Source organism: Mustela putorius, unplaced genomic scaffold (genome assembly GCF_011764305.1).
Source record: "Mustela putorius furo isolate JIRA1106 unplaced genomic scaffold, ASM1176430v1.1 tig00000721_pilon_pilon_pilon, whole genome shotgun sequence".
NCBI lineage: Eukaryota > Metazoa > Chordata > Mammalia > Carnivora > Mustelidae > Mustela > Mustela putorius.
In genome coordinates this window covers 2,172,639-2,460,996 of record NW_025421456.1, presented here as the reverse complement: position 1 = coordinate 2,460,996, position 288,358 = coordinate 2,172,639, and the positions used below count along the sequence as shown (strand labels likewise).

General features: G+C 38.7%; 5 protein-coding genes and 1 long non-coding RNA gene across 29 annotated transcripts; 5 read left to right on the top strand and 1 right to left on the bottom strand.

Moving 5' to 3' along the window:
- Positions 1–59,114: 59,114 nt before the first annotated feature.
- TRPC3 (transient receptor potential cation channel subfamily C member 3) lies at positions 59,115–131,619 on the top strand. 4 transcript variants are annotated; one of them, XM_013053928.2, is made up of 13 exons: positions 59,115–59,470; positions 78,840–79,611; positions 86,319–86,507; positions 95,709–95,873; positions 98,786–99,002; positions 100,902–101,135; positions 103,384–103,648; positions 106,492–106,687; positions 109,548–109,757; positions 111,065–111,112; positions 112,906–112,989; positions 128,374–128,446; positions 131,180–131,619. In XM_013053928.2, the coding sequence occupies exons 1-13, from the start codon at positions 59,256–59,258 to the stop codon at positions 131,320–131,322; spliced, it is 2,811 nt and encodes a 936-aa protein (XP_012909382.2). In that variant the 5' UTR covers positions 59,115–59,255; the 3' UTR covers positions 131,323–131,619. The 4 variants fall into 4 exon arrangements, with proteins under 4 accessions (XP_012909382.2, XP_004748033.2, XP_004748034.2 ...); XM_004747976.3 differs by having other exon boundaries at positions 128,371–128,446; XM_004747977.3 differs by lacking the exon at positions 111,065–111,112 and having other exon boundaries at positions 128,371–128,446.
- A 7,795-nt stretch (positions 131,620–139,414) lies between these two features.
- Positions 139,415–184,390, top strand: BBS7 (Bardet-Biedl syndrome 7). 2 transcript variants are annotated; one of them, XM_004747980.3, is made up of 19 exons: positions 139,416–139,628; positions 141,885–141,950; positions 146,452–146,514; positions 148,108–148,283; positions 150,729–150,915; positions 152,902–152,974; positions 153,400–153,516; positions 155,121–155,251; positions 156,738–156,822; positions 157,820–157,922; positions 159,534–159,726; positions 161,294–161,368; positions 164,395–164,460; positions 168,468–168,607; positions 170,215–170,379; positions 178,754–178,863; positions 179,013–179,116; positions 179,247–179,370; positions 183,036–184,390. In XM_004747980.3, the coding sequence occupies exons 1-19, from the start codon at positions 139,593–139,595 to the stop codon at positions 183,167–183,169; spliced, it is 2,148 nt and encodes a 715-aa protein (XP_004748037.1). In that variant the 5' UTR covers positions 139,416–139,592; the 3' UTR covers positions 183,170–184,390. The 2 variants fall into 2 exon arrangements, with proteins under 2 accessions (XP_004748038.1, XP_004748037.1); XM_004747981.3 differs by lacking the exons at positions 178,754–178,863; positions 179,013–179,116; positions 179,247–179,370; positions 183,036–184,390 and adding an exon at positions 173,885–176,129 and having other exon boundaries at positions 139,415–139,628.
- A 742-nt stretch (positions 184,391–185,132) lies between these two features.
- CCNA2 (cyclin A2) lies at positions 185,133–191,401 on the top strand. Its single transcript, XM_004747984.3, has 8 exons — positions 185,133–185,577; positions 186,338–186,581; positions 187,826–187,938; positions 188,139–188,362; positions 189,077–189,284; positions 189,855–189,968; positions 190,413–190,546; positions 190,854–191,401. The coding sequence occupies exons 1-8, from the start codon at positions 185,365–185,367 to the stop codon at positions 190,900–190,902; spliced, it is 1,299 nt and encodes a 432-aa protein (XP_004748041.1). The 5' UTR covers positions 185,133–185,364; the 3' UTR covers positions 190,903–191,401.
- A 208-nt stretch (positions 191,402–191,609) lies between these two features.
- EXOSC9 (exosome component 9) lies at positions 191,610–203,596 on the bottom strand. The gene is made up of 12 exons (XM_004747983.3): positions 203,425–203,596; positions 202,989–203,083; positions 202,170–202,289; positions 201,937–202,039; positions 200,895–201,032; positions 199,246–199,328; positions 197,531–197,663; positions 196,429–196,517; positions 195,257–195,403; positions 194,466–194,650; positions 192,177–192,255; positions 191,610–191,754 (listed from the first exon to the last, which is right to left on the bottom strand). The coding sequence occupies exons 1-12, from the start codon at positions 203,488–203,490 to the stop codon at positions 191,673–191,675; spliced, it is 1,320 nt and encodes a 439-aa protein (XP_004748040.1). The 5' UTR covers positions 203,491–203,596; the 3' UTR covers positions 191,610–191,672.
- A 49-nt stretch (positions 203,597–203,645) lies between these two features.
- Positions 203,646–240,408, top strand: SMIM43 (small integral membrane protein 43). 20 transcript variants are annotated; one of them, XR_006607735.1, is made up of 6 exons: positions 208,802–208,858; positions 212,438–212,523; positions 228,471–228,631; positions 235,169–235,323; positions 236,628–237,885; positions 238,928–240,408. XR_006607735.1 is itself a non-coding variant. In XM_045083606.1 (5 exons), exon 1 carries the CDS (start codon positions 233,651–233,653, stop codon positions 234,221–234,223), a length of 573 nt encoding a protein of 190 aa, XP_044939541.1. In that variant the 5' UTR covers positions 229,440–233,650; the 3' UTR covers positions 234,224–234,350; positions 234,881–234,919; positions 235,169–235,323; positions 236,628–237,885; positions 238,928–240,408. The 20 variants fall into 20 exon arrangements, 16 of the variants coding, with proteins under 16 accessions (XP_044939541.1, XP_044939542.1, XP_044939540.1 ...); XR_006607738.1 differs by lacking the exons at positions 208,802–208,858; positions 212,438–212,523 and adding exons at positions 218,676–218,686; positions 219,390–219,392; XR_006607737.1 differs by lacking the exons at positions 208,802–208,858; positions 212,438–212,523 and adding an exon at positions 203,646–203,685.
- Positions 240,409–258,584: 18,176 nt separating this feature from the next.
- Positions 258,585–276,340, top strand: LOC101677455. The gene is made up of 4 exons (XR_199117.3): positions 258,585–258,747; positions 259,373–259,562; positions 274,757–274,860; positions 276,292–276,340. It is a non-coding gene; the product is annotated as an uncharacterized LOC101677455 (long non-coding RNA).
- The last annotated feature ends 12,018 nt before the right edge of the window (positions 276,341–288,358 follow it).

Below are 288,358 nucleotides of genomic sequence, written 5' to 3'. Positions count from 1 at the left end.
TTTACAATTCCCTAATAGAACATTTTAAGGATGTTTTATCTGTTTCTTGGGTAGCATATCAACCTTTAAATGTTTTTTGTTTGTTTGTTTGTTTTTGCTTCTTGTTTTAATAACTGGTAACAATATTAAAGGTGATGTGGTTTCTCCTGTCACATTCTGGCTCATTTGTTTCCCTACCCATACAGGTACCTGTAATACTGCCTCTGGTACCCTCCTGGCTAATCTCATGCTTTGAAGGGTGTTCACATCAAACTTTTCAACAAATTGCCACCAAGGCTACAACTGCCAATTGTTCCTTATTTGAAACCAATTTTTAAAACATTTTATACGTGGAAGGATTCTTTTTTTTTGAAGATCTCATTTATTTATTTGAGAGAGTGAGCAGAGAGAGAGAGAGTATGAGTGGTGAGGGAGGGCAGAGGGAGATGGAGAGCAGGCTCCCCACTGACTGAGGAACACGAGGCAGGACTCGATCCCAGTACCCTGGGATCATGACCTGAGCCGAAGGCAGACACTTAATGACTGAGCCACCCAGGTGACTGTATGGAAGAACTGTTTTGAGTACTTTTGGGGGTGACAGTTTCTATTTCTTCAAACGGAGTATTTTTTATTTTTTTTTCTTTTTGCTGATTCTTCAAATGATGTATCATCATTAATTTTTGTATGTTTTATCACCAGTAACTAAAGCTGAACATTCTTATTCAAATATTAAAACCATTTTTGATAAGTGAATAAATTTTGGCCAATTGGTCACTCAATGCATTGAATCTTGTTTTTCAAAGTATTGCTCTTTTGGTGACTTGATCTCCTGAAAGCTGGAGGCACTAAACTATGTCCATGCTTACACTGAACAGCTTCTATAGAATATAAATAAACACTGACATTTTTGAAGTATTTTGGCTACAATAGTATCTTAGATGAAAAGCATACACATTAGAACACACCGCCTTTGATGTAAATGATTAATAAAAGGACAAACCCTTGAAAGATTTAGGCTCCAGAAGTTGAGAAGTGTCTTTATTACAAACCCAAAAAGAGTTTATAAATAACCTAGAGGATCAGGATTCTGTTTAAAGGTGTTATATCATGTCCTTCATCTAGGAACATTGCTAAACACTGCTGGGTCTTTTGATTGTTTACCTATTCATGATACCTTATAGGAACTTTTGTTTCACTGTCTTCACCATGAGGGTCCCACATGTTAGAAGTTATAATAATAATCATTGTTTGCATAGCAATATATTGCTTATAAAAATTGTGTATATCACTCTTTCTATTAATAAGACAATGAACAGGGGTGCCTGGGTGTCTCAGTGGGTTAAGCCTCTGCCTTAGGCTCAGGTCATGGTCTCAGGGTCCTGGAATCAAGCCCCACATTGGGCTCTCTGCTTAGTAGGAAGTCTGCTTCCCCCTCTCTCTCTGCCTGCCTCTCGGCCTGCTTGTGATCTTTCTCTCTGTCAAATAAGTAAATAAAATCTTTAAAAAAAAAAATAAGGCAATGAACATAGATCAAAGAAACAGAATAAAAAACCTGTAAATGAACCCAAAACTATATGGTCAACTAATCTTTGACAAAGCAGGAAGACTATCCAATGGGGAAAAGACAGTCTCTTCAACAAATGATGTTGGGAAAACTGGACAGCTATATGCAAAAGAATGAAACTGGACCACTTTCTTATACCATATACAAAAGTAAATTCAAAATGGATGAAAGATCTAAATGTGAGATGTGAAACCATCAAAATCTTCCTAGAGGAGAACACAGGCAGCTCCCTTTTTGACATGGGCCACAGCAACTTCTTACCAGACATGTCTCTGGAGGAAATAAAAGCAAAAATGAACTATTGGGACCTCATCAAGATAAAAACTTCTGCACAGTGAAGGAAACAGTCAGTAGAACTAAAAGGCAACCTATGGAATTAGAGAAGATAGTTGCAAATGACATATCTTAGTATCCAAAATCTATAAAGAACTTGCCAAATTCAACATCCCAAACCAAATAATCCAGTTAAGAAATAGGCAGAAGACATGAAGACATTTTTCAGAAAAAGACATACAGATGACTAAAAGACACATGAAAAAATGCTCAATATCACCGATTATCATGGAAATACAAATCAAAACCATGATACATACCACCCTACCCCTCTCAGAATAGCTAAAATTAACAACATGGGACACAACAGATGTTGGTAAGGATAAGGGGAAAGGGGAACCCAGTTACCTGGTTGGTGGGAATGCAAACTGGAGCAGCCACTCTGGAAAACCGTAAGAGTTTACTGAGAAAGTTAAAAATAGAACTACTCTACAACCCAGCAATTGTGCTACTAGGTATTTACCCAAAATATACAGAAAAAGTGATTTGGAAGGATCCATGCACCTTGATATTTATAGCAGCATTATCAACAATAACCAAATTGTGAGATAACCAAATGCCCAGTGATGAATGGATAAAAAAGATTTCGTTCTTTTTTATGGCTGAGTAATATTCCATTATGCACATCTATATTATACATAATGGGATATTACTTCAGCCATAAAAAAGAATGAAATCTTGTCATTTGCAACAAATGTGCATGGAATTAGAGTATATTAGGCACAGCAAAATAAGTCAGACAGAGAAAGACAAATACCTTATGATTTCACTCATATGTGGAATTTAAGAAATGAAACAAATGAACATGGGGTAAAAAAGACAGAGACAAACCATAAAACAGACTCTTAACCTCAGAAAAAAAACTGTGTGTTGCTGGAGGGTAGGTGGGTAGGAGACGGGCTAGACAGGTGATGGGTATTAAGGAAGGCACTTGTGATGAGCACTGAGTGTTGTATGTAAGTGAGGAATCACTAAATCTACTCCTGAAACTAATATTACACTACATGTTAACTAACTGGAATTTAAAGAAAACTTGGGGAAAAAAATAAGGCAATGAGCTAGTTCCATTGCAGTGGATTTTTTTTATAAGGAAGGAGAATTTTGTATGGTAATGTAGAAAAATATCTCAATTCTTCAGCTAAAATTTCAATGTATTGCACATTCTCATGTAGAGATTTCAATTAAGAACCTGTGAATAATCAACTTAATACTCAGAAAGCCAAGCTCCTTTTTCCCAAAACTGCTTTAGCATGGACCTAGGCCTTTATCACTAATATGCTTCAACTCTAATGTAACTTCTCCTAAGGCAGAAGATGACAAATTCAATAATTTATTTTTTTTTCCAAAGATTTTATTTATTTATTTGAGAGATAGAGATCACAAGCAGGCAGAGAGGCAGGCAGAGAGAGAGAGAAAGAGAGTAGCAGGCTCCCCGCAGAGCAGAGAGCCTGATGTAGGGCTCGATCCTAGGACCCTGGGATCATGCATGACCTGAGCCGAAGGCAGAGGCTTTAACCCACTGGGCCACCCAGGCGCCCCTCAAGAAGAATTTATTAAGCTGAGGCTAACACTAGCACTATTAGAATAGCTTTTCAATAAAGTCAGGAATCAAACTGAGAGCACCAATTGAAACTGGACATCTTTGACTTCATTGGTAAGATGAAAAACCCAAGAAAAAATGTTTGACTACAAAACCAAATAGTAGCAAATGTATGTACATCAAATTTTTCTCTTAGTAGTCATAAAGTAAAGCTACTGTCTCTGAGATGCTCCAGGCCAGTCCTTCCCTGACCAGGCTTTATTCTAATGTTTCCCTGGATATAGTACAAGGAATCATTGACCAATGTTGAGCTATATTCATGTTGGTGACTGGCAGGGATTAATATTCTCTTTGAATAACAGTAACTTTCTCTGAATAAAACCATGCACAAAAACCCACTTTGATTACAATATATAACTATGTTATAAAATGAAGATGAAAAATCTCTGGACACTGAAAACCCAAATAGCCTCTTAACCGCTTTTCCTAAAATAGGTTATATAAAACCTCTTTTATGAAGAGATAATTGGCTACCATAAATAGTATAATAAAATAAGTATCTTGTTTCTGCTATAAAATTAAAATGTGTCCATAACAAAAGAGAAGACTCTAAGTTTTAACCTTTGATTTTTAATGAAGTTATTTTGCCAAAAAAAAAAAAGAATTGATATTTTATATATTAAAGCTAGCTAAGATCTTACTACCAAATGATGACCTGCATAGGCACTGTGAAATGACTTAACTTCTTGTATACTTCTTCACTTAGTAAAAAGGGATATTAGTCACATTTTAGCCCAGGTAATTTATAAATCATTGATGAAATTAAAACTGAATTTGTGACCTAATTGTGGGACTATGCCTACCATAGGTGAAATAGAGGTTGCAGTGTTGACCAGCTGAACCCTAGGTTTGAAAGTTTTTCAAATTAAGGATAATAATGCTATCAAAATAGCAAACACTATCAAAGCACCCTTCCTGTCTTGTGTTTGGAGGTTATCTCCACTTGGTGATTGGTAAACCAGTTAAGAATCCAGTTCTGGGGCGCCTGGGTGGCTCAGTGAGTTAAAGCCTCTGCTTTCGGCTCAGGTCATGATCCCAGGGTCCTGGGATCCAGCCCCACATCGGGCTCTCTGCTCAGCAGGGAGCCTGCTTCCTCCTCTCTCTCTGCCTGCCTCTCTGCCTACTTGTGATCTCTGTCTGTCAAGTAAATAAATAAAATCTTAAAAAAAAAAAAAAGAATCCAGTTCCATTTCATGCTGGAAGTTTAGCTCTCTTGTCAAAGGAAGAGTGATCAGGGCCACCATGATGGTAGTTGGAAAGATATGAGAGGCAGGTTCTGTCAGGTGGGCACAGTGATGAGGCAAGGTAAGGAGAAATAATGATTGGACACACTGAGCTGGATCTGATTAGTAATTGGGAGCCTCTCTCTTCTCATAAGCGGAGGATAAAAACTATTCTGTATGTGAAGGATAAACTGGAAGAGGAGAAAATGCAGAACAGGAGCCCAGCTAAGAGGCAGTTATGAACACGTGTGAGGCGGGTAAGATATTGGTTAATGCCAAAAAGGCATTAATGGGGGAAAATACTGAATGATCTGGCAGCTGATTGAGAGAGGAGGAAAGGGGATAACAGGACAGAGAGGGAGTAACTAAGACGCACTCCAATGTTAAGAGCCTGGGGTCCCAGGAGAGTGTGGAGGCCTTGGCATTCATGGACAATTTTGAAAGAGCTGCTGAATTGAAGAGCAGATGAAATGAAAGCAGAGTATGTAAATCACTGACACAGAAAGAAGACTATGTTGCATGGTAAAGAAAAATTGAATCATGTCTAAATATCAAAAGAGGAGACATGGAAAAAAATACTTAAAGTATTAGAGATTAAAGTATTAGAAAAATTCCCATAATGCCTGAAATCCATGGTCAGGAGAATCTGTGTAGTGAAGACACTACTGAACAGGGGAAAATGAAGTCTTCAGAGATACCTAATCCTCAAAGGAGTCAGTGGGGAGGGAGTGGTGACAAGACCCTGAGAAAAGCAGGAGGAAGAGAGAAGGTGACAACACAAGATGATGCCGGTATGTCAGACTCTTGAGGATGAGCTGAATCTGTCATCCTACCCTTTTCCATCCTAAAATCCCGATTTATGGTGTCTCTACCCTCCCTAATTCATTCTTTCATTCATTCCCTTACTCAAAAACTGACTAGATACTTAATAAGTAGCAGGTACATGCTATGATATGAAGATATATAAAGTTAGAATCTTTGTCCTTGAAAATCTCACACACACACACAGAAGTTATTGGGTAGCGTGGGATACACACATGCTCTTAATTCAAGCTATACATTGTGGTTAAGTGCTCACTTTGAGAACACTAAGGACAGTACAAATAATTCTGACTAGGAAGTGAGCAAGAATTTCCAAAGGATGTTTGTCAAGAAAGTCATACACATGAACCAAATGCTTTCACCAACAGATATCTACGAGAATGTTCATAATAACATTATTCATCAGATCCCCTAATGAGAATCTATGCGAGCATTCGTCAAAGCAGAATGGATCAAGAGTGGCCTATTCATATAATGGAGTGAGAATGAACAAATTACAACTATACACAACAACACAGATGACATAATGTGTGGGAAAAGCCAGCCAGACATAAAAGAGTATAATTTTACTTAGATTAAATTCAAAAACAGGCAACGTGATTCTATGGTGTTAGAAACCAGAATGAGGGCACCTGGGTGGCTCAATGGGTTAAAGCCTCTGCCTTCGGCTAAGGTCATGATCCCAGGGTCCTGGGATGGAGCCCCGCATCTGACTCTCTGCTCAGTGGGGAGCCTGCTTCCTCTTCTCTCTCTCTGCCTGCCTCTCTGCTTACTTGTGATCTGTCAAATAAATAAATAAAAGTCTTAAAAAAAAAAAAAGAAAGAAACCAGAATGATGGTTGCCCTCGGGAGAAGGCAGAGATGAAAGGGGCCCTGAGGGGAGTTTCTGTGGCATTCCTAACGTGGTTTCTGCTGTTTACAACATATGTTGGCTTTGTAGAAATTCTTCAAGCTATGCACTAATTACTTGTGAATTGTTCTGTATAAATGTTACATGGCAATAAAAATAATTAATTAATTAATTTTTTAAAAGAGGAAAAAAGGATTTGAAGCCTAAGAAGAGAATGTTTGGGATACTGTGGAATGTGGCCCACAAAGGACCTGATGAAAGAGTGTGCCAGCTCTTCCCTTCCACTCCTCTGTGCCAGCTCTCCAGCCACCCCCATCCGGAAGGATGACTATTGTGGGTAGAACTGGGCCCCTCCAAAAAGACAGTGTTGAACTCCTCATCCCCAGTACCTCAAAATGTGACCTTATTTGGAAATGCGGTCATTACAGATGTAACTAGTTGGGATGTGGTCATACTGGAATAGGACGGGCCTCTCTACCAGTATGCCTGGTGCCCTGAGAAGAAGATCATGTGAGGACAGAGACACAGGGAGAAGGAACACCAGGTGAAGACACAGGGTTGGAGAGTTACACTGAAAAGCCAAGAAATGCCAAAGATGGCTGGCAAACAACCAGGATCTAGGAGGAGGAAAGAGAGGATTTCCCTAAAGTTTTTAGAGAGTTCATAGTTCTGTCAATACCTTGATTTTAGATTTCCAGCTTCCAGAACTGAGAGACAATAAATTTCTGTTGTTCTAAGCCATTAAATTTTGGGTACTTTGTTATAAAAGTTCTAGGAAATGAAACATGGACTTTTAAAGACCTTTATGGATGGCATCAGCAGGCTTTCCAAGTACCAGATTTTGGCCAGTTTGAGGTAGCTGTAGAAGGCACCACAGATTGGAAGGTGGAAAGTGTGCTGGGCTATGCTGGCAGCTTCGGAGTTTCTCTATGGAAAACTATAGCTCTTGGTTCAGGTCCTTTCACTGTTCCGTTGTCCTACCTCTCTGGCTCAGGGTGGTAATGGACTGTTGTTGCTAGCCCCAGGGTACTTGGGCATCCCTGGCAGTTCTCCCTTTACTCAGCCTATACTTTTGTAATTAGACTCCCATTAAACTCCTTTCAATTACCCTGTTTGAGGATTCTGTGTGGATCCTGAGTTATATAAAGGAGAGAATTAGCATTGCCTAAGAAGGATATATATACATACACAAACACAGTATAGTTTCAGAATAAGTTTGTGGGAGTCATGATGAGAGGCCATCAGCAAAATTCTCTATGAAGGAACTAAAATTTTAGTTATGGGCATATAAAGACTCTTCCAGATCCAGATATATATTGCGTACTGTTTGTTCATTTTCTTTCTTTCCTTTTCTTTCTATTTCTTTCTTTCTATCTTTCTTTCTTTCTTTCAAGATAGGTTTTATTTATTTGTTTGTTGGTCAGTGGGGAGGCACAAGCAGGGGGAGTGGCAGGCAGAGGAAGAAGCAAGCTCCCTGCTGAACAAGGTGCCCGATGCAAGGCTCAATTCCAGGATCCTAGCTGGGATCATGACCTGAGCCATAGGCAGAAGCTTAACCAACTGAACCACACAGGCACCCCTATTGCCTACTATGCTTAAGCAAGGTCTGTGTACTGCCTCTCAGAGCCAGACTGAATTTCTGCAGCAGAACTATGTTTGTTGGATTTTCTTCCCACAAAAAGTAGAGAAGAGAGGAATTAATCTCTCAGTGAAGGCAAAAGAATTTTGTGATTGGCTGTCACCGTGGTCCATAATTTCTGCTCTGGGAAAAACCACCCATGGTCTATTGGCATGGGTTTGGGTATAGGCTACAGCGATAAGAAAAAGCCCTTATAATCTGTCCATATATGAACCATCTAGTTCTAGGGGTCAAAACTAATCATCAGTTGAGAAGTCCCATCTTTAACTTCAAAAAGTGAGCTTCTAACAGAATGGCCAATAGCCAGATAGAGGTTGTCTTTGAGTTTATTAAGACGAAAACAAAAACAAAAACAAAAAACAAAAGGAAGTCAAATCTTATAATTTTTCTCATTTTTAATATAATTTTTATTTTTTTAACATATAATTTATTATTAGCCCCAGGGGTACAGGTCTGTGAATCACCAGGTAATTTGTCTCATTATGATTAAAAAAAATGACAAATGATCTTTGGACCATTGCAGTGTGCAAGGAGGGGACAGTACCAAGCTTGACATATGCTAAGAAAGAGAGCCAATAATTATAATTATAATTATAGTTACATTTGAACATTTGAACGCTCACCACTCCTCATGTGCCAGACTAAGCATATTACATATCTCTCCAACACCATAGAATAGGTAGTATTATTACCTCATTCTATACATCAGGAAACTAAAGCTTAAAAAGATTAAGCAAATTGCCGAAAGTCACAGAGCTGGTGAGTGTTAAGTTTAGGAATCACATTCAAGTATCTAATAGACACCAAAGCTCCATTGTCTGCCCAGGACGAATGGGAAAAGAAAGCCCTTGAGTCTCCTTCTCTCAAAGGCTGAAAAATTAAGGGATGGAGAAAGAAGTTAGTTATTAAAAAAAAAAAAAAAAAAGGAATTCCACTCCAGATTTTGAACTCTGGCTGTGAGACCTCCATTTTGCAGATGAAGAGCCAAGGTTTGGAGGTAAAGTAGTTTGCTCAAAGACCCACATGTGGGCACCTGGGTGGCTCAGTCAGTTAAAGCCTCTGCCTTCTACTTGGGTCATGATCTCAGGGTCCTGGGATCGAGCCCCACATTGTGTTCTTTGTTCAGCGGGAGCCAGCTTCCCCCCACCCTCCTCTCTCTCTGCCTGTTTCTCTGCCTACTTGTGATCTCTGTCCATCAAATAAATAAATAAAAAGTCCTTAAAAAAAAAAAAAGACCCACATGTATCAAGTAGCACAACCCAACCCAAATTCTTGCTTTCTTAATATGAATAATATGTTTTCATGAATTAAGGCTAAACCTCCACATTTGGGAAGCTCGTGAGTATTAATCTTAGAAATTAAAGTGCTCATCAAAACAGAAAATGTCTTTCCCAGAAAAGGACTCTGCTATTAATTGAATTAATAAATGAAATTGAGTGCCTCAGGAGGGTTCTTTTTCCTCAGGGTAATCAGGCTTAGTCTCTTATAATATTGCGTAGAATAGCAATTGGCAATGTAGAGGAATATTTGACACGAAAAAGCCTATAGAACTAAGAGACAAATTGGATTTACCACATAGTTAACATCCCAATAGCATCTTGGAAAAATGACCAGTCTTAGTTTAGTGGAATTGACCTAGGGTTTGAACATTGTTAGCTACATGTATCTTAAGATTTAGGTTTATAAACATTATGTTCTGTACTTATGCTAATTGATAGACTAAAGTTTAATATCCCTTTAAAATACAGGAAAGGACATCAATAGTGTCCATCCATCTTAGGCAGCAATAAGAAAATTTAAAAGGTAATGGAGTGTTAACAATGTAGTTAATTGTTATTCTCTAATAACAGTGAGCTTAGACAGAGTTTCTTCCATTCCACTAATAGATACTCTCAGTGGTTTCAATTCCACAGAGCCATCCTGGGGACTTCAGGAGTGAAAAAAAATATCCTAATAGGAGGAAAATCCAACTCTGTAGTCCTTAACTTCAAAGTGCTTCAAATCATATGGGAAGAGAGCATTAAAAAAAAAAAAAAAAGATTTCAGGGCCCCAACCCCAGAGTTTCTGACTCAGCCTTTCTTGCGTAAGGTCTAAGAATTTGCATCTCCAACACATCCCCAGCTGATGCTGACACTATTGGTCTAGAAGGGACACTTTGATAATGTCTGATTTAACCATATGGGCACAACTGCTGCCTTAGATGAGAGTCAACCAGGAAAGTTGTCTTTTCTCCATTTATGTTTCCAGCAACAACCAGCTTCACATGCATCACAAGGTTAGAATCGAGGTTTAAAAAATGAAAAAAAAAAAAATTGGCATCTCTATTTCCAACACAAATATAGAAGCCAACAAAATTCTAGAAGATGGACCCCAAATCAAAGCAAAAAAACACCAATCTAACTTTCCATAAGATTTTAGTATGCTATCTGGACATGCTGTACAAGGATTTACTTGATGAAGACAGAAGATAATAATGTTCAAGAAAATCATGTGAGAGGAGCACTATTTTCTTTACTTAGCAGCTGCCAATCTGGGGAATTGAATGGCAGTAAATCATCCACTAAAGGCAGCAAACTAAGGAATGGTAAAAGAAAAATGAAGGCAGAGAAGAAGGAAAAAAAATCCAACTTTTCTATTTTCCTCTGCATGTAATGCACATCTCACACTTGTATTGCACATGGAGGGAAGAGAGATTCCTGATGCCCCTGTCACCTATCATTGAATAATAAAGTGAGTGAGCAAAACGTGGGTTCATTTTATAGAAGAGGAAATTGAGGCTCAGAGAGCTTAAGCAACCATTGCAATTTCCTCTGGCTGGTGGTGAGTGACTTGCTAGACGGGTTGGGCCTCCCATCCAGCATGCTGTCCAGCATGCAAGTTACAACACTTGTAAAGACAAAAAACACCAGTTACAATGGAGAAATCACTCGCCTAGGATTTGGGTCAGGCTGTCCTCTGTGGACCTGTCACATACTCAGCCTGATCTCAGTGTCCTCAAGCCTAAAATGGAAGTAACAATTCCTGTCCGTAGGGTTGTTCTGGGGATCAGTGATAGAATAGATGCACAGTCACATTTTTGGAAACTGAAAAGCACTGCACAGACCATGACACTCTAGTGATAAATGTGATGTGACTGATGAGCCTAATGGCATTTTATAGCTAAGCAGAAGCATATGGACAGAAAGGGGCACGGGTCTTAAAGAAAACATTTATTCAAAATAAAGAGCCAATAACGAGCAACTCCAAAAGTCTTCTATTTGACATTTTGAGTGCTGAATGTCATGCATTTTTGAAAGGATAAGAAGTCAAAACAAAAGGAACAAACAAAAAGAAAAGATTTAACCAAATCACATCCTGTACACTCCAAATTATTCTGTACGCTGGCATTGACTGGAAGGACCAAGAAGTCATACTTTAAGCCTCTTGTATAAGTCATATGTTCCATAGACCCCTTGGCCTAACCAGCTAATCACTCCAAATTGTCTTTCTGTCTCAGCTGGGGAAGTCCTGGGGCAGTAATACCCAGACCTTAACTTCCAAATGGCTTACGGTTCTTGCAATTGTCAAGAGACTCCCAAGCCTCTGATTTGGGATTAGACTATCCATGAGACTATTTAACAACCCCGTGACCCGTCCCGTTAATGGTGATTACAGCTGTGAGCCTCCAGAATCCCAGGCCTGCAGATACTCCCAGCCTGCGTATGAACTGTAAAGCACTAGAAGTAATCTGGTGACCTTTGTGGAGAGACCCAAAATAACCAAGGTCAAGTTGAGATGGGATAAGGAAAACTCAGCCTGAATTAGCATCCATAATATACAGCAAGAAAAACAGGGATTACTTGTCTCACAGTCTATGTTTAGCAGAATGTGCTCCTTCGAAAGCTGGAATGTGTGGCTGATATTTATAGAAAGCACCGTAAGCATGTCCAGGACCTTTCTGTGATATAAAAAAGCAAACCGTGGTGAGCCACGGAGAGGAATACATTGTCAATGTCGATAAATCGAAACCCCAGTGATGAGGATGTGATTATGTGACTCACTGGTGCTATTTCCCCATCTGTCACGTGTTCCATGAGGATCAGGACAGCTGTGAGGAGAAAGATGGAGGAGGGAAGCACTGATGGTAAATAAGAAAACTTTTTAAAGTTAAAATAAGCATCTTACTTTTCTGGTGTCCCTATTTGACAAGAGAAGGGATATGAGAAGGTTGTCATCAATCCTAACACTGTTAGGTCAGGTGGACGAAAACCAACTATAAGGAAGACATAAGTCACGAAAAGAAATACAAGCACGTACTTTAAGGCATTTGCGATCACTTCTCCTTTGGCTTTATTGAGAAAATTTTTTACCTTTCTTATTCTATAAGAATTTAGTTCATTAAGTACTTTTTGGGCTTTTATGTGCTTAACTTTTATAGGGAAAGCATTACTTCTATCATTTTTTTCCCCATTTTCTGTTTCAGAAGAATGCCTCTCTCTTTCAGAGTTCTAGGTCCCAGACAGGTTTGCTTGGCTTTTGGTGGGGCCAGAGCTGGTCTATAGGTGCTTTGGAGGGGGTGGAGGCAACCTCAGGAGCACATGGCTAATGGTGAGAAGTGAGGGATGGATTTTGGCTCCCATTTGTGCCCAAACTGGTGTCATTGGGCAGTGCACAACCTGCACAGCTGTATTTGGTAGGCTAGCTTCATGTAATTAATATATTTTTAGTAAGTGAATTAAATTAAATATGCGAATTAAATATGTGTGGACTCACTGTAATCTTTGGTTTTCCTGTAAGAGGAGATCTTATAAATCAGAAGAGCAATATCTTATATTATACTCTGTAGCAATTCCATGATGGTTTTTTTGTCAGGAGAAGTATCTCCTAATTTACCTATTATACAAATCAATAGTTAATAGTAATATTACAGTAATAATTTAATTGTTATAGTATAATTTAATGGTGAATTAAGTTAAGCTCAGCTTACTTCTTCATGCCCAAGGTGGCAAAGAACCTTATCTATATGCCCCAGAGTTCTTCAGAGTAAAAACAAAAATAAAACAAAACAAAAAAACTTTATTACCAGTTATTTGGTAGAAATACATGACACTACAGCAAATTTATTTCTCACTGCCTAATGGTCAGAAAAGCTCTCTTGCAATGTAAATATTTGGCAGTTGGTGAGGGAGCCAGAAAACTGGAGTGTTTCTGGTGAATTATTTCAGAAATTGGTTTCTCTGCTGTCAATCCCCCCACGATCCTCCTTTCTAGTACTGCATAGTCTAGGTTAAGAGACAGAGAAGCATATGCCATATGCAGAGACAGAGGAGGAAATATTTCCCCCTTTCTCTCAGTGTAACATGGGCTTAATATGTTAGAAATCTTTACAAACCCACCATTTTGGTCAGAACTATTTTTGCATGGATGGAATTAAACACAACTAGTGTTGGGTAAGGGCAAGGGGGAAGTTGGGACTTGAGAACAACTTCTGCCATTCTTACTTTCTCTCCATCTCTCCTCATGATCTTTGTCCTTCAATCCCTTGGTCTCTGTCTATAGGTCAGCTTCTTATTCTTAGACTTATTTCCTCATGGATATGTAACCACCAGCTGCTCTTAGGCCAGACATCTCCCAACTTTACCACCAGAGGGAGACTAAGACTCTGGTCCCCGTAAAAGATTGGCGGGGAGGACTCTGGCCTGCCTTGTGTTCTCCCAGCTGAGCCCAAACCCCCTGGAATCAGCTCCAAGCAGGGCCACTGGTACCAATCAGAGAGGCACGAGAGTGGGATATCTAAGGGAAGGGCAGCTCCTACTTGCATATGGTTAGAGTAGAGGAAGGAGCATTTCCCGAAGAAAGCTGTGTGGTTATGGGCGAACAAGGGCCACTATGCCCCTTCTCACACCACATGAGAGTTAACAGGCTTCTTTGTATGTGTTTGTTCGATGCGTATTTACTGAACACCAACTTACGCCAGCTAGGAAGCATGGAGCTGGAAGACACAGTTATGGGTGTATTCCAGAGTCCAGTCCAATGTAATGGCATGGGGGCTCAATGATTAAGAGCTTGGGCTGTGAGCTAACAAATGTGAGTTTCAATCTTAGCTTTCCCATTTACTTGGGCAGGTTATTTAACCTCTCTCAGCCTCAATTCTCCATATGCTCAAAGCACTTCACCAATGAGCCTAGTAAGCACTCAATTAAGGACAGCTCTCATTATCCAAAAACATACAGAGAAGATCTTATCATCCTCATTGTGTTAATAAAATGGTGGACTGTTTTCATGAAGATCAAATATAATTCAGAAGAAAATCCATATTGCCTTATCTGGATGGTGGGGGGGGAAGGGAGGCTTAGGCATCTTTGCCAGAATCGTTCCTGTTTTGGCACAAAATACACGGAAACCTCTGTACAAACTAGAGTTTACCTCAATAATTTTCTCAATTTATTGTGGCATCTGGTCCTAAATTCCTTGCGTGTCTGGATCTTATGCCTTTTCTCTGCCCCTTCTCGGATCCTTGCCTAACTCACCGTCTGTGTTTTGACACTCTGCACGCCTGATTCTCTCTGCTTTTGATCCCAACTTTCTTCACCTTCTTCACCTTCCTGGCAGGCATTCTGGCCCTCGCAGACAACTGAGGCCCACGTACTTCCGTACCACTGCTGGAGTAATGTTTTACTGAACAGGGAATCAGGGACATATGGGGATAGCAGCACCAACCCAGGAAGAACAAACAAAAAACAGGGAGAGGATGAGTGTATGTACTGGGTACATGGAGATAGCATGTAAGTGGCCCAAAGTCCTTATATGAAGAGAAAGCTACATCCCAAAGGACAGTGCGTAGCTACGTTTTAGTGGAGGGTAGCCAGAAGGCAGTTTGTGGTCCGATCCAGAAGGAAATAAGAAAGAGCAAGGCAAGGGAAATGAAGACACACAGTGTGAAAAACGTGCAGGCGGCAGGATTATCAGGGGCTCATTAAATTGTCAGGAGGCTGGAAAGTCCATCTTGGAAAGGAACAGGCTCCACAGCAGCTCTGGAAGACCAAGAAGGAGGGACCCTAGCAAGGTCTCCTGATAGGTAAGGGTACCACCAAGAAATGTGTTAAGTACCTATGTTGCCTTGTTGTGTCCCTCACGACAGATTCCAACAGCAGGAGAGAGCCTCTGATTGGGGAAGCACAGCCCCTGGCTGGCCTGGGGCTTTGAGAGAAAGCGATCGGGTCGCATCAGCTGTTATGGAGGGAAGGCCCTGGATCCAGCATCCGCCAGCATCACAGTCAGTGGAAGACAGGTAATTGCCCAAAGGAGATCAGGGTGCTGCTAGGAGATGGGGTCCAAATATCCTCTATACACCCCTGCAACATGACACTTCTGGTTATTTCAATACGGAGAAATAAGTTGCACTGATGAAAGGAAAACAAACATTTCCATGGTTCCAACATTCAGGGATTTTAGAATTTTTTCTTCCCCAAAGCTGTTTTTTGTAAATGTAGGTGATATGTAGAAATCCAAATGTAAAGCAGATAAAAAGCAAAACTACTGCAGTAGGAAGGGGAAGAAAAGTCCCCACACTCAGCCCCACTTTGGACAGTCCTGCGGTCCCACCATGGAAAACCTGGAGCTTTGAGAAACGCAGTTTTCAAAAATCTCTACTTAAAGTCATTAATGGTGGCTACTTAAAAAGAAAAAAAAGAAAAAAACAAAAAACTTTGACCACGTATTAAAAGGCAATACCGACATTAGAATTTTTAGAGGAAGAAAGTGTATGAACCAATGTATTTATATCCTAGTTCTTGTCCTTCCTTCCTGTGAACTGGAAGTTCAATTATGGCTTCTAAGAAATTAAAATGCAAGAATGATATACTGCCCATAAAAAAAGTTTCTTTGCTTTTTCGGTATTTGTTCCAGGTTCCTGTGCCATTTCAAGTTATTCCTTAAAAGGCTAGAAAACGTACTCTTCATCATTAATATGTTGCACCTGGTACGTGAAAAGGAAGAGACGAGATGCTGCGCGATTGTTAGAGCCGCGGGTGCTATCAGCAGAGCCGGTCTCCGTACAAGTAGCTTCAGTGGAGAATAAACCAAAACCTGGAGGGCATGAACTCTCCAATTGCTGAGGTATTCTCTCTAGCTCAAAGTGAAAGTGCACTGAGTGGGTAGAAAAGCAAGTTGCTAGCACCAAGCCCCGCTGAATGAATAGGGGAGTTCAGAGAAATCTGCACTATTGAAACTGACACATTTCTAGAGCATCAGAATTTATAGGCAACTTTTTATTCCCCAGTTTAAAACGGTTTCCAGCATCTTCAAACAGCAACTTGTATAAAATTTTTGAGTATGTGCTTGTTTGAGTTCTTAATCTTTATGTTTAAGACAGTGGTTCCCCAACCCCTTTTGCTTAATTACAGAATCAATTCCGGCCACCTGAATGATAAGCATTAACAGTTCGTTCTTCCGTCAAAATTAGGAAAGAGATGAATATGACTGTGTAGCCATTGGGGTCAGAAAGAGGAGATTTGGGAATGTAAAGAAGTATTTATTATTGTTGTTGTTGAAAGAGTAGACTCATAAAATCCAGCACAGATTGTACTAAACCTGCTGACTTTCGTTTTAAATGAGAAGCTAAATACGGGTGACAGGAAACCGGTAGTGTGGGGGATTTCAAAGAGATCTCACGTTCTAATCCTTCCTTTCACAATCTGGAATATTGTTGAGTATGTGTTGTGGGGAGATGCAGAGGAAATGCTCACATTAATTAGCCCTTGCGGAAAAAGCAAATTAAATGTATTTCTGGACAGTTTATTTATATATGGGAATTAATTTTATCCTCAGAGAATTTGTTGTCGTACCTGTAAGCCAGAATTACTAGGGTCGAATTCTTATATTTAGCCCATGCTAGAATTGCACGATGATATTTATAGGACATTATAAGTCTTATATATGACTTCTGACTTTTTATTCCTCAGGTACCACGTACAGGGATTGGTGATAATTGCTTTGGGGGTCAAGTAATAATAATAACAGTAATAAAATCATGATAGTTTTTTCCAGTTGGGAATTGATCCTCTAGTTGGGCAAGTAAACACACACACATGAGAAGCTAAAAAAAAAAAGCAAAGCAGGACATATGTCAGCTCTAAGTAAGACCCTAGAAATTAGAAGAGAACTGTCACCGTGAGCTATCGTGATCACTGAAAAGTTTGTAGATCATGTAGGATCTTTAGCTGAGTTTTTACACATTGGTAGGATTTTGATTAGAAAAAAAAGAGGGCAGGCAGTATCCATTTTAGACAGAACTCCTATGCACAATACCGAGGGCTGCCCTTGGCTAAATAATACTAACTGCTATACCAGACAATCTCCAAATGACAGTGACTTAACACAGTCAACCTTAATTATTCACTTACATCCCAATCTAATGTGGTGGGGGCAAGAGTGGGGAGAGAATAAGGGGTTCAGCTCTTCTCAGTCATGCAGAGCCCCAGATGCATTCCAACTCTTGATGTTATCATCCTCCATGTGTGGTTCCCAAGATTACTGCAGGAGAGACGATTAGATGGAGGACTGTGCATGGGAGATTTTCAGAGGCCAAGCCCTGCGGTGGTGTAAGTCACTTCTGCTCGCATTCTACCGTCTAGAACACAGTCGGATGGCTCCAACCTAACTGCAAGGAAACTGGGAAGTATAGTTCATCTACGTACTCAAGAGTAAACTTATGCATTGTTTTTGTTGCAGGAGGTTACATGAAGGACAGTAAGAAGAGCATATCACAGTGGCAACTTAATAGCTATTGCGGGTCACCTCCTTAGTCCCCATTTTCTCTTCCTTATACTACCCCAAGTTTTGTTACCCATGCACCTCCTTCACTTCAAGGGATACGAGTGCTAACTTAATAAGCACAACTGCAGGAGGAGAAGACAAGTTTAAACTAGATATCAGAGGGAGCGAATTGAATGCCATTCTTGGTTCCTTTGTAGATAACTGACATGGAAAAAAATGGCACTAGTCGACAATAGTATGAAATGACATGAAAAACAGGGGAGAGCCCTGAAAAAAATTAATATATTTATAATATTATTAATTATATTTTGTTTTTTGGGGGGGAGATTATTTATATATCCATTTGAGAGAGAGAGAGAGAGAGAAGGGGAGCACAGAGGGAGAGTGTGAGGGAGAAGTAGACTCCCTACTAAGCAGGGAGCCTAACGTGGAGCTTGATCCCAGGACCCCAAGATCGTGACTTGAGCCAATAGGAGACACTTAGCCAACTGAGCCACCCAGGTGTCCAATAATATTTTTCTTATTTGTAATTTTCCCCCCTACAAACTCTTACTATTACTAGACCATGAGATTCTGGGTTATTGCCCTAGGAAAGAGGAAGGCAAATACCAGAAAAAGCAAGAGATGCCAGGATGATATTTAAGTATCTAAGAACTAAAATGCTCTCTGGGAAGAAGTACAGGAGAAGCGGAGGGAATGAATCTACAACTGGCCCAGCTTAAATGCTAAAGGACTGACACTGTAATAATCCCAAGAGACTTTTTTAACCAAAAGGTGCTGAGTTACCTTGGTCTAAATAAATGCCCCCTACCTCATTACAAAGTAGAAGTGGAAACATCATTATTGCAAATACTAAAAAGCATACTTCCATCCATTACAGTCAGTAATGGAAAAGTGCATCTGTTACAGACCCATTAGGAGAGCCTGCATGTCCCCAGGAAGCAGAGCCCTGAGACAAGGGTTGCATGCAGGCAGGTAGGCCATTTTGAGAAGTGACAAGGATGGGGAACTGGGTAGCACGAAACAGGGAGGGAAGAGAGCCAATACAATGGTGCATCGTCTACTCAGCCATCCCTGTGGGCAAAGGGGGCTTGAAACCAATGACACCCTCTGGGGAACCATATAAAGCGAGCCTCGGATCTGTCCACCCAAGGGATGGAGGAGTGTGGCTCCGGTCCATACACACTGTCAGGCTGCAGGTAAGGGGCCCAGCAGGCCCCAAAGGCATTGCACGCTGAGGCATCGGGGAAGGCCAGCTCGTGAATAGAGAGATGCACCAAGAACCTTGTGCTTGCGAGCAGCAAGGTGACCCCACATGGAGCTGCGTGGCCCAGCAGAGGCCAGAGCTAAAGGTAGACTGGGGTGATGGGTAGTGTTGGAGGCAGCTGTGGTGTTCCAATCACAGGATGATGAGGGCACAGGCGAGAGTAGGGACAAAGTGGATGAAAAGGCAAAGAAGTCCTGCCGCCCTGACCTTTTATCTGCACGTCTCCTCTGTCCTTTCAAAAGAGCAGCGATCCCAGCCTTCCCATGAAAGCGAGGTTTTATTTAGGGACTCTAATGGATATGTGCTACTTAAGGAAGCCTCTAAAAAACTGGAGAGAGGGGAAAAGGCTCCCAATTTCCCTTTAAAAACTTCCACTAAGAAAGCAATTTGACCAATTTGAATGTCATGCCCCTCAGTGCTACCGCCTAGTCTAGTGTCAATTGTCGTTTCCCAGAGGATGAGTCACTGGTTAATGCATTTCACTTACTTTTTCTATAGAATTCTGTGATAGTTGCCATTATGCAGATAAAGCAGCTGAAGTAGTTATGTCCCATACCGACCTCCTCTACCCTACCCACTGCAAGTGAAATGTTTTTGGCTTATACTCACCATCAGACAAATGTCTTTACCAGAGAATGGTTTCTGGGCACTGATTTCTTCCTTTAGAGAGTTTCTCATACTGAAATATTCCCAATTCCATGCTCCTTCACCTTTGCTGGTTTTCACAGGTCAGCATTCTTGACATTGCTGTTAGACTGATAGCAGCAGCCAATAATGTCATAATGAATGGAGTCAACACTTTTCTTCCAGGTTCCAAAAAAAGGAGATTTGACATGAAAATGAGTATAAAGAAATGTCTTGGAAATTTTCTGTTAATCACTGCACTCTTACATTTTTCTAAGCACAAGAATCCATTTAGCTAGTGACACCTCTTTTAAATGATTACAACTTCAGTTTTTCTGATTGAAAAAAATTTCCATGCTGAGTACATAAGACAGAAAATTACAAGCAAGCTGTGATTCTGGAATATATTGTTAATGCAGTCATTTTTTAAAACTGAGCTAATATGGGGAATTTTTAAGTCATTCTTAATACATCTTTTTTTTTTCCCCATTGTCTACTAAGGAGCTGTTTGTTATGTGCTTCGTGCTAGGGATTCAAAGTTGAGGAATTCCCTACCCTCAGGGAGTTCACAGTCTAGTGGAAGAGACAGAAAAATAAGTATCGATACTCCCTCTGGAAAATGCCACAAGAGGAGTGTGCATAATGCGCTAATGGGTCAGAGAAAATCCCTAACCACCTCTGGGTGTGTGGGGTGCGATGACCGGGCTGGGAGCAGATTAGGAAGAAGGCTGTGGAGAGGTGGCCTGATTGCATCAAGTCTGGAAGGATGGGTGAAAAGAAAGATCATCAGAAAACAAGGAGGGAGGGGCAAGTGCAAAGATGCGGCTTATGTGGGGAGCGCTGACTGTGGGGGCTCTGCTGAGACCAAACGCTACACTTTATCCAGCTATCAGGCAGTCTTAGGATTTAAGCTGGGGAGCAACATGATCACGTTTGCATTCAGGCACCAAAGGGGCCGTGGTGGTGTGGGAAATGGTCGATGTGCGGGTGCAATGCCCAGTCAAGAGGCGACAAGCACCTGAAGGAAGGCAGGCGATGGAATAGAAAAGGTACTTGTGAGAAATACCCGAGGTGCAAAACAGTCTGGTTCCATAACCAGCACTGTGAGAGCCAGGACAGGGTTTGGGTGGACTGTGTTTGCTCTTTTTTCTTTCCTTGCTGCCACCCATACTCCTTGTTACAATTGCTGCTTACTCTCCTGCCAATAATTCTCCCCACATGAGTAGATAAGGGACAGTGACAAGACAGGAGTGATGCCTTGTTTGAATGCACCAGTTATAATCTCACCTTCTGGCATTTGACTTTTGATGCAGAAGATGGGCTGTTTTTAAGTATCCGGGGGACAGTCATGTTTGCACTAGAATTCTAGAATAATAACTGGAATTGATGTAACTCTGTGTAGTTTACAAAGCAATTTTCCATTTGTCATCTCACTTAAGACACCTGATACCTGGATAAAGTGTAGCGTTTGGTCTCAGCAGAGCCCCCACAGTCAGCGCTCCCCACATAAGCCGCATCTTTGCATTTGCCCCTCCCTCCTTGTTTTCTGATGATCTTTCTTTTCACCCATCCTTCCAGACTTGATGCAATCAGGCCACCTCTCCACAGCCTTCTTCCTACCAGTGTTCTGGTAGGTAAAGCAAGTGCTCCCACCAGGCGCATATGGCCACAGGCAGTTGTGACTGAGGGAGGGTAAGTGACTTGTCCGAACCTATATGGCTTCTGAAGAGCTGGCCCAGGAATCCCATAAAATCTTACTCATTCCACAATTTTACATTAGCTGAGCCATTTGCTTTTTAGCTTGGAATGTCAAGTCTCTTTTTAAGACTTACCATATCTATTCAACTTCATTAGAACTCTCACAAGGTTAGGAGTTAGGTACTAGACCAGTTAGTGTTACATCCCACAGACGATTTAAAATGGAATGCTAGACTTTCTTTTTCTGAAGATCCTTGGCTATTTCACCAACTCTAGCTTCCCACTGAATTGTCTGCTTCTGGCTCTGCCTCCCTCTTCTGCTGCCACAAACAATGAAAACATTCACAATGACAATGGTTCTTCTTATTGTTGATGGGATCTAACCTAACTGCTATCTAACCTCTATTCCCCAACTCAGTATCAAGCCCCTCTCAAATGGCCAAAGACTGAGGGTGGGTTCCCCATGTCTCACACTCCACCTCATCTCATCTATCATCTCTGTGAGGAGAAAGCAGCCACGGAGAGACTGATTTCTCCACTGAAATGATTTATGCCACCTTTTCCTTATAAGAGAGAACCAGCCACAGTCAGTTTTCATTTTAGATGCATTTTTTAGTAATATATTATTATTATGCATTGTGGTGATGAATGCTGCCTGCTTAATAGATGATCTTGAATGAATTGGGTTTTTAAAAAAATATCTCTTCATTTTGTCAATACCTTCACTCCCATCCTAGGATTTGCCATCTGTACTGACTGTAACATTGCACAGCTCCTCAGGTGATAACTTAAAAAGGAGTTGGGTTTTCATGAGATGCAAGAAAATTCCTCACAAAGCAATGCCATAATTTTGACTCAGATAAACCACCTCTTAAATAGCTAATTTTTCTTCAGCCTTTGGAATAACACAGTGTCTTACAATTACATAGTATCCATAAATTACTGCCATGTTTTCAAGTAACCTCTATTTGAAATAATGGATGTCTTGTTTTTCTGGGACGAGAAATTAATGTCTTTGTCTTTGTGCCAATGAAAATGAGTCAATCTCAAATTCATGCAGATCTTAAAAAGGTGAATCCCTGAACTTACAGTAAATAAAAAGTTCTGGGATTAGAAATAGAAATGAGAAGTATGCCTTTTACTTCATAGGAACTCCTTCTTGAAATTTTTCCAGTAACTCAGTGCACTATCTTATGACTAGAAGATTTCAATACAAATGTCTTAAGGAAAGGGAATAAAACACTCTGTGGCTTTCTAATACATGAAGTCAATTCCATAACTAAATTGTCTTTTCTGACAAGCAGTTAGAAATGTTGTATGAACCCAATTAAGTCATGTATTCTACATCTGGACTTTTGAACTGCCATTTTGATGGAGCACAATAGAGAGTTTCACTCAAGAATTTTGCTTTGTTATCTTTACTCTGTCATCATTTTGATTTGACAATATACATAATGTCTCTGGTTTAAATTTCATTCCTTTTTCAATTTACATTTGATGATTAGACATATGTGAATTCACAAATCCCCTCCAATTTAGAAATAGAATTAACTTTTGGAATGATTGAATGGAAGACTAAAATATTGGGGCACCTGGGTAGCTCAGCCAGTTGAGTGTCTGCCTTCCACTCACCTCGTGATCTCGGGGTCCTGGGATCAAGCCCTGCATCGGGCTCCCTGCTTATTGGGGAGCCTGCTTCTCCTTCTCCCTCTGCCTGCCACTCCTAATGCTTGCGTACCCCCCACATCTCTCTATCAAATAAATAAATAATATCCTTGGGGAAAAAAAAAAGAAGACTAAGATTGTAACCCAATTCTCAAAACTTAACTGGTATATTAAAAAAATCTTAAGTTCAAGATACATGAGTGTTGGAGTTTGAATTCTTTATTTTGACTTCTGAATAACGTTTGTCTTTCCCTGCAAAACTTGCTATTGATAAACTAAAATTCCAACACTAATTCAATGCAAAACAGTTAAAAAAAAAACTTGCTTTCCTACCCAGAATCCTTTCCCCATCTTCTTTTTTGTTAAGATTATTTATTTGCTTATTTGAGAGACAGAGAGAGAGAACAAGCAGGGGGAGTGATAGGCAGAGGGAGAGGGAGGAGTCTCCCCACCGAGCAGGGAGCTCAATGCAGCGCTCCATCCCAAGACCTGGTCCCAGGACCCAGAGATCATGACCTGAGCCAAGGGCAGATGCTTAACCGACTGAGCCACCCAGGCACCCCCTTACCCCCATCTTCTCAAACGAAACCCATTTTCTCCTTCAGAAACCATCCCTCCTTCACTGTCAGTCTAGATGACTGAGGTAGGCCAACTCCTCCTTTTGGCACCAGTGCAGAGCAAGTCAGGAGACCTGCCCAGTCAGAGCACTGTATCTCTCAAGGATGGGCAGAGCCAAGAGAGGGAGAAAGAAAGAACCTTAATTATTTGAGTCTGGATCCAGCTGGGCCACAATCCAGTCCACTTTGGAATCCCTGATTATGTAAGCTCAAGTCAGCTTGAGTTAGATTTTCTATTACTTACAATAGACAGAGTCCTGACTATAACAAATAGCTTCAGGACATATTTACTTGGCAGCATCTCAAAAAAGATTTCCCTTTAGTTTATCTCTGTTTTGCCAATAAGTAAGTTCTTGAAGCTAGATATAAGTCACTTAATTTCCAAGGTGACCCAAAAAAGCACATTCAAGGATTTTTTATTTCTGCTTCTGGATTGGTAGCTTTAATTCACATGTTATCCTCAGGAAATCTTTATAAATTCAAAGTTTGTATTATTCAAACTATTTCTGAGGTCTGGGTTTGCATTTCCTTTGTTTTGTTACTTTGTTTCTTATTTTTAAACTAGAAATCTAAACGCTTTGCCATCTTACAAGAGAGAGGGGGAATGGACAGTACGAGATGGCCTCTTCAATAGGGAAAAATGCCTTCGAGAAGCCTGTCCTCCTGTGCTGCCCCACGATTTACATTTCTGTCTATTTTTTCTGTTCTTGTTTTTGTGTAAGAACTTACTTTTATGTAATAATTTCTTTGATTACTAAGATATATAAATTGAATTGCTTTACTAAAATCCAGGATAAAACCCCTCATTTTTTTCTATTTTGTTGATAGACAAATTCCTCCAAAGGACTTGCTCTATACTTACAGTCACCATTTCATCACTTTACTGCCCTACTTTTGGCCAGCCCCATCCACCACCAGACCATAAATGAGAATGAGGACAGCCCCACTGGAGCTCTCCAAGGTCCCCAGCTTCTCTCCTTGGGTCAAAACCTGCTTTTCTTCCAACCCTATCTTCCCAGTGTCACACCTTTGGTCTGTAAGCCCTTGGAACTCACCTTCCAGATTGGGGGTGACATCTGGCCTTACTTAAATGACTATAACCTGATTTCTTTCCCTCCACTACCTCCCCTAGACACACAATTCTTTTTCTGCTTTGATGAGAATATCCCGCCCCTAAACTTTAGTGTTCAAGAACCTACCTCCGACAACATGAAGAGCAGAGTAGAGTGAGTAAGGGAGTGTCTGAAGGCCCTTGTAAGTGCCTGTAGAACTTTATCTCTTCCTATTCCTCCCTGCCACTCAATGCTTTCTAAAATAATTCACCTCAGATTTTTTAATACAAAGACCTCTTAGTGTATGTGACCATTATTTAATTTATAAAAATCTAACATGCACATAAATTTGGCAGGAGGAATATTCACATAAAGTTGAGTATACTATACAAATATGTATTAATATTTAGATTTCTCTTTGCAAAAGCCTATATATTCTGTAAGAAGAAAAATTATAAAAGTTTTATGTTAAGTTTAACCCTCTATCCTAACTGAAAAAAAAAATTAAAGGCAATAAAGTGTTTGCCTATTGGACAGCTGCTAAAGAGAGCTAGAGGAGGACATCCTTGAAGAGGAGGTTCCTGGTCTCTGTGCAGAAGTCAGTGCCAGATCTCCTCACAGACAATAGAGCACAGATGACTGTGTCTGAGCCAGATGGTGAGGAGCATTTTTTACGACAAACCCAGTACCCTGTCTAATATGATCCACCTCCTGAGACTCTGAATTGGAAGAAGACAGATATGGTAGTGAAGTTTGCAGCCACCTAATTACAAACCAAATGGCATTTCCATCCACAAAGAGGCCCTCACATAATCAGACATGTTTATTCTTCATTCCTGTCCTTTCACTGGCATAGATTAGAGTGGATAATGCAGTGGCTTTCTCAAAAGATTGTAATGTAAGAAATTACATGCTGAATATCCCTGAACTCCTTTTCTTCCATGGCTTCATGGAAGAAAAGAGTCCCTAGAATTAAAATAAATAGTGAAAGATTGAGATATTCAAAAATGAGCACATATGTAAATTTTAAAAGATACTTGAACTAAGGTATTTTGTTTAACATTTGAAGAGAGGCATTGTTTGTCCAAACAGAAATAATATGCTGTATATCCAACTTATTTGGGCAATTAAATTGCAAAAATCTGGTCTAATTATTCTTTCATTGTTTGTGGGTTAAGATTATTCTTTCATTGTTCATTTGTCTGTTTTTTAAAGATTTTATTTATTAATTTGTCAGAGAGAGAGAGCACAAGCAGGGGGAGCAGCAGGCAGAGCAGGCAGAGGGAGAAATAGTCTCTCCCCTGAGCAAGGACCCCGATGTAGGACTTGATCCCAGGACCCTGGATCATCACCTGAGCCAAAGGCATCTACTTAACTGACTGAGCCACCCAGGCATCCCAAGATGAGTTTTTAATGTACTCTTTTAAAAACAGAATTTGATATAACATTTGTTCACAAAAAGTGACCTATTTTCATTTGTGAGTTAATGGGATTGAGTCAAGGTTGATGTTTTTATAGTGAAAAACTTGAATAAATTCATTAATCCATCTAAAATGATATTGTTCAACTTAGAGCAGTAAGCATGAAAATGTGAGGTCTACATTCTAATGGAAGAGAAATTACCACAACAGATTAATAAAGCAATTTTTGAAAATGACAAGTGCCCTGAAAGGAATAAATAAGATGGTATGAAAATAGATACTAATAGTAGTTATGGTGTACTGGATACTTACCATGGGCTGGCACATTATGTTCTTTGTATATAATCCTGTAATGTAAATACTATTATTATCCTCATTTTACAGACAAAGAAACTGAGGCATGTGGAGGTTAAGTAACTTGTATAAAGTCACACAACTATAACGTAACAGAGTTAGGAGTTGAAGTGAAGCAATTTCTTGTGTAATGGTGGGCTATACTCTTCGAATCAATTGTCTTACTAGAAATAACCAAAATATTTAAAAGACACATCTTCTTCAAATCATCAAAGAAATAGGACAGCTTTTTAAAAGGCCAAAAGTGAAAAGAAAACAAAATTCTGGAAGGGAAGTGGGCATAGAAATGTTTTTGCTTTAAAGGCTATACCCAATCTGGGTAAATCAGAAGCTTTGTTTTGATGACCTTGTTGGATAAGGGAGATGGCCTACAGTGGAGAATCCAGTAGAAGACCCTCTTTTCAATAAGCTGGGAGGCCTCCCTCCCCCAAAAGGCTGCACATTCACGGTAAGCCTGAACCAGTCCAGAAGAAAATGAAAGCCTGTAACTTAATGATTATTTTAAGACATGAACTTGGTTTAAGGTGAAAGTGCTCAGAAACATAGCAGAAGCAAACAAAAATTCTCTCTGGGGGTCAGTAGTTTCATCTGTGGATCTCAAATTATTTCCATGAATGATTTTCACAATGGCACACAAAGAAAACCAGAAATATAAGGAAGACTTGAGTAAGAACCAGCAGAAACAATAAGGCTTCAGAGGCAACATTAAAAGAATTATGCTGACTTTGTTGAAATAAATAAAAGATAAGCTTGAATTCATCTGCAAGAAATAGAAAACTATAAAAACTAGCAAAGTCAATTTGGAAAAGAAAAAATAAAATGTGATAAAATATTGGAAAAATCCATGAATGAGTTTGACATCAGATTCAGCTGAAAAGGTGAAGAAAGCTTTAATGAACTGGAATACAGGTTAGAAGCAATTACCCAGAGTATCACATGTTATATAGAGAGATAAAGGGCAGGAAAATACAGAGGAAAAAGAAGAAAATTAAAGGATAGAGTGAGAATGCCATGTATTATTTATGGGCACCCAAGTAAGAAAAGGGACAAAAATGATAAGACAGGACACAAAAAAATATCATGCAAGAAATTTTGGAAGAATTAGGAATATTTAATATCTATGATTCAATTTTATTCTACAAACACTTGTTAAACATAACCCTGATGCCAGGGATGATTATAGTCACTGGAGATTGGAGATACAAAATATATAGGACTGTTTCCCAGTCTCAGAATGTTCATAGTTTCATTACAGTGTAAACAAGAGTAGAAGATTAAAGATAAAGAGGATAACTCTCTTACAAGAATGTAAGTTTGAGGGACGCCTCAGTGGTTCAGTTGGTTGAATGTCTCACTCTAGATTTTGCCTCAAGTCATGATCTCAGGGTTGTGAGATTGAGCCACACATTGGTTTCTGTGCTCAGTGTGCAGTCTGCTTGTCCCTCTTCCTCTGCTCCTCTCTCCACTTACACTCTCTCTCTCTCTCTAAAATAAATAAATAAATAAATAAATAAATAAAACCTTAAAAAAAAAAAAGACTGTAAAGTTGAACTGTGTGATTTTTTTAAGGTCCTTCCCACCCTGAGAATCTATTATTCAAAGTGGATTAGTTATCTATTCCCAATTGATATATTACCACAAGCTTAGAGACTTAAGGCAATATGCCCTTATTGTCTTATCATTTCCATGAATCAGGGATCCAGGCATGATTTAGTAGGGTTCTTTGCTTCTGGGTCTCTCACAAGACTGCAATTAAAATATGGTCAGGGCTGGGGTCTTATCTGAAGACTTGACTGGGGAAGGAGCTTGCTGTTGGCAGATCTTCAGTTCTTCGAGGGCTAATGGACTGAGGGTTATTGGCCTTATGTCATCTGCCTTTCCTTGGTGGGCCTCTCCAATGTAGCAATTTGCTTCATCAAAGTGTGTCCTGTTAACAAGGCACAAGTCGGGCACCTGGGTGCCTCAGATGAAGTGTCTGCCTTTGGCTCAGGTTGTGATCCTGGTCCTGGGATTGAGTCCCACATTGGGCTCCCTGCTCAGCAGGAAGCCTGCTTTTCTCTCTGGCTCTGCCTCTCTTTTTCTGTCTCTCATGAATAAATAAAAATCTTAAAAAAAAAAAATAAAAACAAGGCACAAGTCACTCTCATGTAGCTAAATCATAGAAGTGACATCCATCATATTCTACTAGTTAGAAACAAGTCGCAGATGCTGCTCACAGGTGAAGGGATTATTTCCAGAATCCAATGAATTTGAAAATCAATTAAGATAATCCAACATATCTTAATTCAAGGGCAAAAACCTCCAATCCGTGATCATCTCTACATATACCCCAAAAAAAGACATTTGATAAAATTCAACATACTGAGTAAAAAGACTTAGTAAAATAGGAATAAAAATGATATTTCTTTAAAAATGTTTTACAGTGTTGGGGCGCCTGGGTGGCTCAGTGGGTTAAGCCGCTCCCTTCGGCTCAGGTCATGATCTCAGGGTCCTGGGATCGAGTCCCACATCGGGCTCTCTGCTCAGCAGGGAGCCTGCTTCCCTCTCTCTCTCTCTCTCTCTGCCTGCCTCTCTGTCTACTTGTGATCTCTCTCTGTCAAATAAATAAATAAAATCTTTTAAAAAAATTTTTAAAATTTTAAAAAATGTTTTACAGTGTTAAATGAACAGTAGCAAGTATGGCAAATTGATCACTTGATGGTCCAAAGTAATACCCTCCCTGTGTGCCCGTCTTTTTTTTTTTTTTTAATGATTTAATTTAATCTTCCTATTATTTTCTGTCTTTCCTGATTCCAGTGCCTTTTAATTTTGATGATCTTGAGGCTAAGAGAGAGAGCACAAACAGGGGGAGAGGCAGAGAGAGGGAGAAGCAGATTGCCCCGCTGAGCTGGGAGCCTGACGCGGGGCTCAATCCCAGGATGTGGAGATCACGACCTGAGATGAAGGCAGACATCCAACCATCTGAGCCACCCAGGTACCCCTGTCCCTGCCTTTTTAATGTGAATTTCCATCTCCTCCCATCCAGAGGTAAAATCTGTTTCCTAGATCTTGAATCTGAGCTAGCCTTGTGACTTGGTTAGGCTAATAGAAAACTGAGGAAGTAAACATGCGCCAGGTTTAAGCCTAGGCCTCAAGAACCCTTTCATGCTTCCACTTTCCCTCTTGGACCTTTGCCTCCACCCTGAACACAAACTCTGGCTAGCCTACTGAAGGATGAGAAATCATATGGAGGAGAGCCAACAGGAGCCAGCCAAGTCCTAGAAGCAGAGCTACTCGTCGTCACATGGGTGCATGCCGACACGTAAGGGAACCCAGGTGAAACTAGCCTAACTAGACCACTTGCTGTGCAGTAGCATGAACTAAATAAGTGGTTCTTTGAAATCATTCAATTTTGAGGTCATTTGTGATGCAACAATATCTAATTGATACATCTAGCAAGTCCACAAAAATCCTCAACAAATTTCCTTTGTTTTGAAAATGGTAACTTCTGGCTATGTACATCATCCCTTCCACTCAAAAGCATGGAAAGCAGGAAGAAGAGAGGGAGGGAGAAGAAGAGAATTTAGGTTACATAAAATACACTGTAAATCTGAATGATGATAAAGGAAACAGTCATGAAATGATTATTCTAGATAAAAGCTTTTATTACTGATTTTTTATGTGAGACTCAGGACACTGATAGTTTGCTACTCTTCTCATAATGAAGTTATTTCTGAGACAGTCTTGATGCATGTAAAGAATAAGAGACTTGAGAGAGCATTTTTAGCTAGTTTATGCCTTTTTTCCTAACTCATGTCTTGAAATTTAGATTCACGATAATTACTCAGGCTTTACAATTCATTTTTTGCTTTTGCCGATGGTGCTTACTGTAAGAGACAACACTTTAAATCACAATAGAGACATTAAATTTCCAAAATCATAATATTACCTTCATCTTTTGGTTCAAAATTCATCTACCTCTCACAAGTCCTTATGGCAGTGGAGCATTTTTCTCCTTTTTTGTGCAATTAAAATAGAACCTTTAAATTTCTGTTTTCTTTTGGAAACTTTCCAGCAAATAATGGCATTGGAAGAATGATTTGGGGCACACTCTCATTACTTCTTAATGCTTTTCATTTTTATTGCTCCGCATTAAATATTACTTTTCTTTCCTGGTGCTATGCATGATTTGCCATAAAATACAATATAACTCAGGTATTCGAGATTGTCCTTTGGGGATTAGCAAGTCATTCTAAGCATCATGGGCCATAAAAATTGGACCTCTAGTAGAGAAGACACAAAGCAACGTAAATCTAGGGGAATAGTCTGTTAAAGAGCCACAGTAATGATTAAGTAAGTAGTCAGTGTGAACTCTACCCTCTTCCTGAAGATGAAATGATGGACCTTGAGGATCCTTCGTTAAGTCTCCACGATGTTTTTTAATCCAATGTAATTGAAGGGGGTGAGTAATTTAAAACCTGTTTAGAATCTCCAGAATGGCCATTTCCTACTAAACTTACTCCCAACTAAAAAAAAATTAGGGGCACCTGGGTGGCCCAGTGGTTAAAGCCTCTGCCTTTGGCTCAGGTCATGGTCCCAGGGTCCTGGGATCGAGCCTCACATCGGGCTCTCTGCTCAGCAGGGAGCCTGCCTCCTCCTCTCTCTCTCTGCCTGCCTCTCTGCCTACTTGTGATCTGTCTGTCAAATAAATAAAAATCTTTAAAAAAAATTAAAAAGAAACACAAACAAACTTAGTCCCAACTCTTGAGGCTAATCTTAAATGGATGAACCAAATACCCCCGGGAGTAAATGCCTTTCCCTCTTTATTTTTATCTCTGAAGATCTATTTATTTTCCAATTACCTGAGCCTAAGATGGTTCCCCTGGCACAACAGCTTTAAAATTGTATCATTGCTGAGGATTTCTCCCATCTTAGGTCTTGTCTGTTTGCTACAACCTCTTCCTGAGATTTATTTTATAGATATTTATGGAACAACTACTATAATCATGACAACAGAGGGATTAAAAGTTTATGGTTTTGCCTCATGAAGAGAAGGTATTAAAGTGATTCTTTTAAGAACACTCAATCGAAAGGTATGGCTCCTCTGTTATCATCAAGAAAGCTTTTTGGCATCTGTTCCTTAAGGAACACATCCACGGTTCCTCCTCTTTACTAATAAAGAGAAGTGTGTTTTGGAGTCAATTTCCAAGCTCAGTTTTCCTGCTTAAAAATGAATGCACTCTAGCCAATAAACCCAATTTTGAAAAACTGTAAAAAGAATACCTTCTCATTTGCTTGGCTCTGACTCAGTTCTGGTAAGTTCTGATTGGGTTGGAAGCACAGAGAAGGTGCAAAGAGCTCCAAACACGCTTCTCTTCCCATTACCATCACTGGAATGCACAATGTGGCTTGGTCAACAGCAGTGCTACTGTTCACTCCCTGAGATAAAAGAGTCAGTTTCAGGCAAAGCCTTTTCACATGTACCCCTTCACCACTTTGTTTTTTGTTTGTTTCATTTTGCTACAAATATACTCCTAAAATAGCCTACAAATTGGGAATCATTTCACTAGCAAGATGGTTCTGTAGAAAATTTAACATGGTGTGAAAAAATGATGAACCTCTGGGACCAGGTTTTGTGACAATGATCCAGTTCCTCTCAATCACGCCATTCTCACACCAATCAGATTCCTCGCAAACTCTCCTTCCTAAGCTCTTTCCTTTCTCTTCAGTCTGTCACCATGACCCTGATTTACTTCCTTTCCTCTGTTCTATGGCTTTTGGCTTTAATTTAATCTTCCTATTATTTTCTGTCTTTCCTGATTCCAGTGCCTTTTAATTTTAATGATCTTGAGGCCAGCTTCAATCTTATCACTGACATGCTTCTGTGGTTCTCCATCACCCGCTGGATACAACCCAAACCCCTGTGGAGGCATTAACAACCCTCCCTGTCTTACCACAACTTCTGTCTCCAACTTTGCCAGCCCTCCCCTTCCGTGTCGCAGAGTCAAACGGATTTATTCACTCCTTCCTATGTCCATTCTTCTCTTTACTGCCCTTATGTCTCTCATTTGCAGTTCCCTTTAACTGAAATACCCTCCCCATCACTTCAAGTGTGAATACTGTCTTTCCTTCACAGGTCAGATCAGATGCCGCCTATTGACAAAGTCCCTCTGATAATCCCTATATAAATGTAGCTGATCTAGTCCTCTTCCCCAGCTCTGGTGGAAGAAAGAACCATTTTCCCTTTAATTTTTGGTTCAAATCGCTCAGAAGTGCTACCTCACAGAGTGTCTTTCCCCGTTGGAGAGTCCTCTCCCCATGGGAACTGCAGTGCCCCCAGACTTCCTTTCTCATTTCCAGTGGGCAGTATTAATTATTCTTTCTTGGGGGGTGAGGAGGGGGAACTGAAAACCTGCTGCATCAGCCAACAGGCCTATCCTCGTACCACACTTCAGGTCTGTTACTTGAGGATCTTTGTCATCTTAGATACGTACTACCACCAAGTCTGCACAATCCCTGTCCTCCCAAGAAATTCCCTTGGAGGTCACATAAGCTTATACAACTGTTGTTGCTCTGACAAGCATCTCCTTCACAAGAGGGGGAAAAGGAAAAGCCTCTCTAGTTGCAGGCACAAGCAGCTGCCTTCAACCCGCACCACTCAGAATGCTACTGTTCTGAGGTTACATCTTTCCTCAAGTCTACAACAATGTAGCCACAGATCCTTTGCCCAAGGGTACAGTGGGCTCTGCCAGAGTAGCTCATTCTCAAGAGATTGCCATCTCGGCCCCATGCCCTGGTCGGAGCCCTTCATGCCCATGCCACCCCATCCCTTACTACCTGACTTGAATCTCATTCCCAAAACTGAGGCCTCCATTCAGTTAAATGTGCCTTCCGGGCAGTCAAACACATCCTTAGAAGATATGTCAGGTAAAATGCCTTTAATTTTAAATAGTAAAACAAATAAACAAAAATGAACAAACAAGAAAAATATCAAGCTGGATAAAATAATAATGAGATGTGCTGAGTTATATAACTGTAAACTGAGTTGTAGGATAGATTTGAAGATGACTTAATCCTATAGACAGCCCTTTTCCCTTGTGATTCATGATCCTATCTTCTCCTAGTATTGTTCCATCCTCAAGGTTGGTGATGAGATAGCCTTAAAGGTCTGAGCCTCATGCCCATACATGTCAAGATCCAGAAGAAGAGTTAGAGGGTCACTTCTGCAAGCATTCCTGGAGTAGTGGGCAAAACACTTCCCAGGAGCCCCAGCAAACCACTCCTCAGGTCTCACCTCTCTTCAGGTCAATTTGGGGACTCCCATTCCTCAGCCAATCACTTGCAAGGAGGAGTAAGATTGTCAGTCAGGCTCACCCCACCAACCCAAATACGGGTTGCATGAGTGGGGAGGGCATCAAAATTGGGCTCCCTTAGGAAAGACAGGAAAGAACGCTGAACAGGCATCCATTAGAAGGGAATTTCATGCCTTATAATAGCTGCCTTCCTTCTGAACTGGTGATACGGAAAACATCTCATATACATTGATTAAAATCTTAGATACTGTTACATTACTCAGTTTTTTTTAAAGCTTTTAGAATCATACAAACACAATATTGCATGAAAGAAGACAGACACAAAAGAAAGTATATTCATTTATATAAAGTTCAAAAAAAGGCAACACTCTATTGTGTTATAAATAAGAGGGGTAATGACTAGAAAGGGCATAAAGGGGCTTCTGGGGTAATGTTCTGTTTCTTGATCTATGCTAGTTACAGCATGAGTTTAACTTGTGAAATTCATCCAGCTATACATAAATGATTTATGTAGTTTTGGAATGCATGTTCTACTTCAATTAAGAAGTTAAAAATAAAAAATAAAATTACAGTGTGAAGTGCTGTGCAAGGTATTACAGATAGAAGATAAAGTCTATTCAAGATTTAGGGATTTTATAGATGGGTGGAGAATTCACATGAGTCAGTAATCCATTACTATGTAGTGTTAGGATATTTTCTATAATATAGGGGATCACATCCAAGGTTGGGGAAGGCTTCACAAAAAGGATGACATGTAAGTTGGAGCAAACACAATGTATGGGTATGAATTTGCCCGGTGAGGGCTGAAAGGGTCTTTGAGTACACAAAGATAACAGATTGCCTGAGAATAGGTTGTTACGGCTGGATCTGAGTGTGTAGGAAGGGCAGACATAGAGGCTAAGAGAGGTCAACAGGGATGTTTCAGGTTAGGTGAAAGAGGTATACACCTTATCCAGAGAGCAAAGGAAAGTCACTGAAGAAGACTGCCATGATCCATCCTCAGCCAAGAATACACTCAGCGCGCATAATGAAGGAACTTCTATTTGCGTGTCTAAGATACTGGAAGTAACATCCTTGAAGAGGCTGATAGGCATCAGGGTTTGGCTGAAAGGAATTAGTGGGAAGAAAACTGGCCTGCAAGTCAGATAATCTAAATTCTTATCCCCACTTTTCCTCCATCCTTGATCTGTAGCCACAGACAAGGCAGAACAGGGTAGGGTAGGAACACTCCTGCATAGTTCCACTACTTAGGCAGGCCCATTTATTTTATCTCACTTAATGATCTCATTTAATATGTGCCCATGCCATAGCTTTTCTTAGCCCCATTTTATTGAAGATAGAATTGAGCCTCAGAAGGGCACTAGTGGCAGAGATAAGATTCAAACCCAGGACTTCTGAGGCCCTGGTGCAGCTGTTCCTGCACTGTGCCACAGAAGAGCCACCAGTTCCATCTCTCTGGGGCCATACTTCCCTCATCTGTAAGGTGAAGGATTTCCCTTTAGGTGTTTCCTGGGTCCTTTCTAGCTCCTTCTAAGACTCCATGCTATGACTAGGATGTAAATCCTTAACCCAGAGATTAAAATTAAAAGTATGTTTTAGCACACTTTTGGAAATTCTTGGTTGTGTTTTTATTATTTTGTAATCAATAAAAGGAGTATGAGCTTTCAGACATTTATCTGAACACCTAAATAATACAGGAAATGAAATACTACTTTAATAGTAATTATAAATCTGGAGGCTTTTTAAAAGATTTGTTTATTTTTATTTGTTTATTCATTCATTTATTTATTTTTAAGATTATTTGAAAGTTATTTATTTTTATTATTTATTATTAATTAATTCATGTATTTATTTTTAATATTTATTTGTTTATTTATTTGAGACAGAGAGAAAGAGCCCATGAGTGTGGGGAGGATTAGAGGGAGGTGAGGGAGAGAGGCAGACTCTCTGCTGAGCATGGACCCCACAAGGGGCCCGATTACAGAACCCTAAGATCATGACCTGAGCCTAAATCAAGAGTTGAACATTTAACTGACTGAGCCACTCAGGCACCCCAGAAATCTAGAGGATTTTTAAAGCCAGACCTCTATATGTTAAAAAGCAATAGTATAACTAATTTCTGTAAAAAAAATCAGTAGAAAAAAATCATTTCCACTTGATAGAACAATGACTTTGTAGAAATACTTAAGCAGGGTGTATTGCTATTTTTTGGTCATTAAGTCCCTATTAATTACTCTTTCTTTTCTAATTTCTATGAACCTCACGAATTCATTCCATCATGATCTGTCCTAATGCAAAATAAAAATGCCATTGTTTGTGATATCTAGTATACTAGCATCCAATGTATTTGGTATTGGGCTATTTATTCATTTAATGATTTAGATTGTTGTTTTTTTTGTTTTTTTTTTTTTGTTTTTTTTTTGCCACTGCTGACATCAAATGAATACTTTGTGAGGAGGAACCAAGAGGATCCATGTAATCTTACCTTTTTCTCTCTACTAAAGGAATTAACATTGTGACCTAATGGCCCTATCCATATCAACATTGTATCATATATTTGATACACAGTGAATTGTTAATAGCGGTGCCCATAAAGAGGATGTGATGCTGTGGGAAAAGTAGGATGAAATGAGGTATCAATTTTCCTCATTAAACTTGGACATTGTTAGAATTACTTTTTTGGGGGCACCTGGGTGGCTCAGTGGGTTAAGCCTCTGCCTTCAGCTCAGGTCATGATCTTAGGGGTCCTGGGACTGAGCCCCACATCGAGCTCTCTGCTCAGCGGGGAGCTTGCTTCCCTCTCTCTCTGCCTGCCTCTCTGCCTACTTGTGATCTCTGTCAGATAAATAAAAATAAAATCTTAAAAAATTAAATCATTCTAAACAACTGTGCAGCCCACTAATGACCATATCTAATGGAATCTTATAATTACATAAAAACACATGTTTTACTGTCATTCTTTATAATAGTGGTGCTTTATGTTGAGAACCCTTATTTTTTAATAAGCATTTAATACTATTGTCAAAAAGGGTGTGAAAAAGAAACAGTTCTATTGCATATTCCCTGTAAGTGTGAAGGGCAATGGTATAAATAAAGTTTCACATCTACAGCCAAGAAAATCTCTGAGTAATGACAGTAGTGCCCAAGAGCAGTGAATCCTTAGAAGGGGTGAAATGCAGGAACATTGGAGTCATGACTTTGGAATCATGACTCCCACAATTAGATTTAATTCTCAAAAGATTTCTTGAGTGGCCACATTAGAGACACACAGATGAATAAGATACAGTTTTCCAAAGCCAAATTGGCAGGCCAATATCAACCGAAGGAAACCAGAAGTACTACTGCAGTAATGTTATTAGTGTACAAGGGAGGGAATACTTAATTCTTCCCTGGGAGAAGAGAGGGCTGATGGTTAGGGAGTTTTTCAGAGCAAGTGCCTATACTGGGCTTAAAGGACAGAGATGATTCCTTCCACAGAAAAGAAAGTAGATGAGTTCATTTCTTGGGGGTATAGGATGAGCATGATGGCCATGGCACAAACAAAGGCATCAAGGCACTAGGTGTGCTCAAGCAAAGTGACCAGACAGGGAAGTGAGAGGATGGTGAGTGAAGGATGCAGAATGACGTCGAAGCAGCAGGATAGGAACCACACCACTAACTTAGGCTGAGTTCAATTCTGGCAGGATAGCAGACTGGATACTTTGAATGGCTCTCCATGATCACACTGCCAATTCCTTAAAAAATTTTAAAAAGCATGTTTTTTAAATCCATTCATCTGTTAATGGATAAAAAAGAGGTGAGATTTTATATATAGTATACAGATAATATATATAAAATATGTAATGGAATATTACTCAGCCATCAAAAAGAATGAAATCTTGCCATTTGTAATGACATGAATGGAGCCAGAGCATATTATGCTAAGCGAAATAAGTCAGTCAGAGAAAGACAAATATCACATAATTTCACTCATATGTAGACTTTAATAAACAAAACAGATGAACCTATGGGAAAGGAAGGAAAAATAAAATAAGGTAAAAATTGAGAGGGAGGCAAACCATAAAAGATGCTGAACTCTAGGAAACAAACAGGGCTGTTAGAGGGAAGGTGAATGGTGAAATGGGGTAATTGATAATGGGCATTAAGGAGGGCACTTGTATAATGAGCACTGGGTGTTACATGCAACTGATGAATCACTAAATTCTACCTCTGAAACTATTTTTTTTCCTAAAGCATGCCTTTTTAAAGAATTGCTCAGTTCACAAGAAATCAAGAGAAATAGCCTAAGACCAATTTATCCAGGTGTCTGGGAGGATGATAAAGGAGAAAGAGAAGTGCAGTGTGTAAGGGAACCAGCCAGCCTAGTAACCTTTGGGAAGCCACTCATATTTTCCTCACATGGGAAGTGAGGGTGTTGGGCAAGGAGATCTCTAGGATCCCAGCATTAATATTCTGTCTGACAGCAGAGCACTTTTCCTGCCACACCTCTCAATACACACTAGTGCACCAACTTCTCAGATCTCTGTGAACAGGCAGGACCCTTGGAAAGGTCCTGGGGTTTCCTTTTTCTATTCTCATTGTCTCTGGAAATTCGGAGCCTAAGAAATTATTATTATTATTATTATTACTTTTTTAAAAGATTTTATTCATTTATGACAGAGAGAGAGATCACAAGTAGGCAGAGAGGCAGGAAGAAAGAGGGGGTTAGGAAGCAGGATCCCTGTTGAGCAGAGAGACTGATGCAGGGTTTGATCCCAGGACCCCCGAGATCATGACCCAGGCAGAAGGCAGAGGCTTAACCCACTGAGCCACCCAGGTGCCCAATTATTATTACTTTTTAATTTTTAGGTAAAAATATAATATCAAGAATATTCAGCTGGCCAAATGTATCAAAGAAAAAGCCACTGCCATTTCATTATTTCAGATCTTAAATTTACCTCATACAAAGTGAATAATGTAAACAGTGACTCCTGGGGGAGAAGAGTCAGTTACTCCAGAGTCTTTAACTTTACTCCATTCCATTGGTCATTTTATTAGCAGAATTTCTAGCTTCGGGTATAGAAAATACTATTTCATGATATAAACAAATATTAATATAATATATTCAATAACTATCATTTTATGAAAATGATAATGTATTTGAAAGGGCAATTTGTGGTTTTAATAGACTTATGATTATGTTAGAGTGAGTGTGATTTAGGAAGTCATCCCTTAATAAAGACTTTTATTTCAGAGAAAAAAAACTTCCTGGTATTATGGGAAAATACGGACACAAAACACATTACTTGAACAAAGTATTCCTTTGGCTATGCTTATTTTATTTCAAATAAATTATTTTTAGCTTTTAAAGGAGCTGTTGAAAAGTTCTGTCTCAATAAAGCAGCTACTATTGTTTTTTTTTGGGTTACCATATTTGCTTTGTTCCCAGAGAACAGAATTTATCAACTTTTGTTTTTGCAAAATCAATGAGAAAAGACATACTCACTCTTAGGCAGTAGCTATAGAAATCTAATTTCAAACATGCATGTAATTTATTGGAAAAAAATAGGAAAGGAGAGAGAAGAAATCAATAAAAATTAAAATTTTCATTAGATGAATATAATTCACAAGTGCAATGGGGAACTATTTATCTTTGTACCTTTCTCACTTATCAGACATGAAAAAATGTTATTAAAACCCTGTCATCACTTTTATTGTACCACTTTTAAATTTATCCTATCCTTAAGTTTCCTCTGGGGGGAAATACACATCTTCATACAGAGTTTTGAAAATTATCCTGGCAGGAAATCTGTGAAAATCTATATAGTGTAAGAGAAGAATATGATTCAAAAATAACTTGGCTTACCTACCCCATAGATAACATTCGGGGAAATTTAAACCATCATTTCCATTATTAGACTAAGAATACTAATTTTTTTTTGTGTGCTAAGTAATGTATTTCTTTACAGTGGAATTAGCTTCTCTGAATGACAATAATTCACTCCTAGTCTTTCCCATGGGAAGAATTAACAAACATGGATAAACACAGCGAGAGAAAAACAACCAACATTATGGTCCTTATCTGAAATACATTTAGGTACCACAGTTCACCCCTCTTTATTTTGCCACTTCACTGACTGGCATGCAGCACTGTATACTTGTATATTTCTAAATACCTGTCAAGAAATAACCGCTGACTAAATGACTGGTTAGTCTACGGTATTCTCCCTTCTGTAGCGGAGAAAATAGCTCAAAACCTCCATGAGTCAGGGGCACCTGGGTGGCTCAGTGGGTTAAGCCTCTGCCTTCTGCTCAGGTCATGATCTCAGGGTTCTGGGATCGAGCCCCACATCGGGCTTTCTGTTCAGCAGGGAGCCTGCTTCCTCCTCTCTCTCTGCCTGCCTCTCTGCCTACTTGTGATCTCTATCTGTCAAATAAATGAATAAAATCTTTAAAAAAAAAAACCCTCTATGAGTCAAATATAGGACTTCTTTCCTGCCATTTAATCCACCTCAAGAAATAGAAAAGAAAGAAAATTTACATGCTTTATCTAAACTGAAATCTCAGACAAAGGGTGGGGAGTATACTGTACAGTAAAGTTCCTACATGTTGCTACATGGCTTGTAGTCAAGGAACTAGAAGTTTCCAGAAGTGTGTTCTACTGAATGCCACCAGAATTGAACTCAGTTATAGGATTATACACAAATGATGAGGTCCTCAGTGAAACACAGCTAACTTTGTGTGCAAGTAGGAAAGAAAACCATGGATGTTGTTAGATTCAACCTGTATGGGGTTAAACACAGGAACATTAAGTGGAAAAGTGATTCTCCCCATTGTAACAATTGGCAATAATTAATTATATGCGCTTATCACCTTTTCATTTCTGGCTTGACTTGTTATTTAAACCCTATCGAATTTTAAAACATTGTATATTTTTACATCCAGTTCTTCTGGAACATGACTGGAAGCTCCTTGATTGCATGAAAATTTGTCTTTTTAAAATATCTTCCTATAGTGCTCTATACTAGGTTGATATTCAGTAAATACTGGTTGATTTGGAAAATGAAATTAAGCAAAGACCGAATTTAATTTTCTCAGTGTGGTTTTAAATCACATTGGTAACACACGGTTAGTGCTGAAAATGTGACAAACACAGAAATCCTGAAGGAGAACTCAAAAGTCATCACAAGTCCTAAACACCTTTCTCCACTTGCCTTTTTCCCCCAGAAATAGGTGAAAGTTCTTACGGTATTTTAACCATGTTGGTTTATAGAAAAAAATATTTAAAAAGTATAAAGCTGTACACAGTTCAATTTTTACTTAATGTATATCATGAACTTTTCCCCATGTCAATAAATATTTTTCCACAACATGACCTTTGCGCCAGTATAATATTCTACTGCATGGGAGCACCATGATTATTTTTTCAAAATCCTGTTGTTTCTATTCTTTCCTGTGAATATTCATGTTAATATTATAGTAATTAATAATTCATCAAATAATTGAACTCTGATATGGGAGAAGGCTTAACTAAAAAGAGGCAAAGAATTGAGTTAATGGGTTTATACAATCACGTATTGCATACTTTACACTTTCACATAGGACAATTACTGATCTTGGGGCACCTGGGTGTCTCAGTTGGTTAAGTGTCTGATTCTTGGTTTTGGCGCAGGACATGATCTCAGGGTCATGAGACTGAGTCCTGAGACTATGGGGAGCCTGCTTGAGATTCTTTTCTTCTCCCTCTGCCCCTCCCTCCTACTCTCTCTCTCTAGAATAAATAAATAAATAAAGCCTAAAAAAAATTACTAACCTCTTGAGTTCTGAAATATGATTAAGAAATAAGATACTAAGATTTTACAGGTAAAAATATGCCTTTATACAGTGACTACTTGCTTTTTTAGAGTATAAGATGATTGTAAAGTAGAGTATATAGATTATAGCATGTAGATTATATTTTAGGGTATAAAATAATTATAAAATGATTTAAAGTCTTAAGTCATTTAAAATGGAGCAAACAAAAGGCTTAGTATTTATTTTCTATACCATTTACTTTATCTCAGTGAATTACTATATATATATATATATAGAGAGAGAGAGAGAGAGAGAGGAATTCTTGCTAATTCAGGAAAGTTTGAAGACAAGTACACTCCAGATAAAAATATCCAGATATTATATAAATTAATACACTTTTACATGATCATTGATCAATTCAATCTTGCTTATATCATATGCAAAAATCTACTACATGACTTCTACAAAACTCTAAAATTCTAGACTATGATTACATACTTACTTAATTATAAAGAATGAGAATGAGATTATCTGTCACAGGTCAACATCATTTTTTCTAATAATTACCTCACCAACACAGAAGATGAAAAAAACTGAAAAAAAAAAAAAAAGAATCTCAGAATGTCATTTAAAACAATCATTTAATGGACTATTTATTTCTTCTCTTTTCTAGCCATCCTCGTAGTTGTGACCTATCTTCCCTCCTAATCCATAAACTTTCATAGGAAGTAAAACATCAGACTGGTAATAAAGAGAGGCATTGGGGGAAAAGATTATTCCTAGGCTAGCAGTCTCTTATTCAGTTTGATTCCTCGACACCCTGATTACACCTACCCTGATTCCAGTCTATCAATACAAAGTGTGTGGTAGAAGAAAGAGCCCCAACTTGAGAAGACTGCAGGGGAAGAAGCATCCTCAGCAGACAGCCAGGTTCTCTGTAGAGGAAAAGGTGATGAAAACTCTCAGAAAAGAGGTTGAAGATATACATTTTGCTGAGTACGGCTCAAAAATTCTAGAAGGCAAAATGGAAGAAATTCAACAGTTCACTGAATGACGTGTAGGAGATGGGGTCAGAAGTAGAAATAAGCTGAGCTGATGGAAGAGGAGGTGCCTTCAAGTCTAGTGTTTTTTATGGTGAGTGACAGAAATGTGTAGTTAAAAGGCACGAGGAAGACAGAGTTGGTAGACTCCAGCCAGACAATGTAGTCCTGCGAAGGCTGTAACTGCTACAGGCCGGGGAAAGAAGATACCCAGGATATCCAGGGCTTCTTCATGTCCTCAGCAGTTACAGATAAGGAGACAGAGAAGCGCTCTCTCAGAGCCTTCTTGACACCGGTTGATGAGGGTGTCTGACTAGGGAGATAGATCTTATTCAATGTGTACTAGATGCACTCTTGACCCCTGCTGCTCAGGACTGCTGATGGGAATTTAAACAACTACATTCTCCTTATAGGGCAATTTCTTAGTATCTGAATAAACAGAAAGTGTATATATATTTTGACTCAAAAATTTTAGGAATTTTCCTCAAAAACTCTTATGTGGTGATCAATTTAGAAACAAGTTAAATGATGTATGGTTAAATATAGCATGCCCATATTATAAAATAACGTAGATAGATTGTTAAGCAAAAATTAAAAATTGCAGGATAGTAACTACACTACAATTTCATTTATATCATTTAGTAAGCAACATAGAAACCTATACTGGGATTGCATATGGAGCAACTACTTTAAAAGGATTTACTATGTGCAGGGCACTGTTCTAGGTGCTTTATGTATTAACTTCCTTAATAAGTTATGTAGTATTATAATTACAGCTATTTTATGGATAAGGAAACTGAGACCCAGCAAAGATAAGGGATTTGCCCCAAACCTCCAAAATATTAAGGGGTAGAGCTAGAATTGTCCCAAACCCCTGACTCCAGAGTCTGTGCTTTTAAATACATTAAACTGTCTATCAGGCATGTAAGTGTAAAGAAAAAAAAAATCCTGAAACAATATTCCCCAAACTCTTAACTGCAGTTACTTTTTAAAAAGATTTTATTTATTTATTGGTCAGTGAAAGAGAGCACAAGCAGGGGTGCAGCAGGCAGAGGGAGAAGCAGGCTCCCTGCTGAGCAAGGAGCCTGATACAGGACTGGATCCCAGTCCCCTGGGATCATGACCTGAGCCAAAGGCAAACACTTAACCCACTGAGCCACCCAGGGATCCCAACTGTAGTTACCTTTGAGGAGAGCAGGATTGATGTAGGTTGAAAGTAAAAATAATTGCTAGCTGTTACTCTGACTACTTCAAGTTTTTTTAAACTTTTAACAGTTGGAATATGTTCACTCGTATAGCTTGTTGGGGCTTTTTTCTTTTTTTCACTCACTTAAAAAAAAAAGTTGCTGTACAGTTCCATTCTGCACCAGGGCTGTATGCGGTACTATGGTGGCATTATTTAAAATGGTAAAAGGATGGTGATTAACTTGCCTCAAGGAAGGAAATGTAAAGGAAGACATTTTTGAGTCTTAAAGGATGAAGGGTCTGCCAGGAAGATGTTTAGGACAGGGCGTGTACTCGGTGTTCAGTAACTGTTTTTGAATAAATGTATTCTAGGTAGAGGGGACACATACACAAAGCCTCAAAGGAAAGGTAGCCGGAAATAAGGTTGGAAGGATAGGCAAGGACCATATCACCAAAGGTCTTATGTGTGGAGTACAGAACATTATGTGGCAGCAATGAGAAGACTTGAAGGGTTTTAAGATGTGAACATTTGACTGTTCTACATATATGAGTTTAACAGCACATCGCCCTACAGATGCTCACTCTACGCCAAACAGAAAGAAATAATAGAAAAGAATAGCTGCTTCTGGTCGTGATTTGAGATCCTGGGACTCTGCTCATGACTGCCTCATATGATACACCAGTATTGTTATTTTCTACATTTATGATCATTTCATTCATGGCCACATTAATTTCATGAGAATTTTAACTTCCTTAGGCACTGGTGGTTTTTTTTCCTGCTTTGTACTCAATTTTGTAGCTTGCATTTCTATAAAAGCAGCTTCTGAAACAGACCTAAACACATGAATAAGATCTTCTTATATAATCTCACAAAAAGTCATTCTAATTAAACTATCCAGTTTTTCCCTTAATAGTTCTAATACACATAATCGTTAGTGCCCTTGCGTGCTCACTATGAGCTTTTATTCTTCCTCCAGAAATCAATTCTTTTGTAGATACTGGGCTTTTGCCAAATTATCTGCAAAGGTGTCTTTGTTGATGTTTCAATGTATTTGGCTACAGTATACACAATATTTCTAGGCATGGATAAGCTGAATATTTTAAAATAAGTATTACTGGTGGCACAAGCCCCTCAACGCATTTTTGGTAAAAATCCACCCGAGATTCGCTAAGCTGATTTTACATGAAAATTGAAGCCATCTATGGTTTGGGAGCCTGCCATGCCTTTCTGATGTGTGAGAAGCCTCTTTCTCCCTTTGGGATTTCAGCATTTTAAGCTGCAAGCTGAACAGTTGAGTAGGGGAAAAAATTCTCATAAAACAAATAAAACATTCTAAATAAATGATTCCTTTTAGTGGTTCAGTAGCCAAAACTAACGTAAAACTTTTATGAGAAATACTTTGATGTGCAGGAATTGTTTATTTGAAGCAGATACCAGCTCTGTTATTACTGTGCCTGGGCTCTGCAGCAAGGATCACCTTCACAAGATGCCAACAAAGTCCCCTGGACAAAACTCCCTCTCCAGGATAAATCACATTTAAGCCAAGAGTTAAAGCTTCCACTTTCAAATGACATTTTAGACAATTCTGTTTTGTAGTGAAGCCTAAATCTATCTATTCTATGCAAAAGTCTCTAACTTGTTTTGTTTTGGGTTTACAAGAATGCAGATCCTTATTAATTGCTCTCCATTTCCACCTCTGACTCATAATGCTGACAGAAGTTCTGACTGGGTTATATCCAAGGCCCGAATTTAAAAAGCACAAACTTAATGTAGTCAGAGATACAGAAGGATACTACATAATTCTTAAAGGGACTATCCACCAAGATGATCTAACAATTGTAAATATCTATGCCCCCAATATGGGAGTAGCCAATTACATAAGAAAACTATTAATCAAGATAAAGAGTCATATTGATATGAATACATTAATAGTAGGAGATCTTAACATGCCTCTCTCAGTAATAGACGGATCATCCAAACAGAAAATCAATAAAGAAACAAGAGCATTGAATGACACATTGGACCAGATGGACCTCATAGATATACACAGAACATTCCACCCTAAAACAACAGAATACTCATTCTTCTCAAGTGCACATGGAACTTTCTCCAGAATAGACCACATACTGGGTCACAAATCAGGACTCAACCCATGCCAAAAGACTGAGATTACTCCCTGCATATTCTCAGATCACAATGCTTTGAAACTGGAGCTCAATCACAAGGAAAAGTTCGGAAGGAACTCAAACATCTGGAAGCTAAAGACCACCTTGCTTAAGAATGGTTGGATCAACCAGGAGATCAAAGAAGAACTTAAACAATTCATGGAAACCAATGAGAATGTAGACACTTCAGTCCAAAACCTATGGGAAAGGTCGTCTTAAGGGGGAAATACATAGCCATTCAAGCCTCCCTCAAAAAAACGGAAAAAATCCAGAATACACCAGCCGTCTCTACACCTTAAAGAACTGGAGAATCAACAACAAATCATACCAGCCCCACATATAAGAAGGGAAATAATCAAGATTAGAGCAGAGATCAATGAGGTAGAAACTAGATACAGTAGAACGTATCAGTGAAACCAGAAGCTGGTTTTTTGAAAGAATCAATAAGATCAATAAACCAATGGCCACACTAATCCAAAAGAAAAGAGAGAAAGCTCAAATTAATAAAATTATGAATGAAAAGGGAGAGATCGCAATTAACACCAAGGAAGTAGAAACAATCATCAGAAGTTATTATCGACAGTTATATGCAAATAAGTTAAGCAACCTAGATGAAATAGATGCATTCCTGGAAAACTATAAACTCCCAAAATTGAACCAGGAAGAAATTGACAACCCGAATAGAACAATATCTACTAGCAAGATTGAAGCAGTGATCAAAAACCTCCCAAAAAACAAGAGCCCAGGACCTGATGGATTCCCTGGGGAGTTCTTCCAAACTTTCAAAGAAGAAATAACACCTATTCTCCTGAAGCTGTTTCAAAAAATTGAAGCAGAAGGAAAACTTCCAGACTCTTTGTATGAAGCCAGTATTACCCTGATCCCCAAACCAGGCAAACACCCCACCAAAAAGGAGGATTTCAGACCCATATCATTGATGAATATGGATGCTAAGATTCTCAACAAGATCCTAACAAACAGGACCCAACAGCACATTAAAAAGATTATCCACCATGACCAGATGGGATTCATCCCTGGGTTACCAGGATGGTTCAACATTCACAAATAAATCAATGTGAGAGAACAAATCAATAAGAGAAGAGAGAAGAACCACATGGTCCTCTCAATTGATGCAGAAAAAACATTTGATAAAATCCAGCATCTGTTCCTGATTAAAACACTTCAAAGTATAGGGATAGAGGAACATTCCTGAACTTCATAAAATCTATCTATGAAAGACCCACAGCAAATATCATCCTCAATGGGAAAAAGCTCACAGCCTTCCCGTTGAGATCATGAACACGACAAGGATGCCCACTCCCACCACTCTTGTTCAACATAGTATTAGAAGTCCTAGCAACAGCAATCTACAACAAAGAGAAACAAAATGTATCCAAATTGGCAATGAAGGAGCCAAACTCTCTCTCTTCGTAGATGATATGATTCTTTATGGAAAACCCAAAAGACTCCATCCCCAAACTACTAGAACTCTTACAGCAATTCAGTAATGTGGCAGGCTACAAAGTCAATGTACAGAAATCAGCGGCTTTCTTATACACTAACAATGAACATACAGAAAGGGAAATGAGAGAATCAATTCCATTTACTATAACACCAAGAACCATAAGATACCTGGGAATAAACCTAACCAAAGAGGTAAAGGATCTGTACTCAAGGAACTACAGAACACTCATGAAAGAAATTGAAGAAGACACAAAAAGATGGAAGACCATTTCATGCTCTTGGATTGGAAGAATAAACATTGTTAAAATGTCTATACTGCCTAGAGCAATCTATACTTTTAATGCCATTCTGATCAAAATTCCACCAGTATTTTTCAAAGAGCTGGAGCAAATAATCCTAAAATTTGTATGGAATCAGAAGAGACCCCGAATTGTTAAGGAAATGTTGAAAAACAAAAATAAAACTGGCGGCATCATGTTACCTGATTTCAAGCTTTACTACAAAGCTGTGATCACCAAGATAGCATGGTACTGGCATAAAAATAGACACATAGACCAGTGAAACAGAGTAAAGAGCTCAGTTATGGACACTCAACTCTATGGTTAAATCATCTTCGACAAAGCAGGAAAAAATATACAGTGGAAAAAAGACAGTCTCTTCAATAAATGGTGCTGGGAAAATTGGACAGCTATATGTAGAAGAATGAAACTCAACCATTCTCTTACACCATACACAAAGATAAACTTGAAATGGATAAAAGACCTCAGCGTGAGACAGGAATCCATCACAATCCTAGAGGAGAACAGGGGAAGTAACCTTTTTGATATTAGCCACAGCAACTTCTTTCAAGATATGTCTCCAAAGGCAAAGAAAACAAAAGCGAAAATGAACTTTTGGGACTTCATCAAGATCAAAAGCTTCTGCACAGCAAAGGAAACAGTCAACAAAACAAAGAGGCAACCCATGGAATGGGAGAAGATATTTGCAAATGACAGTACAGACAAAAGGTTGATATCCAGGATCTATGAAGAACTTCTCAAACTCTACACACAAAACAGACAATCATATAAAAAAAAATGGGCAGAAGATATGAACAGACACTTCTCCAATGAAGACATACAAATGGTTACATTATATGCTTATAAAAAATTAAAAAACTCTTATTAAAAAATAATTTAAAAAAATAAAAAGCACAAACTTTCAATGAAGACTCAATTGTTTACTGAATTTGATGTGTATATATCCAGGTGGACTTTTCCAATCTTTGTAAATATAAGTGGCATTGGACATCAGTGCTTCCCAAGAACTATCATAGATATCACTTAATGTCCCCCTTTGAACACATTGCTAAGAGATATAGCAATCTTCTTTATAAGGGCAGTTGCTCACAGACTTAAGTAACTTACTCATTGATTAAGATGTAAGCCACCTCAGGGGTACATGGATAGCCCAGTCAGTTAGGTGTCTCGCTCTTGATCTCAGCTCAGGTCTTGATCTCAGGGTTCTGAGTTCGAGCTCTGCATTGGGCTCCATGTTGGACCCAGAGACTACTTAAACAACAACAAAAAAAGATTCAACTCACATCATTGTTTTCCACCCCCTGCATCCGCAATCTCTTCTAAGAAAGGATTTATTGCATTACGAAACAACTTATAGAGGTAAGGGAATCACATTTTAAAAAATCTATTTATATGATAAAGACACCAATGTGTATGTATGTACACTTAGCCAGTACAGTATGGAAGGATTCAAGCATTATGAGATGACCATACCAGATGTCCTTTAAGATACATTTCAAACTCACATAGTTCATGATTTTCTAGACAATGTACTCCCTTCCCTTTCCTTTACCCCTAAAATCCTTAAAAACATTATAATGATTATAATATCATACCAAATGTATTAATTGAGATAACTATTTTATGTTGCTGTGTGAATATCTTGTAATTTTAATTTTTCATCAAAATTTGCATTAAAATGAGACAATTGAGCATCGTATATATGGGAATTTCATTTTCAAGATACTTTATTCCAGAAGAATATATGGAGAAGCAGAAAACTTTGACTTTTCTCCTATTTCTCTTTCCTTTTACTTTCTCTTAACACATTTGTCTAAAGTTAAGAGTTACAGGATAGAGAAATTTTATTTGAAGATGAGGGATAGGAAGTTGGGGGCTGGGAAGGGCATGACTTAAAGTAATGGGGAAACACTGTCTTTTATATATTCAGAATGTCTAAGCGGGGCCCACTTTCCCCTCCCTAAATCCCTATCTGCTCAGACTTGGGGTGTCAGCAAGTCAGGTCTCCTTTCATCTATTGGTGGTAAGTAGATCCTTGTACTTTTAAATGCAACAAAGGACAGTGAGCTGGTAATATGGATACCAGCCTCTTTACCCTAAGTCTATTACTGAACAACGTAGACCTTAGAACGTGATTTCATTTGCAACCTCTTAAGAGACATGTGTGTTGCACGGAATAAATTTGACAGAAGGGCTGTGTGAGCAGGTAAAGGAAAGAAAAATATACTTTAGTTTTTATGACCATTTTTAATTTGTCCTAAGAATTCACCCTGCACAGGAATAATATAAATAATAAATGAATTAGCTCATTTCACTAAAGGTATAAATACTATGACTGGAAAGATTGAATTTCTCTTATTTTTTCAAACTCCCTTTCTGACAGGTGACTTATAGGACACATTTTTGCCAGTTTTCCATTTGTAAGTAATCAGTATTTCTATTCTCCCTCAAGGAAAGACAAATATAATTTTGAGGAACACGTCTTTAAATAGATTTTGGAGGGCACCTGGGTGGCTCAGTCAGTTAAGCATCTGCTTTCAGCTCAGGTCATGATCCCAGAGTTCTGGGATCAAGTCCTGCATCAGGCTCCTTACTCATCGGGAAGCCTGCTTCTCCCTCTGCCTGCTGCTCCCCTTGTTTGTGTTTTCTTTCTCTCTCTCAAATAAGCAAGTAAAATCTTTAAAAAAATTTTTTTTAAATAGGTTTTGGAAGGAGGTGGGCAATGATCATCAGGATTAGCATGGAGTAGAGTTGTTCTTATCCTTGCCAAAAATAGAGGGGCACCTGGGTGGCTCAGTGAGTTAAAGCCTCTGCTTTCAGCTCAGGTCATGATCCCAGAGTTCTGGGATCAAGTCCTGCATCAGGCTCCTTACTCATCGGGAAGCCTGCTTCTCCCTCTGCCTGCTGCTCCCCTTGTTTGTGTTTTCTTTCTCTCTCTCAAATAAGCAAGTAAAATCTTTAAAAAAATTTTTTTTAAATAGGTTTTGGAAGGAGGTGGGCAATGATCATCAGGATTAGCATGGAGTAGAGTTGTTCTTATCCTTGCCAAAAATAGAGGGGCACCTGGGTGGCTCAGTGAGTTAAAGCCTCTGCTTTCAGCTCAGGTCATGATCCCAGGGTCCTGGGATCGAGCCCTGCATTGGGCTCTCTACTTGGCAAGGAGCCTGCTTCCTTTCCTCTATCTCTGCCTGTCTCTCTGCATACTTGTGATCTCTGTCAAATAAATAAGTAAAATTTTAAAAAAATAGAGGCTATCCAGATTTGATTTCTCTATGTACACACAGACAGAGGTCAAGGAAATGAAAACTAAACATGCATCCTCCCTTTCCCCCCAGCCTCTAAACACAACAGCACTCAGAGCCTCAAGGGGCAGTGCTGGCATCAAGCCACTCCTCAGATTGTTGATACAAAACTGTAAGCATGTATAAAGTCTGCATCTTATTAGCAGAGAACATTGATTTCCACTGGTACTAGTTTCACATAAAAAATCATATTAGCAAATATGTAAAAGAACTGGCATAGAAAAATTAATTAATAATGCATTTAGTTTCATGGGAAAGTTATTACAATTCCCTTAAGAATCTAATGTACTCTTGGATTGTGGGGAGAAGAGCATAACATATTAACCTATTGAATCACTACGTTATACACCTGAAACTAATATAACAATGTGTGTCAACTCTATTTCAACTGAAAAAGGAAAAAAAAAAAAGAAATTCATTTACTCTTGGAGATTTCTGTTCAGGCTTGGAGGGATACAGTTGTGAATTTTTTTCATCTGTAGACATAATAGTTGTCAAGAATTATAAAGCATCTGAGATTTTACACTATTCCCAAGCTCACAAGCGGACACAGTTTCATGGATGCTGGCAGAAGGCACAAAACCCCCGGACCAGAGACAAAGGACAGTGCATTACTCACAGCAATAACATGAGCCAGAGTGTCAGCATTTGTGCCTGTTCCCTGAGTCTCAGTTTCCACAGAGTGGCATGAAGAGAGCTAGATGATCCCTTCACAGGCAATGGGGTACATTACAAGACAGGAGCTCTGAGCTTCGGTAACTGAATCTTTTGTAACGATAAGTAAGTCCGTGTGAACGTTGTTCACATTCTCTTTGTTATTCTGGACAGTAAACGAACCTGCTTTTTGCTCCATAGAGGGACCGTATCTCTGTCTTCCAAGGCTGTTTTCAATACAAATACCCTTGAAAAGATATTCCAGAACAAAAGCAGCCATTGCCTCTGCTTGCAAGATGTACAGAAATGTGGGGCACCCGTGGAGAATTGAACAATAATAAATTTCTGTCCCTATTTTCTCAAGCTTGAGACTATACATAAAATCCCTAGCTCTGTCCCTTAGCCCATTTTCCACTCTCCCCCGCCCAAACTGGGAGTCTTTCTTAACAACACTATGGGCAGATGCTGATGGGGAGAGGAATGGGGGCAATTTTTAAACAGTTGGGTACTGTAACTTTAGTAGTGGAAAGATGAAAAATGAAAGTCCAAAGCTCTGTAGGAAAGTGACCCCGGAGAAGGTTGGCTATTTGGCAGCTCCCAACCGCATGTTCCATCCTCCCCCAAAGCACCCTCCTCTCATTTCACTTCAACACACAACTAAATGAATAATCACTGCAGTTCTGAAAAATGTAAATCTCTTGGAGCATTAAGGACTCTTGGGTTTTTACACACACGAGTGTGAATCTGTGTAAGATACTTATCCTTTAAAAGTTAGCTGAGATTGGCTGCTATGAAGGAAGAGCAATTTTCACTGGTAGGGGAGAAGAAGGGTAATTGTGAAGTTTGGAGCAGTTTGGGGGCATAGCAGGCCAGAGAGAGAATACTGAGGGAGAATGAAAACAACATGATGTCAGAATCTGTAGTGCAGGGCGGCTGGACACTATAAGGTAGGAAAAGAAGGGAGAGAAAGAATCGAGAGAGAAAGACTAGGGAGACGCCCAAGAGAAATTGCAGAAATTGCACCCATTCTGAGAGTCTTGAAGTTGGCACTATGTTCAAAGCAGAGGAAGAACATTCTTTTCCTCCTTCTCCTCACTCCTGGATCTTCTATGCATAAATATTTATTGAGTATCTGTTGTTGCAACAGCCACTGCTACTATTCATTACTCATTACCATTTATTGAACTCTCACTATGCTTCCAGTTTTATGCTTACACTGCTGTGACAAGCTCAGGTAAGACATTAGAGTCCCATGTGGGAGACAGACAAGGAAGTCAATAATTATACCATTTAGTGAATGTATTGAAATCAGACAAGGTAGGTCCTTGCTTTAGGACCCAGACTTCCCATTTCCATCATTCATTCTGTAGTCCACAAAAGTGAGCCAATAGTAGCTAATTCTTACACAGTACCCATCATGGGCCAGGCCAAGTTTTAAGTGCAATGAACAATGAGCCTCTTTGTAACAGCCCTATGAAATAAGTACTATGATTATATCTTACAGAGTGTGTATCCATATACCCCAATGTCACAGAACCAGTAAGCAGTGAGGTGGGGTTTGATTCCAGGCCCTGGGCCAGTACAGGGGTGGAAACTGTCACTGAACCAACTTTAAGCTCACTAGGCTTTTGTGAGCTGCCCAGGAAATATAACCATCACTTACAACTTCTTTCTGTGATAAAGAACATTTTGACTTCCAAACTTGTGACTCATGAAGAAATTTTCAAACGAGTGTTTTAAGGCAGGAAAGTACCTGAAACCTCCTGTCTAGAAGAGACCTATGAGCATTAGTGACCTATGGTTAACAGGACACTGTAAATTCGGTACAAAAGGCATTAGAGTATTAACTGCCACACTGTAAGTTTAGGGATCCTCCTTTTTTAGGTTCAATTTTTCTTATAGGCAGCCGTTTCCCCCTTACTAGTTTATGATGCTAAGAAAGTTAAAGACTTCGGTTTACTTTAAAAAGCAAAGAATCAAAGGAATGAGATGACAAGCCACAGACTGGGAGAAAGTATTTACAAAAGACACATCTGATTAAGGAGTGTTATCCAAAATACACAAAGCCTTAAAACTCAACAATAGGACACCAACCAACCAGATTAAAAAAGGGCCAAAGATCTTAATAGACACCTCGCCAAAGAAGACATACAGATGGCAAACAAGCATATGAAAAGGCGTTCAGCACCCTATGTCATTAGGGAAATACAAATTGAAACCATGAGATACCACTACACGCCTTTCGGAATGGCCAAAATCCAGCACACTGACATCACATCACAGAAGATGCGGAGCAACAGGAATTCTCATTCATTCAGGTGGGAATGCAAAACCACACAGCCATTTGGGAAGAGAGTTTGGATGTTTCTTATAAAAGTAAACATACTTTTACCATGTGATCCAGCAAGCGTGCTCCTTGGGATCTACCAAAGAAATTGACAAAGTATGTCCACACAAAAACCTGCATATGGATGTTTCTAACAGCTATATTTATAATTGCCCAACCTTGGAAACAAGGAAGAGTTCCTTCATTAGGTGAGTAGACAAAGAAACTGTGGTACATCCAGACACTGGTATATTATTCAGTGTTAAAAAGAAATGAGCTCTCCATTTGCAACGATGTGGATGGAACTAGAGGGTATTGTGCTCAGCGAAATAAGTGACTCAGAGAGGGAGAATTATCATACAATCTCACTGATACGAGGAATTTGAGAAACAAGACAGAGGATCAAAGGGGAAGGGAAGGAAAAATGAAACAAGATGAAACCAGAGAGGGAGGCAATCCTTAAGAGACTCTTAATCTCAGGAAGTAAACTGAGGGTTTCTGGAAGGGAAGAGAGTGGGAGGGATGGGGTGGCTGAGTGATGGACACTGGGGAGGGTATGTGCTATAGTGAGTGCTGTGAATTGTGCAAGGCTGATGAATCACAGACCTGTACTCCTGAAACAAATAATACATTATATGTTAATAAAAAAGAAGAAGAAGAAAGAAATGAGCTCTCAAGCTATTAAAGGACATGAAGGAAACTGAAATGAATCTTACAAAGTGAAAGAAGCCAATCTGAAAAGGCAACATACTGTATGATTCCAACTCTATGACATTCTGGAAAAGGCAAAACTACAGCAACAATAAAGAGATCAGTGGTTGCCAGGGGTTGGGAGGCAGAAGAGATGAACAGGCAGAGCACAGAAGATTTTTAGGGCAATGAAACTCCTCCGTAAGGTGGATACATGTCATTTTAAATTTGTCCAAACCCACAGAATGTACAACTCTAAAAGTGAACTCCATTGAAAACTATAGACTCTGGGCGATAATGATGTGTCGTCAATGTAGCTTCATCAGTTTTAACAGATGTGCCACTTTGGCGGGGGATATTGATAATGGGGGAGTATATGCATATATGCATAGGGTATATGGGAAATCTCTGTACCTTCTAATCAGTTGTTCTGCCAACATAAAACTGCTCAAAAAAAATAAAATCTTTTTTTAAAAAGCGAAGCAAAATTTATTTGTAAGAGAACTTCTGTTCTTAAGGAGAAAAAAAAATTGTGCACTATCTGGAACATTATACCTGTTCCCATGCTCTTGCTCCCTTGAGAAAATTGCTAACCTTCATCTTGAGGTGCAAGAATTACTGCCTAAGAGTGTCTTCTTATTAGGTGTGTTATAGACAGCACTGGAGAAAGGAAAAGAAAGACGCAGAGAAAGAGAACAGGGGCCTCTGCAGTGTGTGAAATAGAATTAAAAGAAGATACAGCATTTTTTTTTTTTTAAATTTAGGAGGAAATTGGGAGATCATCTTCTGCTATCAGGTTAAAAAATCATTTTTATTTTATTTGGACTTAGCATAAAAGTTATGCTTTATTTATGCCTCAGTGGTCATCTCTTCTTGAAAATAAACTTCAACAGTTGGATTTTCTGAATATCGAATAATGAGTTTTCCCCCAAAGGAGTTATGGATTTTGAATGTATGTTAGGCGAACACTCATTTTGTGAATACACAGACAGTGAACAACACATATGAAGTGATAGATCTTCTTTTACAAAAGAAGGAAATAAGATAAAGCTGGCTTATGCCAGGGAAGTCTATATTTCCTCTCTCTTCAAGAAACTACTTTCTTTCAGATTTCCTTTCCTCTGGGTTTTCATCAGTCTCAGGGCCACACTTCTTTTTTTTGTTTTTTGTTTTTTTAAATACAAATTAATTTAATTTTATTTTGTTTTCTGTTTTTTTTTTAATTTTTTATTTTTTATTAACATATAATGTATTATTAGCGCCAGGGGTACAGGTCCGTGAATTGCCAGATTTATACACTTCACAGACTGAACAGAGTACATACCCTCCTGAATGTCCATAACCCAACCACCCTTTCCCTACCCCGTGGCTCCAGCAACCCTCAGCTTGTTTTGTGAGATTAAGAGTGTCTTATATTTTGTCTATCTCCTGATCCCATCTTGTTTCATTTTTTCCTTCCCTACCCCGCAAGCCTCCCATGTTGCCTCTTACACTATTCATATCAGGGAGATCATATGATAACTGTCTTTCTCTGATTGACTTATTTCGCTCAGCATAATATCAGGGACATACTTCTTAAGAATAAAAATGTTAGCAGACTCTGGGAAAAGAGTTCTCTCAGACCAGGAGAATTAGTCTATGTTATGAGCTGAACTGAGCTGCCCCCCTCCACCCCCTGGAAATTTATATGTTGAAGTCATACTCCCTAACACCTCAGGATGTCTATTAGAAGATAGAGTCTTTAAAGAGGTCATTGAAGTTAAAAATGAGGTCAGAGGCCCTAACCCAAATGATTGATACCCTTCTAAGAGATTAGGACACAGACACAGAAGGAAGACCATGTGAAGACACAGGAGAAGATGATCACCTAGAATCTGTCAGAGGAAAACAACCCTGCCAACATCTTGCTCTCAGACTTCTAGCCCCCAGAACTGCCAGAAAATGAGTTTCTGTTTTTCATCCAGTCTGTGATACTTTGTTATAGCAGCCCTAGCAAAACTAATACAGCGTGAAAGAGTAAACCCTGGTAACTCCAGCATTCCCAAAATGCTTCTATTCAGAGCCTAATAAGAGCAGTTCAAGGGGCCCTTGGGTGGTTCTGTCCATTAAGTGTCTGCCTTGGGCTTAGGTCAGGGCCCCAGGGTCCTGGGATCCTGCCCTGAGTACTCAGGCTCCCTACTCTGCAGGGAGTCTGCTTCTCCCTTCTCTTTTGCCTCTCTCCCCACCTCATGCGCTCTCATGCACTCTCTCTCAATAAATAAAATCTTAAAAAAGAAAGCAGTTCACGAACTTAAGATAATTATAAAGAAGCTGTAGACTTCATAAATTAATTCAACAAATATTTGTTGAGCTTCTGCAGCACATCATGTACTGAGTTAAATGGCAAAAACAAAAGATAAGCCCCCAAGGGGCTCAAAGTGATTAAGACCCCACACCATTCTCAAGGAATTCAGTCTAAAGAGGACACAGGCACAGAGTTAATTTCAGTATGATGAGACCGGTGGTAAGACTGTGGTATGCACAGAGTGCCATGGGTAAGGGCCAGAGGCTCTGAGAACTTCACTGAGATATAGAAAGGGGATCAGATTGGAAGCCACACGTAACCGAAGTCTTTGGGGGAAAAAGTAGAAGTGTGCAGGGTGGACAGGGGAAGAGAGACATTTCAGTGACAGGAGTCCTGGAGACAAAGGCAAGGAAATGAGAAAGTGTCTAGAATGTCAGGTGATGAGTGAGAAGTTCAGGGTAATTGGAGTTAGAATGTGTATGAAGGAGGATGGGAGGAGAGAGTGAAGTAATAGGGTCAGACCACTAAGGGCTGGGCATGCCAAATTTGGATCTTAACCTGAAAGCAGTGGAAAGCCACCAGAGATTTTTATAGCGAAAAGTCACGATCAGACTTGCTCTGAGCATGGTCTGTCTAATAGTGTGGAAAATGAAATGGTATTGGGAGAGGTAGGCTGCATAAAAACAGAGAGCCAGGAGGTCGATGCGAGCCTGAACTGAGGCAGTGGTATTGGGGTGCAGAGAGCAGTCTTGCTTTAGAGATATTTCCGAAGTGGAATTGAAGGGGTCTAGAAACATATATTGTGAAGATTTTAACACCTCCATTTCTGCATGTACTAATATGGAAAAGTTGCTTCCAAGTGTAAAGCACTAGACAATATTTACTTGTATTTTCTGTGTCAGATGTACAAAAAATATCATTTTCTTAAACATGCAGGTTTGTTATCAACTTAATAAAACACAATATTTCATTTAATTTTAAAGAACTGAACTGAAAAGAGCTACTACATATCCTTACTTAAGTTTTATTTAATTTCAGGAAGAACTGCTCCCTGAAAAAATACAGTGTAAGTGATACAGTTAGAACATGAGTATCTTATTTTATCTTATCATAGCATGTCTGGTATTTCTGTGACTCTTCCAAGTTGGACTTGATTGAAAACTGTGTATTTGAGACAATAGAGGCAATAGAAAGCCTTGGAAAATACACTTAACTCAGTCTAATCTGAGTTTTCTCATTAGCTGCCTTCTGTGACTAGTTTACTTTGTCTTTCTAGGCCTCAGTTTTCTTATTTCTAAAACAAGAGATAAATTCTTTGATCCTTAAGACTCCTTTTGACTAAAACTCCACGAATCTTTTCTTCCAGAAGAAATACTGCTTTTGACTTTTAAAATGAAAAAAATTATTAATTATTATTACTATTGAAGCTTTAAAAAGGAGACTTTAAATTTTGCTAGAAAATATTGGAATGTATATAAATCTTGTTAAATGGTTTTGAGACTTATTTTAAAAAAAAAAAAAACCTGAAGCATGTGCATGTTCAAACATTATCGTTCTTGGGGTACAAAGGCACCCAAGGAAATGTACTTAAACCTCTGCGGTTTTAACTCAGTCTTAGAGTAACGCAATGACCAAGTGATATTTGCTGAAACAAATCTGGAGTCGAATTGGGTAAATACGAATGCAGAAAAATGAGCAAGCCAGACGATTTCCTTTTCCCTTTCTTAGGAAACTTGTATCTCTAAGTGGAAAAGGGTGTAGCTCCTCCGGCAGAGAAATAGGAGAATACGGAGGGAAGTTTCTCTGATTGCCTCGCTCCCTACCTGCTGGTCTGATTTCCTCTCCAGCGCGCTCCGATAAGGAATTGATTCTCCCCCTCCTTCTATCCACCCCCCCCGCCCCGCTCCCTCCCTCTCTGTCCTTCACCCTGAGTAACGGTAGTGTCCTAGCAAGTGATGCTGCCGGAGACGGGAGCCCCGCACCGAGGAGGCTTCGGCGCCGCCGCCGCCGGGCGGCAGAGCCCTTCCCAGCACCAGCGCCCCACTCGGCCCCGGGCGGCGTCCTCGCAGCCACAGCCGCGGCGGCTGCTCCCACGGTTTCATGGTGGGCGGCGGCGGCGGCGGCGACTCGGCTTCGCTTCCCGCCTCTAACCGCTCGGTGTCGGGCCGCGCCGTTCTCTCCCGCTGCCCTCCCGCCCGGGGCTGCCCGGGGCTGCCGGAGCGGCCGGCGGTGCGGAAGGGGCGCCGCGGACAGACCCGGCGGCGGCGGCGGCGGCGGGCGGCCGGCATCCCCACGCTCGGACCGCGGCGGGCGCGATGTCCACCAAGGTCAGGAAGTGCAAGGAGCAAGCGAGGGTGACCTTCCCCGCGCCGGAGGAAGAGGAGGAGGAGGGCGAGGACGAAGGCTCGGAGCCGCAGCGCCGCCGGCGGGGCTGGAGGGGCGTCAACGGGGGGCTCGAGCCGCGCTCGGCGCCCTCCCCGCGGGAACCGCGCGGCTACTGCCCGCCGCCCTTCTCCCCCGGGCTGGACATGTGAGTACCCGGCCGGCCCGCGGCCCGCGCGTCGGGAGGGCAGTGCCGGGCGGGGGGCAGGATGGCGCGCTCCCGAGGCCGCCCCACGACGTGCCAGGGACCCCCAGACGTCGCCCGGAGTGGCATGACAGTTCTGTTCGGGGCGACTTGGGGATGCAGACCTCGGTCGGGAGCTCGTCCCCTTGGTTCTGCTTTGTGTGGGGACTTAGGGACCGCTGAAGGCGTGGCTGGGGGCTCTGTCCCGGTTCAAGCGCACGGAACGGCCCCGGACCCACACAACGGACGCCAGACTCGTTTTGCAGCAAGCAGACACGTCCTCTCCTACACGCGCACGGCTGCCCCGCGGCCGGGACCCCTCGGCGTAGGAACCCTGAGCTTACCCGAGGAAATCAGAGAATGAGAAGGTGCCCATGGACCCAGGCGCGTGCTCGAACTTCGACCTCCTCCCCAGCTCCCCTGCGTGGAACCGCGCTGGGAACGTGCGTCTCCCCCGCGACGCTCCCGGCGGTGCCGAGCGGGGCCAGGGAATTGGGGAGAAGGGATACATTGTGTGGGCGTAAGTTTGCCCAGTCGCCTTGTTTCTCGGTGGCCCGTTCACAGTTGGGGGCAAACTGAATGAAGCCAGATCCCCAAGGGAGAGGGGGCGCGGGGCAGCGCGGGAACTGAACTGTTCAGTGGTAACTTTGGCTGTAGTTCCCAGGCGCCTCAGGGTCAGTAGCTGTTTTCTTTTTAAAGGAAGGTAGAGGTCGGCCCTTAGTGTGTGAAAAAGAGCAACTTTTCTCAATTTCCAGATCTTGGAGCCAGCCTTCGCCGCTACGTGACATAGAGAGGATTAAAAGACAACCCTTCGTTTTATAGGGTGCATGCTATTTTTCTTGTCACATACCTTGGGCGTGCCACGAGGTTTACTGTCTTTTTTAGGAAAAACGCGCAGACCTAGGTAGAGAACTTGGGGCCAGACGTAGCAGGCCGTACTTACCGTCTGGGCGGGGTAAGTGGTTCTTGGTGAAGGGACCGAGGTTACGCAGCGCCCCCTGCTGTTCTAGAGCTGCCACACCCCTGGTCCCGGGCCTCTGGGCGACCTCCAGACCGACCTAATCTCGCAGGGCTCAGCCCGCTCAGAACCCGCTCCTGGCCTTTCCGGATTTGCTTATTAAAAAACGGAAATCAGCGGCTAGGAGCAGATAGCTTAGGGAAGGGTTGTCATTTAAAATGAGCGACGCATCCCGATGTGGTTCAATTATTGCCTAAGATTAGCCTGGGGTGGAAATGTCCCAGGAAATGGAAGGAAGGTATATCCTTAGGGATTAAAGCGCGGCCAGCATGCTTCCCAGCCTCTCTAAGGTTTAAAGACATTGCCTATTTTCCTTTTGCCAATTTGGTTTTTATAACCCAGTTCAGTTTCTTGATTATTTAATTTTTTTCCCCTGCTACCATAAATCCACACTAAATGGGACACCGCAGCCCTCTTATCTGAGAAAGTAGGGTGGAGCAGAGATTACTCACTTGGCCTTTTGGAGTTTGAGGTCAACTACACAAAATACTGAGGCAAATTCTATCGCAGACTTGTCTACCTGCTAATAGAACAGAACATTTTTTCTGTTTTCTGACTTTACATAATTCAACAAGTAAATGTCCTAGTGTATTTACTTTGTAAAGTAGTTGAGAAGACCCGGTCATGTTCAGAAGACAAACACTAATAAACGTTTCTTTGGGAGGTAGGGCAGCAATCTCTTCATGTTTGAGTCCTGTCGTTTGCTAACGTCGGGCACTAGTTTGATATCTGTCGCAAAAATCAGCTCTTCAGGGCGCCTGGGTGGCTCAGTGGGTTAAAGCCGCTGCCTTGGGCTTAGATCAGGATCCCAGGTCCTGGGATCCAGCCCTGCATGAGCTCTCTACTCAGCAGGAAGCCGGCTTCCTCCTCTTTCTCTGCCTGTTTCTCTGCCTACTTGTGATCTCTGTCAAATAAATAAATAAAATCTTTTTTAAAAAGTCAGCTCTTCATTCCACCTTCACTTAGAATATAGCCCCAGTTTAACAGCTCAGAGAGTGAGCACAACAAGCCTGGTATGGAATTGGGGTGGGATAACCAGTCTCTCAAAGACCCAGGGTCATTTTCAGGAATCAGACTAGAATAGCTGGCTTTAAATTCAGCCAGGATGCTGAAGATAGAATCCCACTTTTACCAAAAAGATTCCTGAGGGTAATCCTGTTGCTCATTTCACTGCTCTGTGCTCCAGTATTCCACTTGGGAATTTTAAACAGACTGACTTTGGAGAAAGAATGTCATCTGCTATATCACTAACAAGACTTTTAAAAAATATCCTTTGGTAGAACTCTTGATTCAACCATTGATTCAAATCAAGACTTTCCTTTTCCCAGTTATTTGCAAACTTTGCGCCAAGTAGTCTGTCACTGGCAAGATTACCTCATTCTTGAAGTTTTTAGTTATTAAATGTATCTGATGAAACTCCAAAAGGCATCTGAAGGCAGCTCTCACGTGATTCAAAGACAATTCTTAAGCATTTGCATGTGGCAAGTGCAAGTTAGGTACAGCAAGCCCCGAAGATGAGTATGGCAACTTTTCTGCAGTCAAGGAGTTTAAAATCTCATGAGGGAGAGGTGGAAATGTAACTGGGCATGAGCTACTATGCTATAAATTAGAGTAAAATGAGTACCATAAAAACATACACACAAGGATGGAGCTATGAAGGATCAAGTGTAAAGAGTGACAGACTATGGTAAGGCCGTGGAGTAATCAAGGAAACCTTTATGGGCTCTAAAAGATAGGATAAGAGACAGAGACAGAGACAGAGTGGGAAATTAATTGAAGCCCTTCCCCCAAAATGCTAGGTATGTCTGAGGAACACTAATTGAGCTTGGTTGGAACATTGAATGTGTGTAGGAGACCAGTGAGATTTAGCTGGATCTATTGGTTTGGGCATTAATATGGAGGATCTTGTGAGGAGGAGACAATAGGGTGCCATCAATGGTTACAGAGCAGCAGCAATTTGATCAGAGACAGTCTGAGAGTAGGATGGATTGACATGGCAATTCAGAGAATGCAAATAAATAAATTAGGGGGCTACTAAAGCCATTCAGGCTGAGATTAGGATCTGTAATAGTGTAGTACTGTGGAGTAGAAAGAAGAGACATTGGAAGACTGAATACACAGATAGGATCAATGCAATGTGCAACTTAACTGCCCAGGAGGGGGTTAAAGAGGAAGCAGTGGGGGTACCTAGGTGGCTTAATTGAGTAAGCCATTGAGCCATTGAGCATCTGCCTTCTGCTCAGGTCATGATCCCAGGGTCCTGGGATCCAGCCCTGAGCCTGAGCCCTGAGCCCCGTGGCAAGCTCCTTGCTCAGCAGAGTGCCAGCTTCTCCCTCTTCTTCTTCCCTCCCTCTCCATGCCCTCCCTTTCTCTCTCTCTCTCTCTCTCTCTCTCTCTCACTTTCTATCTCAAGTAAATAAATAAAATCTTAAAGAGAGAGAGAGAGAGAGAGAAAGCAGGGTCAGAGATGACTTGGGGATTTTGACCTAGATAACTAAGATTATTGATGTCATTGTTGAAAAGGAAAAGACAAAGAGGAGGATCTGATTTTTCAGATAATCTGATTAGATGTGTCAAGCAGGAAGATGGGAATGCAAGTTTAAAGCTTGGGAAAATTTGAGAATCCACTGGCTGATGGAGCTAGTTGCTGAGTCATGTGAGTATAGGATATTATCCAAAGAAAGAATGTAAAGAGAAACAAGGAGAGCCCTAGACTCCCCTTTCGGAATGATTCTTTTTGTTGTTGTTTAGAGAGTACAGAGAAAGGGTAGCAAGCAAAGGACACAGAAAAAGATGAAGGAGCAGGTGGGTACTAAGGCAAAGCTGCCTAGAAAGAACAGTTTCAAGAAACGAGAAGAATTGACCCATAGTTAGCAAATACCTGATAAATCAAGAGAGGAGCTTATGAGTCTACTCGTGGGAAGAAGAATCAATCCTTCTATGTATTAATATACTTACACATAGTCATTAGATTTCTCAGCAGTATTATCTTTAAAAGAGAAAGACTTCTTGAAAGGAAGATTCTGTTTAGTTTTTCTTCAGAGGAAGTACTGCCAAAAATGTGTCATAACAAAAGCAGTAATTTGTGTTTATATAATATTTCATGCTGGAACTGAGAAGAGATCTTAGTACCTGCCCTCTCTTGGGTCTGGTATCCCCACCAGAGCAGCTGTGTTTCTGTTTCTCTGGAGATTTCATATCCTATCTTTCTTATAGGGGCAAGGGTATCTGTCCGTGGGGTAGAGATCTGGAGAAAGAGGTCTACCTACTCTTTCTACAGACTTTCAGCCAGTTCCCTTATTTTTGGCTCTTGCCCCATCTCTACTTTCTGGGATTTCTTTTGCCTTCAATTTCTGGGATTTTTCTGGCATTGAGCAGGGTGGATCAACTTGCTTCTTGTTACAGGCACTCTGGCACTCTAGTTGGACCTCCCTTGTCTCTACTAAATCATTTACCTTTCTTCCAACTTCACATATTGTGTAGTTACAGATATCAACAAATGTCTTCTGGTTTCATGGAAGATGAAATCTACATTATTTTTTTCTGTTTTCCTTGCTGTTTAGCGGGGATAATTTTGAAGAGGAGAAAAGTTAAGAGAGGCCTTTATTCCTTCATCTTGAAACCAAATATCCCTACGATTATGCTTCAGATGTTCATTTAAGCCCTAGTGAAAACTATATTATTAACAGACCAAGACCGCAGAAGGAAAACTATTCTTAATCGTGACTGATCTTATTGCGTGAGTGGAGTAGATAGTAAGCTATACAGTGTGATATGAGGGTCATTTGAACTCCCCCACCTAAAGTCATCTTAGTACCACACTTCCGAAATCTAACTAGTAGGGAATATTTTTGGGGAAAAAAAATAGACCGCTTGAGTTGCAAAGGATTGCATCTCGTCCAGTCTCTTCTTTTACAAATTGATAAATGGAAGCTGAAGTTGGACCTCTAATTCACAAAATGCATTTACTCCTAGGAGGAATAACAGAGGACACTACTAATTAGTATTAATTCACTTATGAGATCCAATTAATTCATCATTTCAATTTGACTGCTGATGACTGGTCAACTTGAGAAAGTTCGTAAGCTAAGTGGGAGCACTGAGGATGGAAACAAAAAGGAGAAAAGAGTATCTCAAAACGTAATTGACCCCCTGCCAAATATCATTTATGGTTTTCTCTTTTCTTAACATCAAAGTGGTGAGAGAATCATGGCGCAGGACTGGGGCATCATCTAATGATGTGGTTAGAATTTTAGGAATTTTTTCATTGCTGTCCTGGGATAGCAATTCAATTGCTTATCCTCTCTCTCTCTCTCTCCCTCTCTCTCTCTCTTTCTCCCACCCTTCCTCTCTTTCCCTCTCCTACACCCTTCAATATTCTTATCCACTATGCTTTGCCTTTGCCTACAATATCCCATAAAGTCCCTTACCTCAGTTGACAGTAAGCAAGAAAATACCATGGGAAATGTGACATGAAAGAAACCTGTTTTTACTGGGCTCTCAGGCTCTTGCTAGGAAGGAATACTTTAAACTTCCTGGCTCAGGATTGAGATTGTCCCCCTAGAGAGCATAAGGAACAGTGAATGGCCGCTGAGCAGTCTCCTCAGGAGGGAGGCTCTTACCTTGACCAGCAGTCTTCCTTCTCAACGCTGCCCTCAACACCACACAGTGTAAGTTTGGCATGGAAGCCAGGTTAGCGGCCCTTGCAGGCTGAGCACATAAGAGTCTGGCCCCAGATGGAAGATCTGGAATTGTAAACTATGGGTGACCAACTTCACACTTGGGCATAAGGGGCTCAGCAGTGACTTTATGAGAATAATGAGGATTGGTATAGTGTTTTGTCTTTAATTTAGCATCTAGGCCAGGGAAGTCTGTCTACAGTTACTTAAACAAAAGAAATCCCTGATTAAAAAGTAAACTTTCCTACTTTTTACTATTCAAATAATAGCTGATAGTATGGATTTGGTCTTAAATCTTTAAAAAAATGAGATTTTTAAAAATGAGATTTAAATGTCCACAAGTATATGACTTGTTAAGGAAAGGGCATGACGATGCTAATATTCATAGCAGTTGGTTCTTCTAAATATATTTTGTCAAGTAGTAATGGTACATAGGGATTCTGTTGAAAAGTAGGTTGCAGGGTGATGAGACAGGAACAAGCATCTAAAAATGTAAGACCTGGGCACCTGGGTGGCTCAGTGGGTTGAGCCTCTGCCTTTGGCTCAGGTCATGATCTCAGGGTCCTGGAATAGAGTCTCTCATTGGGCTCTCTGCTCAGCAGGAAGCCTGCTTCCCCCTCTCTCTGCCTGCCTCTCTGCCTACTTGTGATCTCTCTCTTTCTGTGTCAAAAAAATAAAATCTTAAAAAAAAACAGTAAGACTTTTGACTTAGGATGTAGATGATAGTGATAGAAAACCAGATTCCTTTGCTTCTAATAGTATTAAAAGTATATATATGTACATATATATAATCAGTTTATATGTATATTATATAAGGTCTTAATATGTATATAATAGCATCTAATATATTTTAGTAGCCAAATATGGACTTTTTTTTTGGTGAGTAGAAGATTTTTATTTTATTATTGAGTTTATTTTATCTCAGTTCTTGTTCAGTTACACACTGAATTCATATTTGACTTCTAGTTTCATTATTCATTTAATATTCCTGAAATAATAAACATTTAGCTTTAGAAAGTATTGTGAAAGAGTTTATTTTTGAAGATAAGCTTCATTATTAGAGCTTCTTAATTTTAAGATTTATCTCCATATTCTGTTAAATATCACTTTAATATCAAAATTAAGAGATGTGGGATTCATCAGATAGTTTTTTGTGGTGTAACTAAAAATTAAATGTGATTAAGCAAAAATCTGCCTTGAAAGAAGAATAACTGCTTACATTACTTTAATTTCTGATTATTAATTTATATTATTTGTGACTTTTATAGAAGAATTATTCTAATTCCCCTCTGCCTCTATTTCCACACATATTCATATGTAACAAAAAGTTTTCTTTAACTAGAGGGGAAATTTGTCTGTTCTCTGGATTTAAGCACTCATGGATCTGTGCACCCCTGGCTCCAATAGGTAGATAGGCATCAGCGCCATATAAAAAACCAGCTGTATAGAGATAAAGGGAGGAGGTCTCTGCCATTAAGGTGTTACAGTATCATTGTAGAGCCAGGCATGAAAGCAGATAATTAAAAAGCAATACAGGGGCGCCTGGGTGGCTCAGTTTTTGGCTCGGCTCAGGTCATGATCCTAGGGTCCTGGGATTGAGTCCCACATCAGGCTCCCTGCTCAGTGGGGAGCCTGCTTCTCCCTCTCCCACTCCCCCTGCTTGTGCTGTCTCTCTCTCTCTGTTAAATAAATAAAAACTTAAAAAAAAAAAAAGGCAATGCAACAGTCAGTTTAACAGAATTGACACAAAACACAGTTCCTGGAAGCAGAAACATCTAAGTTCTAGAAGGGACATGAGTTTCAGAAGTATTATCATGTCACGCAGGCAATGATTAGGGGCCCTCCCTTCTGCTCCCAGTGGAGGAAGGAACACACTGTTAAGTGGCCCTTTTGCTTTTCCCTTTTGGCTGCTGAGGGGTCTGGCAAAGAGCTTTCGAGAGGGATGACAAGGAAAGTGATGAAGAGGGAAGACCGGAGCTTTCCTCCTTAAATATACAACAGCCTCTTTTCTCTGACTTGGCGATTACGGCATAAACCCAAATTAGCATTGTCTAATAGATTTATTAAACTCATACCTAGAGGATTCTGAATATAGCACAGGCCAACAGAAACTGTCAGGAAATTAATTACTGTGGAGACCCAGATGTCTCTCCAGACTTCTTGTAAGTGCTGGAATCTCTAACTTTTTTTTTTTTTTTTTTTTTTTTTTTTTTTTTTTTTTTTTTGGTGGGATGAGAATCTTTAGACATGAAAGCTGTGCTTTCCTGTTTCTTACATGGAACTCCTTATCTTGTTGGTTTGGTTGCTGCTGTGCTGGTGTGGTGTGGGTAGCTGTGAGCTTAGCAGTAGGCAATATGGGACCTGGGACTCCCCTTAGCTCCGTACCCTATACACCAAGCAGTTAAATAGATTGGGCTGCCTTCCTCTAGCCTTGCATGCTGATGCCCTTCGGGGATATACTGAAGTTCAGAGTGTCCCCCACTCCACTTCTTCCCATCTCCAAATACACATAGTAAGAGATTTTCAAAACATGTGTTTTTGATGACACCACTGAGGCTGTTTATGAGAAGCCCTCCCTCCCTGCGAGCACGCTCACAGAAAAGCCAGATCCTGTAGATGTCGGGCGTCTCCAGAGACAGCACATTGACTGACAGCTGCCTGCTTGCCAGGGGGCCTATGAGGTTTGCCTGTTTTTTGACTTTCCTTCTCTGACTTTCTTGTCCTTTGTCAGCACCTGCTGCTTCCCACCACTCCCCCCTTATCGCCACTTCCAGTAATCACCACCCCCCAACACTGTAACATGGCCGTTGCTCTCTGATGCTTTCCCCCCACCACCTCCTCGTGCTTTTCACAGTACTTAGCTTGTGTGGCTCCTTCTGTTCCTCTTGCCCTTCACAGAATGACGGACTGGATCCTGGCCGGTTGGCACGTTCACCTTCTTCAGTGGGGCGAACAGCTTCGTCAAAACAACTTAGGTGTTACCCTCATGGCTTTGGCACACACTGATGGTGTTATTAGTCTGTTTGCCAGCTTACTAGCTGAATTGAGTAGTTGGCTAATTCTCCGTGGCTAATTCTTCAAATAAAGGATTTGAATTCTTTAATAATGTTCATTTGTTGCTGAGTCCTAAGGAGATGTTGATTCAATCCAAAGAGCAGGTTTTTGAAGCTGCTCTTTCTAGAACCCAGATGTTCCAAAACGTAAACTAAGCATACATTTTAATAACAATATTTTGATCTGCAACCTTTATTCATTTTTTTCTTATTCCCTGGAGACAGCATGGTACAGTACAGAGAGCTGGGAAAGGATCTCTGCGCTCCCTTCTTCTAAGCCTTTATCCTTTAATGACCTTAAAGAAGTGATTTACCATTCTGACTGAGTCTCTTTGTCTATAGATTTAGTGTCAATTGGGCAGAAATAAGAGTAGGTCCAGGAATGGAAACAAAAGGAACTACCCAGAGGCAGGTATAGCAGGGTCAAGAAACGAACAACTTAGATGCGCAGCCACGTGTTGCTTCTGTAATTTCCCTGTGATAGGTCTTCTCTTCAACCTCCCTTCTGCTGACCAGGAGAGAGAAAAAAATGAACCAAATGTCCATTTCGTGGTTGAAATTCTTTTTTTAAATTTGGGGGTTTTTTCTGTTTGTTTGCTAAACAGACACTTATTCTCATCCAACAAGCAAATTAAACAATCAATCAATTAAGCAATTATGTTAATTGAGCAATTAAACAGTTATGTGAGTTAACAGGAGGGGAGACTTGCCCTACACTAATGCAGGGATGAGGTCACCTAGGACAGTGCCTCCTTGTGCCTTGAGTTCCTATCTAAGGAACTTTTGCTTACTGATTCTTCCCTCCAATCTCTACAAGGGGTCGTAGTCTCCTTATGGTTGATATATACACCTCTACTTCAGGGCACTCTGGGGAGACGCTGTGAAGCCAATTTCATTGATCCTAATTTGATGTTATAAAGTAAATTTTCCTTTTAATAAATAGCATCTTGCTGGGGCGCCTGCGTGGCTCAGTGGGTTAAGCCTCAGCCTTCGGCTCAGGTCATGATCTCAGGGTCCTGGGATCGAGTCCCGCATCAGGCTCTCTGCTCAGCAGGGAGCCTGCTTCCTCCTCCTCTCGCTCTCTGCCTGCCTCTCTGCCTACTTGTGATCTCTGTCTGTCAAATAAATAAATAAAATCTTAAAAAAAAAATAGCCCCTTGCTTGGGTAAAATAGCTCAGGCTCTCAGAAAGCACCCCTCCCCTGCCTCGCTGTCCTCTGTAGCATCTGGACACTGGAGGAAGGGAATTTATGTGTTCCTAGAAGAAAGAAAGAGTTGTTGTCCTCTGATTCTTCTGGTCTTTGGGTGAGGTTCATTGTCTACTTGGGTGCTGCTTGTCAGTGAAAAGCACTCGATCTTGGCTGACTTGCCTTTGTTAGAACCCAGACATTCTCCTTGGCATATATGGTTTGAGCTCAGCTTCCAGGAGCTCCTGAGCTCTAATCCAGCTTACAGCACCAGTGGTGTCCCTAGTCAGGGAAGAGGGTCTCTGGCTCTCAGCACAGGGTCCACACCACATGGGAACTTAGGGTGGCTTAAGAAATCCCACACCATTCCCTACTTAACTGAGCTGGGCTGTCCCAGATCTCTTGCCCTCAGTGGTTCCTCACTTTCTTGACTCTACATCTTAATTTTTACTTTCCTATTTTTTCTTTCTTCTGTTAGGACAAGAAGCGTCATGGCTTTGCAGTCAGAAGCTGTCTTGTCTGGGTATTGAGAACATTCTATGATCAGGTTCCTTCAGAACTAATTAGAGAGATAAAGGAACGGAGCGAATCTTTCCTCAAGACAATTTCTCTCTTTCCTAGATTCTGCTTGCAAAATCCCATTTTTCCAACAAAAAGCTGAAAATTACCTTACTCTTTCTCTTTGCATGCTTCTAAATTTTGTCTTCTCTGCTTCTCCCTTAAACACACCCACCTAACTCTAACTAACCACTCGCCCGTCCCCCTACCACAGCTCTCCAGCTACCCCCACAGCAAGGCGTCCTGAGTCAACCAGGGCAAAGGTACTATATTTGGAAAGACCAAAGAGAAAAGCACCTTACTACTTTTTTCCAAAAATACCCTTGACTGTATAGGAATACCCTTGACAGTATAGAAATAAGCAGGATAATGTGTTTATAGGACAGTGAGAAATGAATCTGAGGGGCAAGGAAAACAAGGTTGGCTGCTCAGCATCCTTGAAGGTCAATCGGAGGATTCTAGTTTGTTTGTGGTTGTTTAAGAGACCTGTGAGAGTAAAAGCAGAATTTAAAAACAGCAAGATGCTGGGAATGGCTGTGGCATAAAAGGAGGAAAATTAGGAGTAGCTTGTGGCACCGGAAAGAATCTGGAGTCAGACAGACCCCAGTTGAAGCCCAGATTGTGTTTTTGCTATCTGTGTTATGGTGGGCAGGTTTTTTAAATTCCAGTTTTCTTATCTATGAAAGGGAAATAATACCTGATTCATAACTAAATGGAAATTAAATATGATAGTAACTAAATGGGAGTTAAATACGATAGCACAAAAAACGTACCTATATGCCAGGTGCTGAGTCAAGTTTAGTAGTTTTCCTTCCTGTCATCTTTGCTGGAAAGCTGTAATAATCCAGCTATGATTGGTTAAAGATCTGGAGGACAGTGCTGGCAATGAGAATTGGAAGGGAGGGTCCAGTACAAGAAACATTCCAAAGCAGAAGCTTCAGAACTTTGAGACTGATAGCATCAAGATGGTAAGTCATAGATGACCTTGAAATTGCTTAATCTGGGGGCACCTCGGTGGCTCAGTTGGTTAAGCAGCTGCCTTTGGCTCAGGCATGGGATCAAGCCCTGAACTGGGCTCCCTGCTCAGTGGGAAGACTACTTCTCTCCCTCTTTCTGCTTGCTGCTCCCCCTGCTTGTGCTCTCGCTCTTTCTCTCTCTCTCTCTGTGTCAAATAAATAAAATCTTTTAAAAAATAAAAAAGTTGCTTAATCTGGAGGGGGTGCTTGTTAAGGGAGAGGGTGAGTTGGGACATTTTAGAGTGACCCGGGGACAGATAGTTTTACATGTGGGATCTGAGGTCAAGGGAGAGGACAGAGCCTGGGAAGAGATTTGGGAGCTCAATGGAACAGATAGTTTTTGAGTACTTACTCCCTATGGGTCCCTGGATAATGACAAATAAGCATTATCTGGCTATGCAGTAATATGTGCACATGTAAGGGGATATTTATTAAGACTATGTTTCTTTAAAAAAGAATTCCTGTAACCATAAAAAGATATAGAGCACCTGGAATACAGGATAATTGATTTTACATCTGTGTGAGAGATCATTTCGGAGGAGATAAAAGTACGAACCAGAAATCTGAGGTAGAATAGTGATGGTAACTGAGTACTTTTAGATCTTGGCTAAATTACTGTATTTCCTGGGAGGAGAGAGGAAGGTAAGGGTCATATAGTTTATATATTTTATGGTTTATATATTATTATATAGTTATATAGTATTATATACTGTAATATATAGTATTATATAGTTTATATATTATTATATAGTTTATATATTATTAGATTAACAGAAGCAAACTGATCTGGAGAGAGGCCTATTAATACACATTTCTAGGATAATTTTAGTACTTGAATCCTCATAAAAGATACAGTGGTTATGGATATGATAATAGATGACCTCTTTAACCCTTTAAATGGATTTTGAAGAAGACATAGTAACTAACCTTTTAAAAATATCAATCCTTGATAAAAACAAGGGCATGACATTAAAGAGTCACTGGTGAAGGCATTTTGCAGGCTTCTCATTTGACTCAGGGACTTGCTTCCTGAATTTCAAATTTTAAATGGTAATAAAACAAAGGGAACCTAAAGGAACATAAAGCCTCTTGTCCCTTAGGCTGCACTGCCCACACATGTTATTTCAAGTTTACTTTTGGCAGAGCCAGTATAACAGATGTTTAAAGATCTCATAGTCTGGGGTCATTGATTCAGGAAAATCCCATTGTTTTTATGCTGCAGGTTCCCAACTTTTAGTGTGCTTGGGAGTTTCAAAGGATGCTCGTTGAAAATAAACAGTCCTGGGCACCTGGGTGGCTCAGTTGGTTGAACATCTGCCTTCAGCTCAGGTCATGATCCCAGAGTCCTGGGATCGAGCCCTGCATCAGGCTTCTTACTCCTTGGGGAGTCTGCTTCTCTTTCTGCCCCTCCCCTCTGCCTATGCATTCACTCTCTCTCTCTCTCTCTCTCATGCTCTCTCTTACGCCCTCTCTCAAATAAATAAATAAAATCTTAAAAAAAAATAAAATGCATATTCCATATCCCCAAAGAGATTCTGATTTAGTTAATCTAATATGCGTCCCAGAAATCTGCACTTTAATAGGCATTGCAAGTGATCTTGGGGCAGGTGGTCCTCATGTCACATTTAGGGAAACATTGTTAGAAGTCAGATGAGTTTATGTCAGAGTTACAAAAACTGAGGAGTGTTACTCGTATTTTTACCTCTGAATGGAATGGAGCAAAGGGTTGCCTTTGGGTACACCAAAGTATTTCTCAGAAAGAACTTCTTATCTGCTTAAGTGTTTGGAGAAGTGCCAAGAACCCAAAGTTTGTTTCATATAGCATGCATTTTTTTTTTCTTAAGATGTATGGTCACTGTCTTACTCAGCTGGGGCTGTCCACAAAGTACCATAGACTGCCTTAAACAACAAAAGTGTTTTTTTTCTCACAGTTGTGAGGGTCAGAAGTCTGAGATCATGGTGCCCGTATGGTCAGTTTTCAGTGAAAGTTCTCTGTTCCTGGCTTGCAGGTGGCTGTTTTATTGCTGGGTCCTCCCCTAGTGGATGGGGTTGGGGTGGGGGACTTAAGGTGGGGAGACAAAGGGTGGGAAAGAACATGAGACCACTCTGCTGTTTCTTCTTGCAAGGGCACTGATCCCATCATGTAAGCTCTCCCCTCATAACCTCATCCAATCATAATTGCCTCTAAACCTCCCAAAGGCACATCCCCAAATGCCATCACACTGGGAATTAGGGTTTAAGCATATGGATTTCTGGGGGGACCAGTTCAGTCCACAGCAGACAGATATTACCAGCAATCCATATCAGCCTGAGCTTACACTGGTACTTGTAGAGCATCTGGTATAGGTCAGTGGTCACTTCAGTGCTCTTACAAGAAAGAAGGCCCTGTGCAATGGACCCTTGCAGGGATGAATGAGTCAGCCCACTGGATGAGGATCTGAAGGTAAGAAACTATCTGGCAAAATTATTTTAGTGTTAGTATTACTAAAGCAGGGCATCCTCTCCCTTTCACCCTCATTGCTTCCTTATTTCTCATGCTAGAGGAGATGCATTGTCAAGACCAGCTGACATTGGGGCCATGTTTATGATTGTGGACAAGTTGAATTCAGTGTGACTCACACCATTCTATCATTCCAGATTAATGATGGGCCCCAGAAATCTGCATTTTAATAGGCACTCCAAATGATCTTGGGGCAGGTGGTCCTCATGTCACATTTAGAGAAACAGTGTTAGAAATCTTTTTTTTTTCCAAAGTCACTTCCTACATGGATTCACCATGAAGATAAGTAGCATTAGATCAGCTCTTTTATTTTGAAATAGCTGTATAATTTGTTCTAATTCAGAAATTGACTTCACACTTAACTCAGTGTTAGAATATTTTAAAGATAAAATCAAAATGACTCATGGGATATGTGTTGTAAGTACTAATATACCACATTTCAGCACAAATACACAATATGGAGATATTAGTTCTAAAAGAGGAAGAAATACTAAGAAAAAACTTCTAAATACTAAGAAATGTAAAGAAAAATTCATTAAAAATCATATTCCAGTATTTTAAAATCACACTCTTTGGAGAGAAAAGGTGGGGTTTTTAGAAGTGATTTTTGTTGTAGATAGCAATCATTAGATAAAAAGCCCTGTCCATTAAGATGTGACACCTTAATAATGAGTTTATTTCCCCCAAGATAATGCATTTGAGTATAGATTGGAACTCTTCAGACATATATACTCTGCAAATATCTTCTGCAGTTATAGAAAACGTTAGTATCATTGGTAAGCACAAAATTCATCTTTTATGCATATGGAAATTCTAGCCATTTGAAGTGTTCCAGTTTGTAGCTTCATAGTAAAAATATGAACCCAGTAAGTCAGTACCATTAGGAGTAACAAAACATACTCATCTGCCACAATAACAGTATTTATCAGATTTGTTTAAAATCTTGTAATAGGGGGCGCTTGGGTGGCTCAGTTGGTTAAGCCACTGCCTTCAGCTCAGGTCATGATCCCAGTGTCCTGGGATCTAGTCCCACATCAGGCTCCCTGCTCCATGGAGAGTCTGCTCCCTCTGAGCTTCTCCCCTCTCATGGTCTCTCTCAAATAAATAAATAAAGTATTAAAAAATAAAAAATAAAAAAATAAAACCTTGTAATAGAGTTTGGTCTTGAAACAAAGTTCTCTTTGATGCAGTTCAGTGAATGCTATTTCCCAGTTCTTGTCCCGCATCGGGCTCTCTGCTTAGCAGGGAGCCTGCTTCCCTCTCTCTCTCTCTGCCTGCGTCTCCGATTACTTGTGATTTCTCTCTGTCAAATAAATAAATAAAATCTTAAAAAAAAAAAAGTCATCCTCAAACCAACACACACACACACACACAAAACACACCACAGCCCCAATCCAGTCTTGCACCTCCTTGTCTCCCACACTCACCATACACTCCACACACCTCACTCAGCATGCTACCCCACACAACATACATCCATACTACACTGATAGGGCATTTCATTAGTTTCAGAAAGATTATAATGTAATGGTTGCCAATAAGCACCCATATTTAAAAATTTTTGTCAACTAAGGGATTAAAATATATAAGCATTAAAAACATGAATTTTATTTTTATTTATTTTTACTTTTTTATTTTAATTTTTATTTATTTTTTAAAATTTCTTTTCAGTGTTCCAGAATTCATTGTTTATGCACCACACCCAGTGCTCCATACAATACATGCCCTCCATAATACCCACCACCAGGCTCACCCAAACTCCCACCCCCTCCCCTCAAAAACCCTCAGTTTATTTCTGAGTCCACAGTCTCTCATGGTTCGTCTCCCCCTCCAATTTCCCCCAACTGACTTCTCCTCTCCATCTTCCCATATCCTCTGTGCTGTTCCTTATGCTCCACAAATAAGTGAAGCCATATGATAATTGACTCTCTCTGCTTGACTTATTTCACTCAGCATAATCTCTTCCAGTCCTGTCCGTGTTGATACAAAAGTTGGATATGGAGGCATAATACTACATTGTATATATGGACTATATCTTCTTTATGCATTCGTCCATTGAAGGGCATCTTGGTTCTTCCCACAGTTTGGCGACTATGGCCATTGCTGCTATGAACATTGGGGTACAGATGGCCCTTCTTTTCACTACATCTGTATCTTTGGGGTAAATACCCAGTAGTGCAATTGCAGGGTCATAGGGTAACTCTATTTTTAATTTCTTAAGGAATCTCCACACTGTTTTCCAAAGTGGCTGCACCAACTTGCATTCCTACCAACAGTGTAAGAGGGTTCCCCTTTCTCTACATCCTCTCCAACACTTGTTTCCTGTCTTGTTAATTTTGGCCATTCTAACTAGTGTAAGTTGGTATCTCAGTGTGGTTTTGATTTGAATCTCCCTGATGGCTAGTGATGATGAACAATTTTTCATGTGTCTTTTAGCATCTGTATGTCTCCTTTGGAGAAGTGTCTATTCATATCTTCTGTCCATTTTTTGATATGATTGTCTGTTTTGTTTGTGTTGAGTTTGAGGAGTTCTTTATAGATCTTGGATATCAGCCCTTTGTCTGTACTGTCATTTGCAAATATCTTCTCCCATTCCATGGGTTGCCTCTTTGTTTTGTTGACTGTTTCCTTTGCTAGGCAGCAGCTTTTGATCTTAATGAAGTCCCAAAAGTTCATTTTTGCTTTTGTTTCCTTTGCCGTTGGAGACATATCTTGAAAGAAGTTGCTGTGCCTGATGTTGAAGAGGTTACTGCCTATGTTCTCCTCTAGAATTCTGATGGATTCCTGCCTCACATTGAGGTCTTTTATTCATTTCAAGTTTATCCTTATGTATGGTGTAAGAGAATGGTCGAGTTTCATTCTTCTACACGTAGCTGTCCAATTTTCCCAGTACCATTTATTGATGAGACTGTCTTTTTTCCACTGTATATTTTTTTCCCACTTTGTCGGCCATAAAGTTGAAGGTTCATATCTGGGCTCTCTACTATGTTTATTTTTACTTTTTAAAAGATTTTATTTATATGAGAGTGAAAGCATGCACAAACAGGGGGGAAGGGCAGGCATAGGGAGAAGTAGGCTCCCCACTAAGCAGGGAGCCCAGTGTGAGCTCAATCCCAAGACCCTGAGATCATGACCTGAGCTGAAGGCAGATGCTTAACCCACCGAACCACCCAGGCACCTATGATGCATTTTATTTTTAATAGAAATATTCAAACTGCGGTGAAGAGTATTCAAAATGTGCAAAAGGGTATAAGTGAAGAGCAAAAATCTCCCTTCTCCTATGGCTCCTAAGTTCTACTTCTTAGAGCCCAGGTATAACTATAATTAAAAGCCTCTTGTGTTGCTTTCTGGAAATTGCTACAAATGCATAGGTATGTATGTGCATATTTATGTACACATATAAAGATGTATGTATATAAATGCCATATTTATTTAATTTTAAAAAGTTGACCACCTGACACTAGTCGAGCAGCTAGAATGGGGTGCAAGGCTAGCGCTTTTGTCCTTGGAGTTAACATGCCTCTCTGGAACTCTTTGGTTATCACCTCTGAAGACCTAGGTTTGCCTGGCCACATTCCCTTGGTCTCCATATGCGGGAAGCCTTCTGCACTCCTCTCTTGATTTGAGGTAAACAGAGGTGAGAATAGAGCGGGGGCTGGTAACTGTCTCTGATTTCTTCTGCTCCCAGACCCCCAGGGAGAAGAAGAGTGTCCCCTTTAGCTAGTTTTCACCCTGACTCTGTGAATATTGTTTTATCAATGGTGGAAAGTATTTCTGGAATATATATTACAGAAAGAAAGCATTTTTCTCCCTTAGCCATTCACTTTTAACTTGCCACTATTATTTGCTTCAAAATTCAGTAATGTAAAAAGAGCTTTATCTGGTATTTTTGGTTGCAACTCACACAGAAAACAAAAATTACAGATATTTTAAAGGAGCTTATCTTGAGCATTTCAGTCAGCAAGAATGTTAGAACTGGCTAAGGGTAAGGATGCAGATTTGTATTTATAATAACAGCCATTTAAATAGTAAAAGTAATCACAATGTTAAAAAAAGTAATCACAGTGTTAAAAATTATGTTGTTTATTTAGCATCATTTTTCAGAGACTCAGAACTTCTAAAAAAGCTTTTTGTTCATGTGCTAATGAGGAAACTCTGGAGCACTTTGTAAATTTCCATTTTACATCTGGGGTAAAGAAGTCCAAAGAAGTGAATTTACTCACCATCACAGAAATTAAAATGTGAACCTGAATCACTGTACACATCAGTTTAATGACATCACTTTCATAATGCAGAAAAATCTCAATGAATGTGGTAGATATTAGATACATTGTTCTGGATATTACAATTAATATCCAGTTGCTTTATTCATAAAATAATAGTAGTGATTTTATTTTTTTAAGAGAGATGGGGGGGTTGGGTAGGGGTAGAGGGTAAGGGAGAGAGAAAGGGAGAGAGAGAGAATCTTAAGCAGACTCCTTGCCTAGTGTGAAGCTGGATGTGGAGCTTCAGGCTTGATCTCACAACCCTGAAGTCATGACCTAACCTAAAATCGAGAGTCAGAGGCTTAGCTGACTGAGCCACCCAGGTGCCCCAATAAGTAGTGATTTTTAAACCATAAATCATACTATATCCTTTTACTTCAAAGAGGCAATTATATAATATTGGTAATTAAACAACTCATTACAAAGTCACAGTTATTTTCAACAAAGTAAGTTGGGTTTTTTTTGGGGGGGGGGTGGGGGCAGAGGCAAGATACCCTTAAGAGAAAATGATAACAAAGGTAAGATCCTGAAAGATCCTTGGCCTAAATCCTAGGCTCCCCACCCCTGCCCCCATCAATTATTTTACTTAGTTAAAAATGTGCAATGACTTGAGAGGATTCTTCTGTCCTAATTCCTGAAAAATTTGCTTTCTTTAGCCTCAAATCCTAGTGCTTTGGTGCCAAGGACCTGCCAGACCTCTATTTTCAAGACTTTTAAGACTAGTATGGTTATTTATATGAGGTCCAGTGAGTTCCATCTTTACCAGAGCCACAAGGGAAGCATGGATGTCTGGACATTATTTATATTATTATTTCTTCCAAATGCCTTTTTCTTTTGAACAGGAACCCTCGTTCTGATAGGCTATAGGCTTCTCTCTGGGCCCAAGCAGTCCATATTAGGTACAGGTGTTAATTTCAGGTGCCTTGTTTAGCAACTAACCAGCTGCCCACGGGCCCGCAGGTCGGCTGTAGGTGTTGCCTACTTAGGAAGGTCTGGATCTGTGGGAGGAAGCAATACGCCCTAACAGTCTACAGTTGTTTTTCATTGCTGCTGATTAGGTCCATGGAGGGAAGCCCATCTCTGAGGCGCAAGACGGTGATGCGGGAGAAGGGCCGGCGCCAGGCAGTCCGGGGCCCGGCTTTCATGTTCAATGACCGGGGCACGAGCCTTACCGCCGAGGAGGAGCGCTTTCTGGACGCTGCGGAGTATGGCAACATCCCTGTGGTGCGCAAGATGCTGGAGGAGTCCAAGACGCTGAACGTCAACTGCGTGGACTACATGGGCCAGAACGCGCTGCAGCTGGCTGTGGGCAACGAGCACCTGGAGGTGACGGAGCTGCTGCTCAAGAAGGAGAACCTGGCGCGAATCGGCGACGCACTGCTGCTTGCCATCAGCAAGGGCTACGTGCGCATCGTGGAAGCCATCCTGAACCACCCCGGCTTCGCGGCCAGCAAGCGCTTGACCCTGAGTCCCTGTGAGCAGGAGCTCCAGGACGACGACTTCTACGCCTACGACGAGGACGGCACACGCTTCTCGCCCGACATCACGCCCATCATCCTGGCGGCGCACTGCCAGAAGTACGAGGTGGTACACATGCTGCTGATGAAGGGCGCCAGGATCGAGCGGCCGCACGACTATTTCTGCAAGTGCGGAGACTGCATGGAGAAGCAGAGGCACGACTCTTTCAGCCACTCACGCTCGAGGATCAATGCCTACAAGGGGCTGGCAAGCCCCGCGTACCTGTCCTTGTCTAGCGAGGACCCGGTGCTCACCGCCCTGGAGCTCAGCAACGAGCTGGCCAAGCTAGCCAACATAGAGAAGGAGTTCAAGGTAAGCTCCGCGCTCCACCCCGGCTACCTTGCACGTTCATTCGCTTTTCTGCCGCCGCCTGGTGCCTTCCAAAGTTTGCTCTGGAATCAGTTTTGCCCAGCGGATTCAAAATATTGAGGGATTGGAAATGTCGTTCAGAAATGATTCGATGATTTCCCCCTCTCGGCATGGTGCTGTGATAAATTCGCTTTGGGCTTGGGTGTATACTGAATCAGAGAGCTATAGTTATGGGGCTGTTCTGTGTGGATGAGCATTAAGTAGAATGCAAGACCGCCCCTTGCATCCCCACCCCTTTTGTTTAAAGGAGGGATTAGGTGTGACTTTTTGCCTCCCAAATTCTTCTTCCTCTTCTGTAGTTAGTGGTATGGTGGCACACAACACAGAAGGGTATTTAGTTTTGCACGAAGTGTTTATTGGCCCAAACATCTCTATAGCCCTTTAAATAGAAAGTCAAAAGACTAACATGAAATACAATTAAAGTCATTTTATTAATATGACAAAAATGCTTCTCCCTGAAATCCACAAATTATATTCAGAGTGGTGAGTCATAGACACTGGGTCAACACAGAAATACAAGGATAGCAAATTGTTTTGTTTTAATGGATTTTTTTTTAAATAAATGAACTTTTTTTCCCTGAACATCATTTCTAGTCCACAAGTAGTAGTATTTTTTAAATAAAATTTATACACGAATGATGGAACATTTTTATCTTTTATTCAGTTGCTACATCCTCGTATGTATTTTGGTTGGTTCTACCTATTAAATCTGGGGCAAAAGGAGATTTCATGGTTCTGGTGAAAGTCAGACTGTTTTTTCAGTAGGTTCTTGTCTCCTGTTGTCCACCTAAGAAGATTATTGTAGACATCAATTCCTTAAATTATTTTCTGGATACTGAGTTAATCTGCTTTTTAGTGTTGTGGTGTCAGATCACAGAAAGAGTGATTATTCTGTCTTTCAGACCTTATTACAGTTTTTCATACTTAAGTGAGATTTGCGCAAATGCAACTAGCAATATAATTCAGGTTAAGGGATTGCAAAAAAATGGTATGAAACAATGAAATGAGCTACTAAGCCATGAAAAGACATGGAGGAACCTTACATGCATATGACTAAGTGAAAGAACCCAATCTGAAAAGGCTACATACTATATGATTCCAACTATCTGACATTCTGGAAAAGGCAAAACTATGGAGAAATTAACAAGATCAGTATTGCTAGGAGTGAATGGGGGTGGGAGATAAATCAGTGGAGCACAGAAGATTTTTAGGGCACTCAAAATACTCTATGACATTATAATGATGGGTACATGTTATACATTTATCTGAACCCACAGAATTTACACCAAGAGAGATCCCTAATGTGAACTATGGACTTTGAATGATTATGATGTGTCAGTGAAGGCCCATCAGTTGTAAGAAATGTACCACTCTGGTGAGAGAGGTCAATGATGGAAGATGTACACGTTTTGGGGCAGGGCATATATGGAAACTCTATGTACCTTCCTTTTAATTTTATTTTGAACCTAAACCTGCTCTAGAAAAATGGTCTTTTTAAAAACAAAATCATGGGGTGCCTGGGTGGCTCAGTGAGTTAAAGCCTCTCCTTTCAGCTTGGGTCATGATCCCAGGATCTTGGGATCGAGCCCTGCATTTCTGTTCAGCAGGGAGCCTGCTTCCTCCTCTCTACCTGCCTCTCTGCCTACTTGTGATCTGTCTGTCAAATAAATAAATAAAATATTTAAAAATTATATAAATCTTAAAAAATTTTTAAAAAACCAAAATCATGAAAAAAATGGCAGGAAAGTTTTGCACGTTTTTTGTTTCCCTTTCCCTACACACCAGATCACCTAGATATTCATCAACCTTCATCTTGTTCTGATAGAGATCTGGACTTAGCATAACTTGGTTATTATATTAAAATTTTTTCTGATGTAAGAGCTACACATATTTATTGTAAAAATGTGGAAAAATACAAAGAAAAAATAAATATCACCTTTTATTTACTCTCGTTGAAGAGAATCATCATGTGATATTTGAAAAGATGTATTTTCTTGGACTCAAAATGAATTATTTATTTATTTATTTTTAAGCCGTTGCTCTGAGTTGTCTCTGAGCAAATTGAAAACTTCAAATTCTGTTCAGAGAGAATAGAAAAGCATTGAAGTAAAAAAAGTTCTAAATATCGCTGTTTTGACCTAGTAATATAATTCTGAATTTATTTGCCACTATTTCAAATGTCACTCAAGCCCTTTTTTTTGCATTTGCTTAATAATATATTAAAAATCTATAAGAGTCTACAAAAGGGAATATTTTCTAATATTATGCTTTAATAATTTATAAAAGATGATGATGTTTGCAATTCTGCCCAGAGAAGTCATCTCAGTGAAGCGATAGTTTTAAAAATTTGTTATTCACAGTTTTCCCCTGAAGCTGGCTAAATCTGGATTGATATTACTTAGAACCTCCTTTACCCTGACTTGAAGAGTCACCTCTGATAACCTTTGAAATGTGGGAAAATATTACAAGAGGCAAAGAGAGAAAACATAACCGAATTTAAGAAAGAGTCCAGAAAGCTCCCAAGTATCTAGGGATATGCAAAAGTCATCTAAATCTCTCAGTTCCTTTTTCTGAACTATACGGAAAGCACTTGTGTGGCATGACCCTCTCTGAGCTGGGACGCAGATGGTTCTCCAGCAGTTACAGTCTCTAAGGACAAGTCTCTCTCTCCTGACTAAATGTTTCTATTCTTTCCTATTCTCGCCTGTCCTTATTATTCCTTTCATCTCTTTGCCCTCTTGTCCTATGCTCCTGTCCATCCATCAGGGCTGTAGACAGACTGAGAAAATAGTGATTTCACAGCACAGACCCAGAGACTCTGAGCTTGAAAAGGGCAGTGGAAGTGAAGCTCATTTCTGAGATAAACAGGTCACCTAATTTGCCCTATTCCATGTGTTCACTATATTATTTCCATAGAGGGGATGCACTCAAAATACCAGCCTTGAAATGAAAAAATAAGATGTCCCTAGTGGAAAGGAAGTGATTTTTTTTTTCCCTTTTTAGACACCTATACCTGTTTCATCTTATCAATGGCCTGAAAGATTAGCATCTCATGCCTCAAATTGCCATCCCTTAGCTGCATCCAAGAAGGTTCTCAGGCAGTGTGTAGTTTTCAGAGTTCCTTGAGGAATGGCAAAAACATGTGAAGGTCATTACCCCCAAAGGTTGAACATTCTAGGGTATAGATTTAGATAAGTTAATGGAGGACAGCCTGGTGACAGGTTATTAAAGAAATAGTTTGGATGTGCAAATGATGTCTGAAGCTATTCTGAGAAACAGAATATTGGGCAGGATGGACTCCAGGTCTAATCCTCCAAATGTCAGTGGTAAGAAAGCTAGTCATTTATTAAACTGTGAGAATGCAAAGTGAAGTTTCTCAATTCTGAGTCAATGATGCCCCCCCCTTTTTAAAAAAAAAAAAAGAAGAAGGCATTTACCTCCCCTGTGTCTCAGTTTCCTATCTTTAAATTAGAAAAGCAATTTTTAACTTACATCACAGTAGAGCTGTGAGGAAAAGTTAAAGAAACATAATCCAAAAGCAAGATGGCACTTTATAAAGTAGGAAGATATTCTAGGAGTCCTCTGGCTGTACAGACCTCTTATTTTACAACTGAGACCACAAAGCCTATTAGCCAAGGACCCAATCTGCTAAGCCTAGATTTAGGCATCTTGGGTCCTGGGTCTAGATATTCCATCTAACGCACTGTGTCTGATAACGCTGAGGTAATTCTATAGTATTTGTTGTGTACGAATCATGCCATAGCATATAAACCTCATAGCAGCAATATTGTATAGGCATATTCTCATCAGAGAGGCTAAGTAAATGCCACAGGATCAGACAGCTAATAGATGGTAGAAGCAGTGTTTGAACCCAGAAAGTCTAGCTTTAGATTTGTGCTTTTAACCACTATACTCTCCTGCCACTTTTGTTATCAGGGAAAGGATCTGACCGAACCAAGCCTCCTTAGAGCTGAATTTCAATTTTTCTCTTACAGATAAAAAGGGATTAGAATGATGATTAAACCATAAGCATTAAAATAAATCTGCTAAAACCTGTAGACAGGTTGTGACAAGGACGAGGCATCATCCCCTGGCTTGAGCAGGTCTTCAGGACTTTGAGTTCCTGCTCTATAGGGAAGGTAGCAGGTCCTTGTGGTAACTTCATGGACAGCCATGGTATTAGAAGAGTTTCACAATGAAGATGATTAAGCAAAACTCAATTAAGAGAAAATTACTAGAAAATGCAGACCAGACAAATGGTCCAAGTCATGAAATAAGATACAGCTGAACCTTGTGGTAGAGCTAGTATCATCCTGCAATGCAGACTTCAGGTAGTTCCTTTTGCCACTGAGAAAAGGTTCTCTAGCTGTCTCCGTCCCTCTTTCCCTGGGAGCTCCACATATATTGATAAAGTGGCATCCCATGACCGCAAGAAAAAAAATTGCCGTTATCTCCAGCACTGATTATTTTCTGCACTTGGGCAACAGACTTCTTTCTGCCGGAAACACTTACGGTGTTACGAAGACAAAGTGTTGTTTTTGCAATTCGTGTGACTGCCAGTTTTTGTTTCTTGATTGATATTTCCGTGGATGTGAACAAACCACACAGCTTTCTTTAAGACAATTTACTGATTATGATTTCTTGAAACAATGAGTTATTTTCCAGGTGTTACTGCAGAGGTGGCTACCATTTTCTTCAAGCATTGAAATAGTCTCTCTTTTTTTCTGATCAATGGAGAAATGGCCATCCTATATTGTACCAAATCTTATAGAACAGTCTGAACTGAGGAGTACCATGAGGAAATTTCGTCTAAAAAAACTGCATTAAAAGGGGAGCTTTATATGGAAACAGACATGAATTTAATACTTCTTCTGGATGCTATAATAAAATATTTCATTAGTCTTTCAGGAATGGAAGGCAGATGGATATTTAACTGACATTCTGCATAGAAACCAGAGGCTGAACATTTTATTAATTTTATCAGTTGCATGGTACCAGCTTGAATGGAAACCAAAGATTGAGGTTTTTATTCATTTTATCTATTCTCTTATGAGGGGAGAAGGATTAACTGTAACTGTTCCATATCTGAATTTCTGATATCTGAAATGGAAACTCTTCTAGACTGTGTAGCTTTAAACAGTCTTTTTTCTTTAGTTTAGTCAGTGACGTGATTTTTGCCATCAAGTCAGTTATTTATTTAAAGAAAAAAATTAGGGCTGCCTGGGTGGCTCAGTGGGTTAAGGCCTCTGCCTTCGGCTTGGGTCATGGTCCCAGGGTCCTAGGATCAAGCCCTGCATTGGGCTCTCTGCTCAGCAGAGAGCCTGCTTCCCTTCCTCTCTCTCTGCCTGCCTCTCTGCCTACTTGTGATCTCTGTCTGTCAAATAAATAAAAATCTTTTTAAAAAAATAAAGAAATAAAAAATTAAAATTCTTCATGTTTTTGTTTTAAGTAGGATTTCTGGAAGCCTGGAAATTCTTCTGTGCTGGGTATTACTTGGTTATTAGACATGTACAGTATCTCAGGCCATATTGAAATGGGGAACTGTGTTTTCTTGAAGTGTGCCAAATCAGACCATCATCCAGTTAACTTTCTTAAAAATTTTAGTGAAAGCCGTAGAAGTAGAACTGGGATTTCTGAAAGTAAGATACTTTCCCAACAGATGGTCATTGATACTTTGACTGGAACCAAAGGGCTAGAAATAGAACTCCATTCAGAAGGTAACAGGGAAGGCTGCCAAGTGACTTCCTTATCCCAGTCCATGGCACTATATAAATATGCTAATGAAATTAAAGATTCACAGATTATTTTTAGCAAGGTGTTAGTTCCAGTGGCCTGGAAATTTTCTCTCAGGTATTGATATTCTGCAACCCCTGAGAATTCAATTACATATAATCAGACATTTCTTTCCTTCCAGTTCTGCAGGACATGATAACCTTCAGACAAACAAGGAAAAATACCTCCTCTCTCTGTTGGTGCCTGTCCATCCCTTTTCATTCACTAGAAACCAGTCGTTCTTAAACATAAGTGTGTATCATAAACACATGGAGAGTGTGTTTACAGATTACTGAGCCCTCTCTTCAGTTTCTAGGTCAGAACAACGGAGATGGGATCCGAGAATACATTTCTAATACAAGCCCAGGTGCTGTTGAAGCTGCTGATTGTAGGACTACACCTTGAGAAGCTATGTCACCAACAAGGCAATGGAGAACGGAAACTGAACAAGTTATTTTCATGTGTAGTCAGTCTTCTATGTCAGATCATCACTTCAGAAAAATTACCATTTAAACCAATTTGCACTACAGAAATGGTTTTCTTTTGGCTCTAAGGAAACTATTGTTTATATGAGAGATGCAGCTCTTTTTGGTCCTTGGGTCTGTGCCCATTAGCATTTAGCCAACATCTCTTAATACAAACCAGGAACAAATGTGCATACCATTTTCAAAGTGGGTGCATTGCAGAAGATACTGGCTGAGATCGGGACTGGGGGCAAATCCCACTTGTGTCTAACTCAGCAAGCCTTGCGTCCATGTAGGAACAGTAGCTTCCAACCAGAAGAAGGAACCCCTTTTTGTAATTCACCAAAACTTTAAACACTTTCCATTGAATTAAAGCAAACTCCTTGAATTAAACTTTAAAACTCTTGTTCTTAGAATGACTATCGGAAACTCTCCATGCAATGCAAAGACTTTGTGGTGGGTGTGTTGGATCTTTGCCGGGACTCAGAAGAAGTAGAAGCTATTCTGAATGGAGATCTTGAATCCACAGAGCCTCTAGAGCTACACAGGCATAAAGCTTCCCTGAGTCGTGTCAAGCTTGCTATTAAGTATGAAGTGAAAAAGGTGAGTGGTCTGCTTTTATCCAACACCATCTTGGAATAAACATGTAATATCAGCGATGCTATAATCCCGAGAAAATGTTTTAAATTATAAAGATGTTATTGATAAAAGATTTTTTTTTTGTCATGAAGGACGTTAAGTAAAATATGGTAAAATTGTGAGTCAGATATCTAGCTTCTGTAATCCTGTCTACTTTTTGTCTGCTGTGAGACCTTGGATAAGTCATAAAACTTCTTTAAACTTCAATTTCCTCATGTGAATGGAGGATAATCTCTCCTACCTCAGATAATACAATTACAGTGGATTAAGATACACAAAAGAACTTTGTGGACTGCTCATTTACAATGCAATTAAAAATAGTAAAATGTTACTTGTATACATTTTTGTAAGTCACTGCTACAGCTGTCATGTTAATCCTTGTGACTAGCCTATGTCATTATCCATTTAACCTATAAAATAGGTGAAATAGATGATGGCATTTCTAATATACAAGGAAACCAAGTTTTGCCAAGCTTAAATAATGTGTCTAAGTCCAGAGCCGTGGATACCAGAAATAAAATTTATGATTACTTTTTTACTGTTTATTGCAGGTAAACAGTTAAGTGTATATATTTGCTGCTTGTACAGGGCTTGTAAATCATGAAAATTGTAGTTATGATGTTTTACTTTAATAAAAATCTCAGTTATCTATAACTTAGCAGCATTTATATGTTATATAACCAATATTTTTTTATCCTCTAAGAGAAACTGACAAATCACCAAGAAGTAAGCTGTTTTCAGGACTAGATCTAGTTTCAAGAACTGGTTAATCTCTGCATAGCTGAATTTTCTCTCCTCCCTGCATGGTGCTTAAGAGGGCAGGGAGCCAGCCTGCAGGGGTTCAAATCCTCAGTTAACCACCTATTCCCTGGGTGGCCATGGGCAAGTCACCCAGCCAGACCAAGCCTCAGTCTGCTCAGTTAATGACGTAGGTACCACAAAAGCAACTGCTTTTTCAGTAGTTTATAAGATTATAAGAGCTAATGCATATAAAGTAATTAGCACAGGTCTAGTGCATGGGGACTATTCAACATGTATTAGCTGGTAACATTTCTACATTATGAAAATTTGTTCTCAGAATGATGACTCTTAAACAAGTTCAGCTTTTCGTCATCAAACACAGATTTCATGTTCATTGTGTTGGGTTCTGTCCTCAGTAGTAGACTACAGTCATTTTAGGCAGAAAGGAATTTAGTAAGGGATCTGAGGAGACTCACAGAATTATTAGAGATGGACGAACGAGGCTATGTAAGTTGTGCCTCCGGAAACCTTACTCGGAACCAGAGCCAGAACGGAAGCCTGTGCATATGCCGCTGATGTGTGGAACGGAGGAAAGTGTGGGCACCCTACCAGAAAGTGAGCGTGAGGGAAACTTCCTCTCTTTCCTCTTCTCTCCTTGTATGCGTGCACGTGTGCACACGCGCACACACACACACAGATTCTACCACAATCCAGAGAACTTTCACATACAGTGTTCACAAGGTTTTAGTCAACTATTAATGACAGATCTCCCATCAATTTAATAAGATGGGGGAAATGTGAAGATTCCTAGTAAATACTGATGTGAAATGACTTTTCAAGGAGTTGCCATTTAAAAGTAAATGGGCTCAATTGCCTTCCTTTCAGAGGATTCTTTTTTTTTTTTAATTTTTTATTTTTTATAAACATATATTTTTAGTCCCCAGGGGTACAGGTCTGTGAATCACCAGGTTTACACACTTCACAGCACTCACCAAAGCACATACCCTCCCAAATGTCCATAATCCCACCCCCTTCTCTCAAACCCCCTCCCCCCAGTAACCCTCAGTTTGTTTTGTGAGATTAAGAGTCACTTATGGTTTGTCTCCCTCCCAATCCCATCTTGTTTCATTGATTCTTCTCCTACCCACTTAAGACCCCATGTTGCATCACCACTTCCTCATATCAGGGAGATCATATGGAACTAGAGCGTATCATGCTTAGCGAAATAAGTCAAGCAGAGGATTCTTTTTTTTAATTTAAGTTTTTATTTTTTAATTCCAGTTAACATATAGTGTAACGTGAGTTTCAGGTGTACAATATAGTGATTCAGCACTTCCATACAACACCTGGTGCTCATTGTAAGTGCCCTCCTTAATCCCCATCACCTGTTTCATCCATCCTGTCACCTTCCTCCCCGATGGTAACCATCGCTGTGTTCTCTGTAGTTAAGAGGCTGTTTCCTGGTTTGCCTCTCCCCCCCCATTCATTTGTTTTGTTTCTTAAATTGCACATATGAGTGAAATCTTACAGTTCTTTCTTTCTCTAGAGCATTCTTACTAGTTGAGGTTTTCTATATTAAAGGAAAAAAGATAATTTTGAATAAGATTAATATTAAACCATTTTTAGAAATCTGTCTGGCCATCTATTCACAGATCTTGCAATACACGCCTCTTTCCTTTAGTGCCTGAGAGGAGAGGATTGATTTCAGTTGTCACTGGTTCTTTATCATTACTTTGAAAGTGTCATATTAACAGAGACAGTTCATCTATAGATGTACTTCTGTTAACCAAACTGTCTTGAGACAGTGAATGTCTTCCTGGCATGTTAATCTTCAATAAATCGATGTATACTTTACAACATATGAAGCGTCATTAATAATAAATTTGCTATCAGTCAAATAACTGCCAGGAAACAACAAAATAATATATTTGAAACTGAAAGGAGATTTAGGGTTTTGCAGGTGTTTGTGGGTTTGTTTGTTTTATGTTATAAAAGGAGTATTAGTTCAAGTATTTGATTTGGAAGTTTCACTCGGTATATATAAAAACTTTATTCTAGCATGCCCAAAAAAGCCCAAAAGACTTCCTTCATTCTTCACAACATTCATGTGTCTCCATCTAGCAAGGAGGAAAGATACCCCATCCCTTCTGGTGCTTCCTTTTTCCTTCATCTCATTTCCAGTCCTGAAGCGAAACCACTTCTTGGGTTACAGTGGTACGTGAACCCTACCCACTGTGACACTGAGGTATTCTGAAAGGTAGTCTGCAGCTCTGAAAGGCACCGTTTCCGCCTGAGTGGCAGGTGGACTCAGGGCGTGTGACTCAGGGTTCCCCAATTGGAGGGCTCGAGGAACAGGCCACATGTGAGGCATTGGGGTTTCAAAATATATGTGATAGAATTTTTTTCTTCCTGATAACATAATAAACTTATATTTATTCAAATCAATTCATAATTCCACCAAGGAAACCTGTTTTGTGTAATGGTAAGCTGTTTCCCACAAGAGATTCAGGAAGTCTCTTCTGCCACGTGCCCAAGAGTACCCCTGCTCTGGTTCTGAGACTACTAGCTTCTCTCTGACCTTACAGTCCCTAGAACTCTGGTCTTCCCTAGGAATCACACCATGAGTTCTACCCAGGCCTTACAGAGCTCAGTGGCAGTTAGTCAAGAAAATGAAAATATGAAAGACCTGGGGGCCTGGGTGGCTCAGTGGGTTAAGCCGCTGCCTTCGGCTCAGGTCATGATCTCAGGGTCCTGGGATCGAGTCCCACATCGGGCTCTCTGCTCAGCAGGGAGCCTGCTTCCCTCTCTCTTCTCTCTGCCTGCCTCTCCATCTACTTGTGATTTCTCTCTGTCAAATAAATAAATAAAAATCTTTAAAAAAAATAAAAAAGAAAAAAGAAAATATGAAAGACCTGAAGAGGAGAGATCGGAACATTTTTTTTAAGACAGTGAGAGAAAGAGAGAGAGAGTGTACACCAATGTGCACATGTGGGGGAGGGTCAGAGAGAGCGGGAGAGAGAACCCTAAGCAAGCTCCACACCCAGCATGGAGCCCCGTGTGGGGCTTGATCTCATGACCCTGAGATCATGACCTGAACTGAAATCAAGAGTCAGGTGCCCAGCTGACTGAGCCACCCAGGTGATCTGAACATGAACATGAGTTTCTGTTTATGTGAGAAAGAACTTTCTAATACAAAAGTAGTCAAAGAAATAACAAAAAGGTAAACAATCTGACAACCTACAATTTAAAACTTCTGAACACAGAAAGATCATAAACAAAAAAAGTAAAGGGCAATGTGAAAAAGGTATAAGTCTTCAATTCTAACACACAAAAGATTGATATTCTTAATGTCCAAAAAGCTTAAATAAATTTTTAAGATAAATTTCTAGAGCTTTGCAGAAAAATAAGCAGAGGGCTTGAATGAGCAACTCACAGAAAATTCAAATGACTAGCAAACATATTTAAAATTTTCAAACCCTCTGGTACTAAAATAAATGCATCCTAATATACAAATAATATTTCCTGTCTCAAAGTTTTAAAGAATAAAAGGTATTCTCAATGCTGCTGGTGAAATGGGCAATCTTACGCTACTGATGAGGAGCAAACAGTAATGTGTTCTCTGGCAGGGAGTGGATGTTATCAATTATCCATCCCACAATCATATCTGGGGTGCCTCTAAGATAAATAATAAAACTGGAAAGAGAGTAAATATTATTACTATTTGTAGAGTTACCCATGTTATTCTACAAAAAAGAATGGAATAAACAATGAATTTTGAAACACTGAGAAGAAATAAAATAAAATGGAAAAAAATTTAACTAAAAAAAAAGAATGGAATAGAGTGAAAGATGAAATTTGATTTTTTGAAAGAGTACAGAAGATTAACTTTAAGGCAAAAATATCAGTTATTTTCCAGTTAGAATAATAGATTATTTACTTCCTCCCAAAAGCTCTGAGTTTTAATTCTGCCCATGCCTCTGTCTTCTGTGCAACTTGAGGATGAATATCAGTCCCTTCTCCCGCATAGAAATAACTGCTCCCAGTAAGCTCTGTCCATTCTTCGAAAGTCCTTGACAAATGTAAAAGACACTAGAAGCTGCTGGACCATCGAATGTGGAAAACTGAGCTATTGAGAAAGGGGAGAGATTTCCTGGGTTCTTCCTCTTCGTTCTCTTACTTTCTCCATGGTGAGATTAAACTATAGAAATATCTAGAAAAGAGACATGCGGTAATATATGCACATACAGTTACCTATTGTGTATGAAGAAGGTGTGCTTTCCCTAATTCCCAAAATTGAACAATGCAATGAGAGTGGGCAACAGAGACCTTGGGTAGAGTGCATGTACTGGCTGGTGCCATCCTGAGTCTCACACTGGGCAGACTCTTGGCCCGCTTCCTGCCTGGCACCAAAAAAGAACAGAACACTTTGCACTCGGTTTGAAATCCCACAAACTTATACAATGTAAGTTTTCCATATATTTCATAACTCAAAGAGCTTTAAATAGAAGTTGAATGACTCAGCTTTTATTCATAGCAGTATTTTAAATGGTATGAACTGTGCCTCCAACCATGTCATTAAAAACAAAAACAGAGTGTTCCTACCATGTTTTTGTACAACAGTAGTCCCATGAAGATATTTCTTGAAAGGGCTGATTTGATGATAAGACAGTGTAACATGAATGTTTTTTTAAGTTGAAAATTATCTCATTGTTTTCCATTAACCTGTCTTGATTAGCAGTTCAGTTTACAATCTGGTAGTCATTTGGCAGGGAAAAAAAAATGTTTCTTCTCTGTGCTACAGTAGTTTTGTTCCATTGAAAGATTGAGATTTTCTTGTGTGTCAAGCATTCTCCTTTTAAATCAGAAAACTTCAGATAAGGGCATTATTTTTGTAACAATTTCAATTTGCTGGTCCACTGAAGTTAGGATGCAGCATACAAATTTTAACCGACTGGCTATGACTGGTGTGGCAGCCTAGGAGACTTTTTAGGAAGTAAACAATTTTAAGAGAGAAAGGTCACTGCCCTATTTTGAAGTCCTTGAAAAGAACAGAACTCATCTCCCAGGGGGATTAACTTTTTCCCCTCACTTGTTACTATTGCATTTATTTTATTTTATTTTATTTTATTTTATTTTATTTTATTTTATTTTATTTTATTTTATTTTTTAGGGTTCCTTGTGTGCTTGAATTAGGATTTTAAGTTATTGGAAGAAAATATCCATTTGTGCTTTCTTCCTATGAATTGAAAGGAATGAATAAATAACATATGCTGGTGTATTACTTAAGAAGAGTAGAATTAACAGTATGGGAAATATAGTTGTTAAGCCAGATTTTCAAGTGTTACAAGTAAAATGCAAACACCACAATTTGGGCTACTATTTAACATACATTAAGTGTTTGCACTACATTGTGCAAGTCACAGTGGGTCAAAGATTGATCATTACATAATGCCATATGAAAAGCACTGACAGCTATCACATCTTTAAGGGCTGTGCAACCTATATGTACAGTTCAATTAATGCCATAAAGCACAGCTTCAGATTTGAAGATTATCTGGAAGAGGAACAAGAAGAGGGAGCCAGCTGCAACATTAATATTTCTGTCCTCAAGAGTTAAAACCTAAGAAAGAAAGGCTGGACACTCACCAAAGTGGAATTTGTCCATCAATTCTATATGGACCCATGTCACCTGTCTCTCAACTTCATGGTGATTTTCTATCTTGCAGAAGCCCTCAGCCTATTAAAAAAGGGGGGGAGGCATGTTGGCTTCCCAGGTGGTAATCTGATGGATGACACTGTCTCTTCCACCTGTGGATTTCTCCAAAGGCACTGTTTTCCAGCCTCAGCTGAGCCTAGCTGGAGGCACAGGAGGGCTTTTTATTTGCATCTGTCCAACTTCTCACAAATACAGACCCTCTAAACAGCAAGACTTTCAGACCAACATTCAAACTAGTACTGTTTTAAATGTTGGTTATTTATCTTGGCAAGCATAAGGAGACTGTCCCCATTTTTTTAAAGATTTATTTATTTATTTGAGAGAAAGCAAGCAAGTGAGTGAGCCTAGGGCAGGGATCGGGCAGGTGCTGATGTGGGGGAGAGACTTTCAAGCAGACTCCCTGCCAAGTGTGGAGCCCAATGTGGGGCTGGATCCTATTATGATCCCAAGATCATGACCTGAGCCTAAATCAAGAGTTGGGTTTTTAACCCACTGAGCCACCCAGGTGCCTCTCCACTTTTTTTTTTCCCATTTTTTATTGAGAGCTTTACTGTGCACCCAAGAAGAGGAAAGGCGTATCACTTTATGCATACTGATGCTTCCATTTTCACCTTGTTCTATCAGATACCTAACACAGTGCCTGGCTCACAGTAAGAGTGTACAACATTTTGAAGAGTGAATGAATAAATAAATGAATGACATAGTAGGAACTCAGAGGAGATGAGAATTTTTAACCAGGAGGAGGGGTAAAGCAGGAGGAAGATGATCCAGTAGAGTAAAGGGTAGAAGTGGAAATTTAGCAGAGTTCTCAACAAGAACTCTAGAAAGTTGTCACCAAGCCCCCAGCATTTTCAGTCTTGATCATATTTTATCGCAAGTTAAAATAATGACTGTATTAATCAAAAATCAGAACTTCGGAGGAGTGGCAGTCTCTTGAGTATGGAAAGGAGATCTGATATAGACCTAGCAACTAGCAATGACCAGTGAGTGAGCTCTAGGACCTGGGATTTTTACTATTGAATGGAAAGACACGTATAAGATAAAACATGCTTTTTTCATATTGAACTCATTAAGTGAGAAAAGATAGCATCTTCTTTGTAGTACGTTAAATCTCCCAAATCCTCCCAGTTTGTATTATTGAAATAAATTCAGTTGAGTACTGGAAATCTAATATTTGTAAACTCATTTTTTCCCCTTCTATCAGCACAAGACCCTTTGCACCCAGTGGCACAGCTGTCACTGGAGCGGTTCTCACCAGACTTCTCAGAGGGCAGTTGCACACAGGGGTAAAAGTGGGGATTTGGGGGAAAAGGCATCTCTACTGCCTACCTTGGGAGATGAGGTTTTATTTTTTAACTTTATTCTTATTATTTTTTAATTAGAAGCGCTAATGGGAAACTATATACCAATAAATAGAAACCTATTCACTTCCTAGTAGATGTGTTATTAATAAATAGCCAAATAACTTGAGGAATAGCCTAGAGTTGCTAAGAATCATTAGGACATCAGGATCATTAACTAGAACTTGATTAAAAAAATGAACCCTTCACCTGGTGGGGACTGGCGCTGTTTTCTTTACTTCTACAAGTTTGCAAAAAAAAAAAAAACCCCAACCAAATAAACAAAGAAACACTTCATGAGTACTTCCTAACAGGTTCATTGTTATTTTTTATTCTGTTTTTTAGAAAATAGTGAGTGATACTTAGATTTTTGTATTGCTAAACACCCTTTAAAAAGATATGTTGGTACTCATAGTTGATTTGTGAATGACGCTAAATAATTTCCAAGTTTGGGCAAAGTGCATCTGGTCATTCAAAGTCAGGCATATCTAGTCACAAATGGACATCTGTTTATGTAGGAGCCTTTTCACACGAGCCTGACTACAAATACATTCTGCTACCTGCATAAGGACAGGCCTTTAATGAAATCCCAGTCCCTCTGAATAGATGCTGGCAGATGATTTAGCAAAACCAGATGGCACAATAAAATAGCAGGGCTGAAATAACATAATTTGCTCAGTTTTTCCTGGTTAGAAGTGTAGTTACAAAGAACTGTTGGAGATACAGGTCCGTGGTTTTTGACCTGTGAGAGAGGAAGCAACCAAAAGAGGACAGATTACTGAAACTGGAAGGAAGGGATATTTGATGCCAGTTCCTGGAGGCAGTGCAAGTGTGGACCAAGCATAGTTCTTGCCAGTTGTTGGCTTTTTGTAGATCTTTGCAGATTTGCAGTGGTAGGACATACACGTACATAGGGCATGTGGTGTGTATAGTTTTCCTACATGTAACATTTTAGGAATTGCTTGTGAAACTTGACACATTTTTCTTTTAGCCGTAGTCTACAATAAACAAAATGACTATTCTTTTCCATCTTGAACCAAAGGCAAGTAAGCTGGCAGACAGTGGGATAGGACACATTTCCACAAAGGAAAGCATCCATCACCTAGATTCTGGAGAGGAATTTGTGGATTACAGCGACTTTCAATCAGAAAGAACTGTAATTAAGAACAACATCAATTTTACCCTTTTGTTGCCAACTTTAATTCTACTAGTTCTGAAGCAATTTGGGGAAATGGAAGCAAGGTAAAGAAGCATATTCTAGTGCTTATATTTCAGAAAAGTGCATATTAATATCTTCAGGATGCACAAGTGTTCAGTAGCTGAAGCGTCCTCAATGGTACAGTAACCTACGTCTCTTTCTGCCCACAGTTTGTGGCTCACCCCAACTGCCAGCAGCAGCTCTTGACAATCTGGTACGAGAACCTCTCAGGCCTGAGGGAACAGACCATAGCTATCAAGTGTCTGGTTGTGCTTGTTGTGGCCTTGGGCCTCCCATTTCTCGCCATTGGCTACTGGATCGCACCATGCAGCAGGGTATGTGTTTTTCTCCGTCCATTTCCTCAGTGGTTCATGTACTGTGTGCTCTAGGGATAAAAAAAGAAAAAGCTCCCTACTTAAGTCTCTTGTCAATTTTACCCTGAATGGTAATTGACTCAGGAACACAAATTCTGCTTTTTAATGACTGGATAAATTCAAATAAGGAAGGAAAAAGGATCTGGTACAGTGGGATAGACCACATTTGAAGGCATATGATACTTACCAGGTTTTTAAGATAAAATCCCCAAGGTAGTAAAGAGGAAAAGCTACCTGGGTGAAGTGGCACTTTGCTAATTCTGTTGACAGCTTAATAAACAGAGAGTCAACTGAGTTAGCCTGTGGTAGGAGAACAGCCCTACAGCAGTGGTACCAAGAAGCAGTTAACCTGAGAACTGGAAGGGTGACTCGTTGGAACCTGTCAAGAGACCTGAGGCTGAGTGTATTAAGTGCAGTCACGAACAGTTAATTTGAAGAATTCCAAAAGGCTCATGCCAGGTTCCCCCGGCCCTTTGTTCCTTCAGAAGATTCTAAAAGGTCGAATTTGGGTTTGGGGCTTTGGAACTTTTAGATTGTTCATCTATTTAGTTTTGCTTGAATCATTTTGTTTACTACCTTTATCCCTCTCTCCTCTTGCCAGTATAGACTCAATTTAATTGTGCCTCATAGATCTTCCAACAAGAGAAGGGAAGGAATACTAGTCATGCTGACAGAATCTGTATTGGGTTTATAAAGAGTACTGCTGGGGAGAAGAAGCTGTTATGAGATCCTTTAATCTTGTTTTTATATTCCGAAGTCTGATTCTGTTTAAATCAGAGGCAGTTTCAGGAAAAGAGTCAAGGCCACTTACAAATGATCCTGGAAATCTGTCATCTTTCTGGCTCAGTAGTCTTTCTGGCAGAGGGAGGCCCCCCTCTGCAGGAACCATACGCATGTGAGAATATTCATCCCTCTCACTTCATGGTTGAGCTGCCCCTGCAACTAAAGGCAGAAAGTCTGTCATTCTGATCAGTTTTGATGAGTCGACTAAGTTCCTTTATTATGTATCATGGGAAAGTAACTTACCTTTCCTCCAATATATGAACCCTTAAGTCTAAAATTTATAAATGATGAGAGTGGATGCGTTAAAGCAAAAATCACTTCCCCTGCAAATACTTTCCCTTCCTAAGGGAAATGACCTGGAAAGGTCTGATTTCTAAGTGTTCATCTTTTGGGGCAGCTTAATCAGTTAAAACATTGAAGTCCACTCCTTTTTTCTCTTCACTTAGAAAAGTGCAGCTCTTATAAATGGTGTGGTGAGGGATGCCTGGGTGGCTGAGTCAATTAAGCTTCCACCTTCAGCTCAGTTCATGATCCCAGGGTCTGGCAGGCTTCTTGCTCAGCGGGGAGCCTGCTTCTCCCTCTGCTGGTGGCTTTCCCTGCTTGTGCTCTCTCTCTCACTCGTGCTCTCTCTCTCTCTGACAAATAAATAAAATCTTAAAAAAAAAAATAAATGGTGTGGTGAACTCTTTGTCCAGTAGAGACCGTTAAAGGAGGGAATCGAATCGTTGCTGGAGCCCACCTTTGTATCTACCGTATACCCCCTAGACTATGGCAAGAAGACAGCATAGCAAGAGCTCCCTACATATATCCCATCTTTAAGATAGGCATGCTGCTTTATTTTCATGTAATTTCAAGTTTTAAAAAATCAGCCTTGATGAGAAACAGACTTGGCCACCCAAAGAAATCACTGTGTGCTACAGATGAGCTCCTGCAAATGTGGCTTTTTGCAGCTGCAGAACAGCACAGCGGCGTGTAAATGTGTTGTTTCTTTTTCTGTGTCTGATATGGAAAATGTGACACTTGTCTGTCTGCATTCATGTTCAACTCCAGAAATGCTTAACATTCTTCCGTGATTTGTTGACATCAAATTAAGGTTCCAGACATACAAAACATTTGTTTGAAGTTGCATTCTCTTAGATGTGACACTTGTGCTTTATAAGGTCACAGACTGAGTTTGAAGTTGGTTCTGAGTATGTAGGCTAGAGAACTTATTTGATAAATCTACCAAATGTACCTAATTCTTGGGCTGCAGAAGCCCTTGGGACAGGCAGAATTGTTTTTCATTTCTGCTAGAACATGGGGCTTTTAAGGACATTATATCACATGGGATTTTAAAGGAGTTACCTTAAAATAATTATGCACTGAACTTTAGAGATGCTTTAATACTATTTATATGATTTTCCAAACTCAGGGCTGACTTAATTAAGTTAACCTACTTAAAGGTTTTAGTTATTGCGTCTCTCCTTCTTCTTCTTGAGGTAATAACACATAAAACATTTACCTGATTCTGATATCTTCTGTCTTTTTTTATAGCATACAAAGTGCAGCTTGATTTCAGAATATTTAGAAATGAGAACAAAAATTTATTTCTGTAGTAGTAAGGTTTTTAATCTTCAAAGGCCTTGTTAGGTACTACAAACACATCATAACACTACAGTTATAAATGAATGTGTCTCCAAACTCATAAAGTTTCAATTATAAAGCAATAAAGAATACACACTACAAATTTGGAGTTTCTTTTCCCAGACTCTCAAAACCTATATGTTGGTTGCGTAGTCTTTCCTGTAAAAATAAGAATAACCAGCATATGCCTTGTGATTTTCAGAAATCCTGTGAATGCAGTCGACTCTGAGACAAATTGGGTATTTAGAAACAATGAAGTCTGAAGACTTCTTAAATTACTCTTGGAGGCAGCATCCCCTAAAGAGTAGTTTTCATAATGTATAGCTCTTCACATGCAGAAGCAGAATTTTGAAAGTCTTCTCATTTCATCTATTTTTTTTTTTAATCCTGTATTGTCATTTTCAAAAGCAGAAGCCAAGCTTTCCAAAGTAGAAGTTTCTTCTTCTTCTTTATCTGTTGTCCTACAGCTGGGGAAAATTCTGCGAAGCCCTTTTATGAAGTTTGTTGCACATGCTGCTTCTTTCATCATCTTCCTGGGCCTGCTTGTGTTCAATGCCTCAGACAGATTCGAAGGCATCACCACGCTGCCCAATATCACTGTTATTGACTATCCCAAGCAGATCTTCAGGGTGAAAACCACCCAGTTCACGTGGACAGAGATGCTAATTATGGTCTGGGTTCTCGGTGAGTTTACTATCTTAAATATTCTAATTTCTACAAAAAATTGTGTGTGTGTGTGTGTATATATATGACTGCATTTTTACTGAAAGTGTTATCATGTGATATATGGTGACAACATCATCATTGTAAGATAAGCAGAACAAAATAATTGAGTGATTTGCAGCTTAATAATACTAAAATGTATCCCTTAACACTAAGTAAAAATTTTTATGTGTAACATGAGCCTAATTATGAATACACCAAATTTCTAACTTCAATTATTGAGTAATTATAAATTTTATAAAAATGTGACTTACTGATGATAACCAAATATTTCATTGAAATACTTGTGAAATAGCCCAATAGCCATTAACTGATAATTAAAGAACATATTTTGCCTTTGTTTCAGAGGTTTTTTTTTGGAGAGTTTCCTTAATTGTTACTTTACCTTACAATAGTCCATTTTTATTTTGCTTTTTTTAGATTTTTATTAGCAAAGTATAGTTGACATGCAGTGTTATATTAGTTTCAGGTGTACGATATTATGATTTGACAAGTCTATATATTACTCACTCCTCCCCACGATAAGTACAGTCTCCATACAATGTTATTACAGTATTACAGACTATTCCCAGTGCTGTACTTTTTATCTCCATGGCTTATTGATTAACTAGAAGTTTGTACCTCTTAATGTTCTTTTTTTCTCCTATCCCCCCACTGACCTCCCCTCTAGCAGCCACCACTTTGTTCTCTGTACTGATGAGTGTGTCATTCTTCATTTTGATTTTTAGATTCTACACAGAAGTAAAATCATATGGTATTTCTCTTTCTCTGACTTCTTTCACTTAGTATATACCCTCTAAGCCTACCCATGTTGTTGGAAACCTGAGATCTCATTTGTTTTTATGGCTGAGTAATACTCCACACACACACACACACACATCATGTTTTTATCCATCCATTGACCATTGGACACCTAGGCTGCCTTTTCATCTTGGCCCACAAGTTTCCATTTTGAATAGCTATGTTAAAATTAAAAACTTTAGGCAATGAGAGGGAAAAAAATGGAGGTAGGAATTAGTTTATCTAACCATCATTAATGCAGAGTCACTTTTATCTGTTCTCTCTGTTTTCCCAGAGTGTTTTTGGTATCTTCTTAGTTCCTGAGTTAATAACGTGGTTACTCCCCTCATTCACTCCTGTGGACTCAACCCGGGTCAAATAATTATTTTATAAACTTTATCTTGAGCTAATACCTTTTTAGAAATTCCACAATGTCTTCCCCTTACAAGGTCAGGACAAATGGTTAAATTGGAATATTTTCCCCTCTTCTCCCAGAATGGCATTTTCTACTTTCGGTTTCTTCACAGCATCCTAGGGCCCCTGCTTAAGGGTTCCTTTTTTGTCCAGTGATATTCCTCACCTCCCTAGCATGAAACTAGAAAGAGGAGAGAAGGTAGGGGAATGATGTAAGTGTTCCTGTGTGATTGGGAAAATGATCTTCTTAAAAGTCTACCATAACTTTCTTATTTAGGGGTTTGTTTCACCAGCAATTATTGTGGTTTGATAACCATTGGAATTCACAAAGGTGAATTTTCTCCTCTCCTCCAAAAGTCTCACAGGGCAAAATCATTTGACTTGAAGAGTCTTTGCTTACTTTCCTTCCCTCTTTCCTGCCCATCCCTTTTCTGGTACCAGATGTAGAACTCTGTTACTCCAAATTCTAATTCTGACTTAGTAAAGATTTTTCTTCCATGTGACTCTGCCCAGGGTGTCAGGGAGCTGAACAGTAGTGGGTGCTTTGTGGTGCCTCATATGCTGCTTTATCTGTGGAGCATTTTCTAGATGGGGACTGGTGGTGGACCAAGTATGAGCTTCTCTGTCTAAGCTGTGAGATGTAATCTGTACCTTCCTGTGTGACAGGAATGATGTGGTCTGAGTGTAAGGAGCTCTGGCTGGAAGGACCTAGGGAATATATTTTGCAGTTGTGGAATGTGCTGGACTTCGGGATGCTCTCCATATTCATTGCTGCTTTCACGGCCAGATTCCTAGCTTTCCTTCAGGCAACAAAAGCACAGCAGTATGTGGACAGTTATGTCCAAGAGAGCGACCTCAGTGAAGTTACGCTTCCACCGGAGATCCAGTATTTCACTTACGGTAAGTTATTGACTGCAGGGTCCTCATATGAAAGGTCCTCAGGAAAGGTACTGAAACCACACTTTGGAAGGATATGTCCATGTTTAGTATGAGATGTGTGTTGAATGTATATGAACAGAGGCGAGAGTATGAGCTATGGAACTATATAAAACTGGATTCCTGTCAAGGCTATGACTCTCCCTTGCTGTTTGTGACTTCATTCAAGTTAATTTACTTCTCGGTGGCTCAGTGTTCAAATCTCTACGAAGAAGATGTTTCAGGGTAGGAGGAAATTATCTTTGAGCCCAACAACATAATTACTCATATATATTCTTAGGGTATGAAACTGTCTTAACTAGGGGGGAAAATAGCTTGATAAACTGATCGAGATGGAAGATGAGTCCCTGAGAGCGTGGTTCAGAGGGGATAAAAGAGTAAAAGGTGCTGCGCTGCTGTTCAGGTGAAGTGAACAAAAACTCAGCAGAGGCAGGAAGTAGGAGCTAAAGTGACATGAGATCATAAGCCCTGGAGAACACGCAGAAATACTGGAGTGATGTCCTGCCCCTCAACACAAGGTGGAAGGGAATTCATGCCCACCTTCTCTGTGTCATGAAGAGCAGGGAGGTCCCCGCTGACAACCAGGGCGCAAGGACAGTGATTCCATCCTTGCCAGACTGGGGAGGTGTGATTAGCAAATTTTCATGTATGTTCACAATCTTAAGTCTGGACAGGACTTTAGAAATGTATTGCCTACCCCTTATTTTAAAGATAAGGAAACTCAGGCACAGAGTTCAGATGGGTTCTGATTTTGAAGAATATTTCTTTACAAGTATCATTAAGGCTTACATTGCGATAAGTACAAGTAGCGTGTGAACATTATTAAAGAAGACTGAGTGCCTGCTCCAAAATATAAGATGTACGTTTCACACATTGTGAAATTTAAACACCTTCGCTCTTATTGTCAGCAAACGAGGATTTGTCTATGCCAAGGAGACCAGATCAAATGAGTAAATAATTACCATTTATAATTAAAGAGTTAGCTTAAATTGTATTTTTGTGTAACATCTGTCCTATTTTAGTAACTTATTTATTTAAATGTCTTCATGTGTATCTAATTGACTGTCATCTGAAGGGAAATTTGTGAGTTCAGGATTTACTTCTTATTGTGTGTATGATTTTGATCAAGTACTTAGCCTTTCCAAGTATTGGTTTCTGCATCTCTAAGGAGTGGATAATAATAACACCAAATCCATAGAGCTAAGGGAAAGCACTGTGTCTGGTACACATTAAACACTCAATAAATGTTCATTTTTCTTGCTGAAAATGTCTACAATGTATTCATTCATCTGAGAACAATTCGGTTTGCACACAACTAGCCACATAGTATTTCTTGACCCTCCTGGGAATGAGTATCCAGTAGTTTGTTGTGAAATAAGTGACCTTGAAAGGGGTGGAGTCCTCCTTTAGAATCTATCCTTCAAATTTTTATACCTTAGTAGCGTATTACATTTTCTGGGAATAAGTAGTTTTCCTCAAATACCACACTGACAACACCATTGTGATTCGGTTGACATTCTTACTTCTCATAATATGCCATTTTACTTGCACAAACTTTCAGATGAACTAATTTCCTCATGAAATACGAAAAAGAAGTTTTGTGCCAACTGAGCCTATGAGGTGACAAAATAGCACATCAATAAATCTAGTAACTGAGAGAACAAATTAGTCAAGTCAATTGTTCTGTCATTCTGGACACAGTCTGTGTCTGATGAAGGATTTTTAACCTCTTTCTGTATCTTTCGTACATGATTCTGTTTCTATTCGATGTGAAGCAGGCTTCATATCTTTACAAGAGTGTTTCCTCTAGTAAAAGATTCCATGTGAGTGTGGAATTCATATGCTTCTGGTTTAACATGAAAAACATGCCTGGGCAGTTAATTAAATCTAGAGGAGTTTCAACCAAAATTAAAAAAAAAAAAATCTAGGGACACCTGGGTGGTTCAGTGGGTTAAGCCTCTGCCTTCAGCTCAGGTCATGATCCCAGGGTCCTGGGATTGAGCACAGCATCAGGCTCTCTGCTCAGCGGGGAGCCTGCTTCCCCCCTCTCTCTCTCTGCCTGCCTCTCTGCCTACTTGTGATCTCTGTCTGTCAAATAAATAAATCTTTTAAAAAAAATCTACCTAAAAAATAGATATTATTTAAGGTATTTATTTTGCATAGCTAGCAATGAATAAAAAGTTCCATTTTTAATCTCTCTCTCTTTTTCTAGCCAGAGATAAATGGCTCCCTTCTGACCCTCAGATCATATCTGAAGGCCTATATGCTATAGCTGTTGTGCTCAGCTTCTCTCGGATTGCGTATATCCTTCCTGCAAATGAGAGCTTTGGCCCCTTGCAGATCTCTCTTGGAAGGACTGTGAAGGACATTTTCAAGTTCATGGTCCTCTTTATTATGGTGTTTCTTGCCTTTATGATTGGCATGTTCATACTGTATTCTTACTACCTTGGAGCTAAAGTAAATGCTGCTTTTACCACGTAAGTAAATATGAAAAAGGTATGATGAGAGAGAATTTCTAACAAATCCAAATGAAGTGAACACACAAAAAAATCCAGAAATCCTGATAAAGATGTTTTTAAGGGGGAAAAAGAAATCCATTAAAAACAATGCTTATGTGTGATTACATTGCTCCAAAGGCTCATTTCTTTGAGCTTGGTAAGTGTTCATCCATGGAATGGAATCAGAATTTGGAAAAATCCTAGACAAAACTGACTATTATAAGAGAATTGGGCAGCAAATTTTTAATACTGGATGTCTCTTATATTATGTATGACATTAAATTTAGTTTTGTCCTTTTGTAGCCATTACTATTCAAAAAAGAAGCATTGGCTTTTATTTTAATGTATCATTAATCAGTACAGAGTTGAGTAAGAAGAAACTGAAGCTAAATGTTGTACAGCTCACTATAACACTAATACTGCTTCCTTCCTGTGGTCACCCTGGTATCTGCATTGGAGACTCACCTTGCCTGGGAAGTCTTCTTTGATTAAACTTCCTTAGTCATTGTTCCTTGAAGTTCCCTCAGCCTGGAGACATCTAGTTGGGAGATACTCTCAGTTACCAGCATTTAGTAGGGCAGGGATGGGGCCCTCCCTTTGTACTGTAGTCATTCCAGGTAGGGAGATCATAAGCCCTCCCTGTCTCCCTTTGTAACCTGTCATGCCACAACTGGAAAGAATCTAGACCTTCAATAAGTTCCCTGTAGACTAAAATAGAATATTAAGCCCTTTCAGGTATCTAAATTGTTTTGAAATGATTTTTTTTTTTTCAAATAGGTATATAGAGCAAGTCTTAGGGGTAAAAGAGAACTGAAACTCACTTTATTGTAATGAAAAAAAGTTCTGTTTGAACCCACTCCGGAAGGAACGGAAAGATCCTACACACATGGCCATCCCTTTAAACTCTGTGAGAGCTCATTTTATACAACACATTGTTGTCACTGTTTTATGTGAGGATGTGGCAACTTGATATGGTGAAAAGGATAGAGGCTGGAAAATCAGGCAGATGCAGATACAGTCTCTGCTGGTTTCTGGCTGTGGCTTTTGGTCAAGTTACTCAACAGTCCTGTGTTAGTTTCCTTCTCTTTACAATAACCACGATAAGGTTGGAACTGGGTTGTTGTGAGGGTTATATATAGTCATTGATAGAAAGCCTCTTGCCCAGAGTCAGAGCTCAGGAACCTTCCTTTTCCGCTGTCTGCCTCTTCCCCCGCAGAGATTCTCAGGAATCTGTGTTCTCGAAGTTAGAGGTGAGAAGGTCTGCCAGAGAGCAAGATGAAGGAGTCAGAGAATTTGGGGATCCTGTTACATTAATGGCAAGGAACAGAGAGGTTCTAGTTTTTCTTAGTCTCCTGCTACCGTCTATGCTATAACATCATGCAGGGAGATGTTTTGTGATAGAGAGTAACTGTGTAGAGGTAGGAACCTTTCTATTCAGGTTTCTACTCTCAGGGTCTCGCATACTTTCTAGAATCTAATAGGCGTTCTGTCAGCATTTGCTGAATGATGGGATGAATAAACAAACTAGTGCTAAAACCTGTAAATCTACAGAATTGTTATTTAGAATCTGTTATATAGATGTATATATATATATATATATATATATATATATATATATGTATATATATATACACACATATATATATATATTTTAAACTGGACTGTTCCCATTAATGTTCCTTTGGAAAAAGGACTGACTTTTTCCAAAGAAATGGAATTCCACATGTCTAATTGTTTAACTTAAGGATTATTTTTGTGGTTCACGAAGCAGTAAGTACAACTTGGTTATAGGCCCAAATCAGGCAAATTCAGCTGGCAAAGATCATTGAGGGGATAAAGTAGGTAAATAGTCTGGTAGAGGGCTACATGTTCATCGCTGTGATGGAAGACTCAGGGAGTAAGTTGTATAAATTAAAGGAAAAGAACAGAAATCTCTCAGTCTGTTCCCTCCTCTTCATTTCCAGTTAAGCAAAACTTTTAGGTGGGTAATATATTCTTGTGGCAAAAAATTCATGGAGTGGTGTCTATAGTGAAAAGCATGTTCCTTTTTCACCACTGGACCCCTGTCTCTTATTTCTACTTAGTTCACAGAGGCAATGGTTTCTTTTGGATACTTTCAGAGATATTTTATACACAAACAAGAACAGAAGTATTTATTTGTAAGCCCCTCTCTTTTAGTTAAATGGTACACTATTTCACTCTTGCTATATCTTATTTTTTTTACTTAATAGATCTCAGATATCATTTTATAGAAACACATGTAAATAGATCTGTCTCATTTTCCCAGTGGCCATATACCATCCATCATATAGATGTCAGAATTATTTACCCTCCCCCCATTGATGGGTATGTAGGGTTTTCATTCTTCCCTGCTGCCATGGTGCAGGGAATATGTTTTGTTTTGTTTTTAAGCGAGTATATTATTTTACTCCTGGCCTTGTTCTACTCCAGAAAACCTGATTTAAATGTCTAAACCACTTATCAAATCAACCCCCAAATTTCCATCCTTCTAGAAGAAAAGAATGGGTATTGTGGCATGACATCAGCTTTCCTCTGCTGAGTTCAGAGACATTTCACTTGATGATAACTTCTAGAAAAGCTAGGCATTGGCATTACTTAATCACAAACCCCTAAAAACCCGAGAGAATGATTTCTAATGAATATTATGATAAAATAATTATACTCGTGGTGTTTATTATGATGATATTTAATGATGGCATTTTTACCTCTGTATAGAATTTAAACCATATCTGGTTTCTCTTTTGAATTTTTCATACTGAAAACTGTCAGTTTATTTACTGTGTACCTTATTCTTTCAACAGTGTAGAAGAAAGTTTCAAGACTTTGTTTTGGTCGATATTTGGATTGTCTGAAGTCACTTCCGTTGTGCTCAAATACGATCACAAATTCATAGAGAATATTGGATACGTTCTTTATGGAATATACAATGTAACTATGGTGGTCGTTTTACTCAACATGTTAATTGCTATGATTAATAGCTCATATCAAGAAATTGAGGTAAACCTGCTTTCTATCCATGGTGTCTATTTTTGCCATCCCATTCTAATAGTATCATACATCTGTTTCTGTGCCCTGTGGTGGATTTCCAGCTCTTCTAAATTAAGAGGCTTATACCCAAGCAGAGGGAGCCAGGACCTTTCCCTGCATTTTCTTCCTGGGTAGATAGGCTCACAGCCTCCAGTATCTTCTAAGAACACAAAAGGGGTCCCCCTGAACTTATCATCACTCTGCCTCCTCTCAGAATATATTTCAAAAGTTTTGAAATGAGGGGCTACAACTATTGGCTATTGGCTGTAGGGGACTTACTCTCTCCTAGATTAGCCAGGCAACCATCTGAAAGATCTCAGTATGATGAAATTCTGGAACATGGGTGAGGTTCGGTGGGCTGAGGTCCGGAGCCGATGACCAAGAAAGAATTCTTGAGACATCTTTGGTGCAAAATGGTGGTTTATTAAAGCATGGGGACAGGACCCGTGGGCAGAAAGAGCTGCTGTGCCATTATCCTGAGAAGTGGCTGATTATATACACAGGAGTTGGGTAGGAGAGAACAAAGGGGGTGATGTTAGTTTCTAAGGAATTTTGGAAGCAAGGTCTCCAGGACCTTGAGAGGCTAGCTATTGTTGGGAGAAAGGTTATTTATTACTAGTAGTAAAAATCTTCTTGTGAGACCCTTTAGGTGTATATCAATGGGCCATATGCTTGGGAATGATTCTCAACACTATCTTGGAGATCTGGAGATAAAGTTTCACATTTCTCCTATCGAGTGTTCTTGTTAGTGAGACTTGGGTTTAGAAGAAATTTGACTTTATTTAGGGCTTGAGGAACTGAGTTATTTGCCTCTGGAAATTGTGCTATTGTTAAGATAGCTTCTTTGTTGTAAATCTCTAGGACATTGGTAAACCAAGGGAGACTCCTGTCTTGCAGGATTGCGATCTCTGGAAGTTAATTATTTGTTTTTCTTTTAGGGCAGTCAGGGGTGGGGAGTGGGTGGAGAGGGGGTGCAACGTGCCAGCTTTTGCTTTGTCCTCAGTCAGCCTCCTGCTCCCTCATCAAGTAGGGGAATTCCTAGATGTCTGGCAAACCCAGATGATGTTCTGTATCCAGTCAGAATTTTTAGTATTCTAGAAGTCACTCTACTTGTTTTGGATTAGGCTTGGTTTGGTACCTTCCTTCATGATCATGTGTGTTTTCTATGTCCTCCAGGTTTGCGTTCAATATCTCTTTAGTGTTTTGCTGTTTGTTAAGTGCATTGAGACTGTGTGTGTTTTAGAGACACATAAAATGGTATCTCAAAGTAGAAGTTAGGTCCCCCAGAAATGAAAACTGTGGGATCCTGAGTATCTGTTTGTGGTAACGGCAGTCTGGGCAGTGTGAGATAAGCAAGCCAACTTCTCCCATCTTTGAACCCCCTCCACTTCATTTCTTCTCTCCATCACCATGGTCCAGGACCGAGAATAAAAGGGATGTTTTCTCCTTCTGTTGGTGCCCATGGTTCTTGGTCACACCACTCTGAAGAATGAAGAGGTAGACCAGACAGAGTGGTGGGCAGCAAGCCAAGGTTTATTGAGTGATAGTGAAGTGGTAGTAAGAGGCTCCCAAGGAGGAAGGGGATCCAAAAGGGTGGCCACCAGAGTTTCTAAGTTTAGGGGTATTGTTGAGACAGGAGGTTGTAATCTGATCAACCTTCCCTGTGCCTGTCACCCAATCAGGTTTTTGTCACCGATCATATGGGATAGGTGAAGGGCTCCTTCCAGGGTGGTGTAAAATCCTTTTAAAGGTAGTTTCCTCTTAGGGTGGGGCTCCTTCTCCTTCCCTGCCTGCCTTCCAGCTATCCTTCATCAAAAGGACAAACAAGATAGGAATAGGCCACTGAGGGCCTCATATGACAGTTTGAGGACAAATGGCCGACACATAACCTCCGAAGTGCAATTCAGCTTAGTGCTATTTTTTTTTCTTTTGCTCTTGAAGTGTGTTATGGTCTGTCTACAGCCTGCCCTGGATGGGTCTAGATGAGCGGGGAAGTCAGGTGAAGAGTGGGGAAGTCCTGTTGAATATGTGGAATTGGCAGGGGTGGGAAGGGAGGGAGGGGTTAATCTTTTTGTCCTTCCTTGACCTTGAATTTTTCTAGCATTTTTGCTTTATCTTTGGCGGGGGGACAGAACATTCTGGTTCAGTTTCACTGGGTAGAGACAGGCATATGGAAGAAAAAAATGAAAACATTCTTAGCGGTGCTAAGAATATATGTAGGCCAGTAGAGGTTATATGCAGATAAATGTACATAAGTCACTTTTCTATTTCAAAAGTGTAATTTAGCTTCCTTGTATGATCCTACTGAAATCAATTACTGGAATATTTTGTTTTTAAAATTGAAGGGGGAGAACGAGTTTCTTGTCTCACAGAATTGAAGAATGAATCTCTCGGACAAAGGAGAGTGAGGAAAGCGATAGAAGTTTGTTACGCGAGGATAGAGAAAAAGCTCTCAGGAGTGAGAGGGGTCCTGACAGCGTTGCCACTGAGGGCTTTCAGGGTTGGTCTTGTATTGAACTTCTCTAGTGATAGCACCATTGAGTACGGATTAGTGACAACACCTGTAATGGCTTACTTCCTTTTTAGGGTCTAGTAATTCTTTATTGGAACTGTTGTAGCTGTCATAACAAGATTCCACTTCTGACACCTAGGGAGGCTGGTCTGGTTGGTTCCCTTCTCTCTGGTTTCCTTACACCTTTGCATTTGGGGGATTTCTGTGAGCCTGATCCCATAGCTGCCCGCCCCTGCCATCACCTATATGCCCCTACCTAGCCCTGCCTGTCCCTTACTCAAAATGAATCATTGTTTCTTTTCTGTTTTTATGACACAGGATGACAGTGATGTAGAATGGAAGTTTGCCCGTTCAAAACTTTGGTTATCTTATTTTGATGATGGAAAAACATTACCTCCACCTTTCAGTCTAGTTCCTAGTCCGAAGTCATTTGTTTATTTCGTCATGCGGATCATTAACTTTTCCAAATGCAGGAGGAGCCGGCTGCAGAAGGATATAGAAATGGGAATGGGTAACTCCAAGTCCAGGGTAGGTATCCAAAACTCACCAAGACCTAAGGATGACTGTTCTGTCTTTCTCCTTGTCTTTGATGTTTGTTCAGTAATTTTCATGTGTGAACTTAGAAGATGTTGAAAGTTACTGTTTGTTCCATAGTCTTTCACAGGCTAAGACTTAATATCTTCATAATGTTTCAAGAAGTCACTTAGTCTGTATCTTGCTTTTGGTAAGAATTTCATGCAAAGTACCAAATTAAAAACAAACAGTAACACCTTCTTAACTTGTTAAAAGTAAACAGAAGAGTTATTGTGGCGAAACACTTTGGTTTTCTTGTGTTCCATGCCTCTCACCTGTTATTCTGATGTTAAATAGTTTTAACCTCACATTTTCCTCTTGGGTGTATGCATAATTTACCGCCACCATATTCTTATTTGTAGAAACTCTTGATTGGGCTAAGTAATCTTTTTTTTCTTTACTATCACAAACTTGGCACAAACCTAAGAGCATCCTCAAATATTAACCATAAATACCATTTTAATAAATAATTAAGAATGGTTTGTCCAAAAGTTGTCCCAGTTAAGTCATACTTGGATTTTAGATTGAGTCATACTCTGATTTTAACAAAGATGAATTTTATGATAGTACTTTATAATCATGAACTTAACTTTCAGAGGTAGAATTGGTAGGGGAGTCAAATGATGTAAGCAGGACCTCAAATAACGGGGAGCAAGACACAGAGGAGCAAATGTGTGGAGTTAAAATAGCGTTTTTGCCTTGAGTTGTGAAGATGGCCTGTAGTTGTGATACCCTGGGAGCCCACCAGATGGCAGTGTTACCTCCATAAAGTACAGGCCGGTTTAGCAGAGGTAGGTAGGTAGGTACTTGCTCTCAGTTGAAGTTGGTGAAAAAGACCAGATCCCTGCAATCTAATTTCTCACTTTAAAAAAACAGATGTGCATTTCTAAGATTTGTAATACCCCGGAATCTTATTCTTTAAGCCTTTGAAACCTTTTTAAAATTTTACTTGGATGTGGGCTCTTGAGACTGTGCCAGGGCACTGATTTGACTGTATCATCCCATGATTTCAAATAGTAGCTCACGTGTACATGGTGAGAAGCAGGACAATGTGAAGAGGAGCGAGCACCTCTGTGTTAGACTCAGATTTGAATTTGGGGCCTTAATGGCTTCCTAGCGAGTAACGTGGAGAAGTCGTTTCATCACGCTGAAACTTAGCTGTCCCATCTGAAAGAGAGAAAACTCTGTAGGGTTAATGTGAGGGTGATTTGATGTACACAGTTCCAGCCTCAACAAATATCAGTACCCTTCCTCATTCACAGTTTACAAAGTGCTTTGCTGTACACTTGAGCCTCATGCAACACTGTGAGGTAGGTATTATTATTATTCCCATTGTATAGCTAAGACCCCTGAAACCCTTAAAGTAGTGCACTTATGCAAGGTCAGGGAGCTAGCCAGTGGTGGGGTAGGTGTGAATCCAGCTTTTCCAGCATCAGATGTCTAGCTCTTTCTTCTGCACGGGTTGCCTTACACTCAGCACGGGCTGCTCTGGCTTGGTTACTGGCCCATTTTCCCCTCCCATGCCCCTCTCCCCAACATATCTTGAAGTTTTCTTTCTGTAGAAGACTGATTTCACTGACTTCATTCCTGGGAGTGCCACAGTGTAGAAGGGGGGAAATACCCTCAGGTCAAGTGTGTGCATTCAGGTGGCTTATGCCTCCCTCGACCTCTGTAAGGGAAATGTAGCTCGCACAAAGGAATGTGAGGGGAGCAGATGTGCTCTGTATTACCTGTAATACACCATTGGCAGAAAGAATAGCTTTTTTCAGAGAAGTTGCCAGAAGTGGGAAAAAAGTTGAGCACTGATCTCTCAGAAGCTATGAGCCTTGGCTTCCCAGTCTCTCCAGATCTGGTTTAAAACTGTCATTTTGCTTGAATTTTTAAAATTATGCAAGAAGATGTTTAAATATCTTTAATATTATTAATGCCATGAATATTAATAGTCTCTGTGTACTGACTTTAGTAAAACTTTGGAGAAATTTCACGTCTCTGTTATTCTTTTTTAGAAGAGAGAAGGAGCTAGAGAAATCCTTTGTCCAAACCACTAGAAATGATTTCAGTCAACAGTCAGATACTGACCTCCAGTGGCAAAGAGGAGAATTAATTTTATTAGCCCAGGTTTTCTCTTGGCTTGATTGTGCCACTTCCTTCCTCTTAGCATCCCACATGTTCCTGAGTTATGATGCTGGGAAGTCAGGTGATGGGGCGAATACATATTTCTGCACAGGGGGCCCTGCCTTTGAATCATACCTTATCAGCAGTAGCTTGCCCAAGAGTTAAGAGGCGGGTCCCGCTCACACACATGAAGAGTAGCCAGTAATCGTGTGCTACTCTTACTTTCTCTTTCTACCCTTCTACCCACTGTGAAGTTAAACCCAAAGAGAGAAGAGAACCAAAATTCTTTAAGCTTATTCTATTCAACGTTGTGAATCTCAATCAGTATAGGGCCATGATCCTAAGAAGACATGTTATTTTGGCTCATATTTTAGGGTTATAAAATATCGAATGATACCTTTTGAACTTGTAGCGTGTTTCTGTTCAAGGGTAGGAGAAAAATATAGGCTCAGGAGCAGACAGTTGCTTCTAGGCATCTTTGCCTTCTAGATGCCATGAATACATTTTGATAATTATGTTTAGTATGAGCCAGATTTGTGGGGTTTTTATACTTGATTTATTTGACAGAGAAAGAGACAGCGAGAGAGGGAACACAAGCAGGGGGAGTGGGAGAGGGAGAAGCAGGCTTCCTGCTGAGCACGGAAACTATTGTGGGCCTCGATCCCTGAACCCTGGGATCACAACCTGAGCCAAAGGCAGACGCTTAACAGACTGAGCCACCCAGGCAACCCCGTGAGCCAGATTTTAAAATACGTTTTCAGTTCTACTGCAGTACACCTTGTGAACATCTTGATAAGTGTGAGCATGTTGCTCACGTGAATTTTTACCATTGGAAATATATTAAATCACTTATGAAATTCAACTTCCACAAAATGTCCCTTGGAAGTGTTGACTCCAGAAATGTTATTGAGGAGAATATAGTAGATTATATTTTTGATTTCCCAATGAATGTATTCTAATTTACTAGGTTAATTGTATTTTTTCCTAGTTAAACCTCTTCACTCAGTCTAACTCAAGAGTTTTTGAATCACACAGTTTTAACAGCATTCTCAACCAACCAACACGTTATCAGGTAAGCATTCAATAGATGTTTCTCTTTACCTGTATATAATTCCATGTATGTGTGTGCGTGTGTAGTGAGTAGAATTGTGTTCTGTTGTATTATGAGGATAGAACAGTACAGAAAAAAAAATAGTATGTTAGTTGGACAGGACTTTAGAAATCAGAGTCTGGGTCCTCATTTTTTTGGTTGAAGAAGAAGAGTTCTTTGTAATATTAAAAGCAAAGTGTTGCCACAGTTTGCAAAGAATACCTTCAAATACCTTGAGCTGGAAAAGCAGTGAAAGATATGATATATTGGGAAAATAATGCCCTCACAGTATGGAAACCTGATACACATCTCTGGGTAATATATTGTTTCATCAGTACTACTTTAAAATGTGTTTTGCATTTTGATATTAGATGTGACATTTGAATACTAAATTCCAACTCAGAAGAAGTTGTAGCTTTTTACTTTCCATCTGATTGATCATTTTGACTATGAAATCTATAGATTGCTGATGTGTACCAGATCACAAGAATGAGGATCCAGGAATTTGCAATGTACAGCAATGTCAGTTAATGGGTGCAGTTTTGTATCATTTTCTTGAAGCAGCACATTCTGCAAAATTGCTTGTCCAAGCCTTTTTAATGGTTACCTTATATCCCATTATATGGTTATATTTAACATGTCAGTGTTCTATCAATGGAAATAGAAGATATGGTCAATATTTAGCTGTTACAAGCAACACTGTATATATGACATTTGAAATATGTGCAAATCTGTGAAATTGGTATCTAAACATTTTAATTTTTTAGTTATCAAATTGATTTTGATGGACCTTGTGCCAATTTATATTCTGTATTCTTACAATATTACAATAAATGTATGAGAGAGCGCATTTCCTCCTAAATGTACCAACAGCGTATTAGTAGAGGTATTTTTAGTCTTTGCCAAATAGATGGGTGAATATGGTATCACAGCATAGTTTTATTTGGCATCCTTTGTGATGAACAAACTTGACCATCTTGTTATGTTTACTGTTCCTTATGTTTGAGATCCTATGTATTTACTTTTCTTTTTTGTTATAAATTAAGAGGCTTTTTTGTTATAAATTAAGAGGCTTTTGTTATAAATTAAGAGGAATTCTTTTAAGAATTATTTAAAAAATTCTTTTAAGAAAATTGGCCCTTTGCCTGTGATATGAGTTGAAAAAAATTTTCTTCTGTTTGCTTTGTATTTTTTAAAATATTTTTTCCTGGGGTGCCTGGATGGCTCAGTCGCTTAAGCTGCTACCTTTAGATCAGGTCATGATCCCAGGGTCCTGGGATGGAACCCTGCATTGGCTCGGTAGGGGGCCCGCTTCTCCCTCTGACTGCCACTCCCTCTGCTTATACTCTCTCTCTTTCTGTGTCAAATAAATAAATAAAATCTTTTAAAAAAATATATTTTCCCCAACCTTCTGATTTTTGTATAGTCAGCTCCACAAACTTTTTATGGCTTTAGATTTTGTATCCTGTTTAGAAAGGTCTTTCCCCGTGTAAGAATACTTAAGACGTTTTTACACACATTTTCTTTAGTACTTATGGTGACACATTCTATATGAAAATCTTTGACCCATGTAGAATATATTTTGAAGCAAAGTGTGAGGTGGGGAATCCAAATTTACTTTTTTCCAGATGATTATATAGCTGATAATTATATTAAATAATTATCTTTTTATTGATTTTTTAAAAAACGATTTTATTTATTTGTTTGTCAGAGAAAAAGCGCACTGGGCAGGCAGAGGGAGAAGCAGGGTCCCCGCTGAGCAAGGAACCCAATGCGGGACTTGATCCCCGGGTCCTGGGATCATGACCTGAGCCAAAGGCAGTTGCTTGACCAACTGAGCCACCCAGGATCCCTTTAGTGACTTGAAATATCACCTTTATCACTTACTAAATTTCTTTATCTCCTTAGATTTATTTCTATGCTTTCCATATGTGATAGAACCATATTATTTTAATTATTATAGTTTAGAATAAAAGTCAAACAAAATATATAGACACAAACACCCACATATGCATGTTCTTGAAGACTTACATTACATAATATTATGGCTCTTCTTTTTTGTTAATATTTATATTGAACTTTAGAGTCAGCTTGGGTAGTTTGCAAAATATCCTATTGGTATTTTTATTGTGATTGTATTAACTTAAGTAAAATTGGGTTCTTTATAATATTCTGACTTCCTTTTCAAGAACATGATACATCTCTCCATTTATTCATATCTTCATATGTGTATTCAGTATCATAAAGTGTCCTCTTATCATTCATATTAATTAGGATTAAGTTTGGTGCAAACCACACAAAACCACCAAATACCATCCACTAAGTAGTTTAAAAAAAAAAAACCATAAATTTATTTCTCTTCACCTATTCAAAAAGTCAGGAGGGGGTCACTTCCAGGGCTGGTATGGTACCTACCAATGTCAGGGACCAAGGCTCTTGGATCATATAATTCTGTCGTGACTGGCTTTCAGTCTAACATGCTCTCATGGTCCAAGAAAGCTATTGGAGCTCTAGCTCTTACGTATGCATTCCAGAATACATTTAGAATGTGATAGGGAGAAAGACAATCCTCTCTTCTGTAAGGATCTTCTGTAAAGCTTCACAACTTACCTGCAATGGAGGGTGGGAAATAAAGCCATAATTCCTAGTGGCTATTTGCCAAGCTAAAAAACCCAGGAAAAGAATTGGCAGTCTCTGCTGAAATGAATAATATTACTTGTCTTGGTGCTTATCTTTATGTCTTTACACATACTTCTATCTCTATTACTTGATTTATAAGTTGCAAGTTTTCTCTTTTGATCCTCCAGCTCTAAAATATGAGAAAATCAATGTGTTTATTTTCTCTTCCATCATTTCCCCCTTCCCCCAGCTTTTGTTGATTAAATTATTAGAACTTGCCAGGGAGGAGGAGAAAAAAAACTTTTCTTTACCCATTATGTTCTGTCACTGGGGCCTGTCAATTAAACTGACAAAGACAGATTAATAGGGGAAGAAAACCCACAGTTTATTTACACACACAAAGTGTACATGCACTGGAGAACTCAGTGATGAATAACTCAAGAGAGTAGTTTGAATTTGGAGCTTATATACCATCTTATCAATGGGTAGTAAATTTGGGGAGACATGACAAGACAGAGGAAAAGGGGTTTGGGTTCCCAGGGTAGTAAGTTACGGGAGGGTAATATTTGAGGTAAAATTAAGATTTGATTGTGCAGGGGCACCTGAGTGGTTCAGTGGGTTAAGCCTCTGCATTCGGCTCAGGTCATGATCTCAGGGTCCTGGGATCAAGCCCTGCATCAGGCTCTCTGCTTAGCGGGGAGCCTGCTTCTCCCTCTTTTTCTGCCTGCCTTTCTGCCTACTTGTGCTCTCTCTCTCTCTGTGTCAAATAAATAAATAAAATCTTTAAAAAAAAAAAGATTTGATTGTGAAGCTTCATCTCAGTTCCAATTCTCTGTCTCCAGTGATGATGATTGTTTTAATTCCTCCTGATATGGGATAAGAGAGAGGCAAGATCTTCACAAAGGGAAGTTTATGTCTTGCTTTTAGACAGATAGGAGAAGGGTAGTGAGCTCTTTCTGTGGTTTCTGCTTCTTAATTGACTTCAGCTCAAAGTAATCCTCATACCAAAGTGCTGTATATTGGGGTGACATGTTCTGATCCCTTTCACTACCTGGTCAGGATTATGACCTACATTTGCTTTCATTTTGGTTCACAGAGTCCAAACTCACCAGGGATCATTTTGCCTTACTTTTTGTTTGTGGGTTGAAGTTTGTCTTCCTTTAGTTTCTTCAAAAAGAGCTCATGGGAACTATGTTCTCTGAGTTATTTCACATGCTTAACTATTTTCTATATATTTGTATTGACTTGCTATACAATTGTTTGATATGACTTTACTTTCTTAATATATTTGTAAACTGCTCCACTGCTCCTAGAATGAAATGCTAATGTGGAAAGATTTGAAGCCGGATTGCTTTTCTTTAAACCACTGAGCCACCCAGGCACCTTGGATTGCTTTTCTTATATGGTTGACCTGAGATTTTTATTTAAATGCCCAAATTTTCTTCGTTTATTTCTTAAATCCAGTAACTTGCTATTGTTTATTCTGTAGGTGAATCTGCATGGATTTTTTTCTGGCACAAAGTATGACTCTTAAATCCATACATTCAAGTCTTCTTTTATTTCTGAATAATTTTCTTAAATTATATCTTGAAATATTTTTTCTGTTCCTCTATTTGGGTTATCTTCTTTAAAGATACCAGTTAGATGGGATGCCTGGGTGGCGTATCTGGTTAAGCGGCTGACTTTGGCTCAGGTCATGATCCCAGTGTCCTGGGATCGAGTCCCGCATCAGGCTCCTTGCTCAGCAGGGAGCCTGCTTCTCCCTCTGCCTACATTCTGTCTGCTTGTGCTCACTCTCGCTCCTCTCTCTCTCTGACAAATAAATAAATAAAATCTTTAAAAAAAAAAAAAAGATACCAGTTAGATGCCTGCTGAATCTACTTTGCCTATCTCCATAGGTACCATTTTTACTCTATTTCACTTGAATTCCTCATCCATTTCTCCTTTTTTGGCTCCTTTTTTCTCATACTGTATCTTTTTTGGGGTCTGCCTTCATATGTGCTCCTTAAGTTCGCCTTTCATTTCTGTGATGGTTTTATTTTTTTCTTTCTCCTCTTCTTCAGATTTTCAAGTTTATATATCACTTCCCTTTTTTGGCTCACCTTATTTTCCTTGACCTCTTGTGCTCTTATTTTAAAGACATGATTGGCTCATATATATTTTTTTAATATCTTTTAATGATGGCATCATGTATTTTCATCTTTTCTTTAACATGTTACTGGTGAGTTTTCTTTACTTGCTGTTTCTTTTTTTTTTTTTTAAGATTTATTTATTTATTTATTTATTTGACAGAGAGAGATCACAAGTAGGCAGAGAGGCAGGCAGAGAGAGAGAAGAGGAAGCAGGCTCCCTGCTGAGCAGAGAGCCTGATGCGGGGCTCGATCCCAGGACCCTGGGATCATGACCTGAGCCGAAGGCAAAGGCTTAACCCACTGAACCACCCAGGTGCCCCGACTTGCTGTTTCTTTTATTCTTTTTTTCTTGAGCTATCTTCATAATAGACTTTGTGGAGATTCCTTACTTATTATCACTTGGTTTTGAACAAAGTGAGTTCTTGAACCGGCTGCTTTCAGGAGTTCGGAGTGGTGTTGGAGAATTCCAGATGCTTATTCTCAGCTAATAGGATTTTCCTTTAGGCACAGGATTGTATATGTTTACTTCTTCTCCATGTTTCCCTGTCAGAAAATAGCATCAAAGACTAGTCAGACACTCCCTCTCAACCTCACTGAATACTTCTAGAAAATATGGCTTTCCTTCATAATTTCTCCTTCCCTTTTCTATTCTAAGCTTCTTGAGATTTTGTATCAGAAAGTCAAGGGAAGTTCTCAACCATGAATGTCTGCCCTTGTCATTTTCTTATACTCCCACTTGATCTTTTCACATAACCTTTCTAAAAAAGAATATGGATGTCTCTAAATTTCATCAAAGGACCTTGTCTTTCTGTTTCTTATTCTCCTTGTTGCTTTTGAGTGACTTAGAAGTGGGGGAAATTCCCAAGTTTACTGTCAAATTCAAACTTCTTGTGGTCTGCAAATTGTTATGCTTCTATAAACTCCGAGAAAAAAAGTTTTGATCAGCAATCAAACTTCATATGCCAATCAAACTTCATATAAATGCCTTGATTATATTTAGATAAAGTCTCTTTATTATGAACTCCACAAATGATAACAATTGGTTTAGTTGTTATCGATATTTTTTAGGCAGTGTATTTTAATATACGACCTGCCTTAAAGAAATCCTAGATCCTAATCTGCTAAATGGGGGTTATTTCCTTCAAAGTGGTAACCTTTTGGGGTACACCAATGCTGATGGTGCTACCATAGCTTAGAATATTTTTGGAATATCTCTAAAGAATTACTTTTATACTTAGTTCATAAGATACACAAAAATGCTTTATTCTCATTACTAAATTCAGATAATTATTCACATTATTAACTGAGTCAATGCCATAGTAACTTTACATATTTTTCAAAAATAGTCACATCCATCTTCAAAAAACACATGGCCACCACCGGTTGGTTTTACCACCATATGCGTTTTAGATCTAAATGAGTATTTCCTCACCATTTACCTCAAAATCAGAGAGATTCAAATGTGTCTCAAAGTACAACAGAGGAAGAGTTTCCAAAATTCTTTCATTGTTGACAGTATTATTTATATTAAAATTAATTATTAATAGTATGCTGAGATCATTTTCGTTATGTATGTACAGATTTTTTTTTTTTTTTAACAGAACTAAGGATGAGTTTTCTGAAAACATAAGGTCTTGGAGGGATGGCCTTGATTGAATTCTGTTCATGAATACCTGTGTTAGTTCAAGTTAAAGGTACATAGATATGCTAAGGTGACCTTAAGAAAAGGGAGGTTTTTCTAAGGCTGCACAGAGGCAAGGCTGTAGGTTCTTGGGTCCTGTTATCTCTGGGGTCTCTGGTAGCAGCTCTGCTTTAACCAGCTTCTTTGACTTGGGGACAACTTTGGCCCAGGTAGTATCAGGCTGTCTTTGGCCCACATGGTAGTCTCTGATCTAATCCATGAAGGTTAACATAGGTGGCTTGGTTTTACTGGAAAGCACATGGCAGTTTTTCTCTAAAGGAAGCAATATGACACATTCATATTAAGCTTCACTCACAGTGAGTTTGAAGGCACATTTAAGACTCCCACTATTCAGAATGGTCCTTCATTATAAGGATATAAAGTTACAGTCCATGCCTTCAAGGATCTCTCTCTCCCTGGAATGGAAAGGTGGAGTTGAGTTGGGAAGGAAGTGAAGGGCAGAAAAAAGTAGATGAACGTCACACAACCCTGTGTTTGTGGCCATGTGATGTAGGTGAAACGTAAAGAAATGGTATGAGAACCTAGGGAAACCAAGAGGACAGGAATATTTGAAAACTGATCAAATAGAAAAAGTGATTGTTTCTCTAAAGAACAGAACTTGGACTAGTGGTTAGAAGGTACAATAAAGCAGATTTGGTGCAATACAAAAGAATTGTTTTTAAACTGCTACGGTTGTCTAAAAATAAATTAAATCAGCTGTCCGGAAAGTGTTTTAGGCTCTGAATCACAGCTGTTGGTTCAGAGGCTGGGCAATGGAGATGGGTCAGGCCGTCTCAAAGTGAGTGGTATGAAAATATGAAAAACATGTGACTTCCAAGGTCCCTTCCCTCTCTAAAATTTTATTCTTCTGAGTTCTTTATGCTTGTTTCTTTTTACATATAATTTAATTTAATTTTTTTTCTGTGTTCCAAAATTCATTGTTTATGCACCACACCCAGTGCTCCATGCAAATATGTACGCTCCATAATACCCACCACGGGGCTCACCCAACACCCATCCCCTTCTCCTCCAAAACCCTCAGTTTGTTTCTCAGAGTCCGCAGTCTCTCATGGCTTGCCCCCACCTCCGATTTCCCCCAACTCACTTCTCCTTTCCGACTCCCAATGAGTTTTGCCTTATAGTCATACTTTAAAGATTGCTACTATCCCTATTATGGAACTCCTGATAACAGTTAAATTTGGCTTCTCTATAGAATTAAATGAGAAAATGAAGGTAAAGGTACTTGAGAGAATGTTTCACAGTTGTTACTTGAATTTGAATCAGTGAAAAATAAGCAAGTGAGAAGAAAAGCTTTGATGCCTTTTGGGAACGAAGAACATATCTATATATCCAACCACCCACATTTCATTCCTTTTCCCAGTCTGAATGGAGAGTTGAGAAAGGAACTCAGATTTATTAGCAAGAGATAATGTTTAAGGTAACTACTACCTAGGCTTTCCACCCTGGATAGAGAAAATTCATAGTCTACTCCACATAAGTCACAATATCTACCTTAAAGAGTGACTCACAGGATCATATCAAGAAATTTGGGTAGTTTCTGGAGGTATGTGAACTGTGGAAATCAATCTATAGACTTCTTTATTCCTTTAGTTTTCTATTCCATTAGTTAGTAACTTGACCAAGAAGGGAAAATGATGAAACTGTTATTCGTCAATTTAGTTAATGGACTGGCTTTGGTTAAGGAATCAGTTGAAAATTTGAAGATAATATTTATAATGGTAATTTTACGTGTCACATATGTTTTATGATCTTTGCCTGTATAACCATCATTATTAAGATTGGTTAATCAAGATTTGCTTTACAGAAGCATACATGATAATGAAAGCATAATAGTTATGTTAATTGAGCACCTACCGTGTAATTTACCTATATTATTTCTTTTACAGTGTATATTGTAACATTTCCAGTACGCAATTTTAGTTGCCAAGGTTCCACAGCTTATAAATAATGGAGTCACAACTCAAATCCAGGCAATTTGCCCTTACAGCCCACTTTTTTAACTGCTTACACAATACTGCCTCGGGTTCACCAGACAAGCCACCTAATAGAATGGAAATGGCCAGCCTTTGCCCCTTCTCTGAATTGTACATAATTTTGGAATTCACATGAATTATTTTTCCAACATGAACTGAGGGATGGACTGTTGCCAGGTAGTGCCATGTGTGGAGAAACTGAGTTCAATCCAACATCAGGTATCTTCTTGCCTTGTAGAGAAGCTCAAATTTAGGATGGTGGTAGATATAAATATATTTAAACTGTAAATATTAAGATAAAAAAAACTTTTTTAAAAATGAGAATTTTTATGGGATACATGAAAAACCTAAAACACCCAATTTTGAAGGGAAAAAAAATTTAAACCTGTAACCATAATTTTCCCTATAGGTCAAAGATGAATGTATCTACCTGCAGTGAAAGAATTTAATCTGAGTGACTCTGTACAGGTGTTTCTAAGGAATCTGTACTCTATTTGAATTTTTAAAATATTTTATTTTCCTATCTTCTTTCTTTCTGGCAGTAAATATGCTTTAAAAAATACCGTACATCTTTTCATAGACTTTTTCTAAGTATAGTTTTGGATTATGTTAAATATTTTAGAGAATATTCTATTAGAGCATATGGGTAGCAATATCTTAGTCTTCACATTTTACCTTCATAAATAATGCTAGCAAGAATGAACCTCTTCTAAGCAGAAATCCTGCTTTTACATGTGCTTGATGATTTAATCCATACAACCTCTGAATTTTTATTACCCCCATTTTTTAATATGGAGGAAATGGGAGCTTAGGGAGTTTAAGCACCTTAAGTTCACTCAGCTAATAAATAAAGACCTGTTCAAAGTCAGAGATTTTTTTTACTCCAAACTCATTCTGCCTCATTTTAATTTTTGAGCAGTTTTATTTTTTTGTAGAGATAGGATTTCTAAATAACACATTTCTGAATGGTTCTAAACAAGCCCTTAGAAGCTCTGAAATTTTCTCAGTTTATGTATTAGCTGAAGTGTTTACAGCTTTGTTTGTAAAAGTGAAATATGTTTGTCAGTTTATTATAATTGAAGGGCTATTACTGCTGGAAATGGAATGAATGCCCAGACTGGTGAAGCACATCAGTTTGTTAGGCAGCATTAAAAGCCTACTCAGAAGAATATTTTAATTGTTTTTATTTTATTATATTTTAAATTTTGATGATAAACTATTCCATACACAGAATGGTACCACAAATATCCTGGTAGACATCTGTGCCACTACCGTCTTGATTTAATAAGTGCTAACATTTTGCCATATTCTTTTTGACCTTTTGGATTTTTTGATACAACTAAATGCCCCCACCCTATCCCATTAGCTCTTATCCTTCCATGAGGATCTTTACTATTTTGAAGTTCAAGTATGTTCTTCCCATGTATGCTTCTCTATATTTTTACTTTCATAAGTACATTCATAATTTTATGTACTAGTTTTATGTGTTTTTAAAATATACATAAACAAATAATATACTACATATTCTGCACTTTTTCCACTTTATGCTTTTGAGAATTACCTATATTGATACATGTACATCTTGTTTTCCATTCTCACTGTTATAGTGTAATATTCCATTGTATGAATAAACCATTTTGTTTTTTATTCCTCTGTTGATGAATATTTCTCTTATTTTCCTTCTCTGACTATTATAAATAATGCTGTATTTAAGATCTTAATAAGTGTCTACTTTTGCACATTTCTAAGTGTTTTTCTGGATGACCTACCTGGGAGTAGTTTATCAGTTTATAGTTCCATCAACATGGTACAAGAGTTTCTCACTGTTTGCAGAAGCACTTGGTATTAACAGATTTTAAAACATTTGCCTACTAAAAAACAACTGCCCTGTACATCTTAAAAAATGTGGGTCTCATGAAAGACAAAGGCCAAGGAACTGTTCCAGATAAAAGAAGACTAAAGATAAATAACATCTGAAAGCAGTATTATTCCTCAGGAAAAAGAAACTGAATATGTATTAAACAGTTCTTGACCCATGTTAATTTTTCTAAAGTTTGATCATTGTAGGATGGTTATATAAGAGAATATTCTTGTTCTTTGGGAATACTGAAGTATTTATTTATTTATTTATTTATTTATTAAAGATTCTATTTATTTATCGGCGGGGGGGAGCGAGCACAGGCAGACAGAATGGCAGACAGAGGCAGAGGGAGAAGCAGGCTCCCGCCGAGCAAGGAGCCCGATGTGGGACTCGATCCCAGGATGCTGGGATCATGACCTGAGCCGAAGGCAGCTGCTTAACCAACTGAGCCACCCAGGCGTCCCAATACTGAAGTATTTAAAGATAAAGGGACATGATGTCTGAAAATTCTTTTCAAATGCCTTAGCAGTATAATAATATATAGACAGTGAGATAAAGCAAGGTAGCAACTTTCTCACACTGGTGAATCTAGGTAAAGAGTATATGTGAATTCGTTTTACTTTCAGCTCTTCGATAGATATGAAGTCTTTTTGGAAGAAAAAATATTCGCTAAACTCATAGGTGTGAATGCATTTGTTATTTTAATTTACTCTTCTCTGATTACTAAGTGAAATTGAACATCTTTTTATATGTTGGTCATTCAGATTTCCTTTTTTGTGAATTTAAATTCCTTTTCCTGATTCTGCTTGCCTATTTGCCTTTTCCTTATTGACTTCTCAAAATTCTGTAATATTCTTCATCCCCATTCTTTTTTTTTTTTTTTAAGATTTTATTTATTTGACAGACAGAGATCACAAGTAGGCAGAGAAGCAGGCAGAGAGAGAGAGGGAAGCAGGCTCACTGCTGAGCAGAGAGCCTGATGCAGGGCTTGATCCCAGGACCCTGAGATCATGACCTGAGCTGAAAGACAGAGGCTTAACCCATTGAGCCACTCAGGCACCCCCATTCCAATTCTTTGTTGATGTGTTTCGCAAACAACTTCTCTTTTCGGTTTGTCTTTTAACTTTGGGTAATGGGTTTATTAGGGCGTCTCAGCCTATGAGTGTATAAAATAACTTTGTTTTCAATATTTTCCCACTAACTGTCCTATTTGGGACTCTTCTTTTCTGTTGGATGGAGGATCCCTTTACAACATCTTGTCAAGACTCCAAAACTCTCCAGTAACTTGGTTATTAAAAAGTCTCTTATTTATAATTAAAGAAGACAGTTAAGTTTATCTTGAACCATGAATGTCCAAATCAAATCTAAATCTCTTCTCCTCCTTACTCCTAGCATAAATGAACCCTTTCCATGTCTCTAGTGGAGAAAGGCTATGGTCTGCTTTGTATATACATCCATCCCCTAACTCCTCAAGGCATCCTCTGCCATGTGGAGTGGGAAGAACAAGCCAAAGGGCAAGCATTTTTCCACTTGAGTGAACTGTGGGTGCAGCTTCCTCCTTGTTTGTCACTACTGCTCTAATGCTGGACAAGTTTTAACGTCCTCACTGTGGCAGGCACCCATATGCTGCCTTTGTAACTGGGCTGGGAGCATAGTGAGAGTGTTTGAAAAAGCCACGGGGGCTACCTCCCCTTTGCCTAGCTCCTGAAGCAGAGATCTAGCCCTGACTTCAAGTTCACATCCAATTTTCACTTTTCCATAAGGACAGCCTGTTATCCCAGTCCCATTCATTGAATAGACTCCCCTTTCCCACTGATGTGTATTAATGCCTTCCACCAATACAGTGGAAATTTTATCTGTTTGCCAAATAATGGGAGTACAGGTTGACCCAATGGCTGTTATACTCTTAACTGAGTTCTTTTTTCGCCCTGACTTAATTGCCAGGAGCAGGTCAGCAAGTTTGCTGGGATCGATATTTAATTGGGAGCAGGAGGCCAGGCTTTTGGTTTAGGCAACTATAATCTTTATGAGTGATTGCCTTGGCTTTTCCCCCTCCCTTGGCTTCTGGGGATTGGAGGTACCCTATCTTCCTTCCTTCCACCCAGAAAGAAAGAATAATCTCTTCACCCCAAAAGCCCCTGACTCCTCCCATGTCTCAGTCCTTTTCCTTATATGGAGTGAGGAGGGAATTCATGGGAAGTACTGGTCTAGTGAGTTTCAGTAAGCCTTGAGAGGTGGCTGGCCCCAACTGCTAGTGACAGGTTGGTCTTAGACCATGGAGTACTTAGCATCCTTTCTCATCAGTTTTGGATTTATCAACAATTTCAGGACAACCAGAAAAATCTCATTTGACATAAGGTTATATTTCATTGGTATTCTTTCTTGCATAAAAGTTTTAAAATGTTTTAATATAGTCAGATTTATTCTTCCTTGTGGCTTATCCTTTCCTTTAGCTTTTTCAAGATGTATTTCTCTATTCCTTTAAAAATTTTGCTTTTCACATTTAGACCTTTTATCTATTTGACTTGAAAAATTTGTTTTATATATGATATGAGGTAGAGATCTAATTTTAATTTTCCCTTAAGAATAGTTCTTGTCTTGGTCCTATTTGTCAGTCTTTTCTTTCCCGGTGATTTGTATTACTGCCTTTCAAATTGTTTTTAACTGATAACCATTTCTTTGTATTTTCTTTCTATAGGAATCACCTTTGCTGTCCCCTAAGGTTAAGTAGATCCCTGACATGTCCACCCATCATAGTGAATTGTTCCAATGACATTTTATTAGATAGAGTAGGAGCTGTGCTTACTGTTGCATCCCTAACATTTAGGACAGTACCTGGCACCAAGCTGTCTTTCAATAAATATTTGGCGAATGAACAAGCAGGTCCAAGCCAAGTCCACCCAGCTATGAGTCTGCCCTGAAGTCTAGATTCCACAGAATTCAATAGGTTTTCTATTTTACTACAATTGGTAAAATGGGTTTTTCCTTTCCAGTAGCATAGTTTCTCTCTTGATCTGTTATTCTTTGAGATAGACATTTTGAATATTCCTAGATTTCTCCCTTTCCTTGAGCTTGGTATCTAATGGGTCACTTAGCTTCATGATTTCTACTTTCTTAACTATATCTTCCCTTCAGCTCAGGCCTTTTCCCCCCTTCCTTCCTTTATTTTTTTAATGTGGTATTTGATATATGTACAATAATTTAAGTAACACATAATAAATTATAATGACATGTATGCTTATAGAAACCACCACTTCCCTGAAAATGGTGACATTCTCTGCCCATTGCCTCTACTTAGGTGCTCCTTCCTGGCCCACCCCTTGCCTCCACCTATGAGGTAATTGCTAAGTTGAAGTTTGAGTTTCTCATCCTCTTGCTTTAGTTTCCTTTTCAAGTATAAACTTATTACATTAAAAAAATATTCCTAACAATGCATTATGTAGATTTACTTATCGAGCTTTGTAAGAATAGTTTTATACTTTGTGAAGTCTGCAAACTGAATTTTTCATTCAACATTTATGCTTCTAAGTTTCATCCATCCTGTTTTATGTGGCTATGGCTTACTGATTTCATTATTTTATTTCATTAGTGAACACCATGAGATTACATTGTGTAACATACCATGGTTTCTCTATTCTCCTGTTGATCTTTGTTTAGACTGTTTCCTGGTTTGTATTTGCTGCTTTGGACAAGATTGCTATAAATACTGTTGTTTATGTCTCTTGGTCCACTTGTGTAAAGTTTTTCCAGTCTCTGTATCAAGGAGTGGACTTTCTGGGTGAAAGGATGTGCCAGTGCTCAACTTTGAAAGATAATGCCAAATTGCTTCCCAGAGCGATCTGTTTGTATCATGCTGGTAGAGTGTCAAAGTCCCCATTGACTCATATTCTTTCCAACATTTGGCATTATAAAATTTATTATATTTTTCCCTTTTTAGATGTGAAATTGTGTCTCCGTTTAATTGTAAACTGTATTTCCTTGAGAAAAGGATTTGAGATTGTTTTATATGCCTATTGACTTGACTATTCATGATTCCATTTCTATGTAATGCCTGTTTGTCTTTGCCCTTTTTTCTATTGGGCTATTTGAGTTTTTCTTCTTGAATTAAAGTTCTTCGTGTATTTTAAATCCAAATTAAATTATTTATCAGTTGTAAGTATTGCCAATATTTTCTTCCAGTTTGTGGCTTGCTTTTTTGTTTTCTTTATAGTATCTCTATTACCAGAGGTTTGAATGAAGTTTTAATAGTAATAATATTGAATTCATCAATCTTTTCTATTTTAATTGGAATTTTTTTATCTTGTTTAAAAACCATCCAGCTCTACACTGAATTTATAAATACATTTTTCTATGCTTTAAAGGATTTACAAGCTTTATCTTTCACATTTAAGATGCATATGGAATTAATTTTTCATGTATGGTATAAAGTAGAGCTCCAATTTTACTTTACTTTTTCCTTATGGATAAATAGTTATCCTGTAAGAGCATGTCTTTAGATTAAATATGTTTATAATATATATTGCTATGAAAAGAAAATATACAATATCACAAAATAATGGTATTTTGAAAACATAAAATATGTATGTGTGTGTGTATATATATATAGTATTTAGTATACATACAAAATTTAAAAAGACATACACCAAAATAACAATGATTATCTTTGGATAGTGGGACAATTAATGATCTATGTTTATTTCTTCTTTTCTGTAATTTCCAACTTTTCTCTGTTGAACATATATTTATATTTTTTTTAAAGTGAGAAACAAAGTAGTGTTTTTAGATAATAATGTGGTAACACATCTTAAAAAGAAACAATGAATTAATTCTTCCAACTTAACTTTTTTTTAGCTTCTTCCATTCCTATGGGTGGTGGAGAATGTTTGTAGATTATGCAGTAAGTCTTAATAGAAGGTGAAAAATGGTTGAGTTCTGAAATCTTCTATAAATAGTTAGATAAAGTTTTTCTCTCCCAAGCTGCGTTTGCTTTACAGGTATGTAAGTCTCTTTGGAGAATAGGATCCAGGTTATTTATGTGTATCATTGATGATATAATTATTTCTTTTTGATCAACAGCAGATAATGAAAAGACTTATAAAGCGATATGTTCTGAAAGCACAAGTGGACAAAGAAAATGATGAAGTTAATGAAGGTAAGCATCTTCATCTTGAGAAACATCCTTTTGCAACTAACTTAATGACCTTGGGGAACTTGATATTGATATTGAAGGATACTTTTAAAAATCCAATCTCAGGCAACAGTTCCAAGATTGATAGGAGAATCTTAGGTTACATTTATAAAACTGTCTTTTAAAAGAAAAGGTTATTAAAAATGTCAATCAGAGACAATTGATCTCTACTCAGAATGTCGTAACTGATTCTTAGAATGTAAAACCTGCATCATTCTGGAAGCCTTGTAAGCCCTATTATATAAAGTAGTCAGTAGTTTCAGTTCTGTTGCAGTGAGTTCACATGAGTGTTAACATTTTTGCAACGTTAACATTTTCCAATAAAATAGTTGGCTGGTTGGCTCAAATAGAACATACGTTTCTTCAGAAAAATTTTTGCTTTGTTGTACAGAAAGAAATCTGTAACCCATTTTTCTCATCTCGTGTTTCACTTTTGCCTTTCACTTTTTTTCTTGACTCCTTATTTAAGGTACCTATTTTTCCAGGCATATCCTAGGCAGGGCATCTGTCAGTACTATAAAAACGTTTCTCCAAAGGCAAGGCCAAAGAACAGGCCGAGAGTTGGAAAGAAATCAAACTGGGAAAAGTAAGTTGCCTTAAAAATGGAAAGTGTAGCAAAAAAATAAAAAAAAATAAAATGGAAAGTGTAGCTTCTAATAGCAATGAGATGCCATGAGATCTATCTTTGCTGATAAGAGAAGAAAGGGCTAAACTAAATAAAATGGTGATGGCCTTCAAAACCATTACTTGATGGATGCCAGGAATCCTTGGAAAATCTGGGTCTGTCCACTGATACGTGTATGTAGAAAAGAAGTGTATGAATGTGTGATTGAAGACCAGCAAAAATCCAATCATGATGCCCAAGAAGCTGTCTCAGGGAGATGGGATGGAAAGGGGTTGTAGTTCAGGAAGCAGAAATCTGATCATTCGTGCAGTAACCTCCCTGGTGGGGGCGGGGGGAGGACAAGAAAAACAAAGTTATCTGGGGTAATTGGATGGCTGACAACATCAAAAACAAAGGGGCATCTTCCATATCCTTGCTCCAAAGAGGAAAATGAGTTAATGAGAATATGGAGTTTGAACAAAGTTCTAACTAAACTATCATAGAGTTTAATATCCTCATTTAATAAATGAAGAAACTGAAGTGCAAGAGGTTGAGTAGTTTGTGTTTCCCGTATTGGTAGACTACAAATAACACTTAATGAAGAGTCTCCCCATAACTCAAAAACAAGGAAGGAGGATATGGCGCTAAGGAGGTGAACGGGGATCTAATGGGTTTATAGTGCAAATGTGATACTGAATGGTGTGAGAATCCATTTCCTTCACCAAAGACCAGCCTCGTGATTTCAAATTAGAATCATATTGCCAGATGGGAAAGGAAGAAGCACTTTTTTTTTTTTTTGCCTAAAAAAAGGAATCTGCAAATGTTTTATGTGTATTCTTGAGGAATAGAGTTCTTTAAGATAAAAAGTTTCTGACTTGTATATATATAAAAGAATGTAGAAATTACATTTTTCAGCATCATAAAGGTACCAGCGAGTATTATGGAAGGTAGGTTTTACATGTGATTCTTTTACAGAAAGCTTGTTAAAATACCAATAATTTGTGAAGAATCATTTCTTAGATTCAGGATAAATTTCCACCCCAAAGTTCACCTTCCAATGTCAACAGCTTACCTACATTGCAATCGTTTGCAAGAGAATCTAGGTCTTAATTGCAAACTACATATACTCAAAATACTGCCAAGCTGAATTATGGGAATACATGTGCTTTAAGAGCCAGAAAGTCTCCTTTGGAGACTCCTGTGTGTATACACATTGCCAGTGGTATCACACCTAAACTTAATTTCTTACTTGTTACTTCCTTATACATTGGTTTTCTGTCCTACAAAGTGTTCCTCGGCCCTAAGCTCATTACCATAGCCTTCCCTAATAATCACTCCTACTTTTTTTTTTTCTTGCCTTCCCTTACTTCAATTTTAAGGAAGTAAATTCCTTAAAATTTACTTGTCCCATGTCAATATTTGCCTGTTAAACAGATTGAATCACCTTTGGTAAAGTTTTGTTTTGCTAAGAGTCTCATCCATCCTAGCAAAGGGAGATGATCCATGTAGGTTTCAACCCTTATGTCTGAGGGAACTGAAGGGGCTCTCTATAGACAGAATGGGATACTCTGGCTGTATATCAGGTAGCTGAAAAATTGCCCTGTGTTAAGAGGTGTTTGAGCCACAGAACAGTAATTTAGCTGAGTTTTACTATTGAAAACATAGCTGGACTATTTCTTACAACTTTCTCAAAGGTCAGTGTATTTTTAAAGACTAATACTTCTTGGGACAGCTGGGTGACTCAGGTTAGGTGTCTGCCTTTGGCTCAGGTCATAATCCCAGAGTCCTGGGATTGAATCCTGCATCAGGCTCCTTACTCAGAAAGGAGCCTTCTTCTCCCTCTGCCTGCAGCTCCCCCTGCTTGTGATCTCTCTCTCTCTCCCTCAAACAAATTTTTAAAAATCTAAAAAAAAAAAAAAAAAGACTAATGCTTCTTAAATATCTTGAAGGAAAAAATTCCGTAAAAATAACTTGGACTTTATGAAGCAAATGTATTAATATTATATGCATTTGTATGAATTTCACTCTCTCTTCTTTTCTGATCCAAAGAGCAAATTACCAATGATTTTTTTTTTTAAATACACATACTATAGGTGAATTAAAAGAAATCAAGCAAGATATCTCCAGCCTTCGTTATGAACTTTTGGAGGACAAGAGCCAAGCAACTGAGGAATTAGCCGTTCTGATTCATAAACTCAGTGAGAAACTGAATCCTAGCATGCCGAGATGTGAATGATTCAGTAACCTGGAATAATGGCTTTGACTATAGCACAAAAGTGGGCAATAATATTTCTAAGTATGAAATACTTGAAAAACTATGGTGTAAATTTTTAGTATTAACTACCTTTATCATGTGAATCTTTAAAACTTAGGTCTTAATGATTTTATTGTTTTATCACATGAAAATGCTCTTCATTTTAATTGTCTGCCTTGACATTATAAACAATGACATGCCATTGTATTTAAAGGCCCAGTATTATTCCATTACTGACACTTTTGTCCACTTTAGAATAAACTCTATGTCTTTGCACTACCTGTTTGCCTCCAAGAGACTGTAAGCTCCTTGGGGACAGGGACCATGTCTTATTCATCTTAGTGTCTCCAGCGTCTAGTACAGTGCCTGGTACATAGTAGGTGCTCAATAAATGTTGAAACCAACTGAACAGAACTGCCAACAAAATACAAATAAAAATGAAAAGGCCATCACCATGTAGCATTCCTTCCCTTGTCCAAGTGCTAAGAGGTTTTTTTTTTTTTTAATAGAAATTAAAGAAATTTTATAACCAGCTATGACGGTAAGATTTTCTTAGAATTTTTGGCATCACTCATAATCCTAGAACCTTTGAGCCCTGAATGAAGAATTTAACAATGAAATGAATTAATAGAAAATATAATTACATTACATATTTAAGTTTCATAGAATTGTTCAAAATGACACATTAAAGATTTTTCTAAAGTATATAGAGTTTGTTTTCTGTCTTAAATTTTCATTTGTTGTTTTTCGGTAATGTGAATTTATTCAGTGGGGTGGTGAGTTTGTTTTTTTAAAGTTAGGGTCCATGCAGGATTGCTATTTTGTGATAACCTTCTAATTTCTGCCTCTGATGTTTAATGCTAAAGAAGCTATCAACCACTAACTTTTATCTTGCCCATTAGCTTCATTCTGAGTTTTAGAGGGTATGTGTATGGGAAGAACCAAGAGTGAGCAATGGCTGTCTACATGGAAACACATATTCAAGCAGCACCAGGTATGTTTCATTTCCCTTTGAGGCATCTCTTGCTATCACTACTTAGTGATTGACATCCTTTTTCTTATCGAAGCATTTCAGTTACACTTTTTACACAAAATGGATGGTGATGAGCCTGTAATTGATTTATTCTATAACTGAGCTAAATACTGGTAATATCCACACCACCTCACAACGTTAGTAAGAAAGGGGATATAGGCCAGTAATATCCCTCATCTATTCACAGAACATAAACCACTCAAAAAATTTTTTTTAACCAGCTGGGTTTTAATCTCTTATAGTGTTGGGCTTATTGCCTGGATTCTCTTCACTCTGTTTTTTTGTAAAGTCTTAAGGGAATATGATTTTTGATCATAGCTCAAGGATAGTTTTATAGGTTCTAAAAACCAATTAAATACATGATACTTCAAAAATCATTTATATCACAAAGGAAGGCTTTCTAGGCATGAAAATAAAAATGAACATTAAATGGTACTACATAAGGATCTTTAAAGATAATTTCTTAATTTCTACTTTTGGGGAGTTAAAACAGTTAAGGTAAGAAAAGAACTTTATACAGTTTTACTACTATAAAATATTTCATTAACTTTTGTGCTATGCTAATGGTATTTTGTCTGAAACATTTTCAAACTTTTTGTATTTTATGTTATATCTCAGAACTGAATAGAATATTGATTTTTAATCATTATATGTTACTATAGTTTATAATAAAACAGTAAAGACATGGAGTTTCCATAATAGACAATACTTTCAGTCTTCTAGTATTATCTAGGAGTCCCAGAAAAATAAGTGTTTGCCTATAGCTATGGAACAGCATATTTAGTAATATTCCTAAGTGGGACTGGAAACATTTTGAATGACAAAGTGTCAGATTCATCTGAGGACATCCAATCTAGGATCCTTGGAGTCTTGGAAGAAGATAAAGCTCATGGCATATATACCCTGTGAGAAAATACTTCCTTTTATTTTTTTTTAAAGCCCATGCCTCCCACAACTATAGTGTTCTCAACATAGATTGTTTTTGTTTTGTTTTTTTTTTACTATATTTACATAAAATTGGTATATTTCTGTATTTCTTTTTTTTCCTTCTTCATAGCTTCTAGGTGGTAGCCCAAGATGGAAGATGGGTTGCCAAGGTGCGGTGGATACTATTGATGCTATTGATATCCTGCCCAGATCCTTTTTGTGGGCCAGTGCAGGCATGTCCCAGATTCTGTGTGTGCTGGCTTCTTAGCAGTTCGCAACTATCCCCTCCCCCGGGGAATTACCCTCCATTGAAAGGAAGCAGCCTTGCCCTGGCTGTTATGCCTCCTCTTCCCCATATCAATGACAGATTGACTGGGGTGGAGACAAAAAGCCTGGGCGCTTGTTTCAAGGTAGGACCAACTTTTTGGTGTAACTCATGTTCTAGAGCTTTGGGTCTGGCCAAATAAGGGTTCTAGAGCTCCAGTCTGGCCAAATAAGGGTTTAGCTTTTTTCCTCTGTCTTACCCCATTTCCCTTCCTCCCTTTCTGCTGAGAACATTCCTTCAGTAAATCAGCACATCCAAATCTTGGTAGACTTTGTCCCCAGTAAGCTCATCCTAAGACCTGGGTATTATTGTGGCACTATAGAGGCAAGGTAAGGATTACTCTAGGCAATTGCTGTCAAAATTAGTACCTCTTTGAGGTTAATGATACAAGTCTGGGTCAGCAAGTCCTTGCCCCACTCACCATTTTAACATGCATTTAATGCATTTAATGTACACTAGGGTTAAAGCAATGCTCAAAGAAGTCGTTGGGGCAACTCGGGGAAGGGAACATTTTAACAGGACCCAAAACAATTTGTTTAGCAGAACACATTTAGGTATTTGTGATTAATTAGAAAATTATCAAAGTCCTAGATCTCTTTTTCAACCTCGCTGCTGTTCATAGTTTTTTCCTCGGTTACAGATAAAGGAAAGAAAGCAACTCCCAAATTGCTTCTTAGGCTTATTTAAAATTTTTGACACTTTGTGTTTCTGTATTTAATATACTGAAGACCCTTGACTTAATGGCCTTCACAATATGTTGAGAAGCTTAGACTCATAGACTTGAAATAAAAGAGGGAACTAAGCAAAATAAATATCCAGTGTTTTCAGAGCTTTTTGCACTATAAAAACTTAAAAATGACATATTTTGTGATTATGAAAAGCAAAGTTAGTACAACTTAGGATAACTCTTTTACCGAAACATGTCCAATGTATTTCATTTACACAGTCATATCTGATATATTTCAATTTTAAATGTATTAAGCCAAATGAAAGCTTTTGTAAATGGGAGGGTAAATTGTCTTATGAATGATGTCTAAAGAGAACTGAAATCACATTGACAGTTAATTGCATGTTTCATACCTTGTTCAGTCAAACAGGGTTATGCTACAAGTAGGTTCTCAGTCTTTGGGTGTCATAGAGCTGTTTCAGGGGGTTGATATCATCATCCAAGGTGATAATGATCTCTCTCCCCATGTTTCTTTTTTTAAATCAATCTAAAAGGGTCATTTGTTATTTTTTTTTTAAATAAGAGTTTGAGAGTTTCCAAATTGATATCATGTGTTAGTGGAGCCCAATGTGTATACTTACGAGTCGGTCATTCAGTCAGCCATCTCCACCTGTGTGATTTTAACTGTAATGCAGTTTAAGTTGCTTGTATTCTTAGTCATAAGTTTTTTTAATTTATACTCATACTGACTGCTTTAAGACCACAACATAAGATTTATAAGTTACTGAAGTATATGATACTTTTGTAAATGGTCTCAAAGCAATATTTATTACATCTGAGATACAATCATCTGTTTTTGTTTTTGGATTTTTTTAATGTAGCCCACCAAGTTGTCTCTAGTAGCTTAAAATATGTTTGAAAAGAGAAACTAGAGTGGCAATTTGTCTAACTTGGCTTTTCTTTTTTGTGAATAAAAACCCAGCTAGTTGTATAAGAAGTATTTAAAATTCATACTTTGAAACCTTTGCCATTTAGAAACAAAACATGGTACTTTAAAAAAAATCACTTGCCTTTTCTAGATGTAAAATGAACGAATTTCAATATCATATTATGCAAGCTCTTTTTATCTATTTTTGATGCTGTATCATAGCCTCATTTCAATGTTTTAAAAGAAATGTGATCTTCAAAATAAACCCTTTTTATGTTACACAATTAGCTTAAAGTAAAATAAACAGTGGGCATCACTTGTTAAATGGGAAATAAGCATTGTCAGTATGTTTTTATTACAAATATTGTAAAGATTGGATGAAGATGAATTTTAGAATGCTTCCTTAAATAATATAACAAACTAAAATAAACTGCCTTTTCTTTAACATTTCTACACAAGCATTCTCCTACTGTACAAATTTAGTCACAAAATTTCACAATAAAAAAAGAAATAATTATTAAAATTCCTAAGGGTTTTGAAAGAGTATATACAATGAAAATGGTTTGTGGGTCCAAAAGGGAAAACATTGGACTAATGGTTTCTAATATTTTGTCCAGCCCTGAAATACTTATTGAATTTCCCAGAGTAATATTTGAAATGATAATTCCCCCTTTATCAGGTTTTCAATATTTTGATTTGTTTGTTATAATGCAAAAACAGGAATAATATCAGTATCATTTTCCTTAAGATGTTAATATGCAATGCCAGCACTTGAGAACGGAAACAAGAAAACAGATGGAAAGATTTGGTATCTACTGTTCTGGATAGCCCTTTATCAGAACCTGGCAATCCTAGGGACAGAAGAATGCTCACTTTGGGAGCTATCCAGAGTTAAACACAGGAGTCTTAAAATCTCTTAATTTTTAATTTTATTTTATAACAATTTTATTTTTAATTGCAAAAATTGGGGTGCCTGGATGGCTCAGTCAGTTAAGTGTCTGCCTGTGGCCCAGGTAATGATCCCAGGGTCCTGGGATGGTGTCCTATATTAGGCTCCCTGCTCAGCGGAGAACCTGTTTCTCCTTCTGCCCCTCTCCCTTGCTCGTGCACACACACACACACACACTCTCTCTCTCTCTCATTTTATCTCTCTCTACCAAGTAAATAAATAAAATCTTTTCAAAAATGTACAAATCTTATGTAAAACAGAAAACAAGATTATAATCCTTTAATCTATATCCAAATAAAAAATTTTTAATTTAATTCATAACAAGCCCTTTCCTATAATTGTAATCATGGTGTATATACTATTTTATATTCTATTTTTATTATCCCAAACACTTTCCACATTGCTATACAGCCTTCATTATTTTCACTTTCAGTGGCTATGCAGTAGTCTATGAAGTACATGCACCATTTCCTTTATACTGGACAGTTGGGTTCTTGTTTTAAATGGTCCCTCAATTATGACTTCCTATTTTGCTTTGTTTTTGTAGATTAAATATTCAAAATTGGAGTTATGGGTTAAAAATAAAATCACATACTTATAGGTTTGGATACATATTGATGCATTGCTTTCAAAAGGGTTTTATTACCAGTTAAAAGTATCACAGTTGATGAGAACATGCTGTCTCTGCAACGTACAGTGTTATCACTTAAATCTTTTTCTAGTCTGAAAGGCAAAATATAAAAGATATCTTGCTTCAGTATTATTGATTAGAAATGAAGGTAATAGATTTCTATAAGTTTGTTCAGAAACAACTTTCTTTATGAAATATCTGTTCATATTTTTGCCTGTTTACTTATTGGAATCATAATATTTCCATTTTTATTAATTTGTATGAATATGTATAATACTCATATCCCCCCAATTTTTTATATGTAAAAATGTTTGTTACCTATTGAAGTGTTTCATCTTTACTTTTAATATGCTTCTTTGTGGTTTCCTGTATTCCTCTTAAGATCAGATAAATTGCCTTCTGTTATGGGCTGAATTATGTACCACTTAAATTCTTATGTCCTAATCCCCAGTACCTTGGAATGCAAATAAATTTGGTGATAGGACCTCTAAAGAGGTAATTAAGTTAGAATGAGGTCATTAGGGTGGGCCTTAATCCAATTTGACTGGTTTCCTTCCTGGAAGAGATTAGGACACAACTCTAAAAGTGGGAAGACCTCATGAAGAGTCACAGAAAAGATGGCCATCTACAAGCCAAGGTGAGATGCCTCAGAAGATTGGTTTCCTACTGACACTTTGATCTTGTACTCCTAGCCTGTGAGACCTGTGAGAAAATAAATTTCTGTTGTTTAAAGTCATCCAGTTTGTGGTACTTTGTTATGGGGGCCCTAGCTACCTTCTAATTCCCTAAACTCTACTAAATTCTACAGCTCTATATTCTTCTATCTCTTCTGTGGCTTTATTTTTTGAACTATGTCTGAAATTTATCTGTATTTTTGTTGATTCTAAATTGATGTGTATTTTCCCCAAAATTGCTACACAGTTAACCCATCTTCAGGCACTGTTGTCTGTTTTAATATGGCGTTATTTTAGCTTCAGAAAAAGAAATGTCTGGAACATTCTTGTACCTAGTCAAAAACCTTCTCAGATCCCTTGCAGGAAATTATTTTTCTACCTAAGAAACATCTCTTCTTGGGGTTTGAGTTCTTGTTTCACCATCACTTGTGAACTCTGCGCTAGTAGAACAAAGAAATCAGGAGAGGAGCTGTATCTTACTCATTCATATATAGTATTTCTGTAGGCAGAGCACTCTGTGCATTAAGGAAGGACTGATGAAAGAATCAGGGAAGGTGAGTTCTCCGTCAGACCTTGGGTCACTATAGGCCAGTGGTAGTCTGCAGGTCACTGAGGCCTTTTCAGGGGGTCTGTGATTTTGAAACTATTTTCATTACACTAAGATGTTACCTGCCTTTTCCACTGTGTTGAAATTTGCACTGATGGTACAAAAACAATGATGGTTAACACTGCTGGTAGGTAAACATGAATCAAAGCAGTAGCTTCAAATTGTAGTAATAGTCACTGCATTCCTCATGCCACATATTGGCAGGAAACAAAACTCTGTATAAAACTGCCTTTTGAGAAGCAGTAAAAGCTGTTAAGTTTCAACTCTTGAATGTGTTTCTTTTTAAATATTCTGTGTGATGAAATGGGAAGGATACATAAAGCATTTCTACTAAATACAGAAGGGTACTGCCTCAAGAAAAAAAACATTTATGTGATTGAGTTGCTAGCTGGAATACTTATTTTTTAAGAGCACAACTGGAAAAGTTATTATTCAGACTTGGATATTTGGTATACACTTTCTTGTGAATTCAAAATTGGAACCCATCATTTCAAGGAAAACAGTTGATATTTGTTGCCAATGCTTAAAATTTGGCCTTTTACACACACATTAGAATATTGCAGAATTTGTATTCATGTCGGAGGTTGATACCTTCTCTGATGAAATCCATGGTGATATTAACTTATAGGATTTCTTGGATGTTGTGTAATGAAGACACATTCCACATTGCAATTAGCTTTTCAGAAACTACCACTTGTTGATTTTGGACCGGATTCTTCATATACTTAAAAAAACCCACCTATACCAGCAGATTGAATGCAGTAGTAGATCTGGGACTTATCTACTATTCAGGTGTATAGTAAATAGATGTGCAAATAATACCAGTCTTTTTGCCTCTTTTTTTATTCGAAAATAAGTTATCTTCATTAAAATATTTAATACGTTTTTAAACTCCATTTAAAAATTTCAGTTCTAATTTCTAACATAGTAAATATCAATAGATAGCCCATATCAACAGGAGGTCTTTGGCATCCTCCGAAATGGTTTGTAAGAGTTTTGTAAAGGGGTCGTAAGGCCAAAAGCTTGATAACTACTGTGGTAAACTAATGCCTATTACAACGCCTCTTTGAAGGACCCTATCCAGTATCCGTAAAATAGTTCAGAATCTACTCAGGTTTCACATCGCGGGTCGACACGGAGAAGGACTTAGCGCTGGACGAAGGTGGGGGTGGAGCCAATGCGGGGTTTCCAGTCTCCGGGGAAACCACCTTTCTCCCGTCTCCTGGATCTCTTCCTCCTTTCCTCTCTGCCTCTGATTGGAGGCAGGTTAAGTCCGTGGGCGGTCCTTCGGAAAGGGGCGGGGATTCACTTTAGCCGGGGGCGTGTCCTCCTCGCGCGAACGCATTGACGTCATACGGACGCCGCTGTCCTGGCGCCTCGCTTTTGCATCCCCTGCTGAGGCTCCTAGCTTTGGTCTTTGAAGGGGACGCGAGCGTAGCCCCTCAGAGGCCTGGGATCTGGCAGCCTCTGTCACTCCTGTGCCGGCCCGATAGCGCGTTGGTGTCACCGTCATGGATCTAAATTTAAACCGAGCGGATTATTTACAGGTAAACCTGAGGGGATAAAGCGGGAGCCGCGCGGGGTGAGCCCCGCTCCCCGAGAGGATTTTGTCCTTCCACTGACGTCGGTCGGGGTCGCCCGGAGCGGGGGCGGCGGCGAAGGGGCTGCGGGGCTGGGTGTTGCACTCGCGCAGTCCCGGTCTCGGGCAACCCCTGCTCGTACTTGAGGGTCCGCTGGGACTTGGAAAGAAGCGCACAGGCTCTCGCGTTGCTGACTCCTGCCGAGTCCTAAAGATGCCCAGAAAGACCTGATCCCGGATAACTCCCCGGGGCCCTTCTCCCAGGCTGCAGCTACCTGTTGGCCCGTAACTCCCGAATCTCCATCTCTACCCAGCCGCTTCTCCCGCGCGCCAGACCCTTCTTACGGTGACCTGGACCTCACTAGCCAGAGCATCATAAAAGCGACGACAGCTAATAGCTGTGCGTGCAGTTTATTCTAGGCGCTTAACATATTTAATCTCCCTAAAAATTCTCGAAGTAGGTAATGTTATTGATGGGGATCCAGGGACTCAGATAAAGCCATCTGCTTAACAACAACAAGAATGAAGTTCTACGAAGTCTCTGACCCCATAGCTGGTGTTCTCTGTTATACCTTCTTGCCTCATTATTCAAGCTCTAGCTATTCTCTCTTTTCCATCGCCTTTTTCAGTAATTTTATTTGGTTAATGTAATGGTACAGAAGTTTGCCAGTCCGTTTACCTGGAAGTTATGCTAGGTACTTTCCACTTCAATATCTTCCATTTTGAGCTGGTCACCACATTTTGCTACTGGTTTTATCTCCTGAGCATCTCATGACTCTGTCCCGTTTTTGCCATCTCTGTCATCCCCAGATCATGTTCTCATCTTTTTTAATTTGTGTGGGCGCCTGGGTGGCTCAGTGGGTTAAGCCGCTGCCTTCGACTCAGGTCATGATCTCAGGTTCCTGGGATCGAGTTCCGCATCAGGCTTTCTGCTCAGCAGGGAGCTTGCTTCTCTCCCTCTCTCTGCCTGCCTCTCTGTCTACTTGTGATCTCTCTCTTTCAAATAAATAAATAAAATCTTAAAAAAATTTAATTTGCATGTTTTCCAAAATTCATTGTTTATGCACCACATGTTTTCATTTTCTTAATTGGGCTCCTAGCCTCCAGCTTCACCTCCCTACAAGCCATCATTCACATAACTTGTTAGAGTGGTGTTTCACAAAAGCAAATCTAAACAGATTACTTTACACTTTAATACTACTCCTTGGAATACAGAATAAAATTGTAGTTCCGCATTATCTGTAGATCTTTTCATGATTTGTTGTTTTTTTCCAACTTTTCCCCCATTGGTCCCAACTGCCCCACTTCCTATCCTAACTATGCACCACTAGTGATAGTTCCCTGCTGAACAGGCCATGCTGTTTTTGTCTTCCATACCTTTTGTAAAAAATCTTCATCATCAGATTGGATGTCATTGCCATCAGCATGTTTTGCATTTTAACAAAAATCCTCTATGTTGCATGTTAAATAATTGTAATCTGTTTCCAAAGATTTTAAATCACTACAAAAACTTTCTAACAACTGTATATATGAAGTTTTTTATGAAGTCTTCTAGAAATATTTGTAAAGTATTTTGCAACTAAATGCCTGGGTGGCTCAGTCAGTTAGGTATCTCTTTTCAGCTCAGGTCATGATCCAAGGATCCTGGGATCCAGTCCTGCATCTGGCTCCTTGCTCCTTGGGGAGCCTGCTTCTCCCTCTGCCTGATGTTCGCTCTGTTTGTGTGCACAATCAATCTCTCTCTTTCTGACAAATAAAATCTTTTTTTTTTTTTTAAGATTTTATTTTTTCTTTGACAGGCAGAGAGAGAGAGGAGGAAGCAGCCTTCCTGCTGAGCAGAGAGCCCGATGTGGGGCCTAGATCCCAGGACCCTGGGATCATGACCTGAACTGAAGACAGAGGCTTTAACCCACTGAGCCACCCAGGCACCCCAAATAAAATCTTTTTTTTTTTTTAAAGTGTTTTGCCACTAATGTATTATTTTTGGCTTGACAACTTTATAGTATACATTTTAGTATCTTTGGGTGTGCTCTGTGTTGACTTTTGTAGCATATTTCATTAAAAAATGAGTTCATCACTGATCATAATTATTTCATATCACTAATTGCAATAAAAAATAAGTCTCACTATGATCTGAATCGCCTGGTCCTTTCATTCTCAGATGTAATCATTTCAAGTTAGTATAATAGAAAACATTCACTAGATGACTGGTGTGTTTCCTTAGGTGGGAGTGACCTCTCAGAAGACTATGAAGCTACTTCCTGCCTCAAGACATAGAACTACACAAAAGGTACTGTAGAGATCTCGTTTCTCCCTATCTCTTTAGCTGTGACAGAGGAGAGGTTTATTATTTCTTTATTTCTTCATTGGTAAATTACCCTTTAATGTTAAAATGTAAATAAATTTCTTTTAACCTGAACAGAGGTTGGAATACCAAGGGACATTTACAGACAGTAATTTTCTTGCATGTTTTAATTTTTTTTTTTAAAGATTTTATTTATTTATCAGAGAGAGAGAGGGAGAGGGAGTGAGCACAGGCAGACAGAATGGCAGGCAGAGGCAGAGGGAGAAGCAGGCTCCCCGCCGAGCAAGGAGCCCGATGCGGGACTCGATCCTAGGACGCTGGGATCATGACCTGAGCCGAAGGCAGCTGCTTAACCAATTGAGCCACCCAGGCGTCCCGCATGTTTTAATTTTTATGTACAGTCTGTAATAGATAAGTAAACTTGTTGAAAACATATTTCATTTTTCTGTTAATAATTTACTTGTTGTGTACTAGTGTGTACCAGATTGTGTGTATGAAAAACAAACATAAAGCGCAATAGGATATAGAGAAGGTTATTTTTAAACTTTATCATCTTTTTAAGAATAAATTAAGTACTGAGGTAACTTAGTGGCTCAATCAGTTAAGTGGACAACTCAGTTATGGTTCAGGTCATGATCTCAGCCTGGCATGAGGCTCCATGTTTGGTGTGGAATCTTCTTGTGCCTCCCCCTTTGTTTCCCCCTCCACCCTCAGTTTATCTTTCTCATAAATAAAAATAAAATCTTTTTAAAAAAAGAGTAGGTATTTTGATGTTGAACTTTCTATTTATCTAATATTTACTATTTTTATGGAAATATTGATCCTGTGATTTCTATAAGGCAATTATAATATTAGTAGTAGACTTATAGCTGCAAAACAAATACACTCCTGATGTAATAACATTTTTTTAAGATAAATCAACAGATTTCTGATAGTCATTTATTGTATTTGGTCTACTAGATCATAACTTCTCAAATTCTTTTTGCTCCCAGCACCCTTTTACACTTTGAAATTATGTAGCATCCCAAAGAACTTTTGTTTATTTGGGTTATATCTATAAATATTATTATATTAAGATTAAAACTGAGAAATATCTAAAATATTCTTTTTTTAAAATAATAAACCCATTACATTTACAAAAATGAAATTTTAATGAAAAATACCTGTATTTTCAAAAACAAAAAGAATTTGGTGAGAATAGTGGCATTGTATTATTACACTTCTGCAGATTCTTTAGTCTGGCACAGAGAAAGGCACCTGGCTTCTCATGTCTGTTCTTTACAGTCTGTTGTAATATATTGTTTCGGTTGAAGTATTCAAAGAAAATCCAGCTCACACAGATACACAGTTGAAAATAAGAGTTATTTAAATAGCTTTTCCAAATAATTATGGCTCTTTATACATGATGTGACACATATCCTTAACAAATAGTAGTTTCTTAAATATTAGTTGCAATGTGGAATATGAAGCCAATATTGATTAGTTTTTCATACTTAGGTACATTAAAAACTATTTATATTTTGAATGGATCTTTTACTCATGCATGGGTTTTGTTTTTTTTTTTTAAGATTTTATTTATTTATTTGACAGACAGAAATCACAAATAGGCAGAGAGGCAGGCAGAGGGAGAGAGAGAGCGAAGCAGGCTCCCTGATGAGCAGAGAGCCCGGTGTGGGCTTGATCCCAGGACCCTGGGATCATGACCTGAGCTGAAGGCAGAGGCTTTAACCCACTGAGCCCACCCAGGCGCCCCTTATGCATGGTTTTATAGCATCTTACAATGGTCACTTGAGATTAGTAGTTCATTGAGTTATACAGATTTCCCAAAGGTTGAATGTTCAAATGTTGATTGTACCAAATGTTATCATGGAGTATCAAATCACATTTGTTGATATCAGTATAGATTTCATCAGAAAAGTTGTCAAATATGGAATAGCTGTCCAGTTCCCAATGGCAGATACATGCCTTATTGGTACTTACTTTTACTTGAAAGCTCAAATTTTATCATTGGGAACAGTCTCAATTATTTTCCTTTAAAATGATAAGCTCACTTCCTGCAGTTTAAAAAAAAAAAAAAAAACTCTACAAATACCCAAGTATTAATAACAACTTGTTATTAATCATTCTTAATAGTTGCCAGTTGTTCTTTCATTCTTAAAATTGTGTTTTGTGTTTTGTGGGGCCTACGTGTTACAGTCAGTTAAGCTCTGACTCTTTGTTTCAGCTCAGATCTGATGTCAGGATTATGAGATGGAGCCCATGTCCAACTCAGTGCTCAGGATGGAGTCTGCTTTATTTCTCTCTCCCCCCTGCCCCACCAGTTCTCTCTCTGTGTCTCTAAAATAAAATAAATCTTTAAAAAATAATTGTTTTGTGAAAAAACTGGGTAGTTCAGCTTATTACCGAAACAATTCTATAAGTGCTTTTTGGTTTGCCACAAAAGTATTCTATGCAGGGGCGCCTGGGTGGCTTAGTGGGTTAAGCTGCTGCCTTCGGCTCGGGTCATGGTCTCAGGGTCCTGGGATTGAGCTCCACATCGGGCTCTCTGCTCAGCAAGGAGCCTGCTTCCTCCTCTCTCTCTGCCTGCTTGTCATCTCTCTCTGTCAGATAAATAAATAAAATTAAAAAAAAAAAGTATTCTATGCATATTTTATTATTATTATTTTTTAAAGATCCATCTATTTTTTTTTCCTAAAAATTTTATTTATTTGAGAGAAATCACAAGTCGGGTAAGGAACAGAGGGAGAAGCAGATTCGAGCAGGGTGAGGGGCAGAGAGATGGGGAGAAGCAGACTCTCCGCTGAGCAGGGAGCCCAATGCAGGGCTTGATACTGGGATTCCGAGGTAATGACCTGAGCTAAAGGCAGATGCTTAACCTGCTGAGCCACTTAGGCGCCCCAGCCATCCATTCAGAAAGAATCTGAAGCAGACTTCACACTGAGGACCAGCCCAATTCGGGCTAGATCTCAGGACCCTGAGATCATAACTTGAGCCTAAACCAAGAGTCAGATACTCAATCCACTGCATTACCCAGGCGCCCCAATTTTATGCATATTTCTACTTTCTCACGCTTAAAAGACATGACTCCAGGACCAAATTTAAGAAGATTAATCATTTTTATTGCTTCATCAAGAACATTCTTATATTAAGTTGGATTTTTTTTTCCTGTACTTTGAAGTGATGATCACAGTAACCACTGGTGTTGTTTGTTGTCATTGTTTTGATTCTTGCCAGATGCTAGCAGTTTTATCTACCATTCCTTTTGTACCGTCATTGTAAATATCAGTCTAGTGAAAAAAGAAAATAAAGACTTACAAAAATAGTTATCACTTGGCAGATTCCCTAAAAAGTTCTTGTTGACCCTAGGAGTCTAAGAATCATACTTTGGGAATCCCTGTAGTGGATTATTGTTTTTACAAGTTATTAGAGTAGCATAGTGTTAAAAAACTCAAAACCTTGGGTTTAGATCCCCCTATTACAAAGTTAAGAATCAAGGGTGTTGGGTGCCCGGATGGCTCAGTTGATTAAGTGTCTGCCTTCAGCTCAGGTTGTGATCCTGGGGTCCTAGGATCAAGTCCCACATTGGACTCCTTGCTCTGTGGGGAGCCTGCTTCTCTCTCTGCCTCTCTCTTTCTTTGTCTCTCATGAATGAATAAATAAAATCTTAAAAAAAAAGAAAGAAAAAGAAAAAGAAATAGGGACCTAAGAATGTGCTCTACATCATCAAGTTTTTGATATTTCAGACTTATTTATGTCTTAATATATGGTCAATTTTCTAATATTTCTGTGCGCTTAAAAAGAACATTTATAATTTAATTCTTAGGATGAATGATTACTTACTTATGCATGTATGCACAACATGTCCTACATATATGTACATGCATGTATACATATGTGCATATGTATTAGAGCAAGGTAATTATTTTCTAACCTATATCCTTACCTTTTATCTGCTTGATTATCAATTCCTGAGAAGGAAATGTTGAAATCTCTCTCTGCATTTATGTCAACATAATCTATTGGTTACATGTTCATAATTTTTGAAGCTGAGTGATGTCTACTTTTGTATATGTTAAAATTTTTCTATTACAAAGGTTTTAAAAATACCAAAGAAGTCAGTCACAACTTTGATAATCTTTAATTGCAACTTTAATTGATAATCTGTTTTGAAAGTTAATCTTAACATGTTCTTATGCTCCAGTTGAGAAAAAAATGACCTCCCTGCCATTTCTGTCTTATTCTCTTGTTCTGTTTACAATGTAGGAACAAAATAAATGGCCAACTACTTGCATAACGACTCTCTATACCTCCTTTCCTGCTCTTTTCTTGTAATTCCTTGGAGTATTACTTTGTGTGGGGGTACTTGCCTAGATTTTCTGATCTCTACATTTAAAGTCATAATTTATATATTGAGAATCTTGTTTCCCCCATATAAGTTAATAGGGCATAATAATAGTAATTTAAGATTCTTTTCAATCTTTTGTAGGTGGTTATTGGAGATCATGATGGTGTAGTTATGTGCTTTGGCATGAAAAAAGGAGAAGCAGTGGTATGTATAGCTTTTTTTTTTTTTTTTGAGAAAAACAGATTTTCTAAAAGAGAAACACACTACTTATTGAATATTCTTAGGTTAAAATTGTCCTAAAAGCAGTGAAAAATGCATTGTGAGGGAAGCAGTTACATGGAGTATGAGGCTAGAGGCAACACAAGAATCATTTGCTAACTAGCTATAGAACAGATTACTTCACACTTCAGGGTATAAAACAACACACATTTATTATCGAACAGTTTCTGAGGGTCAGGAGTCCAAGCTCAATGTCTCACATGGCTGCAGTGCCAGGCTCTATTCCTTTCTGGGGCTGGGGTCCTATTCCAAGCTCACATGACAGGATTCAGATTCTTGCTCTTTTTTTTTTTTTATATTTAGTAGGACTGAGGTCCCACTTTATTGTTGTCTGTACACCAGGGCCTGTTCTCATCATCTTGAGGTCCCCATAGTTCCTAGCCCTGTGGTCCTCTCACAGGTCCACTCCTAACATGGTGACCTACTTCTTCAGGCCAGCAGGAAAATCTGTCCAGTCAGCTAAGGTGGTGTCTTATGTAACATGAAAGTGATTAGATAATCACCTTTGCCACTTAATGGAAGCTAGTCAAGGATGTGATTAGTACATCATCATATTCACAGATCATAGTTTATAAGCAATGGGGCTGAGCTGTGAAGACTTATATTCACTATATGTTATAAAGAATTTATAAAAAGATGAATAGTTAAAAACTGTCAGAAGCCCAGTGTTTCCAGTATTCATATATTCTCCCAGATACTTTAGTCTCCGTATAAAGTTACTGGAGGGAAGGGAAAGAAGCTGGTGCCAATAATAAAATGGAAAATAACCAAGGAAAAATTAATGATATAAATGTTGTATTCAGGGGTGCCTGGGTGGCTTGGTGGGTTAAAACCTCTGCCTTCGGCTCATGTCTTGGTCCCAGGGTCCTGGAATCAAGCCGTGCATCACATTCTCTGCTCAGCAGGGAGCCTGCTTCCCCCCCTCTCTCTCTGCCTGCCTCTCTGCCTACTTGTGATCTCTGTATGTCAAATAAATAAATAAAATCTTTAAAAAAATGTATTCAATTAGATATTAAGCTAAACATTTGGGTTTTCAGTAAATTCTACAGTTTTTTATTTGTAGTACTAAAATTCATAAAAATTATAACGGAAACAGGAGACTTTAGTTTTAAAAAGATAATTAAAATGCAAAAACATGTCCATTGGAGCCAGTGAGGGAATCTTATTAAAATGCAGGTTCTCATTCAGTAGAGTTGGGGTTGGACCTGAGATTCTGCATTTTTAATAAGGTTAATCATACTGATGCCCCTGCTTAATGAACTGTACTTTGAGATGCAGAAGTTTAGATTTTAAGGATGTGACTGAAATAGGTGTGGCAATAAATATTCCAAATTTAGAAGATATTTAGCGAAAAACCTTGAAGATTCACTGAAGTAAATACATTCATATCTTAAAATGTTTCTATAGTGGAAATATAGTATTTTGTGTGTTTCAAATCACAGCATTTTTTTTTTTCAGTAAAGGAAAATGCTTACAGTAAATTTGTGTACTTAATTTTTTCCCCAATGATTTTTGCAGGCCGTGTTCAAGACTTTACCCGGGCAGAAGATTGCAAGATTGGAGCTAGGAGGGGTTCTTAACACACCCCAGGAGAAGATTTTTATTGCTGCAGGATCTGAGATCAGAGGCTTCACAAAGAGAGGAAAACAGTTCCTCTCTTTTGAAACTAACCTCACTGAAAACATTAAAGCTATGTATGTTTATCCTTTTTTTTATTTTTACAAATCCATTTATAATATTTTGGATAGGTGACAAACATCAGATTAAGTATCATATCTTACTAGGTTTCCTGGGAAATAAAATTGACTAAAGGTAACTTATTAGTCAGAAACTCATTAACATAGAATCAGTACAAAATCAGTTGGCCTTCAAAATGTTTTCTTAAGACTCATAGTATTTACACATTCATTTTTTTGACTAAATGGTTCCAGATGATTCATGATCAAGGTATAAAAGAAAAAAGTAAAGAAACCTAGAGATAGTTAGGTTTCTGTTCCTTTCCTGTCTGTGGTCATTTTGGTTGTGACGTAGCATCATTTGCTGAAGACCTGGCTGTCAAAGTTGCTAACTACCAATAGGCTATAATTTTAGGTAAATCAAGTAAGACCCCGAGTAAAAAAAAAAAAAAATAACTCCCTAATGGCTTTCTGATTTGTGATATTTTACAAGTAAAATATAACTTTTTTGAATCATGAGGAACTAGAGAGGGTTTTAAAGTTTATCTAATCCATTGTCCTCAGACCACTACTTAAAAGAATCCCTTGGAAGCTTAAAAGAGTAGATTTCTTGTCCTACTCATACCTGCAGAATCAGAATTATTAGGAGTGGGTAGAAAGAAAAAAAAGTTCTTTATTTGACAACAACAGCCAAGTTGTAGACCTTGGTCTGAAAACTATTAATTCAGTCCAGAGTTCTATGTGGTACACAGCTGTCCTGCAGAATTCTATATACTGCACATCACATGTCCTGATCTCTAGGCTGGAAAACTTTGCTCTGGTAATATTAGATAAAAATTAAATCATGGTAAGTGGGAGTGAGTTCAGTGGTTTAACAAGAATGTAATAGTTTTGAAATGGACAATGACAAATGTGAAATACTAAAATCAAAGTAATTAATAATTTGCATAACTCCACATTCAGAAAGGTGTGTAGAGAGGCTTGAGGAAGATCAGGAGTTTCCCAGCCAATAGTCTCTTTTGCTAGTTTCTTAAACTTTTTTTTTTTTTGGAATGGAAGAGGCAGGATGGAGAGGATCCTTATTCAATATTTTAAAAATTTATTGTCTGAATCCCCAGATTTATAAGAGTGCACAGGAAAGAAGGTTATAACTTGAAAATATTCAATAAGAAACTGAGCACTTACAAAGTTGGTTACCATGCAGGCATCCTTCCCTGCTTAATGCTTCCATCTGTCCCTTGAAATTCTTGAAAAAGAATTTCATTAGGCTGATAAAAATGATATTAAGAGGACTACTAAAATCATGTGCAGAGCCACAAAGTGAGGCCACATAAGTGATAATCAAAGAGAAAATCAGTGAAGATCATTATAGCATAGGGAGTAATTTTAGTACCAAAACTTTTAAATTAGACTTTAGAGCAGTGGAGAAATAGTTGAAACTTTCAAATAAAATTCCCTTCTTTATGATTCCATGGTTATAGCAATCTAGAAGTGAAAGGTAATGCGCTAGTGTATGATTTTTGTAAAATTTCAGCTCCCCCAGTGAAAACTGGATTTAATATAAGAATGGGAACATTGTTAGGATTATTGCCTAAATTTTGTTAAATATAATTTGTACTCTTTTTCATTTATTTTTTCAAGCTAAAATTCTAATGAAATCATTTACCCCCCACTGTTTATCATTTAAAGTAGGTTTGCTTCCAATAGCCTTTTCTAGACAATTTAGTATAGTAGTAAGAAAGCTAATTCTAGAGCTAAAAGCTACTTGAGCTATAATCCACTCTGCTACTAGTTGTGTGCCATTAGGCAAGTTACTTTACATTTTATTGTTCTCTGTAAAAAGGGATTATAATGGTCCCTAGTTTACAGATTTATGAGGATTAAGCTAATACATATGAATCTGTTAGGACAGTGGTTGGCACACAGTGCACATTCAGAAAAAGCTAATTGTCTTCAGATATAGACAGTTATCATTGTCTTATTTTCAGTTTTTCTAAGCTTAATTTTGAAATGGCTGAGGCCTTAAGATTGTGATTTTCAGCTTTTTAAAATAAGTGTTCGGGGCACCTGGGTGGCTCAGTGGGTTAAGCCCCTGCCTTCAGCTCCGCTCATGATCTCAGGATCCTGGTATTGAGTCCCACATCGGGCTCTTTGCTCCACAGGGAACCTGCTTCCTCCTCTCTCTACCTGTGATCTGCCTACTTGTGATCTCTTTCCCTGTGTCAAATAAATAAATAAAATAAAAAATAAATAAAATCAGTGTTCTATCAAAAGGCTACAAATTAAGTGAGGGAAATGGGGAGAAACTATTCTTTAAGTCTGTGATAAAATGATAGAAACAGTATAGATAAACTTTTATTTTCATAACAAAAGAATTCCTATGCTTATTTTTTTTAAATAGAAAATAGAGTTTCCTATACTTATTTTTTTAAATATGGATATTTTTAATTTTAATGTTCTCAGGCATATATCTGGCTCAGACCTCTTTCTCAGTGCAAGTTACATCTATAACCATTATTGTGATTGCAAAGACCAACATTATTACCTTTCTGGGGACAAAATTAATGATGTCATCTGCCTTCCAGTGGAAAGATTACCTCGTATTACACCGGTATTGGCCTGCCAGGACAGAGTGCTCAGAGTTTTACAGGTTTCTGTTATTTACATTTTTATGGTTTTTTGTAATTTATATAAATGAGTATTGCTGAAAAATGTGTCCTTGAGATAACTTACTTATTACTACCACTTTAAATGTCCTAGGTAAAATTATATCTGGAAAAAAAAATGCTTTTTAATTGGTAAGCTGATGTTTTTTAACTTGAGGCAAATGTATTGAGATCTTTGGCAAGTTTTTAGAGAGGCCTATATGGGAAAAGGATGCTTTTCTGCCCCCATGCATAATTTCTGAGCTAGTTCAGTCTGAATGGGATGGCTTTGCTACAAAGAACCCCTTCTAGCTTTTTTTTTCTTCTTTCTTCCTCCATTACTCTTCTCTCCTCCAAAAATCAAATTAATGGAGGAAACTGGGTTGTGGGGAGGGTGTTAGGTTTTAATAAAGAAGGGATAGTTGTGATCAGGGTTGTGTCATTTGTTTACTCCACATTTATGACTGTATGTGAAACAGAATAAGCACTCAGTAAATATTTGTTGGATAAGTAAATGAATGATAGGAAAATCATTTTATTGTCCTTATATTTATATTAAAAACTATGAGTGGTTAAAACAATTACATAAGGTATTGTTATTAGTAATAAGAGTTACAACTATGTCCATCTCAAAAGTGGCTTTCAGTAAGATACAAATATATATACACACCAGAATCCATAAAACAAAGTTTAAATGCAACTAACCTAGAACAGGTGGATTGCTTGGATTAGAAAGTTAGACTGATAGTACACAAAACATTTGGCCGTTTATTCTGCGGCATCACTGGCTTTCTCACTCTTTGGAATTTCATAGCCAGGTGTCTATTTCTTGATATCAGTCTTTTTATAGAAGGAAAAATCCATTAGTTCTATGAGGTTTTATTATTTTTTTCTGTGGGGAAAAAAAAGGTAATGTTCAAGGTTCATTCTAGGGGCATGAATGATTAATTTTTTCCATAGCCTGTGCTTCCAAATATGAGTTGTTTGAATAAGGTTTTAAAAGAATCTGGCTAGTATTCAATTAGAAATTGGTCTGGCTGATTTGAGGATTCTGCTTTGTTTAACAAGAAGAGATCCATGAGCTTATTGTAAAAATACAAAAATAACTAAGGATTTGTGGGAAGTTAAAACTTGAAGCCTTTGCTCTACCCTTCACATATTTCTACTCCCCTTTGACTCCCCATTTGTAAGCAATCCATTGCCCCAGAGGTAGCCCTTTTAAAAATTTTTTGGTGTATTTTTTTGTGTTTATACACTTGACACCTGTGAATTTCAAATGTAGTTTTAAAATAAAAGATAAGACATATGACATTTATATGTTCTATATATAATTTTTAAAGAAAAATGTTATTCCATATTTACTATAATTTTGTGGGGGGTTTTGTTGAATGATTTAATCATATTTTTTCCATGTGAGTATAAGTACTTCTACCTCATTCTTTAATAGCTTCACAAATACTGTGTACTAAGTGAAAATGTTCCAAATGGCAAAATTTTTAAAAGAACAAATAAGTGGACATGTTTTGTTTTCTTATCTAAGTAACAGGTCATTTGTCCTCTTACTAGAGTAGGTTTTGGAAATACCCAAAAGAAAAGCTAACATTCTCCTTAAGAAGTAATGTTGGGTTTGTTTAAATGTTTGAATGTGCTCTAAGTTAAACTGGAAAAAAGAAACATCTTGTTCCTGGAAACCTTAGATAGAAAAATTTACTAGCATCAGTCAAGTTTTTGGGCGAAGTATTTAAAATGAAAAGGATTTGAAGTGTAGACTATCTTGTATATTTTTTCTTGATCTTTACGTTTTTAATGTATTTTAAAATGAGTTAACATAGACAAAATTGCTAACAAAGGCAAGTTAATAATCACAGCATAACTTTCTCTGGCAGTTTTATTCTAGAGTTCTTTATAGGACTACTGATGTTATCTGTAAGCACCTGTATTATTTTAAATTTGCATTCTGTTTCAGTTCTGAAATGCTTGTTCTCCTTCAGGGATCGGATGTGATGTATGAAACTGAAGTGCCTGGCCCACCTACCGTTTTAGCACTACACAATGGAAATGGCGGTAATCACAGTCAAATAAGGGAGTGCATTATGTTAATTAAGTCTAGATACTTCAGGTTGAATCATTTAACTATATATTAAGTGAAAATGGGAAATTGTAAAAAGAACATGAACTGGAATTGAGACAGTTATCTTCAGATGACTTGCCAGTAACTAACAGTAATGAACTAGTAAACTTTAATTTTTAGTTTCCTCATCTTAAAATTAGATGATGAGGAAGGGTTTTATCTCTTTTGGGGGGGGGTTATCTCTTTGATGTGTAAAATTCTATGACTATATAACCAACCTCCCAAAGTAAGTGTTCTTTTTATATTTTTTAAATGAGATTTTCATGTGAAAGTCAGTGTATCTGAAAAAAATTGCAGTTTTAAAGAGATATTATGAGTCATGGGGTAAATATAATATGTTGACTTTCATTATAACTAGGTGACTCTGGAGAAGACCTTTTGTTTGGAACATCAGATGGAAAACTTGGGCTTATTCAGATCACTACCTCCAAACCAGTACACAAGTGGGAAATTCGAAATGAGAAAAAGCGGGGAGGTATGTGTTTGATATAGTTTAGTTCTGAAATTTCAGTGATTATTAAATATCCTAAATTATATAGTTCATTCTATTTTATTTATTCATAGTACATAGTAGACTTAACATATCACAGAGCCACCTTATTATTTGTTTATTTAGCAGGTCTGTCATACTTGGGCATAATTATTAATTAAGAAATGCTAATAGTAATTTAGGATAGACAGGGTTTTATGGCCTAGTGTCCATCCATAACATCATTCTCTGCTCAAATCCATTATTCACTGTTTGGTGTAGAAAATTAATTTGAATTTGAGAGTATTTGATAGGAGGCAAGGAAAAAGTCCAATGGGTCAGGAAATATTTCTGTTTTCTAAAGAATTTTTACCTTTCTGAGGGAATTTATATCTGACTTAGAAGGTAGTGAGATGGCTATTTATAGGTGTAGTAATCCTATTCATATATTCATTTATTCCTTCAACAACTACTTGTTAGGAGAGACAGAGAATAAACAAGCAAATAAGTGAGATAGCTTAATTTAGTAACCTGAAAGAAATGTCACAGGGTGATGTATTGGTGATGGGAGAAAGGAGAAAGACTATATTTAGACTGGGTGGTAATGGAAGATAGCTTATAGAAGACAAAATTTGAGCTGAGATCTGATTGATAAGAAAAGGAGTTAGTAGTGTAAAAACTTGGGGGAAAATTGTGCTCTAGAAGAAGGAAAAAGCCAGGACTTGAGGCAGAGGTATACTTGATTCATTTGAGGACCAGAGGGAAGACCATGCATTAGCATGGCAAGAAAAGTAGTCAGGGAATTAGCATAGATCCAAATCATGTAGGTCCTTGCGGGCCTTGGAAAAGGATCTGGATTTTAATCTAAGTGCAGTGAGACACCTTTGGAGAATTGTAAGTAGGAGTATGACATGATCTACCAAAACAAAACACACCCTCCCCCCCCAAGGAGAATGAATTTGGCGGGGAAGCAGGTCAAAATTGGAAGCATGGAGATCCATTAAGGAGTCATTGTTTTGGTTGTTCTAATTTATTGTACTCTAGGCTAGAGATATAAGTGGCCTGGGCTAAGCTAATGGTAGTTGGAAAGGAGACAATTTCAGTATGTGTTTTGAAGATTGGGCTGGTAAGATTTGCTAAGAGATTTGATCTGGGCAGTGAGAAAAAGAGAGGAAGAGACATAGCCTAGAATTTTGGCCTGAGGAACTGGGTGATACCTTATTGAGATGAGAGATTGGGGAAGGAGCATTGAGGGGATCTGATAAATGGGCATAAAGAGTTTTTGCTGGGGCATGAAAAGTTAGAGATGCAAATGTATGTCTCAAAGAAAATGCTGAATAGAGATTTGGATATATGAGTCTGGAGCTCTGGGGAGAAGCCAGAGCTGGGGATATAAACTTATGAGCCATTTCTATTTAGATTATATTTAAAGTCTTAGAAATGGATGAATACAGATGGAAAAGAGGACACCTGATTATGCAGCAAGGTTTTTGTTGTTTTTTTCCCTATTCTGATTTGGTGTATACATTTTTTTCATTCTTTACTTTTATATACTTGACTATAATGTTAGTTTTATTAATAACTTGTCACCTCTGTCCTCTTTTTTGAAGGGATTTTGTGTGTTGACAGCTTTGACATTGTGGGTGATGGGGTTAAAGACTTACTTGTTGGGAGAGATGATGGAATGGTGGAAGTGTACAGTTTTGACAATGCAAATGAGCCTGTTCTACGATTTGATCAGGTCAGTTCATTTAAAAAAAGACTATATATGCTTACACATCAAAAATTATAGAGATGACAATGATGATTTGGGTTTTTTTAAATCAAATATATTAAAATCTTGTGTTTGGCTTAGAATATTGCACCTTTGGTGTTATCAAACTCTCTAGACCACTCTTGTGTTTGAATAATAGACTATTGAATAATGAATAATGAGTTACTTCCAGCTGAATAATGAATTATTGCTTCTTTGGTTTCTAAGCATTGTATATTTGAAGTATGAAATATTTTGCCTTAGTTTCTATAATGCATAGTAGATTACAGGAGTAACATTTATATGTTTGGGTAACATAACATTTATATGTTTGAGACTGTGTTGTCTCAAAATAATATTTTAGGATAAACTCCTGTTGTTAAGACAATATCAAAATACCTTTAAGCAGAGAGAAAAGTTGCAATTTCACTTCTAGCCTCCCAAAAGTTTACTATATGAGAAGAATTACTAGTTAAGAGTAATTCTAGTTCACAAATTTTAAATGTAGTTCAGCTTGTTTAGCCCAAGGTACAGAGTTACATGGAGAGTCATTCTGTTGTAAACGGAATCTTTCATTTTTGTGAAGTGGTATTCTCTAGTCCATGGTTTCCCATCCTGCCTCTGGCAGGATTCATTGAGGCTGTTTTGAAAACAACAAAAAAACCCACAATTCAGTATCAATTAACTTTTCTTTGTCTAATTTCTCTACTGGTTCTACCTCTCAGCTTTAACTGCAGATCAGCAAATACAGATGTTTTGATGTATAGAGGAAGTATATTACATAGATAATATGGGGATAAAAATTCTCTAAAGGTATCATATAGGCTATCATCTTTATTCATTAAAAAAACGATTTGGGAGATGGTGTATGGAATTCAGATAATAGACTAAACACATTGGGAGTTTTGTTTATGTAGTTTAAAAACAAAACAAAACAAAATAAAACTTCTTTCTTGGGGTGCCCGAGTGGCACAGTTGGTTTAGTGTCCGACTCTTGGTTTCTTCTCTGGTCATGATCTCAGGGTTATGGAATTAAGCCCCACCCCAGGCTCTGGGCTCAGGGAGAGTCTACTTAAGTTTCTCTCTCCTCTCATTCTGCCCTTCTTACCCCATGCTCATATGCTTGTGCACATGCTGTCCCTCTCTCTTTCTCTAAAATAAATAAATCTTTAAAGACAAAAATCAAAAAACTTCTTTATATAAATAAATGATTTTGCTCATTGGGTGACTGATGAGGCTAAGTACAGCACACAAATATACGAGTCATTTTCAATCTTCTTTCCCCAAATTTAAAAGCACTGGAATTTTCTGCCATTTGTGCAGAATTTTGCCTTCCAGTTTCATTGTTTCCACATGCTAAGTGTTCAATAAACATATGTTGAATGTCTGGAAATGGGAAAGTAAGTTTTATGGATTATTTTAATATGTGAACTTTTAGTTACTAATTAAGTACTTGATCTTAAATTTATTTTAGATGTTGTCTGAAAGTGTTACATCTATCCAGGGTGGTTGTATAGGGAAAGATGGCTATGATGAAATCGTGGTATCTACATATTCAGGTATGGTAAATAGTAATAAGTAAACAAAGAATCAAATGAGAAAAAACTTAAATTGCATAAATTAGTTTTGATGACTACTTTTTTTAAAAAGTGCTATTAGTGAATCTTACCTATATCATTAAACCTTTATTGATTAAAAAATGAGGGAAAAGGAGTGGGTGTGTTGATTTATAAAACAGTTAATATTTGAATAATACTTGTTAGGATATTTAGCATGCTCTAGTAGTGAGTTGGGGAGACCAACCATGAGAGACTGTGGACTCTGAGAAACAAACTGAGGGTTTGGGGAGGGGTAGGAGGTAGGTGAACCTTGTGGTGGGTATTATGGAGGGCACATATTGCATGGAGCACTGAGTGTGGTGCATAAATAATGAACACTGAAACACTGGATACTGGATACAACACAAAAACACTGGATACTGGATACAACACAAAAATACTTTGAACACTGGAACACTGAAAAGAAATAAAAATAATAATAAAAAAGAAAATTAAATGATATTCTTTGATTTAAAAAGAAATATTGACTGAAATTTAGTTTGTTTTGTTATTGCTTACATTTCTTATAAAAATTTCCTTGCTTTTGAGTTGGTCATATTTGCATTCTCAAAATAGCCAATGTCAGAGCTTTTTTTACTTTCCATGAAAATGATTTTTGAAAGACTGTTTTAATTCATCAAGTATTTACTAGAATGTGTTGACTTATTCCATACTTGAAAACTAAAACTATAAGAAGTGAAAGATTTCCTTAGTGATATAATTATAGTGTTTCAGGCAAAATAAGAGTATCACAAAATGCTGACATAATTTCAGTATGGTTTGAATTTTTTCCAGCTTGATTTCTTTCTTTTGTTTTGTTTTGTTTTGTTTTTTGAAGGAGGCTAAGTCCTAGGACTAAATGATGTTGCTGTTAGTGAGCAAAGGGGCATGTATACTTGGGCTTTCTTTTAATACTAGCAGCACTTAATGGTCCATGATTGTAATTTCATCTCTACAGGCTGGGTTACAGGTCTGACCACAGAGCCTATACATAAAGAAAGTGGACCAGGAGAAGAACTAAAAATTAATCAGGAGATGCAGAATAAAATTTCTTCTTTAAGGTAATTTTGGATTTTTTTGTTTGCTTTTTTTTTTTCATTTCATGAAGTGTATAGTTTTTTCTTATTACTGATAGAAGCAGAATATTTTATTGGAAGAAAATATATCCTTTAATTCATTTGTCACCTTCTTAAAGGAAAACTTATCAGTTTGAGAAAATTAGCAGTAAGTGCTAATTAGTATTTCAAAGTTAGAAATATACTTTTATATACTTTATCCTATATTAACTTTTTCTTAGATCAAAAAGTGTATTTTTTCACTTATTTAGTTATAGATAGTTGTAGTATTTGGTTTTCTTCATAGGCATTAGAAGGAAACCATCACAGACTGCTGTATTCCTCATTAATAGTAATATTTACTGCTCGTATGGACACTCCTGAATCTGTAACTTTGGCTTATCAGTTTTCTTACTGGAAATGAGTAATACTGATTCCTTTAGATGCAAGGATTGCTTCTATGGTCTATTTAGTTTGCCAAGTCCTGTGAAAAGGGACACTGGACTCAAGTAAAATTCCTTTCTATAACAAAGAAGTGGGAGTTGCTAAAACTTTTAATGACTATTCTCCCTACTTCAACCCTTGCCAACCTCTTGGGTCAGTAATGGCCAATCTTTGTTTGGTGGCATTTGAGGGCTACATGGGTTTTTAAGGCAGCAAAATGCCAAAAGTACTAATTCACTAAAGCCACACAAGTTTATACCATAAGCCAGTTTATAGCAAAGCCACCTAGAGAGCAAGCTCTAACTTTCAACCAAGATAGAAACCTAATAGAGTTAATGTCTACTATCTCACATCCTCCATATAATTCCGTACATTTATAACCCAGTCTGTATCTCCTGATGCCAGTGAATATGAGTTGAGAAACTTATGTCTGTTTTGTTTATTCAGCAGCTGCAACACAGGTACATATGAAGCATTCAATAAATACTTCTTAGACAAATGAGTCTTTTCCTTTGTTTATTGCACAAATTTCCTCCAAGCTTTTCCCAGACTTTTCCCCCTAAGTTGGGGCTGGTTAAATCTCATGTTGTTCCTTAGTTACTATTTGCTTCATTTGCGTATGGCTTTTCCCTTTAACTGAAGTTAACTCTAAGCAATGAAGCTATGCCTGAACAGTTCAGTCTAAGCAAAATCCTCTTCAACAGTTGATAGAACTTCAGCTGTACCCCTGGCTCATGATCATCCTGTGGTCCCCAAAATGTGAATACTCTGCAGCCTCCTTTTGTCTGTCTCACCTAATTCTGATTGAAAAGTACATATTTACTGGTTTTACACATTTTGTTTCTTCAAATTAAATGTTTTTCAGCTCCAGTACAGTTTCTCTTCTGATTAGTATTATATGTAACTGTGACTAGATTTGTGTGTTAGAATTGGTTATTTGCAACCTGCTTTGATACTTAAAACTATGAGTTTTGATTTTTAGATTAGAGATAAATAATGTGGAATTCTTTTTGGTCAGTCATAGAAACAAAATTTTGTTCCTATTAGTGTCATAATTCTAGTTCATCAATAAAAATCCATTTTGCAGAAGTTAGTCTCAAATTCTTGTAATCATTCTAAGGACTGCAAATGTGTATACTTCTAGGTGACAGAGTTGTATATATTTTCCTCTAGGAGTGAGCTGGAACATCTGCAGTATAAGGTACTACAGGAAAGAGAGAAGTATCAACAGTCTTCTCAATCAAGCACAGCAAAATCAGCAGTACCTTCATTTAGTGTAAATGATAAGTTTACATTAAATAAAGATGATGCCAGCTACAGTCTCATCCTAGAGGTACAGACAGCAATAGATAATGTCTTAATACAGGTAAGCAAAATGTCTAATTTACTTGTTTTGTGATTGGATCTATTTTGCAGACCAGTCATATGCATTAATTATTACTGGACACTTAATTTTAGACAGTAATTTTAAGTATTTATGTTTTAAAAATTTTTTTTTAAGATTTGAGAGAGAGCAAGCATGAATGGGAGGAGGGGCAGGCAGAGGGGGAGGAAGAAGCAGATTCCCTACTGAGCAGGGATCCCGACCCTGGGCTCCATTCCAGGAGTGAGGGGATCATGCCCTGAGCTCAAGGCAGATGCTTAACCAACTGAGCCACCTAGGTGCCCCTTTAAGTGTTTATCTTTTAAATATTGCATTTAGTTTAGATAATTTTAAAGGCTTATCTTAATCTTCAATTAGCTAATCAATTGCTCTAGATTACCTAAATTACATCTTTATTTTTTATTTATCCTGTAAGTATTAAAACAAAAGACTGATGGACTTAAGTTTCAGGAAACACGAGAAAGGAATGTTGAAGGTTTTGTTCTTCTCTTAAAGGTTGACCTTTAAGAGAATTTTAAGAGATTTGACAGAAAACTACAGTATTTAATGCCATTATTAGAATCTTTTTTTAAGCTCCAGATTCTAAAATGGTAGTTTACAGTACAGCTTGCTCATTAGCTACCAGTTTCTAGGTAGGTCAGTAGACAAAGTTGATAATGACAAAGGGTGAAATTTAGGGATAATAATATACAACTCCATTCAACCATATATTTAATTAGTTTTTTTTTAATTATATGATATTCAGGGAGTGGAAAAAGATGATAATAGGATGGATGGAAAACAAGTGAAAGTTGGAAAACCTGTCAGATAATGAGAAAAGAATAAAGATGAGGAAGAAGATAAGGTTAAAAAGATGTGGAGGAGAGATCAGATTATTAATTAAAAAGTAAAGGCTGATATCTGTCTTAAGTAATGCTAGCTTAAGAGCTGCATTAAACAACTCTAGAAGAGCATCATTTACATAGAACTGAGTGCAATAGCTCTGTCCTAGAAACTGCCTCTCCAGAGGAGATCAAAAACAGGTGAAAATAAAATTGATAAAAATGATCTGATATAATCAGAATGGCCATATTAGGAAGATTATCCTTTAAGGGGGGTGGTGAGAGATGAATAGTCTGTGATCTCTGATAAAATTAGAAGAAAAAATAAGTCATTGTGAGATAATGTTTATTCTTTATAATAATTATTTTCTAGAAGTACATATTATCAAATATAAATTAGGAAATTCATTTGCTCAAATTTAAAGATGACCATGAACTAGAACTAAAGAGAACCCTTAGAGAAAATGTTTTGTTGGGCACCTGGATGGTTCGGTAGTTAGGCATCTGCCTTCAGCTCAGGTCATGATCCCAGGGTCCTCAGATTGAGTTCCACATCTGCCTCCTTGCTCAGCAGGGAACTTGCCTCTCCCTCTGCCCCTCACCCAGCTCTCGTGTGCATGCGTGCTCTCTCTCTCTCTCAAATAAATAAAATCTTTAAGAGAAAATGTTTTGTGAAAATTTTTAGTTTTCCATCTGAACCATTTTTTTTTTTTAAATATTGACTGTAGAGTGATGTTCCAATAGACTTACTTGATGTGGATAAAAATTCTGCTGTTGTCAGCTTTAGCAGCTGTGATTCTGAGGTGAGTGAAAAGTATAAAGAATTTTTCAGATACTTTCATTTCTATTATGCCATTTTGAATAAAGTCTGTAAATGCTGATAGGGTTTGATGTTTCTTCTTCAGTCTTTTTCATAACCGTTCCCTCAAAATCTGCTTCTGCTCTTTTTCCTTGTTTTCGGATAATCCAGAAAACTGGTGTGTTGTCCTAGATTCCTTCCTTTCTCTCATCTGTTAAATCCAGTCAGTCACTAGTTTCTGCCAGTTCTATCTCCTTGGCTCTTATATCTCTACTCTGCTTCATTTCTACTTCTTTTTCAATTTTTTAATTTTATTTTTACTTTCATATGAGATTTTAGGGGCGCCTGGGTGGCTCAGTGGGTTAAAGCCTCTGCCTTCAGCTCAGGTCATGATTCCAGGGTCCTGGGATCGAGCCCCATATCGGGCTCTCTGCTCAGCAGGGAGCCTGCTTCCTCCTCTCTCTCTCTGCCTGCCTCTCAGCCTACTTGTGCTCTCTTTCCATCAAATGAATAAATAAAAAAAATTAAAAAAAAAAAGATTTCATGAGAGAGACAGAGCATAAGCCTAGGGGAGGGATAGAGGGAAAGCAGACTCCTTGCTGAGCAGAGAGCCCAACAATGCAGGGCTCCATCCCAAGACCCCGAGATCATGACCTGAGCCAAAGGCAGACTCTTAACGGAATGAGTTCCCAGACGCCCCTTCATTTCCACTTCTGTTAACTTTCTAGGCCCTTATCATGTTTGCTTGAACTACTCATCTACCAGTTTTTCTGCCTCCAGTATTGCCTCTCACCTCTAGGCTCTGCTGTACACTGCCACCAGAGAGGTCTTCATAAAGTATAAGAATCTGTGTCATTTCTTCTCTCAAAACCTTTTTAAAAATCCCTTATTTCCTGCGACATGTAAGTCTAGATTTCTCACTGTGGCATAACAACTTTCTATGATTCAGCTCTTGATTATATCTCTTGCTTATCTCTTACCAGCTGCTACCTTCCCTCCCATGCATATTATTTCTGCCAAACTGAAGTTCTTAAAATTTCTTGAAAATGCTGTATAGTTTCACACATCCTACATTTGAACATGGTCTGTTCCTTCTCCCCATTCTTTTTCACCTTTTCTGGGCTGGTTGAATCTTGCTTAACCTTTATGGAGTAGACATTTGTTGAGTACTTACCATGTGCAAAGTACCTTGGATGAGATTGTGTCGGAGTTTTTGGATATGCTTACTCTGTCACTTCTTTTTGCTTAGTACTAGCTGACTAGCATTCTCAGATCTAAGTGTGGCTCCTCCCATCCAAGTACTAACCAGGCCCGACCCTGCTTAGCTTCCGCGATCAGACGAGATCGGGTGCGTTCAGGGTGGTATGGCCGTAGACCTAAGTGTGGCTCCTAAAGAGAAGTCAGGGTAAAGAAAAAGTCTGGAGTAGTTGTATTGAAGAAGGCAAACCTGAGCAAGAAATGGTGACTGGAGTTGACATGTAGTTATACACACAAAAAAGGGAGGAATAAAAAGAGTAGATGCAGAACAAAGCTGATAGCTATATTAGGGAATAGTTTTTAATATAATTTTACAGAAAATTTTTTTGATAAGAGATTTTACAAGTTGTATTTTATAATATGTATCATATTTGTCATCCCTGTTTAAGAATAAAACATAAGAGATTGGGCCTACATTTTTATTTTCATTTAAAAAATCAAGTTGATCTTAGGGCACCTGGGTGGCTCAATCGGTTGGGCGTCTGCCTTCAGCTCAGGTTATGATCTCAGGTCCTGGGATTAAGCCCCACATCGGGCTCCCTGCTGAGCAATGAGCCTGCTTCTTCCTCTCGCTCCTCCTCTGTGCTCTCTCTCTCTCTTTCTCTCCCTCTCAAATAAAGAAAATCTTTTAAAAAAAGATCTTGATCTTAAAATTTTAATTTCCTAGTTGCTATAAAAGATTAACTTATTTTATTACCACACTGCAGGATTCTTCAAAATGAGTATTTTATACTAATTTAAAACCTATTTTCTCTAATGATGGCTTTTAAAAAAACCTTGTTATGGAGGTTCAAGTATATACAGAAGTAGAGACAGTAGTGTAATAACCTCCATGTACTCATCATTAACTTCAACAAATGACCAATCTTGTTTTATGCTGTTCTCCCTCTCCCATCCCAAACCTAATCCCAGAACTTTCATATATTTTAATCTTTATCATCTTAGCCATAAATACTTAAGTATGTAACATTTTTTTTACTCATATGAAAGCATATTTATTTTTAGGTGGACTGATATTCTGTGTTTACTAAATTTAAGTGATTTGAAATTAAAATGCTCAAATTTTCTTTTTAATATTATCTTTTTATTCAGTTATTTATTAAAAATAGGGAAATAGCAGTACATGAAAATTGAGTACTAAATATTTCATGTTGCTCTGTTTTTGAAATTCCTGCACACAGATCTATTTCTCTATTTTTAGTAGTTTAATATTTGGGTTCAGGAAGTAATATTTGAAATAACCTCTCCAATTTTATTTCAATAAGCATGTATTGAATGTTTACACTATCGTCCCTGGAACTGTGCTATTTGCTGGAAATTCAGAGAGGAGATATTTCTTAGTCCTCTATAAGTATTTGTTAAAGTCAAAGACAGCCTGAAACACTGATGTTTTTGTCTTTTGATATAAACATTAGAAGTGTGTGCTGTCAGTTAAATTTTTAGGACAGTTAATATTTAAATGTTATTGTAGAAGATCAGGATGGAAAGAGCATGAGCTTTAGAGTCTTAAAAGATATGAATTTGTATTCTAATTTCATTACTTACTAGCTTTTGGGAGATTTTATTAACCTGTAATGCTGCTATTTCTGTATCTGTTAAAACTTACTTAGTAAAACTTCACATAGGGTTGTTTGCAAGAATACAAATAGCCCTTATCTTGAGTGTCACCCAAATGATATTGTGCTTAGTAAATGGTAACCATTATTATTATTGATGTTTTTATTATTAAAAACGTGAATTCATCCTTCTTCCTCAACTTTGAATTTTTCCCAGTCAAATGACAACTTTCTTCTCGCTACTTATCGGTGCCAGGCAAATACCACAAGGCTGGAACTCAAGGTAAAAACATTTGAAATTACCTTTAATTGAAAGCTTGAACTTTTCTTCCCTATGCTATACCTTGCTATGATATCGTCTCTTTATATTATTTTCTCCCTGAAATGAGTCATTTTGGAGTAAAGACTTTTGGATGACCATTAATGTTTTAACTCAGCCCCAACCATTATCTCTGCTATTGACTTCTCTAAAATTACCCATCCTGAATTTCCTCTGAGTGGAATTTTTTTTTTCTAATTCTCTATTATGGAAAAGTTTCAAACATACATAAAGGTAATAACTTAATCTTCAACAGTCATCAACTCATGGCATTCTTGTTTATACTGTCACTGTCCATTCTAAATTATTTTGAAGCAAATACAAGATATTTCATAATTTCATTTGTAAATATTTCAGTACATATGTCCAAAAGATGAGAACTATTTGTTAAAACATAACCACAATACTGTTATCACACCTAATGAAAATTAATTATTGTTGATTAACAATAATTGGAAATTATTGTTAATTGACAGTTATTGAAAATTAACAATAATTCCTTAGTATCATCAAATATTCAGTATTTAGATTTCACTGATTCTTGTTTCTATAGTTTGTTTGATTCAGTCATGGTCCATAATTTGGTTATTGAAGTATCTGAGCATTTGCCCTATATTTTCCTACCACCAGATTTCCAAAGTTATTGATTACCATCTATTCTAGACAAAATCTTTTAATGTTTTCTTTAGGAATTTAGTAACATGATCTCTTTTATAATTAAAAGGGATTTTAATTTAATTTTATAATTTATAATTTTATAATTTAGTTATAATTATAATTAAAGATTATAGCACACAAATGTATTTTAGTTATTTGGTTTGTGTGAGGTTTTTAAAAAATTATTTTTGATTTATTTATGATCTAAATATTAAGGACTACAACTTTTATCATAGTGTTGATGATGTTCAGATTCAAAGCCTGTTTTTTTTTTCAAGAGAGATGCTGTTACATAATAACTTTTTCACATCTAGTTAAGGAAATTCCAGTGAAATGTAGGGTTTTTTCCTAAACAATTTATTTTAGTCTGCGTAAGTTCCCTTTTGTGTATTTTGAAAGAAAAATTAAAAACTGGAATAATTTTTTATGTAACTTAATTAAGCATTTTAAATTACATTTCCACTGAATAAGACTGTGCCATTAAATTGGGAAGTAGGCCTAAAAATATTAAAAAGCTGTGTTCTTTTTTTAAAATTGGATGCGATAATAGATGTGAGAAAAAGAAGAAAAAGGTGGAACTTAACTTGCCATATGGTAAAATGTACCAAAAAACTACTATAATAAAAATAATGTAGGGTATTTACAAGGCCTAATTAAATAGGGCTACAACAGAATAGTCTAGAAAGAGCCCACTACACATTTATAGAAATTTAATGCATGACTTTTTTTTTTTTTAAATCTTATTTATTTATTTGACAGAAAGAAACAGCCAGAAAGGGAACACAAGCAGGGGGAGTGGGAGAGGGAGAAGCAGGCTCCCTGCTGAGCAGGGAGCCCAATGCAGGACTAAATTCCAGGACCTCAGGACCATAACCTGAGCCGAAGGCAAGATGCTCAACCTGCCTAGGTACTCTGCATGGCATTTTTATGTAGGGAAAAATTCTATTAAATTACATTTCCTATTTAAAAATTGGTGTTGACACAATTGGCATCTATCTGAAAGAAAATTAAGTAGATTCCTAACTTAATACCATTTATAAAAAATAAATTCAGATGAGTTAAGTGCCTAATTATTTTTAAAAACAAAATGTAGTTGTCTTCTAGGTAATGGGTGAATATCAAAAAAATATAAAGACTGCCTATAACTTTATTAATCAATAAAAAAGACTACCCAGTAAGGAAAGTAGGCAAAGAATATGGATAGACAGTTCATACAAGGAGTCAAAATAGCTAAGAAATATTAAAAGAAAATGTTCTACCTTATTGTTAGGGAAATTCAAATGAAAATAAACAAAAAACATTTTCTGGATCTAGCAGATTGGCAAAAAACTTTAAAAAGCAACATCACCAGATGGCAGGGTTGAGAAAAAGGACACTCTCAATCATAGCTGAAGAAAATAAAAATTGTTATAGCCACTTTAGAAAAATAGGCAATAGTCCTATTTGGAGGAATCTATTTTATAGCAATAAAATTACAGTAATATACAGAAAGATATGTACTTAATTAACTGCAGCATTGTTTGTAGAGGCAGAAAAGTGGAACCAGAGTGAATATTTAATAATTGAATGGTTGAATAAATAGTTGTTTATAACATTTTCCATGGAATATAGCACAGCTGCAATAAAAAATTCACTGATCTATTCCTGTTAACATGGAGTGAATTTCATGAAAAATAAAATGTGCATAAAATCCTTATATATGAAAGAAAGGTATGAAAAGAAACACACTTCTCTGGTCTGATAGATTATGCAGTAGGGGGAGAGCATGGGTGGGATGTTAGTGGGTGGGATGTGATGACATTAGGAGAAGCAAAGGGGAAAAATTGATATTAGAAATAAAAATAAAGATGTCTATAATATAAATAGAATTTATTCATATGATATTTTACTTTAGTTTTTGTACATCTGCATAGAGGAATGTATGAAAGCATGACTACAAAATAGCAATAATGATCATCTCTGGGTGGCAGGATTTTGGTGACTTATATGTTCATCCTAATTTTTCTTTATTTATATTTTTAATAATGAATATGAATTGTTATATTCAAGAAAAGCAATATGATTTTTCATAGTGGAAAAAATTACGTGCCAGTGTAAACTTACCTTTTAAAAAGAAACCCTGAAATATAGCTGTATCAGATGTATTTTTTATTTCTTGTCTGTATTTTCATTTTTTATCTTTTTATCTTTCCTGTTTTCATTTAGAGCAATATTTGCAGTGTAACATATGCAAAAAACCTTGCTTTAAACTTTTATTTATGTTGAGGTAAAACATTGATTTGCTGCCATGCCACCCCCCACCACTGCAACATGCTAAGAAAACTATGAATTAAAATATCAGCTAGGTTAGAGAAGTTACCGTTGTAATACAAGTACTACAGTCTATCTCATGAATGTGAATTGAGAGGAGCAGAAAGTAGGCCAGGAGGGAGAAGCTGGACAACTTTCCAACTCCTCTAAGATTAGCTCTTCACAGTTTAATGAATTATTATTTTCTGGTAAATGTTCTGATTTCTCAGGATATCCAACCAGGTATATTTAAAATAGCTCAAAAGAACTTCCTAATCCAAATATGTAATATTTAGATGGTATATACTTCTCTGTTTTCATAGAAAATTAAGAATTAAGTTCTTGGTAACATTTTTTCTGTCAATAGATTTTTTTTTTCTTAAACATTTTGAGAGAAAGAGAGAGAGCAGAGCGATGGGAGGGATAGAGGAAGAAGCAGACTCCCCATGGAGCAGGAAGCCCAACAGGGGGCTCAATCACAGGTCCTTGAGATCCTGACCGGAGCTGAAAGCTACACTTAACCAACTAAGCCACCCAGGCGCCCCTCTGTCAATAGATTTTTATAACAATAAGTATGCTGTAATACCCTCATGCGAAATGAAGTATTCCATTTAAGTTTTAGTTATTTGAAAAACTCACTTATCCCCTCAACAAAAATGTAAATTCTAACCATTTTTTATGTGAATCTTATGAAATATATACCTTTGTTTTTAGATGTGGTGGGTAGTATGTGAGAATCTGTTTTTTGGAACAGCATAGCACTGTTAAGTGTAGACAGATCACCTAAATGTATGTGATGGGATAACTTTTATAAAGTTTGCTTTTCACAGCCAAAATCTTTTAAATTTTTCCTTTACTCTAGGTAAAAAGTAGTTGTTTAATAGAATGTCATTATTTACTTCAGAATATTACAGAGGATATTAAGGTCTAATTACTTGATTACTTCTGTTGAGCATTTTTAAGATAACATTTAAGTTATGCTGCTAGATTATTTTTATTTTCTTTGCTCTTTTGTGTTAAATCAGATTCGTTCAATTGAAGGCCAGTATGGCACACTTCAAGCATACGTGACTCCAAGGATTCAACCTAAAACCTGTCAGGTCCGCCAATACCTTATCAAACCCCTTTCACTTCATCAAAGAACTCACTTTATTGATCATGACAGGTAGGACAAAGGAGGTAGGAATTTATTTTTTAGGATATTCTGTAATGCAAATAAACTTCCTTCTGATTTTTACAGTATAAATTCCAGTAGCTGTTTATACATTTTAAAAATTAAATATTTAAACAGTATGGATTCATATTTTTTAATATAAGATTGGTCTTCTTTTAAAGGTTGTTTGAGTTGAACTTTCCTATTTTTCTCATATATTACCATTCTGCTATCAGTAGAGTAATAGCTCTCTCCCCCAAATACCTATGATGAATAAATATGATTTAGAATTTGAGTTGCTCTGTGAATGGGATCTTATAATATTAGCCTCAAACATTATATTTGCTTTCTATTTCACCTCAGGGATTAAAGCAGTTGGTTGTGATAGTCCCTTATTTCTGACTGCTTTTTCAATTTAAGCATCCTCCTATTGGTAGTTTTTCATTTTCTTTCCTAAAGATGAGAGGGCATGGGCTTAAATGAAAAAGAGAAAGAAATAACCGTTACTAAATATTTTTCTCTCAGCTGTACATTGGTCCATAGGCAATATCATTTAAGTTTGACAGTAAGCAAGACAGGTAGTAATGTCTCCAATTTACAAATGAGAAATGGAGTCTTGGAAAAGTAACTTGCTGACAGGAAACAGTTACTATGATTAGAAGCCAAAGTCCATATTTTTTTCTATTGCAGTTTGTAATTTTAAAGATATGTAATTTAAATAAGATGTAAGGGAAAAATATTCCTAAGGAAGATTTTTGGAAAACATTAAATAGATGCTCTTTGCAGTGTCTTCCTGTTTTAAAGTCTAAGTTGTTGTTAGTGAAGGTAGCATGCATGGTGTGCTGGAAAGAACAGCAAACTAGGAATAAAGAGACTAAGATTATAATCTTTTATTTTATCTAATGTTTTTCTTTGGCATTGGGAATAGCATTTAATTTCTTTGGGTTATAGTTTACTTATCTGCAAATGAAAGTGCTGGTCTGGCTGATATCACAAGCCCCTTCTAGTTCTTAGATTCCTTAATCCTGTATCCTCTTAAAATTCCTGAATCTTTAATCCCTTAAACTTTGCGTTTTCTTAACTGTTTATAATTATTCAATTGATTTATTTTAAATTTATTTTACAGCCTTTTGTGTATATGTGCATATGTCTGTCTGTGTGTGAATTTGCAAAACAGAAAGTATTATTGCATATCGCTGCAAGATAGCAGGTATTTTTCTCTAACTTGTCCAATGGCTCAGAGCTAGTAAACAGCTACTAAATAATGGAGCAAGGTTTCAAATCCATGCCTATTTTACTTGAAAGCCCAATTCCTTGCCTTCACATTATGCTGATTCTTTCCTTCAGGAAATTATGTAAGTGTGTTTTGTAGTTTATATAGATGAACTTTTAAACAATGAAGTCTACCTGAATAAACTGAATTTTATTTGTAAAGCTATTCTGTTAATTGAATATTAAAAGCACAGATGCGAGCATTCCTTTTTCCATGAAATTCTTTGTGGATACTTTTATACTTGTTTAACCACTATTGCAGAATTCTGTTTGTTCATGTGTTGTGTACATAAATTACCTCCATTTAGTCCCACACACAAATGTGTACCTCCACTATTAAATTACAGACCCATGAATACACTGACTTTAACGGGCCAGTTCAGTTTTGCTGAAGTTCACTCCTGGGTGGTGTTTTGCCTGCCTGAAGTTCCTGAAAAACCTCCAGCAGGAGAATGTGTGACATTTTACTTTCAGAACACCTTCCTGGATACACAACTTGAAAGTACCTACAGGTAATTAAAACTTATTTCACAAATGTTTTTATATAAATGGAGCTTCTAATTTTTCATTTAAGGCAGAAATAACTTCAGAATAATGTGATTGAAAACCTGTTCTGCCCAAGAGAATCTTAGAAAAACAAATTGAATTAATGAGCTTAAAAAATGATTGAATAAAGATGAATATGAAAGATCAGTCTTTCCTATTCCCCACAATAACCAGTTAGAAAATAAATTTGAAAAGACCCTTTCAAAGTAGCAATAATAACAAAATATCCATATAAAAATCTGTAGGAATATTCATTAGAAATATGCAGAACTTACTTACATGAAGAAAACTTTAAAATTTTATTGACATAAAAGACTTAAGTGGAGTAATATATTCTATAGTCATCAATATGAAGACCATTGTAAACATGGCATTCCTTACCAAATTGTCTCAAACATTTATCATAATTCCAATAAAATTTATTTCCAATAAAAATTCCAATTGAATTTCTTAAAGCAAAATGGGAAATGGCTCAGAACTTGAGAGTTAAGAACATATAGGACTTTGAAGCTATCATATTAAAAGGTGAAGGTCATGTTTTTCTACACTCTTAAGCTCCTATTTGCAGTCCTGCCCCTTCACTGTCACTACTCATTCATCTCCCATAGGCTTCCATAATTTCTGTTTCTGAATAGAGTAGAGGCTAAATTTTCCTTCTCTTTGTTCCTATCTCTGAATGTGAAATTATCTACTTCTTGGGTAAGGCTATTTTTCTGTCTGCTCTTTGAACTTGTACCCTCATGTTTTCTTTTTTTAAGATTTTGAGAGAGAGAGGGCCTGTGCGCAAGAGACTATGGGTAGGGAGAGTGGGAGGCAGACTCCCCACTGAGTAAGGAGCCCCATATAGGGCTCGATCCAAGGACCCTGGGATCATGACCTGAGCCAAAGGCAGACACTTAACCAACTGAACCAGCTAGGTGCCCCATTTTTGTTTTTGTTTTTGTCTGGTGGTCAGCAAAGCAAAGTTTATTGAGCAGTAGTACAAAACTCCCAAAGAGGGAGGGGACCGAGAGGGTTACCCTCATACTTATTTACCCATAAATCCCCCCTCTGAAGAGGTAACCCTAACTTATGTTAGGGGAAAAGGGCAATGACATCATAGCTACTTCCTGCTGGTTAGGGGCTGGTTGGAGAGTGGCAGTCAGGGTTCCTCTCGTCCTGACCTATCGAGGGGTCCCTTATAGATACCGGTTCAACCTCCATGTGAGGCTCCCTGTAAAGCAGGTTAGGGCATTTAAAAGCCAAGGCTCAAAACACAGTGCAAGACTGAGTACAGCACGGTTTCTGTGAGACGTAGAGGATATAGGAAGAGTAACATTTTCTGTGTCTTGTCACTTCAAAACTAGTTTGAGTTCCTCTCTGGGTTCACAATTGGATTGTTTAATGCCCTGTTGGGGACCAGGGTTTGACTCTGGAATGGTGGACTCAGGCTTTAAATTCAGGCACTGTGCTGTTGGCCTCCCTAGACAGCCTCTAACAAGCACTTCGTAGCTTTGGGAATCAAGAGAGTGGGCAGCCACCACTGCCCCAAGACATGCCAGGTAGCCACAAGCGATCAGATTCAACTCTTTGCTTGAATATCCCATTTGCTGTTGAGCTAGCTCCCTGGCACCCAAGGCCATTCCCTTTAAAGCTGGGGTACTGAGTAAGGCCTTGAGATTTTTAAAAGTTTTTTCTAACTCTGGATCCCACATTCATAGATGTGTATTAGCCGTCTGGGTGTCCTTGTTCAACCGATAGACCAATAGAAGAATTTCCTATTTCTCCATATCCTGGTATCCACAAGCAACAGTCTCCTCATATACCCAAGAAACCTTTCCGTCAAGGGAAAGTTGAAGGGGTCCTTAAGGTGTATGGGAATGGACACTGCTTTTAAGGCCTGACCCACTTCAGCCTGAGTTCCCCAGACCTGGCAATTAATATCAGATTCTAATAAAGGGAGGCAATTGCTACTTTGCCCAGGGGCTATCAATATGCATTAAAATCTCTACCTGAGAGAACTGTGGAACTCTCAGGCATTAAGAGTGAGAGAAAAGTACATCTCCCCAGGTGTATCCCAGAAGGTGACAAAATTTGATGATGGGTCGCCCAGAGACATCCTTAATGACAACACAGTGGTTGGACAGTTGGCCCAGGATGGAGAGTAGAATAGAAAAGGGGGCTCCAGCATCAAGAAGGAAATTGACTGGTTTTCCTTCTATTTCCAGAATTACCTGAGGCTCTGGGTTCCTTATGCTGAACTGCTTCGGGGGAGCCATGATGTAGAGCCCTAGTCCCCATCATTCCCAGTCAGAGGTGCTGGCCACCTGAGCTCTTGCAGATTGCGGTCCCTAAAAGCATTCAGATTTCCAGTGTCCCCCTCCACAAGAGCCTTGGTTTTTGCCAATAGGGGATGGGGCGGCCACAGAGATTGCATTTGGTGCCAGAGCCTTGGGAGGCCAAACTGGAAATGGCATGCAAGGCTGCAACCAGACTCAATACTTCCTCTTTAGCTTCTCTTCCTGACTCTCCCTGTTGAGAACCAGGGTTTGACTCTGGAATGGTCCCAATTGTAAAAGTCCTGCTGATTAGAGCTCATTAGAGCTCTTCTAGTGTCCCCTTGGGGCCAACAGCCAACTTATGCAGCTTTTTCTGAATATTTGGGGCCGATTGGGTCTTTAAGAATGGTCTTGGCCTCGGGAGAATGAGGGGAGATAGCTATCTACTTAATGAGAGCCTCAACCTTTCTAAGAAAGCTATTGGTCTTTTCTTCCTGAGTTTGGGTTGACAGCATCATGTTTACCAACAGATTCAAATAACATTTACCAGAGATTTCCAAAGCTATCTTAACAATTACCCATGAAAACTTTAACCATTTTTTACCAGCAGACCCAAATATCCTTAAAAGCACAAACCTAACCAATGCTTTAGCAATTTATTCTTGGAAAAGATGTAGGTGTAACCCTATTTATCACCCAAGCAAAACTTTCTTAACAATAACCCATGAAAACTTCACGATAGACAAGATTAACTGCCATTAACACAAGTTTATTTGACCGTCAGCACATGTAGAAAGAATTGTTTCCAGCTCTAAACCTTGTCAGCTCAACAGAGGAGCAGATGCCATGTTTTTTCCACCGAAGTGGAAATATGCAGTCCATGACAGGCTGGAGAAGACAGGGAATTTCCCCGAAACAAATGGAGTTTCAGCAACTACTTGGGGATATTCCTCAAAGTCTCAGTCCTGAGGTAGACTAACCACAGTTGGCTCCAGTTATAGCCATTAACCCTGGGAAATGAATGAGGAAGAAGCCTCCATGGACTGCTCAATCCCTCTATAGTGGGGGCTTGGAAGTGATTGTGATACCAGTTTCCAAGGGGATTGTTAGGATCCTAATTGGGATCTTGAGAGGATCCCAGTTGGGGTCTTGAGGATTTATAGCCTGGGCTCCAGTTGGAAACTTAACTGTCTTTGATTCTGGTATCTTTCAGGAGTGGCCAGAACCTGATGTTTTTCTGCTTTGGAGAGGGTCTGACTTAACAGAAGCATTACATCCAAGTCTGGAAAACTTTGAGGTCCCTCTGCTTTGTCTCAGGTCTTATAGTGGCACCTCCCCTTGGTCCCCCTTTGAGCACTACATCTTCTTGCAGAGTATAAAGCCCTCCAGCACCTGCAGGGGTTCCAGGATAGGCTGGGACAGGTAAGGGGACCCAGTCTTACCTTAGGAAGGATGGAGCCAGGGTGAGGATTGCCCTGTGGACTCCATTTGCCTGTCTGCTTTTGATGTGGGTGTGATGTTCTTTTGTTCCTTCCCCAGTGGTACAGTGTGGATGAGAGAACAGTAGGGAGGCTGGGAATAGTCCTACATTGCTAAGGTCAGAAGAAAAAGAGCTGCTTTCCCCACCACCAACCCCATCCCTTTTAAAATCTGGAAGGCGTTGTCCCTCAGGTGGCCATGTCTCATTCTCCAACTTGTATCATGGCCATGCCCCAGAACAAAAGAAAATGAGTTGCCTTAGCTCAGTTACAACCAGGAAGGCATCCAAGTAAACGATATTGAACTATTTATGGGTCTGATACTCTTCCTATAGCCTATAATGCCAGGAAGGGACTCCAAAGGAGTAAGGGTCTTGGTCAGGGAATTACACATCTACAGGAAGAGAGGAAAAGGCATCCCTTACCTCCGTTTCTTAGAGTTGATCAGGGAGACTTGGGAAGAGAGAAAAAGGCGTCCCCCACCTTAGTTCCTCCTCATCTTTTCTTGATGTGTGGCTGTAGCTGCTCAGGCGACTGACAGCCAGAGTCACTGTCCTCTATTTGAGGTACTGCCAGTGGTTGTACTTACCCAGGTTTGGTCCTACCTCCAGAGAGTGACCCTGGTTTCCCAACCCTTAAGGGTCCCTTAAAAGTCAATGGATACACTACATTTCTTTTAGTAGATTTCTTCTATCTGGCATAGCCACTTAATCATCTTTTAGTAGAATTGTTCTTGTGTCTGGAGAGGGGAAGTCCACCTGGGATAAGCCCCAGTGGAACTGTAAAGTTGGGAGATGTCTTAGATCTTAGTTCTTTTGCCATGCTTGGCCATCCTTCACAAAGGTGGTATAGCCAGTCTGAGAGGTGTCCTAGTAATGCCAATGATAGGAAGAGTGAGAAACAGGAGACTGTTTCTCACTGTAACAGGGAACAGAATAAGATCCCTTGGAGCCACCCAAACCACTCCAGGGGACCATCCTGAGCTTTTCCACTTGTTCTCCTAGGGGAGGAATCAACTGACAAATAGTAGAGGGGTTTCTCTCTGGGTGCCTGGATTCCTTCTGAGAATCTTTGGATATCCAAAGGTAGCCTTGGTCAGGCCCTTCAATTACTGCGAGGTTTTCCCTAGGTTCCTTACATCCGGTGATCTGTCCCCAAATGAGTTCCGAGCCCTTACCAAACCAACATTCCCAGCTTCTGTTGGGGATCAGTTGGAAGAAAAGAGCCTAGAGAGCCTGTCCCCCAAGACTGAGAATGGCAGTTGCGCTAATCACTCTTAGATGGGTGATGGGTGCCCATTGTTTCAACAAACAAAATGGGAGTCGGGGGGAGAGACTTGCTGCCCACTACTCATGGTTAGTTGTCCTTAGTGATGGTAGAGTTTCCATTAATGTTACCAGATTTTTTTCTCTGTTGGTGCCCGCAGTTCTTGGTCACGCTGCTTCAGAGAATGAAGAGGTAGACCAGACCAAGAGTGGTGGTAAACAAAGCAAAGTTTATTGAATGATAGCAAAGTGATAGTACAAAATTCCCCAAGGAGGGAGAGGATCCAAGAAGGTTACCACCAAATTTTCTGAGTCTAGGGGTATAAAAACCCCTTAGGCTTGTCGAGACAGGCTATTTTAATCTGACTAACCATCCCTGTGCCTGTCAACCTATCAGGTTTTTGTCACCTATCAAATGGGAAAGGGTGGAGAGGGCTCCTTCCAGGGTGGTGTAAAATCTTTTTAAGGGTGGTTTCTCCTTGGGGGTGTGGAGGCGGAGCTTGTCCCTGCCTGCCTGACTTCCAACTATCCTTCATCAACAGTAAACCTCACACCTTAAACATAGCAGACAATTCAACATGCTCCTGGCATATTCTCTATTATTATAATAGCATAGCTTTGCTCTTCCCCATTCTCTGTCTTTAAATATTCTTTCCTTAACAGTCAAAACTCTAGGGATTCCTGGGTGGCTCAGTCTATTAAGTGTCTGCCTTTGGCTCAGGCCATGACCTCAGGGTCTTAGGATCAAGTCCAGCATCGGGCTCCGTGCTCAGCAGAGAGCATGCTTCTCTCTCTGTCTGCTGCTACCCCTGCTTGTGCTCTCCCTTGCGCGCTCTCTCTCTCATACACACAAATTTTAAGAACTCTTAAAAAAAATAAAGCTATAAAAAATGCCTTAAAAAAATCAAAACTCTGCTTATCCTCCCAGGCTCAACTCAATAGCTTCATTTTAAAGGCTTCCTTGATTCTCTTTTCTCTTCCTACCTGTCTTGGGTTATTTATTGTTATTTGAAGTACATAGTAATTTTTATGTAAGCTTGTGTCTTCAAATTAGACTTGAAGTTCCTTGTGGGCAGAGTCAATTTCTTAAGTATCTTTGTATGTTTCCTCTAAGTACCTACTGCATGGCTTTGAAAATAGTGGTGCTTAATAAATGTTTTTAGGGTGCCTGAATAAAATACATATATATATGGAGAATATGTGCTTAGGAAGCAGACATTACTTGGGTTTGAATCATGGCTCTGTGACTTACCAGCTATTTGCCCTTCCTGGACTATTTAACTCTCTGAGCTTTAGTTTTCTTTTCTGAGGGAGGGAAATAATAGCACTTCATTGAGTCATGATGATTAAAAGAAGATAAACAATGTGACTTATTCCACAGTGCTAGGTACTGTATGTTTAATATTAAATATCATCAGTTAAAACTAAGGACTAGTGAAAATATCATGATGAAAAACACAATTGGAACCAAAATAATATATATGATTCATCTTCCTAGAAAAAAAGAATTAGCATTTGTCTACAGCTAGTTAATATAAACTATTATTGTGTGTGAAAACCAAATAAAAAGATGGCATTTAATACATGAAAGATGGTATATTTATTAATTAGGAAACTTTTGGTTGTCATAACAAGGAATCAAATAGAAGCAGACCAACATACTGAAGAAAAGGAATTTATCAGCTCATATAATTTAAAAGTCCGGTAGTGGGGCATCTCAGTGGCTCGGTTGGTTAAGTATCTGCCTTTGGCACAGGACATGATCCCAGAGTCCAGGGTCCAGAGTCCTGGGATGGAGACCTGCGTCAGGCTCCCTGCTCTGTGGAGAGCCTGCTTCTCCCTCTGCCTGCCATTCTGCCTCCCTGTGCACTTTCTCTATATCTCTGTCAAACAAAAAAACAAATAAATAAAATCTTTGAAAATAAAAGTCCAGTAGTAATCTGCTTCAAGCAAACAAAGACTATCCCTCTCCAAAATAAAACAAGATAAAATCAGAGAGGGAGATAAACCATAAGAGACTCTTAATCATAGGGAACAAACTGAAGGTTGCTGGAGGAGAGCGGGGTGGGAGGAATGGGGTAATTCGATGATGGACATTGGGGAGGGTATGTGTTGTAATGAGCACTGGGTATTAAATAAGATTGATGAGTCACAGACCTGTACCCCTGAATCAAATAATACATTATATGTTAATTAATTGAATTTAAATTAAAAAGAAGGTAAGATTGTCCCTTTCCATTGCTCAGCTCTATTCTTGTCCTTTTTTGGCTTTCCTATCACCAGCAGTTCTGTCTAGTTTCCTATTTTTGCAGCTCTCATAGACCCTCTGTTTCCCATTAGTTCCAATAAAAGTCCCAGGATTGAGTTTCACTGTAGAGCTGTGAACCACTGTGGTCAGGAAGATGGAATATATACTGCTAAATGCTTCCTCTTAAAGTCCCACAAATGGGGTTATAGCCAGTGCCAGTGAAACTACAGTTGACCCTTAACACAGGTTTGAACTGCATGGGACCACTTATATGAGATTTTTAAAATAAATACAGTACTGTAAATTTATTTTCTCTTAATGTTTTCTTAATAACATTTTCTTTTCTCTAACTTTACTCCAAGAATATACTAAATCATATATATACAAAATATGTGTTGGTAGACTATATTATTGGTAAGACTTCTGGTCAATAGTAGGCTATTACTAGTTTGGGGGAAGTCAAAAGTGTTACATGTGGATTTTTGACTGCAGGGGTTCAGCACTCCAACCCCCACATTGTTCAAGGGTCAACTGTATATGGATTGAGAAGGGTAAGAGGAAGAAGTGGTTCTATAATGAAAATGACATGTCTTGTATCCATAAGAAGTGGCAATGGATAATGGGCATGGAAGAACAGAATCTGTCATTCTTGGGCGTAATATAAACTTTCTTTTGAGAGTGAAGAATGTAGTTATGTAATCTATGTGATTACAACAAAGAAAAACATATGTAAATATGCAATTCTAAATGCATTTTATATACATATGGAGTTAGCTGTTAGAAATTTTATTAGTGAAAGTGAAGGAAAAAAGATACTTTAATGAAGGATTTATATAAATTGTCATATGTTTAGGAGGCATGTTCTTCTGTTTACTTTCACAATTATCTTCAGAACTTGAATTTATATAATAATAAAAGGTTATACATTTTAATATATTTTATATTAATAAGGAGACATGTATATAAAGATATATAAAATCAAATGAATTCTAAATACCAGGTACTAGTCACAAAATATGTATTTACTGGACCTACTCACTGTATGTATTTTCTTCTAATGCTGTTCTTTTAAAAATACATTAATTTTATAGAAAAGGAGAAGGAATTTTTAAATCTGACAACATTTCTACTATATCCATCCTAAAAGATGTGCTCTCTAAAGAAGCTACCAAAAGGAAAATTAACCTCAACATATCATACGGTAAAAAAAAAAAAAAAAAAAGAAAGAAAGAAAGAAAAAAGAGTAGAAAAATAAATCATTCTAAGGTATTGTTTTTTGGTTGTTGTTACAATAAGAATGTTTCTGATCAAAATGACTTAGCTAATGGTGCCTGACTCACCTCCTTCTAGAGATAAATGAAGTATCAGTCAAACATACTTTAAAGCTAATCCACCCAAAGTTGGAGTACCAGTTGCTTTTGGCTAAGAAAGTGCAATTAATTGATGCTTTAAAAGTAAGTATACATTTCTTGGACTCATGATCATTACTTTATTGTGATGGGATTTCTAAAATTGCAAAGACTTTAAAGTTAGACTAGATTGGATTTTAAATATTAAAGTCCTTCTGTTTTTAATTTTAAATAGGAATTACAGGTTCATGAAGGAAATACAAACTTTCTGATACCAGAATATCGCTGTATTCTCGAAGAAGCAGATCACCTACAGGAAGAGTACAAAAAGCAACCTGCACATCTTGAAAGACTGTACGGTTAGTGGACTATTCTAGAAAATTTTGCCATATTTATTTTCTACTGGTTATTTATGAAGGATCCTGTTAGAGAAGCTAGGTAGAAAGATAAAGCAAAGTTACAGCAATCATGAACCAGTGAAAACCAATTTATGCATCACCTATTTTGTCAAATTTGTTTTAATATTTAATATTTTTACTTGAAAAAATAAAAGGGACACTGGGGTGGCTCAGTCAGTTAAGTATTTGCCTTGGGATCAGGTCATGATCCCAGAGTTCTGGAATCAAGTTCCTGCATCAGGCTCCTTGCTCAGCAGGCAGCCTGCTTCTCTCCTTGTCTGCTATGCCCCCTCCTTGTACTCTCTTTCTCTGAAAAATAAATTTTTAAAAAACATAGAAAAAATGAAAGGAAAAATTAAGTGACATAAACATAATACAGTAAATTAATCTCTGTATATGAAGTCATCTAGTGTGAAATGAATATAACCTATGAAGCAATAATATGTAGACCCTATTTCACACAAATAATTTGTAGGTTCTGTTGATATTATGAAATATCAAAAAGCAGCATTTTTTTTGCAAATACAAAACAAACATTTATTTATATTAGAAAACATTATTAATTATGGCTACTAAACTACAAATGTTAAAAATAAATTGGCTTAGTTTATTCTGCAATATGAACAGAAACTCTACTTATTCCTTATAGAGTACAAAGAACTAAGATTCGTAGAAAAAGCTCACTTATAAATGTATTTCAAAAGTCAATAATATGAGTAATTAATACAATGTATCTTTAAAAACTATTCATAGCATAAATTGAATGCATTCTAAAAATCAATTATAGTAATAAATTCTTTTTTTTAAATTTTTTCAATTTATTTATTTTTAGAAAAACAGTATTCATTATTTTTTCACCACACCCAGTGCTCCATGCAATCTGTGCCTTCTATAATACCCACCACCTGGATCCCCCAACCTCCCAACTCCTGCCCCTTCAAAACCCTCAGATTGTTTTTCAGAGTCCATAATCTCTCATGGTTCACCTCCCCTTCCAATTTACCTCAACTCCTTTCTCCTCTCTAACACCCCTTGTCCTCCATGATATTTGTTCTGCTCCACAAATAAGTGAAACCATATGATAATTGACTCTCTCTGCTTGACTTATTTTACTCAGCATAATCTCTTCCAGTCCCATCCATGTTGTTACAAAAGTTGGGTATTCATCCTTTCTGATGGAGGCATAATACTCCATAGTGTATATGGACCACATCTTCCTTATCCATTCGTCCGTTGGAGGGCATCTTGGTTCTTTCCACAGTTTGGCGACTCTGGCCATTACTGCTATGAACATTGGGGTACAGATGGCCCTTCTTTTCACGACATCTGTATCTTTGGGGTAAATACCCAGGAGTGCAATTGCAGGGTCATAGGGAAGTTCTATTTTTAATTTCTTGAGGAATCTCCACACACAGCAACTTCTTTCAAGATATGTCTCCAAAGGCAAAGGAAACTAAGGCGAAAATAAACTTTTGGGACTTCATCAAAATCAAAAGCTTCTGCACAGCAAAGGAAACAGTCAAAAAAACAAAGAGGCAACCCACGGAATGGGAGAAGATATTTGCAAATGACAGTACAGTCAAAAAGCAGCATTTAATATTTTTTAGGCAAAATATAAAGGATATATATGTGCTATGAATTTAGGAAAGCTTGTTTTGCTTTGGTGCTGACAAGTTGGGTGTTAAACAAATTATCTAAAAAACTTTGAGAGCAAGAGGGAAATATGCAGGAAGGGAGAGAAAGAGGAAGGATGGAACAGCATAAGGAAAACATTTTTTTGTGATCTTTATGTAAACTAAGCTTATTTATTTCCTATTTTTTATAACATCTTCATTAATCAGATACTTAATCCTTACAATAGCTCTGCAAGGTAGATGGTATTATCTTCATTTTTCACATTTTTTGACTGAAATCTGACATTAAAGGCTTGTTGTCACAAAGGTAGTGGCAAAGCCTGCTTTAGAACTTGCTCACCCCAAAATGCTTGCTTTTTGCACTATGCAGAATCTTCAGTAGAGTCACTTAGTATAGTATCATCAATCCATGTTGATCTTTGAGCCTGCCTATTGAATTTATTTATAATATACTTATTTATTTATATGAAAAATTTTTTTAAGATTTTTATTCATTTGACAGAGAGATAACAAGAAAGAGGGCACAAGCAGGGGAAGCAGCAGGCAGAGGGAGAGGGAGAAGCAGGCTTCCCACCAAGCAAGGAGTCCAATGTGGGACTCAATCCCAGCCTCCTGGGATCCTCCTGGGATCGTGACCCAAGCCAAAGGCATATGCTTAAGCTTAACAGAATGAGGCATGGAGGTGCCCCTTTGATCTTTTATCCTTATAATAACTTAGAAGATGGGTGGTTTTTTATTATCACCAGTTCTAAAACCCAGGAAGCTTTGAAAACTAAAACTTCATAAATCATTTGGCAGGAAATTTGACTTAATCTGAACTAATAATTTAATGACAAAACTCCACTTAAACTGACATCAGGTTATTTATAGCCATTTTTATTCCACTTAGTGTGAATATTCACCCATATATTTTGTTGCAGAAACACTATCATGTTTTGTTATCAGATGTTCCCAGTCATTCCCCTTGGATATTATGCCATATATGGCATATTTTCCCTTTCATTATCTATCTAAAATATGAAAAATTCTGAAACATGTCTTGGATAAATCCCAAGAATGGTTAACATATTGATGGAATATTTTTAACTCAAATAGAAGTTAAGAACAGAATCTGTTGGGGAACCTGGGTGGCTCAGTAGGTTAAGCATCTGCTTTCAACTGAGGTCGTGATCTTGGGGTCCTAGGATGAAGCCCTGAGTAGGGCTCCCAGGTTGGTGGGGAGTCTGCTTCTCCCTCTCCCACTACCACCCTGATGTTCACTCCCAAATCAATAAAATCTTAAAAAAAAAAATCTTTCTACACTGTCAAAATGATCAGCTTGGTGAGAAAAATAAACCCTCATTGTGATGTTATATATACCAATAGCAATTCAAAACTGGTCAGCAGTTAATTGTGGGAGTTTAGTAACTTTTAAGCAATTACTAAGCGATTAATGTTTTGGAAACCTGCCCTAAAATCCCCCCAAACAAATATTTTTTACAAGTATAAATACCTGGAGTGCCTCGGTGGCTGTTGGTTGAAAGTCTGTCTTTGACTCAGGTCATGATGTCAGGATCTTGGGATCCAGCCCTACATTGGGCTCCCTGCTCACTGGGGGGAGTCTGCTTCTCTCCCTCACATTCTCCCTCTATGCTCTGTTTCTTGCAAATAAATAAATAAATAAATAAATAAATAAATAAAAGTATCTAGGGTCCCTGGGTGGCTCAGTTGGTTAAGCCTCTGCCTTCAGTTCAGGTCATTATCCCAGAGTCCTGGGATCGAGTCCCACATTGGACTTCCAGCTCAATGTGAAGTCTGCTTCTCCCTCTGACCTCCCCTCTCATGCTCTTTCACTCTGTCTCTCTTTCTCTCAAATAAATAAATAAAATCTTTAAAAAAAAATGCAGTGATGAGTGCTTAGAAATAGATTCTCAAGTAATCACTCACTTTCATTAAGTACTGTGTTATTAATTAGAACTAATCAATGACAGGAAATTAACATTTTTTTTATAGGCATGATCACTGATCTTTTCATAGATAAGTTCAAGTTCAAAGGCACCAATGTAAAAACCAAAGTACCTCTTTTACTGGAGATTCTGGACAATTATGACCAAAATGCATTGATTGCTTTCTTTGATGCTGCATGAAATAGAAACAAGGTAAAGTTCCAGAGAAGTCTTTTTAAATGAAATATGTTAAAACAGAATTCTGGCACAAGCTAACTGTACATACTTTTATTTCAAATGCTTTTTAATATCATTTAGGACTTTAGGATATGACTTCTTTTAGTTCTATTTTGAGAAATGGAGATTTTTAAAACTAAAGAGAATTTTTATTTTAAAACAAGTGGAATGATTATAAGAAATTTTAATGAATTTTTTGCAAATGGATGTTTTAACTTTTAATTTGAGAAATGTTTGGAAAATAAAAATATATTCAAATATTTAACAAGCTATACACACATATATTAACTGTTTTATAGTGTTCAGAATTATTTACATTCATTACTTCATCAATATATTCACAATATATATTGCTATTTTGTCAATCATATAAGAAAACTGATTCTCTATGAGGTTAAGTGATTAAGTGGACATTGTTATTATTTTGTAAAGCCTGGACCACATCCCAAATTCTGGTGCCTGGTTGGTGTCCTTGTTACTATATATGTTGTTAACCAGTGGAAATAACTTATCAATTATTTTTTCTAGGGTTGAGATTAATTTGCAACTGATTTCAGTCTTGCTAGGTAATGTTTCTTGACCCAAGCTCAGTTTGCGGAATGCTTGAGTTGGTTCAGTGCTATGAATTGTGGCCAGGGAAATGAGCAGAGCTTGCACAGATTGAAAGGATCTTCACTTGCTGTCCTGTAACCAGTAGAACTGTACAAATGTACTACATGTGAAGAGTGCAGAGATAATGATGGCCTCTTAGATTTTCCTGCACTTGTATCCACTGATTTCCGTTTTATCATATATGGAGGAAATAAGACTTTAAAGCTACAGAAGTTTTATTCATTAATCTTAATTCATGTTTTTTCATATTCAGGGGATAGTGTATTTAAAGGTTGTTTTAAAATGGCATAAAGATTATATAGTTATGTTTTCAAGAAGGGCACACATGAATGTCAGAAAACAATGTTTCTTAATTACATACCATTATATTTATTATTTGCAAGCCTCGTATATTAAATTTGAAAATTTGTTAAAGGGATATATCACAGTTTTATTTTAATAAGGTCATATTGTTTTTATTATATTTAAACAAATGTCATTGCTAAATGGAATAAATAATTCTATCTAGGTCACTAGAATTTCACTGGGTGCTTATTGTTGGTTGCCACAGCTTGGGGAAAGAAGCATCAAAATCAGTGACTGCTTAGTTGCATTTCTTATAGTATATTACATATATATACAGTACATGCATATATACATTATACATATATATACATTACCATATATATGTATCAACGGAGGTTCAAGGTGGCATCTTCCCTAATTGCATCTTCATTAGGGAAATTTCAAGGCATGACTGAAGAAACACCAAATGAAATGAAAAGATGACATTATAAATTTGAGCATCAGTTACTACGTGAGCAGCATGTTAATGATTTGTGCACATTATATAATCGTGACAGTCATATGACATGTAGGTATTTTTACTCTCAATTAATAGATAAGAAAACTAAGAATCAGAGACCTTGAATAACCTGAGCAAGACTACCAGGCCAGTTAGTGGCTGGGTCAGATTTTAGAGCTTTGGAAACCAGTTAAGCTCACTGAAGGTCCCAGGGCTAACGTTAAGCTGGGGCGGCCCACTAGCAACTGCTGAAGTTTAACTCAGTTTATTCTAGAGACAGCCCTTTCCCAGACTCCAGGGATCAGCTAGCAGCCCAGGTTTAAGTCACCAGAAACTCAGGCCCCGCCTCTTCGGCCGGCGCAGGCGTTTTTCCTCCCGCCGCCGTTTGGCAGATCTCCGCCCCTGCTCTGTAGCCTTCGCGGCGGCCTTCATTCGCCTGCGACCCTGTCGCCGTGACTGACGTCACGGGCATCGGCCTCCCCATTGGCCCATTTCAATAGTCGCGGGATACTTGAACTGCACGAACAGCCGCCGCTCCGGCGGGCTGCTCGCTACATCTTGGGGGCGTCTTTAGCCCTGCACGCCTGAGAGTTCCTGCCCACGCCTTTCGCAACCTCTTCGGAACAGCGCGATCCCGAGCAAGCAGGCTGGCCCGGGCTGTGGCGGCTGGCTACGACTGGAGCGTTTCTCGGCGGGGTCGGCCGGACGGAGTACACGCTGCTTGGCGCCGCAGGCTGATCCCGCCGCAACCCCGGGAGCAGTGATGTTGGGCAGCTCCGAGCCCGGTCCTGCGGCCCGCGAGGCGGGCTCATCGCTGCTAACATTGCAGCATACGGCGCTCCAAGAGGACCAGGAGAACATCAACCCTGAGAAGGCGGCGCCCGCCCAGCAACCACGGACCCGGGCGGGGCTGGCGGTACTGAAGGCCGGGAACCCGCGCGTTCCAGCGCCGCAGCAGAGGCCCAAAACACGACGGGTAAAGAAATGAGCGATGTCTGCGGGAGGGAGGGCGGAGCGGGAGTTTTGCACGAGGTTTAGCAGGCCGAGGAGCGTGGAGAGAAGGTATCTTCCGAGCCTTTTTAAGGGAGGCCTGGGTTTAGAATCCCCTTGGTCCCCCTTTTTCTGGCATGTGCGATGCCACTTATAGCTTCTCTCCCATTGCTCTCTTCGTCTCTCTGTGTTTTGCTGTTTAGCTGCTCTTTTTTGGGGATATTTTTCTATAGATAAGGTCAAACCGGTTACCCCTACGTGTGTCCGCGCTTTTCTCGCCGCTTTAAACACTAGGCACTGCCCTGGGATCTGGACCCCCTTCCTGCTTTCCATATGGTTAAGATTACCTCTATTTTAGGAAAGGGTATAAAAAATATTTTGCTTTTAGTAAATTCCGCCATTTTACCGGATTTGCTCTGTTGCTCCACCCTGGGGCGAAAGTGATGAACCAACACCTCTTAGCCGGCTCTCCTAAACTTGTCATCTTTCAGCCTGCCATTCCCCTCATCTTGTAGCCTTGATTAGTTTTACATAATGTCACTTAGTGTTGTGATTCTTTATATAACTTATGTAGGAATGCCTGTACGGAATTTAAACATCCCACTCAAACTTTACTGCCTGGATTTTGTCCCAGGTAGTTTAACTTCCTGAGAGTATTTGGTAATGAAAACAGAAACAGACCCCTAAGGGGAAGAAAGCAAAATTCCATTTAATGGACTCAAAGCCAGATATTTCTTTCTTTTTAGGTTGCACCTCTTAAGGATCTTCCTGTAAATGATGAACATGTCACTGTTCCTCCCTGGAAAGCAAACAGTAAACAGCCTGCATTTACCATTCATGTGGATGAAGCAGAACAAGAGACTCAAAAGAGGCCAGCTGAACCTAAAAAAACAGAACATGAAAATGTACTGGCTTTTAATTCAGCTATTACTTTACCTGGACCAAGAAAACCACTGGTACCTCTTGATTATCCAATGGATGGTAGTTTTGGTAAGTTTTAAAGAACATGTATATCAAATCAATATAATCATAATTATTAAATAGGCTGAATTAATGATATTTTGCATTTTAAGACATTATCTTCCCTGATCCTTATTACTTAATGAAATTGCTTTAATGTAACAAAGTTTCAAAAGTGTGTGACTTACCTCCGATCTCACAGCTAATACAACCTAGTGACTTATAAATCCTAATTGGGTGCTCCTCCCTTACCGGTATACTACCAATCACATCAGTTTAAGTAGATCTCATACACCTTCCTTACTTGGGAGAATAGATTTCAGTTGTACTGATAAAACTCACTTTGTACATACCACTTCAGAGAATATTTGAATAGGATATACCTTTCAATATTGTGATATCTAACATCTCTTGTGGCTTTAAAATTTTCTGTAAATCTAGTCTGGTACCAGAGAGGGACACTATCCTGTGAGTCAAGAGTTCAATTATGGCTGTTTGCAGTTAATCACATATAAAATAAAGTAGCTGCTATAAAGAAAGGTCGGTCAGCAGTTTGTGCAACTTCTTTACCATAGATCTGTCGAGTCACTGATAACTCAAGTTCAGTCTCATTTAGGTTTTAGTTCTTTTGTGGGAGTAGCAGGAAAATCCTTTAGAAATAAAGTAATTTTTGTATTTTTATTGAAAATTTATAAGACGTTTTAACCTCAAATGAACCTTGAAGTGAAAAGAGTAATGAATGATATTCCTTGCCTCAAAGGGTCATTTAAAATGATAAAACACAAAACACTTGTTGATTGTAGTACTAATTTGTTGGAACAGCTCATAACAAAACTAATTTTCATTGACACTTTAGCCCTCCTAGTTATTGCTACATTGTACCCTGAATTTATCAGACTTTGTGGTCTGCAAACTCTTGGGGTAAATAGTACATAATATCACAAAACTTGGATTTTAACTCTGTCTTCATAGGATCACTGTGCTATCTCTTCTTCTCCCTCATGGAAAATGAATCATACTTTAACATAATACATTTTCAAATGCACTTTCCTTTTAATGGCCTATTCGTATTTTCTCTTGTTGATTAAAACCAAGTGTACAGAGGTACTAAAGCCAGAGTGAAATATTCTATGTACTTTATCATAAGAAGCCCTTTTTAGCTGGATGAAAGAAAAGCTTTTGTATGGGACACTTTACAAGGGCAATCAGTTTTGGCCATTACATTAATTAGAAAATTAAACAATGAACTTAATCATACTTTTATATTCTCCCAGAGTCACCACATACTATGGATATTTCAATTGTATTAGAAGATGAGAAGCCATTGAGTGTCAATGAAGTCCCAGACTACCATGAGGACATTCACACATACCTTAGGGAAATGGAGGTAAGAGCTCTTAGAATCCAGTTTTTATACTGTTGTTTATTCATTGTGGCGAAATGAAACTGAGAGGATGTTTTTAAGTTCTTTAGCTGCTAGTGAATTATTGTAATGTTATACTTGTGTTTCTGATATGTAGCATCTTTGTTAATGGTAGAATAATCTAATTGCAATTTTAACATTATACTAAGTAACTTTCTCAACAGGTAAAATGTAAGCCTAAAGTGGGTTACATGAAGAAACAGCCAGACATCACTAACAGTATGAGGGCTATCCTTGTGGACTGGTTAGTTGAAGTAGGAGAAGAATATAAACTACAGAATGAGACCCTGCACTTGGCTGTGAACTACATTGATAGGTTCCTTTCATCGATGTCTGTGTTGAGAGGAAAACTTCAGCTTGTGGGCACTGCTGCTATGCTGTTGGCCTCGTAAGTTCAGCTTGGTTTGTTGGAATAAGTGATTGATACCTTTCTGTGTAGGGAAGAAGTTGTGATTTTTAAGATTGTAGCATTTTAATAAAAAACACAAGGCAGAAAGTCAGAGACTACTTTAGAGGTAGCAATATGAAACAGTGTGTGAAACTAATTTAGGATATTAATCTTCCCAGATCTAGATTCCAGGGGACCTTCTTGAATGAAGATGAGAGACTGGCTACATTTTAATAAACTAGGAGTAGATTACCAAGTTTGAAAGTGTGGTTCCTTCTATCAAAAAGTGCCTTTCTGGCATAAAATCTTTATTAAAAAATATGTATTAAATTACTTTTTAATTAATTTGTTAAAATAAATTTAAAGAATTTATCTTCTCCCATGGAAATTAGATATATTAAAAAATTAAAAATGTTTATTTTACTAAGAATTTCCTAAATTTTCAGTTATGTGGTAATAAACTCTGGCATTATTCCCATCTTGGAACTCTCTTGCTTCTTATATCTTTTGACTGCATTGGGGAAAAATCCCAAGTCCTGGATGGATTTGGGTCTTTTAGTTAGCATTTATCTAGCTCTGCTGGAAATGGGCAAACAGGCAATTGGCGGAGTGTAGGTTTTGGACATATTTCATGCTAAAGGGATTTCAGAATTAGATAAACAGCTTGCTTCTCTTTTTGGAAGGACTGATTACTTAAAACTTTTTTTATTGTAGAAAGTTTGAAGAAATATACCCCCCAGAAGTAGCAGAGTTTGTGTACATTACAGATGATACCTATACCAAGAAACAGGTCCTGAGAATGGAGCACCTAGTTTTGAAAGTGCTCGCTTTTGATCTAGCTGCACCAACAGTAAATCAGTTTCTTACTCAATACTTTCTGCACCAGCATTCTGCCAACTGCAAAGTTGAAAGTTTAGCAATGGTAAGTTCTTTTCATTTGTTGAATGAAGAGTCTTAGGTCACACAGCTTAATTATATAGCTTTGGTCAAGGGATTTAGTATTTTGGGGACAAATTAGTGTTGCAATATAAAGAGAGCCTACCACTGGCAGAAGATAACATGAATTGGGAAATACCAAGGAAAGTGGTATGAGGATGAAGTCTAAGAAATGGTAGCCAGAAGAGTTGTTTTAAAAATTATTGGAAGAGGAAAAAATATAGGATGAGGACAGATAAGGTTATGGGAGTTTTTTTCCTTTGGCTGCCATAGAGCCAACCTTTTAAAGATTTTGTTTCTTTGAGAAAGAGAGAGCACAGAGAGGGAGGGAGAAGCAGACTCCCCACTAAGCAGGGATCCTGATGTGGGGCTTGACCCCAAAACCCTGGGATCATGACCAGAGCCGAAGGCAGACATTTAACCGACTGAGTCACCCAGGTGCCCTGCCATAGAGCCAGTCTTAAAGACAGGAACATATTTGGGCAGAAGGGGGAATTTTGAGGCTTGAATCCTGGAGCTCTTGTGATCAAAAAGTATATTTGCTCTTTCATTCCAGTTTTTGGGAGAATTAAGTCTCATAGATGCTGACCCCTATCTAAAGTACCTGCCATCAGTTATAGCTGCAGCAGCTTTTCATTTAGCACTCTACACAGTCACAGGACAGAGCTGGGTATGTATCACCATGTCCTCACACATCTGTCTTGCAACTTAAATTTTATTTCTGCCAGGTAAGTTAGATAACTTCTATACAAGTGTTGCTAGAGGTACCTACCTGGAAAAAAAAGTTCAAAAAATCTATGCTATTTAAAGTGTCCTGTTTAGTAACATACGTTTGCTTGTTAGGTAGAAAGCTTTGTTATTCTTGGGTTTGAAAGATGTGCTTAAAGAATTAGGACCATAAGACCTGCTGTTGGCAGGGAAAGTAGTAAAAACTGATCAAAGTCAGCATAAAAGATGGAATAAGGGCTTGAGAAATCTGGAAGATCTGCTAGTTGTAGGTGTTAAGTCTTGAAATTTAACAAAACTCAAGTTTAATGCCAATACTATAACTCACTGTAGTTAGTGTCTGTTGCTAAAAACAAAACTCAGTGGTTTTCTACTCCCTTCTCTGCAGCCTGAATCTTTAGTTCAAAAGACTGGATATACCTTGGAAAGTCTTAAGCCTTGTCTCATGGACCTTCACCAGACCTACCTCAGAGCACCACAGCATGCACAACAGTCAATAAGAGAAAAATATAAAAGTTCAAAGTAAGAATTAACATTAATAGATATTTAAAAAGCTTGCTTTTTCAGGCCACCACATGATTGAGATCCTTGACATTTTAACTTTATCAAAATTCACAAAACAAGCACAGGCTCCTTGTAGCCAGGTGTTTTGAGTAGGTTGTAGTTATGCTTTATGTCTTGCATTTGAGGGAGAAAAGGGGAGAACGGGGCATGCTTGCATGTTGTGGACATTCTATAACCATTAATTTCAATCAGAATAGAAACAGCATTTCTGTATTCCATGATCTTTACCCAATGAATATTTACTGAGTTTTTTTCCTACTTACAGGTATCATGGTGTTTCTCTCCTCAACCCACCAGAGACACTAAATGTGTAACAGTGAAAGACTGCTTTTGTTTTCTAAAATGTAAATCATTCAAAGTATATGGTGTACAGTTTTTGTAAGGTTTTAATTTTACAATCATTTCTGAATAGCGTTATGGTCAAGTACAAATTATGGTATCTATTACTTTTTAAATGGTTTTAATTTGTATATCTTTTGTACATGTAACTATCTTAGATATTTGGCTAATTTTAAGTGGTTTTGTTAAAGTATTAATAATGCCAGCTGTCAGCACAGTAAGAATAAGAACTAATAAATGATTTGGAAAATTTGGTTTTTGCAAGTCAAATCTGATTTGACTTTATGATATCACTCTGAAGAATTATTTTGATTTACTGTAGAAGGGAACTGGGAAGGCTTCTCCTGAAATTGAAAAATAGTTTTAGGAAAACAGATAAAAGTTTGAGCATTCATTTTTCCTAAGGAACTGGATCAATTTGGTGACTTGAGCATAATCTAAGCATATGTGGAATAAATCTGTACTTATTTATCAGTTGTGATGATCCTGAGAATTTTTCAGCCCTTTGTACACACTATGAAAATGCTGTTTCATTCCTCATCAACTTTTCCACTTTACTGAAGTGACAATTATTTAAAACCCGCTAAGTTGTTCAGAGGTTTATTTTAAAGCACAATGTAAAAAATCATATAAAGAATCGACTAGATTTTATAATGGATTTGTGAATAGAAAAATACTCAAGTTATGAGCACTGAATAAATATCCTTTTAATAGTTATATACACAAATATACAACTATATGAGCTTCAATTAGCAGCTCTCTTCTTTTTTCTTTTTCTCACTGGCTTTTTACTTGGTGCTTCTTGTTTTGCACTGGTGGTCTGTGTTCTGTGAATAAAATAAATTAAAGTTTACTAACAGTATTAGCACTATAAAGCCGATACAATGGATGGTTTACCAGACTTAAACCATTTTGCTCATTTAAAGTCTGGACTACCAAAATAGGAGATTTTTGTTTTGTTTGTTTTGTTTTTCCCCCAGGAGAATATATAACATTTGCCAACTAAGAATAGTTGTGACCTTAAAATTCAATGACCTTAAAAGGCCATCTATACAGTTTTATAGAATTAGATCCTGTTGTTAAATCTCAGTTTGAAGAAACTAAGAAGGAAGAGCTGGATTTAAAAAAAAAAAAAAAGTGTGTGTGTGTGTGTGTGTGTGTCTTTGTTTAGAGTAGGATAAGATGAGAATAAAACCAGAGAAGTCTTGAGTTATGTGTATACATTTGAAATAAACCATAACTTTGTTACCTTATTTTCTTTGGGTTCTTGTCTGGTTCTAAAATGATCATTTCTTCTTCTTCACTGTCTGAGAGTACTATAGGGGCATCTTTAAGAAAATGTTGAGGAAACAATATAAGTTATAATCTCTTGGAAAATTTCTACATGGGTTTATGTAAGCAGTTCTAAAATTCTATTTCCATACAAACAGTCCCAACTACTCTTGAGTAGAGGCTTACAGAACTACTTGTTTTCTCCTTCCCTGAAGTAACTCCCTGGAGCTCTGAAAAATAACACATACTTTATTTCCTAAGAATTCTGTAATTATATGACCATTTTGTACATGTCATAATAGGGGGGGAAAGTCTATACAGCTTCTCCCTATTATAAACAACACTGGAAGGAAAATACCTAGAAGAATTATTACTGGGTCAAGAGGTATATACATTTTAAAAAATATTTTGCCAAATCCACCCAAAATACTCTTTCAATTTTTATTAAAAATTCATTTTCCCTATGCACCCTTGCCAATGGTGGTTTGTTTTGTTTTTAAGATTTTGTTTATTTGAGAGGGAGAGAAAAAACACAAACAGGGAGAGGGACAAGCAGCCTCCACATTCAGCATGGAGCCCTAACTAGGGCTTGACATCATGACCTGAGCAAGAGTCAAGAGTCACACACTTAACCTGAACCACCCAGGTGCCCTGATTTTTAATACTCTCTGATACAGTAGTGAGAAGACATCCCTTTTGGCTTTGAATTTATTTCCTTTATTATTAGTAAGGTTGTTCATGAAATATGTTACTGGCCATTTGTACCTGACAATTACTTTGTTATCTTTTGCCAGTTTTTCTTCTGAGCCTTAGTTAATGATGTATATAAAGTGTGAATTAACCCTTTTCCCAGGTGGCATATCAATTGAGTTTTCAATTTGTTTCTCGTGTTCATGTGCTTTAGAAAGGCTTTACCTGCTTTATCCTCCCAATTATCTTAGGTCCATTTTCATTATTCAGTTGAAAATATTACTCTTCAAAGCAGTAATTGAATGTTTAGCTATTAATCTTACTAATCTTAGAAAAATATTTCACAAATATATAAAGAGGCATATGCTAAGATGCTTTACTATAGCACTATAACAAAATGGTAACATTTATCAATAAGGGAATATTATTAAGCCAACCTAGTTATTGTCAAAGCTAGAATTCTATATAGCATTTAAAAATGTGGCTGATGACATGAAAAAATTCTAAAGATTGATTCACAGTCCCTGTGTTTAAGCTTATATTGGTATAAATATATAGTAAATAAATACATGGAACACGGTCTAAAAAAATAATACCAAACAGAAGTAACCTCTAGGAAAGCTCCCAATCAATAGGCAATTTTTTCCCCCTTAGAAAAATCCCAGCAGGCTCTCAGTAATATTTATAAGTAATTAATCTCATTCCTTGAAGGTAGGCAGGTATGTACATTATGTACCTAAACAGGTACTTCACTATTTTTTTCGGCCAGATTTAGTAAATATACCCTTTAGTTCTCTGCCAGCCTACTTGCTACATCGATCCTTGTATGGTTTAGGTTTGAAAAACCCAATTCATGATTATAATGGGCCAAGTAAGAATTTGGTTTTCTGGACAGTAAAAATACCCACAGGTTAAAAACAATTTTTTCTAGTTCTACAGCTTTCAGGATGCAAAGAACACCTAGGACTACCATTACTCCAGGTGATTCTAGAGTTCTGTATGTTCTAATGCTGCTATAATAACAGCCATATATAGCTATTTATTTTTATATTAACTAAAATTAAATTTAGAATTCAATTCTGTCACAAACCACATTTCAAATGTTCCATATCTGCCTGTGGCTAGTGGCTATTATATTTATTAAACAGTATATGCATAGAACATTTCTAACATTATAAACAGTTCCATTTGGACAGCTCTAATGTATGTTATGATATGGGCTTTTTATGTTTGAATCTAGACACTACAAAGAAAAAATGGCATGGAGGAATGAACTTAAGGAACTCAGACCTTTAAAACTGGCCCACATATTTTCTTTTATACATATAAAAGAAAAAAAAATTTTTAACTAAAATGCCACTATATACCAGAGTACTATTACTCCACAAAGCATGTTCTTTTAGAAAAGAATTGGAATTCTGTAATTAGCATCAACAGTTTAACTGAAATTGAAGCCACAAAATATTTAGCCTCTCTTTTAGAGGAATATAAAATAAGATCCCGAAAAAAGGAAGGTATATGTATTATGTATATATAATATATGTAATTACATAAAAGCCATAATAGTGTTACCTACCTTGACTTCCAATATTGGAGACTTCTACTCCAATGTCCATTTTTATACTATCAAGAATGATTGCTTCATCAGTGCCATCTTCATCTTCCTCTTCCTTCTCAGAGTCTTCAAGGTCACCCCAGGAGTTCTCTACTCCCTCTCCAATTTGGGCAGTTCCAGGAGTCCAAAGCACAGGATTAGAAACACTTAACAAGTTAAGGAAACTATGAGTAACAAAAATACTGCCATTTGGTACAGTGTTGAAAAAGATGAGAGAAAAAGTTTTAAGACTGAAGAGTGCATCAAGTTTGTGCAAAAAAACTGCACTAATAGCTACGCTATGGGTGGCTAAACAAAAAGAAAGAAAACAATGTTAACTCAGGTAAGATTTTATGGAAACAACAGAAGTACTGAGACATACTGGCTCTCAACAGTTGCAGTAATAAATATGGTGAATGGATTAATAAATTAATTTCCAAGAACAATGTGTAATAGATATAAAGTGCTTAACTGAGATTAGATAGATATATATAGATAGATATAAAGTGCTTGACTGAGATTAAGGAACAATTTTTCAAAGAAAAATGCTGTAAATTGGCCAGTGAGATAGAAAATTTTCAGTTTTTGTAGGATAGCCAAAGAATTTTATCAGACTCAATAAGACTAATCACTGTCTTGTATCTTCAATGTTTTCTCTAATAAAGCAGTGTTTCAGAAAACAAACCAGTATGTACACCCTTCACATAATCTTAATAATGCTGAAAGTGTTATGAATCATGTTGTTACTGAAAAAAACCATCCAATAAAGATACACTTCTAAAGGAGGTTCAGCTTCAGCAATAATTTCTTCTGCTTTCTCTTCTACATCAGAGGTATCAATAGGGGCCTTTTCCATTTTAAATGCTGTGATTCTTTGACTTGCTATAGACTCTGCAAAGCCGTATTTTCCACCTTCTTTCCTGTGTGGATTTTTTATTTGGAGGTAGGGAGGGATGAAGGGGGAATAAAAGGTGAAAGAGCAAACAGGAAGGGAAAAGTTAACCATTTTATCCTTTTGATGGAGGAGAAACATTGAGAAAAAAGCTGACGAACTTAACCTCACCAATTTACTATGCTTATCAAGAGAAATAAGTTACTGTAATTTATTGAAACATGTGCCAGGCAAGTGCTAAGCGCTTTAAGTATATTATTTTCTTATCCTCAAACCTGTCCTACCAGGTAGATATTACCTCCCACATCACAGAAGACACTGGAGTGGTGCGTTATGGAAGAAGCAGAGAACCAACCCCCATTTGTGCTGCTTCTGTTAAATGAGCTCCTCGATTTTCTTTTTGTTTTGGGTTTTTTTTTTTTTAAGATTTTATTCATTTAGGGATGCCTGGGTGGCTCAGTCAGTTAAGCGGCTGCCTTTGGCTTGGGTCATGATCCCAGCGTCCTGGGATCGAGTCCCACATAATGGTTCCTTGCTCCGCAGGGAGCCTGCTTCTCCATCTGCCTCTGCCTGCCACTCTGCCTGCCTGTACTCTCTCTGTCTCTCTGACAAATAAATAAATAAATCTTTAAAAAAAAAAAAAGATTTTATTCAATTATCTGAAATAGGGAGAGAGCCAGAGAGAAAGCATGAGCAGAGGGGAGGGGCAGAGGCGGAAGCAGACTCCCCACTAAACAGGGAGCCCAATGCAGGGCTTGATCCCAGGATCCTGGGACCATGACCTTAGCTGATGGGAGGTGCTTAATCAACTAAGCCACCCAGGTGTCCCAAAATGATTTTTTTTTTTAAAGAAAAATATTATGTGGCTTCTCAATACAGATTATATTTAAATTGGAATACAATAGAACACTTCCGTATATTCAACTTAGATTAACAGGTAAGGAAAAATGGGAGTGTGAAAATTATATGGTTACTCTTATGCAAGAAAGTCCTTAACAGAAAAATCTGTTAAAAATAAAAAGACCATTTAGGGCTAAAAAGAATTAAACTTACCTTACTTTCCGGTCATTCTCCAAAGCCTTCTGTATTAGCTCTGTAATTTCCAGTACTTTCACACCAGCTATTTTACTACATCTCAAAACCTATTTATAAAAGTACATTCTGTTATTTAAAGACAACCACACAGCTTTCTTCAACAAAACTATAATGTGAGAATAGTTTTTCTACCTTTAAAATATAAGCTTGACCTTTTCAAATATGAAAATACAATGTAAACACAAATTAATGCAAAATGTGAGACTTGTTTTAAAATACCTCAAGAAATATCACATTAAGAAAAGAGACTCAAAAACTTCTCTGACAGTGTAAAAGATACCACTGAAAAGGCCACAGATATACATTATATACTCAGGGATGCACTAACTACCGTTCTGTATGAGTGACCCAAAACAGTTCAAAACATGGCTGCAGTATCCCTTGGGAAATTATAAAGCAGAGATTCCAGGCCTCAGGGACCTAATGGATCAGAATCTCTGGAAATAGGGATCTGGTAATGGCCATAATACTGGTCATAGAAACTAACATGGCACATTTAATATATACTATACACTGCAATATACCCATGTATTTATCCTTACAGTTCTAACAACTTTATTCCTGTTTTAATTCCGTTTTACAGATAAAGAAGCCAAGGCACAAAGATATGAAATCATTTGCAAAAGGTCAGTTAGTATAAGGCAGAACTGAAATTTCAACTAAAGCAGTCTCTGTGCTATATGCTATATTTCAATCTATATTCTAGAAGCCTTCAGGTGAATCCGATATGTAGCTAGATTTGTGAACTACTGTTTATTGAAAACCCAACTTCTGAGAGTACCTAATTTCTACCCTTTTGACACTTTTTTTTTTTTTTTGAATAAGAAGATGAATCTCTTTTCTCACTGGAAAGGATATATTGTAGTCACCAGTCAACACAATGTAATAATATTGAAATCAGATGCTAACATATCCTAGAATCACTAAAAATATCCTTGATGACTATCCTTGATGGTTTTTTAGTTAATAAAACAAGAAAAAGCAAAACAAAACAAAAACAAGAAAAAACTTCTAAAAAGAAGAGACCTATTCTTAAAAGAACATTAATCAAAGCACTAACTTGATCTTTCAGCAGCATTATCCCACCACTGGACTGGATAGTACAAATCTCTCGATGCTTGTTCATGGCAATCACCAGCAGGCCATCCATTACACGTTCTTCCCGTTCATTGGGATCCACCAATAAATATGTACTGAAATGAATATTAATTGGACCTGATTAAATTCAAGGCTAAACGCTTGTCAATTTTAAGATAGTGAATATTTTTAAAAGATAGCATTAATAAAAGTCAACAGAGTAAAGGTCTAAGCCTATGGATGTGAACACTTTAATGGGAAAAGAGATGAGAATTATAGTTTTTATGGACAAAATAAATGCTGAGGGGGCTATCACTAGCTATTACAGTAAAATCACAAGTTCACATTAGTTTTCTTTAAATAGTACACAATCTAAACCTAGTGCTATCACTTTCATTAAATGACTTATTGCTCATCAATAAAAACTACATTATTTTGTTAATTTGGAAAGTCCCCTAGTGTGTCCTAGATTCTGAAGTTCTCCTAGGTTCTGCTAATGGATCATTAAAAGAATACTATTTCTACATTTTCCAATGTTGGCCTCTAGACACATGTGGCTGATATATACATGTGCAAAATACAGATGTCAAAGATTTAGTAGAAATAAAAGAATATACAATATCTGATGAATAATTTTTACACTATATACTAAGACAATATTTTACATATAAGAGAAAATATATTTTATATTTCTCTTGGTATTTTACATATAAAAGAAAATAATTTTTATACTATATACTAAGACAATATTTTACATATAAGAGAAAATATATATCAAAATCAATTTTCCCTGTTTCTTTTTACTTTTAATGTGGCTACTAGAAAATTTTAAATTACATATATTGCTCATGCTGTATTCCTACTGGACAGTGCTGGTCTATTTCCCACTAATGAAATTCTACACTATAATGACTAGAAGTTGAAAGCTTCCCTAGTTTTTATTCATAAAATTGTTAAAATATCTTATTTATATCTCCCTTTGTTTCAGAAGAGATTTAAGTAAAGGTACTGCTACATGGACCTATGACTTGGTTTTTCTTTTCTTTTTTTTTTTTAAATTTATTTGTTTATTTGACAGTTAGAGTGTACAAGTAGGCAGAGCAGTAGGCAGAGGGAGAAGCAGACTCTCCACCGAGCAGGGAGTCCAACGTGGGGCTCGATCCCAGGACCCTGGGATCATGACCCAAGCCAAAGGCAGTCGCTTAACAGACTGAGCCACCCAGGCGCCCTTGGTTTTTCTTTTGTAGGAAGAATTAGTGAATTGTGAAGAAACTACTAGAGAGCTTAAGAAAACTAGACTTATCCCATTTGTGAACCATTCCGCCTTATGACTTGCTCCTCTAATATGCTCCAAAGTCCTATCTTCCATTAATCCACAGTAATTCTCACTCTACTTTCCTGAATTAGAACCTAACACAATTCGATTAACACCTGTACACCTCTAGCACCCACACTACAGGAAATTTATAAGTATCCTATGAAAAGTGTTGTGAAATCTCTTCATTACAGAAGAATTTGTCACTTCTATTGAGAAAGCTCTTTGCCAACGAATGCTCTTACAAAGAAAGAAAAAAAAAAACCTAAGGTGCTTTAATATTAGAGGAGGTGTTTATTCATCTGTCCACAACACATTTGAACAGAACAAAAAAGTTCCTAGCTGCATGTACAATTTTAGCCCATGACAAGAATGAGACTTACCCTTGCTGGAAGAAGGCAAAACTGACACAAATCGGCATGTGGTGGATGCTTAACGGTACAGGATCTCGCTCTTCAGGTGTATACTGTTTGAAAATAAAAGCTTCAAAAATTAGTCACTGAATTATAAACATAAAAAATATCGTGAATATCAAATATTAAAGTAAAAAACATATTTCCTTTAATCATTAGTTGAATACCTAAATTAATTCTTTCACAATTACCTGTTTGACTTTGCCACTCAGGGTTCCTTAAAATTTTATGCATATGTCAAAAAGCTTTACTGGGATATAAATACCATAAAATTCATTCATCTAAGTATGTATCTACTCATTTTGTAGTAATTTATAGTTATGTAACTATCACAATACAGTTTTTTGACCTTTCCAATACACCCCCGCCCAAATCTCCTTGAGCCTATTTGCAGTCACTTCTCATTCCCACTCCCAGCCCTAATCATTTGTATTTCACATCTGCTTCCTTTGAAGTTAGCACATTTCATCCATCTTGCAATATGTATCACTAGTTTGGTCCTTTTTACTGCAGAACAGTATGCCACTCCACATCATTCCACTGTATGGATGTATATCCATTCCACTGTATATATATATACCACTGTATGGATATACGTTTTTCGATATATGTTTTACCAGCTGATGAACATTTGGATTGGGGCTATTATGAGTAATGCTGCCATGGAACATTCACATGGAAGTCTTTGACTGAAAATGTACTATTATGTCTCCTGAGTAGATTTGTAGGCATGGAATTGCTGTGCTTTTTAAGAAACTGCCAAACTTTTCCAATGTGACCATACTACTACTCTACATTGCCACCAGGAGTAACTCTACAATATTTTTAAAATTTGATCTCTCTCTCTTTTACTTCCTTACACCAATTCCCTTTTCTAAAGGAGCATGTCTATTATTAATAAACCTTTGTCTCTACCTCTAGGTCTTTAGAGTCTACTCTAGTCTAATGCCTAAAAGCAGCACAAGAAAGACTGCCCAGAAATGTGGGCATCTGATGTTTCCTTCACAACTTTAAAACTCAAGCTATACAGTGTACTTTCATTATTCAAGCATGAATTCATGTAAATTGAAGTTGACATATTTAGCACAAGAGAAAGGCAATGTAAACAGTACATGTCAATAGTTTTCAAAATGTGGCCTTTCCTCTGGCAGCATCAGTATCATCTGAGAACTCTGGTAGAAGTACAAATTTGTAGGTTCTATCGCTACCCTACTCTCAGTGTGGAGCCTAGCAATATGTTTTAATAAGCCTTCTGGCTGTTTCTGAAGGACTTTAGCCAGAGTAAGCACACGTATTTCAATGTGCTGAGAACCATGTATTTCTAACATGTGGTTCCTAAACATAAGCCAACCACTTCATCTAATGCTCAATCCTAAGTTATCTGGTTTTATCCTAGGAAACCAAGATAGGGTGTGCTTTTATTGACAGACAATTTAATAAAAGAGATTTAAGAGTTTTCAGGGACAATTTTGACCATTTATCATTTTTGCCTTATCAACAAATCTCAGAACACACTTAATTACCATCTACAAAAAGAATTCACTAATAAAAGTTGCCTGAACATCAGGGATATTCATTCATTCATAGGGAGAAGCCTGTTTCGAATCATGGGAGCTCACCAGCGTTACTTCATCTCCTTGGACAGAGACATCGGGTCTTCGGAAGTGACACAAGGCTACAATTGCAGCAATGCTGGCAGCATCAATAATATTCCCATCATGATTTAATAAATGTAGGTCCACACGTATCTGCCAAACCTGAATGTAAGTTTAAAACAAAAATAAATCCTAACTGATCACAACCAGTGGCTATTCATAAGGAAAGTAACACTGCGTGCAAATTTTTCTCTTGCAGTTAAAATATACAGTTACTCCTTCTACTTTATCAATAAATGTGTATTAAGAGAAATGTTAAGCTAGGGCAACATCTGAAGTACCAATAGTTTACCTTTCTGTGAGTCACCTGACAACAATTAAATATACACTCTAAATATGTAGAACCATTGCACAATTATAAGATTTTCCCAAGCCTAAGTATATTTTTATTTTGTATCCCAACTTAAAAACCACAAACTCTTAGGTTTTACTTGACAATACTTACAATAATCCTATAAGTAATCCAAATAGGAAGTATCATATTCAATGATATAATGTAGAAAGTGACTTCTCTGGAGTCAAAAAGATAGTCAAAATACCCTAAACAAGAGTAAAGTTCTAAAACATTATCATGCAGCACAATTTATTGAGAGTAACATTTCCAATGTCAGTCTATCACTAACTCCCTGTGTAGCCCTTATAAGTCAATAAACCTACACAAAAGAAGGATTTAATCTGTTCTTCAGTTCCTCATTCCTAAAAAGAACATATTACCTGCTTCTATCAACTCAAAGAACAGAATAAAACAGAATATATGAAAAAACAAGTTCTTTGAATCAGATATTTTAACACACATCCAAGTTGATACTTTCACCAATGTTTATTGTCCCTTCAGAGAGAGAGATGACAAAGTTCTAGGGTAGCACTCAGGAACATTTGCAGTGAAGTGAATCAGCCTAAAACTGAATTAACGGAAGCTCTGAGAGTACAAGTACAGATATAAGAATCCATTAATCAGCAATACTCAACCTAAGATTATGATTAAGAATTTTGGGCATATCCCCACCTTTTCACCAGCAACAACACAGAGAGATTCAGTGTCTATACACTTCGAATTTCTTAGACATCTTTCCAAGAGTCGATTCAACTTCACCAAGAGATCTGACTGCCTATGAAAATAGGAATGGGCTAATGTCATGAAATATAACACCAGGCATTAAAACAATAGCTCACTGCTGTTATGTTCTCCTCTAGCTAAAAAGCAGCTTAAAAAAAGAAAAAAAAAAATGATTTAAGTACCTGCCAGGTTCAAAAGCTGGGGCAGCCATCTGAGATAGTTCAAGGTTAAAAAAAAGAATACCTTCTGTTGCCCTATTGAGCTTTGGAGAAACAAGTTCACAGGAAACCTGTCCAAGAACTCTGCAAAATAAAGCACAAATCTGTTAACTAAATATATATCCTTTCCAATTAAATATAAATTTAAAACATACCAATTAAGTTTTGATCTTACTCTAACAACATATTCAGTATGATGTATCATTAGAGACTGAAATTACATACAAAGTAGAGAATATATACAGAAATAAAACACATACTGGCATACACAAAAAGTGACAAGAAAAAAATCTCTTTTCTTACAACACTATTTCACAGATTTTTAAAAATCAATGATCTTTACTTTTTTCTAAAACAAATATTTATTGACACAAGAGCATGAAAACTTGCAATTTTTAAAGAGTTTTCATATGGCATAGCTGGCCACCATTATCTGAACAATCCTCACAGCTTTCAAATAAATAAAAAACCTAATTCTTATGTCAGGCAAATGAGAAAAGTAGGCCTACTTAATGGGAGGTGCAGAAAATAAATTCAGGACAATTACTACTGGCTGTATATACGACCTAAAGACATCAGAAAACTATGCAATACTCGGGATGAAAGATATATTCATGGTTAAAAAATTTTAAAAAATCTCTCGTTAAAGAAAATATACTTATTTTGGCAAAGAAACAATTAAGTCTGTCCAGACTTCTTAGATGCTTTGTGAGCAACTGAGTCATTAAGTTTCTTTTCAACTTCTCCCTATTGAGTTTTTATCAAATTTGAATCCTTTGTTACCTTGTTTTCCCAAGTTCCACAATACAGCACCCATAATCGGTCCCAAATGAGATCTTGATGTTCCTATAATCATAGGTTTGTCTGCCATCCAGCCGCTGTAAGCACAACATTCATTCTTTTATACCTTCAACAATTATTTACTGAGCAGCTACTCGATGCCAGGGCTAAACACTTGGAAATAGGTGGATTCTTAACCACTCCCCATAGGAAAGTGGAAACTAGGTTCCCGAGCACTCGTAGTCGCTGGTGTGACTCCAGCTTTTTGAACCCAACTTGGGGTGGGGGGGGGGATGCTTAAGGGACAGGGTGAACACGCCGGTGGTTCCTTCTAGGGGCTTCCTGGGCCTGCGAGGGTTGTGCGCGTTCAAACCGGAAGGCTGCGAGCGGCGGTGCGACCAGGGCGCCCACGCAGCGCGAAGTTCCCGGGACCATTTACCTTTTTCTCTTCGATGGCGCGGAGTAGGAAACGGCGCTCGCAGTTTGAGAGTGGTGTCTCCTTCATGCTGTAGGACCACAACACACCCTAGCACCGGAATCCGCTAGGAAAAGTGAACTTGATCCCCTTCACGCGCTCCCCGCTCGCTCTGACGCGCAGGAAATTTACGTCATCAAAGCTCCGCGACCAAGGCTGGGGCCGGTCGCTAGTGCGCAAGCTCAAAGCAATGTTGGCACTAGAGGGACCGACTTGGAGAAGCCAGTAAGTTAAGGAGGCGGGTTTCTGAGCGTAATAGTCTGTTTCTTTTATCATGAAGTGTAGAAAAGGACTCCAAAACAGTTACCAGTTATAGAAATGAAAATCAGTATAGGGCTTTCGCATTTCACCCTTTATTCACTTCTAGCGGGGTAGGCTAGACAGATATTACTGTTATTGTATACAGATGAGGAAGTTGAGATTTAGCCAGAAAGCTGCAGAGGCAGAGTTTGGAGCATTTTCAATGGAGAAACACTGGAATGAACGGGCGAACTGGAGAGGAGGGAGGAGAAGAAACTTAAGATAGTGAGGTGGGGTATTATTGCGGGCTGAAGGTGAAATCTCGTAGACTTGAGAAGCTGACAAGAATTGAGAATAAATATTAGCACTTCTTAACTAACGGTGTTATAATCACCACCAGCTGAAACAAAATTTGTTGTTTATTTTTTCAGTCTCCCCAGTTATTTTAAGCCGATAAACTTATTTTTATGGGCATAGAAGAACTGGATGCTCGCGCGGCCAACCACTCCGCTTTTTTTAGAGGAGCTCTAAAGAAGTAGATAAAAGCAGGAACTCCAAACTATCCCGGTTCTAATTCTGACTCTGCCCTTGACTAGTTCTGTGACCCTGGCCTAGTTAGCTTATGTGCTTCACTTTACTCATCTGCAAAGTAGGAGTGGTAAACCTATTCTGAGGGGTGAAAACGAGTTGATACATGTAAAATGCTTAACAGTGTCTGGAATGAGTAAGTACTATGTGTTTGCATATTGTTTTGTTAACATTTGTTTCTGAGGGGATAGGCACTGTAATTCCTTTTCAGGCTCCATTCCACTACTTTTATCTTTTCTTACACTTTTTTTTTTCTTTTTCCTACCAGTGATACAATGTATCCCTGGTACTCAGGTACTGCAGTCCCTGTACTCAGTTAATTACTGTGTGTGTGTGTGTGTGTGTGTGTGTGTGTGACAGCTTTTTGTGTTGCAAGAATAATTTAAGTGCTGGAGAAAAGGGGTGGACAAAATCCTGTTCCTTGAGGAACCTATTTTCTCTTTGGAAGAGACAGTAGAAGCTTAAACAAACATAGCCAAAAAAACCCCAAGTTCATGTACTGAATGCTATCTGAGAATGGGGCTGCTATTTTAATAGAGATAGTTGTAGAAAGAGGTTGTTCTGTAGAGGTGACATTTGAGTTAAATAAATTCTCAGTGATGAGAAGGAGCAGCCATGATATCATCTGGAGAAAAGGAAGTGTTTCAGGCAGAAGGAGCAAGAGGAGTCAAGAATGAGATAGGATGAGCTTTACGTGGTCTGGAGACAGAAATTGTGAAGAAGGAGGAAAGTGAATAGAAACTATGTCCACATGCTCAGACAGTTGATTAATTTTCAAAATAGGCAAGGGGATTACAGAGTATGCCCTTCATGTTCTTTCAACAATGCAAGTTCTTTTATAATACGACTTCACAACAAAACTCTTGGCTGACTTCATCATTTAAATCCTTGCGTTCTTTTAATAGGCATTTACTAATTTCTCTTTTTGTCGGAAATGAAATGTTGGCCTTTATTGATGCCGTCTGTCCTTTCCTGGTTGGCTCCTTGGTAGTGGAAAAAGAGTGTTGTTTGGCTTCGGATAAACTTCAGTTCTCATGGACTTTGGGTGAATTAAGGAATCTATGTGAACTTCAGCTTCTCTATTTTAGTTTGGAAATAATTACTTTGTGTTAAGTTGAGAGAATCTAACACTGTTTTGGACAGGATAACTATTCAATTAGTTTCCTTTCCTTTTGGGGGGTTGCCAAAGGCTTCTCTTGAAATCACCCAGATTTGCTGTGTCAGATTGCTGTTCTGAGATTGCTGCTTGATTACTTTGCCCTTGCTTTTCTCCACTTTGCTCGAATTTCCACCATTCTTTTCTACTTTCACTATTATTTTATTATAATTTTAACATTGCAGTATCTGCCTTTAATTGGAGTTAAAGATGTATAACCTATCTCCACCCACATCTACATACCATCACAAAATATATTTACTTCACAATCTCATATTTAAATCTCATATTTAGTAAGGACCTTTTGAAACACCCAAGGGACCTTGGCTTCATGTTTTCAGGAGGAAAAAGTTTTTGAAGTTTGAAAAGAGGTTCAGATTGTACATTCTACTCTTTTTAAAAAGAATCAATTTGAATCAGCATATTAACCTGGATTATCTGTTTACATATAACCTGGCTTTCAACAAAATATTTGAATACACACCTTTTCCCCCCATCTTTATTGGGCATCTGTTGCTTTGTCTGACCAGCATTCTTCTATTTTTTTGGAGAATGCCCTTTCCTGATCCCATATTATTCTGGTGTTAATGGTAATAGCAGGCAGGGTATGACCAAGTCCTACTGATAATGGAAATCCCTCTTTCTCTCCTCATTGCCTGTTCACCCAGGCAGGGCTAAACAGAGTCACTTCATCAGTCTTGACATGTGAGCTCTGGGAGAGAGTAGGTCTTTCCTTCTCTAAGAGTTTGAACTCTAAGGACAAGGCAAGTCTGGAACTGTTAGGGGCCATCTTGCCACCACATGGAGAGAATGTGTTTGAAAATGAAGTCAGACAGAGGCCAGTAAACTGAGAAATAAGGGAGAGAAGGGGAGCCCTTATATAGAAATAGTTTGCACCAGTTCTTGGACTTCCTAGTTGGTGAACCAGTACATTTGAACTGCTCTCTGGGTAAGTGTATCCAGAAGAATCCTGACTAAATACACTTCTACTAGATTGTAAAGATCCATGTCTTACTAACCTTAGAGCACCTGCTGAATCTGGTAGTATACTTTGTGAGTGAATGGATGAATGGTCTGTTACAGCACTTCTAGTGAATTAAATTAACAAGTGGATGAATAAATGAACAAATGGAATCTTACAATTTTATTTACCATATATAATGTCTGCCGTACAATTTGTCTCTATAGAAATTTGTTTTCTAGAAATTATTCTGGAAGAAAATAATGCAAAATGTTAGCATGGTTATCTCTGGGTGGTGGGATTCTGGGATTTTTTTTTCCTTTTTGAACTTTCTTCTTTTTGAATTTCCCAAATCCTCCATAAGGCATATGAATAGCTTTTATCATCAGTAAAAGTAAAATAAGAATGTATTTTCCTTTTCTTGTTCTGACACATTTAACTATTTGTTTAAAGAGATTTTGGCTTTCAACTATATTTTAACAAAGACATTTGTTTTGTTGTTTTTCAAGACTCAAACTGGAAACTACATAGTTAATATGTGGAAAGATTTTATGCATTGACAACTGCTGTGGTCTGAATGTTAGTATTCCTCTGCAAATTCATATGTTGAAGTTCTAACCCCCAAAAGTGATCATGTTAGGAGGAAGGGGTCTTTGGAAGGGAGGATGGAACCCTCACAAGTGGAATTAGTACTCTTATAAAAGAGGGCTCTACCATCTGTGTCTAAAAAACTCTTATAAAAGAGATTTCACAGATTGACCCTTCCACCACATGAAGATACCATAAGAAATCGGGTTCTCAGAGCCCTCACCCAATCATGCCAGGACCCTGATTTCAGTCTTCCAGCCTCCAGAGCGATGAGAAACAAATTTCTGTTGTTTTAAGCCACCCAGTCTGTGGTATTTTGGTTATAGCAGCCCAAACAGACTAAAAAAAAAAAAAAAAAAAAATGATTGAACACTAATAAGTCACATGTAGTGTGTATTTCCCTTCCATATTTTTCTTCCATAAGTTTAAAAACCCTAGATTATCAAGTTCATCTCTGGTTTCTATGGAATAGTTAAAAGGGCTTCCTTTTCTTTTTTATCTTTTGCTATGATCAAATATCTATATATGATTTCATATTATTAAGCTTTTTCTGTATGTTTAGAGGAATAAAAATTATTATTTTCAGCTTGCAACAAAATGAGGGGTGAAGAAAAGCAGGGGCTGTTTTGATTTACACTGCTTTCAGATAGTTGTAACATGTGGGTAGTCCTGGACACAAAGAAAATTAGGTACATTCTCGGGTTCCACCCTAGACTTCCTGAATCAGAAACTCTGCAAAAGGGGCCCTACCATCTGTGTCTAAAAAACTCCTCCAGATGATTTTTGTACACACTAAAGTTAGAGAAGCTCTGATCTAAATTTATTGGAGAAAGAGATATACCTGGTCTTGTCTATACCTCTGAGATTTCCAGTCTGTTTTATGCAAAAATGTGCTTGCTGATGTCATCCATTCCCCTTCACAGGGTACACTGCTGAGGGCTTACTGATTTCTGGAGGGAAGTGGAGGTAGAAAAGGAATTACATAGCTCCTAATATGTGCTAGACAGTATGATTGGTACCAGCAAGGTTGCGCTTCCATACAATGATTTCCAACTTGCTCTTCACTGATTTTACAGAAGGAGAACTTTCAATTACCATCTAAACCTGAGCTATATCTCAACACATAGATTTTTATTATTTTTTTTAATTTTTTAGCAGCATAGATTTTTAAAAGTTAATAGACACATGTTTAAGAGCACAGCAAAATTGAGTGGAAAATACAAAGTTCCTATATACCCTTCTTCCCAACCCCACCACATACATGCAGCTTTCCCCACCATCAACATCCCCAATCAGTATGTTACATTTATTACGATTGAGGAACCAACATGGACACATCATTATCACCCAAGGTCCATAGTGTAGGGTTTACTCTCAGTGGTGCACATTCTGTGGGTTTGGTCAAATGTAGAATGACATATATTTGCTATTAGTTATACAAAATAGTTTCACTGCCCTAAAAATCACCTCTGCTCCACCTGTTCATCCCTCCCTCTCCCCAGCCAGTGGTAACCACTAATCCTTTCACTGCCTCTGCAGTTTTGTCTTTTCCAGAAGGTCATATAGTTGGAATTAAAAAGCATGTTGCCTTTTCAGATTGGCTTCTTTGCCTTAGCAATATGCATTTAAGGTTCTTCCATGTCTTTTTGTGGCTTGATAACTCGTTTTATCACTGAGTAATATTCCATTGTATGGATGTACCATAATTTCTCTATCCATTCACTTAGTGGACATCTTGGTTGCTTCCAAGTTTTGATAATTATGAAGAAAACTGCTGTAAACATTCACATGAAGATTTTTGTGTGGACATCCGTTTTTCAACTCATTTGGATAAATACCAAAGCACACAATTGCTGGATCATATGGTAAGAATATGTTCGGGATTTTAAGAAACCTGTCAGACTGTATTCCAGAGTGGCTGTACCATTTTGCATTCCAACCAACAATGAATGAAAGATCTTGTTGCTCTATATCTGTACCATTTGCTGTTGTCAGTGTTTGATATTTTGACCATTCTAATCAGTGTATGGTGGTATCTTGTTATTTTAATTTGTGATTCCTTAATGGCATATGATATTAACGTATGTTGAGGAAATATATATGCTTATTTGTCATTTACAAATCTTTGAAGAGGTGTCCAGATCATTTCCCTTTTTAAATCGAGTTGTATATTTTCTTATTCTTGAGTTTTAAGAGTTCTTTCTAAAAAAATTTTTTTAAATAATTCTTTGTAAATTTTGGGTTGTTGGGTTTGGCCAGCAAATCCTGAGATGGCAAATGAAAAGCTTACTCCACACACCTTATTAGGAGAAAGGAGAAGGCATAGGGACCAGATGTTCTAGTGGTGAAAGGTCCCAAGCCAGCTCTGCCTCCACTTTTATTATGACCGTGATCAATACATCAAGGAAATAAAACAAGAAGTGTGAAGCTTTAATAATCAAGACAGTAACATAAGTAGTAGTGTGTGATTAGAACAAGCTATACTCATGTCACCTGTGCAGTCAGGAAGTACATGACCACCAAAGATAAATGTTTTTTGTAAGCATTTACTACCTGCATGAGTGCATTGAGCCATGACAAAGATCCAGCTGTTTTCAGCCCAGAAACCTCAAAAGAGGCCCAGTTTTCCAGACACTCCTTCTTTTCTTTTCAATTAATATCACCCAGGGAGGCATATATTTATTAAATCTTACCTAGCCAGGCCTTACGAATTTCCACATTGGATGATAAATATGTGTTTTGCACTGTTTTCTCTTCTATTGACAATGTCTTTAATGTAACAGAAGTTTTGGGGTTTTTTTTTAAGATTTTATTTTATTTATTTGACAGAAATCATAAGTAGGCTGAGAGGCAGGCAGGGGGAGGGGGAGAAGGAGGCTCCCCACCAAGCAGAGAGCCTGATGCAGGGCTCAATCCCAGGACCGTGAGATCATGACCTAAGCTGAAGGCAGAGACTTAATCCACTGAGTCACCCAGATGCCCCCACATAGCAGAAGTTTTAATTCCAATGAAGTCTAACTTGTCAATGTTTCTTTTTTGGATTATGTCTTTGGCATTGTATCTAAAGAGTCATCATCTCCAAACCCAAGGTCATCTAGATTATCTCGTGTGTTCTTTCAAGTGTTGTCTACTTTTTCCATTTGAGCCCTTAGCATAGTAATTATAGTTATTTTAAATTCCTGGCCTAATCATTCCAACATTCTTGCCATATCTGAGACAGGTTCTGATGTTTGCTTTGTCTCTTCAAACTATATTTTTGCCTGTTAGTATGCCGTGTAACTTATTGTTGAAAACCATACTTCATGTACTGGATTAAAGGAACTGGAATACATAGCCCCTTAATGTTCGGTGGTATGGGGAAGAGGAAGCATTCTGTAGTCCTATGATTTGGTCTCAGCCTTTTAGTGAGCCTGGGCCCCCAGGCTGACATTTTACAAATGGTTCTCAGTTTCTCACCCCACATCTTTAGGTAAGAAAGGAAAACTGGTGGGGAATGAAGATGGGTCCTTCTTTTCCCCCAGGTCTGTTGGGCTCTGGTAAAACCCCATCTCTTGGGCTCTGGTGACATAGTTTCTCTTGATGGCAGGCCTTATTAAGAATAACAGAATGTTCTGGCCCTATGTCAAAATGACTACTGTTCCCCTCCCCTTGCCAGAAGCATGAGAAGACTCCCCCCACCCCCCAATTTTCACTATGAGAGCCTAGTAGGGCTTCTGGAGGTAAAACACACGAAAGAGTGGGAGTCATCCTAGAGTGACCCCCAACTGGAGTTTTTAGCTCTCAAATTTATCTGCATTGAACTCCAGCAATTAGTTCATTACAGCTTAGGTGTTTAACCACGGAGGTTGCTGAAGAGGTTTCTGTATGTGAGTGTCTCTTCTGGTAAGTTGTGGTTCTCCTTACTGCCTGTCTGTCTCTCCAGGTTTTGTGGCAGTGGTTTGTTCTGTGACCTCACTTCTGTGACAGAACTAAGAAAAGTTGTCATTAGTTTCTTCAGCTTTTTTCTTTTCATGTGGACAGGAATGACCATTTCCAAGATAACTGTGTGCTAGACCAGAAACTGGAAGTCACATGAAGTCAAAACTTTAAAAAATTCTTCTATTTAACAAAGATGCATATAACACTATGTACCAGGTCTTGATTTAAGCACTTATAAATATTAATCCTAATAACTATCCTGTGAGGTAGGTTAAATTATTATCTCTGTTTCACAGATGGAGAAACCCAAGACACAGAGAGATTAAGTGATTTGCCTAGGGTGACACAGCTAGTAAATCATAAAACCAGGACTCATTTGCAGGCAGTCTGTCTCAAGAGACTATTTATAAACACTACCCGTGCTGCCGCTTATAAATGGGAATCCATTTCTGTGCCAAGTGTATGATCTTCATCCTAACACTAAGACAAATTATTTTCTTTCCCTGTGAGGATCTTAACTTTCCTCTTTCAATTATATTGACAGCTACAGCTGACCCTTGAATAACATGGGTTTGAACTGTATGGGTCCACTTTTATGGAATTTTTTTCCTGATAACTATGATACAGTACAATAAATGTGCTTTCCTAATGTTTTCTTATCTCTAGCTTATTTTGTTGTAAGAATACAGTATATCACGCACATAACATATAAAATACGTTTAATATTTTATTTATTTATTTAATATATTTATTTGCTGATAACATAATATGATTATGTTATCAGTAAGGTTTCTGGTTATCAGTAAGCTGTTAGTAGTTAAGGGGGTGCCTGGGTAGCTCAGTCAGTTGGGCATCTACCTTCCGCTCTGGTCATGATCTAGGGGTCCTGAGATGGAGCCCTGCATTGGGCTTCCTGCTGGGCAGGGAGCCTGCTTCTCCCTCTCTCCCACCTCAACCCCACTCATGTTTCTCTCTCTTGACCTCTCTCTCTCAAATAAATGGGTAAAGTTAAAAAAAAATGAAGCTATTAGTAGTTAAGTTTTGGGGGGAAGTCAAAAGTTACTCTCAGATTTTTAACACTGGGGGGGGGGAGGGTCATTGCCCCTAACCCCTACATTGTTCAAAGGTTAACTGTACTTAGAGAAGAAAGCTACTATTAAATTACCCAAACTCAATTTCTTGTGCTTAGACTCGACCTGCAATTAGATGTACAACCATGAAGTAGGGCTCATTAATGCAAAGAGACATGATGAGAGCCAACTATAATCCCAAAGCTTGCATACAGACAAAAGTAAGATTGTAATTTAGCTTTTATTAATAAGCAATAGGAGAACTTCTGTGTGCAAAAGTGGTGTTGTTTCTTGATGGAGAGGCTCTCAGAGAATATGTCACTTGTACAACCTTTAGCCCTAAACCCCATGGATGCTATCCCTATATCATTGATCAAATCCTTATTCAAATTAATGACTTAAGAGGAAAAATTTCTACTTTACTCTTGTTCTAACTTTGTTTACCTCTTCCTAAAGTGGCCCAGGAAGGAAGGCTTAGATTGTTTCAGAAGCACCAGTGTCAGCAGAAGTGGGAGAAAACCAGATGATGGTGACATCAAGAGGTAATAGCCGAAAGCCAAAGCGAGAAGGTGGTTTCATGTTGGCAAGTCTCTTTAACAAGCAATAAAGTAGGGCTGCTTGGGTGGCTCACTCTGTTAAATGTCCTACTTGTCCTACTTCAGCTCAGGTCATCGTCTCCTGTTCAGCAGGTAGTCTGTTTTTCCCTCTTCCCCTGGCCCTCTCCCCTCTGGTATTCTCTTTCTCTTCCCCTCTCTCTCAAGTAAATAAATCTTAAAAAAAATAAGCAATGAAGTATTATTTTTGAAATAGTACTTCAATGATAGGCAGCCTCAAAGATGGCCCCCAGTGATCCCCACCTCCTGGTATTCAGGGCCTGCGTAGTTCACTCCCTTTAAGTGACTTGCCTCAAATCAGTAGACTTCCTCAACATTGAGAGGGTGATAATTTTGTGATTAGATTACAAGAGAATGTAACTTTCATCTCCCTAGCGGTTTTACTCCTCTGTTGGCTGTGATGATGCATGTTTTTGTCTTGGAGGGTGGGGGCCCCACATGGCAAGGAAGTAAGGATATCCTCCAACCAACAGCCATATAGATATTGAGGCCCACAATCCACAGCCCAAATGGAGTTAAATACTTGCAATGATCACGTAAGTGAGCTTGGAAAAAGATCCTTCCCACGTTGAGCTTTCAGATAAGACCCCAGCTCTGGCTTCCATCTCCATAGCAGCCTTCAGCAGACCCAACTGAGATGTGCCTGGATTCCTGACTCAGAAACTAGGATAAACAAACATTTATTGTTTAAGCTGCTAAGTAGCAATAGACAGCTAATGCAATTTCTAGCACAAACTCTTAGGTGAACATTACTTCTGGATTTCATATTTCCACTGACCTATTCTCAACTTGTTGATAGTGCAAAGAAAATCTATATTTAACAGTTTTTACATCTTCTGAGTTTATCAAAGTGTTGCTAAAATATTTTGTGAAGGAATTTGTGGCACATAAATGCTAATTCTTTATCACTGAAGTGTGCCTTTTTTGATGATCTTTAAGAAGTTAACTGAAAGGAAAGCATGGTTTGTATCTGAAAAATCTTGCTTAATTTAGTTAAGTTAGTTAAGTATTGCTATATTACAACTGTAATTTTTATCTCTGGAAATATAAAATGTATGGGAAAATGATTTCTAATGTTCAGATAGAAAAGTCTTGTCTGACTTTGCTCTTACTTAAAACAAAAAACTGAGCCTGACCATGTAGTTTGTTGAAAGTCAATGACAAGAAATAATCCATTCAGTAATGAATTTTTTTTTATCTGATCCAATAATGTTATCTGAAAAGGTAAATGCATGTTGGAATCTCTGTGATGAGTATGTATCTATAAAAAGAAATACCAGTATCTGTTTATAAACAGGGACTGGAAAGGAAAGCTGAAATGTGAACTATGTCTGATGGTGGCATTTTTCTTTAATTTTAATTTCTGATACTGCTAATAAAAATCAGATTGTATAGCAAATAAGAACCTGAAAGAATTCAGTCATTTATATACATATTTTTTGTGAGCATGCTGTGCCAGGCTCTATTCCAAGTGCTGAAATCATGTAGTGAGAAAAATAGACAAAGTCCCTTGGAGCTTGTGTTATAGAGACAAGTGGACAGTAAAATCATCAACAAAAAAGCAAATGAATAATGCCTGATAATAGACAAGTGATAAAAGAACAGTAAAACCAGTTTGGGGTGTGAGAGAGTGGCAGATAACGTAATCAGGAAGGAGCCTCTCTAATGAGTAGGCATTCAAGGAAATCTGGAAATGTGAGGAATGAACTATTAAGTGGACTTTGGTATTCCAAATAACCAAATAGGCTGTAAGAGGGGCTGTAAGAGGGCTTTCTTTGAGGTTCTGGGGCATGTACCATACACAGCTGAACATAGTTTTATGAAAGGAGATTTTAAAAGCCTAGGCTCCAGCGCTGACCTCCAGGCTTAAATTCCAACTCTGTAACTTATTAGCTGGGTGACCTTGGGCAAGTTATAAACCTCTGTTTAAAAAAAAAAAAAAATGAGGCTAATAATCACACACTCATAAAGTGGTCTTGAGGATGAGGGTTAAATAACATGTGAAAAGTACTTAGAACAGGCCTCAGCCCGTACTTAGCAATAATAAACATTAGCTACTTTTTAAAAAAGATTTTATTTATATGACAGAAAGAGACTCAGTGAGAGAGGGGAACACAAACAGCAGAGTGGGAGAGGCAGAAGCCGGCTTCCCACTGAGCAGGAAGCCCGATGCGGGGCTCGATGTGGGGCTTGATCCCAGGACCTTGGGATCATGACCTGAGCTGAGGGCAAATGCTTAACAACTGAGCCACCCAGGGGCCCCGCATAAGCTACTGTTCTTAATAAGTTTCCTCTATTACAATATTTATTTGTCATTAAATAAGGTCAACATGTATCGCTCTCTGGAGGTATAACGCTCTGCCTTTTATAAGGTGAGGGATCTAGCCTTCAAATATGCAAGCCCAATTTCCTAATAGCTTTTCTGGCCTCTAGGAGAGTTTTAGCACAGGAACCCAGAACCAGCTTCCCAGACACATTTGGTATACATTGTTAATAATTCATTAAGTATGTGTTAAGGATTCTTAGAAATCATCTAAGAAAGTCACACATTTTCTAAAATGTAATTTTTATAGTGTTTCAGGGCATCGGGCAGCCTTGGGTTTAGATCCTGGCTTGGTGAAACAGTGGTGTGTTGGACACATCGTCTTACCTCTCTAAACTAGAGTTGTTACAGCTGCCGCTCTTACAGCATTTATTATGTGCGAGGCACTTTTCTAAGATGTTTACATACATGAGCTCATTTAATCTTCACAATCCCTCTATAAGTAGTTACTATCACCCCCATTTTACAAATGAGCAAATTGAGGCAGAGATCAATTGAGTTTTTCAAGGTGACACAGCCATTTCAGTGACAGAGTCAGGATTTGAATGGATTCTGTGTGGCTCCAAGTCTGTGTGCTTAAAACCCTTAAACTCTCCTGCCTCCATAAGAGGTTATGTGAAAGCACTCACGGTGCAAGACAGTAAGTGCTCTATAAATATTTGTTGAATGATTAATTGTGCAAAGTCACAGTAAATAGACTATCTGCATACTTTATTATGGCTGAATAATTCAATTATTTTTCACATTTTTAGGTAATCTTGTATTTATTACATCAACTTTGCAAATCCAGTATAGTCTAATAACCCTATTGGATTACCTGGCAAAATTTGTTTGTACTGAGCCCATGCTGGCTCCTGATGGTCACCTCTTATGTTTCTAAATGCCCACAGACCATCTGTTTGAGAATCTATTTTAGAATTTTGCTTGCAATCAGTGTCAAGCCCATCATTTACATATTTGCCTTCTTTGCATTTTTGGAACTTGGGGAACTTCTAGTTCTCTTCAAGATGAAAATCTGGTTTACATTACTGGCATACTTCATTAGTGATGAAGACCATTAGAAATTTTCTGCATAGTTTCAATTTTTTGTTAAAATAATGAGATGACTGCATTATACTAGAAAAGCATTTGAATCATACAACTAGCAAATCACTTCTATTTCAAACCCGTAACTGTATCAGATTGTGGGGCTGATCCAGCATAAAATTAGATTACTCATCTGTTAGAGGAAATTTTCCAACAGGAAAATTTAGGTAGGATATGAGTCATATAATCTGACATTCTTCTGCTATCTAAATAAATCCTATTTCTCTTAACTAAACCATATGTTTTAAAGGAGTAAAGAAAAAATAAAAATGTAAAATTTTTGTACATAGAACCTCTTGACCAATTAGGTATTTTATACATTTGAATTTCTGAGTTACAGTTGGACCTTGAAAATAGGTCAGTCATTTTCTTTGCAGCAAAACTTTTCAACTGCATTTCTTTCTTAATAAAAAGTTTCTGGTTACTTAAATATAGCAAAGAAATTAAGTTACACATACCTTTATTTTCTCTGTAGATGATATTGTCTAAAAGCAAAAGCTACTAGTAAAATTTCTGAAATACTGAAATGGCTAGTGCATGGGTCTCCCTTCTTAAATTTTCTAAAAGTCAATGGCATTGTTAGGAGATGAGAATTAAACTTCAAAATTTAAGTTCGTCAAATTGTATTTGATTTCTACAATCTACACTTAAAATGGTAGTATTAAGTTGCTTCCATGGGGAAGTTTTGGTACAACAGTTGGAATCAGGGCACCACTGACATGGGTTTGGCCTTGGTCATGGAACCCCAGGTTGCACCCCAACCGCTGTTCTCTTTCCTCCTCTAGTTTGGTCTGCTGAGAGCTGAGGATGAGTTGTACAACTACAAAGGATGGGGGTGGTAAGAGAGGGAAAACAGGACAGAGCAGACTGGTGGATCTCAGAGGAACAGTAATCTGTTAGTTGAGAATTGAAAAGCCACGTGAGTGGGTGTATATGCACGCATTCTGTGTGTGTGTGTGTGTGTGTGTGCGTGCATTTAGAGTGACTTCTTATTGTTAAAACCAATGAAAATTGAGTGTCTTGCTTGATTTTTCTGCATCATTTGATATCATTTTTTCTTCTTGAGATGCTTTTTTTCCTATGACTTTAGTGACCTTCTTGAAATACTTTTTTCCCCCCTCTTGACTTCCATGAATTCTAACTCTCCTGATTCTTCTACCTTTTATGACTAGTCCTTTTTAGTCCCTTTTGGGGATTCCTCTTCTTCAGTTCATCTCTCAAGTGTCAGTGTATCATTGAATTCTGCAGAAAATTTCTCTCTTTTTATACTCTTTCTGGTTTCCCACTTTCCTGGTTTCAATTACCAGCTATGTGCTGATTACTCCCAAAGATACTGTGGGATTTCAGACCTAAATCCAGACCTCTTCTGGATTTCTTCTGGATTTCTCTAGATGTTCTGTGGACATTTCAAATTCACTGTGTCCACAACTGAACTCATTACCTCTCTTCCCAAACTTGTTTTTCCTTATATTCTCTCTATTGAATGGCAGCACCTCTGTAGCCAGTACCTCAGGGTGTCATTCTTGACTCCTTCCTTAGCACACCCACCCCATCTCCTAACTCACCAAGTCCAACTGAGGCTACTTGAGAAACACCTCATCTATTTGTTTTTTCCAGACCCATCGTCATGAGCACGATTCAAGTCACTATTATCTTTTCTCTAAATTACTGTTTTGGCTACCGACTTAACCTGCCAGTCTTTAATCTTGCCTTCTTCCACTTCACTTTCCACATTATGTGTGATGCTTCTAAAACACAAAACCATTATGTTGTTTAACTTACAGCCCTTCTGTGACTTCACATTACTTTAAGGTAAATTCCAAACTCTCCCACATGGTTACAATACCTTCTCTAATTTAGTCTCTATTTTCCTAGTTCTATCTGTAAACACTTTTTTTAAAATCTAATCTTCCAACTTTATTGCATTATTTTCAATTACTCAAAGGCAACAAGTTCTCGCTCACCTCCAAGCATTTGTATTGGGATTCTCTCTGCCGAAATACTTTTTTCCACCTTTTCTATCTGGCCAACTCCTAACCATTCTTCATGTTTCAGCAAGAAGTCTTTCCTGAGGGACCCCTAGGTGGCTCAGTAGGGTAAGCATCTGCCTTCGGCTCAGGTCATGATCCCAAGGTGCTGGGATCAAGTCCCGCATAGGGCTTCTTGCTCAGTGAGGAGGCTGCTTCTCCCTCTTTCTCTCTCTCCCCTTCTCTCTGATAAATAAATAAATAAGTAAGTAAATAAATAAATAAATAAAATGTTTTTTAAAAAGAAGTATTTCCTGAAACCCCAGACTGGCTGGAGTCCCCACTCTGTGCTTCTAGAACATTTATGGCATGAATTTAAAGTGGTCTGTTTTTCTGTCTGTGTCGCTCCTGAAGCTCCATGAGGAGAATGTGTTTCACTTTTTTATCCACTGCACCTGGGCCTAAAACGTGGCAGATACTTAGTAAATATTGAATAAATGAGAGAAAAGCAAGGCTAGGATGAAAATGGAAGCATATTTACCTGGTACCACAAGCCTATATTGTACTACAGAGCAAGAGTAATCTTCCCAGTCACATTTGCATTCCTACTGCATTCCAGGCACCGTTCAAAGCAATTTCCAAACATACCCTTTTCCCAACAACCCTAAGTAGATGAGGATTTTGGTGCCTAAACAGATAAGGCAACTTGGAGAAGGTAAGGCATTTATTAATTTGATGCTTTCCTCTCTGGTAGGGGAGCTGTGAGTGCTCACTGTGTCTAATAAAATACATTACTAATCATATTTCGCATAAAAATACCACAAACATGATGATGACAGACTTTAGGTTTGAGGCTTCAGGTTCTCTAAAACAAGTTTTAAAAATCTTTAAGTTAGAAAATACCATTTCTTAAAAATAACCATGCATCCTTTTTATGAGAAACTGTTAAATAAAATTATTTTTCAAAGCCTTTGCCAACATTTTATAAATAATGTAAAATTTCAATGAAACTATCCTCCTTTATTCAAAATAGTTTCAAAACCTTCTCAGGAAGGACAGATGGTGTTTTCATCATCTACAATAATATGAAGGATACTAAAGTCAGTTGAGGTGAGGCCAAGTACCAAGTTTCATAGATCCAGGCCATTACTTTAAGATGCATGAAGAAATTTGTTCAGAATTGGGAATCTTTACAGAATCCCAAAAAACTTGCAACATATTTAGCCAACCAAATTGTCTCTCACAAGCTGCTCAGTGCATTTCTATTTTTCTGTAAAAGATTAGTCAATATTTTGGTAATCAGATTTTGAGCAGGCATTTTGAAGCTCTGCTTTTCACAGAGAAGGTGATCAGGATATATGCTGATGGCATGCTTTTAAATGGCAACACTTGCAGCTTCATCCTGAAGGAACTATAAGCCAGTTGATTAACTTTGTGTAAAAATTAATCTATAGTAATAAGCACTAGCAGGAGTTATATGGAACTTAAACCAGTGCATGTATTTAGAGTAGTGGGGTTTTTTCCCCCCTGACTTTTGTGGAGATGCTCTATGTGCCATAGACAAAAAGCAGGGAGAGATATGAGGTCTGTCTAGCAATTTGTGCCAGGGACAGCCTCAACCTTCTGGCTTATGTCTACCTAAAGTCTTAGAAAGCAGCCTTGTCACCCTGTGGCTGCTCCCTGCAGGCTATGATGTCTATTTTGGCTCAACACTTGTGACACCAGCTAATAAGCTTTATTCTGTCCCAAAGCACAAAGCTAACCATCCTTTTTGATTAGCCCAAGCTCTGTAAAAACCCTGTGCTCAGAAGCACATGGTTGTGTTGGGTTCTTAAGAGCTTTCTGTGGAGCCCAGGAGAGAAACCGGGGTGCTGGGGGATGCATTCTTCCCTACCCCTCACTGTGGGTGTCACACTACTGGGGAAAAAATAAGGGAACAGCTGGAGCGAGGCAGGGCCCTTGGCAGCAGAGCGTAGTGTCAGAACCCAATTTGGCAAAGCAGAAAGTTGTCAGTAGTTACATCGGGAGTGCCAGGTCCTTTCCAGCTGCCAAGACAGAGTAGCTGGGGGTGGGTGGATAGAACCAAGAGGCAAAGGGAACTACGCAAGCCCATTTCCAACGAGGGGGTGGGAAATAAGTGTTGGAGAACCTGCCCTCAGAGATGCAACATGCTAGGGGCTACTCTGTGTGGGGGAGGGAGGCAGTGGTCACAATCTGTATTAAGTGAATTATAGGTAAGGTAAGGTTGCCATGCTTGAGGAACTGTGTACCTCACACTCAGTGATAAACTTCTAATGAAGCCAAGGTGGGCTTTGTTCATAGGTGCACTCTGACTCCACATAGGGGGTTTAGGAACTAGCACAGGGCTCCTAGCACCTCTATGACCACGCACAAAAAAAGCAACCCATTAGAACTGCAAGACTCTTCTGTGACTTCAGAGCCAGAAAAGGGCTCCTTGAGTTTCAGAGAAACATGTTGGTAGAACTCCAGGGATCCACTGGGTTTGCCAAAGCAGATGAAGTAGTTCCATTTTCCACATATGATCCCTTGAAAATATGTCTAAATATGAATGAGCGATCTCCTGGTAGGAGAAATGAAATATTAGTGTTTAGTATATTGACTCCTTAACTTCAGTTCACCTCTTACAGGCCCTCCATGTAGAACTGCCGGTAAGTGTCACATCTCTGCAGGCATCTTCCTCACTGCTTTTTTCCCCAGTGCTCCTTGGAAATGGGCACTGTTTGAGCCTTTGCCTTTTTGTTCTACCCACCCACTTGCAGTCTTTTTTTTTTTTTACTGTTTGTTTGGCAGCCCAATAACAAGCAGTGGGTCCAAAGGAAAACAACTACAACGCCTTGAAATAAATGCTTATCTCAGTATTATTTTACTAATCCCACCTCATTTGGCTTGTCCACATCACTGTGATAATACAATATTAAATTATATAATTCTTTTCCATATTCTGCCCTGTAATTGTTATCTATTTCTTTGATCTCTCAGTTTAGTATGTTCTTAAGCAGAAAATAAAAATTCTTTAAATATGGGGATACATTTTTTATCATTTGTAACATTGTCTAATGCATAAAGGATAAACTGTGGGCAATACAGTTACAGAGTTAATACCAAGTGTTTTTATCTCTTCACTCAGTGCCTGAGACAGGGCATGTACGATTAGACTTTTAAATCTTTTTTTTTTTTTAAGATTTTATTTATTTATTTGACAGAAAGAGATCACAAGTAGGCAGAGAGAGTGAGAGGGAAGCAGGCTCCCTGCTGAGCAGAGAGCCCAATGCGGGGCTAGATCCCAGGACCCTGAGATCATGACTTGAGCCGAAGGCAGTGGCTTAACCCATTGAGCCACCCAGGTGCCCCACAATTAGACTTTTAAAAACCTTTTGTGATTTATGAGAGATCTCTATGTGGTTTTGATTGTGAATCTATCCTGAACAAGTTGTTTGTCAACATAGTTTTATTAACATACTTTCCAGATCTAGATTTTTGTGATATAACAATAAAACCAAGCCACCCCCAGATCACTCTTTTACGATTTTTTTTTTCTAAAATCTTCTGGAAAAACAACAAAATATATTTGAATGAACAGCATTGATGTCACTAAATTTGAAAAGAACTCCAAATGACTTTTTGGACGTAGAGTATGTATGATCATCTTTGAAAGCAATTCGGGAAGCTCTGCTTATGTCTCTTCACATTGGTGGAATTGAATTTGTGCACTTTGCAGAAAGCACTTTGTTCTAAATTGAAGACTGTAGTTGGGGTCAAATTAGATTATGTATGTGAAATTGCCCTGTTAATTGGTCTATAAATATATTTCATTAGTATGAGTAATGATGAAAGTCATCATGGAACAGCCAAAATAAATTTAGGTAGTGAAGAACTGGGTATGGCTGACACTTGTGAGATAACTAGACACACACACACACACACACACACACACACCCCTAGAAGTACCTGAACAATTGCAAACAAGTTTGAGGTGGGAGGAGGAGGTGGTTGGGATGTAAAAAAATAAGCAGTCTAGGATTTTTTAAGGTCTTTTTTTATCATAATCCCCCTAACAGTGTTTTGGAAAAAACTGTATTTCTGCTAAATTATTTTAAATTGACATTTAAAAATTTTTTATCATAAATTTAAATAGCAGCCAAAAATGTTGTTTATAGCATACTGCAAATATCTATATTTTAAAATAAAGCTATGGTATCACTCTTCAATAGAAATGTAAGATCCACAGTGATTTGAACCCATCAACATCCATTTAAAACATTAATAAACAAACTAACAGTAATTTCATGTTTTTTTTTCCTCTTTCAATTTCCTATTTTACTTCTGTATCGGCTTTTCTCCTACTCTAATAAGCTTTTATGTTGGAAGTCTTTTATCAGCGATTTTATCATGCTTCTTCCCATCAAATATGTATCCCATGACCATATATGTAAAACATTTTGTTTTGGATTGCTTATCATTATAAACAAGTAAAATTGGATTAGAACAGCATAAATTATGAATTTTGATAAACAATGATTACATGATTATTAGTTGGCACAAATATTCCAAACAACACACAGAGGAGGCATAGAGCAAATTTATTGGGAAGTCTCATATCTAAGAGCCAGCAGAAGAGCATACAGGATCTCTCAATATCCAGCAATGAGAGGTGTTTAGGCCTAGGACTTCACCCAAGGCATTGGAAAGGGGCAGGGAGCCCTTATTTGACTATGTAACAATAGGGGCTTCCCAGGGGTAGGATGACTTTCGTAAAAAAGCGAAGAAGTTGGAGCCAAGACTGGCATCAGTTAGAAGCCTCACCACTGTAATTTTTTGAGCTGGCTCATTGCTGGGCTGCCTGATGGGGTAAGGAGAGCAAGCCACGGAACCCAGTCAGCAGACAAAGGGTTTTTGTTTGTTGTCACCTATAAAGAAAAGGTCTTTGGAAATAGATCTCTTAATGAGATGGTTGGGGGAGGATGTATTATGGTGTCTTGATTAAAGAAATTATTTAAAGGATTATTTCTGAATTTGGCAATATGTAATATTAAGATTAGGAATAGGTAGGAGATAAGTCTGGCTAAAAATGGGAGGAAATTGGGCGCCTGGGTGGCTCAGTGGGTTGGGCCTCTGCCTTCGGCTCAGGTCATGATCTCAGGGTCCTGGGATCGAGTCCCGCATCGGGCTCTCTGCTCAGCAGGAAGCCTGCTTCCCTCTCTCTCTCTCTCTGCCTGCCTCTCCATCTACTTGTGATTTCTCTCTGTCAAATAAATAAATAAAATCTTTAAAAAAAAATGGGAGGAAATTTAGAAAGAGGAGTAGGAAGAGACCCTTGACATATTACCAAGTGAAAGAACCCAATCTGAAAAGGCTACATGCTTTATTATTGGAAAAACTGCGAAGCCGGTAAAAAGATAAGTGACTGCCAGGGATTCTTGGGGAGGAAGACAAGAACAGGCAGAGCAGGGGACTTTTAGGGCAATGAAACTACTTACCATCATAATGGTGAATACATGTCCTTACACGTGTGTTAAAACCCATAGAATGTACACCACTAAGAGTGAACTCTGATGTCAACTATGGTGACAATTATGGTTGGGTGATAATGATGTAGGTCAATGTAGGTTCATCAACTATAACAAATGTAACACTGGTGAAAGAGGTTGATAGTTGGGGAGGCTGTATGTATGTAGGGACAGAGGGCATATGGAAACTCTGTACTTTCTACCTAATTTTGTTATATATCTAAAATTCATCTAAAAAATCCAATAAAAAAGAAACCTCTGATGACTGACAGATGATTTTAGGAAAAAGTACATGGAAGTTGAATATTGGAACAAAGCCATAAAACTAACCATGCTTATAAGCTCCTTAGAAAGTCTTCATATACCTTCAGTTGTGTCTGAAACCTAGTTTAAGACCTCTGGCCTAAGGTTATGGGAGAGTGAATAGACAAGAAAAAGAAAAATGTAGGAAAGATGGGTATTCATTGGGAAAAAAATGGTTTTGGGGAAACAAGGTAGTCATATGGAAAAAATAAGGATGAATCTCTGCCTTACACCTCATCAAAAATTAAATTCTGAATGTATCAAAAATTTGAACATTAAAAAATATCCCTATAAATTTAATAGTAGAAACATGATCTAGAGAAGGACAGATGTGATTAGCGAGATAGGCATTGAAACATACAGCAAGTTTGTGTAATTACAAGAGGGTCTACAGATCAGCACCATCATTGGTGTGTAATATCCTGACTTGTGAAATAATAATGAGAATAATAGTTAACTTTTGTTGAGCACCTACAATGTTCTAGGCAATGTTCTAAGCTCTTTCATTAATCCATTTAGCATTCACAACAACCCAGTGTCGAGGCCTCCATTTTTAAGATAAGGCAGTTGAGTCAGAGAAGATTGAAGTCACATGCTGGTTTGGATGGAAGCCAAGATTTACTAATTCAAACAGCATGCCTTTACAGCCCAGGGACTTACTATACTCTGCTATGAGGCAGTGCCTATTTCTTTATTTTTTTTTTTATGTTAGATATACAGATAAATAAGTATTAAATTTTACAAGTTGTATCTATAGTGCTAAGCTTAAACAATTTGGCATTTACTTTTCTTTAGAAAAGCTTTCGACTTTTTCATTTAATAGCTCACAGAACAAAACATAGATTTTATCCCTAATGTATTTGACTAACTGAAGAGTATAATTTCCACATCTTTGCAGGCTTACTTCACAATTTAATTCATGGTATTTTAAAAAATCGCAGTGTGTACAATAGTTTTTAGGAACACACTGTTATTATGCATGAATTATTTCACAAACATGATTATCAATACTTTATCATGGAATGATGGACAAACAATTGTCCTTTAATTTTCTGCTTGTGTTGAAGTTGAGAGCAAATGTTGTCACATTATTTCTTTGACAGAGTAAAATCTGCAAGCCTTCTTAGAAAAGCGTGAATACCAAACAGTTCTAGCTTTATAATACTGTTGTGAAATGATTATTGTGTTGTTACAAAAGATATAAAATAACGGATTGTCAAGTGCTTGATAACAGAAATGCTCAATACTCTCTGGTATTAATCTTTAAAATGAGACCAATTTTTGTTCAAAGTTAGATGAAAACGATAAAGCCATTTTCTTATGGTGCTGGGTTATAGAAAGCTTCATTTCTAAGCTTGTACAATGGAGGAGGTTTTTTTTTTCTTGTTTTTGTTTGATTTTTGAGTTTTTATTTTAATTCCAGTTGGTTAACATATAGTGTTGTATTAGTTTCAGGTGTACAATGTAGGGATTCAACAAATCCATACAACACCTGGTGCTCATCACAAGTGTGCTCCTTAATCCCCATCACCTACTTCACCCATCCCCCCACTCACCCCCCCTCTGGGAACCATCAGTGTGTTCTCTATAGTGAAAAATCTGTTTCTTGGTTTGCTTCTCTCTCTCCCCCAACTTCTCTTTGTTCATTTTTTTTTTCCTTAAATTCCACATGTGAGTGAAATCATATATTTGTCTTTCTCTGACTGACTTGTTTAACTTAGCATAATGCTCTCTAGCTCCATCCATGTCTTTTTGGGTTTTTCATTTTTTAAAAATTTTATTTTATTCTATTTTTTCAGTGTTCCAAGATTCGTTGGTTATTTTGCTATGACAAGGTTTCATTCTTTTTATGGCTAAATAATATTCTGATATATTATATATATTTATATATGTGTGTGTATAAAATCTCCATTCATCAGTCGATGGATATTTGGACTGCTTCTGTATCTTGACTATTGTAAGTAATGCTGCTGTAGACGTAGGGGTGCATGTATCCTTTGAATTAGCATTTTTGTATTTTGGGGGTAAATACCTAGTAGTGCAATTGCTGGGTCATAGGATAGTCCTATCTTTAACTTTTTGAGGACATCCTATACTGTTTTCCAGAGTGGCTGCACCAGTTTGCATTCCCACCAATAGTGCAAGAGGGTTCCCCTTTCACCTCATCCTCACCAACACCTGCTGTTTCCTGTGTTGTTGATTTTAGCCAGAGTGGAGTTTTATTTATTCCAGTCTGAAAGAGAATATAAATAGTGCATACAGTTACACTGTGCATGAAGTCCTGTCCTCAGCAGCCTACCTGGGAGGTCTTATTAATATGACTTTTCTCTCAAACTTTTCTTACTTGGAAATGATTTGGGCTTGGTCAGAGAAGTTGAAGAGTTATGTGTAGTACTTAGGGAGAGAATATCTTCTTGGAAGCTTGTAGAATACCTTATCGGTGGGGTCGATTTTATTTAAAATGCAATTTGATAACCTACTGGTAGGAGCTAGCTCAGATTGGTGTTCAGGTTTCCTGCATAACAAAGAGGGCAAAGGAAAGAAAATAATAACTTTGCTGGGGAAAACAGTGTTAAAAGGAGAGAGCACCTGAAGTTGCTTGAAGTTGCTTGAACAGCCAGCCGGGGCCTTAGGGAGCAATGGAGCTGTCTAATGGATATTTGTTTGCTCTGTGGTCTAAATTCTCCCTTTTGTCTCCCTTCAGTAAATTCTGTGATGCTCAGTCATGCTTTGTGGAATGATTTTCTCTTTTAGAGGAACCCATGCTGTGCTGAGTGCTGCTTATGGTTTGCACATAGTGAAATAGTGGTTGCTTTTGGGAGCAGCTGATATGTAGGTTACATGTGAATAACTCTACTTACTCAAAGGAAAAATGTCATGGCTGTGGGTGAGCAGTAGTTAACTAACCTCTTCTGTTAATGTGTCAGAGGCCCTTCTGGGAACAAATTGCTTTCCTTTCGAGAAAGAAGGCACTCTGGGTTCCAAGCCTACCCTGTCGTTGTGGCAGCTGGGAGCAATTCACACAGATACTCTCACTCTTCCACCACCCCTGGTTTTGGCAGGAAAAATGATAAGTCATTTGAATTTTGGAACTAGAAGGGACAGGGAGATAATTATGTTCAATCCCCTAACTTAGGGAACAGACGCGTAGAGAAGTTAAAGACATGCCTAATGTTATGGCTCATGCTAGCAGGGGATGGTGAGAATCTAGGCTTCTGAAGTTTCCAACTAGTGTTCTCTCCACAACATCAGAAACTCTGAAGAAATCTGGAGAAGAAGGAGGAAGCATCATACTGGCAAATATAGCTAAGGCATCAGCAAAATGATGAAACTGATATATGGCTGTTTTCTTCTTGGGATAGATTTTTTTTTTTTCATCTGAAAAAATACACAAGATAGAAGAAAACGAAAAGAACCAAAAAATATGTAGGTAGCAGGTGCTCAGTTTTGTGTATTGAGTTGTGTGTTCCTCTTTTCTCATAGGTGTGAAATGGTTCCACCACCAGCTGGGGTGGGTGGAGAAAGAAAATTCTTGGTGGTGTAGGTTTCAATCATAGCCCACCAGCTTAGCCATACAACACATGAAGAGATCATGATTATGAAGGGCCATACAGAGAGCCAGGTGTGCAACAGCCTATAAAGAATATGCATTTTCTTCAAATGACACAAAGATTTGTCTTCATTACTGAGTAATTGCTATAATAGCATCACTCAGTTCCACCAACAGTATTTGTGATGGTGCAAAAAGAAACCTCAAGACAGTACCAGTATTCTAATACTGCTAATTCACAAACACCCTGAACATTCTCTTTTGCAAAGCTTTTCAGGTCACAGAAAATAAAGGACAATCTCTTTATTGATGAATTCATAATTATATATTTTGAATTCTTAGAAAATGCTTTAAAGGTTGTTACCTCTATGGTGCCATTCGTCTTTGTTTAGATGCTGAGATATATTATGCTAAAAGAAAGCTAAAAAAGACACTTTGTGTGTCCCAAGTCAAGCCTCCAGTTGAAGTAACGATTTCACTGGGGAGGGTGAGAAGATTTGTTGGATGGACTCACAGTGGCTTCCAGCAGCTGACACAAAAACTAGAAGGAGGCTTGGGGGGCCATCTTTGTTGGATCACAAAAGGAATATCCAGGTGTATTTTCAAGTTGAGGCTTTAGAATCTCTCATTCTGATACCGAGAGTTTCTGCTTAGGTTCTAACCAGTATTTATGACAACAGGCACTCTGATATGGCATATTGCAGAGTCAGTAATACCAAACCGATACCATAACCACTGTATAATCTCTCTAGATACAGGATATCTCAAGGAGAAAGAATTTTCACATATGTTAAATAGCATTGTGGCCTTCTGCATTAAATATATTTACATGCTGCAGGAAATAGCTCTTCAGGGGTTATGTAGCTATGTCTTCTTACAACCAATAACCAAAGTAAATTATTTTAATGATTACATCATGTGGTAAAGCTCCTGTTTTATTCAAAAGATATCTACAAGAATAGTATATACATACAATGAAATACATATTAGATAAGGATCTCCAGAGAAACAACCGATAGAAGATACAGATAGATAGAGAATTATTTATTATTAAAAAAATAATTAGTGAGGGCAATCTGCTTTACTCAGTCTGTTGATTGAATGTTAATCTCATCCAGAAACACCCTCACAGATACACCCAGAATAATGTTTGACCAAATGTCCGGATGTCCAATAAAGTTGACAAATGAAATGAACCATTACAGAATACTACTCAGCCTTACAAAGGAAGAAAATTCCGACACATGCTTCAGTGGGGATGAACCTTGAGGACGTTATGGTAAGTGAAATAAGCCAGTCACAAAAGGACAAATACTGTGTGACTGCACTTATATAAGGAACCTAGAGTAGTCAAATTCTTAGAGAAAGAAAGCAGAATGGTGGCTGCCAGGGACTGGAGGAAGGAAGAAATGGGGAGTTGTTGTAAAATGGGTACAGAGTTTCAATTTTTCAGGATGAAGAAGTTCTAAGGATGGATGTCATGAGGGTTGTACAACATAATGAATGTGTTTAATACCACTGAACTGTACCCTTAAAAATGGTTAAGATGGTAAATTTTATCTTAAGTGTGTTTTACCACAATTAGAAAAAGAGAAGGAGGATTCTGGGGAGATGATGGATTAGCAGTCACTTGGAATTTGTGTCCCCACCTAAATAACGGTTGCACTGGCAGCAGCATCTGTCTGATATAACCCTTTTGGAACTCCAGAGTCTATTGTAGGCTTGCAATTTCCAGAAGTCTTGGACATAAATTATGGTAACAGAGATTACAGGCTCTGAGTAACAGCGATTGTGAACTTTGGGTAACAGTGACCATCAATTCTGTGTAATTCCATTTTCTTTTTTTCTCCTCTAGTCCAGGGGATTATAATCTTTTAGTACCTTACCTTCTCTGTTTCTTGTATTCATTCAACAGCTGTCTAACCAATTTCCCTACTTTAGATACCTACAGTGGTTTTGTTTTATTCTTTGGAAACAGATAATACTTCTCTTTAATTAGATTAAGTCAATTTATGTCATGTGTCCCTTCTAGAACAACAACAACAACAATATATATATATATATATATATATATATATATATTATATATATATCTCATATTAACTGAATGACTTTTAGACCACTTGGATGCACTTCCCCAATACAGTTTCCTCTAAGTCACATGGGGCCCATGGGAAAGAGGTAGATACCTGAATTAAGTCAGGATCCTATTAATGAGGGAGAAAGATGGATGAGGTGCTTGGTTAGGCAACCAAAGGTGTTCAAGTTTACCCAGATAACAAGAGATAAAGCCAAGATACATGTCCAAGCCATAGGACTCAAGACACTCCCATCACTGCACAGTATAGTATAAGGTAGAGTGTGTAGGGCTGGTACTAGGACCCAGGTCTGTTCATTGCCAGTTTGCCTGTGTATGTCTAGAAGACAGCTTGGATCCTAGATTGGGGAATACAGGTCCTAGTTTCAGGGGTCACCAGATCTTACAAGCTGGCATTTCACAAGGAGTATGGGTTGCAGACAAGTTTAAATTTTTTTTCCAATTTCTTTTTCCCTTGTGGCAATATAATTTTAGTCTTACGTTTATGCACAGGCATCTGCAAGTCCACAGCTCTGATTATTATCAGTTCATACAGAAGTTTGCAGACCTTCCATTAGAAATGACAGTTTCACTACCGCCATTATTGAGGTTGTGCTAAACAAAAGATACATTACTTAATAATGCTCAGATTTTTTATTTTGTTACATGACATTATATTGATAAAGTCTAGAGTCAGCCACAGTCACATCAACATTTTTTAATGTTACTGCTAACTTACTGGAAAGAGTCTAAATTAAAGAAATATTGTTTGGACGTTAGCACAATCTGTCACTTAATTTTTTTTCACTATTGGACGGACTTGGGCATCTTCTGTAGTGTTTTAAGACATTCCAAACCAAGGACAGGGTCTAGATTTATTCTTAGTGGTGAATTCTGGGTTTCAAAGGCTACCCACATAGAAGGATCTCCCACATACCCCTCAAATAAATTTCTTCCTTAGATTTCCCTCCCTCCCTCCCTTCCTTCCTTCCCACTGGAATTCCTAAATGGTTATGTGAGATTTAAGCAGTTTGTCACTTACATTTTACTTATTTCTTGAAGAGTATCTCATTTTGTAAGTATTGCAAAACTGCTAAAGTCATTCTTTTGGGCTGGAGTAGGAAAAGAGATGAAAGAGGTGAGGGTGTGGAAAGCAAATCCCGTTGTCAGGATCTTAACAATAACTGTTGTTTAACTTAATCTGACGCCCTGAGGTAGAACATCTCACTTTTCTGCTCATCTACAGCAGGAAGCATTCCCATAGATATTCTGATTCTGACCTAGAGTGTTGTAGGGGTTATAAAGCATGTAAAAGTGGCAATTCCAAGGAAGCCCTGTTTGTATTGCCTAGAAATGAACATGGTGGGACATTTGTGTATGGGGAAGAAACAAGGGATTTGGGGTATCAGAGGGACATGGATAATCTGGGCTGGGATATTTGGGGCCATTAAGAATTGCCAGGATCACTGGGGTGATTCAGGCCCTGAGTACCTAGGGCAGAGTTTCTTAGGGCCTGGAACTTCCTTAGAGCATGGATTTCATCCTCAGCACATGCACGAATGCTTTACAGGAGATTCCATCTAAGCAGAAGCCATCGACCTGTAACCCAGTTTTTAAGATCCAGAGCACCTGGAAAGGTGTGCAGTTACTTAATAACCCTGTGTTAGTAATCATGGTCAACAGCACATTTTGAGGCCAGAGCATGGTGCAAAATATTTCTTACATTTCTTTTGGGTTCATTTCAGACCAAACTGAGTTAGTCTTAGAAAGATACCTGGACATCTTTTTCTCTAGTCTCCCAGTTTTGTCCTTCCCTTGTCTTGGGGAAACTGCTTCCATCCTGCAGGTTACCCCCAACAGGTCACTCTAGGTAGGTTTCACCTGGGGATGGTGACACGAGTATTTTACAGTCCTTCCTTTAGTGTTTTCTTAGGAATTCAGACTCTTTAGGGAAGCACATTTATAAGACAAAGTCTTCTATTGCTACCCTTAATCACTTTTCATAAATAGTTTTAATGCTTGTTATGATCAAAGATTCCTTCCTAGCAGAGGTGGGGGTGAGGAGGAAGAGGACAGACAATGGGATGGTCTGATATTTACACCATAGCCGTCCACAGGCCTGCTCGAGGGGCCATATCCAGTTGCTTCGAGACTTGTGAGGAGGGGACTGAGGAGTTGAAAGATACATAAAGTCTGACTATGAGTAGTCACCATGTTAAGTGGAAGCATATATGGGGTCAAGCTTATGGCAGTGGTATGGGATTGTAACAAAATAGTCTCCATCTACTGTACCAGTTTGGGCACAAGGGCTTTCTTTTTAGATACTTGAACCAGTCAAGCTCTTATCTAAAGTAAACTGTCCTTTCTGCCTTTTAAAATGCTTGGGTTTTCTTTTATGGATTTCCATTAATATACATACTTGGGTAGAGAAAGATTGCCTCTTATATCTACGGAGTCATTTGTATAACAGAAACTGAAATTCAGACCATCTCATGAGGTGTATAAATATGACCAGAAGCTAAAAAGCATTGGGAGCATCTAATAAATATAATGTTATTTTGTTGTTGTTGTTGTAGCAACATTATTTTAAATACAAATTCTGTTGAGAGTGACTAGATTTATAAATCTCTTTAAGCTGCTCAGACAAAAGGAAAATTTAAAGAGCTATGGTCAGGAAGGCTGAAATGGATTTGAGCTTGGTGACACCAAACTTTTATCTGTTGACCTCTTTTCTCAACATCTACAGGCAAACACTCACTCATTTGAAACTTTGGTTTTAAAGATTTCAAAGGAAGGAGCTGAGATATAAGTAAGCAGAAGGTATGGGTTTCTTGAACTTTATTTTCTGTAAGCTTAACACTCAAAAGAAAAAATATATGGTCATTAATTTGATGGTCATACACAGGAAAGGGGTACTTTCCCTTGTGAGGCAGTATATCATGGAGGCTGTGAGTGAAGGCTTGGGAGCCAAACTCCCTGGGTTCATATCCCAGTTTTGCCACTTGTTAGCTGTGTGGCTTTACGCATGTCACTTAACCTCTCTGTGTTTCAATTTCCATTCTTTGATAGCTTGGCTATCAGGATGGCAATGTGCCGATGGCATATGCCTTTTCTACCAAATAATTTATTGATTATGAGTGCATAATAAATGCAAAGCTTGTAATTAATGCTTTATCAGTATTTGCATCTGCAAGTTGGCAGTAACCACTCGTTCTTGCTGTAATAAGGAGATATACTGGAAAACCAGGGGAAGCTCAACAGAATGGAAGGGAGGCAGGAAAGCCACATCTGGGAAAAGGACAGGAATCAAGGATGTCTTGAGCAGCAGGCAACAAGAGCCACACCCAGGTCACTCCTGGCACTGGCCGGGCGTTCAGAGCTTCTGTGCTACCGGGAATGCTCCAACCCTTGTTCTCTTGGGTCACTTTCTCTGGGGGAAGCCAGACCAGTGTTGTAAGGACACACAAGCAGCCCACATCGAAAAGAGCTGAGGGTGCCCAGCAAGAGCCAACACTACTTATCAGCCATCTAAGTGAGCAACCTTGGAAGTGAATCCTCTGGTTCCATTCAAACCATCAGGTGACTATGGCCTTGCCTGACACCCTACTGTAACCTCATGAGAAACCCCAGGCCAGAATCACCAAGTGCTACCAAACTCTTGAGTCTGTGAGAGCGTCTCAAAGTGTGAGAGAGAACTAATGTTTGTGTCATCTTAAGCCACTATGTTTTGGGCAATTTTTTACACAGCAGTAGATAAACTGGGTTTCTTTACAAGCTGCACCATATAGGCTATGGGTAATCTTAATCAAATACAGAGAGGAGTTCGGGACTTAAAGGAGCATCTCAAGCAATTGTTTATTGTTGTTTGGTTTTTGCTTTCCAACTAAGGAAACTGAATTTCAAGTCAGCGTTCTGAAGCTTTGTACACTATTACTTTTGAAATGCGTTTTGTTCTTAATGCTTTCCGAAATGACCTGTTGTCCGTAGAAGAGAGAGCACTCCCTACTGAGCGCAACTGCAACTCTGAAGGACAAGGCCGCTTGAGCTGAATTCCCTCTGGCACCGTTAAGTCCTCTCAGCCCTTTAGACCCCACTTTCACTGCTCCCTCTCATTCTTTTGGGTTTCTGGGCCATCGCATCTTTTCCCTTTGGGAAAACCAGGACAGGGGAAAATAAATTAATTAGGAAGGGAGGGGGGCTAGATACCCACTGGATGTTGGGATGGAGATCTTAATAGCGTTTGCGAAACACCAGCCCCAACCCCTTGGGAGACTGAGCCATAACCCCTTCCCTTGGTGTCCCCGCCCGCAAAATTCGCTCCTAGAAAAATCCTCTCACGTCCCCAAGAGCGCAGGAGAGGATCTCAGCGCAGCGCGAGGCTCTTGTGCTCGTTGGGAGAGGCGGAGCTGGGTTAACCAGCTCCTTGGCGCGTTTCCTCTGAGCTGGGGGAGGCCGAGCACGGACCGCGGAGTAGGCGCCCAACGTGGGGCGCCCGTAAGCGGGCGGAGGAGACCCGAAGGTGGGCGAGCGGGCTGCAAGCCTTGCCCGGCAGCTGCTCTCCGCGCCGAGCGCGCACTGCCACCGAGCGCCGGCGCCTCCAGGATGGAGTGGGAGCTCAACTTTCTGCTCTACCTGGCGCTCTTCTTCTTCCTGCTCTTCTTACTTTTCCTCCTGCTCTTCGTGGTCATCAAGCAGCTGAAGAACTCTGTGGCCAGCACCGCGGGGGCGCTCCAGCCCGGGCGTCTCTCCGTGCACCGGGAGCCTTGGGGCTTCTCCCGCGAGCAAGCCGTGTGACCCGCAAGGCGCGGGCACTAGCGGCAGGGCACCGAGCTGCGCGGGCGCCCGGCTGGATCTCAGCCTCGATTCTCTGTCCCCGTGGCCGCCCAGGTTCCAGTGCCAGGCTCGGTTGTAGCCCTGGCAGGTTCGTTCGGGTGTGGAAGGGGTCGGCGGAGGGGCGAGTTTCTCCGCCCCTCGGGGAGGTTCTGGGCTCGAAGCAGGCTTGGTTGCCAGGCGGGTGTATGGGGTCCTGGGCTGGCGCTTTGCTTTTAGGGACGAACACTCAGCTTTTCCCGGGTGGGGAGAGATGGAGAAAGAAAGACGTTCAGCCGTTGGAGCCGGAATGACTTTGGGCACCTGCAAGCTCTTCTTCCCAGTTCCAGTGCATTTTAAAGCTGGTGCGGAATGGATGGAAAACTAAATCATTCAGATAATTCAATCAAACCACTTTCAAGCCGAATTTGATTAAAAAAATCGAATGTCAACCTTAATGTCCAAGTCACTGGGAGAGTGTGGGGTTTGGGACAGGAAGCAGGAAGAAACTGCGCTCTTGAAGTATTCCAAAGACTGCTTTAAATATCTTTGCGCTTTGGTAGACACTAAGTGGGCTTCATCTGACAGTGGCAAGGAGGATTCAGTGGCCCTTCTTCCCTTTAATCCCTACTCCTCTTCTAGCCACAGACCCCACCGATGCCGGCAGAGTTGCCACACCAGGTGGGTTTTGAATCTCAAATGGCTGGAGGGTAAGCATTAGAGAGTCATTTGGGAGATGACTTGGGGGTGATGAAAACAGGTACTGTTCACCCGTTGTAGGGCAACAGGAAAAAGAGGAGCAAGGCTGTCCTTTCAGGTTACATGACTAGGCCATTTGCCAGAAATCAGTGGGCAGCATTAAACTTATTATGTGCCCTAAGCGCCCTCCAGGCACTGTCAGTTTGGGGGAATAACGGTTTCATCTTCCAGATGCTTTTTCCTCGATTTACATCGTCTCAAGTTCTGGAACCAGGTGTTGCCCAGGGTTGGTGTGCTGAAGACCCCCCAATGCAGTTACGGTTGGTAAGAGGCAGCCCTGCACAGAGAGGATGGGGACAACCCAAGATGGACCTTTGCTGTAAACGGTAAGTGAGACCACCCTTGATTTCACTTTGTCCCTGGTTGTAGCTGAACTTCGGAAGACCCAGAGCCTAAAAAAATGAGAGGTTAGGCTTGAAGAAATGGGTGCCATGAAAAGAGGGGGGGGTGGTCTCTCTCCCTCTTAGAACAAATGAGTTTTCTACTAGAACTGAGGACCCAAACTGATTCCTAACTAAGTGCAAGAATCAGTGTCTATGCAGTGGAGCCTAGAAATTAGAATGGGTTGTGAGGAGTGTTTACAATTGTAATCATCATTCTGCTCTTTTGGAAAACAATACAGGGGGTTTTGGAGTTGAAATATGGAATACAGATAGAATTTGTCTTCAGTAAGGGAAGATTTTGGTTCATCATGCTAAGGTGAGATAAGCTGTCCATGTCCTGACTGAATGTTGAAAATAGTTATTACTTTTAGGTACAAGGATGGTGTAGAGAGGATAAAAACAACACAATACTAAGTTTTGCCTAAGTGGATAATACAAAAGTGAAGTGGAAGACAACTATTTTGATAATTCTAGGGAAGGAAAAAAATACTCTCATGTAGGTAAATAATTATGGGAAAATTTTTTGCCTGAGACATTCAGATAATTTCCCACATTTCTGTTTCACTTTTCTAGAACAGCCCTGTTTTTAATAAGGTATAGGCATGTGCATATATCTCTTTCTCTCTCTATATATAGAAGTATATATATATATATATATATATATATATATATATAATTCTCTATATAAACATATGTAATTCTATATCTCTATCTATACTTCTTTTTATCAGAGCTGTGATATGACTTGTTTTGAATTTCCGGTTTGAATCCTAGAATCGTCTGCAGTGACTATCTTGTATTTTGAACAATATTTCTCTAAATGGTTGACAGCCCTGCAGTGGCATTTAGTTATGGGGTTGTACGGTTAGTATGGACATTGAAGATAAGTGTGGGAGTAGTTAATTAACAATTATAGGTATTTACAAGGGTGGAAAACAATCACTTCATACTTTATAAATAACCAGAAGGCAAATTATTATTTTTTAAAATTTTTAATAATTATGTGATAGAGGGAGAGAGAGAGAGAGATCACAAGTAGGCAGAGAGGCAGACAGAGAGAGAGGGGGAAGCAGGCTCACTGCTGAGCAGAGAGCCCCATGCAGGGCTCGATCCCAGGACCTGAGATCATGACCTGAGCCGAAAGCAGAGGCTTAACCCATTGAGCCACCCAGGTACCCCCAGAAGGCAAATTATTTTAAACACCTCCATGACTTCTTGAGTTTGTAATCCTTTAATTTTCCCAGCAGTGTGCCTCTTGTCCAGAGGTTTAAACCCTCCTGACTCTTCTAGAGAGGAGACAAGAGAACTCAGGGTGAGTGTTTTGCTGCCATCCCCAGATGAAGCCAAGCTCTGGATGGTTTTACTGACTGCTTCCTGTGAAGGGTGGTTACTTTTCTATCTTGTGCCCAGTGCCATTTTAAAACCTCCTTGTAATCTAATTATTAGTTACTAAGTTTCCATTTGTCTGAGCCAAAACAATGAATATTTATTCCTGTTATTTAGTCTCTGCTTGGAAGTTGGCCCTAAACTCTGGAAATTAAGGTCCCTCACATTTGCTCTCAGACCTTGCTGCTGTTGATCTCTTGCCTTGGCCGTGCTTGGTTGGGCCTCTGCTTTTGAAACTTGGACACCTTGTATATGAGCTGCCTTTTTCTATTTGTTTATTCCATCACCATTTTTCTAAAACTCAACAAAAACCAATCCCCTAAATTAGAACTACTTTTGAACTCATGGTTTTTTGTTTTGTTTTGTTTTTACTATTGGCATATTCTTGATCTAATGCTCTGACACCCACCTTGGTCTAGGTTCCCAGTTGGTGCGTGTTGGCTGCTCTATCCACTGACCACATTCTGATCCTGACTATCACTAAACCAAGTCTGTTTTTGAAGATGGTATGCATGTGGGCTAGACATTAAAGCATTTGAAAAGTCAGGAATGTTTAAAACAACTGCTCATCATACAAGTATAACTTGATTAAAGAAGATTCTTATGTTCTGTTTTCCATAAAAGATTGTTAGTGATTCTTCAGCGATGCTAGAAGCCGAGTTGAATTTCTTACATTATGAGGAATTAGACCATCATTCAATTATTAGGAAATATTAGTATTTTATTTCAAGTGTTCTCATTTCAGTGTTGTCTCTAAATTTCAGTTGTTTGAAATGACTTCAAATCTTATTAGGATAATCTTGATCATGTTGCTGATTTCCAAACCTGTAAGTGCAATGAATCAGCAGTTCCACTTGGAAAGAGAACCATTTTCAGTTGAATGAGAATGACATCACACTCACACCTGCAAAATCTGAAATGTCTAATAAAGTAGATTCCTAAGTCTGAACTTCAATTTTAGGGCACAGCTGTAGATGCAGGACTGATGCCATCTGGTGCAGTTCCACAGAAAAAGAGATAAAATTTACCCAGAGTGTGCCATGCACTGGCTTTTCTGGGAATGACAAGGTGCCAGGATTTGTTTTTGGTTCATTTGCCGGGGTGGAAACTTGGAACGAGGTGAGTAAAATACATGCAATATCCCCATTTATAACTTGACATTTTGTATTTCCAATTCTGTTTGTAGTTTCAAAATAAGTGCAAAAGAGCTAATTTTTTTAATGGCCCAACATTTAAACATTGTAAATAGTTAAACCATTTAGGATAATAGGGAATGTTTACTTTTTCTAACTCATACCTCTAATCTAGGGACTTCTAGAATGCTAATGCTACTAATGCAGTACATAGGAAATACGTACAGATTACTGTACTTTGGTTTTGATCTTTGTAGCTACTCTGAGGTAGATGTGCTTATTTAAGCTAAAACTCCAATTAAAACTCTGGTATCATTAGGAAATCACTGTCAGGTGTCTGTGTCACATACAAGGGAAAGTGAAAAATTGAGTTGCAGACCTTTCAAGTTAATTTTTTGGTGGGGGGTTTGAATCAGTGAAATCAGTTCTCATCACTACATTTCTTACTTTGTCCACACAAAATAAGATTGTAGATTAAATAGTGATCTGATTAATTATCTGAGTAGTTAGCATCTTACTGCATAGGAATGTGAGCAATCAGGGTAGACCTGTGCTCAGAACGATAGCCAGAACATTACAGGCACTCAGAAAAAGCTTCCTGTTGAATTAAGCTAAAAATATTCTTGTTTTCTTTAATAGCAACTATTTTATGTAATAAGCCTAGTCATTTCTTCCACTGTTACACTGTGTAGACATGGGTAGGTTGAAGTTAAAATTTTTAGACTTTTGTTTTATTAGTATGACTCTAGGAAGTTACTTGAACATTATTGAATATATATGAGTCTTCAGGCAAGCTTTTTTTACATTAAGACAGAAATCTTGCTTTCCTATTGGGAGTAAAGATGGATGGCTATGTTAGTAATAGAGTAGAAGTTACTAGACTGAACGGTAGCTTAAACAAAGCAGGGGTTTTGTTTCATTCTCATGTGACAAGGAGGTTAGGGGTAAGCTATTGCTGGTGTTGGTTCAACAGCTCACAGATGTCAGGGTCAGGGTAGCTCCTGAGATTCCCGTGGCTTTTCCCTTAGGTTCCAAGATGGTTGCTGCAGCTCCCCCAAGAAAATGAAGGAAGGTGAAAGGGAAAACAGGGCACACCATTTTGATTCTGCTTCCTTTTAAAGAGCTTTCTCAGATGCCCAGCAACTTTTGCTTACATCTCATTGACCAGACTGTGTCATATCTCTGAGGCTGCATGAGAAATGTAGTTTTTGTAGCTGGACGGATGACTGTCTTCAACCAAAAAGTCTGAGGAAATCTAAGGAAAAAAGATGATGGTGGATCTTTGGGGAACAAACTAGTTTCAAAATGCAGTTGTCAAGGAGCATAATGACTGAAACAGATCAAAACTATAACTCCTTCACAACTAACTCCAAGCAACAGTGCTCTGCCCAGAGAGTGAGCAGAGTGAAGACATCCTGGGTTTTTTTCTTGAAACCCCTGCCAGAACTGGCTTTTGTGGTCAGCAGATATGCCTGCCCTACATCAGGATTTTCTAGAGGAGGACCTAGGAACCTGTACACTTCCTTCGAGGACATAATCTATGGAAGTTTGGAACGGGATGCCGCTTTCCCATCTGGTTCATGTATCTCTAATTTTCCTTACAGATTTTTGGTGGAGTCTAGTTTGCGTTTGATCCCGAGAAAAGGATCCTGCCTTTCGTACATAGGAAAAGGTAATCTATGTAAAGAAAGGCTACTTTACTCCTTTCTGTGATTCCACCACTCATCTAGGAATATCCTGGGAGAAGACTTGCTTCTCAAAGCTGCTTCCATAATCAGCCTACATCCTGCCTAAGCAAAGGAAGAAGAAACACTTCCCACATCCAGGGCTGTCCAAAAGAACTTTCTGTGATGACAAAAATGTTCTATATTTGCACTGTCCAATATGATAGCCACTAGCCACATGTGACTAGTGAACACTTGAAATGTGGCTAGTGTGACTGAGGAAGTGAATTTTAATGCTATTTAATTTTAAATAATTAAAATGTAAATAGCCATATGTGGTTAGTGGCTCTTGTATTGTCCAGCACAGTATGCACCTTTCTTTTTCTTGCATTTTCCAACTACCTGGGAAGAGTTTTGATCCAGTCATGTGCTTGGTGTTCCATCGTCTTTACTCTTCCACCTTGCCATTGAACTTGTGCCCCAGAGAAAAGGAAAGATGGTATCTTGGAACTAAATTCAAGATGTTAACTTGACATTTATACATGGTACAGATTTCTGGAAAAATGGAATGAACTCCTGGGAATAGGTCCTGTGATGGATTTTTGTGATAATTGATGGCGGAAAAATGGCGGTGGTACTGGTCCACTTATGATCCCTGGTGAACATTATGCTGTCCTAGTTAGAGTGAGTCAGCAGGAATCATTTTGTTCTGTTGTGCAATTCATTCTGGTTTATTTTTGTAATATTGTGGCTGCTAAGTGATTATTCCATGTGTGTTTTTCAAAATACTTAGTGGTTTATATTTTTTAAAAGACTGTGAAATAAAAAAAATTATACGTAACTCAGTTTTTTGGTGTGTGTAATTATTCTTACCCATAATTTTTAAAGAGTTAATTAGGATGAGATTAATAGGTAGCAGGAAATATTTATTTATTTTCTTAATTACGTACTTATTTATTTTAAAAGATTTTATTTAGTTAGTTGAAAGAGAGAGCAGGAGTGGGGGGGGGAGGGGCAGAAGGAAGGGGAAGCACACTCCCCCTCTGAGCAGGGAGCCCAATACAGGACTCGAACCCAGGACCCTGGGATCATGACCAGAGCCAAAGGGAGATGCTTAACTGACTAAGCCACCTAGGCACCCAGAAATATTTGTTTTCATATTAGATTTTTTAACAGGCATGTCTGTATGTCAATTAATGTTATGTTTTTAAAATATTTAATAGTATTTTCATCATACTCAGAGTTTGGATAAAATATGAGTGTGGTAATTGTATTGGGGTAATTTTTTCCTCAAGTGTCTGGTTGTTTTTCTGTCCTGAACATCACTTAGGTCTTGTTTCTTTAGTGCTGTCTTAGGTTATTTGTCTTTCGTTATTGAGTTATAGGGATTCTTGATATATTCTAGACACTATTGATCTATGACATAAAAGCGTTACAGCAATTTTCTTCTAGTTTGTGGTTAATCTATTCATTTGCTTAGTGATGTCTTTAAAAGAAATATTTTAAATTTTGAATTTAGATTTAACCACTATTTTCTTTTATGTTTATTGTTTTCTCTGTCCTCTCTAAGAGACTCTTCCCTGTCTCTTAGTACTTATTTTTCTATATTAGAAGTTGTACTTTTTTTCCTATTTTAGAAGCTTTATAGTTTTAACTTTTACTATGTCTGCTATGCATCTTAAATTAATTTTTGTGTCAGGTATGAGGTAAGGATTAAAGTTCTTTTTCCCTCTGTACATATAAACAGTTTTCTACCCATTTGTTGAAAAGACTTTTCCCTCTCCATTGCTTTGGCATCCTTTTCAAAAATAAAATGACCATATAAGTGTGGGACTATTTCTGGGCTCCCTATTCAGTTCCATATGGTCATTCTCATCCATTACATCACCATCTTAATTTCTGTAGTTTTGTAGTAAGTCTTGGTATTCACTACAAAATGTTATTGTATTCACTACAAAATATTACTGAATCTGAACTTTTCTAATAAACTACTAAAGTCTTTATCTGCACACAAAAAGAGGCTTCAGTAATTTCAGTTGAAAATGGTTAAATTCAGTAAGTGGCAACCCTACTCCAATACCATGCTTCTTTTATTCTCTATTCTAGTCCCACCCACAATCTGAATCTGGATTTAGGTTAGCACTTGGTGAAAACATGTGTCCTTGTGTTTCTACATATCTAGAAAACTAGAAAATATATATTTTTCTCCAGTTACAGTTGAGAGCAAACTGTACTTTATAAAAGGGACTTTTTTGCTGGAAAGCTAAAGTGATATAAAACAAAGCACCAAAGTTCATGTGTTGCTCAAGTCCCATCTTTGTTATTAAAGGAGAGTTAACCAGAGATTGAGCTTACTGGCTCAAGTATTAGGACCTCTGTTTTGATGTTTGCTCCTCACCTCAGCAGTAATCGGATACTTGAGTGTATGGGAATCTGATTGTGCTGTTGAGACATTTAGCCAGGATCGTTTGATTAGCACCCAATTACGTCTCATGCCCCATTTTTACTTGCACGCAGTCTTCCGGAACACTACTTCTTGTCCTTTACATATCTCAACTTAGAACTCACTGCAGAGTCTCGACCCATTAGCGGAAACGTGAATGGCCCCCTCCATCTCCAACTATATCATCTCACTCCCTCCTGGGACCTAATGCTTGTTAGAAGTTTGAGGTATATCTTTTCAAATGATTTTCTATGTGTTTGCCATGCATAGTTTATCTAGTCACCTTTATTCACATTTGCATCTGCATGCACAGAAGGCTTTGTTTTTTTTAAACATGGATGATGTCGAATTATAGATATTCTACAGTTTGCCTTCTTCTCTAATATGTTGTGGCAGGTTGTATTTTCCAGAAGATGACCAGAACAGTGTCTCCCATTTCACATGCTCTTACAATATGATTTGACATTGAGTGGGAGTGTCTGTATCCCCTCTCCTTGACTTTGGGCAGGCCAGTGACAACAAAAAGGGGCAGAAATTACACTGACTTACGAAGGTAGGTCAAAAGAGCAGCGCAGTTTCCCCATTGTTTGAGGGAATACCTACTTTTGGAGGCCTGATTTACCAAGTAACATGGAATTATCCTGAGGCCACAATCATTCTCTGAAGAAGCCTATGCAGAGAGGCCCTGGGTAGGTGCCCTCGTGAGAGCCCCAGCTAATGAGCAACTCCCCGGTGCTTAGTCCTCCCTCTTGAGGCCCTCGACTTTATGGAGGAGAGACCAGCCAGTCTCACTGCACCGTCCGGATCCTAATTGTTTTAGTCACTCATTTGGGAAAGTTTGTTACAGCAATAATAATTGGAACATATGTTTTAAAAGTTTTAATGAAAAAAAAATCATCCTTATTGTTTTAAATTATTGTACAGAATCTGCAACAATTTAACAGATGAACTATTGATGAACATTAAGTTTGCTGCAAACTTTTCCAAGATTGTGTTCACAGAAGTATGATTTCTGGTTCATCTGGCTTAGAAACCTCAAGAGTCCGTAGATACAGACAGTCTCCATTGCAAACGACTGGGCCAGGATATATGTCTCCACTTCTCCACAGTATTTAACATTATGAGTCTTTAAAAATTTGCCATTATAAGAACAAAAAAAATACAAAAAAAAAAACAAAAACAAAAACCACCTTGCAGGGTTGATTTGAAAAATTATGAGGGACTTTGTTCCTCTTGTCTTTTTTTTTTTTTTTTTTTAAGGGTGGGAAAGGGTAGAGAGAGGGAGAGAGAGAATCTTAAGCATGCCCATGCCCAGCATGAGCCCAATGTGGGGCTTGATCTCATGACCCTAAGATGGTGACCTGAGCTGAAATCAAGACTCGGAGCCTTAACTGACTGAACGACCCAGGTGCCCCTGTTGCTCTTGTTTTATGTTTAAACAAACTATTTGTTTGTTTGTTTGTTCAGAGATTTTATTTATTTATTTGCATGAGAGAGAGTGAGCATGAGTGAGAGGTAGAGACAGAGGGACAGAGAGAAGCAGACTTCTTGCTGCGCAGAAAGCCAACTCAGGGCTTGATTGTAGGACCTGGAGATCATGAACTGAGCTGAAGGTAGACGCCTAAATGACTGAATCACCCAGGTTTCCCTTATTAGCCACTTTAATTTCTTCTTCTCTATGTGCCTATTCAAATCCTTAACCCATTTTTAATAGGCTGCTCACCCTTTCATAAGTAATTTATGTATAATACAGATATATAAAACTATAGTACAGATATATAATGAATATCTCTATTGGGTGGTCATATGCATAAAATCAGTAAATATATACGTACAGTTATTAGTTATGTGTCATTTGAAAGTTGAAACTGTTTTTTCCTAGTGAGTTGTGTATATTTTAACTTTGTTTTTTTGCTGGTATGTTCACTTTCCAAATTTTTATTTAAATTCTAGTTAGTTAACATATGGTGTAATATTGGTTTCAGGAGTAGAATTTAGTGATTCATCATTTCCGTATAACACCCACTGCTCATCACCTTAATATCCATCACCCATTTAGCTCATCCCCTACCACCTTCCTCCATCAACCCTCTGTTTCCTATAGTTAAGAGTCTCCTGGGGCGCCTGGGTGGCTCAGTGGGTTAAACCGCTGCCTTCAGTTCAGGTCGTGATCCCAGGGTCCTGGGATCGAGTCCCACATGGGGCTCTCTGCTCAGCAGAGAGCCTGCTTTCCTCTCTCTCTCTCTCTCTCTCTCTGCCTGCCTCTCTGCCTACTTGTGATTTCTCTCTGTCAAATAAATAGATAAAATATTAAAAAAAAAAAGAGTCTCCTATGATTTTCTGCCCACTTTCTTTCTTCTTCCCTCCTTTTCTTCCTTCCTCCTTCCCTCCCTCTCTCTTTCTCTCATTCATTCATTCTTTCTTTTCTCTCCTCTTTCTCTCCTTTCTCTCCCTCTTCTTTCTTCCTCCCTCCCTCCCCCCTTCTCTCTCTTTCCTTTCTTTTTCTTTTCCCTTCCCATATATTCATCTGTTTTGTCTAACAAATTCCACTTGTGAGTGAAATCATATGGTATTTGTCTTTCTCTGAATGATTTATTCTGCTTAGCATAATATACTGTAGCTGCATCTGTGTCGTTACAAATGGCAAGATTTCATTATTTTTGATGGCCGAGTAATATTCCAGTATGTGTGTATGAGGGTGTGTATGTGTGTGTGTGTGTGTACTTCTTTGTCCATTCATCAGTCAATGGACATTTGGGCTCTTTCCATAAGTGGGCTACTATTGATAATGCTGCTACAAACATTGGGGTGCATGTACTTTTTGAATCAATATTTTTGTATCCTTGGGTAAATAACCAGTAGTGCAGCTGCTGGTTCATAAGATAGTTCTATTTTAAACTTTTTGAGGAACCTCCATATTGTTTTTCAGAGTAACCACACCAGTTTAACTTTGTTTTTTATTTCATCATACTGAAGTTTAAAATTATATATACATATTGTTAACTCTCCATAACTGTATACTGTAGTAGAGCAATTGTCTCCTCATTTTAAATTCATTAATGGATTGCATTGAATTTCTACATTAAATTTGGGGAAAATTGACATCTTTTTATTTTATTTATTTGTCAAAAATGGAGGACACAATCGGGGGAGCAGCAGGCAGAGTAGGCAGAGGGAGAAGCAGGCTCCTCACTGAGCAGAGAGCCCTACAAGGTGCTTGATCCCAGAACCCTGGGATCATGACCTGAGCTGAAGGCAGACGAGTAATGGATTGAGCCACCCAGGCATCCCTTGACATCTTTTTCGGATCTTTTAGTGATGGCTTAGATTATTTATTTCATATGGGCAATCTTGGATGTTCCTGCTGAAGTTTATGTTCAAGCATTTTACAATTTTGGTTGATGATATATAGGGGATATTTAGTAGCTACTACTCATAAAAGAAAGTGATTGATTTTTATACATTGATCTTATATCTGGATCCTTATTAAACTCTTTTATTCATTGTAATAATATTTTTTTCAGTGATTTTCTTGGATTTCCTTCGTGGTCAGTCATATTGTACAAATAATGAGTTTTGTTTCTTTGCAACCTGCATTTATGCAGTTTATTTCATTTCTTTTCTAGATCAATGACCAGAACAGCTAGTAAAATATTAAGTTCTACTAGTGATAATGGGAATTCTTACCTTTTGTCTTATTCCTAATTTAAATGATATATTTCTAATGTTTAACCTTTAAGTATTATATTTGCTATAATTTTTGATATGTTTTTATCTTTTCTGTTCCTCTTCATTTTTTCATGGGAATGTTTGTTGTTTTCTTTTCTGACCTGTTTTTCTTTTTCTCAACAATGTTTTGAGTAGCTTTCCAAATCCAGAAGTATATAGATAAATAATTTTAAATGTCCGTATAATATTTTATTGAATATACATACTAAAATGTACTTACCAAGTCTTCTATTGGTAAACAAGTACATATATTTAACAGGTTAATATATATATAAACTACACTGCTTTGAATTTCTTTGTACAATCTTCAAATCTGTTTGATTCTTGACAGTTGGATAGCTTGTGTTAAATGTAAGGTGGGGGGCCCTGTGTGGCTCAGTCGGTTAAGCAACTGCCTTCAGCTCAGATTATAATCTCAGGGTCCTGGGAGAGAATCCCACATCAAGCTCCCTGCTCAGTGGGGAGTCTTCTTCTCCCTCTTCTTCTGTGCTCTCTCTCTCTCTTTCACTCTCTCTCTCTCTTAAAGAAAAAAATGTAAGGGACATATCTAACTAACTTTATTGTGCATTATTACAAATTGTTGAGGGATGAATTGCTCTCCAGGAGAATATACCAATTTATGTTTTCATCAACAGTGAATGAGTGTGCCCATTTCCCTCTTTCCTTGCCAACTCTGCATTTTGAGGATCTTTTTAATCTACAAATTTGTTAGGTGGGGCACCTGGGTGACTCAGTGGGTTAAAGCCTCTGCCTTCAGCTCAGGTCATGATCCCAGGGTCCTGGGGTCAAGCCCCGCATTGGGCTCTCTGCTCAGCAGGGAGCCTGCTTCCTCCTCTCTCTCTGCCTGCTTCTCTGCCTACTTGTGATCTCGGTCTGTCAAATAAATAAATAAATAAATAATCGTTCAAAATAAATAGATAAAAAAATTGTTAGGTAAAAAAGTAATGATTTGTTGCTTTCATTAGCATTCATTTTGTTATTAGTTGAACATTGATAATTTTTCTTTCTACTTTTGTGAGTTGTCTATCCATATCTTGCTTTTTTTCCTATTAAGGCATTCTTTAGTTCCTTATTGACATTTTATTGATATTTACTTTTATTTCCTCAGAGAATGTCATTTTATTTATAAATAGGAAGACAAAGAAGTTAAATCACAGTTCGTCTCAGTCTTCATTTTTTCTTTATGGTTACTAGATTCTTAAGTATACTTCTGGACTTACGAAATTTCTATTCATGCATGTATCTCTTTTTATTCACACAAATTAAGCCATAGTATTTGCACATTGTTTCATACTTGGCATTAAAAAACTCTATCAGTGAACAAAAAGATAATTCCCTCTCTCATGGAGTTTACTTACATTGTGTATATAGGGCTGCCTTTTTTTAACTGCTGTATAGTATTGCATGGATAAAGGAAGCCTAATTTACTTATATAACTCTTTGTTAATACATATTTAGTTGTTTCTATGTATTTGCTATTACTAACAACATTACATAATTTTTGGATGTAAATCTTTAATCAATATGTCCATATATCCAGAGGATAAAATCCTGGATGTAGAATTTCTGGTTATTTGAAATTTGAAACATATGTAAAAGTAGAGGGAATATTGCTTCAGATTTATTTTCTTTGATCATTACACAGTCTTATTTATTTTCATTTGTTCTGAATAGTTTTCCTCATATGGGTATACTATATTTTTGTTTGCATTCACTTATTAAAGGTTGCTTCAAAGTTTTGGTAATTATGAATAAAGCTCTGCCATTCTGTTTGCTCTCTTCCGGAAGCCGTCCAATTTGATAATATTCCACTTAAAAGGTGGTGCTATTTCTCATGGGTGTCGGTAAAACTAGTCCTCTCATATACCCTGGTGGAAGTTAGAATCTGAAGAGATACATCGGGGGACAATTTGGCATATCTATTAACATTTAAACTGCACACGAGCAGGAATTCACCTTTTCCTATCTCTTATAGAGAAACACAGACATGCAATAGGTAATGTTTGCATCTGGCAATCAGTCCATTTACAACAGGTCAGCAGCTGGAGCTGAAGAAAACTGGGCCCTGTGGATTAGAGCAAAGGGTAAGCCCCCAGGGCTCACCAGAATTAGCAAGGCAAAGAAACTGAATCAGAAACCTCATCATATGGTCTAGGCTAACACAAAGAGGAGTAGAAATAGGTTGTGAATCCGAGTTTTACCTCAGGCTCACTGGATGTCTGGTCGGTGACAGAAGAGCTGATTCCAGATTCCCCCCCCCACCGCCAACACGAGTAGGCATGCTGAGATGTGGTGAGATGTGGGCACACTTTCTAACCCAGCCGGCACAGTAGATTCTTGCCAGGAGAGGCTGGAGTTGAAGGAACTGGAAACCACTGATCTTCATCCAGAATATTACCTGCACACATGCAAAATATGAAACATGATTCAGTGGTTTTCAGATGGCTTAATTTCTAAACATTTTACAAACTACTTTTTCCTCTCCCTCCCCCCCACTTTTTTTTTTTTTTAAACAGAGAGTGGGGGACAGAAGGAGAGGGAGAGAATCTAAAGCAGACTCCATGACTGAGCCCAGAGCCTGACAGGGGACTCGATCCCAAGACCTTGAGATCATGCCCTGAGACGAAATCAAGAGTCAGATGCTCAACCCATTGAGCCACCCAGGCACCCCTACAAACTATATTTCTAAATATAGAATTTTGATGTGGATTGACAAGAAGCCTCCCTTCATAATTTCCAGAATCCTCTCCTTACCCTTACCCACTCTGCCTGCTTTTTGAAATCAGGATCCTTTGCCTGCCTCCAGAGTCAGAGTTCCCACCCTGGTGCCTGGGATGCCTCTGCAGGCCTTGCAGCCGTGGTGTGAAACCGCCTCTGCCAGGCTTGGCTTCTCAGAACCAAGCAAGGGAAGGGAGAGCATTTGGATGACAGCTTTTCTGAGAGCTGAAGTCACCAATTGCTACTCTCTTTGTTTCTGCGCCAGTTTCTCCTCGGACTTGAACTGCATTATTATATCTGTTATTGGGCCGGCTTGCCTATCTTGTAAGAAATGTATTTTACTTTCGCGTTTTATTTTCAACTGAGATGGTCTCGCAAGGATCAGTTAGGAATTCTTCTCAGCCTCTATTGGCCAGCTCTGATCAGTTAAAGAGGCATTGCTTTAACACTTAAGACAACGGAGCCAGACTCTTGGATTTACATCCGGGGGGCGTCACCTCTCTGTGCTTCAGTTTACCATCCTGAGAATAGAGACAATAATAATTGCAAAATTGCTTGAGCATATATGACCATATGTGACACATATTAAATGGTCAGTAAATGTTAGCTAGTCTTTCTATTCAACAACGTATACTTCTTCCATCACTTTATCTTAGATAATTGTCCCATCTCGCAATAGCTTCTTTTGTCTGATACAGCGTTCATTTTCCTTTGCTAAAATTTCAGGTTAACTTGATCTATGCTTTGTTAATTTATAGATAGATATGTGAGTTTGTGGTGCCGTCCCTATTTCAATATTTTCGTTTTTTTGCCAAGACTTACTGGTCCACTCCCACGCTATCGTTCTTCTCAAGTCGTACCTGGTATTCTCTGGAGGTGTACAGTTTTATCTGGGCATTTCTCCTGCCCTGCCTATGTCAGATTGGTACCTTCCTGCCAAGTGTGTTCCTCCCAGCCCATGCAAACACACTCCAGCTTCTGCGGGAGCCCACTGGCCCAGAAATCTAAATTCATCCCTACCATAAAGGAAGCTGGCTGGTCACCTCTCACATCCTTCTTTACCTTGCAAAGTCACAGCCTTTTCCTGGAAGTCAAGATAAAAACACACTCTGTGCCCTGGGGTTTTTCAGCTTTCAGCCCAGAACTTCAAAATGCACAGAGAGACATTTTGGTTCTAATGAACCATTAGAAGTTAGTAGTACTGAGAGTACTAAGAGAATTTGATCAATGTCGGCAGACTCTGACCTAACTTGGATATAATCAAGAGCCAAAAATATATGGGCACATAGCTAATGAGTATCTGAGTAGTCGGGGAGGAGAGAGATTCGATTCAAGGTTAGGCTCTAAACATTTCCGGTGTGAACATTCTGATGATCAGGAGGCTCTGAAGGGTTATACACTCATTATGTTTGTGAGGTTTCTGCCCACCAGACAGCTGGAGACACAGGGTCTCCACACCTCTGCCCTCTCCAGCACAGGCTCTGTGATGAAGAATAAGGACTGCAGTGTTTTTCATATTCATTATACCTAGAGATTTTATTTCATGTAGAGAGTCTCTGAATTATAATAGATACCTTTTCCATATGAATAATCTTAATGGAGTCCTTCCTCCTGAAGGAATTTATGATGTATAACAAGATGTGAGCTCAGACCTCAGATGTGAGCTTTTCCCCACATTCATTAAATTCCTAGCCTCTTTATTTTTATCTGGGAAACTTTTTGTGCTAGGAGATGGAGTCTGCCTTTAGTATTTCATCTCACCCCTCAGAGCTGCCCTCAAAAGTCACAATTCCCTTCAAAAGGGGGCTTTCAGTCATCTTTTGATTATTTCCACTGGTACCCACCACTGGTGTCTTCATCTTGGGGGAATGATAATAGGAGGGTCTGTAATGTTAAGTGTTTACCCCGACCGGCACTGTGCTCACGTGTGGTTACGCAGTCCCAAAAAAACCCCTGAGGAGGGTGTTATTATTATGCATTGTTGTTTTCCCCATACCGCCTTTCTTCCTCACACTTTGCACCCACAGCAGATGGTGCCCCGAAATAACCCTTAGCTTTGTGTCCTGAGGTCCTCTGCTGTGACCAGAGGACTTGGCAGCCCCATTTGGGGAAACACATTGCCTACCTCATCTAAACTCTTTATGAGAGCCCATGAGCTCTTATGGCCACCAGGTGGGAGTATTGGGATTATAAAGAACTCTCCAGAAAACCGTGCAATTTTAAGGAGATCCACCTGGAACAGTTTTGCATGTGATTTTTTTTTTTTTTTGTTAAAGATTTTATTTATTTATTTGACAGAGAGAAATCACAAGTAGATGGAGAGGCAGGCAGAGAGAGAGAGAGAGGGAAGCAGGCTCCCTGCTGAGCAGAGAGCCCGATGCGGGACTCGATCCCAGGACCCTAAGATCATGACCTGAGCCGAAGGCAGCGGCTTAACCCACTGAGCCACCCAGGTGCCCCTGCATGTGATTTTAATAGATAAAATGCCTGTCTAAATCAAAGCTAAACTTCTTTTGTAAAAGCACATTTTAAGTATTTCAAAATACTAGAAGGTGAGTTATATCAGGAGCATTGCAGTTTTTCTACATGTTAGAACTCTACACCCACCCACCCTTAAACACAAACATTCTTAGATTCAGTTTGTTTGTTTGTTTCTTTGTTTTCAGTTCTAACGGTTTCCATAAGTGCACAGTTTAGGATTTCCTAGCCTGATACTTCTCACATTTGCTCCCAGTGGCAGAGGAGAGAGAGTAAACACATCTCTCAAGAACTGTGGACTCACCTACAGGGGCCTGCGGGAAAAACAATGCCTTTGAAGTCTGAGGTTTCACTTCACAAGTTGTGTAGATTTTAACACATATCAGTGTTTTTAGTTACAAAAACAACACTAAGTAACATGGCCATGGCTGGGAAATGCGGTATGCTTATCCCACAGTCAGTTTTGGGAGCCTGGCTTCTCCCACAGTCAGTTTCTGGAAGGGCAGGAAAGGAGTAGACATGCCGGTAGGGAGCACTCCAGTGTTCGACTGCCTTGGGATTTTCCAATGGTTATCTTCTGTGGTATTTCACTTCTGTTTGTTCCTGAGAGTCTCTTTCATTCTGCATCTTGGCCTTGCATATTTTTTTTTTTTTTAAGATTTGATTTATTTATTTGACAGAGAGTGAGAAATCACAAGTAGGCAGAGAGGCAGGCAGAGAGAGAGCGGGAAGCAGGCTCCCTGCTGAGCAGGGAACTCGAGGCAGGGCTCTATTCCAGGACCCTGGGATCATGACCTGAGCTGAAGGCAGAGGCTTAACCCACTGAACCACCCAGGTACCCTGCATATTTGTTTTTATTAACATTTTGGCTATTTTTCCAACAAATATGGTCTTAAAAAAATAGGGCTCAATTTTTGGCCTTCAGCAATGCCCTTTCTTCAATTCCCAGGATTACTCACTCTTTTGTAAGTCCCAGACTCCTTCCTAAATTAAACCTTTCTGATGATTCAACTTTCTTTCACTTTCTCATTTTAATACTGTTCACTTCATAAGATTTTTTTGTTTGTTTTAAAAATAACTAAATAATGTATATATAGCAGTCCCATGTCTTGTAGAACAAATTAGAAATTGTTCCTATACAAGATCATCACAAATGGGAGAAGGAGAAAAGCACGACTAATAAAAATTATACTATTACTATTTATAATAATATTAAAATGATGATGGTGATGGTGATGATGATGATGAATAGTAAACAGAAGAAGCCAGGGAGAATGTTAGTCCATAGGATCTTGCTTAAAAGCCCATTCTTTATCTTCAGACATCCTGAATTTTTGGCAAACTCGAATTAGGAATGACTCTGATGACTAGGAACATATTTGGGTGAATTTAGAAGGGCATTGCTACTTGACTATTTTATTTCAAATTCTCTTTTATTCCCCCCCATATATATTCTTATTATCTAACATCTTTGAGATGTCAGAATTAGTACATGCCTGCAAGAAGGGTGCTGTGGAATGTTTTGTCAACATAATTAACACAGGAACTTCTCTTCATGTGATTTCAGTATAGGGTTAACTTAGGGAGGTTAAGTGTTTATTAAGGATGTGGATTCTGTGGAACGCCTGGGTGGCTCAGTACGTTAAGCCACTGCCTTCAGCTCAGGTCATGATCCCAGGGTCCTGGGATCGAGTCCTGCTATGGGCTCCTTGCTCGGCAGGGAACCTGCTTCTCTGTCTGCCTCTGCCTGCCTCTCTGCCTGCTTGTGTGCTCTCTCTCTCTCTCTCTACTTCTCTCTGACAAATAAATAAATGAAATATTAAAAAAAAAAAAAGGATGCAGATTCTGTGACCTTCCTGTTACCAGTTGATTGTATTATTTGTTCAAAACATTGTCTTCCTCCCCCTCAGTGGATTTATTCCTACAGAATCCCTCCCTGGGGAAGGACTTGAATCTGTCAGCCTTGGCCTCATAACTGACTTTGGCCAATGTGACATGTGCCACATTCATGACAATGCTTTAAGAGCCATCCCCCCGTTTCCCACTGCTCTTTCCCTCTGCAATGAGAACAACATGCCCCAGTTAGGGGCATCTCCTTCTGTCTGGATCCTGGGATGAGAAAATCATGTGAAAACAGAGACAGCATATCCTTATGTGGGAGAAACAAATCTCTTTTGTTAGCCACTGAGATCCTAGGGTCATTTGTTGTAACCTAACAATGGCTGTATGATATACTAGTGAAATCTTTATCAGGCAGTTTTACCTATTCATGAACAATGGTAGTTGGTCCTAGATATAGTGTATTTGTATTATATATTAGTTAACACAAGAACAAATTTAGCTTGTGATCAATAGCCATTGATTATTTTCAGCAAAATTCTTTCTTAAATTTTACTTTTGAATAAACAAGGACATGTGAAGTTGAATTTTGCCATATTCTTCCTCTTCCACTGAAAGTTTTTAGAGAAGCCCCATATCTAGGCTTGGTGTACCGACATGTAGTACATTTCCCAGTCAACCAGTTTTCTCAGTATAGTTATGAGGTATGCTGAAGCAGTCAGGATTTCTGGGTTTCAAGGAGCTGTAGGTTGGGTTTCTTGGAAAGAAGAATCTGGGATGGAAATTAGTGCATAAGAAGTTTACTACGGAGAGCCCTTGGAGTCAATACCTATGGAAGGGAAAGGAGCAGGAGTGAAAGGGAAAGGAGCAGGATAGGGTGCAAAGAAAAGTTGGGCTATAATGGCATTCTGAACAAAGGATTCACCTAGCCTCACAGGGAGTTCTAAAAGCTGGGCTGGTCCTTCAGCGTTGTTTCAAGTCAGGATGGGGAGTGGGTGGGTGTAGTTATATTGTACATTGACCAATCACTGGATGTAGATAGACTTCCTAAGGGTGCATGACCTCGGGCAAGGCAACTCTTTCTTCCTTTCTTTCTCTCTTAAAAGATTTTATTTATTTTATTATTATTATTATTTTTTTAAAGATTTTATTTATTTATTTGACAGAGAGAGATCACAAGTAGACAGAGAGGCAGGCAGAGAGAGAGAGAGGGAAGCAGGCTCCCTGCTGAGCAGAGAGCCCGATGCGGGCCTCGATCCCAGGACCCTGAGATCATGACCTGAGCCGAAGGCAGCGGCTTAACCCACTGAGCCACCCAGGCGCCCTATTATTATTTTTTTTTTTGACAGAGAGCAGAGAGGGAACACAAGCATGGAGAGTGGGAAAGGGAGAAGCAGGCTCCCCACAGAGCAGGGAGCCTGACACAAGCTAGGCTTGATCCCAGGACCCTGGGATCATGACCTGAGCTGAAGGCAGGTACCCCGAAGCAACTCTTTAGCTGAGGCAATTACCACAGAGGGCTGACAGCTGAGGAATCTGCTAAATGCACTCCCAAGTGCTGGGAGAATGAATCCTTTGTCTCGAAGGGGATCTGGGTGACACACCACAGACTCCATTGAAGTCCTTCCCTTGTGTTGTTCAGATTAATCTCATTATGAAAGCTCTGAGAGCAGATCTTCCAGAGTTTTGCTGGGCTTCTTTCCCGAGGAAAGCCTGTCAGAAGAAGACTGGTGGGATGTGAATGACAGCCCCTGTTGCTGTCATTGGTCTCAGAACTGCAAATGAAATTCACTCTTGTTCCTGTATGATCCAATCCAGGTTACTCTCGTTCTAAGCTTCTCTGCTGGTCTCTGCCACCTAGCCTCATGATTTTGCCTCTGGTAACCATGCCTTTCTCTGGTGGGGGCTTGAGTATTTGTCCATTTACTATCAAAATTGAGCAAGGCGATATACAGAGGTACCCACGTGAATCACCAAATGTCAACATATTCCTTCTTGTGCCCATTGTGTAACAGGGACTGTTACCTCCTCTTGATGATTAGGGCTGGATATACCAGCCAGGTTGGTGCTGCATTTCTTGTTTGCTAGTCTCTTGTCAAGGGGGGCCTGAAGTGTCAGCTGTAATTTATGGGACTCTCACTGTGTCCCATGGGGAAAGTGTTTGCCTTTAAACCCACAGAACCCGGAGGTGACAGGACAGTAAGCACAAATTCTCCAAGTAGATTAGTGGGAGTTTTAGTAAATGGGCCATTTCTGCTTCCATCTCTTGATTCCTGGACCCATGTATTTTACTGATTTGGAGCATAACACCATATAAAAGTCACCTGAAAATGTTTATTGCAGGATTCTGAAGGATAATGTCCTATCCTCCCAAATGTTAGATAGTGATATGTGTTAATTAAAAAAAAAAAAAAGCAGAGCAGCAAAAGGAAGTATAGGTGGGATGGTCAAAGTTATAGATAGGGGAGCCAAGGCAGGCCTCATCTAGGAGTGACATTTGAGTAAAGATCTAAAGGAAGAGAGGAATCTAAGGTAAGTTTATTTAAACTTATTATATGAGTTTATTTATCTGGGGAATAGAAAGGACCAGGCCTGAGACAGAAGTGTCCCTGGCATGCTCAAAGAATAACGAAGTGGTTGGAGCGCCGAGAGTGGAGAAAGGGAAACAGGGTGTTGGTGGATAATGTCAGAGTGGTGATAGGTGATCATATAATGTAGGGTCTTAGAAGCTGATGTAAAGTGTTTGCTTTACTCTGAATGGATTGAGAAAACACTGGAAAATTCTGAGGTAAGAAACAATATGATATGACTTAGGGTTTACCGGAATCTCTGTTTTATTTTATTAAGGATACAAGGGAAAAAGTGGAAGAGAAAAGGTGGAAGCAAAGATACCAGTTACAAGGCTGTAACCTTGAAGGAGGTCGGAGATGGTGGTGGTTGGATCAGGTTGGTGACACTGGGAGTGGTCTTACAGATCGGAGCTTCCGAGGCACCAGTCGTAATATGTTCAGTGTCAGGGGGGGCCTCTTACAATTGTATAGTGTCTGGATCAGTCAAATTCTTGCTACATTTTTGAAGCAGAGGCAATCAGATTTGCTGATACAGCATGTGAGAGGAAGACATATGAAGGATGGCTTTAAGGTTTCTGGCCTGAGCAACCGGGAAGTTGGGGTTGCCATGAACTGAGATGGAGAAGACAGTGGAAGGAGCAGATTGAAGGATGGGAACAATATTAGGAACTCAGTTGTAGACACATTAAGGTTGAGATGCCTGTTAGACACTCGGTTGGCGACTAGATCTGTGAGCCTGGAAACCATGGGAGGTGTTTTGAGTTCCATACTTAGGAATCATTAACATAGATTGAATTTAAAGGCATGAGAATGAAGGGAATGGCTTACTAACTGTGGTGAGAATAAATGAGATCAGCTGAGGAGTGAGTGTGGGTGAAGAAAAAAAGAGACAAAACCAAACCAGAGATGGAACCAGATGTACTCCATGTTCAGAATCTGGGGAAATGAGAAGGATCCAGCCAAAGAGATGGAGCAGAGGTGGTCAGAGAGCTGGGAGAAATCCAGGCCAGGAGCCATCTTGGAAAGCCAAGAGAACAAAGTGCTTGAAGAAGAGACACAGAAGGAATGAAGTAGCCAGGCATAAGGTCAAAGGGATTTTTTATCAGGGTCAGTTCTCTGGACAGTTTTAATCTCCATATCTAATGTTGTGTTAGAGAATACAATGCACCATTAGAACATGTATTCTTGTGTCCCTTTGGAAACTCGACAGTAAAGGTCCAGCTTGTCATTTTCAGAGCAAGTCTGGTATTCTATGAAATGTCCTCAATCCAAAGGCATTGAAGACATTTCAAAGCACTCAATCAGGACTATAGTTCTTTCGTTTCTATCTTTCTTAAAACACCTATTTTAACAAGTTGGTTTTGGGCCCTTGCCTGGAAAGCTAAAAAAAGCCAGAAGCTGTCTGTAGTCTTAAGCCCACAGCAGAGCACGGTAAATGAGAAGAATTTGTCAACGTATGTTGCTGGATTTGTGCTGTGGTACTGCTGAAGCCATGCCCAGAAGCCCCAGCAAATAAAAGACCACAGAAATTCCAGGTGTTACCAACTGATTTGGGGAATGCTTTTCTATTTTTTTTAAATAAGACTTTTGAGAGAGAAGTGGCAATAAGAATTTTAAAACAAGTATTTTCAGAAGACAAAAGAATTGACATATTTTGCTGTTAGTTATTTCGAGCAGAAATGTGAAATATCTTTTTTAAAAATGTAGGGGAAAACTACTCTTTTTTGATAGGAATATAATATTGGGGGAGAATATGGGTCAGTCCACTTTCCAAATACTTTGTCCTGAATTGCAGCGTCATAACAAATTCTGCATTTCAAATATATCTTATGATGGGGAAACATGGAGAAGGATTTAAATAAATGAATATCCAAAGCAGTTTTAAAGTAAGTAAAAATTTCCTTTTCCATAGAAGAAAGTACTATAAAAGTGTTCAGTGCTTGTCATTTCAAATTTAAGTTTTATTTCACAGGAAAGTTATTGAAACTTCTGTACCTCTGAGTAAATTTCTTTTTAAGGTTAAAGGAAACAAAAATTTGTTTTTTTAAAATTTTGAATAGCTTTTTATGAATAAGCAACTAATCTATTTCTAGCATATTTTGGTTAGATAGGTATGTACAAAAATTAATTTCTTAAAAAACTCTGGAATTAAATATGATCAGAAATAACTCCATGCTAATGAATTATTGCCCCAGCCTGCATTCTGTAGGCCCTACCTCCTTTCATGAGCATTTTTTAGTCTCAGTGAATCTCTGGGTTGAGACCATAATCCTTTTTTTTTAAATTTAAAATCAATTAATTAATATATAGTATATTATTAGTTTCAGATTTAGCGATTCATCAGTTGCATATAACACCCAGTGCTCATTCCATCGAGTGCCATCCATAATGTCCATCACCCTATTACCCCGTGCTCCCACCCACCTCCCCTCCAGCAACCCTCAGTTTGTTTCTTACAGATAAGAGTCTCTTATGGTTTGTCTCCCTCTCTGATTTTGTCTTACTTTTTCCTTCCCTTCCCCTATGTTTATCTGTTCTGTTTCTTTTCTTTCTTTCTTTTTTTTTATTTTTTATTAATTTATTTGAGAGAGAGAGAGAGCGAGAGAGATCATGAGCAGGCAGGAAGGGTAGAGGGAGAAGCAGACTTGTGGACTGGATCCCAGGATCCTGGGATCATGACCTGAGCTGAAGGCAGACACTTAACCAACTGAGCCACCCAGGCACCCTGTTCTTTCTTTCGTTTCCTTCCTTCCTTCCTTCTTTCCTTCCTTCCTTCCTTCCTTCCTTCCTTCCTTCCTTCCTTCTTTCCTTCCTTCCTTCCTTCCTTCTTTCCTTCCTTCCTTCCTTCTTTCCTTCCTTCCTTTTCCTTCCTTCCTTCCTTCCTTCCTTCCTTCCTTCCTTCCTGAAAGAGAGGAAGAGTTGGGGGGAGGGGCAGAGGGAGCTTGGCGCCCCATCTCATAACCCTCTGCTCATGACTTGAGCTGAAATCTAGATTCCGACACTTAAGTGACTGAGCCACCCAGATGCCCCATCTGAGCCCCAGATTCCACACATAAATGAAATCATATAACTATCTTTCTCTGATTAACTTATTTCACTTAGCATAGTACCTTCTAGTTTCACCCTTCTTAATAACTAACCTCTGTGCGTGAAGAGCCTGGTCCCATGATGACTTCATACAAAAGCACTAGGGGGCGACATCTCACGCTCCTGTCCGTCCGCCCTGCCAAAAGGGCGGATCCCCAAAATCTCCAAACCTTGGTTTAGAAATCCGTAGTGGGCAGTCCGGTGAGCTGTTTCCTCCTTGCAGTCTGAGCCCTGAGGCGGCTATTTCTCCTGAAAGCAGTTCCTTCACCTGCTGCGTGAGGCTTCTTTCTCTACGGCAGGATTTTTCCAAACGCGAGCTGGTGGGTTATGAAATCAATTCAGTGAGTGAAAAAGGGAGGTAGTGATAATTACGCTGCGACAACAGGCATGAACTGAACTGTTCTGGAAAAACCAGGACATGTGCTCACCTAGTAGTTCAAGACCAACGTTAAAGAAAATGAAATGGAATCAGGGTAGAAAAGATCAGTGTGTCACTTTTGAAAGTATAAATAGTGTTTTATGAAAATGTTGCCAGGAACGGGTTAAATCGCATTTCTTGCTGGAGTCAGAGACAAAAATGTTTGAAAAATCATCTCTCTGTAGGGCTCAGACCAGTCTGTAGAGGGGGCTTTGGGAAAGGTCATTATGCTTTCCTTCTCCTCTGTTGTTCTCACCTGCCCAGCCTCCATTAAAAAACAAAAACAAACCCTAAAATTCTCCAATAAAGCAACTCTTACCACTAAACTCCTCCTGTTTGAACCCAGTACAGGGCCTGCATTAAGCCATGTTCCCTAAAACATAACGCTTATATGATACTTTTCTTGCCTGGAATTACTGAGGAATATAAGTGGTTCATCTACCATAAGGATATCTAATAGTGGTGGAGTAGAAGCTGATATATATATATATATATATATATATATTTTTTTTTTTTCTCTCTGCTAGTTCCTTGAGGGTAAAAGCCTTCTGAGAGAATAGCACCAAGCTGAGAGATAGATGCCCCCCCAGGAGCTGCTTATCGAACTCCGCTGGTCTGATGAATGCATTTTCTCTCCTGCCTCGCCCAGTGAAAACTGATAGCCGTGTGATGTAACTGCCTTCTTGTGGAACTGCTCCACTGTTTTCTCTCCGCAGGGTAAGTGTCCGGTAGGAGAAAATGTGCATTCTGGAAGTAATATAATGGGGGATAATTCCCATAAAGCAGTCAGCCCAGTACTTGGTATCCAGTAAGCGCTCAGTAACGTTGACTGTTGTTATTCCTGTTAAGTAAGCAGAGTAAAGACAAAATGACATAGGAAAAAAAAAAATACTGTGTCCCTTCACAGACTGGGGCAGGGCCTTTAAAACTTAGTTTGATGGTTCTTTTTATTAGACAAACCATTAGTGAATTATTTTTAAGTGTTCCCGTGATCAACTTGCTTTTCTGTGTCTTCTGTGTTCTCTCTGTACCCAGAAAACACAGAGCAGGCTTTTTGCCAGGTTGGGAGAAAGAATAGGTTTGTTAGCTCCAGGGCTGTTCCTGCAGAAATGGAAAGGTCTGTGGTTCAGTTCCGGGGGCTCCTGCTCAGGACTCTGCTGGTAGTCGGAGGGAGAACCGTGTCAATCCCAAGCAGATGAGCAGGGATTCTCAACTTCGGCACAGCTGGCATTTTGGATGGGCTAATTCTCTGCTGTGTGGGGATGGTCTGTGCCCTGTAGGGTACTTAGATGAAAGTTAAGATAATCATCCTAAAGCACACCAGAATTAAGTGACTTTAAATGTGTGTGTGTGTATACATATATATATATATATATTTAACAAGCAGCCACCTTAAAGGACACTTTTGCAAGGTTTATTACTATTGTATTATGAATAATGTAACTTAAAGTGTCTCACCTTTTAAAATGCAGACAAAATCAAGAAGTCACTCCCTCACATTCCCCACGCACTCCACGCCCCAGCATTGCCTTCTGCTTCCCGTGCACTTCCCTTCCTGGACAGACTCCTCCTCATTCTCCAACGCCCAGCTCAGATGTCACATCCTTTTTAAAGAATTCCATGTGTTCCAGTGGCATTTTATGTATATCTTGTATCACCATTTTTACATTTCATGATAATTATTTATGGGTCTGTCTTCCCAACAAGGGTGGGAACTGTCTTATTCACTTTTCCACTTGCAGCCCTCCCTCAGCGCAGTGCCTGTTGCAAAGCCAGTCCACAGTAAATGGTTGTCGCTGAGGCAGTGTGAGTGCTGAACATTGGAGTTTCATCTTCTACTCTAGGACTTTGGACAAGTCACTTAACTCTGAAAAACTCAGCGTCGTCACCCACAGAATGAAGATAATAGTATCTGCAACTTGATGGATAGTGCTGCGATTTAAAAGCACCCAGTTAGATTGGCGCTTCTTTGAGAAATGAAGTGTGGCCTGTTGTGGGCCAGAAAATATGAAATCCATCCCTAGAGTTTTGTAGTTGGGCATAGCCTAGTTTTGACTGAGGACTCCCAGGAGAAATCTGAACTATTATGCTAGGACTATGTAATAATTTCATAATGACTTGCATTAAAATATATTTTTCTTAATTCTACTTCAACTCCCAGAAATATAGCCAGTGAACTACATTCAGGGCTGGAGGGAGGCCTAAAACTACCATTATCTGGATATTACTGTTCTTGAGAACTCATTAGCACCTTAGGCTGAAGAGGCCTGGTGACAGTGGCTTATATCCTCATAAGTTGGGCACTGCTATAGGGAACACTTAATTACATTCCTGGGAATCATCTGCTCTCTGCATATTCCACAGAGAGGCAACGTGTTACAGAAAGATAATGGGTTCTGGGGCCAGATGATCCACTTGTTGGTGTATAATCTTTGACAAATTGTTTATGCCCTCTGAGCCTCATTTTAAATAGCTTTTAAAGATGAGAATAAGAATAGGAACATCTCATAATTGTTTTGAAAATGTAAAGTGGTATTTTACAGTGGGCTTTTAAGACAATGCAACAGCTCAGTATGGTAGCGTAATGGTAGACACATGTCATTATACATTTGTCCAACCCCATAGAATGCGCAGCACCAAGAGTGAACCCAAGTGTGAACTATGGACTCTGGGTGGTTGATGGGTCAATGTAGGTTCGTCTGTTGTAACACGTGGAACAGTCTGGTGGGGGATGTTGATAGTGGGGCCTTCCCTACCCATGAGTAGAAAACCTCAGTACCATCCCCTCAATTTTGCTGTGAACCTAAAACTGTTCTAAAAAATAAAATCTATCAAAAAAAAAAATAAAAGAGGTTATATGTATAAAACATCTAATACATTCCCGTCTCATGGGGAGTATTTACCCAATATTAGCTACATATCGTTCACAGATGACAGAGAACATTTATACCTCATTCTGCTTTCTACCATGTGGTGTGTATCTTACTTGCCTCCTTGCTATCAAAGGCTCTGATGCAAAGACCCCTGAACCCATGTCAGAAATTCTTACAGCATTATTACTAGGGGTATTAATATTGTCTAGCCATAATAATGTTATTAATGACAATATCAACCACAGCAAATATACATTAAATATTAGTGCACCTGCATTTTCCCACAATTTCCATCGTATATACTAACTCAATAGCCTTACGAGGGAAATTTTATTATTACCCCATTTAACTGATTAATTGAGGCGCAGGGGGTTAATTGTGCAACGTCACAGAGTTGAAAAGTGGCGGGGTGAGGAAGCGGAGTTGAAAAACGCAGACATCTGCCACAGAAGTGCAACTTCTTAACCACTGGGCCTCCGTGTGATGGCAGGCTATCGTTTTGGTCACTCCCTCAACAAACACACATTGAACTGTTATTTTGCTCCAGGCATTCACATTCTGAGTGACGATGAATAAGACCTCCCTGTAGTCCTTGAAGAATTCACAGAGTAGTAGGGGAGACAGACATGTAAAAATGGATGATTTCCATGTAATGTCATAAGAACAACAATAGAGGCCGTGTTAAGTACAGCGGAAGCCCTGATGTGGCAGGTCTCCAGGTCATATTCTCCTGAGAGGGGAGGGGTGCCTTGAATGAATTAAATAGATGAACAGCCTTGCGATAGCACTGAGTACTCAGCAACAGGTGTGGCTAGTCAAGACGCAGATAACTCCCGGTACGTTTGACCTGAAACCTGCCTAGAGATAATTTCAGTTTTTGTCACTCAGTCCATTATTTTACTGCCTGGATTATCTTTGCAAAAAAAAAAAAAAAAAAAAAAAAAAAAAAGTAATAAAAAATATTCTGTGACTTAGAAATGAGGCGGTTGCTGGTATTTGTCCCTAGTATCAATGAAACTGATAAACTGTGAGGCAGGTACTCTACTTGTTTTATAAAAATTAAAAAAGTGCTGCCCTTTGATGTTTATGTCTTCTGGTAAAGACTGTATTTTTTGTATTAGACTGCAATAGGGTCACCTCAAGCTTTGATCTGACCGGAGGAAATTGAAAAGAAATGTTTCAGATTATGTCCTTCTTCTGTGAGGCCGTCTTCTATGTTTCATATGCTTGTTTTCTGAGTTGTTAGGGAAAATGTGAGATGGCAGGATACTTTTAGGAAGGTTGCCCACCAAGTATATGTGTGCTCTTCTAATTTTCCCTGATGGCCTGGGAGGAAACTGCTGTCTCAGAGAAAAAGCCATTACTCTAGGAACGCCCGTCTGTAATGAATGCATTGTGGCTTTCAACCAATACATCACTTAAAGGATGGAAAAACTGGGACGTGTACTCAGGGCCTGGGGCTTTCCTTCCAGCTGAGGGAAGAAATGAGCTCCCCTGGATTCTAATGCTGCAGTTTGGCAAAACAGGCCTTTCCCTCACCAAAAAAGATTATGAATTTAGGGAGACTTCTTACGTGGATCTCTTAGGTAGCTGGATTCAAATATGTAGGAGGAGTTTTAAGCATTTTAAAAAAGCCGCCAATAGAGGATTCCAAGCATGGGGGAATTGCCTTCGTTATGAAACGAGGTCTTGGGTTGTGAAAGGAGATATTTCTTGTGTTGTGTTGGTTGGTGGCCCCTGGAAAGATCGGGGGCTCTCAGGGGACTAGAGCGCTGCTGGGAGGGGAAGTGACTTGCACTGATGTGGTCTCTTGTACTAAGACTCTTGGCCTTGCATAAGGCTTTTCGGTGATCCAGGGCAATGCCCCTCAAGCTCCTCCGTCCTTTTTTCTCTTTCCCAAACCCCTGGCAGACATGAAGTATTTGTAGTAGAAACCATCACAGAGTTGGGTATCAGAAACTCTGGGGAGAGGGATGAGGTTGGCAGGAAGTAATGAGACGGAGAAAGCAAGTCAGTTTTAAAAAAACAAACCCAGTGGGTAAGTGGGAATTTCCATCCTCAGCTGTGAGGAGCCACGGCTATTCCAGTGAGAGGCACGCTCCTTCGGGACATCTGTGGCAGAAAAGATATTATATTGGTTCAGATGTAGGCCGCTCCTACATATCTGTTGGCCTTAAGTCTCTTCTCTGGAATCTCCTAGAACATGGCTGTTGTCCCTTCCCCCGTAACTATTCCTCGACTATTTGGAGTCAGATCCCATCACATTTCTCTCTCTCTCTCTCTTTTTTTTTTATTTAAGATTTTATTTATTTATTTGACAGACAGCGATCATAAGTAGGCAGAGAGGCAGGCAGAGAGAGAAGAGGAAGCAGGCTCCCAGCCGAGCAGAGAGCCTGATGTGGGGCTCGATCCCTCATGTGGGGCTCAATCCCAGGACCCTGGGATCATGACCTGATCCGAAGGCAGAGGCTTAACCCACTGAGCCACCCAGGTGCCCGACATTCCTCTTTTTCAGTTTAAACTTCAGCTGTTTTTTTGGTTTTTTTTCCTTGCCCATCCTACATCCCTTCCTCAGGTTCCCATTGTGTGCTAGGTGAAGCCAGGTAATCTGAAAATCAGATCCATGATAATGCGTCAGCCAGTGGTAATAAGTTACTCTTGTATCTGTAACCAGAACCAGGAAAAGATCTTGGAGGTCAGCTCTGCCCATTTCTGTTAAAGAACTAAAGAATTCCCTTGAGGAAGAAAGGGCAAGCTATGAATGGGCAACTCACAAAAGAAGAAAGAGAAGTTATCAATGCTCAAACTAATAACAAAATGAATGATCACTTCTTTAATCTATCACATTTGTAGATTAAGGACATAGGTAAAGGAAAATGGGCTCATTCCTTCACCGTTGATGGTGACATAAGTTGGTATATTCTTTATCCATGGAAAAGAGTGGAGACTCTGTGTCACACAAGTTCTTGGTGGGTAAATTAGGACCAAAATGCAAGTTTCTGAACTCTCAGTATGCAGGGTGTGTGCCAGATGACATTCCTGGGAAACATTTTAACAGGGAACAAATCAAAGAGTAACTAAGCTAAGATTAACTATACAGTGAAGAAACGAGCCTGCACTGGCTTTTGCCTATTTCAACCCACTCCAGATCATTTAATTTTACATAATAAGATCATCCCCAAGTCAGTTGGGTTCCCATTGGTTTCTTCTTATTCACGTAATGGTTTGTTATGATTGTTTTGTTTGATGAAATACACACAAAGAGTGAGCTGCTTTTTCTCTTATTTTTGGTTGGCACTATTTTAGCTTCAAAGATGTAATTCTATGGATGCAACTAATTTCCAAAATTGAAGGATCCTTAAAGGACCAAATAATACTATGTAGCAGCCATATCATGTACTAGGAAGGAAGGAGAGAGAAAAAAAAAATTCAAAGCAATATTACTGATGTGAATATTTTGACTGGAAATACACAGAAAGTTCCTTTTTTAAAAATAAAGCCTTAATTTTAGAATAGTTTAAGATTTATAGAAAAATTGCAAATGTACAAGAGAGAGTTCCATGTACCCCGCACCCAATGGTACCTATGACACAATTAAAGAACTAATATGGATACGTTATTATTTGCCAACGTCTTTTTTTTATTCACATTTCCCTCATTTTTATCTAACATCCTTCCTCTGTTCCAGGATTCAGTCCAGGATATAACATTACATGCAGTCATCATGTCTTCTGAGGTTATGGTATGTGCGGCTATGGCAGTTTCTTTAACTTTCCTTGTTTCTGTTGGCTTTCACAATTTTGGGAGGTATTGATGAGGTATTTTGTAGAAAGTCTCTCACTTGGGACCTGTCTGATTTTTCCTTATGATTAGACAGGGCTTATGAATTTTATGTAGGAAAAACAACAACAAATTGTAGTATATGCTGTCATATTGATAGCATTATTGATAACAGCTGTTGACGTGGACCTTGATCTCCTGGCTGAGCTGGTGTTTGTCAGGTTTCTCCACCATAAAGTTCCTCTTTTTCCCCTTTTCATACTGTACTCTTTGGAAGGAAGTCACAACTAAATGTAGCTCACACTTAAGGGATAAGGAGTTATACTCGACCTCCCATGAGCCGTTTGGGTTAATTTTTGTGAAATGCGTACGGTCTGTGTCTAGTTTTATTTATTTATTTTGCATGTGAATGTCCACTTGTTGCAGCACCATTTAAAGACTATCCTTACTCCATTAACTTGCCTTTGTGCCCTTGTAAAAGTAAGTCAACCAGATTTGTGGGCGGTTATGTGACATTGAACGTTCATTTGAGAAAATTAGTTGGCTTTTATCTTATTGCGCTTATTTGTGTTATTTAATTTTATTGAAATCCTTTATCTCCACATACGTAGTTATCATGATAGCCTTTGAAAGTGGCACCTCTTAATAAGAAACAAAAAGTCTTGGGGCACTTGGGTGGCTCAGTCACTTAAGCGTCAAACTCGATTTCAGCTCAGGTCATGATCTCAGGGTAGTGAGATCAGGCTCCATGCCCAGTGTGGTGCCTGCTTAAGATTCTCTCTCTCTCCCCTCTCTCTCTGCCTCAGCCCCCCACTTTCCCCTTGTGCTCACATGTACACGCAGGTGCTCTCTCTCAATAAATAAAATCTTTAAAAACATTTTCAAAAGAAAGAAAAAGGCTTTAACTTCAATTTACTCTTCTGTAGGTAAGAGTAGTAGAATGTTAGAGTGAGAAAGGGAATTGAAAAACCCTCTACTCTAACAATATTGTTTGTCCTGTGAGAAAGGCAAGATGCCCATGAATTACTTGCTCAAGGTCAGCACCTGGTAAGTGGTTAGGTCACTGACCAATGATGAGTGAGTGACTCACTGAGTTCTCTAGTCAGGCCTGTCCCCCTATGTGGTATCCTTGTGTAAACAGAGACTTCGGCCTTTCTAGATCTTTCTCTCCAGTCACACTTATTCATGGATATACATGCTTCTTAGCTGACTGAGTGAACATTGCATCACCCACAAAGCTAACCAGAAAACTAGCCCAGGTGTAATCGTTCTGAGAAGCCAGGTTGGTAAGAACATGGCACTAATGAGGTAATTCCTGAATTCTTGCACCCTGGGAGACAACTGGCTTATTTGGGATCTGTAGCCAACTGCATTTCTATAATCTTTGAACAGCCTTGGAGGGGCTTTTTTCTGGTCACAAATGGAACTCAGTGAGAAAGTATTGGAGTTTTCTATGTAATCTATTGTTGTTATTAGGGGAAAAAAATAGCTCAACAGAAATATGCTGCCGATAATAAGTCAGGCAGATAATTTGCCTATGAGAAAAACAAGAGTGCACCTAACCCTATGTGGGTGGGCATGATGTCAGGGGATTGCTTTGTTCATAAGTAAATAAATAGACCTATGAAGAGATCATGGATTACTAGATAAATGGAAAGAAAATAATTTAACCCTAAACTTGACATTTTGATTCCACAAGATTTCTTAAATGATTAAATGGATTTATAAATCTACAAATATTTAGGTTTGCATGCTAAACAATGAGATTGCAAGATGCATCCTACTCTTTCATACATCATCCAAAGCAGCAAAAGTGATGTTGGACAGTGAAAATTTGCTCTGTAAGTTGAGGGCTTCATTTAACTCTTTCATTTAACTTTATTCAGATCTACTGCCATAACTGTCTTGCCATCTTTTAAGGTATATTTGATTCCTTTTAATTTTTTCATTATTGCCATAGTCATCATTAATAATTATAAAAGCCATCATTTATTAGGCACCTACTGTGTGCCTCATCTTATACTAAAGCATATTTATGTTTATTACTCTCATGCAATCTTCACAACAATTCTAAGAGGTAGCTTAATGACTGTCTTCATTTTGCGGTGATTAAGACAAACATTAGAGCTGTAATTTATGTTCAAAAATCGTGGGGCGCCTGGGTGGCTCAGTGGGTGGCTGGCTCAGTGGGCCTCTGCCTTCAGCTCAGGTCATGATCCCAGGGTCCTGGGATCGAGCCCCGCATCAGGCTTTCTGCTCAGCAGGGAGCCTGCTTTCTCCTCTCTCTCTGCTTGCCTCTCTGCCTACCTGTGATCTCTGTCTGTCAAATAAATAAATAAAATCTTAAAAAAAAAGAAAAGAAAAAAAAGAAAAATCGTCATGATTTGCACTCACTTCATCCCAGTCAAAACACCAACTTCCCATGTCCCTGATCCCAGCTGGCTGTCCATGAGATTGAGTCATTCATTAATTCATAATAAGGTAAAAATGATGACAAAGGTTTTATTTATCTGTTTAGAAAAGACTTGGAAAAATTAAAATCAAATGGTAAATTTTTCTGGTGGTGAAAATGCATTGTTGGGAAAAGAAGTGCAGGAGAGAGGGACGGATTTTATGGTGAGGAGTCCACTGCCCTTTCAAGTACATTTCTTGAATGTTTACCTGGTAAGGTAGTAAACCATCTCATCTGTTAACAAGAACAGTGTGTACTGAAGAATGGAGACTTGGTTTATTCAGCGAGTACTGCTAGAAAAAGAAGAGACCTATGTATGTGGTGGAATTTTCAGTCCAAATTATCTACCCACAGGTGGGATAAATGAATTAACTGTAGTTCTGCAGCTAAGAATTCATAGGTGGCAATTATAATAATTAAAGTGTGTCCAGGCAAAAGTGTACAAAAGTAATTTAGGGGATGGTTGATATTGAGGACTCTTTTAGAACAAATTTCACATACTTTTTTTATTTTCTATTTTTTATCTTCCTAAAATTAGACACATTTCTTCTGAGTTTCTAGCACTCACAGACAAGCACTATTGGGAGCATGGCTTCAAGAATACATCTCTGTGCAATTTTGGCTAACCTGGACTGCTCACATTCTCATGGTTTGAGGCCATGAGAAAACAGAAAACATTTTGGTGACCTAAATAATTTGAACTGTCAGTGTCCTACTTCTCTCTCTCTCTTTTGAAGATTTGATTTATTTGTTTGGCAGAGAGAGAGAGAGACAGCGAAAGAGGGAATAGGAGGTGGAGTGGGATAGGAAGAAGCAGGCTTCCTGCTGAGCAGTGAACCTGATGTGGGAGCTGAGCCAAAGGCAGAAGCTTAATGACTGAGCCAGCTAGGCACCCCAGGGCCCTGCATCTCTTTAACCAAAACATGATCATCTATGGCTGTTACAGCTGGAGAAGGTGGATCAAGATAGCATTGTGACTCAAAGCAAGGGCTCCTGGATTGGACTACCTGAGATCAAATTCTAATTCAGCCATTGATTTGTTATGTGAGCACTAGCATTTACTTAACCATCTTGCACCTCGGTTTCCTCATTTGTAAAGTGGGGGCAATAATAGTACAATATTTATTTCACAGGATTGTTGCGAGAAATTAAAGAATCACTTAGAACAATGCGTGGCACAAAATTAGCATTCAATAAATGTGAGATACTATCATTACTAGTTTTTTTTATCTATGTTGTACTCCACAGTTTGTAGGTATATTTGAGCCAATAATACACATTCTTTTCATCTGTTTTCCCCAAGTACACTCATCATACTTATTTTAAATGTTTTTGATAACTAAAATATCCAGATTAATATGTCTATTTCTATTTTTCTATGGTTTTTAGTAATTGTTTCCGTCGCCTAGAATGTCTGCTAAATGTCTCCTGAATTGACCAGACATTGTATTTTAAATACTGTAGAGGCTTATGGGTGAAATCTTTCTCCAGAGAGGCTTTACCCCTTCCTCCGCTCGGGAGCTGGCCACTTTAATCCAATCAAAGATAGACCTGACTGCAGGTTACGTTATAGGGTTTTTTGTTTTTTTGTTTAGCTTTATTTTTTTGGAGCAGTGTTAAGTTCACAGAAAAGTCGAGCAGAAAGCGCAGAGTTCCTGTATGCCCCCGCCTCTACACATGCATAGCCTCCCCCACTATCAACAGCCTGTGCCAGGAACCTACATTTCTTTTTTGACCAAGGATGACTCTACATTGATGCATGGTTATACTCAGCGTCTGTAGTTTACATTATAGTCACCCTAGGTGAGTGAACCCATTTTCTGGGGTTTCACAAATGTATATGACAGGGATCCACCATCATAGTATCATAAAGAATAGTTTCATTGCCTTAAAAATCCTCTGTGGTTCATCTATTCCTGCCTCCCAAGCCCAACGCCTGGCAGCTACAGATCCTATCTTTGTCCTTGCAGTTTTGTGTTTTCCAGAATGTCACAGAGTGCATTATAGTTTTTGTGAGGTTCTTTTCCATCTCTGATCTGTCCCTATTTCTAGAAAAGAAGCCTCTGCTATGGACTGAATGTTTCTATCTCCCCCAAATTCGTATGTTGAAGTTTTCACCTCTAACAAGACGGTGCTATGAGGTGGGGCTTTGGAAGGTCATTAGGTCCTGAGGGCAGAGCCCTCGTGACTGGGAGTGGTGGCCTTAGAGAAGAGACCCCGGAGAGCTCACTCAGCTCTCCCACCATGTGAAGACACAGTGAGAAGAGGATTGTCTATGAATCAGTAAGTCAGCTCTCACCAGACACTGAATTTGTCAATGCCTTGATCTTGGACTTCCCAGGCTCTGGAACCATGAGAAATCATGTGTAATATTTTTGTTATAGCAAAACACCCTCCTAAAATTGCACCTGAGGACCAGGGTGCCCACTGTGAACTTTTCCTCCTGGTGAGTCCTTTGGGGCTCAGCTGTCCTTTTACAGGCATTCTGCTTAGTTTCTTAATATCCTACTCAGGCAGCTTTGGAATCTGGGAAAACAGGTCAAGTGTCAGGCTCGATGTTCCACCCACCCTTCTCACTGGCATCCCAGACTCATAAGATTCCAGTTTTTCTCTCCAAATCCCCAAATTGCCAAAAATTCTGTTGCCTTCTCGGCCCCTCCTGCCTGCATCCGTGGCCTGGTCCTTGGCCTCATGCCCAGTGCTCAGAGTAGCCAAATGCTGTTTTCCCAGAGGAAAAAATCAATTGCAGAATGCCAATTCTCCTCTCCAAGTTTCTTCCTTCTCTGTAATCTCGTTGCTCAAGGCCAAGTTTCCCCAGGAGTTCTTCAGTGCCTTAAAGCAGATACTGTTTGGTGTACTTTAGGCAGCTGTTGTAGCCATTCTTGGAGAGAGCGCTGGCCTTCGTCTCGGCTGAAGGGGGCCATCATATGAAACATATGAACATATGTTTCATACGTTCTAACATATGCTAGATGTTTCTGTATTCCTTAGTGATTCCATTAAGATTAATAACAATATAAACAGTTTAGCGAAGTCATCGACCCAGTCTACAAACCACATGGTTGATCTTATGGATGATTTGTCATTTGCAAGTAAATCTGTGCTTTAATTCAGCATGGTGTTACTTTAACATATTTGAGCATCTCATGTATAAATACTTGTGACTTTTTAAGTGAATTTTCCAGTGAATAATCTGGTGATCGTCATCCCCATATTTGTTTAGTATATTTGAATTTTAACTAGCCAGTAGAAATATTGTGGAAATGTTATTATTATTTTTTTTTTTGTAAGTCAACTTAATTTCGATCTTGGGCTCCCATTCTACTTGGGTGGCAGAAACGTAGTCTCAGTTCCTTTGTGGATTTCCCTAGGATGGTGTTTAAGTACCAAGGGACTTGCATTGTGCCAAAGGGATGTGATGCTCAGTGTCATCTGTCCATGATGTATCCAGTGACACAAACATCATCCTGTCTCTCCATTCCGTGGTCCAGTCTGGTGTTTCTTAACCTTCACTCTTATTTATAAGGCCCCTTTAGATCTACTGGCTTTCTCCACTCACCTTGTTTTCATTCTTGAATGTGCAAGACACTTTCCAGTGCTCCTGATTATGAGATTATCCTGACTGTCTAGACACACTACCCATTTTTTTCTATAAAGCTGGCTGCCTCCCAGGAGCTCAGCTCTGACTCTCTGTTGGATCAGTCTTCCAGTTCCAGGGGCAAGGTAGAGGGATGCTTCACAATCTTTTGCCCCAATATTTTTGTCTATAGTATGAGTTCTTTCAATTTTCCCAAATACTGAAATTTTTGAAACTCAAAATCTAGCAACAGTTTGTTTTCTGTGGTCCCCTGCATTCCCTGAAATCATGACAACACAGTAGTCTACCTGGAAAGGGGAAAATGAAATACTGGTGAGAAAACAAAGCAAAACATTGGTTAATGTTTCAAAAAAATTACTGTATTACACTCATTCAATAAACTCTTACTTATTGAGCTTCTGATGGATAATGCTAGACACTAGACTGTAATGATGAAGAGATCCAGTCCTCAGCTGGGCTGCCTCCAGGGCCACCACAGAACCCACACAGATGAGACAGACAGGCTCAAGACTTCAGGTGAAATATGGCAAAGTAAACACGCATTTGCTCTCTCTTTTCCCCCAAATTGCATAAAAGTGACAGCATAAGGTTTTTGTTATTGTTGTTGTTGTTTGTTTGTCTGTTTGTTTGGCATAGACCTATAAAGGCAAAGAAAAAAGAGGAGAGAGAGAAATACCTATCAGTAGAAGATATGGCGGCAGAGGTATATTGGAAACTAGAAAGCACATGGCTTTCAGTGGCAAACTAAATTAACAATGAAAACCAAAGCTGGCAGTAAGGAAAGCTGAGAAGGCTGAGAGCTACAGAAGCACAGAAAGCTTTAGAAATATCAGAAGAGGCGTGGAGGTGGTGCTGAGAGTGGGAGGGTTAGTAGTCTGTGAATTGTCAGCCAAACTTCTACTTTCCAGGTGAGAATGTGGTTGAGTCAGCTAGGGGAAGCTCATTAAATACAAAAACAAAGACACAAACAAAATCAATTAACCTAGCCAGAGCACCCTGTAGGAATGTGTACCTGACTGCTCAAGTCAAGTTCTTGTCTTCCTTTATTTTTAAATATGAACATACAACCAAGGATTACCAGGCACAGGAAAGCCTGTGGCACGTCAGAGAGAATCAAATCAAACAAATATCTGAAGAAATTATGCATGAAGCAGAAGAAAACTTCAAAAACAAACAAACTTTATAATTCATCTCCCCACATGGTAGGAAGAGATAGAGCATCTGGATGACAGTGAGAAAAGGCCATAGAATGGAACTATCCACAGAACAAAAAATTGCTCTTTGAAGTTAAATTGAAATTTTTGGAAGGCAGTTTGGAAGATGAATTTGAGACAGTCTTCTAGAAAGTCAATCAAAAATAAAGAAATGGAAAATGGAAGAGGAAAGGACAAGATTAGGGTCAGGAGTCCCAACACTCTAATAAATAGGGGTTCTAGGAAGAGAGGCTACAAAAAGATTAGGGTAGGATACTTCTGAAGAAATAATCAAGAAGATTACTTGATTGATGATATGAGTTTGTAGGTTGAGAGAGCACACTTTTGCCTTGCATAATGCATACAATGACAAAAAAAAATATCACACTAAGGCATGCCAATGTTACATTTCAGGACTTTGGAGATAAAGAAAAGATCCTATAAATTCTCAGAGATTGAAAACATACAAAAAATCCAGAATCAGAAAAGCACCAGATTCTCACTTACTCCATAGAAAGCTAAAAGTTGGTGGAATAATCATGCAAGTTTTAAGACTTTTTACTTCCTTAAGATATTTACAAATGACTTGTCAGATAAAGTGCCATATCTGAAATCTATAAAGAACTTATGAAACTCAACACCCGAATGAACAAAAAATCCAGTCAAGAAATGGGGCAGAAGGCATGAACAGACATTTCTCCAAAGACATACAAATGGCTAACAGATGCATTAAAAAACAAAACAAAACAAAAAAACAAAAAACAAAAAAAATGCTCAGCATCACTTGGCATCAGGGAAATACAAGTCAACACCACAATGAGATATCACCTCACACCAGTCAGAATGGCTAAAATTAACAAGACAGGAAATGACAGATGTTGGCAAGGATGTGGAGAAAGGGGAGCCATCTTGCATTGCTGGTAGGAATGTAGATTGGTGCAGCCACTGTAGAAAACACTATAGAGGTTTCTCAAAAAGTTGAAAATAGAACTACCCTATGATGCAGCAATTATACTACTAGATCTTTATCCAAAGGGTAAAAACATAGTGATTTGAAGGGGCACATGCACCCCAATCTTTATAGCAGCAATGTCCACAATAGCCAAAATATGAAAAGAGCCCAGATGTCCATCAACATATGAATGGATAAGAAGAGTGTGTGTGCGTATATATATCTACGCACACACACTCTTCTTTATTTATTTATTCCATTATATATATATATAGGATATATATATTCCAATATATATATATTTCATATATATATTCCAATATATATATATTTCATATATATATTCCAATATATATATATTTCACATATATATATTCCATTATATATATATTCCAATAAATATATATTATATATTTATTCCATTATGTATATTATATATATATTCCTATATATATATATTCCATTCTTTATTCCATTTATATATACATACATATTATATATACATATTATATATATACACATATATATGTGTGTGTGTATATATGTGTGTGTATGTATATATATATGTGTGTGTGTATTATATATATACACACACATATATATGTGTATATATATATAATGGAATATTACTCAGCCATCAAAACAATGAAATCTTGCCATTTGCAATGATGTGGATGGAACTAGAGGGTATTATGCTAAATGAAACAAGTCAGTCAGAGAAAGACAAATACCATGTGATTTCACTGATATATGGAATTTAAGAAACACAACAGATGAACTTAAGGGAAGGGAAAAATAAAGAAAAAATAAGATGAAAACAGAGAAGGAGACAAACCATAAGAGTCTCTTAACTATAGAAAACAAACTGAGGGTTGCTGGAGGGGAGTTGTGTGGGTGGATGGGGTAACTGGGTGATGGACATTAAGGAGGGCACTTGACATAATGAGCACTGGGTGTTATTTGCAACTCATGACTTGTTAAGTTCTACCTCTGAAACTAATAATGCAGTATATATTACTTAAATTGAATTTAAATTAAGAAGAAACATTCACACCCTTTTCAGGAAAACACTGGAGAATGGGTTGTGCAAAATAAGGAAAGAAACCATGAAGACATAGGATCCAGGAAACAAGACCTGAACCAGGAATGAGACAAAGGGATGTCCAGGTAGGTAGACCAATTGTTTCAATTTGTCTGGGCCTGGGGGTGGGGTGGGGTGGGAGGGAGGTGGGTGCCAGATGTGGGACCTTCAGCTTTAAAACTGGGCTGGTCCCTGATGAATGGGGATGAGTTGGTCATCCTATGTCTAGGAAACAGTGAGGAGAAGTCTCAGGCAGAGAGCTGACAGCAGACATGGAATGAATGGACCAGATAGGAAGGAGAGCGTGCTTCAGAAGGGTGGTCTAGAAAATACATCCAGGGGAAAACACATACATACCAACTTACATACATGTGTGTATTTCCTAATAAATTTGAATATATTACTATTAAAGAAATTCCTCTGTTGGGGGAGAGTTTAGAGCTCAATAAATGTACAAAGGCAATGAAACCAGTGAGGGTAGTGGATACAATAGGGAAAACAAAAAGTTATAGATGAAAGAAAATGAAATTGGGACATTAACAGGGCTCTTCTATGAATTATATTTCCATAATAATGCCAATGTGAGCACTGAATATTGTTCCACCCAGAAGTTCTACCCATTGAGATGGTGGAGAAAGAGGATCAAGAGTGTGTGTGTGTGAAGAAAGCTCATAAATTGTTGTCTTCGATGGTATGGAGTCAGTAGGTACTATCTTAAAAAAAGTACATGTTTAAAAAGCACGGAGGCAAAAAAAAAAGAGTTTAGAGAGTTGAAAAAATCTACTTTGGAAGAATGGAACTTAATAGTGGGAGTAAGTAAGGGAAGAGACTTAAATTTTAAGCATATTAAAAAACAACTTACAGAATTATGAGCACAAATATCTTTGAAACAATAATTATTTTTAAAAGAAGAAATTATAGTTAGCAGCTTACATTTTAACTTCATTTATATAATATTTTATTGTTCAGAGTTTTTAATTTTAATGCAGTGAAATGGATTAGTTTTTCTTCTATGATTTGTTCTATGATGTTTTAATTTCTTCATGAATATGATATCAAAACACAAGGTACTGTGAAAGAATAGAATATGTGTAGTACTTTACTAGTAATATTAAATTTGAAATACATCAAGAAACACTAAAAATGCTATCTATTGTTTTTGGTTAAAAACATAAATAACTGGCATGCCTGGATGGTTCAGTTGGTTAAGCTTCTGCTTTTGGCTAGGGTCATGATCCCGGGGTTCTGGGAATGGGCTTCACTAGGGGCTCCCTTCCTCAGCCCCTCCCCCACATGCGCGCCAGCGCGCGCACGCTCTCTCTCTCTTTCTCTAATAAATAAATAAAATCTTTAAAGAAAAACATAAGTAACTAAGATATATAAGCAGGGAATAGCGGTGGTAGTACTATTCTGTGTAACATTTTATTTATTTAAAATATGTATAATTAATAAGGTATTAATTGTACCAAGCTTTTATTTTATTTTGTTTTTTAACATTTTACTTATTTATTTGGCAGGGAGAGAAAAAGAGAGCACAAGCAAGGGGAACGGCACACAGAAAGAGAGTTAGAAGCAGACTCCCCCTTGAGCAGAGAGAAGAAGGTGGGGCTCAACCCCAGGACCCTGGGATCATGACCCAAGCAGAAGGCAGAGGCTTAACTGACTGAGCCGGCCCAGGTACTCCTGTAACAAAGTTTTAGTCAGTAACAATGTATCATTTTAAACTTCTCCAGAGTTTGAGATAGTTTACAATTGAAAAGAAAACCAACAGGCAGCCGCAATGCACAAAGGCCAGGCTTTACCATAGCTGAAGAAGGTCCTTGATGCTAGGGAGCCCAGAGTAAAAGCACCTAACCCAGACTAGGGACATTGGTTAGGAAAGACTTCCCAAAGCAAAAAGACAGGGGAGCTATCACCTTAGGGAAGCACTGGCACGCTGGAGGTGGGGGGCTGCAGGTAGAGCTGTATTTCCCTAAGAAAGTGGGGGGCATTTGTGATACGTGTGTTGGGGAAAAATAGCAAAGACCCTACAAACCATGTTCCCTGAGTCTGACTCTCATCCCCAGGTAAGGGTGAATCTTATTGAGCAGCAAGGCAAAAGCGGATACTGGGAGACCAGGGGAGGAATCTGGGGTCTGTATATAATTGGTAGAGGCTAGAATTCTATACAAAATTGCACCCCCCATGCAGCACCCCCACCCCGCAATGATGCCTTCTGCCTCACCTAGCCTACCGTTTTTACCTTTCCTGCCTTCCCCTTCGCTGATGGGTACATGGTGCATTTGTTCCTGATTGCTTTCCCCTTTTGTGGCACGCATGCCCCTGGTCTTCTCAGGTCTGGGCCAAGTGTGTCAAATGCTCCTTTCGGTTCCAGTGGCAGCTCCCATGGGCCCCTCTGCGGCCCCAGTTCACAACTGTGAAAGCTTTGTCAGTATGTTTTTTCCCTTTTAGTCTCCCTTCTGTGCCAGAACCCCTCCTTCTCACACGTGTGAGATTCCTGGACGCTGAGTCAGGCACGGAGCGCCCCACTCCTGCCCACTGCCGGCGACTGACTTGTTTGCTGGGCTCTGTTCCCTGTCCCTTTCTGCTGTGTGCAGGGTCTCCTTCCTGTGTCTGCGGTGTGTGCACTGAACAGGGCAGTCTCACATGCAGGAGAAGTGAATGCTTTCCTACCCAAGTCTAGCTTGAGAGAGGAAAGGGCTTGTGCTAAGAATCAGTGGGTGTTTATCATGGCCCCTGTGGCTGAGGTTTATTTTCCTCAAAGGTAGTTTTTAGAAATATTTGGGAATATTTACTTCCTTTCACTGTGTGATTTGAAGGTGTTCTGAATCCCCTGTGTAAACCTTCTAAAAGAGGTTATCCTAATGGGGAAACATGATTAGATTTTGGTAATATGTGCTATTTTTTAATGCTGTCTTTTTTAGAATGAGGCAAAATTTACATACAGTGAAATGAACATAAGCAAATCCTATATCATGAGTTTTGATAACATATACGTCCATGTAGTGGTCACCCAAATCAAGACAAAGAACATTTCCATCACTCCTAGAAAGTTCTCCTGTTCCTTTTTTAGTCGACTTCACCCCCACAAGAACTGCTCTTGATTTCTTTTTTTTTTTTAAGAGAGTAAAACCCCCACTCTTTATTATTTTTTCAGGTTTTATTTATTTTTTGGAAAAAGCAAGACAGGAATAGTGAGAGAAGGCCGGAGCAGGGAGGAGAGGGAGAAGCAGGCTCCCCACTGAGCAGGGCGGCCTGATCCGGGACTCGACGCCAGGACTGCAGGATCATGACCTGAGCTGAAGGCAGTTGCTTCGCCAAGCAAGCCACCCAGGCACTCTGCACTTGATTTCTATCACTATAGTGTAGTTTTCGTGTTCCTGAACTTCATGTACGTGAACTCAGATAGAATGTCTCTTTTTGTGTCATTTCTTTTGTTCAACATGTTTTTGAGATTATTCCATGCTGTTGTATTCTTTTCTATTGCTGAATACCATTCCATTACATGAATATTCCATTCGTTTATCTATTCTCACTTTGATGACCATTTTAGTTGTTTCTACACACTGAATTTTAAAATAAGTAAAATTGTTTTAAAAGGTTTAGAACTTTTTTTTATGGTGGAGAATTTTTTTTTAATGAAGTCAGAATTACATTCCTAACTGATTATCTAGAAAATTGGAATTAGATTCTCCGTCCCTATTCTGTAGACTCTTTCTTTGAAAGATAGAAATTTGAATGTAAAGGAAAATATGTCTTGATGGTCCCTCAGTTCCCATTCTGAATCTTTAAAGCCATATTAAATAATAATAGAATTTTGAATTCTCCCTTTGTGTGTTAATGTACGAATACTGAGCAGCTAATTCACTCAAACATATTTTTTAGAGGCAGGAGGGGCAGAAGGAGAGGGAAAGGGAGAATCTTAAGCAGGCTCCATGCCCAGTGCTTGCCACAGGAGGAGCTGGATCTCACAACCTTGAGATTCCGACCTAAGCTGAAATCAAGAGTTGAATACTTAGCTGACTGAGCCACCCAGGTGCCCCCACCCAAACACATTTTTTTTTAAGATTTTATTTATTTATTTGACAGAGAGAGAGCACAAGTAGGCAGAGAGGCAGGCAGAGAGAGAGACAGAGAGAGAGAAACAGGCTCCCCGCTGAACAGAGAGCCCGATGTGGGACTCGATCCCAGAACCCTGAGATCATGACCTGAGTCGAAGGCAGCGGCTTAACCCACTGAGCCACCCAGGCGCTCCCAAACACATTTTTTAAGACAATTATTCTTTCTGTGTTACAAAGTGAAAGTGGAGAAGTAAAACAATTCATAGGTATCATTCAAAAGCAAGGTGAAGCTTGAGTTAGAAGGATTGAGCCTCTTAAACTTGGGCCTTGGATCTAGCATTTCATTCATGTCAACCTCTATAACAAAACTCTGAATTAGACAGCTGTTGCTCTCTAACAAATAACCCCCAAACTTGGTGGCTTAAATTGCAAATAATTTTTTAATCTCACCATTTCTGTGGGTCAGAAATTTAGGAGCTGGTTAGCTGGGTAGAAGTCGCCCGGGGTCTCTCAAAGTTGCTGTCAAGATATCAGGACATATGGTAAGAAAGAAAAATAAGAGAAAAGATGCTTACAATGGGTCTTAAAGGAAGAAAAGGAGTTCAACCCCTGAAGTAAGAGAATGTAGGGAAAGGTAGAGGCAGGTGGGAGGGGGGGCTGGAGGGGGTTGATATCAAATACAAAAGCAGGAACTTTTAAGTAGTTTGTTAGCAAGAAAGCAGAAGGGTGGGCATAAGCTGGAGGAAAAGTTCAGGAAGGTCATTATGCACATTGCTAAAGAATTCGGACTATTTTGGATCTGCTAAAAATCTTTTGATTTTCAGTATGGGATGACACAATCAGATTTGCATTTAGAAAGTAAACTAGAGGAGAAAGTAAGAGGCCAGTAGAAGACTATTGTAATAGCAAGTGGGAAGAGGGAGTGCATAGAAGTAAGACAAGGAGAGCTGTTGTGAGCATCTGCCCCCTCACATGTGATGGTGAATGGGACTGGTGAGGGACAGTGAAGGACCTAGAAGTCCTGCTGGGATTGTGCTTGAGTGACTGGCCCTGATATCTTTAACCAGGGTGCGGAATGTGAAACGAAGATTTAATCTAAGGGGAAAAGTAATAAACTAGGTTTGGGCATGTTGGTTTTGAGTTAGCTATAGGATGTCCTGGTTGAGATATGAGCAGCAGACAGTAGATAAATGAGTCTAGAGTTCACTTGGTGATTCAGAAGTGCAGTTGACGATGGGCAGGCTGCTGCCGGCTGGGTGACTTGACCAATGGAACACGGACCTGTGGCTCAGCAAGAAATCCCTTATTGGTGGTTCTCAACTGGGGACAATAGTGCCCGACAGGGGCCATTTGCCAATGTTGGGAGATATTTTTGTTTGTCACAATGTGTGTATGGGAGGTGCTCCTGGCAAATAGTGGGTAGAGGCTGGAGATGCTGCTAAACATCCTGCAATGCACAGGACAGCTCTCTTCCCCTCACAGCTGATAATGATCCAGCCAGAATGTCAGGAGTGCTGTGGTTGAGGGACGCCTGGCTGGCTCAGTCAGAGAAGCACATGAGTTTTGATCTCGGGGTTGTGAGTTCAAGCACCACATTATTTGTAGAGATTACTAAAAAAAAAAAAAGAAACTTAAAAAAAATAGGGCCATGGTTGAGAAACCCTATTTACAAAAATAATCTCCTTCTAGGAAATTCTCCACGAGGTCGTGTGATTATAGAGGGAGGTGTGAGTAGGGTCTGTGATCTTGCTGGTCCAATCAGATTTTTCCAAGCAGAACTTGGGAAAGAAAGCTTTTGTAGAGCTGGAGGGATGTGATCCTGAGGTAATGGTAGCTGTGTTCTTGCCACAAGGAGAAAGTAAGCTATAGCTTACTTCCCAAGCACCTTGAGGTTAGAGAGGTCATGAGTTTAGGTTCTACCAGTCAGGCCCACCCTACTCAGTCCCCCTTGGCTCCTAAACATTGTGTTTAGTGGCAGAGCAACTGCATATCTCATAGGAAAATTGTGGATAATGATAGTGGCAGAAAAAAGAAATCATGCCAAGCTTAGAGGTTCGATCCACATGGTTTGTGAAAGGGAAAGATAACGTGCTGTGGTGTCACAGGGATATGATTCAATCAATCTATCAGGACCTCGCCCTAAATAGACAAACTGCCATCACCATGAACCGAGGTGTGTCTCCCAGGAGGCCTGGAGACATCTGAGAAGCCACCCCCACCCCTGCCACCTCCACCCCAGACATCTCCCAGACTGATGTTTCCTGGTGTGTTTTGCCAATGGCATCTCCTTTATGTTATTTTGCTGTAACTACCGAATTGATGCAGTAACATGCTTGTTTTTACCCAGGCTCCAGCTTAGTTGAATCTATCTGGGTTGAGTTAAGGAAAGAAAGGCCACTCTGTTTAATACAGTTATGAAAGCTTCACCAACTGCTAGAAAGACAGCAGGGCAGATCAGGGACACCACCACTGAATACCTCAGTCTGAAGTGCCAGAGACAGTAGAGGTTCTCAAGAGCTTGTCAGGAAGCTGCTGCAATCCTCCAAAAGTCCACTGTCTTGTTCTGTAGCCGAGTACTGGGAGCCACTGGTTCAACCAGACCTTTTCAGAAACTTGCCAGGAATTTCACGTCCGGCCGATGCCTCTGAATGCAACTCTCACCTCTGATATTTTCCACAACTTGGCAAATGCTTCTCATTGACAAATTCTAGCAAGGGATTCTGGGGAATGCAGTTCTAGGCTCTTCATCCACAGTGGAGCAGAGAGCTTGTAAGGAGATGTGGATGGTGCCCAGCACTCCAGTAGTGTGCATGGTGTGACCGTGGTGTGACCACTTCAGCAAGGTAAGGACACAAACGTTCCACCGAATCCACCCTCTGAGATCTTGGCCGAGTAGCGCAGAGATATCTACGCTTTCAGAGGCAAGAGGGGCCAAGTTCTGGTGAGTTTATTTTATGCACAGCATTCATTTCCCAGTGGTAGCTTCTTCACTGGAGAAGTTGGCAGTGTGATTTGGGCATTGTCCAGCCTGTGTGCCCCCAAGGATGATTTCCTAGTCTTGCCAGACATTGTGCCAAGGCACCTAAAATCCTTTAGTAATTCATTGCTCATGATAGTTAGGATGGGTTCTTATTTTTTACAGTTAAAGATCTTGCCAGGCACCTTAAAAAATAAATCCCGGGGGACGCCTGGGTGGCTCAGTTGGTTAAGCAGCTGCCTTCGGCTCGGGTCATGATCCCAGCGTCCTGGGATCGAGTCCTGCGTCCGGCTCCTTGCTCGGCAGGGAGCCTCCTTCTCCCTCTGCCTCTGCCTGCCATTCTGTCTGCCTGTGCTCGCTCTCTCCCCCTCTCTCTCTCTGATAAATAAATAAAATCTTTGAAAAAAAAAAAAATCCCGGGCACCTGGGTGGCTCAGTGGGTTAAGCCGCTGCCTTCGGCTCAGGTCATGATCTCAGGGTCCTGGGATCGAGTCCTGTATTGGGCTCTCTGCTCAGCAGGGAGCCTGTTTCCTCCTCTCTCTCTGCCTGCCTCTCTGCCTACTTGTGATCTCTCTCTGTCAAATAAATAATAAATAAAATCTTTAAAAAAATCCCTCTTTTTAACTAAGCTAGCTTGAGTTGGGTTTCTGTCACTTGAAACTAAGAGAGTCCAGATTTTTTTTTAACTTTTTAAAAAAATTTGTTTATTTATTTAAAAAAAAATTTTAAATTAACATAATAATGTATTATTTGCCCCAGGGATATGGGTGTGTGAATCGTCAGGCTTACACACTTCACAGCAAAGGGAGTCCTGATTTAAACAGCTTTGTTAATTTGGGCTGAGAGGAAGAAGGTAGTGAAGGGAAAAGATTTAAATATAGGTAAAGGGGTGCCTGAGTGGCTCAGTCAGGTTAAGTGTCTGCTTTGGGCTCAGGTCGAATTGAGCCCCACATTAGGCTCCCTGCTGAACAGGCTCCCTGCCTGCTTCTCCTTCTGCCTCTGTTGCTCCCCTGATTTTGCTTGCTCTGTCAAACGGATATATAAAATCTTAAAAAAAAAAAAAAGTATAGGTAAGAGTAAGACCATAATCCTAGAGGATGAATTTTATACCTCAGGGAGGAAGGGTATCTTTTCACCCTCTGAGCAAGAAGAAAAGTAAGAATGAGTATGGACACAATGTATTTGTAGGAGAAGGACAAGAATTCAGGGTGATAGGCCTGTTGAGCAGGAATTAAAACCATCTGCTGGAAGAAATGGGAAGGCTCGGATCTTAAGGAGAACAGCGAAAGACTAAAATCAATATCATGCGGGGTGGAGAAAGAGCCGAGGAAGGACATATTAAAGGGTTGCTAAGAAATGCTGAGGATCCCACTGAGACTGATAACCCAAGTTTGTTGCAGGGCCAATCTGTGATATGATTGGTTGTGTCCAGTGACACTCAGTAACCCCCAGGTGGGGCAGGCGATGGTGTGGTCTGGTCCATGGTCATGTGAAGACAGTAGACTGGACAGAGAAGAGCAGGCAGAATGACGAAGACCGGCTGGCTGGGATGCTGGGCTGGGGGCTGAGCAGAGAAGACAGTGGAAGCAGGGGAAAGATTGGTAGGCTGGGTGAAAAGAGAAGGAGAGATTTGCATGATGTCCAAGAGTAAGAGAAGATACGGCTGTAATGGTACGAGAATGAGGACAGGAAGAAGCAGTCAGGGAATGGGAATTAGATCGCAAGATTTTAGAGGAGAATGGCAGTGTCTGGGGCACGAGGGTGACTATTACAGCATCCTTCAGAGGGTGGGTCCTCTCCCTCCCCTTCCTCAGGCAAAATCCCTCCGCAGTAACTCTTCCCCAGATGTTCTCATCTCATCCAAGTAAAAAGATTGCATAAAGGGGAAAAAAAGAGGAATACTGTAGTTCCATCCATCACATGCTTTGATCCCTGTTAGACTGACTGCTGGGATGGGCACATATCCACCCTGCAAAGGGTTTCCTTGTATAAGCCTACTTCCTACCTTCTTATGTCTACCCGAATGTTAGCAGAATTCTGCTGTGTCACCTCATTTAATCTGTCAGACGGAGTGCTCTAACTGGACAGATCCTGTGTATCTTTAAAAAAAATTTTTTTTAAATTAAAATAATTTATACGCAGTTAGCATGCTAGGGTCTGACACAATAAATTTGTTGAATGACTGAAGAAAACCCCCCGATAAAGAAACCAATGCTGAGAGTACCATCGACGTACCCTTGAAGTGGGAGTGGGTTGGGGCTGGGGGTTGAGTAGTGAGAAATTGGAACGTCCCGCAGCAGTGGAGCAAGGATTCTTGGGGACTTAATTTTGGTTTTTGAGTGGGATGGGTGGGGACTGAATCATGAGCATGGAAGATGAGGGTGGGGTTTAGTGGTGAGAGTTTTTTTGGAAGGAGAATGAGGGATGAGAAATTAAAACCAGTCTTCCTGTTTATTTTTAGGCATTAACTAAATGAGCTCATCTAATCCTAACTACTACCCCATATTAGGAAAAATCAAATCACATCCAAGGCCACATGCTAGTAAAGTCATAAAACAAAACTTTACCAATCCTGAGATGAGATCTCTCCGGAATTCAGAATTCTTGTCTAAGAATATTATCTATTTCTCTGGCAAAATTCTCTTCCAAGGTTTCCTTTTAACCTTTTTTCAATCTTCCTCATCATTCTGAATATCAATGGTTTTCAGTTAATAGCAACTATCATTAAACACAAAAACCCCGCAGCACACAATGGATTCATTCATCCATTCACTCATTCTTTCCAAATATTCAATGTGTAGTAACTAAGTGCAGGGTACCGTGTTAGGGGCAGGGGATGCAGTAGTTAAAGAGAAAAAGAGAGTCAAGATGCTTGTGCTTTTATAAGTAGACTGGGTATTTTTACTGTCTGTTATTGTTAATAGTGCTGAAGATTTCAGTCAAGCTTAAAACATTCTGTCTGAAAGATTCCTATGAGAATCTCCTTTACGTAATTATTTACCTAAGACCTACATTCCAGTCTCCTGCTAAGGCAACTGATTTACATTTTACTGGATAAATAGAAATACTGTTTTGAATAAAAACAGTGGAAGGACATCTAAAGCTAAACATCTCATAGGAAGTCTCTGTTTTTAATTTCTGGCAGGCACACGGATCTCAATAAGGGGAAATTAAAGGATCTTCTAGTGATTTAGCACTGTTGGCTCAGGACAAGGTTCTGAAAGTCAATCTGGATCTATTTTCCCTAAGGACGCTATGATCACTTTAAATCTAAAGCGCAAGGACAGGGAGCCACCAGAATGCTGGCGGCATCCCCCATGTCACTGCTGGGATGTTGGAGAGATGGGAGAAACAGGACAAAATCTGCAGAGATGCACCTCCTCTTCTCACCCCCATAGGTCATGGATGGATGAGCTGAGGCCAGGTAGGTGGCTTGAATCAAATTCCAAGTAGTGCTTCTGGCTTCCCTGGCACCATCTGATGGGGACCGTGTGGGCCTGCATCTGGAGCAGAGTCTAGTTTAGCTGTACATCAATAGGCACCTCTGATGGAAGACTCTGGATGTGGTAGAGGGGGAGGTAGAAGGGAAATGGTACCAGGAATCATCAGGTTGGTTCCCAGAAGTTGGGGGCTGCCAGGTGTGAATTGGTTGGTGATAAGACAGGCCTGCCGCCGTAGAGCAGTGGAACTGCTCTATTAACTGGAGGTTAATTTTGTTTTCCCTGTGAGAGTGGGGGCTGAGTCAACAGAATAGGAGCCGAGAATCATAAAGTTTTTGGAAGGAGGAAGAACCATGGAGGAATGAAAATGTTCACAAATTAGCTCATTTAATCCTAGCCACCACTTTAGATAAGGAAACCTAGGGTCACACTCCCAGAGTGCAGCACAGTGGGAATTTGAACCCAGTTCTCCCTGACCTCAGTGGATGTGTTCTTTCCAGCTCTAGTCTGAGAGGCCTGGCATTCCTGCTTTCCTTTGGTATCTATCCCCTATCTTCCTCCTCAAGCATTCTCTTGTTTCCTCTGCTTATTGCAATTCATGTTCCTGTCTTTTCTCTTTCTTCTTTAAGTAATTACAATTTGTAGCAACTATATTTATTAAACATACCAATTTTGCTTTATTTCTTTTAAAGATTTTATTGAGAGAGAGAGCGCATGTGTGCATAGGCGGGGGAGGGGCAGAGGGAGAGAAAGAGGGGGAGAGAGAGAGAGAGAATCTCAGGCAGACTCTGCACTGAGCATGGAGCTTAATGCAGGGTTTGATCTCACGACCTTGAGATCATGATCTGAGCCGAAATCAAGAGTGCGACACTTAAACAGCTGAGCCACTCAGGCCTCCCTAAACAAATTTAATATTAGAGTAGTTGAAAATTTTATTGTCTTTTAAAACAAAAGATTCCCACTCTTCTGTAATTAGGGAAAGGTTGTCTTGTACTTACTTATGCAAAGCCTATTACCCATTTTTCTTTCTCTATCAATCATTATGTTTAAGGAAAACAGGTCAGTGGATGTATAATCAAAATATTACAGTTGGAAGATGTAGAAACTGAACACAAAGAAGCCTAGTGACGCATTTAGAATAAACTGGCTAGTTCAATGATCCAAATAAAGGAGGGCCAGAGTGACAGTGGGAAAATCCTGAGTTTACATAAAGTGAGTTTCACAAGTTAGTTTGTAAATCAATTATTTGACATTTGGTATATTTCCTCAATGAAAAGAAAATTTTAGGTGGGAATGCCACCTGATTATCTCATCAGAAAAGAGCTGAAATCATTATTTGTACCCAAGAACTGTACAACAATGGATGAGCAAGTTAACTGGAGGGTCTGGTGGAGACTCTGAGGATGGCTTTTGGACACTGATCAGGGACTTTTGGAAATGGATAATAGATATTTGTTGTTAAAATCCATCAATTAAATATGCCATTCAAAACAGCATCCAAGTGGCAGTTTCTATTTATGCACTTTTCATTCCGTGCACAAAAGAGCATTTTCCTTTTGGTTTTGCTATTCACCTAACCAGGGACCATCCTTTCTTTTCTTCATTGTCTTATAAAATATCCTCCCTTAGAGCCTAATGCAAATGTCATAGCAATTTTTAGAATCCCCTGACAAAATATTAGTGGTCTCTTCTCTGAAACCTGTTGCATTTTGATTACATTTCTTTTATGATGTACAGTTTGTCCCCTACTTTAGTTTTGGGGTACCCAGTAAATAGTTGTCAAATACAATTAAATTGTAACAATTCAGGTTTTTCCTCAAGAAATGCCTTCAGACCACCTTTGCAAAATAGTGTTGCCCATACCCTAGTATACCCATAGTGTAGCCCTGCTTTATTTTTCTTATAGAACATAATAGGACACAACAGAACTATATAGAACATATAGGACATAATAGATATTTGTTTATTGCCTGTCTCCTCCACCACAATTTCTGACCTACTTTGTTTATTTCCCCATCACCTTGAACTGTGCCTGGTCCAGAGTAGGGGTTGAATAAATCAGTGTATATGGAAGTGAAAGAAATACTAACTGGGATATATCAAGACACTGGATCTGATCATTCATTAGTTCTATAGTACTTAGCTGCAGGACATAGAGCAAGTCATTAACCCATAATGGGCATTTCCCTATAGAACCAATAAGATTCTTAGATCTGATGTCATTTCATTCCTCCGAGAGTAGGAAGCAAGAGACGCAATGAATAAACGGAGTTCAGGTAGCTATGCATGGAAAAAGAATGCTCTAGGCCGCTTACAGGGCCTGCTCTTGGTGAAAGGCAGATAGAAAGCACAGAGTGTAAGCAAGGAGAGATGCAGAGAAAGGGCTGTGTTCAGGTGCAGGGGCATGTCAAGAATGCTGGAGGAGCTGTGTAGTGGAGAGCTGATGACCTACATTGATGCTGGGCTGCTGGAGGAAAGCTCCCAGAGAAGAGGGAAGGCAAGCTGAAAGGGGAGGCTATGTGTATGTTGCAAGCTCCACATACTTTTCGATTTTGCCTTCATTTCCAGTAAACAACCACTCTGCTGTGACTTTTTCAGGGCTTGATTAAGCACGTGGCTCACATGTGAAAGCAAATGAAAATGTTCTATCCCAAGAATCACATTAGTTCTCCATTTAATTTGACAAGGCGACTTCTTTATTCCCCAGAGCAGACTAGATTCTAATCTCTTATCCTGAAATCTCCACAGCACTGCTCTTCTCATCTGAGAGTATGGGCTCTTGTCTAGTGTTGCAAGCTTCTCCTCTTGCTTTGTTGCCCTTGCCCCTTCCCCCACTTTGGGAGGCCTATGAAGGGCACTATCTTTGCTTTTTCTCTATCAGTCTAATAAAATATCCTGGAGTCAGTCTCTGTCTCTCAGCCTCTGTCTCCCCCTCTCTCATATACTTACGTATTTCATACTCATGCTTAATGTGTATTTGAGTATGAGTAAATTTGAGTATACCTCAAATTTAAGTTTTATTAAAGTTCTAGGCTCCTTTGTAAAATAGGAACTGACCCAGACAGAGGTTTTGAAATTTCCTACATAAGCAACAAAGGGCTCTATA

Coding starts and splice junctions, on each gene's coding strand:
- TRPC3 (XM_004747976.3), top strand. CDS start 59,256: ATGTCCACCAAGGTCAGGAAGTGCAAGGAGCAAGCGAGGGTGACCTTC. Junction 103,649..106,491: donor GTAAATGCTGCTTTTACCAC/GTAAGTAAATAT, acceptor TTCTTTCAACAG/TGTAGAAGAAAGTTTCAAGA. Junction 112,990..128,370: donor ACCAACCAACACGTTATCAG/GTAAGCATTCAA, acceptor TTTGATCAACAG/CAGATAATGAAAAGACTTAT.
- SMIM43 (XM_045083605.1), top strand. CDS start 233,651: ATGGAGATCTTAATAGCGTTTGCGAAACACCAGCCCCAACCCCTTGGG.
- CCNA2 (XM_004747984.3), top strand. CDS start 185,365: ATGTTGGGCAGCTCCGAGCCCGGTCCTGCGGCCCGCGAGGCGGGCTCA. Junction 186,582..187,825: donor TCCAATGGATGGTAGTTTTG/GTAAGTTTTAAA, acceptor ATATTCTCCCAG/AGTCACCACATACTATGGAT. Junction 188,363..189,076: donor GCTGCTATGCTGTTGGCCTC/GTAAGTTCAGCT, acceptor TTTTTATTGTAG/AAAGTTTGAAGAAATATACC.
- EXOSC9 (XM_004747983.3), bottom strand. CDS start 203,490: ATGAAGGAGACACCACTCTCAAACTGCGAGCGCCGTTTCCTACTCCGC. Junction 195,404..196,428: donor GAGAATGACCGGAAAGTAAG/GTAAGTTTAATT, acceptor AAATCCACACAG/GAAAGAAGGTGGAAAATACG. Junction 191,755..192,176: donor AAGAACCCAAAGAAAATAAG/GTAACAAAGTTA, acceptor TTTTATTCACAG/AACACAGACCACCAGTGCAA.
- BBS7 (XM_004747980.3), top strand. CDS start 139,593: ATGGATCTAAATTTAAACCGAGCGGATTATTTACAG. Junction 157,923..159,533: donor AATAAAATTTCTTCTTTAAG/GTAATTTTGGAT, acceptor ATTTTCCTCTAG/GAGTGAGCTGGAACATCTGC. Junction 179,371..183,035: donor ACATCTTGAAAGACTGTACG/GTTAGTGGACTA, acceptor TTTTTTTTATAG/GCATGATCACTGATCTTTTC.